The sequence below is a fragment of the Triturus cristatus genome, chromosome 12 (genome assembly GCF_964204655.1).
Source record: "Triturus cristatus chromosome 12, aTriCri1.1, whole genome shotgun sequence".
Taxonomy (NCBI): Eukaryota; Metazoa; Chordata; class Amphibia; order Caudata; family Salamandridae; genus Triturus; species Triturus cristatus.
In genome coordinates, this window is record NC_140595.1 from 746944003 (window position 1) to 747232360 (window position 288358).

Below are 288358 nucleotides of genomic sequence, written 5' to 3' on the forward strand. Positions count from 1 at the left end.
TTCATGACCGCGCCGTGCGTACGCTTTGTCATTGAATCCAATGATGTCCGACCCGGGTGACAATGCGTACGCATTGCACGGTTCATGACCGAGCCGTGCGTACGCTTTGTCATTGAATCCAATGAGGTCCGACACAGGTGACAATGCGTACGCATTGCACGGTTCATGACCGAGCCGTGCGTACGCTTTGTCATTGAATCCAATAAGGTCTGACGCGGCTGACTATCATGCATACGTGTCGGACAGGCATGGTCCGAGACAGGCGTATGCCTTTGGCCATTGAATCATATGGAGACTGGTGCATGTGTATATTCAAAATACGCGTTGTACAGTCAGTTCAACGAGCCGGGCGCACTCATTGGCTCAGGACTGTCATGGAGACGGATGCGGATTCAAAACTTGTACGAGTTGTGCACTGGAAATTCAGTTGGATGCTACAACAATGTTGCAATTTCAAGTGTTCCATGAAGATGAAGATTTGAATGATGCGGAAGGCGTGTACGAGTCGTACTTTTGAATGGATTGGCCAGATTCATAGAATGCAACCGTGTTGGACCTATCAATTGGGACACATGGCACAGATTCTGCCTCTGCAGCACAGATATAAGGCTGGCTGGCCCCCAGGGATCTCACTTGCCTGCACTACATGCTACTGGACCCCATCCCTGCTACCACTGCTGCTGTCTCTGCATCCTCTGGCTCCTGCAACGGCACGTACTCTGAAGAGGGCCCCAGCCTTCACTGAGTAGGAGGACCAGGCCCTGCTGGATGGGCTCCTTCCAGAGTACAGAAAGCTCTATGGGACACCAGGGGAGCAGGTGAGTGTGCTGTCCACTGCCTTCCTAATTATGCATGTTGTCTGACTAGCAGTACTAGCAGTGTGTCCACCAGTGGCAAGCATTCTCACTGACTACTTTCATCTACCAAAATGTGTAGGTACATGTAATGAATAGTTTTCCTGCTGCTAAAGTGCATTATTGCACGCTTAAACTAACCAGGCATTCTTAACATGTCAGACATGCATGTGAGTCTTCATTCCCCATGGTTGCACTACCTGTGTAATTTATTTCCCTTTGTGATGATGACATGTCTATCCTATTGTGTGCTGCACAAATCTGGGGCATGTGTGTTAATGTACTTTTCACTTTGTCATCCTCACAGGTTGATGCCCACCAGAAGCAGGAGATCTGGCTGACCATCGCCCCGGCTGTTCGTTCTGTGGGGTCTACAAGCGCTGCATCCGCAACTGCCAGAAGAGGTGGCAGGACCTTCGGGCTGGACCCGGAGGATAGCTAGAGTCCAGCTGAAGCTGTCACCTCCACGCAGGAGGGGCAGACACCGGACCCTGACTCCCCACATGATCCGGATCCTGGCGGTGGTCTTCCCGGACCTGGATAGGCAGCTGAAGGCCAGACAGCAGCAGGAAGGGGGTAAGTCCATGCCTGATCTGTGTACGATGTCTGACATGCAAATAACAGTCTTTTGTCCTGGTCACACTTCCACATTACGTAGGTCTTGTAGTCCCAAACTCAGGTCCCTCATTTGTGTGATGCACCCTCCTCATCTGTTCCACAGGTGTGGCCCCTACAGTCTGTTGCTTGTGTCACTATGGCACTGTGTTCCTGCAGTCAGCTATGCTTCAGGTACCAGGGATGAATGACATTACAACGCATACTTTTACAACGCATGCACTTACAACGCAATTTTTACATCGCAGCATCCACTACAACGCATTCCATTACATCGCATGACACTACAACGCATTTTAAAAAACTACCTTTACAACGCATTCCATTAAATCGCATACTACCTTTACAACGCATACCATTACAACGCATACTGTTACATTGCATTTAAGGTAAGTATTGGATAGTATAGGGGTAAACATTACTATTCTAACTCCAGGGGGTGCAACAGTAGGGTAAGTTTTGGATAGTGTAGGGGTTAAAATTACTATTCTAACTCCAATGGTATGCATTGTAATGGTATGCGTTGTAATGCCTGCGTTGTAGTGACATGCGATGTAGTGTCATGCGTTGTAATGGTATGTGTTGTAATGGTATGCGTTGTAGTGTCATGCGTTGTAATGGATGTTCCGTTGTAATGCCTGCGTTGTAAGTGTAGTGCGTTGTAATAGTTGCATTGTAAAGGTTGTTTCCCGGTACCAGTCAGCATCAGTTCCCGTGACTCTGTTGTGTGTTTCATGGGTGGGTCAATTGTTTACACGATGCCTGAGATCTGACATGTGAACTGTGTGTGCCCTTGAGATGTGTACCAATTGCTGGTCTGACTCGTAACATGTGTCTGGGGTATTCAAAACAAACCCATGCACCAGGGGACTCCAAATGTTGGGCATCAGGAGTATGTATATCAAGAATGTCACAATTGCTTTACCACCTGACTACTGTCCGGTGCAAAATACTGTTTCACGTAGACATGCCCAGTCATTCCCCCTCAAGGGCATTCAGACACACTCTGTAATCCCAATCCTGTGCATGAAATTGCAGGTTGTGCTTAGTGACATGTGCCCTCAGGTGTCTGCCTCTGTGTCATTAGGGTGTGGCTTGTTGCTACGTACAACTGGGGTGTCCATGATTCAGAGGATCAGCATGACATCTGCAATGTGACTGTGGGAGACAAGACCTGTGTGACATATAGGTGTGTGATCATCTGACAGCGCACAATGGTGTATGCAACTGTGTCATTCATGCAGCTGGGTTACATGCATAGCAGACTGTGATGTGTTAATATACAGGGAGTTGTGTTTGCTGAGACTCATATGAATGATTTGCATGATGTTGGGTCTTCTGGGTCCTGGATATGTTGTTTGAATGGGATGGACAAGTGCGCCGGTCATCTGCAGAGTCAGCTTTACCCCTGAGCTAGGATTGTGAGTCAGTGCATATTGTTGGTGTCTGGATGCCCTGCCCCTGTGACAGGAGACAGTGTTGACTGACTTTCAGGGCATCCCAGTGCCATGGCATTTAACTTGCTATGAGTGATCCTGCGTTGTGTTCAAGTGTGCACCATGCACCCCATTGTGGCCTTGCCCATCAGGACATGAGTACATCATAGTGTGTGTTGCTGGCATGCATCCCAAGCATGTGAAATGAGTCTCTCCCCTTCCCTTCATCCGGACACCTGTACTGAGTCAGTCGCAAGAGATGTGCTGTGTGTATAGTGACATACTCCTACATGTTCACTTGCATGTCCAACTAATGTGTGGATGGTGCATGTTGGCACATTGGTGTGTTAGCATCCAACATGCAATGGACATATGTGTGAAAGTCAAGGAGGGATATGTGTGCCATGGTTGATGTTGAGAATGACAATTGTCTCATCCTAAACAGTGTTGGCACTTTGAGCTGTGTCCAACTGATGGTGCCAGAGCTTGCCCTGTGATGTGATGTACTCACTGTGGTGTTTGCAGTCGGTGAAGGTGACTGATGTAGTTCTGTTACTTCCTATTCCTATCCAGATACATCCACGGCCACAGGAGGGGACAGCTCCATGGACCAGGAATAGCCACAGAGCCTTACAGGGACAGAAGGAGAGGAGTCAGGTGGACCCAGTGGCACGGAGGGCGAGTTGAGCCGCACAGAGGAGTCGTCAGCACCACCACCCCCCCAGCTGAGGGCCACAGCAGCTCTGAGGATGACTCCCTTGTGGAGGCGGGTGTCAGCAGCCACCAAACCCCAGCTAGTGAGGCTGTCCGCACCACCGCCACCACCCCCCTCCCATCGGCTCCCATCCCAGAGGTCCCTGTGGGCTCCCGTGTTTGTGAGCATGTCTCCTTTGTGCCAGGCACCGCACCCCCTGCCCCTGTGTCCACTGCTGCCCTAAGTGAGGAGTCTGTCGACTTACTTTGACAGATCCATGTAGGGCAGACATCGATGCTGAAGGTCCTCCATGCACACACAGGTCTGTTGACACAACTGGTGTCATTCATGGAGGGCATTTCCTCGGGCATGTCTGCCCTACAGAGGACCAGTCAGTCCGTGGCCTCCTCCCTGACGGCAGCAGTGTACCTCCTCCAACAGTCCCGCACACCTCCTACCCCTGCACCTAGCACTTTACCTGTCCCAAGCACAGAAACCCCCAAACCAAGGGCTAGACATGCACATAAGCAAGCACAGAGGACTAATTCCACACTCACAAGGGCTGGTTTGCTGACACACACACAGTCATCCACAACCACTCCACAGTCCTCTGAGACCTCTCCCTCCCAGACCCCTTCCCTTGCCTCACCTGCAACACCATCCCCCCAGAAGCTCTTCCTCTGTGTCTTTGGCCTCTTCCCCACCGACCATGCAGATCCTGATTACAAAGGGAAGAGGAAGTCCCCACACACAGAAGGGAGTGCCCCTCACACCCGGACACCCTCCCCCAGGCGCAGTCAGACCGAGACACCCACCCACAAGTCCCCCCGGTGCAAGAAGAGCAAGAGCCCCCCGCCACCACGCTGCTCCAAGGCAAAGTCTCCATCCTCCATCCCCCAGGCCACTACTACAGAGGTTCCCCCGCCACTCCCTGCCCCAGGTTCCCCCACACACAGATACACCATCCCCAAAATGCTAAGGCCATCCCCCCAGCACTTGCTCCTCCACACCTGGTCAAACAGTTGGTGCCACTGATGTGGGGACCGTGTCCCCCCCTGCCCTGCCGACCTCACCTGTCCCCCATTCCGCTCCCATGGATGTAGGCACTGCTTTGGAGTCCACGACCACCCCGTCTGACTTGGGCACTGCAGTGGGGACCCAATCCACTCCATCTGACCTATCCACTGGAGTTGTGCCGGCACCCACCCCATCTGACTTGTGCCCCACAGTTTTGACAGCACCCACCACTTCAGTCATCTCCAGTGCAGTTGCAAGTGTCTCGCCTGCATCCCCCACCTCTTCACTGCCTCCTTCTGCTGCGCCCTGATCCTGTCCCTGCTGTGCCTGGCCTACCCCCATGTATGCTCCTCCGAGGGGATGACCCCGGCCCTTAGCAGTGCAGGCAAGCAAGGTGTGACAGTTGTCACTCTAGTTCACTCCTTGCCATTTGGACATGGACTGGCCATTGGCCTTTTGGTTGCACAAACGTTTAGAATTAAATATACTGAATTTGTCACTCTAGTTCACTCCTTGCCATTTGGACATGGACTGGCCATTGGCCTTTTGTTGGAACAGATGTTTCACTTTTAATATACTGAATACAGCTTTTTTCTTTGTCCCTGTGAACTTGATTTAGCTGCACATCATGTTGATGTTGTTTTACATGCCCTTGCACCTGTGATGCTTGGTTTACAATGTTGCATACTGATGTGTTGATGTGAGGTACTCCCTGTGGTCCATGAGATATGTATCCTATTCTGGTGGGTATCCATGTCATCCTTTGCAGCTAACTGTGTGTATCAGGATCAACTATTTGTGTACATCTCTCTGTGAGCATTTCATTGGCATGGTCACATCTGTGGTTAGCACCCCTGCACATAGGGAAACATCGTTTACAACGCGGGGATTACATTGTGATGCCATTACATCGCGGTTTTGCGCTAGATGGCGCTCTAGGACAAGGAATAGTATAATTTACTATCCAACACCTTCCTTACTGAACGTAGACTGGAGTTGGAATAGTAAATTATACTACTCCTAAATCCTATTCCTTGTCCTAGAGCGCCATCTAGCGCAAGTCGTTGTAACGACTTGCGTTGTCAAAACCGTGATGTAGTGTACCGCGATGTAAATGTATGCATTGTAACGTCATACATCCCTGCACATATGATGTGCTTCCCATTGTCCAAATTGTCACTTCCACATACTTCGTGCTCATCAAGACTGGACCTACAGGTGTGGGCATCATTGTAATAGGAGCAACTGGGGCCTCTGTGCAACTTGCTAGACATATGTTTTGGGTATGTGCAGATGACTTAGGGGAGACTCACGTAGCCAGGCTGTTGTGACCAGAGCCTTCATTGTGTGGTAAGTGATGGCTGACTGACCAAGTGTTCTGCAGATATGAGTGGGACTTGCGGTGAATATGTGTGGCACAGCTGGGCTCCCACAGGAGTTGTGTCCCCTCAAGTTAGTGTGTTGTCCAGTGACATGGGCTGGGCCCATGGTGTGTGTTGTATGTGCATGTTTGTGTGTCCACATCCCTGTTCATACACAGACAGGGTTCCCTTGATATGTTCCTGTTGTTGATGTTTGCTGAGTGGTACTGGGTTCATCCCACTACTTTTCCAATGGGCTACCAGATGTGTAGGTGCATGACACACTAATGTTAATTGATGTATCATCATTGGGATTTGTCAGTTCTGAGTGGTGATGATGTTGTCAGACACAGATGGGACACAATCAGGGTTCCTCAAGGCACTTGTTTGTTCGCAATATCATGTAGTTGTCCCTAGGTGGTAGTTTTCAGTGATTGAGACATTTCTATGTGTGTGTGACTGCTCCCACTTGTCGGGTTCACGGCTGCGATGCTGGAAGGTGTCAGCATGTGTGCCTTGTGTTTCTCCTTGGCATCTGCATAGTCCTGGGACTGTGGCAGGGATTCTGAAGGTAACATGAGCTTTGAGGTCATGGCCATGTACCGCATACTGTGCAGTATGTCTGTCATTCCCCAGGGTTGTAAACAGTCCTTGTGTGATGTGTGTGTGCACCTTAGTTCCTGCCAACATTCCTGTGTTTGTCATGGGTGCATGTGCAATGTTACCTGTCCATGTGGACTTCACAGATACACATTGTTGCAGTTCAGGTGTGTGGTGTTGAGGGTGGACTGATGTGAATGTTTGCATGGATGGTCCCCTAGCTCACGTTTGTCCATGGATGAGGGGCCATGCTGAGTGATTTGTGTTTGTGTATGTGTGATGTATGTTTGTGGCACAGGACACATGTCTGGGTTTCCCAGTTTGTACGACATCTGCCTTTGTCATCACAGGGGAGGTTTCATGCATGCTTGTGTCCCCCCACTGTCTGGTCCCTGGGGGTAGTGGTGTTGTGTGTCAGTCTCTTGCTGTGTTAGTTGGTGTTCATTCCAGCTTGTGTCACATGTGTCTGTTGTGCTTCCTCTCATCTCCTAACACCTGATTGCCCACTGAGGGTGTCCCAATGATGGTTTACTTTTGTATGGCACTGTGTCCACATCTGTGTCACTGTGGTTCAGCCCCCCTCTTGTGTTGTGGAGTTGCCTGGGGATAGTGTGACACACACACACACAAGTTGTGTCTGATGTGCAGTGTGAGTTTGCCAGTTTGTGCATCTGCACCAGTTGATTGGTATTGCTGTTGTGGGCCTTTGTCTGGATGCTGTTTCTGTGATTTTGCCTGCTGTCCCTGTGAGTCATTTCACATCATTGTGCACATTCATCCTGGTTGTGTGGGTGCCATTGCTGGCATGGAATGTGAGTTTGTGAGCTGACACCTACAGTCTACACATGTTGTTTTGATTGGTGTGTCTATTTTTGAGATGTGTGCATGCTTGGTGATGGTCACTTCTGCTGTTGTGTCATTGTACGCTGTATGCATTGTCAGCCCCCATGTGTGGTGCATGTCTGCACATGGCCTAGAGTGTTATGTTTTCACCACACTGTTAGCCTCACCACATCTCTGTGTGTATGAGACACAACCACTAGTTTGCCCCAGAAGTGTTTGATGTGTTGGGAGCAGGGATAATACATGCTGTTTGTTATTTGCAGCTTTGACCATGATGGCACTTACTTTTTGGTCACTGTGATGAGGTGGGTTTGGTCTCCATCACCACAATGCTCCACATCTGCTGCATTTTGTGAGCCCCCACTTAACTTCTGCTCTACACAGTGAGGGGGTGTTCTTTTTACATTGCCACAGTGCTATGGTGATGCTTGCCTTGTGTATGTCACACTCATGTGTTGGTCACACATGTGCTGTTACTTACATTGTATGCTTGTAGCCATAATCAATGTTGTGGGCATTTGTCATTGACTACACACTGTTGTCATGATGCCATTGGGGATGTATTTTGCAGACATACCTGATGTTTGCGTATGCTGGATGTGTTGCGCATCACCCATCCTATGGCTAGGGTGGCAGGAGTGATGGGCAACATAAGCCCTATGGGTGGGTTTGGCAGGGGTGATGGGCAACAGGTCCCCTGTGAGTGGGGGTGGCAGGGGTGATGGGCAACAGGTCCCCTGTGAGTGTGGGTGGCAGGGGTGATGGGCAACAGGTCCCCTGTGAGTGGGGGTGGCAGGGGTGATGGGCAACATAAGCCCTATGGCTGGTGGTGGCAGGGGTGATGGGCAACATAACCCCTGTTAGTGGGGGTGGCAGGGGTGATGGGCAACAGGTCCCCTGTGAGTGGGGGAGGCAGGGGTGATGGGCAACATAAGCCCTGTGAGTGGGGGTGGCAGGGGTGATGGGCAACAGGTCCCCTGTGAGTGGGGGTGGCAACAGGTCCCCTGTGAGTGGGGGTGGCAGGGCTGATGGGCAACAGGTCCCCTGAGTGGGGGTGGCAGGGGTGATGGGCAACATAAGCCCTGTGAGTGGGGGTGGCAGGGGTGATGGGCAACAGGTCCCCTGTGAGTGGGTGTGGCAGGGGTGATGGGCAACAGGTCCCCTGTGAGTGGGGGTGGCAGGGGTGATGGGCAACATAAGCCCTAGGGGTGGAGGTGGTAGGGGTGATGGGCAACATAAGCCCTGTGAGTGGGGGTGGCAGGGGTGATGGGCAACAGGTCCCCTGTGAGTGGGGGTGTCAGGGGTGATGGGCAACAGGTCCCCTATGGGTGTGGGTTGCAGCAGTGATGGGCAACAGGCCCCCTATGGGTGGTGGTGTTAGTGGTGCTGGCCATGCAACCCCTATGGTGGGCTGTTGTTAGTGGCCAGGATGTGGATCCCCTGTGTGTGTGTGCCAGTTTGCGGGTACGTGTCGTTTGTTTGTGTTGTAGGTGTCTGACTTACCGCCGTCGGCGTCGGTCCCTGATCCGGTCATAGATGTAGAGTACTGGTATGACCTGCGCGATGGGATTCATGATGTGTTTGTGTTGTACACGCTGCTTGTTGCTCCGTCTCGTTACTCTCGTACCCGCTGCAAGCTGTTCCGTCTCGTAGCCGTGTATTGAGTTGTGGCGGGAATCGTAGCTGATATGCTTGTTTTCCAGATGATGTGACGTGCCGTATGTGGTGACCCGTTCGGCGCATAGGAAGTACGCATCGTACTTGTCATGCCGGAAACTGCTATGGATACTGCTTCCGGGAGACTCTGTTCCTCTTTAGGAGTTACAGCTCGGACGGAGAATGGGGCTTGATTCACAGCCTCCGTGTCGGTCGTGTTTTTGGCAGTTATGCACATCGTACTTCCTCTACAGGACGGACCGGCTCCGGGAACGTGTCGATCGCACGGTAAGGCTACGGACAGCTGTCCGACTGGCCATCAGAATCGGCCCCCTAGTAGTATAGAAGGTAACACCCAGCTGAGAAATATATCTATTTTCCACTGTCTGTTATCTAAAGCTTTCATATTCTTGTGAATGATAACACACATAATAGCAAGGTTAATTTACCTGACAGTAGCTTCAGAAAGATAACTTTTTCACCGAGACAGGGAACAAGAAATTCAGCACCCCCTGTAAGTCCTACAAAGCTGAGTATTTTGATATGGTTGAAGGTGGATTGTCTAAAAACGTTGCATGCTAAGACATTCTTTCCTACTGGTTTCCCATTTACTAGGATATGGCAAGCAGCAATGGATGATTATAAAGTTTAAACATTCTGTAAGCCTTCCCTGAGAGGAAAAGGAACACTAAAATGTTCCCACATCTACTGCATATGCAGTTATGGGATCAATTTCCTATTCCACAATCCAACTAACCCAGGTTTCCCAGTCGTATTTGCAACAAGATTAACTGTAAGGAGCCCAGAAATTGTGCATGCTGAATAACACTTCTTGAGAAAGTTCCAGGGCATGCCAAGCTGACCTTAAATGCTATACACCATGAGTCAAAGTTAGCCAAACAGAACCAGTTGTGAGGTCAACCGATAAAATCTTGTAGCAGAAGAAGAAAAAGTGGAAATATTCAGAGAAAATCTACAGACAGTTCTAGAAGTTGAGGGAACCACACTTGCCATGGATGAGATGATAAGAGACGTCAGCTTGCTCAGACTCTAGCAATCTCATCTCATTGGCAGTTGCCTGAGCATTTTACTGTGGCAGGCAGCTCATTGGTGGTTGCCCTAGCAGTCTGCTTTGGCTTCTCCTCTTTGTATTTCCTACAATTACAAGTGTGATTACTCATCGCTCATATTTGGGATTGCCATTCTTCCCTCTGTGCTCGCTGTATACCGCCGTGTATGGGCACCCATCCATAAAAGATTAGTCAGATAAGAAGAAATCACATTTAACACTGTAAATACTCATTTTGTTTCCCTTAAAAACACATTATTACACAGTCTAGGTCCCCAGATGTACTATCAACTCCTCCCCACTATTTAGCCCATTCGGGGTCTTAGTTTGCAGGTCAATTATATATCTCAACTCCAATCTCCTTAACTTTAACCCCTTTGGTGCTCATGACGAGCTGGACTCGTTATGGCACACAGTGGGCGTGTGCTCATGACGAGTCCAGCTCGTCATGGCGCCCACCCACGGGTGAAGCGCTGGCGCTCCCCCGTGGGACGCCGATCTGGGTATTTTTACCAGGGAATGCAGGAAAAGCCCTTCTCCTGCCTCCCCCTGCACACGTCATCAATGACGTCAGCGCGCAAGGTGCGCTGACGTCATAGGAGGTTTCCCTTTCTTCCCCGACGCGCTGGAAGCCATTTGCTTTCAGCGCATTGGGGAAGAAAGAGGTGAGTTTTGGCTCTGGGGAGGGGGGGATTCAAACAAAAGAGGCATCGGGGGAAAGGTAAGGGTTTTCCTTTCCCCAATGCCTCTTATGTGCATTCCTGCTGCACGATCGTGCGATCGTGCAGCAGGAATGCCCACTAGACCCAGGGATTTTTTTTTTTTTTTTTTAAAGGGCGAGTGAGTTTTGTTGTTTGGGGGAGCGGCCCCTTAGGCAAGGGACGCTCCCCTTATGGGGGTAATCATTTTGGCTTTGTCTGCCCTCCTGGGAGGGCAGATGTCGCAAAATAAAAAAAACAGCCCACTGGACCACCAGGGAGTATTTTGTGGAGAGTGGCCCCTTGGGCAAGGGTCACTCCCCTTTGGGGGCTATGATTTTGGCTGTCTGCCCCCATGGGGTACAGATTTCACCTTTTTTTAATCTGGGGCCCACTAGGCCACCAGGGATTTATTTGTGGAGAGTGACCCCTTGGGCAAGGGTCGCTCTCCTTTGGGGGCAATATTTGTGGCTGTGTCTACCCCAGGGGGCCAGATCCCCATGTTTTGTTTTAAAATTAGGCCCACTAGACCACCAGGGATTTGTTTGTGGGGAATGGCCCCTTGGGAAAAGGTCGCTCCCCTTTGGGGAGCATTAATTTGGCTGTTTCTGCCCCCCTGGGTGGGCAGATCGGCTGATTTTTTTTGTATGGCCACTAGGCCACCAGGGATTTATTTGTGGAGAGTGGCCCCTTGGACAAGGGTCGCTCCCCCTTGGGGCATTGTTTGTGGCTGTCTGCCCTCATGGGGGGACAGATTTTTCCATTTCTTTTATATTGGATTCCACTAGACCACCAGGGATTTATTTGTGGAGGGTGAACCCTTGGCCAAGGGTCGCTCTCCTTTGGGGGCAATGTTTGTGGCTGTGTCTGGTGGGCAGATCTCACCACGTTTTTTAAAAAATTGGGCCCACTAGACCACCAGGGCTTTGTTTGTGGGCAGTGGCCCCTTGGGCAAGTTTTGCTCCCCTTTGGGGAGCATTCATTTGGCCGTTTCTGCCACCCTGAGGGGCAGATCAGCTGATTTGTTTTTTTGTAGGGCCACTAGGCCACCAGGGTTTTTTTTTATGTTGGGGAGCGGCCCCTTGGACAAGGGTCGCTCCACTTTATGGGAGGATGATTGAGGCCATTTCTGCCCTCTTTGGGTGGCAGAATAGCAGTATGTTTTAAGGCCCATCTGCCCCCAAGGGGGGCAGAAGCCACTAGACATCAGTTTTTATTTTTATTTTTGTGTTCGGGAGTGGCCTCAAGGGCAAGGGTTGCTCCCCTTTTACGGGGTGAATATTTTATTTATACTCTTAGGCCCACCTACCCCTTAGCTTGGCTGGTGGATTGTGTGTGGACTGGTGCATTATTTGCATATGTGATTGTAATTTTTTTCTCCTTTTTATTCTAGTGTAAAGCTTTTGATTCCTGTTTGCGGTTTCAACAGTGGTTGTTCTGCAGTTTTGCTTAGTTGCATTTTTTTGGTAAGAATTTTTTTTTTGTTGTGTTTACTCCAAATGAGTATTATTGTCATGTATTAATTAATTTTTTTGTAAGTGGTGTCATAATGGCAGCATATTTAGTTAGTGTTTTGAGCATGAAATTCTTTGCGATGTGTTTTGCATCGTCTTATGTGTAATTTTCTTTTCTCTTTCTTTTTTTTAGTGGGATATTGTTGATCCATACTGTGTCTGTGCAGAGTAGGTGGTGGTGAGTTTAGCTGCTTCTGGAAAGTGAGTGGTATCGTTTTGGAGTATATAGGTATTTCTGATAAAGGTACATTTTGTTTATTACTTATTTTACAAAGCGTTTGTTGTTGTTGACTTGTTTGACAAGTTACCTTTATTAGTAAGCATTATGGCTAGCTGTAGAATGACTGCTCAGCAGGTGGTTGGTATGCTTCTTGAATCTTCCTCTGAGCAGGATTATGAGACTGACAGTGCATCTGAGGGAGAGGAGGGAGGGGAAGATTCAGGCAGTGAGTTATCTCTCCACATGGAATCATCGGATGATGAAGTTACTCTCAGTGAAGATGAATTGCCTGTTTTGGAGGAGGATACTGCTGTGCCGATGGTACAAGAGGCATCTGGATTGCAGCCTGAGGCTGCTAGGCTTCCTACTGGAAGTGCTGGACTCTGGATTGATCCCAACATGGTGCAGCCGGTGTTGCCTGCCTTCAGTGGTGATGCTAGGTGTAGAGTGGATTGTGAACATTTTTTGCCTATACAGTTTTTTCAGTTGGTTATGGATGATGTATTTTTGGGTGAGATTGTTGAGCAGACTAATTTGTATGCTGTACAGTTTCTGAGGGACTTCAGCGACAAACTTAGGCCCCACTGTAGAGCTACCCGGTAGACTCCTACAAATCTGGAAGAGATGAAGATGTTTTTGGGTTTGACTTTATAAATGGGTTTGATAAGGAAGCCGTCCATGGCTTCACATTGGTCTACCAGTCCCTTGATGGCAACGGCCATATTTCCTGCAGTTATGACTCGTGATTGGTATTTACTTTTGCTATGGATGCTGCATTTTGTTGATAATTCTTTGGCGTTGCCACAAGATCACCCTGACTGTGACTGTCTTTTTAAGATTCGACCTGTTCTTGATCACTTTGTAGAGCGATTTTCAGAGATCTATACTCCAGGGAAAGAAATATCTATTGATGAGTCTTTGGTCTTGTTCAAGGGCCGTTTGATTTTCAGGCAGAACATCCCTAGCAAGAGGGCACGCTATGGAATTAAGCTGTATATGTTGTCTGAGAGTAGGACAGGATATGTTTTTAATTCCCATGTGTACACTGGTAGGGATTCCACTATTAACCCCCTGGTTGTCTGTCCACTTTTGGAGTTTCAGAGAAAATTGTGTGGGATCTAGCTAGAGAACTGTTAAACAGAGGCCACCATTTGTACCTTGATAACTTCTACACTGCTGTGCAATTGTTTAAGGAATTCTGCAAAGTGGACACTTTTGCCTGTGGCACAATCCGCTCCAACCGTAAAGGTTATCCAAAAGAGCTTGTTTGCAAAAAACTTCAGAGGGGACAGTGCAGCTCTTTGCGTAATGATGAATTACTAGCTGTGAAATTTGTGGACAGGAGGGATGTGTACATGCTGACTACCATCCATAATGAGAGTACTTCACCAGTGGCTGTTTGGGGTCAGATTGCTGAAGTGTGCAAACCTGTGTGCATTTTAGACTGCAATAAGCACATGGGTGGTGTTGATAGAGTAGATCAGAGGTTGGAACCTTACACTGCTATTCGTAAGGCGAACGTTTGGTATAAGAAGTTGGCCATCCATCTCTTCAATTTAGCAACTTTCAATGCTTTTGTTGTGTTCAAGGAGTGTTCTCCTGCATCAAAGTTCACTTTTGTTCAGTTTCAGCAGTCTTTGATAGGCAGCCTTGTTGTCGTGGAACAGGCAAGTGTTCCTAGAGTTGGATTGGTGAAGGATGTGGCTCGATTGAAAGATCACCACTTTCCTGATTACATTCCTCCCACATCCTCAAAAGACTTTCCCACTAGGAGATGTAGAGTCTGTTGGCAAAGAGGTACACGGAAGGAGACTCGTATGTACTGCCCTGGGTGTCCTTCTAACCCTGGGCTGTGTGTGCCTGCTTGTTTTAGAGCGTACCACACGCAAACTAATTTTTGGGATCATCATAAGTGGTAAAGTAAACTGTCTGTTCTGTATTGTTTAAATTTTCTTATTCTGTTTCAAGGTTGGCATTAGTGAAATGTATTTAGTTTCAGATTTTGTGTTAGTAGATTTGTATCTATTTGCAATTTGTTTGTGATTTCTTTTTTGTATAAAAAAATCCTAAATTTGATGGCGGTGTGTGTAGGCTGGTGCTTGGCTGGTGGTGTGCGTGGACTGGTGCTTGGCTGGCAATGTGCGTGAACTGGCGCTTGGCTGGCGGTGTGCGTGGACCGGTTCTTGGCTGGCGTTGTGTGTGGATTGGCGCTTTGCAGGCGGTGTGTGTGGATTGGTGCTTGGCTGGCATTGTGCGTGGACTGGCGCTTGACTGGCGGTGTGCTTGGACTGGCGCTTGGCTGGTGGTGTGCGTGGACTGGTGCTTGGCTGGCGTTGTGTGTGGATTGGCGCTTTGCTGGCGGTGTGTGTGGATTGGTGCTTGGCTGGTGGTGTGCGTGAACTGGCGCTTGGCTGGTGGTGTGCGTGGACTGGTGCTTGGCTGGCGGTGTGCGTGGACTGGTGCTTGGCTGGGGTTGTGTGTGAATTGGTGCTTTGCTGGCAGTGTCTGTGGATTGGTGCTTGGCTGGCATTGTGGATGGACTGGCGCTTGACTGGCGGAGTGCGTGGCTGGCGCTTGGCTGGTGGTGTGCATGGACTGGCATTTGGCTGGCGTTGTGTGTGGATTGGCGCTTTGCTGACGGTGTGTGTGGATTGGTGCTTGGCTGGTGGTGTGCGTGGACTGGCGCTTGGCTGGCGGTGTGTGTAGGCTTGTGCGTGGACTGGCGCTTGGCTGGCGGTGTGCGTGGACTGGTGTTTGGCTGGTGTTGTGTGTGGATTGGCGCTTTGCTGGCGGTGTGCGTGGATTGGCGCTTGGCTGGCATTGTGCGTGTACTGGCGCTTGACTGGCGGTGTGCGTGGACTGGCGCTTGGCTGGCGGTGTGCGTGGACTGGCACTTGGCTGGCGGTGTGCGTGGACTGGCGCTTGGCTGGTGGTGTACGTGGACTGGCGCTTGGCTGGTGGTGTGTGTGGATTGGCATTTTGTTGGCGGTGTGCGTGGACTGGTGCTTGGCTGGCGGTGTGCGTTGACTGGCACTCAGCTGGTGGTGTCTGAATAGTGACTTGCTGCTGGTCACTACACACACTGCTAGCTGAGCACCACTCCACGCAATCCATCAGCTTGTGTGGTTGCTGTGTCAGGAATGTGGGCGTGTGAAAATGACGGACCCTTGAATGGCAATGTCTGCTGATGTGAGTGTTGTAATGTGATGGGCCCGCGGTTGGCGGTGTGAATGGTTTTGTATGTGTCACATGTATGAAAGGTGTATGAATGGCCTGTAAAGAGGTTGGTACCTTTTCTTGGCTTTACAGCTTACTAGCTGTGAGTCAATGGTTCGGTTTCTCGTCCTTTCAATTATTAACAGTGCATTTCATTTTGGTGATATCTCTTGTTAATAAAATTTTATATACTGAACCATCACTCACCCTTGTGCCAAATCCAACCAGTATGTGTGCATGTTTGAGGAATAGATGGCTGTGCAAGAATCTTTGTCTTTTTAGTCTCTCTGCCAAGGTGTACATTCCATCTAAGAATAACCTACCAACTGTATATATTGTCGTAAACCCATGGGAGTACATGGTGATGACTCTCTTGTGAATCCCAACAAGTTATTTTATCCACAATGTCCTGCAAATCTCAAAATGTCTGTCACCGTTTGCAATATCGTGCCAAAATGTTCACGCTGCAGAAATAAACAACGAATTATCTCAAAACAACCTGGTTTTGCAAGGGGGGTCACCTGGGTTTTTAGCCCCGTGCTCAGCGGCCATCTAGGGAAACCTACCAAACCTACACATTTCTGAAAACTAGACACCCGGGGGCTTCCAGAGAGGTATGGCTTGCATGGATCCCCAATGTTTCCATACCCAAAATCCCCTGCAAACCTCAATGTTAGCTGAAAAAAATCATTTTGGGGGATCCACTCAAGACATACCTCCCTGGAATCCCCCTGGTGTCTGGTTTTCAGAAATGTGTGTGTTTGGTAGGTTCCCCTAGGTGGCCCCCGAGCACCGGGCCAAAAATCCAGGGTACCCCCTTGCAGAACCAGGTCATTTTGAGATAGGCAATTTTGATGTCACCTCACTATGTTTTGGGCCCTTGCTTGTCGCGGGTACTTGGGCCTCCCGCACAGGTGAGGAACCATTTTTATTGGGAGACCTGGGGGAGCACTGGGTGGTAGTAAATTTGTGGCAGCCCGCTGATGTTACAACTTTCCCACACAAAAATGTGTGAAAAAAGTGATGTTTTGAGCTAATATTGAGGTTTACAGGGGATTTCAGGTAAGGAAACATTGGGGGATCTAATCAAGCCATACCTCCCTGGAATCCCCCAGGTGTCTAGTTTTCAGAAATGTGTAGTTTGGTATGTTTCCCTAGGTGGCCGCCGAGCACGGAGCCAAAAACCCAGGTGACCCCCCCTTGCAAAACCAAGTTTTTTTGTGATAGGCAATTTTGACATCGCCTTACTACGTTTTTTGCCCTTGCCTGTCACGGGTAGTTGGGCCTCCCACATGAGTGAGGTACAATTTTTATTGGGAGACCTGAGGGAAAAGCTGGGTGGTAGGAAATTTGTGTCAGCCCGGTGATGCCACAACTTTCCCACACACAAATGTGTGAAAAAAGTGAATTTTTCAGCTAAAATTGAGGCTTGCAGGGAATTCTGGGTAAGGAAACTTTGGGGGATCTACGCAAGCTATACCTCCCTGGAATCCCCTTGTTGCCTAGTTTTCAGAAATGTGTGGGTTTGGTAGGTTTCCCTAGGTACCGGCAGAGCTATGGTTAAAAAACTACAGCTAGGCACTATGCCAAAAAAGGGTCATTTTTCACTGCGAAATTGAGGTGTGTCCACGTTGCATTTTGCGCAGTTTCCTGTCGTGGGCACTAGGCCGACCCACAAGTGAGGTACCATTTTTCTCGGAAGACTTTGGGGAAGGCGGAATGGGTGGAAATTTGTGGATCCACGCAAATTCTAGAACTTTCCACCACAGAAATGTGGGAAAAATGTGGGGTTTTTTACAATTTTTTAGGTTTGCAAGGGATTCTGGATAAGAGAACCTGGTGGGAGGCAGTCAAGTCACTCCATCCTGGATTCCCCTGGGTGTCTATTTTTCAAAAATGGATAGGTTTGCAAGGTTTCCCTGGGTGCCGGCAGAGGTATGGTTAAAAAACTACATCTAGGCACTTTGCCAAAAAAGAGTCATTTTCCCTGCAAAATTGAGGTGTATCCACATTGCATTTTGCGCCGTTTCCTGTTGCGGGCGCTAGGCCAACACACTCAAGTGAGGTACTATTTTTCTTGGAAGACTTTGGGGAACGCGGGGTGGGTGGGAATTTGTGGATCCATGCAGATTCCAGAACTTTCCACCACTGAAATGTGGGGAAAATGTGTTTTTTTTTACAATTCTTTAGGTTTGCAAGGGATTCTGGGTAACAGAACCTGGTGGGAGGTAGTCAAGTCACCTCATCCTAGATTCCCCTGGGTGTCTAGTTTTCCAAAATGTATAGGTTTAGGGTTCAAAAACTACAGCTAGGCACTTTGCCAAAAAAGGGTAATTTTTCACTGCAAAATTGAGGTGTGACCACGTTGCGTTTTGCGCCGTTTCCTGTCATGGGCACTAGGCCAACCCACACAAGTGAGGTACCATTTTTCTCGGAAGACTCTGGGGGACGCGGGGTGGGTGGAAATTCGTGGATCCACGCAGATTCCAGAACTTTCCACCACAGAAATGTGGGAAAAAATGTGGGGTTTTTTTACAATTTATTAGGTTTGCAAGGGATTCTGGGTAACAGAACCTGGTGAGAAGCAGTCATGTCACCCCATCCTGGATTCCGCTGGGTGTCTAGTTTAAAAAAATGAATAGGTTTGCTAGGTTTCCCTAGGTGCCGGCAGAGCTAGGGTTCAAAAACTACAGTTAGGCACTTTGCAAAAAAAAGGGTAATTTTCATTGTGAAAATGTGGTGTGTTCACGTTGGGTTTTGAGCCATTTCCTGTCGTGGGCACTATGCCTACCCACACAAGTGAGGTACCATTTTTAAAGCAACTGTTATTACCTATTGACATTCGATGTATTTCTGCCTTCCAAATGAAAGACATTGTGTAAAAAAGAAGTCATTTTGAAAAATGACCGATAATTCTCATGCAAGTATGAGTATTCCCAATTTCGAAAATGTGCAAACATCTACTGATTCTAAACTCTATAATGTGTTCCCATTTCAGAAATACATAGGTGTCTTTCATACCGATTTTTCCATGTATACATTTTCCCTCAATAATTGCTATATACCCGTTACATAATAAAAAGCCATTGCAAATTGCTGCTCAGTTTTTGACTCTGGATTCGTCGGGTTCTTGGTGAACCTACAAGTCCTATATATCCCCACAACCAGAAAGGTCCAGCGGATGTAACGGTATATTGCTTTCAAAGAGCTGTCATAATTAGAAGAAGTTACAGGTGATAACGTTGACACAAAAAGCTGTTTTTTTCAACTAATTTTTGATTTTTTCTTAACTGTTAGTTTCTCTAAAGAAACCTTGAAAGAGCTACACAAATGACCCCTTGCTGAATTCAAAATTGTGTCTACTTTTCTATAATGTATAGCTTTCCAGGATCCATTATTGCTTTCATACCCAATAATCAATAAATGCTTTATTCGATTTTAAAAAATAATAAAATCATAAAAGCACAAAATACAATGAGAACAGATCATTTAAAAATGACATTAAAAATATCTTAATAAAATGCAGCTAGTCCAATTATACATAATTTTACAGCATAAGGGTTAACAGCTTCTTCTTTTCCTCATTATACTCTTCAAAAGCCCCGTCATAGCTCCAATACAGTACACATTATCCAATAATTTTAAAAAGAGAAATGCCGGGCGACATTGCTGCTTTAAAATAGGCTTAATCCATCTATCTCTTTCTTTAGCATAAAATTTACAAAATAGAACAACGTGCATTGTAGATTGTGAAGCAGTGTTGTCACAGGGACAAAGGCCAAGTTTCCTGGACCAGTCATTTACAATAGGAAAAGAAACCAGGCGGTGGAAACAGTCAAATCTGAGCCTTGTCAATATATATCTATCAAATTCCTGTAGACAGCATACTAAATAGAGCTGAATGGAATAACTAGACAGACTCAGTTGATGCTGGATCACAGAGTATTTACTTATCTCTACCGGTAATCTAAGGGACTCAAAATGATTTAAGCATAAGGATTTAAGCTCCTTTCTCGATAAAGTGCTCATAGTGTCTGGGTTAGAATAAAAATCAGGTCTACATAAGTCATGCGATAAATTACTTATATAGTTTAACCAAGGGATTTTTTTGGCCTGATCTAATTCCATGGAATCTTTTATGATCTCACGGTTCAGGCCTAAACTAGAAGAGGTCCAAATCCTGTGCCAAAGTAAAATTGGTTGAATTTTAATCAAATCAGAAATATGGGAGATTCCCAGTTCATTATGACAATTAAAACTGGAAGAACAAAACCTTGAGGGATATGTTATGCAGAAGCTATCTCCCACCGATGCCTAAGACGCCTTCCTGGTTACCACCTAAACCTAAAGGATTTTACAAATGTACACACTGTAACATGTGCCCCATGGCGATGAATGGTATAAAGAAATTTAGCTATAACACTTCCACCGTTCATACAATTAAAGATTTCATGAACTGTGACTCAAAATACATAGTCTACTGTATACAATGTACTTGCAAACAAATTCATATTGGTAGTACCATTCGTATGCTCAAAGAGAGAATTCAAGAACACATGAGGGCCATCCGGAAAAATGACCAGAGTTATCCTTTGGCAGTACATTTAATACTTTGCATCCGGATAGCTCACTTCTAAATGTTAGATTTCATGGGATCACTCAGGCATACAATCACCCCAGAGGGGGCGACCGGACACTTACCCTCAGGAAACTAGAGGCACAATGGATTATTCGCCTACGGGCCGTAGAACAGGGCATTCATTTTGATAGGGAGTTACAGGTTTTTCTCAAAGATTAGATGGTTTCACATAGAATGTAAATATACATGTATATGCTATGGCTTGTGAAAGGGAAACAGAAATGATACAGGATGTACTGTGTCTGTTAATCTTCAGAAGATTTTCCCTCTTCTATGTATATCAACCTCTATGGTACTTTACTTTTTCTATTGGCTCATTTTGTGTAACTCTTTCAGGTCTGGACTAAGGTTTCTCCCTAGGGTTGTAATTTCGCCTTTCTTGGTTTTGTTTACCACTATTTTCTCAATCCGATAGGGTGGCGGTAAAACAATGGCTTGTGAGACTTACCCACCTAAAAATGCATGAACAGATATGTAGGCGCCTATTATTTCACTACCGGCAACCACTTACACTATACGTTGTTCGTGAGTTGACAGATCATCCTACACTAGGCTGGCCCTTCAGGCGCCAGATATTCCACTCCAACATGGCGGATATGTTTGTATCTAACGGCTTTCTGATTTTACTATTTCGGATCAGGAAGCCCACCAGAGTTATGGAGTCCTTTTACTGTTTCGAATCACGTATACAAATAGAGGTGGGAGTACCGACAGAGACCTCCTTGACGGACGCCGCGAACATGACCCGCTAAACATTTGCAGTATACTTAATATAAGTGAATGCGAGACCGTTGGTATACTGTTGAGATAATGGGATTAGTATTTGAACGGATTTTGCGCTCTTTTCATAATATCGCCGCATTTGGTCTGACGCTGAATACTGTCTCTCTATACAGGCACCTACCACAGTGCTTTTCGGTAGAACATTCTACTACGTGGTCGAGTTAAGTATACCACACTAAGATTTTTTCGTCTTTGTTCACCATGAATCGTTTGGTTACTATTATTACTTAAATATGAATCAGTTGCCTTAATGTGTACGGTGGGGTATTGCACTTAATAATATAACCTGACATTTTTAAACCAGTGACTTTTGACTCGCGTTCTCTTTCTAGCACTCGGTGACTATGGGTTGTTTGTCTTTTTTGGTGTATTATTTACCTACAGGAGGAACAAAGTGCTTCTTTTCTTTTCCCAATTTCCGGCTATATCTTATATGAAGTATTGATTGAATAGCGCTGCTCTGAAGTTCTGACACCACCCTTACAACATTGGAACACAAATTCCATGCGGGTAGGACCGGATTTATAGATCAAATTCTCTCAATGTTACGTGTTCATTTACTATATCAAATTTAAACCACTTTGGCTTACCACTTAGGCTATACTAAACTTTGTAAATGGGGAAGTAACCAGGGGACAGGCTGGGTGCCCATTTAATGTTGGAAATTTCTTGGCCAGGTATTTACTGGTTTTTGTTGGCCTTCGTCTCCAGGACCCGCTTAGATACCTACGAGTGAACTATCGCAACGTATTCTATTGCTTGGGAGGGGTCCTGGAAGCGAGCTAACTTAAGTAAGTTATTAGAGCTTATTCTCTTTAGCACGTTGAGCCTAAGCTCTGCCCAACATATACGATTTAGCAACAGATATAGATCGCCTCCGTCCCTTTCTTTTACCCTCTTTTTCAGGTGTTCTTTTATGATGAGTGCTAACTCATGGAGACTATGACGCTCTTATATTTTACATTATCCTACAGATGTAATACCACCCCTGATGAAGGTCTTGGTCCCGAAATGCATTGGGAACATTTAAGGCAAATATCTGTGGATTGCGAATGGATTGTATTTATAGATTGAAGATGAAATGGGAATGTACTATTTCATACCTGCATTGATGATAAAGTCATGGGAGAAACCATTGTGATGGAACAAGGTTAAAAAAATTAAATTTGGAGAAAAATTCAAGTTATTGCTCATGATCTATTTGATTTACGAATGAATACATAACGGAGATTCATCCCAATGGAGCGCTACATGGGGAAACTGTTGCACCTCCAGCAGTGCTCTCTTATTTGTCTGAACCCCCTCCCATTGGTCAGAGGGAGATACCCACCAGCACCCAACACAACAAAAGTGATTTGTTGAATACTTTTTGAATAACTTTGGAGAACTCAGTGTGCCGCTCCTTCTCAATATTTCCTACTTCGTAGAGAGGTCATCATGGTCAGTACCTCACCAAACTCTGCTACTTAGAGCCTTTGCTCTGTACAGAGGTGTTTGCAGGCAGGTCCTTACCAATCCTGCTTATGCTCAGCCTTTGCCCTTTACAGAGATGTTTGTGAACAGGTCAGTCCCTCGCTAAAGCCTCCTATGCACAGTTTTTGTCCTGTACAGGTGTTCTTGTAGAAATGCTTGTTCCTAAGCAAACCCTACTATGCACTCACCATATGACTTGTTCAGAAGTTGTTATGCACAGTCCGCTCCTCCAGACATCCAATCCCTCTTAGGTGATGCAGTGTCTTCAAAGCATACTCTATGCTTTTTACAAAAGTCCTTATAGTGAGGCCCAATTAAAATTTACTTTTTCCCCCATTTGTATAATAGTAAGTTTCACCGCTTGATACTAGCAATGTGATCCCTCTAGACTCCTCAAGAGCACACAGGGTACAAGCTCATTGCCTTGGGACAAAATGAGTAAACCAAAATAAAAAGTGTAAAGTCTCCCTCCATAAGAAATAGGGGGGCATAAAGTGTTGTTTTATCTTTATATGTCTCATTTTTCAAAATATTTGTAGTTGCCTGAGGTATTGTTCTGTAGTATGGTATCCTCAGAAACAAGGTATTTCCTGTTCATTGAAAGCTGCAATGAGGTGCATTAAGTTCAACCGATGCTTGATGTTCAATCTATTTTTGGAAAAGCTTCAATCTGATTACGTAAAAGGGTTGAATGCTTAGGATACATATATATCTTGCATAACCTTTGATAGCTGAGTTCATCTCTGGTAGTGTACAGATGCAGGAGGTGAACACTATTTTTCTTCTGACACTGACATTCCTATTTTGACTCCGCCACAAAGTGACTCATTCAAATATTTTCAACATATAGCTTCTTTAACAGGTGACAGATTTATTTGAGTGACCAAATAATTATGAAGATATTTATTTTACATGATGGTATAAAATTGTGTATATATTAGGAATGTGTTTATTGTTGCTCATACTAAAAAGCAGTATGTTACTGACACTGTAATTAAGATTTTCTGTATTCATGCCAGTTTAAAAAATGTGCAGATTAATATACTGAAAAAAATGTGTACACTTTGTTTGATGATATATTTTAAAATAGAAATAAATATAAAAATGTTGTAGGAAATTGGGTTACCGGGGGAGAGGGGTGAAACTAGGGCTAGGCGATAAACTCAGCTCTGCCGGTGGAGTTCGCAGAGTTTTGCCACTGAGTTTGGCAAAAACGTTGTCAACTGCTGCATAGTGAAGCTTGTCAGCGCCCACCTATAATATTTCAAATTAACCCTGATCAAGTAGTGCCGGATCTTAATATGACCACAGCCTCGTTGGTTGACTTGCGCATATCAAGGTGAGGTGGGTGGTGCCAAATGTGTCCTATCTCAGTTTCTTCCCTGGGCTTGTTTCCGCTGCTGTTGGCGGGGAGGTAGCTTTGACGGAATTCATTGCTGTGCTCCACTCTCCCCAGGGCCTTTGCCCATCTGAGTTTGCCACATTGTTCATACGGTGTGTGATCAAACAACAAAGAAAGGAGACCCGAATGCCGTCATGAGCTTTCAGTTGGGAGTGCTGCACCTCTCACTATTGTTATATAAAAACACATACATAAATTGTGAAAGGACGAAACCCCCTCCTCATTTGAGTACATTTATTCCCTTCGCTCCCCTCCCTGCGAGTGCATGGTCACCTTCCCCAGTGCTAACTGTATTAGAACTTAAGCTCAATGTCTGAAGTTGAACCCCATGGTGTACCTTGTGTGGGCTCTATGACAAGTTATATGTGCTCTGAACGTAGTTCTGCCACTATGTGGGGATACCTGGCATCAGGAGGCAGGTCTAGTTTAAGAAGCCTCGGCAGATAAAGTGACATTTGTGTCATGGGATAAAAGCTTCTATTTGCCATTAACGTAGGCATCAATTTAAAGGCAGTCCCACAGACTTCACAGTGGTAAGGTCAGATGTTGACCACAGCCATAAAGTGTCACCTTGGCTCTCCTTGTTTCAGTACAAGAACGTGAAGTCGAGTCCCCTTATGCACCAGTGTTAAACGCTATTACTGCGACAGTTAGTGCCTTATTGTCACTCAGATGTGTCTCTTTGAGGAAGTGTGTTTTTTGGGGTACAAAGTATGTTATCTAAATGGAACTGGTTATTCCTCAATTTCCTACTGCAACCCTCTTCTTACCACAGCCCACTTTTCCCCTTCATGCCTACAGGAACTTTTGTGTAGAGTGATGTTACCCCTTCTTGTTAGGACAAGGCAGCATCCCAACATGTTGATCACCTATATACTGATGAGAGGTTGAACGTACAACTAATATGTAGTGTAGTACTAACTAGTCCCGATAACACATAGCAATGCCTGTTGGTGAAAGTGTGACCTGCCTCTCTACAGGAAATATAGCACCGATTGGACATGAACATTAAAGCACTGAGTTGATCTATCTCACTGTTCCCAAGAGGCACTGCCTCTGACGTCAACTAGTTTAGAGGGGACCTAGATATATACCATTTAAAATCAAAGGGAAATGTGTCAATGAAACCAAGATGTTTTGCCTAAAACTCTAACATGTAAGGTGCCACCAAATAACAAGCTACCTTGAACAAACCTTCCAAACTCCTAGAATGCACTGGTATCAATCGCATACTGATATTGGGAAGGGCCAGGTTGTGAAACTACGTAGGAGCACTTTTTGTGAAAAAATGTGTACGGCAGTGTTTCGGGAAGTGGTAATGGTGATGCTAAAAATACCTAGCTAGTGATTCATTTATTCCTGCTCCTAGTTGGTATGGATAAAAAGGGGTTGATAGTAGGGAGGAAGTGTAACTGTTATGTGTATACTATCCCTAGTATTTGGTCGACATGTTTCGAGGTGTCCCCTGATCCTCTTCTTCAGGACCACATGGGACCATCCCCATGCGTACCACTCTGTGAGAAAAACAATCCTATACTAAAGAAATATTATAATAAAGAACAGATGCACACCTAATGTGTGAGCACGAAAATTAAATACATACTGTTGAAATCAGACTCATATCTGTTCAAGGAGATAAAGTGACAAAGAGATTAGTACATATTGCCTGCCCACTTCTCACGTTGGCAGGTCCAAACCATATGCAGTGCTTAAATCAATGCATTCCTCTATAGGTTGTATCGGTGCCCTTAGACGCCACCGATGACATCAGAACCCTGCTGGACAATGGTGAGACCGCAGCACTCATCCTCCTAGACCTCTCAGCCACCTTCAACACCGTCTGCCACCGTACACTACGCTATGCGCACGCCTCCACGCCGCAGGGATCCGAGACAAGGCTCTGGAATGAACCACATCTTTCCTCTCAGGCAGAACCCAGAGCGTCCACCTCCCCCCATTCCGATCCGAAGCCTCCGAGATCATCTGCGGCGTACCCCAGGGATCCTCTCTCAGCCCGACACTGTTCAACATCTACATGACCCCGCTTGCACACGTCGCCCAACAGCACGACCTCAACATAATTTCCTACGCCGACGACAGTCAACTGATCCTCTCCCTCACCAAGGACCCCATCACCGCCAAAGCAAACCTCCACGAACGAATGAAGGTTGTCGCCGAATGGATGAAGATCAGCCGCCTGAAGCTGAACTCGGACAAGACGGAGGTCCTCATCCTCGGCTCCAACCCTTCAGCCTGGGACGACTCCTGGTGGCCGACGGTACTGGGGCAGCCCCGACACCCGCAGACCACGCACACAACCTGGGAATCATCCTCGACTCAACGCTCTCAATGACCAAGCAAGTCAACGCCGTCTCCTCCTCCTGCTTCAACATCCTCTGCATGCTCCGCAAGATCTTCAGATGGATCCCGACAGATACAAGAAAGACAGTCACCCAGGCCCTCGTCAGCAGCAGACTCAACCATGGAAACACCCTCTATGCGGGTGCCCCGACCAAGCTCATCAAAGGGCTACAACGCATCCAAAACGCCTCGGCACGACTGATCCTCGATGTACCACGCCACTGCCATATCATCCCCCACCTGAGAAACCTGCACTGGCTCCCCGTCAACAAGAGGATAACCTTCAAGCTTGTCATCCACGCACACAAGGCACTCCACAAGACCGGCCCTGCCTACCTCAACAGATGACTCTCCTTCTACATCCCCAACTACCAGCTACGCTCTGCCGATATCTCACTAGCCACCGTCCCGCACAACCCGGAGAACTAACACCGGCGGGAGATCCTTCTCCCACCTCACCGCCAAAACATGGAACACCCTCCCACTGAGCCTACGACAGACCCAAGACCTGCTGACCTTCAGGAGAACACTCAAGACCTGGCTGTTCGATCAGTAGCGGCCCCCTCCAGCGCCTTGAGACCCTCGCTGGTATGTAGTGCACTTTACAAATGACTGATTGATTGATTGATTGAGTAGTAAAAACTTTTAATTAGTGCTTGTATCCAATGTGACAACTTGGCACACATCGGACTACTCTATTGTGAGAAAGCATGGTTAATCATTAAAAACATTGGTAAAAAGAAAGAAGCACTCGTGAGTAAACATTACAAGACAAAACAAACATTTAAACATACTGTACACAATTTGTAAGAACATACTTCTGTTTTGGCAACGCTGTGCCTTATGGACTGCCAGGGTAGAGGGGCTTGTAGTAACCCTAGAAGAATGTATATAAAGTATTCCCAGTGCATTTCGGGCCTATTTGGCCCTTCTTCAGGGGATTAAATTCTGAAAACAAGACAAATAATATTCATATTAAATACAGCCTGCAGGGAAACAACTATTTTTCAAAAACCATAGCTGACATTATTCAAAAAACATTATTCAATGTCCACGGAAAAACACATGTACATCATTCATTATACATAATATGATAATTGCCTGTATGTCTTGTATAGTGCCCGAACTATACAGTAACTACATAAATAAATAATGAAGAAATAACAAGAAAACAAATGTATCTTTTCAGGTTCTATGCACACAAGGTTTAGAACCAGGTATGAGGTTTTGAGAGCTGGCGGTGACTGATCACTAATGTGGCTTTTCTTAAATCACGGGACGTAAAGGGCCAGTTATGGTGAACTTTGTTTCACACACAAATATAATGGGTGCACTACTTTTCTTTGGTTTCTTGTTATTTCTTCATTATTTATTTATGTAGTTTCTGTATAGTTCGGGGACTATACAAGACATACAGGCAATTATCATATTATGTACAATGAATGATGTACATGTGTTTTTCCGTGGACATTGAATAATGTTTTTTGATTAATGTTAGCTATGGCTTTTGAAAAATAGTTGTTTCCCTGCAGGCTGTATTTAATATGAATATTATTTGTATTGTTTTCAGAATTTAATCCCCTGAAGAAGGGCCAAATAGGCCCGAAATGCATTGGGCGGGCAGCATCAAAAAGGACAGTTTTATGGACTGCATTTGAATGAATTTGGATAAACAACTTATCTGTGATTTGCAACACAATAAATGTTTAATTCATCATGAAAATATGAGCCAATGTTTCTTGGCATTCCATTATGGAGTTTTTTGTAATTAATTGTATTGTTCAATGAAGAAATTGATTGAGTTAATTTTGTGAAAGAGCATTTTGCTAAAACGCAGAGGTTACGGTGCACAGAGGTCAAGTTTTCATTAACTTGAATTTTGGTGTAAGTGAAGGTGTGCCAATCATGGTACAGTTTTGAGGAAAGAGATCGGGCACTGGGAACCTGGTTAGCAGGGACCCAGTGCACTTACTGTTCAAAATTACATTAGGCATCATGCAAAAAGTAGGGGCTAACCATGCAAAAACAGACACTTTCTTAGACCCTGTGTATAGATCTTTGCATTGTGACCAGTCTCTCCAGAGAATTAAGCTACATTAGGCGGGAAATGTCTTTCTATGTGCAGCCTTAATTTGGTATTCAGCTCTACACAAAGAGGTCAGCCTTTCTAGACACACAAGCCCCATTCAATAGGTATGACACTGGTATACATGTGTTTGCCCTGTGTATAGATCTAATGGAGAGAACAACCCTGCCACACAAACAGGTCTTAATGCATAGAAAAGCATGTAATACGTTTGATCAGGTCCAAGTGTTCAGTGGGAGGCCTGTCCCTTCAGAGGCCCATTCAGTTGGCTGCCCCCACTACGGTGAGTGTTTACTCTCTGTGCATGAAGATGCCAGTGTCTATAGAGGTATATATTCCTTTAAAAACCCAAACCCCTTCAATGCAGAACTATTGCCTTGTGCACAGGTCTTCATTGAGAGACCAGTCCCTCAAGACAATGAAGACTCATTTGGTGGCCAAGTCCTTATGACACACAATCTTCTCCTTGTGTGCAAGTATTTAGGCCAGTCTCTTCAGACACCAAAGACTCGTTAGGTGGCCATGTTCCTTCACTGTTGAATGTTTGCCTTTTATAAAGCAATTCAGAGATACACCAGTCATTCTACATATTCAAACCCTATTAGATGGGCAAGCACCTACCATGTACAGTTTTTATTCTGTATTCAGCTCAAAAAGAGAAATCAGTCCCTCTAGACACTCAACCTCCATTAGATTGGCAAGCACCTACTACCGAATGTGTTTGTCCTGTGAATAGATATTCGCGGAGAAGCCAGTCCCTCTCGACAAATAAACGGTATTATATGGGAAAAGCTTCACTATGTGCAACCTTTATTCTGTGTTCAACTCTATACAGAGAGCCCATTCCCTTTATATGGTCAAGCCCCATTAAATAGGCAAGCCATTAATACACACAATGTTCACCCTATGTATAGATCTTGACAGAGGGGCCAGTCCCTCTACACAATTAGGCTATATTAGATAACTAAGCACTCACTATGAATTTGCCCTGTGGACATGTGTTCATGGGGAGGCTATTCTCTATAGACACCTGTTAGAAATTGGGTTGTTGGTTGACTGGTGTATGAGCCCTAGGCAAGCAGAAACCGCAGTCTTATTCATAGTAAGAGGAAGGAAAACCCAAAATTAATCTGTGCCCACCGTCTGGTAGTTTGGCACAGAGCAGTCAGATACAACTTTAGAGGCAATGTGTAATGTATTTGTGCAACACGTCAAACAGTAAAATAGTGAAAACACCACACAAAAAGATTCCACACTAGCTGAAAAAATAGAGATTCATTTAATAAATAAAACTAGACAAAACAACAAAAATCCACCAAGTAGAACTTGAGCTATGCTTTTTTAAATAAAGTGAAAATATTAACACTGAGTGCCAACAAGGGACATCTGGTTGCGCTGGACAGTGACAATGTCAAACGTTCAGGCCAACCACGATGGAGCACTGCCCAACTGCAGGGAGCAAAAGTACCTTAGTCGGGCTGTGTCAACGTCGAAGATCTTATCAATGGAGATGCTGCTGAGTGCAAAAGGGGCAATGCACCTATGTCGATCCAAGCGTCAGCAGTGATGCACTGGTCCTAGTTCTTCACCAGTGAAGATGTGCAGGCTTCGTTATGATGTGGAGTATCTGCTTTGACTCCGTTGCTGTCATTGAGGGACATGCAAGGGTTTTACTTGAACAGCATTGCCAAGTGGTGGTTCCGAAGGTGGAGCAGAAGCCCAGAGCCACACAAATGCAGCAATGTACCACTTCTGATCCATACAACAGGGTTCCAATCAGAGCAGTATCGAAGATACATCGGTGCTGACCACACAAATGCAGCAATGTATCAGGTCCCTCCCTGCATTGGTGAATTAGGTGTTGAGCAAACACCTTAGGCTCACTTCCAAGGGACTAGGACTGGGTTGGCACCACTTGGCAGGGTAAACTCACAGATGGCAGAGTTCAAGTTTAGAAACAGGACAGTTGGAAGTCTTTTATGTCCCTGAAACGTCAGATCATCAGGAGGCCAGCCAGCTAGGTCTTGGAGTCAGGGTTCAAGTGAAGCAGGTCCAATCCTTCTCACCCAGGCAAGTCCTTCTCACCCAGCGAGAGAAACATCAGGTAGCAGGGCAGTACAGCAAGGCAGGGGTCCAGCAAAGCACCAGTCCAGCAGAGTGGCAGTCCTTCAGCAGCACAGCTGCTCTTCTTCCTGACAGATTCTTCACAGATCCAGAGGCATACAGAAGTGAAGGTCAAGTTCTTATAACCAGTGGTGCCTTTGAAGTGGGGGAGATTTCAAAGAGGGGCCTTTGAAGTGAACAGAGGTCCTCTATTCCTGCCTTGGCTCCAGAAGTAGCTCCAAACTCACTATAGCCCTTAGTGTGGGGACAAGACACAGCCTATTCAGGTGTAAGTGTGAGGCTGTGCCCAGTTCCTCCCTCCCATTTTCCCAGGGTGGCTAGAAATTCATGAAAAAGGAAAGGAGGATGGCTAAATGTTTGGGGGTGACACTCCCGAAAGGGCCATTTCCAACAACATCCACATCCCATTAGGTGGTAATGTCCACAGTACATTAAGTATTTGCCCTGGAAAGCACTTTGGAGAAAGCCCAGTCTCTCCAGGCAACCAAGTCTTACTAGACAAGCAAGTTCCTACTATTTACAGCCTTTATTCTTTTATGAGCTCTGCATAGACACTCCAGCTACATTAGCTGATAAAGCCACTATTCTGCCCAGTGTTTGTCATGTGCATAGATCTAACAGAGAAGCCAATCTCTCCAAAAAACTAGCCCTATCACATAGCCAAACATCTACAATGCATCATTTGCCCTTTGCAAAGTTGTTCAAGGAGACACAGTCTCTCAGACACCCAATCCTCATTAAGTGGGAAAGCTCCTAGGAGGCTCACTGTTCTCTCCCTGTACAGGTCAGTCATGGAAAGGCCAGTATCCTTAGACACATATTCTCTATTAGAAGTCCAAGGAACTATAATTAATTTCTTATTTAAGCAAAGGTCTTCACAGAGAGGCCAGTCCCTCCAGAGAAAGATATCAATTTGGTGGCCAGGTTTCTGCTACACACACCCTTCTCCTTTCGTACTACTCTTTACAGGTAGGCCAGTCTCTCTAGACACCTAAGCCCCATTAGGTGACCATTTCCGTACTATGCAGAGTTTTCACTCCCTGCAACGCACTTCACAGAGAGGCCAGTCCCTCCAGGCACCCAAGACTTATGATGTATCTAGCTCCTAGTATGTACGGCCTTTAATATGTATGTTCAGCTGTTCACTGAAAGACTACTCCCTCTAAAAAATGAAGTCCCTTTAGGTGGGCAAACCCCTAATATGCTTGTGTATAGGATTTCATGGAGAAACCAGTCCCTTTCCACAACTAAATCCTATGTCCTCATATATTGTCAATCACCTAGTACATACACAGTTTACCCTGTGCGTAGTTCTTCATAGGGAGGTCAGTCTCTTCAGATATTCAAAACCAATTACTTGGTCAAACCCCTTGTAAATATAGAGCCCACACTCTCAGCAGCTCAATCATGAAGAGGCCAGCCCCTCTAGATGGTAAGCATCTTCAATGCACAACTTTCTCCCTATGTACATATCATCACGGATGGATCAGTCGCCCTAGATAATGAAGACCCATTATCTGACCAAGTCCCAACTACTCACAGCTGTCACTGTGTACAGATCTTCATGGGGAGGCCAGTCCCTCCATACAAATAAGCCTATTAAAAAGCCAAGCATTTGCTACAGACAGACTGCCCTGTGCATAGCTGTTTATGGAAAGGCCAGTCTCTTCAAACACAGTATGTACAGTGTTCTCCATCAGTACTGCTGAGCACAGAGAGGCTTCCCTCTCCAGAAAAACATGCCCTATTAACTAACCAAACTCCTTTAATGGACAGCTTTCTCCATGTGTACCTGCCTCAATGGAGAGGCCAGTCTCCCAAATAATAAATATTGATTAGGTGGCCTTGTCCCTACTATGCACAGCCTGTGTACTGTGTCCAACTGTATTTAGTAGAGAGGACAGTGTTTCCAGACAACCAAGCTTCATTAGGTGGTCACGTACCTACTACAAGAGTCTTTACCCTGTGCAATGCCGTTCATAGATGTAACAGAGTGTCTAGACATCCAACCCCTATTAGGTGAGCAGACCCCTTGTATGCACTGCCTTTACTTTGTGTACAGCTCTTCATGGAGAGTCTAGCCCCTCCTGATACTACAGCCCCATTAGGTGGACAAGCCCCTACTACACACAGTGTTTGCCGTGTGTATAGATCTTTGACGAAAGCCCAGTTCTTTCATAATTAAGCATCATTGCACAGCAAAGCTCTTACTATAAATAGATTGCACCCTCTGCACACATCTATTCATGGGAGGTCAGTACCTACAACCATCCAAGCCCCCATTAAATGGGTAAGCTTCTAGTATGTACGGTGATCTTCCTCTGCACTGCCATTAAGAGCCAATCCCTGTAAACACAGGTTGTTCAATGCACAGATTTCCTTCTTTGCACAGTTCTTTACAGAGAAGTAAGTCCATTGAGGCAATGAAGACCCATTAGATGGTATAGGACGTTCTACAAAGAGCTTTCACTCTGTGTACAACCATTTACGGAGAAGTCAATCTTTGCAGACCCACAAGCCTCATGAAGTGGCCATGTGTTTACTATATATAGTCTTTACACCCCGCAAAGCTCTTTAAAGAGAGGCCAGTGATTACTGTCACCCAAGCTGTTTCTTGATAAGCAAGGTGCTTCTACATATGTTATTTACCCGGTGCACAGTTCTTTTTGGATAGTGCACTTTCTTTAGTCATTCATGGCTCATTAGATGGAAAGCTTTTACTACACACAGTGTTTGCCATGAGTACAGATTTTCACAGAGAAAATTGTCCTGGCACAAAAGAAAGCCCCATTACATAGCCAAGTAGCTACTATGCTCAGACGTTGCCCTGTGCGTACTCTTTATGGAGAGGAAAGTTCTTTCAAACATCATAGATCTATTCTGTAGGTAAGCCTCTTCTATGTACTATTTGTAAGTAAGCCTTTAATTTAATAAATCCTCAAAACAAAACAATTTAATCTATATATTTTTGTAAAGATTGTTATTTGTGAAGATTGTAATGGTATATAGATTAAATAAAACTGTTTCTTTTTCTATTGTCTAATCATTATTCTGCTGGTCTTCAAATTCTCCAAAAATGCCAACAAGAGAACTGAAGAGAAAGAAACTTAAACATAGTTGCTATCAAGAAGCTAGGGAATGAGAACGTTGGGCAGCTTAGGGACTTGACTTAAGAAGATTTCCCACCAAGAGCAACATTTCAATATATAAAACTTTAGTGTCACTTTTGAGGAAGAATGATACATAGTTTCAGTATGAAAGCTTTCCTTTATGAGGAGAGCTATGTGGTGTTTGACACTAATGCATGTGCATACGAAATGAAACAATGTACACCAATTAAAATTGATAAGCTTGTTGCCAGAAGCACAGAGGGCCCGATTCCCAGCAGGCCACCATCCCTGTAGGGCCTGTCATTCCCAAGGGGCTCGCAAATTGCGAGAGGCTCATTAATATTAATGAGCCTTGCAATTTGCGACCCCATTGGGAATCGCAAACAGTGGTCAAAATGCTGTTGTACATGGAAAATAGCGCCTTGCAAATTGTGAGTCGCAAAAGACTCGCAATTTGCGAGGCGCTATTCTGCGCGTTATACATCTAGAAGCCACAAATAATGCTCTGTTACATGGCACTCACTCCAATGTGACAAGTATCACAGACGATATTCAAATGACATACTAGAGATACTGAAGAAAATTAAGTGGTCGAGGAGGTGAGCAGTGCAGGCATGGCTGGAAAGAAGTTAGATAGCTTCAGAAAAGAAATTGCTGAATTTACTGAAACATCAGTAGACATTCCTATGTATGTGTTTGTTTCAGTCATGTAAAGTACAAGTCACAAACAAAAAAGGTAGATATTTGTGAAAAAATTAAGATAGAGATCCAGTATAATGGTTTGCAGCTTTAAAACTCCTGGAGAATTATGTTCAATGGATCCAGCAAATGATTGTAGGGATTGTAAGCATATATTTCAACCCATACTTGGCTTCATCTGCAACAACACAATCCTCCTCTAGGTGAGATTATTTACCTATTTTGGAGGTAAGGCTACCAATCTAGAGATGCCCCAGACATGTTACTGTGGTTAAAATATGCACCAAAATGTAAAACGAAAACTGATAAGTCAGTATGTTCATTCATTGAGCAGTAAATTGCCCGTGATATTCCATATGAGTCTAAAGCAGAACTCTTAGGTAGCAAGTGTTGCAACTCCAGTCTCACAAATATGGAAAGTGCTGTTGTCACAGATACAGAGTCAAAGGGAAATACTGCACAAAGTGTCCCTTTGGATTTCCTAGGCCTGTTCTCTCAAAAGGGAGAGTAAAGAGTTGTATGTCTGCAGTCAGATATACTGTGACTGGCAAATCTCTTAGGATTACATACAATATTCAGAAAAGGGAGGTTTCCAAACTAACTAATGACTATAACCCTGTTAGTTTGTCATGGAGGAATGGAGATATTGACATTCAGTCTGCAGCAGCATTCATGTGAACAGGAGTAACAGGATTCAAACAATAGTTTGATTGGAATACACTCAGTGCCATATTTATCATGGTATTGCGTTGGTCTTGGGCCATGCAAGGGGCACAAGGGTGATGCCAAACCTAGAATGACATTTGCTAATCCATGCAAGGCCACATTGCTTGGCCCTGCATGATTTGGTAAATGTGGAGCGCAAGTTTCTGCCTTTCGTTACTCTACCCCAGGGAGGTGTTCCATGAGTGTAGCATGGGTGTTCCCAGACATCCATCCATGGATTTGGGGGAAATTTCCAGTTTTACCATTAGTGCTAGGCTTGGGAATGCATTAAAGTGCTTAGCCGGCCAAGGGGAGGTGCAACGAGAGAAATATATTTATATCTCATTGTTTTTCCTCTTTCTACATGTGCAGCGCACATAGAAAGATGAAAAAGTCTCAGAGGATTGTTTTTGTGCAAGAAGGTGTCCCTTCCTCCACTAAAATAATCATGCCGACAACATAGTCACCCTTGCACCATGGTGCAAGAGTGCCTACATTGATGTTAGGCAGCAGTTTGTGAGCCATTGCAGACAGAGAGCAGGAATGTGCTGTATAATGTTAAATATGGGGAATTTCTGCCCTCTCCCTTTCACACAGTGCCGCGCATGGCAGCAAGGTGGCTTGCTGCATTGCTATGCATGAATATTTGATAAATATGACCCTCAGTTTTTAGAATACTGAGCACTACCATAAGAAATTCCTGGGCATCTTCTTGGGAATTTAAAGTAAACTATGTCACACCAGTCCGGAGGTTGAAATGATCGCGTATACCTGTTGCTTGCTACAGCTTGAATGTTTTTCGGTGGTTGTGTATAAATCCAGATGAGGAGCGTACAGACCTTTCAAACAATTGTATTCTCTAACACAACAGCTGTCTGCAGTTACTTTTCTCTCATTATATTTTACAAGGTACAACCCTGAAAATAGCCTAACAAGTGACAAGGCAACATAAGACATAACCTTTTTGAAAACTTGGTGGCCGATATTTACCTTTGCTGCATCCAAGCTTAATCCTTGTGATTTGTGAATGGTAACAGGCCAAACAAAGTGGAAATTGTTCTTGGGGGAAGCAGAGATCTTTTGCGAACAGGAACTTACTCAACCTAGCACTGCACCTACATATTTGTTTTCACTCTTCTGCTAAGTGGTCAAATCTAATCAAAATTGTCTTTAAATAGGGGCACATTTACAAGGGGATTGCGCCACTGGAAAATCACTTTTTTAGGCTTTCCGGTGGCGCAATGCCCTGCACCATATTTACAAAGTGGAGTTAAGCCGCTTTGTAAGATGTTCCAGTGGTGCAACCTCCTGCACCATATTTACAAAGTGGCATTGAGACACTTTGTAAATATGGTACCCTTTCAGGAAGGTATGTGCATAAAAGAGACATGCAATGGGTGTTGCTGTGGGCATACCACCTCAACACCCATTTCTTTTTGTCACTGCCCCAGACACAATCTGCAAATCTGAGGCAGTGCCAAAAACTATCGCCATGCAAAAGCAGGAGTTAGAATGGCGCAGCAAGGAGAAATACTTTTATTTTGTCTCTTCCTGCACATAATCAATAAATAATGATGATTTGTTACTTCTATGTGTGCTGCAGAATGGACCACACATAAAAGTAATAAATCAACATTTTTGATTGTTTAAGTACAGAAAGGAACACCTTCCCTCACATAAACAATCATTCCCTGCAACACAGGCACCCTTGCACTATGATGCAAGGGTGTCTGTGTTGGTGCTAGGTAGCGCATCCCTGTGTTTTGGAAATGGCGGAGAGTGGCACTGTGAAATGTGCCGCAGCACTTCACCATTTCCTTGTAAATATGCCCCTTGGGTTTTTGGCATATGCTATGAGGTCTAGCACATTTCTGATAGCTCTATTAACTAAGCCCTCCAAGACATTCAATTTCCAATTCAAATTAATCCTGCAATTCCTATAGAGGCTTAGAGTATTAAAAATAATAGCTCTAAGTGAAACTGATTTTACCAGCCCTTTAACCTTTTTTACAATTTTTTAACATAGTGGTAAATTAAGTCTTGATACTCAGTATTATCTATGCAAGTAAGTTGAGTAATGTTCTGCTTCTCTCACTGAATTATTCCCATACTGAAATGTGTACACTCCTCCAAACTGGACATGCTGCACACAATCTGCTTGCAACTTTAGCAGAGGTCTTCCATTTAACTTGTAGCTTAGTTCTTGTGTGGGAAAATATATAAATTGTGACTAACAAAAGCCATTTAACTTTTTTCAATGACTACAACTATTCTGATGTCTTTCAATATGTTACTATACTAAACATCTGCTGCCTGTCTCATATTTGTTTTTAATTCTGCCTATTGGACATTTAAGTATATGCTATTATTTTCAATACTACCAAAAGATGTTTTGCTTCTTCGTGGAGCAGTATGTTAAATACTGGCTGACATTTTACAGTGGTCAGTTGAAGAAGATCACTAAAGACTACGACATTATTCGACCAAAAAGTATGACATAGTCTGTTCTGAGAGTGTCTGGCATTCTCAGATTAACAAAGGTTAGATTTGAGGCCATACTAACATCATCTATGATGAGAAACTTCAGCTTTTTCAGAATGGCATTCATCACCCGATATCTTTAGATACTCCAGTTTGTTCATGAGAAACATGAGAAGATGATGCAAAGTGATATATTTTATGTTGCGTGCAGCTTGTCCAGTGGGTGCTGTTACAATACAAGAAAGGTTACAATCTGTCTTTTTATGGACATATGCAGTTCACTTGTATGAGCGAATGTTTCCCAGTGCTTGCTTGACTACTGGCATGTAGAAGTGTAGGCTTGAATGTAGTAAATGAACATTCAGATTTTTCATGTCAAATTCCATTTTCAACTGATGTTTTCATTTACTGGTAAATCTGCAGCTGTTCCTTATGAATTTGAGGTACTAAAGCTTGTAAGTCAATATAGTCACACTTCACTTGATCCATAGCATTTTCCACATTATTAATAGCTATGCTTGCCTATTTTTCAATAATGGGCTGGCCAAGAGGATCTTGACTACCTTTGCCTGAACTCTAGCTTCCTTGAGACCTGTCTTTTGCAATCTTAGCTGCTATTATTTCCTGTTGTAGAACATTTTGAGATAGGCAGGAAACACTGGACATTCAGTTTGTTCTTAAGCTGCATTCAAAGCATCTTCATAGCAGTCATACTCACCTAACAGGTCTTCCTCAGTACTCCAATGTTTAAAAATCTGCAGAACAGCTAAATAGAACAATTCTTTTTTTATGCAGTCTGCCAACTGAGGTTGTGATGGTTGATGATCTCACTTTGCTGTGTCTTAATTAACAACTATTACAGCCGGAAACAGCAAACCTACCAGCTTCAATGTTTTGTTCAACATTATTTCTGTACATGTAGAAATTAACTACTTCATACTGACACAGGTTCTCTAAAGGAACACTACTGTTTAGGTAGTAGGTATCCATCATATTCGTTTTTACAATCACAGTGCTATCAGGATCAGAGTTAGCAAGGTAGCGAATCTCTGGAAATGTCTACAGCAGTTCTTTGTGTGTAGAAGCAGGGCCTAAGCTAATCCAAAGGATGGCTTTGCTCTTTCCATTTAAGCTAGAAGCGCTAACTCTATCACAGGCCTCGTAAGACCCAATCTCTCTGAGCAAGAGCAGCTTCAAACCTAAGCTATACTGCTTTTTAGTGAATAATATTCTCCATAGTTATTTCATTTTAGTCTTTTCAGATTTTCTTATGTATGAAATGACGTATCAGGCAACACCTATGGTTTTGCCTGCGGCAGACTGAATGCTTTTGCTTGGGCAAGACGGCCAGCCAAGTATTCATGCGCACTTTGAGAGTGTACACTCATCACTCCTCCCAGACTCGGACCCCAGCCCTGCTCCATCCTAACCAAGCCCTGTAGCAAAGAAAAATAAAATGAATACAACACTTAATATCACTCTTTTTTCATTTTTTTCTTCTCTCAGAACAGTGGGGCGACGCATCTCCGCCTTAGCGGAGGAGCTGCCCCTGGATGTATTATCAACATTAGTTGCTAGATAGAGCAGAAGTTCTGTTATTGTGATGCTACAACGATGTAAAACAGGTGGCATATTGACATTATCTACTACAAAGCTGATCAAATATCAATATCTGAAAAAATATACATTACTTTTGCTATAATTTTCCATCATGGAGACACTATTAGATCAGGTCACTACACAGTCTATTTGAAAAATAGATTTGGACAACTCAATTAATGACTTGTCTTACATTAAACCAGAGATTACCATGTAAAACTCATATCAGTTTTTTTGTGAACGAAAATTGTAGAATAGATATGGTCGTGTTCAATACATATTGGTTTACACTAACACATATCTTATGTTTTCAGGATGTATGCATTTATGTGGCCTAGCAAAGGTGCTAACCATTTTAGAAGTGGATTTGTTTTGAAGGAGCCCTTCAATTAGTACAAACTGTGGTTTAAGGCCAGTACACATTAAGGTGCCGATTCCGATCCTGGAAAAACCGGGTACGAACCGTCGGTCGGAGGGTTTTCTCCGTCCGACTCGTACCCGGTTGTAACACTTTACAAATATGCAAGTACGAATCGCACGGAAATACTATTTCCGTACGAATCATACAAAACACCGACCAACGAAAATAAACATACAAATGTGATCCGGGTAAGCGCCGACGTGACGTCGGGACGCATGCAGCCTGTGTTTCACGAACCGGGAAGTACGAATCATACCCACAGCAGTCCGGACGGCAATATTTTTATGGCACCCAAAAAGTGCCGGGAAAGCGAAGTATGCCGCGAAATGACCAGTTTAGGGGGCCCGGTATGCGCCGTACCCCCCCAGCCCCCGTAAGTACATGCCGAACCCCCCCGCCCCCGTAAGTACGCACCAAACCCCCCAGCCCCCGCAAGTATGCGCCAAACCCCCCCCAGCCCCCGCATGTACGCGCCGTACCCCCCAGCCCCCGCATGTACGTGCCGTACCCCCCCAGCCCCCGCATATACACGCCGAACCCCCCCAGCCCCCGTAAGTACGCACCGTACCCCCACCCGTGTATGTACACCAGTGTACGTACGCACCGTACCCCCACCCGTGTATGTACACAAGTGTACGTACGGACCGTACCCCCACCCGTGTATGTACACCAGTGTACGGACGCACCGTACCCCCACCCGTGTATGTACACCAGTGTACGTACACACCGTACCCCCACCCGTGTATGTACACCAGTGTACGTACGGACCGTACCCCCACCCGTGTATGCACACCAGTGTACGTTCGCACCGTACCCCCACCCGTGTATGTATGGCGCGAACCCCCAGCACTGGGGGTTCGTGCCGTACGTACACGGGTGGGGGTACGGTGCGTACGTACACTGGTGTACATACACGGGTGGGGGTTTGGCGCGTACATGCGGGGGCTGGGGGGGTTCGGCGCGTAGATGTGGGGGCTGGGGGGGGTACGGCGCATACATGCGGGGGCTGGGCAGGGTTCGGCGCGTACATGCGGGGGCTGGGGGGGTACAGCACGTACATGCGGGGGCTGGGGGGGTTCGGCGCGTACATGCGGGTGCTGGGGGGGTACGGCACGTACATGCGGGGGCTGGGGGGGGTTCGGTACGTATGCGGGCACATGTCTCCATGGTTGCTATGGGAGTTCGGTCCGTTCGGTACTTTTTCCATACGGTTTTAACATCGGACGCATGGGACGGATCGTACTTGCGCACTCGGACTTCACTTTTCACATTTGTACGTAAAATTGTCCGGGGATGTGTCGGACACTTTTTCCGACCCGAGGACGTGTGGGGAAATTTGCCCAATGCGATTTGTATGGACTTTTTCCCATACGAATCGTACTTGGCAGTTTGTACGCTACTTGTACGATTCGTACGGTAAAAAGACCGGATTCGAGTCGTACGGAGAAAATTTTTCCAGGATCCGAATTGGCACCATAGTTCTTTAACAAATGTTAATGTGGTGGATTTATGTGTCCATGTGACCTAGCAAGGTTGGCAACACTGTTAGGCCTTGAATTTCTTTTGAGCAATATCTGAATTGCACTTTTTTTTATTGAGTGGATTGCAGAAAAAGAAAAACAACTCAATTGCATAGTACAGCTTAGATCAATAAAACAATACATTCCTGCATGATTAAGTAGAAAAATTAGTGTGATGGCAGTAAAGTGGTAAAAGTGCATCAAGAGATATCATAATTATAATAATAAACTTCTAGTGCAATCAGACTAAGGTGCTATTCTTACCGGTTCGAAAAAACCATCAAAAAAGTGCTAATACCATATCAATACAGTGCTAAAATTGAAACACCCGAAATATCGCTGGCTTAAGAAGCATCACAACATATAATCGATAAAACCGTCTGTTCATAAATACATCAATGAAGTGCTAATGCACAGAAATAAAGTGCTAACAGTACAAAGTCAGACAGTATATTGGTAGCAGCACGTTAGTTATACTTTGATGTAAAGTGCAGATGATCAAATGCCACATAGTTAATAATCTACTTTCATGACACATTGAGGGTATAGATGACTATGAGCATGTTAAAATGTATTATTGAAAAATCCTGACCAGATTACTACAGATCTTCTAAGAGACCCTATCCGCTTAGCACATATGTGTCTTAACCATTTTTTCTTGCAATTTATGAATCAACAGGATCTTATTAGACTTCCAAATTTGTAATATTAAAGACCTGGTCACTGTGATAGCTATTGAACAGAAATATTGTTGGTATTTAGAAAAAATGTTGAACCTCTATTGAACACCCAAAAAGAGCTAATTTATTAGTAGGAGTAATGTGGACTGATAAAACTAGACATTGATTAATCCTCGAAAAAACATCAGACCAGAATTGATATAGATCAGGACAATAGAAAAACATATGGTTCCAGGACCCTATCTCAGGGTTACCACATCTAAAACAAAACGCCGACAAAGCCGGGAAAATTTTAATAAACCTTTTAGGTGTATAATAAGTTAACCATCTTGACAAGTAGGCCATTCTTTTATAGTTTGCAGCTCTAAGCCCTTTATGGCATACTTCACATAGACCCACAAAATAGGAGAGACGAGGGACAACAATGTCTCTGACTCCCTCAATCAGACTTAATCACACTCAACAGAGACAAAGGATAACAGAAAAAAGCAAATCTTGCAATCAAGGATGCAGAAAGTGGGAAAATCAATAGATTTTATAATACTGCCCTCACACACCCGAGAGTGTCATGCTTCATCATTGGGCCGCATCATACACCAAGGTGCAGACCAACACCTTTGGTGGAGCGCAATTTTTTTAGAGAGTGAATGATGAAAAAAGTGGTGGTGAGGGTAAAGTATAAAAGACAGAAAAGGTAGAATAAATATTGTAATGATTATAAGATCTGTACTGGCTGTGTTGAAGGAAATTTAGAAGATAATAAAATTTCAGTCTCTAAATACACTGTTATTTCACACAGGATGAGGACATGACAAGCTTAATGCTCACGAGTATGAATAAAATAAGAGCATATAAAAACCCTCCCCCGACATTCCTTTATAACCGAGAGATATACCTTGTTGGTTACCATTGTTGCTAACTAATTTGCAGTTGCAGTTGCAAACTACTTTGCGTGGTGAAATTTAAAGATGGCCGCCTTGAGAACAACCAGGCGAGAGAGTACACAGAAGGCCTCTTTCTATGTCAGGGAATACAGCGATGGGCTTGGCCAATGAGGAGAAGGGGCGTGATTAACAGCCGCCATACGGAAACAAGGCTCCACTGTGTTTAAATAGGACACGAGAGGAGCGTAATGTATCGGCAGAGGACTGACGGAGGGAAAAAGGATCGGGTGCCTCTTTGGAGTAGTAAGTGTTGATTGATTTTTTGAAGCGCGAGTATAAGTAACGGTCCATTCGAATTTAGTTAAGGGCTTTGAGCGCTCGAAAGGAGAGCCAGGGTGGGGTTGAAAAAACCGCAAACACTTTGATTACGGGCGAGTTGGTTTTACATGCCTTCGACCACCGCCCGGAACAAAGTAGGACATGGCAGGCACCTGAATTACGCAGTTGATCTCGTCTTTTTTAAAGAGGCGATTCCGAAATAAGAGTCTCTGTGGTGTATAAGTGTGTCTTTTGGTTGGAGACACTGACTAAGTCTGTTTTATGCAGAGTGTGACTACAAGAGTACCCGCCCCCGCAGCCCCGGGTTTAGAAAAATTTTCGTAAACCCTTGTGAGTATGTCTACGTTTTATGTAGAGATGGACACACAGAAGGGGTGAGAGAGATCGAACAATTGAGGGATCACACAGTTTGTAGTATTATACAAAGCATGGTTTTAGCAATATCGTTTGAGTGGGGTCCTGATCAAGAACAGGACACATAGACAAAAGAATGACTCGGTATACCCACCAAACAGTTGGGTGTGGGGGTGTCTGTGTGCAAGTGTTTTCCACATTGTATCACTGGGTGCGCTGGTTAATGGGCTGTAGTGTGATAACATGGTTCGCATATGATGGATGCGTGGGACATAGAATGATGTTTCATTTTTAATATGAAGTTTAGAGGGAATGACTATCCATTGTTTTCCTCTTCCTCCTAGATATGTTCCTCCTCTTGGAATTTCCTAAAAGAGCGAGATGGGCATATTGTCCTAAACACCCAAGGTAATAAGTACTTGACAAGGGGTACTACATAGGGACCAACACCCTGACGAATGCCAGAGTGACCCTTCTGGGCACACGAGTAGCTGGCAGAAACATGTTGGTTTTAGCAGGGGGATTATAGGGTCGTTACCTGCCCTAGAGACCCCATACGTTTCATTTTAACCCTGCCAGAGGTTGACACGAATAAAGTACCAAAGTCAACCCCTAGACAGTTTTAATTTCTTTCTGCTTTCCTTGGTCCCTTGATTTTGAGAGACTATCTGTTGTCTTTCTTTTTGAATAGCTCAAAATTGTGTTTATTCTACCTTTTCTGTCTTTTATACTTTACCCTCACCACCACTTTTTTCATCATTCACTCTCTAAAAAAATTGCGCTCCACCAAAGGTGTTGGTCTGCACCTTGGTGTATGATGCGGCCCAAAGATGAAGCATGACACTCTCGGGTGTGTGAGGGCAGTATTATAAAATCTATTGATTTTCCCACTTTCTGCATCCTTGATTGCAAGATTTGCTTTTTTCTGTTATCCTTTGTCTCTGTTAATACTTCACATAGAGACTGCCATTCCTTTTTGCTAACACTGCAGCCGGTTTCTTTCAATAATTTTGGCAAAAAGTTATCAAGCACTTTCTGCTGGCCCAGCTGTATTAGGCAAGAATTCCAGCTGCCCACTCCACATAGGCCCTGACCATAGAGTTGGTTTAAAATGTTTAAAGTTTCACTATCAGTCACAACATAATTTGCTTTTAAAAAGCTCGAAATTTGATCTCATTAAAACTTATCTTATCTTATCTTATACGGAATTTGTTAAGCGCACGGTCACCCAGAGGTTTCATGGCGCTGAGGAAACAGATAGTAGATGGTGAGTAAAAAGGCAGATGGAATAATGCTCTAACCATGCGCTTGTTTGAATAACCATGTCTTCAACGCTCTCCTGAACTCTGTCAGCTTGGTACAATTCCGGATAGACAAGGGCAGAGAGTTCCAAGTTTTTGGGGCAAGGTGTGCGAAGCAGGATCCACCAAGTCGTTTCTTTTTAAATGTCGGCACCGTGAGGAGGGACAGATGGGCAGAACTGAGGTCGCGGGTCGGTTCATGTTTGTTTATGAGTTGATTGATGAACCTAGGGCTTTTACCGTGGAGAGCCTTGAAAATTATGCAGCCTGTCTTGAAGGTGATCCGATGGGTTATGGGGAGCCAATGGAGGGAGGCCAACAAAGGTTTGGCTGACTTCCTGCGATTGCTCTTGAATATTAATCTGGCCGCTTGATTTTGAACAATCTGCAGGCGTTTAACGATGGTGAGGGGAAGGCCCAGGTAGATAGAGTTGGAGAAATCTAATCGCGAGAGAACCAGTGCGAGTACTACCTGGATGAGAGCAGAATGGGTCAGCAGATGGGCGATTTTTTTAATCTTTCTTAGCTGGAAGAAGCAGGAGGAGATCACTGTTCCGGCCTGAGTTTTCAGTGAGAGGTCGGCACTGAGAGTGACCCCAAGGCTTTTAGCTGACTGGGAGGGGGATGGGGGAGTGCCCATTGAGGATGGCCAGAAATGGGGGCCCCAGCTGAGTGTGCTATTGCTAGGGAGTACCAACTCAGTCTTTCCTGGGTTCAGCTTAAGATGGTTCCGATACATCCAGCTCTGAATGTGCAGCATGGTCTTTTGAAATTCCTCGACGGAATCTGGGGAGTTGAGGGGGAATACCAGCTGCAGATCGTCTGCGTAGTTGTAAATAATGACTTTTCTATTTTTCAGGGAGTGCAGAAGGGGTTTAAGATATAAATTAAAAAGGAGAGGAGATAGTGAGGAGCCCTGTGGGACACCGCAAGTGGTTGGGAGTGTGGGGGCTGTGAAGTTCTCCAGCTTTACAGCCTGGGATCTGTCCGTCAAAAAGGACTTAATCCAAGCGAGAGCCGCGCCACTGAGGCCGGCTTGTTCGACACGGTGTAATAGAATAGTATGGTCCACCGTGTCGAACGCGGCCGATAGATCGAGAAGTACGAGGGCTTGGTGAATTCCATTGTCGGCGTTGGTCCTTAGAGTGTTCTGCACGGCGAGGATCACCGCTTCGGTGGAGTGAGCCTGGCGGAATCCCGCTTGGTTGGATTCCAGGTAATCTGATGTTTCGATAAAATTGGATAAGCAGCTGGTTATATAGGCTTCCAACAGCTTTGCGCCGTAAGGGAGAAGGGAAATGGGGCGGTAGTTTGAGAGGTTAGAGGGATCGGCACCAGGTTTCTTGATTAGATGGACCAGGGTGGCATTTTTAAAAGAATCGGGTACTATTCCTTGTGATAGGGAGGTGTTCAAAATGGGGAGTATGCCCTGAGGGAGTGCGGCATAGACTTCTTTCAGTATATGCGGGGGACAGGGATCATTAGGTGAGCCCGATTTTACTCGGTTCATTAGTTCCAGTAATTTGGGTGGATCAATGGGGGGGATATCCTGAAGGGTATTAGGATTTCTACTGATGTCCGGGTAGTCTGCCACAGCATGGTTGGTTTGGATGCTGTTTTTTATGATGTCTATCTTCTCCTTGAAGAAATCGTTGAGTCGGTTGCACATCATTTGTGATGCAGGTTGAGAGGGAGAGGTTCTGGAGTCATTGCATAAATCGTTTACGACTCTGAAGGTTTCCCGTGATTTGTTTTTAGCGTTGGAGATTTTGTCTGAGAAAAAATTTGCTTTGGCAGATAGGATGGAGTCTTTATAATTTTTACGGGCTGTCTTGTATGATGCTCTGTCTATGGCGTGGTAGCCATGTCTCCACTTCCTCTCTAGTTGGCGGAGTTCTAGTTTCTGCTTTTTTAAGTCAGAGGAAAACCATCTATGGGCGTCCATACGACGGGTGCGAGAGAACATGGTAAGGGGAGCGTGTTCATTGCATGCAGAGCGGAGCCACTCGGTGTGTGCTTTGTCCATCAGATTGATGTCTGGTCCCTGGGTAGGGATGGAATTGGTCAGGGTGGAGAGGAAATCTTGGAGGTTTAGGGATCTCCATTTCCTGGCTGACCCCCCCAGGGGCGCTTGATTTTTTGGGTGACCCTGAGTGGTGATAGAGAATTGCAATAAGTAGTGGTCATACCATATGCATGGTAAGGCCGTGGGACAGGAGGTAGAGATGTTGTGAGACCAGATGTGGTCTAGGAGATGTCCCTTTTCATGGGTGGGGATCGAGACGTGTTGGAGAAAGTTTAAATTAGAAAGGAGCTCGAAAAGTTCTGTGGCGTGAGGTCCAGCTTCCGAGTTATTGTACCAATAATTGAAATCCCCTATGACCATGACCTTGTCATAGTCGACGACTAGACCTGCTATTTGCTCAGACAAGGAAGCTGGGAAGGAAGGCATAGATGTAGGTGGTCGGTAGATCAATGCTAGCGCCATGGTGCCTGTATCGGTGTCAGATTTAAAGACTAAGTTTTCCGTATCTGGTAAGTCTAGAGTTGGTTTAAAATGTTTAAAGTTTCACTATCAGTCACAACATAATTTGCTTTTAAAAAGCTCGAAATTTGATCTCATTAAAACTAAATGCCAAAGCTGGAAACCTAGGGCCCAGCTGCTGGGACATTATCTCACTGGTAAACAAATTAGATGTACTAAAAAAGTCACCCAAATATTCAAAACCCACCTCTCGCCATAAATGTAACGACCCCCAAGAAAGCTGCAAACCAAAGGGCTGGCACTGACTAATTTTTTAATACAGATGGTATCTTGGAATTTTATGTAGATTAAAAAATTGCGATTTTTTGAGGGAGTTTCGGAGAGTGTAGAAAAGCAGGTAATTGGATTGCACTCTCCTGCACCATACTATTTAATAACAAATTCTAAAATTTTGATGCTGCCAATGGAAGTTGAAACAATAAATTAAATAATGCAGCCTGATATTAAAGCTCAAGATTGCGGAGGGCAAGCCCCCCCTGAGACATATCTAGTTGTAAAATTGCTAAGGAGGTTCTAAGCTGTTTCTGTGGCTATATAAAATTCCGAATTAATGCATGTACTTCTGAGAAATATGTTTGGGAATTTTAATCGGAAGATGGATAAATAAAAATACAAATAATGGCAAAGATTGACATTTGACTAATGATACACAGTCAATTAAATTTAAAGGAACAAGAGACCATCGACCTAATAGCCTCTTAACTTTTTCCAAGGTGTTTTCATAATGTAGCCTAAAAAGATGATCATAGTGACAATTTACATATAACCCTAAATATTTATTAGGATGTTATGAATTCTGCTGAGGGAGAAAAGGCAGCGACACCGATGGGGCATTGAACCAAAGCACCTCCGTCTTTGCTTGATTTAGTCTATACCCACCTATTTGTGTAAACTCTTCTACTTCCTTAAATGCATTTAAGACGTTGGATGGTTCTGCTGATAAATTTAAAATAACATCATCTGCAAATAATTTAATTTTTGGCATAGCCACTATTGGAGGCATTATCTGAAGATTATTACAGATTTTAATTGCCAAGGCTTCTATAAAAAGTGCAAATAAAAGGGGAGACAGCGGGCATCTCTGTCTTGTCTCATGTCGAATCTTGACTATACGCGCTGATTTTCTTTTGATTAAGATTCTCGCTTATGAACCTGAGTACACATCTTTTCTCATTTTGACCAGATGTGCAGACAAGCCGAACTTATATAATATAAAAAACAAAGCCTGCCAGTCAACAAGGTCAAATGCTTTTTCTGCATGAAGCATTAAGATTGCTGCCTTAACCTTGTTGACTGACCGGTAATCAATGGCTTGTGTAAAAAAATATGTATTAGAGGCCATAGATCTATTCCAAATAAAACCGGACAGATCCATATGAACTACCTGTTGTGCAATCAGAGTCAACCTTACTACCCGGATTTTCAGAAAAATGCTATAGTCTATATTTAAAAGACTTATAGGCCTGTAAGAACCAGCAGCGGTGGGATCATTATCTTTCTTAAGAAAGCAGACCACAACCGCTTCCTTAAAACGTTTAGAAAATGGTTCACCATTCTTCATCAAATTGTATAATTTAGTAAGAAAAGGTAAAAGCAAAGGTTAAAAAATCTTAAAGACTTCAACAGGGATACTGTCATCACCTGGGGCTTTCGCATTGGCTATAGATTTCAATGCATTACTAACTTAATCTTGAAAAATAGATTCATCAAGAGAATCCTGTATGGTCTTAAAAATTGAGGACATTTCTAAGGATACAAAATAGTTTATAAGTGATGCTTGAGTAATTTCCCGTGTGTCTTCATATATCATTTTAAAATGCCGTAAAAAACCTGCAATCTCCTCTTTGGAATCTACAATTGTATCCAAGACCGGGTCTTTAATCCGAGTAATTCTATTTTGAATATTCTGATTTTTTGTTAACCAGGCCAGATTGCGTCCTATATGTTGACTCTTTTTGTAAAGTTTTTGTTTATTGGCCTTGCTTCCCTTGGTTACTTGAAGATAAAAGAATTGCCTGAGATTTTCATTAGCCTCTGCTAGCTCTTGAAAGAGACCCGTCTTTTGAGATTCAGACCTAGCTGTCTTTAAAATAGCTTTAACTTTTTTAGCCTCCTCCTGTAAAGAAAGCACTCCTGAGAGCGTTGTTTCCGCAGGCCCGATGTATATGCTATTACCTGCCCTCTAAAGGCTGCTTTACCCCTTGTATGCCCATGACGAGCTGGACTCGTCATGGAGCACAGTCGCGCTGTGCCCATGACGAGTCCAGCTCGTCATGAGGCATACCCTAGGGAATCCCTCTGGTGCGGGCACCAGAGGGATTCCCTTTCGTGCAAAATAGCCTCGGGAGCTGGGGAAGAGCTTCCCCAGCACCCGAGGCCCCCCCCCTTTCACTGCAATGACGATCAGCGCGCACGTCGCACCGACGTCATTACAGTGAAAGTGAAACTGAAATGAGCCAAGACGCTCATTTCAGGTTTCACTTTGTACGTGCTCAGGGGGCTATCTCAGCCCCCTGAGCACGTACAAACACGGGAGAGGTATCGTTGGAAAGGGGAGAATCTCCCCAGTGGATCCCTGATTGGGGATCACCACAGGAGGGTGATCCCCAAGCAGGGATCCACCCACTAGACACCAGGGAGGGGGGAGCGGCCCCTTGGGGAAGGGCCTTTGCTCCCCCCTGTATATTTTGGCCATTTTAGTCTTTTTGCCCCCCCTGGGGGGCAGATGGGGGCATTAGCCCCCAATCTGCCACCCCGGGGGGGGTAAAAAGCCCACTAGACACCAGGGAAGTTACATAAATAAATAAATAGGGGTGGGGGCTGCCCAAAACGGGCAGGCCCATGCCCCCACTACCCCCAATTACTACAGTCTTTCTGCCCCCCCGGGGGGCAGATGGGGCATTGGCCCCTAATCTGCCCCTCGGGGGGGGGCAGAAAGCCCACTAAGCACCAGGGATTAGTTTGTAGTTTTATTTTTAGGGTGGGGGCTGCCCGCAACGGGCAAGCCAATGCCCCCACCCACCACCATTACAGCCTTTCTGCCCCCCCTGGGGGGCAGATGGGGCATCGGCCCCCAATCTGCCCCCCGGGGGGGCAAAAAGCCCACTAGACACCAGGGAATTGTAAAAAGAAAAAATAGGGGTGGGGGCTGCCCAAAACGGGCAGGCCCATGCCCCCACCGCCCCCAATTCCTACAGTCTTTCTGCCCCCCTGGGGGGCAGATGGGGCATTGGCCCCTAATCTGCCCCTTCGGGGGGGGCAGAAAGCCCACTAAACACCAGGGATTCGTTTTTAGTTTTATTTTTAGGGTGGGGGCTGCCCGCAACGGGCACGCCAATGCCCCCACCCACCCGCCACCATTACAGCCTTTCTGCCCCCCCTGGGGGCAGATGGGGCATCGGCCCCCAATCTGCCCCCCCGGGGGGGGGCAAAAAGCCCACTAGACACCAGGGAATTGTTAAAAAAAAAAAATAGGGGTGGGGGCTGCCCAAAACAGGCAGGCCCATACCCCCACCCCACCCCACCCCCCAATTATTACAGTCTTTCTGCCCCCCCCCCCTTGGTGGCAGATGGGGCATTGGCCCCTAATCTGCCCCTTTGGGGGGGGCAGAAAGCCCACTAAACACCAGGGATTTTTTTGGCGCAATTGTTTTAAGGGTGTGGGCTGCCTGAAACGGGCACGCCAATGCCCCCACTCTCCCCCCCACAAAATGTCAGTCTTTCTGCCCCCCAGGAGGCAGATGGGAGCTGTAGCCCCAATCTGGCCCCCCCTGGGGGCGCAGAATGCCGACTAGAAACCATGGATTTTTTTGATTTATTAGTGTAGGGGTAGGGGCTCCCCAAAATGGGCATGACAATACCCCACCCCACCCCCAGAGAAATTCCAGTCTTTCTGCCCCCCGAGAGGGCAGATGGTGGCAGTGGCCCCTGATCTGCCCCCTGGGGGGGCAGAAAGCCCAGTAGGCGCCAGCGAGTATGCAGGCTTTTTTTATGCATGGGGTGGGGGCTACCCAAAATGGACATGCCAATGCCCCTACTCCCACAAAAAATAGCCACAGTCTTTCTGCCCCTTTAGGGGCATATCAAGATGAAACCCCCTTCCCCGATTCCCCCCAGGGCGGCAGAAAGCCCACTGGGCTCCGATTTTTTTTTTTAGCAATGTGCATACCTGTGGATTTTGGGCACTAGCGCAGTTGGCACGTAGGCAGACCTAGCAAAACTGTACATTCTTTAAAACTAGACTCCGAGGGGAATCCTGGATGGGGTGACTTCACTGGCTCTCACCAGGTTCTGTTACCCAGAATCCATTGCAAACCTAAAAATGTGTTCAAAATAACACTTTTTCCTCACATTTCTTTGTCGGAAAGTTCTGGAATCCGCGTGGGTCCACAAAATTCAACCCACCCTGCGTTCCCCAAAGTCTTCAGAGAACAAGCATTTACAATGCAATGGTCTCGGCATTGGTAAAGTTAGAGCTATTGGCATTGCTCATGACATTATTTTTGCACCACGCCAAAAACCCAGGTGACCCCCCTTGCAAAACCAGGTCATTTTGAGGTAGGCAATTTTCATGTCGCCTCAATACGTTTTGGGGCCTTGCCTGTCGCGGGTACTTGGTCCTCCCACACGAGTGAGGCACCGTTTTTATCGGGAGACCTGGGGGAATGCTGGGTGGTAGGAAATTTGTGTCAGCCCAGTGATGCCTCAACTTTCCCACACAAAAATGTGTGAAAAAGATGATGTTTTCAGCTAAATTTGAGGTTTGCAGGGCATTCTGGGTAAGGAAACGTTGGGGGATCCACGCAAGCCATACCTCCCTGGAATCCCCCGGGTGTCTAGTTTTCAGAAATGTGTGGGTTTTGTAGGTTCCCCTAGGTGGTCGCTGAGCACCGGGCCAAAAACCCAGGTGACCCCCCTTGCAAAACCAGGTCGTTTTGAGGTAGGCAATTTTCATGTCGCCTCAATACGTTTTGGGCCCTTGCCTGTCGCGGGTACTTGGGTCTCCCACACGAGTGAGTCACCGTTTTTATCAGGAGACCCGGGGGAACGCTGGGTGGTAGGAAATTTGTGTCAGCCCGGTGATGCCTCAACTTTCCCACACAAAAATGTGTGAAAAAGGTGATTTTTTCAGCTATATTTGAGGTTTGCAGGGCATTCTGAGTAAGGAAACGTTGGGGGATCCACGCAAGCCATACCTCCCTGGAATCCTCCGGGTGTCTAGTTTTCAGAAATGTGTGGGTTTGGTTGGTTCCCCTAGGTGGCCGCTGAGCACCGTGCCAAAAACCCAGGTGACCCCCCTCGCAAAACCAGGTAGTTTTGAGGTAGGCAATTTTTATGTCGCCTCAATAAGTTTTGGGGCCTTGCCTGTCGCGGGTACTTGGGCCTCCCACACGAGTGAGGCACTGTTTTTATCGGGAGACCCGGGGGAACGCTGGGTGGTAGGAAATTTGTGTCAGCCCGGTGATGCCTCAACTTTCCCACACAAAAATATGTGAAAAAGTGGATGTTTTCAGCTAAATTTGAGGTTTGCAGGGCATTCTGGGTAAGGAAACGTTGGGGGATCCACGCAAGTCATACCTCCCTGGAATCCCCCGGGTGTCTAGTTGTCAGAAATGTGTGGGTTTGGTAGGTTCCCCTAGGTGGCCGCTGAGCACCACGCCAAAAACCCAGGTGACCCCCCCTGCAAAACCAGGTCATTTTGAGGTAGGCAATTTTCATGTCGCCTCAATACGTTTTGGGGCCTTGCCTGTCGCGGGTACTTGGGCCTCCCACACGAGTTAGGCACCGTTTTTATCGGGAGACCTGGGGGAATGCTGGGTGGTAGGAAATTTGTGTCAGCCTGGTGATGCCTCAACTTTCCCACACAAAAATGTGTGAAAAAGATGATGTTTTCAGCTAAATTTGAGGTTTGCAGGGCATTCTGGGTAAGGAAACGTTGGGGGATCCACGCAAGCCATACCTCCCTGGAATCCCCCGGGTGTCTAGTTTTCAGAAATGTGTGGGTTTTGTAGGTTCCCCTAGGTGGCCGCTGAGCACCGGGCCAAAAACCCAGGTGACCCCCCTTGCAAAACCAGGTCGTTTTGAGGTAGGCAATTTTCATGTCGCCTCAATGCGTTTTGGGCCCTTGCCTGTCGCGGGTACTTGGGTCTCCCACACGAGTGAGGCACCGTTTTTATCAGGAGACCCGGGGGAACGCTGGGTGGTAGGAAATTTGTGTCAGCCCGGTGATGCCTCAACTTTCCCACACAAAAATGTGTGAAAAAGGTGATTTTTTCAGCTATATTTGAGGTTTGCAGGGCATTCTGGGTAAGGAAACGTAGGGGGATCCACGCAAGCCATACCTCCCTGGAATCCCCCGGGTGTCTAGTTTTCAGAAATGTGTGGGTTTGGTAGGTTCCCCTAGGTGGCCGCTGAGCACCGGGCCAAAAATCCAGGTGACCCCCCTCGCAAAACCAGGTAGTTTTGAGGTAGGCAATTTTTATGTCGCCTCAATAAGTTTTGGGGCCTTGCCTGTCGCGGGTAATTGGGCCTCCCACACGAGTGAGGCACTGTTTTTATCGGGAGACCCGGGGGAACGCTGGGTGGTAGGAAATTTGTGTCAGCCCGGTGATGCCTCAACTTTCCCACACAAAAATATGTGAAAAAGTGGATGTTTTCAGCTAAATTTGAGGTTTGCAGGGCATTCTGGGTAAGGAAACGTTGGGGGATCCACGCAAGCCATACCTCCCTAAAATCCCCTGGGTGTCTAGTTTTCAGAAATGTGTGGGTTTGGTAGGGTCCCCTAGGTGGCCGCTGAGCACCGGGCCAAAAACCCAGGTGACCCCCCTTGCAAAACCAGGTCGTTTTGAGGTAGGCAATTTTCATGTCGCCTCAATACGTTTTGGGCCCTTGCCTGTCACGGGTACTTGGGCCTCCCACACGAGTGAGGCACCGTTTTTATCGGGAGACCCGGGGTAACACTGGGTGGTAGGAAATTTGTGTCAGCCCGGTGATGCCTCAACTTTCCCACACAAAAATGTGTGAAAAAGGTGATTTTTTTCAGCTAAATTTGAGGTTTGTAGGAAATTCTGGGTAAGGAAACGTTAGGGGATCCACGCAAGCCATACCTCCCTGGAATCCCCTGGGTGGCTAGTTTTCAGAAATGTGTGGGTTTGGAAGGTTCCCCTAGGTGGCCGCTGAGCACCGGGCCAAAAACCCAGGTGACCCCCCTTGCAAAACCAGGTCGTTTTGAGGTAGGCAATTTTCATGTCGCCTCAATACGTTTTGGGGCCTTGCCTGTCACGGGTACTTGGGCCTCCCACACGAGTGAGGCACCGTTTTTATCGGGAGACCCGGGGGAATGCTGGGTGGTAGGAAATTTGTGTCAGCCCGGTGATGCCACAACTTTCCCACACAAAAATGTGTGAAAAAGGTGATTTTTTCAGCTAAATTTGAGGTTTGCAGGGCATTCTGGGTAAGGAAACGTTGGGGGATCCACGCAAACCATACCTCCCTGGAGTCCCCCGAATGTCTAGTTTTCAGAAATGTGTGGGTTTGGTAGGCTCCCCTAGGTGGCCGCTGAGCACCGGGCCAAAAACCCAGGTGACCCCCCTTGCAAAACCAGTTCGTTTTGAGGTATGCAATTTTCATGTCGCCTCAATACGTTGTGGGCCCTTGCCTGTCGCGGGTACTTGGGCCTCCCACACGAGTGAGGCACCGTTTTTATCGGGAGACTCGGGGGAACGCTGGGTGGTAGGAAATTTGTGTCAGCCCGGTGATGCCTCAACTTTCCCACACAAAAATGTGTGAAAAAGGTGATTTTTTTCAGCTAAATTTGAGGTTTGCAGGGCATTCTGGGTAAGGAAACTTTGGGGGATCCATGCAAGCCATACCTCCCTGGAATCCCCCGGGTGTCTAGTTTTCAAAAATGTATAGGTTTGCTAGGTTTCCCAAGGTGCCCGCAGAGCTAGGGTTCAAAAACTACATCTAGACATTTTGCCAAAAAGGGTCATTTTTCACTGCGAAATTGATGTGTGACCACGTTGCGTTTTGCGCCATTTCCTGTCGCGGGCACTAGGCCGACCCACACAAGGGAGGTACCGTTTTTCTCGTAAGACTTTGGGGAACGCGGGGTGGGTGGAAATTTGTGGATCCACACAGATTCCGGAACTTTCCACCACAGAAATGTGTGGAAAATGTGTTTTTTTTGTCAATTTTTTAGGTTTGCAAGGGATTCTGGGTAACAGACCCTGGTGGGAGGCAGTCAAGTCACCCCATCCTGGATTCCCCTGGGTGTCTAGCTTTAAAAAATGTATAGGTTTGCTAGGTTTCCCAAGGTGCCCGCAGAGCTAGGGTTCAAAAACTAGAGCTAGGCACTTTGCCAAAAAAGGGTAAATTTTCACTGCGATATTGAGTTGTGACCATGTTGCGTTTTGCGCCGTTTCCTGTCGCGGGAACTAGGCCGACCCACACAAGTGAGGTACCGTTTTTCTCGTAAGACTTTGGGGAACGCAAGGTGGGTGGAAATTTGTGGATCCATGCAGATTCCGAAACTTTCCACCACAGAAATGTGTGGAAAATGTGGTTTTTTGACAATTGTTTAGGTTTGCAAGGGATTCTGGGTAACAGACCCTGGTGGGAGGCAGTCAAGTCACCCCATCCTGGATTCCCCTGGTTGTCTAGTTTTCAAAAATGTATAGGTTTGCTAGGTTTCCCAAGGTGCCCGCAGACCTAGGGTTCAAAAACTAGAGCTAGGCACTTTGCCAAAAAAGGGTAAATTTTCACTGCGATATTGAGTTGTGACCACGTTGCGTTTTGCGCCGTTTCCTGTCGCGGGCACTATGCCTACCCACACAAGTGAGGTACCATTTTTATCGGGAGACTTAGGGTAATTCAGTTTTGTAAAGGAACTGTTATTATCTATTTACTTTCGATGCATTTCTGCCTTCCAAATGAAAGATATTGTGTAAAAAAGAAGTCATTCTAAAAAATGACTGATAATTCTCATGCTAGTGTGAGTATCCCCAATTTCAGAAATGTGCAAATATCTACTGTTTCTAAACTCTATATTTTGTTCCCATTTCAGAAATACATAGGTGTCTTTCATACCGATTTTTCCATGTACACATTTTTACAGAATAATTACTATATACCCGGTACATAATAAAAAACCATTGCAAGTTGCTGCTCAGTTTTTGGCTCTGGGTTCGTCGGGTTCTTGGTGAACCTACAAGTCCTATATATCCCCACAACCAGTATTGTCCAGAGGATGTAATGGTATATTGCTTTCAAAGAACTGTAATAATTAGAAGAAGTTAGAGGTGAAAACGTGGACACAAAAGGCTTTTTTTTTCAACTAATTTTTAATGTATCCGATATTTAACTGTTAGTTTCTATAAAAAAGCCTTGATGGATCTACACAAATGACCCCTTTCTGAATTCAGAATTTTGTCTTCTTCTCGGAAATGTATAGCTTTCCAGGATCCATTATTGCTTTTGTACCCATTTCTGCCATTAACTGGAAGGAGGTCAAAAGCACAAAAAGTAGCAAAATTAGGCTATGTCCCAGAAAAATGCCAAAACTGTGTAAAAAATGTTGGGTTTCTGATGAAAGTCTGGTATCCCCAAAAAGCTGGGAAAAAGTGTGATTCCAACCCCACAAACCCTTTTTTGATAACATTTGCAGGAAAAAACCCAGATGCTTTCATTCGCAGCCCGTTTTTCCAATTTTTCCGAAAAACCCCAAAATTTTGCTGTATTTTGGCTAATTTCTGTGACCCCTCTGGGAGAATCCACAAACCCCGAGTACCTTTAGAATCCCCATGATGTTTGAAGAAAAGGACGCAAATTTGGCGTGGATACCTTATGTGGTCAAAAAGTTACAGGGGTCTAAGCGCGCACTACCCCAAATAGCCAAAAAAGGGCGTGGCACAGGAGGGGAAAAGGCCTGGCAGCGAAGGGGTTAAAAGTTTCCCACACAGAAAAGATAGATGCCGGGTTCTCATTGATTTAAAAAAAAAAATGCTTAATAAAAGATTGCATTTCAGTAATCCAATCCATATCTTCCAGAAGAGATTTATCGAAGCACCAGCGCATATTATTCTGAAGCTGTGTTCCCTTTATATGGATTTTAATGGAAATGGCTGAATGATCAGAAAAGGCATTGGAGATAATCTCCGTCTCGTTTTTGAATATCAGATTATCAATACCAAAAAAATCAATTCGAGATGCGGTCTTCTATCTGAAAGAATAGCATGTATAATCTGAGTGCCCAGGATGACTTTGACGCCATGGATCCAGCAAAGCAAAATCCTTTTTCATCATATTAATCAACTTATTTTATTTAGGTTTTAGTTGTTTCTTAGTTGTATCAGAAGTATCTGCATTGCACTCCAGTATTATTTTTCAACAGTATGAATAGGTTTGATTATGAAACTATCAAATAGTCACATTTTTGGTAATTAGGCATTTATATACAATTTTTTCTGAAAATTGTGTCTGACAGATAGTGTAGTGCAGTATCGGCTGTTAGTCTGGAATGCACAGTTATATTTTTTTTTTCAAAATCCAAATTATTTTTTTCCCCATAGTTTAAGGATGAAAAATAGTGAAACATCATGGTCTGAGAACACGGAACAAGTTTCTAAGTATTTCTAATGTTAAAATACAATGATTGTTATAATTAAGTTGTATATACTATGTTGACACTTTCATTGTTTTCTTTATAAAATTGATCTTGAACTGTTGGCTTTACTGGGGTGATGATAATCACAACTACAGTCATTAATAAGGCAAACTAAGTTCCGATTAGGTACTGAAGACATATCTAAACACAGACAACACTTTCTATAAAGCTCTTTAATGACATGCTAATTCCTCACTACTGCCAAGTGTATTATATATGTAAGCCTTCACCATATGCAATGTTTACCATGCATACACCAGCCTTTCAGCATAGTGAACTTCCCTAATGTGTGTGAGTTCCTACTACACACAATGTTTGTGCTGTACAGAGTTATTTTGCAAACACTAGTTTCTCAATACACCCCATCACCGAACCCAAATTAAACTGTTTGAGCAACTTGTTACTATGCACATTGTTTGTCTTGCAGACACCTCTTCATGCATAGGTTTTTTCTTTGTCACAGCAAAAGCCCATTAAGTAGATAACTTCCTATTACACACATGCTGCACACTGTACAGGGTTGTTCATGGTGAACCAGTCGTTCACCACACCCAAGCCCCATTGCATTAGTAAGCCGATTCTATGTACACTGAAAGACCATTCAATTATCACATTCAGGCCCTATTAGTTGGTCATGGTCCTGCTATGGTGACATTTAACATTCTATAGATGTAAATATACAAGTAATATGGATAGGATACTGTATCACCATTGTTAAAGAATATTTTCTGAGCACGATCCTACTATGCACAGTCTTTGTTCTGTAGACAGCTCTTTTTACTGAGGCCAGTCTCTTACAACTGTGAAGTCCCTTTATGTAGGCAACAGATATTATGTACAGGTTTTGGTCTATACATAGCTTTTTTTTAGACATGTCAGTCTCTTGCAACACTTAAGTTCCATTATGTGAACAAGACCCTACAACATTGTGTTTCACTCTTTAAAAAGCTCTTTACACACACTAGTCACTGTGAAGCTAATAATATGTAGACTGAAAATTTTGCACAAGAATTTTCAATATGTCTTTATAACATTTGTATTTTCTATTTGTATTAGAGGGAAGAACTATAACTCATAACATCAAGTAGAAGAGATGGAATATGTGTTAAAAATTATATATTGAAATATTGATCATAATATAAGAGCTGAAAGTATTAAAATTCAGTTAAATATCTGTTTTTTACATTACTTAGGAACTGATAAGTGTACAGAAAGAGGTAGAACATCAACAGGAACATAATTGTTATCTAATGGTTCAATATTGTTGCTTTTGGTTTAGTGGTGAATAATATAAAATGTGTTACAGCTATTGAAAGCTTGATTATTATACAGTAATGCGCAATATCATCGCCCTGTACAGATGTATCTATGTACAAACAATCCCTCATCATACCCAAGCCCGACTGCAAATGAAAGTGTCTACTACACACAGACTTTACCCTGTGCAGAGGTCTTTACAGAGAAATCAGTCACTCATCACACATCTAAGACCCATTGCATGTTTAAGAAACTAATACAGACAGTGGTCACCCTGTACAGACATCTTACTACACCTTGTTGTGTGGTGTGACAGTAATGGACAAGCACACACAAGAAAAGTTGTGAAATGCTAAAACTCATGGAGATACAAAAAGTTGAAAACCTCCTATGTCTCCTAAGTGGCTTTGTTTTACCCTCAGAAAATTCTGCCTTCATGGAATGAAATGTTCGAATAGACACATAGCCCTCTAAAGAGGGTTATAGCAGCAATTAAAGGCTCAGGCTAATAACACTGCAGCACACATTTAATGGTTGAGGTATAGCCCGGTAGAGAAGGCTATAAGGCTGCAATATACATTTTCTTTTAGGCAGGCACTAAAAAAGTAATGCAAACCCAGTTGAACATGTTTAAAAATGTAGGACAAAACTATTGTTGCAAGTTATGAAATATATTTTCACCTTTTATTATTAAAAGTAGACTGCTTTAGTTTTTTACTATTTTTAAAACAATAAAGGCAGTTCTCAAAATAACCTTTTTTAATTACTTATAAACATTGTTGAACTATAAAAAAATTGTTTTTCTTTATCTATTTTGAACGATAACACATTTCCTTGCTACTGGAGTTTTACTCTAAAGAAGTTACATCATAATTAAGCCTCTGGTCTTGTAATACATTTCAGGCATGCCCACCAACAATTGTGCTTGCTATATTTCCAGGTAAATATTCCTTGCCAAATTCCAAGAGTTCATTAGTGGACTAAGCCAAATCCATACCTTCAATGTGCTGTCTATAATTCTGACTTATCCTAATGTTCAACCTCTGGAATTGGTGGTCAACATGCATTTCAATTCTGTAGTGTGCATCCTGCAATCACATTCCTCAATGTGCACTGATATATCCCAATTCCTAATGCCTAGATTTGACTCCTGATCTATGATAGCTAGCCTGTAAATGTAATGCATGATATCCATATAAATTCACTAATATACAATGCTACACCTATACCATTGATTATGTATACTCACACAATCTGGGTTCTGTTTCCAATTGTTTAAGAAACTTGAGGGTCCAGCACTGATCCACTATCGCTACATCTTCTGGAATCAAAATAAAAAATATCTTTGTTGATTATTTTAATTTGTTCAGCAGGATGTATCCATATAAATAACTGTTACAGCATGAACCAAGTTGCAAATATACAGCACATTTTATATAACTGAGATTTTGCAGTTGGTAGGGCCACAGAAAAATTAAGAAAAAGATGTAAAACGTAGGAGTGGGTCTCTTCGTGGTGGATCATTCTTTAAGACAAACATTCTTAGCTCCAAGAGAAAGCTGAGGCAGAATGGAAAACAGGGGAGTTGGCCTGTTTAAATTCTAAGGGCCTGATTACTAGTTTGGCTGTTCATTGGACTGACGAAACCGTGGACCCGGGCACCACAACACCAGTGGTCCGACCTCCATTTTACAAGTACAACTGTCAGACCGTTTTGGGACTACCACAACTGTCACCAGGGAACTGCGTTGCCTGACGGTGGCAAGTCAGTCTGGGGCAGCAATATGCCAAGCATATTATGAGATTCCCCACCCGCCAGCCTTTTCATTGAGGTGAGCCTGCTATGAAAACTAAATACACAACTGCAAGAAAATTTGCATTATGCCACCTTTTGCAATCCAAAAATTGATATATTAAAATATACTATAATGTAACCATGGTAGCAGTGCCAAACCTATGGGATTACAAAAGTGCACTTGAAAATGTAGTAATAGAGGTACTTGAGAGCCATACCAAATCGGAAACATGCATTAGGCCCCCAGTCCCTCAGTCCCCACTAAGAGTGAACTGTAGCTGTTGCAAGCCTTGTAGAAGTTGGTCTTGTGGTAGATGGCCTTACCTATATGATGAGCTGCCTGTGAGTGCTGGTGAGGGTCTTTGGGATAATTTGGCCTTCTTGAATCTGTATTCATGGCCAATTTGTATCCTGATGTCTAATGGCACATTTGTTGTCTACCAATGGTCTGTACGAAGGAATGGAGGGTTTTACCTTCATATATTGGATCCGGGGTGGGGCTGGACATCTGCTCTTATCTGGAGGTTATAGCAGAAGTTGTGAAATGGGTTAAACATAACTGCCAGGGATGGCAGAATGCTGTGGAGAGCAAAGGTTGGGAAGGGTTTAAAGAACCTGGCCATACTCTTTGTCAGGTTTATCTCACCACAATGGATAGGAGTTGTGTTTTACAGGTTGTCTGCCAGTTGCCAGCAGATTTGGTCTATTTGGATTAGAAAAGTGGCATGGGAGAGTCTAAAAGTAGTTGACAGTTGCATGCTTCTGAAATGTTGCTACTTTAGGCTTGATTTACCATGATTTTGAAGATATAGATGGTGGTTGATATGACCCAGGGGGCAAATTAACTAAGGGGTTACAGTGCCCTTGGATCACACAAGGCGACATAAGGCAATGCAAGCTCATAAGTACATTTGACTAAGCCAAGGCAAGCCAAAAATAAGGCATTCTATGGGTGGAGAATGGGCTTTACCATGCATCCACCCATAGATTTTAACGGAATCTCAGACCTACTGAGGTCACTAAACCTGGGATTGCATCGAATGGTACACCATGCCAAGAGAGGCATACTGAGGAGAAATATCTTTATTTCTCCTTGTTATTTCCTATTTGCATTCTGCAGTACACAGAGAAAGAGGAACATACCTCTAAGGTGCCCCTTTCTGTACAAAATATCCTGCCTTGGTGCTAGGCACCACACAGTGTACCAGCACAGGGAGAGAGCAGTAATGCGTCACATCTTAGTAGCTATGTCATCTTCATGCATGGTTGTAGAGTGTGGCATGAGCATTATTCAGCATGAAGTTCAAAATGTTCGGGGTGCTTTCAGTGTGAGGTGACAAGTGAGTTGGATGTGGGAAAGTGGTGTGCATTCTGGTGATGTTTGTGTGCATGAAATGGCAGAGATAAGGCGTGGAGAGGATGCACTTGGAGGTATTGATCAGAGTAGCTTTGGTGCTCTGTAGTGTGATGCAAGACACAGGGTATCATGCTGTTTGTCTCTCATATAGCCAACACTGGTCCAGATTGTTTGCATTCTTGTCTTCATCCATCCTTTGCTTCAGGTGCCTGGAAACGGACACCGTGGAAGATTATCGTTTTAGGTATCTGACCTGGGTACTAAAATGTTCTTTAGTTTTGGTTTACTTGAAGTTGAAAACAATTTCCCATGACCCACCTTGTCCGAAGCTGTGTTTTTTTTGGTAGTAACTAAAGAAATCATATTATACATAGGAGTCTGTAAAGTAGATACTATGCTGGTGAAGTGAGACAAAGCCAGAAACCTTGCCAGGGCTGGACTGGGATCGCTAACCAGCCCTTGCAATTACGTCCAACCGGCCCCGGGGTGGGGGGGAGCAGTCATACATAATTGCCAGGTCTGGAACACTGCTGTTGCGCTTTTGTTACAAGGGGCCAATTTTGCATCACTGTTGCAAAACCAGCCACCAGCAACAAAAATGACCCCCACTGGTACAAAACTGGCCCCCACCCTTCCAGCCCACCGGGGAAACAGACGGTGTCCGGTACAGCCAGTACGGCCCGGAACCTCACACTTGAAAAAGTTGAGCAAAGTTTTTCAGCATGTCAAAGTTTTCCCATGGCTAAGTTTCTGCCCTTGTCCCAACAGCAATGATGATTTCCTTCTACAAGGAAGAGAAACATATGAAAGAGCAAGGCAAGGTGTCTATCAGTCTGCACTTTGATTGGTGTCCCAGAGAATGACAGACAGTTATCAAGTACACCAGTCCACCAGTTGATATTCACAGATGTGGGAATAGTTTCCTGTTGTTGATAAGGACCAATAAAGTCAGATGTTTTTACCCTTCAAGACCTTAGAAAGTTTGACAAACTTTGCATAGTTGCTGGTGGGGATACAACAACTTTGCTCACCTCACTTCTACCCTCTTGTCAACACACTATAATAAAATAATGTGCAAGTATTATTACTCTTTGGTATACAGGGTGTGCAGAAAAAGCTGCAAATTTTATAATACCTGAATATCTCAATTATGGATGCAAGGTAAGTCCTGCTCCTATGTTTAAAATCAATCTTGAAATATCTGCTGGTTCATGAAAACTATACAAAGAAAGGTTACCAATTGAGATTTGAACTTTTATCTCCTTCTTTATCATTCCTCATCAGATTCTACATTATGACATACAGTTGGGTTCAAGCCATGGTCTTCACCATCATTGAAATCAACAAAAATTATGCTTTACTTCCAAACATCACATTGGGATTCCAGATATTTGATTCCTGCCTGTCTGTACAAAGAAGTTTGCAGGGAACTGCTTGGCTGTTAACAGGTAGAGGAAAGCCCATCCTGAACTACCGGTGTCAGAATGAGTCTGTGCTCACTGCAGTTATTGGGGAATCAATCTCTACCTCCTCACTTTCAATGGCCAGATTTCTGGGACTCTATAGGATGCCACAGGTAATGGGTGAGGTGAAATTACTTAGAGACAATGATGTGCAGTTCTTACTAGGATGTTCGTAAGGTTTCCCTGATCATTACTGTCTCAATTATTACTTGGCTGGGGATTCATTCCTTTCACTTCCCAAACCCAAAGTCTCTACTTCAATCCCATTCCTCTACAAATGATAAAATAATCATATATCACATTCTCATTGATAGAGTACTGACATCCATAAACAAGAGCGTTGTAATCAAGGGTAATAATAGTAGTTATATTTTGGTATCTGCTTGGGATGACGTGTGTACCACATATCGGACTTGAGTCATTAAGCCCATCAAAACCTCTTAAACTAACATGTCAATGTGATATTTTGTACGAAATGTGTTATGAATTTACATTCTTCCTGATCTGGATACTTTTGTTCTGGAATATTTTTTTGCCTAGTTGTATATTGGCTAAGCTCAATATCATAAATTCACCACATTCAATCCTCCATAAATTCCCAATGCAGATGACAAGTGGCTATGACAAAAGATTTTGCATCAGACAATGTGCTAGAAAAATACAACATTCAGTTGAGAGAAATATTAAAATAGCCTGTAAAAGTAGCTCTTTGTCTATGATGTCCAGTAAAGCCAAGTTTTCTTGAACATCTTGCTTTTGTTGCCTAAATCTGAGTTGGTTTATCTAATCTCACAGGTCAGTTACTTTGCATCAATTCCACTGCTAAGTGACAAAGCACAATTTCCATCTTTTTTACGGACATTCCCTAGTGACTTCTTTCAGTCATATGGACTTACGGAGCTGGTGGTGAGCTTTGGCTGGACCTGGGTGGGGCTTCTCTCTGGTGAGGATGACTACGGAACTCTGGGCTCGCAAGTGTTGAAAGCGAACCTTTTGGCATCTGGAATCTGCATAGCATTCCATGAGACTATCTCCATCAGCTCTTCTGCCAATAGGAACACTGTGATCCGTGATCTAGTCAAGAGATCGTCAGTCAATGTCATCCTGGCCTTTTGTAATCCTCTTTATCTGCTTCCAGTGCTCAAGTCGCTTGTCGGAGAGAACATCGCTGGGAAGTTGTGGATTGCTAGTGATGCATTGTTCACTACCACCATTACCTCCAGCACCGATCTTGGCAACATCATGAGTGGCTCACTTGGTTTGACTGCAAAGGAGGGAAAGGTGCCAGGGATGGAAGACTTCTTCCTCAAAGCTCATCCTTTCACATCACCCAGGGATGTATTTATTAAACTCTTCTGGGAGGAGGCCTTTGGATGCCAATGGGAAACCAGTAATCTGACTTCAAGAGATAGCGATAATACAAGTACAGGCTGGTGCACTGGAGAGGAAAAACTGGATCAAAGAAATTATGACTATGACCAAAGAATCACCTATAATATCTACAATGCTATCTATGCTGTGGCACATGCCTTACACAACATGCATTTCTGTGTGCCAAGACATGGGCCGTTCACCCATAATGAGTGTGCCAACCTTAGCAATTTCACACCATGGCAGGTATGTGAATAAGGATCCTTTAATCTGCCATTCCAAACTAAACTCGAATACTTTGTATGGTGCCTTGAGATTAGGCTTAAAGAGTTTTTGGTGGCAAATGAAATAGAAAGAATAGCGTCTGGATGCACTTTATGATTGTGACTGAGGAGAGTGAAGTTGGTTGGTGACCAATATGAACGTTGAAATATTTAACTTGGTAAGCCCTTTTCATAAATAGATTTTCACACTTATCTTAACCTTGGGATTGCAAGATACAATTGCTTGTAGTTCTTCATGCACAGAATCAGAATTAGCAGAGATGGACTTCAAATGTCACAGCTGAGTGCAACATTGTGGTAGGTTTTCCAAGGTCAAAACATTGGAATTAGTGGTGGGAAAGAGGCAGTGTTATGTTGTTTGGCATGCAAACTGCATAGAACACCAACAATGTAAGATTTGTATTGTTATTCAAATACATGTTACATGACCATCCACATGCCAGTATCAACGGGGTACCGCACCAACATCTATCAAAAAAAGGTTAAATTAATGGACTCAATCAGAGGAGTGCCCTAAATGACCATTCTTCAAAAATAGTAGATGTCCCTTACACCCGCCTCTATCTTTACAAGACCCATTTTTAAAATATGTTCAGGTGGAGTACCTGTTGGGGGATCTCCCATTGGCTTTGTTATCAGGAAACCTGAGTTTGAAAAAAATGGTATTGATTGGAGGCCAAATTTAGGCTGACAATTATAATGCCATTTTCATTGGCTTCACCTTCACGACAATGTAGCAAGTAAATGTTTGTGTTCCATCATGAAGCTGTGAAGATGTTACCTGATCTAGAGGGAGAGAAAATTCAGCTTGTTAGAAAAACTCTCAATACAGTTCTTTGGTTCCCAGGACCCAAATTCAGTCTACAACCACAAACAGTCAATCAGGGGAAGGTGAACAGATTCTTAGCTGCATAGTCAGAAGGGGCGGTGACACTGGATAGTTATACAAAGGGACAGGGAGAGTCAGAGGGCCAGATGTACAAAGTGATTTAGCATTTCATAATGGTCTGAATCTTTATTTTGGGCCTTTTGATATGTACAAATGCCAAATCGTGGTCACAATTTGCTATTTCTACAAGGCAAAAAAATTGACATTTGTGACCATGATTTAGGAAATCACAAAAATGGATTACCTATTTGCGATTCCTAAAGCACATGTGCAAGGCATTTCGCAAATGCAAATCGGGCAATTGAGAAATTCTATTACTATTGACTCAAAGCCAACAGTAACCATGTACAAAATAAAAGAATGCATTTGAAAATACATTTGTTAATATGATATGAAGTGCACATATGCCCCTAGGGCATTTGTACATTCAGATGTGCACTACGAATTTCAGGGTGCTTTCTTAATGCCAGAGGCAGGGGGAACAACCTTTACAATGCAACTTTTACAACGCACTACCATTACAACGAAACTGTTACAACGCGAGTGCATTGACAACGCAGGACATTACAACGCAAGTCTTTACATCGACTTGCACTAGATGGCGTGCTAACATTAAAAATAGTGTAGTTTACTGTCCCAACACCTTCCCTACTGTTACGTGGACTGGAGTTGGAATAGTAAATTACACTTTTTTAATGTTAGCACACCATCTAGTGCAAGTCGATGTAAAGACTTGCGTTGTAATGTTCTGCGTTGTCAATGCACTCGCGTTGTAAAACTTTCGTTGTAACAGCATGCGTTTTAACAGCATGCGTTGTAACGTCATACATCCCAGAGGCAGCCTTGGGTTTGTATTTTCTAAATTGTGATTTCTTATTTTGCCCATTGGTGGGAATGCAAGAGCATTTCCTATTTGTGATTTCCTAATATTGTTTCCAATGCTATAGGAATCACTACCAGTAAATCGCAAAGTTTGTACCTATCATTTTACATTTACAAAATAGCGATTTCTATGGAATCCCGACTTAGGTAATGCAAAATAAGAATTTTTTACATCTGCCCAATAACGTGAAGTCCCAGGGGTAGTACGTTAAAGAGGGAGCTTTGGAATGGAGTAAGTTGTGGTGAGCCAGGAGTCGCAGAATAAGCAGCTAACAACCACAAAAGCAAAATGTGACACCCCTTGAACTAGCAGTGTGCAAAGATATTAGTTATGCACATCCTGTGATGTAGCTGTTTAACTGCCATACTCTAAATAAGGCTCTACATTTGTCTTCATGCTGGAAGCAGTAAGGCAAAGCTCCAAAATTCATGGGGTGTAGGAGAGATGGTTTCTCAACAAACTAAAATACATCCCTGGTGGAAATAAGAACAGCTGTTATACACATATTTACTTATTATTCCTCTCCTGCCATTCCCACTTGCCAAATTACCTTTTTAGCCTACTTTAACCTTAAATTCCTTTTGCCAGAACATCACCTCTTTGTTATGCATTTATACTCTTCACTGATACATACCTATATGAAATCCTAAACCTTTCGCTTTCCAATAGAAAAACATTCCTGTATATTAGTATGTTGAATTATAGTCAATTAAACTGAATTTAATTGAATCAAGTAATGTACCCTTTACCAATGACTAGCATTAACTGCATGATTTCATGAATATGAACATTTTATATATATGAAATTCCTTGAAACTAGTGCATTAAATGTATTTAAATCATTTTTTCCAAATGTTAACTCTTATAATGCATATTTGTCATATTAAATAAACAATTTTGATGAAATTCAGCTAATTGAACAACTGCCATGCTAATATTAAATCTAACCCTAATCCCAACAGATGTTAAGTATTAAATTATTAAACTACATCCATTTCCATTGAAGAACTTTACCAACACAATGTGGTCTACCCAGACTAATTTTAACGTGAAACCTGATCCTATCTGCAACCACTGAGTACTCTCTCATTTAATTATTTGAATTCACCTTAATGTAATTTCATTTCCGGAGTGTGAGAGATTTGCATAAATTGCATTCCTGTAATTATTTAAAATTAAAAACAAATAAGCAACATTACCTATCTGGCACTTTGTGTTAAGAAAAGATACTAGAGATGCATTTCAAATAAAAATAATAGTAAGGAAATGCAAGACCCGTTATGCAAGCATGTAGTTATTTTGTTTACTCCAGCCTGCTCCTGCATAGCTAAAGATCACACTACCCTGTTCCCTAAGCTTAGCCACCTTCACCAAACCCATTCTTATCTACTTCTCCCCTTTTTGAACTTTATTTTCACTATTTATTCCAGTAGGCCTGCCCCATGCGCTAACATTTCATTTTTTTGTTCCGTGTGTCTATTTTTGCAATATCTTCCCTTTCCCTTTTGTAATCCCTATCAATGGACAAAGGCAGGCAGCACTGCGTACCCCCTTGGGCCACCTGTTGTCAACAGCGGTGCAAGGGGTTAACACACCACCATATGTTTAATGAGGTGGAGGGGACAGTGCTAATTTTTTTGGACAGCACCAACTCCTTCTCATGTAGCAGAAGGGAACAGGCCAGGAAAAGAGTACAGATTGATTGTGCACAATCAGCGGAAAAGGAAAGTGTGGCGCAGCATGTGCCACCACACCTTGGTTTTTACAGATTGAGGGGCAGTTGATACACTGCTGGCCAGACCCCAATTGAATTGGGGGAAGACCTGCTCAACCTGCTTGGTACTGAGATGGTGAGACTAGGTTGATGATGTTTAGAATTATTAAATTGTATATATATTAGTTTTTTCTGGAGGCATTATTTACATCACAGGTAAGTTTACATGGAAACTTTTGGAGTGATCCATCAAGTGGGGGGTTAAGCAAATGGAGGGGTCTCAAAATGTGTTTTTTCCATGAAATTTGGATAGGAAAACTGGGAATCAGTGATTCAGAAGGCACGGCTGACAGGAATTACCCCAAACTTGGCAGCAAGCTAGAATGAAGGGCGTGTCAGTGTTGTGGCGGAGTCAGCAATCTCCACAAAAATACTCAATCAATCCTCACTTCTCACCTCATTCACAAAGGATTGCCAACACTTCTGAGTTATTTTGCAGTTATTTTATTAAGAGGTACCATGGCACGTTTCGGCTGCCTGCAGTTAAATTTTGTAGGGTCCTGGTAAGTCTCCTGGGTCATTAAATCTGCCACCATAGGAGAACTTACCAATGTTTTTGAAATACTCTGAATTGTATCTCTATTTTTTTAGCTGCAGTGCAGCCTTCTAGTGGTTCTTTTTATGATTGTATATTGTGGGCTAAAAATGTTATAAGAAAGACTCAGAGACACGTTAAACATTAAAAAAATAAACATGTCTGAGATTTTTCAGCCCACCAAATGCAATCATACAAACAATGTTAAAAGAGTGACTCACAGGCATGTTGATTTCTTTTTTAATCAAAACTTTATTAAATATTTTTATACAAATATTTTTTCTTAAACAATGTATTGTGTGAATTATTGAAATAAAGATTAGATTCAAAATATAGGTTATTTTTGGAGAAAGATGATAGATTTGCTTTATATAATTTGATATGCTCTCTCCTTGATAAAGCAAATAGGCCCACTTTCTATGTTTTGGTGTTAAATGCCATGCACAGCATGGAATTGGCTGCCGCAGGCAAAGCCCACTGGGCAACTCAATGCAATGCGTGGCAGGAGGTTGACGTTAACGTAAGATAATAACATAATTTTATGCTAAAAAGCCCTAGAAATTCACAGAAAAAAACAAAGGAAAAAGTGACGTTATAGTTAGGTGTTAGTAATATATTTCTTTGCATTAAAAAACCTTTGAAATTTACTGAAAAAATCAAATGTTAAAGGGAATGTGTAGTTATGTGAAACATACCATTTTAAATGGAGAAAGGCACTGGCATTCACCAGTTATAGTTATCTCAAGTAACTATAACTCATGCCCTTGGATAATTTTAATCAGTGGTTTTTGTTTGTTTAAAACAGTATGCTTTAACTGACATTTTCAGATAAATATAATGTTTCAGAGAATGTATATATATGTATACATATGTGTATATATCGATATAGATATTCACTGAAAAAAACAGAGGTTACAGGGGCGCTATAGTTAAACTGACATTTGACTCATACACAACCAGACAAATTGAGCAGTTACAGTTAGCTGAGCTAACTATAACCTATGTCCTCGCAATGCATTGCTTATGGCCTCACATATTACATCACTCATGACTTGTCAGTGACATCACTCATGACATCACTGAGGACATCTCAAATGACATCACTGATGACATCACTAATTACATTGTTTGGATTTATATTTTAATTATGCGTGGGTGCCCACACGGCACCACTTGTACCCCGGGGACTGCTACCTTCCCGGGGCATACAATATTAAAATGATGTGGGGCCCTTGATGCTCCCCCACTGTCCTCAACACTACAAAGTGGGTGCCTTAAGTGGAACAAGGGCATCTACACTAGAGGCTGAGCCCCGGGGAATGGGGTCCTGGTTGAAGTTTTGACAGCAAGTCAGAACTCTGCAGATCACTGCACAAGCTTTTTATTATTTGCAAAGTTGTTGCGGCCACGGATATATAAATTTGGATTTCATTTAATTTCTCGACAACTACTGAATGGATGTATTCCAAAAGAAAGAAAGAGCAATCTGCATAACAAAGTCTACCTTTCTGCGAAATTTGTGTAAATCTGTCCAGCGGTTCAGGCTGTAGTCGTACTCAAAACTCCCACAGTAATTAACTTTGGAAACGCACTTGTTTTGACCCCCCTTTTTCTCAGACCCCGCTTGACGGATCACCACAAAACTTTCCATGCACAGCAAGAATCACCAGCACACTTTTTTGGGGAAAAGTTCATCAAATGGTGCAAAAGATATAGGAAAGTCAAAAAAACACTTTTCCTATGGAAACATGGTCCTAACCCTAACTATGTCACTATAAAATATAACTACATATTGGTGGTGTATATATATATATATATATAATTAGTTTTTTTCCAAAACGAATTTGTAAGTCATTTCAGCTGCTGTCTTGAAAGTGTTGAAGTGATCCATCAAGCGGGGGCCGACAAAAAGGGGGGGGGTCCCAAAATGTGATTTCACCCATTTTAATTTCCATAGGAAACATTAGACATGGATACAGCCTGAACTGCTGATCGAAATTACACCAAATTTGGCAGAAAGGTAGCTGTTCGGAAAGCAACCTTTTTGTTAAATGGTTTAAATCCATTCAGTAGTTGCAGAGAAATTTAAAGATTTTTTAAGATATACATCTGAGGCCGAGGTGGATCTGCGACCCCTCCAAATCTCGTGCCTGAGATCTGATTGGCTGCCAAAACTTCAAACCAAGAAGTGTTGGCATCCATCTTGTGACTTGGTGGAACCGAGTCAGAAGAAAAAACTTTAAAAAATGAAAAGCGGGCAGGGTAGAAACACCCTACCTCTTAGCCTCTTGAGGGGGCCAAATGGACTCCTCAGGCCAAAAAACATTTTTGGTAAAAATCCGAAAATATTAAAAAAACAAAGCTTTGACTCCTGCGCTTTGTTTAATCTAGGCCCCTGGGTGCGCCAGCTCCCAGGGGCAAGTTTCAATAATGCTGTGGGGGCCACCACCTTCCCGGGCTAGATTTAATATTAGAGTGGGGGGCTCCCACCAAGCCATAGTAAACACTACTCCACATCGTGGAAGCAAGAGCAAGTAAAATGCTTTTACTTGCACGAAGCCTAGCAGAATTGCTTTTTGCCAGAGAGAGCTGCATTTTAGCAGCTCCCTCTGTCCAAAAGCAATGCCGGGGAGTTGGCAGGATTCAGGGAGCTCGCAGGGATCTTGAGGGCCATCAGGTTCCCTCGAGGTCCCCAAAGAAAATAACTGGGTGGGAACAGGGCATCCAGTATTGTGGCCATGCCCCAGGAATGGGGTTCCCAGGGACAAAATCAGCCCAGCGAAGGGGGTCCACGCTGTCCCTTTTCCCAAAAAAATATATTTTTTCTCCACGTGTTCTGAGTCACAACTGCATCGCGATGTCCAATGTGGCCCCCCCTGTAACGTTGAGGTGCAGTCGCGAATATATCCAAAATAAATAATTAAAAGATATTCAAATCATTATTTACTCAATAATGTATTGACTCAAAGCAATTTGTATGTGTTTTTTGGGCGGAATTAGAACCACTACTGAAATGAGTAAATCCACGGTTCAAACTCACCATCTAACCTTATTGACTCCAACCATTCAGCCGTATATATCTTTAGTAAATAATGACTATGACCGTTTTCTGCTAGTATGTTTTAGAATGAACATTTTTTATAGGTCTCTAAGTTTCCCTGAAGTAAATGATTGGTCTAGAGTTCTGTGTAAATGCCCATGTGACGATTCTTCCACTCAATCAACCATCCATATTTTGTTTTTCTGTAAATTTTATGTTATACGAAGAAGGAGATGGATTATCCCTGTTTTAAAGGACCCTGGACTCAAACAGTGTCGACCTGCATTTATAGCTTTGCAATTTTTAGAAAATGAATTTGTTACTGCATCTGTTACTGCTTTTAAAAATAATGTTTTTAACTTTCGGAAATCGATTATTATGTGAACTGTAATTATATACTCATGTGGCACTGAAATTACTTTTTTTTATGAATTGTAATGTGCTTTTATGGTTATTTTTCTAAAGTAACCGAATAAAGATACTTGAATTGAATTGAATTGACTCATACACTCATACAAACAGTCACACATGTAGTTACAGACTAATTCATAGACTTATGTATCCACTCAGAGAGCCAATGAGACACTGATGCATTTACACATCTATTCAGACAGTGGTACACCCACTTACAGACACTGATGCACCCACGTATAGACCTACTCAGACACTGGCACGTCCACTCACTAACCCACTCAGACACTGAGGCACCCACTTACCAATCCACTTAGACAGTAAAACATGCGCTGACAATCCCACTCACACACTGATGTACCCATTCACAGATCCACACAGACCCGGACACATCCTTTCACAGACTCAGTGAGGGCCAATTACATCTGGCTTTCGTACACCTCACGGCTGCCTTTGATTGTGTCGTCCATGAGAAAGTATGGAATATACTAGACAGCATGGGGAGGAGGCAGCGCTAATCCAATTCCTGAGGCAGTTGTACAGCAATGCTTCCACTAGAGTCCGGTAAGGGTCCAATGGTGAGTGTACGGAGCCCTCCACCATGGAGAGGGGGGTCAGGCAAGGCTGCATTTTGGCCCCTTTTCTGTTTACACTACATACTAATGGATTAGAGCAGACAATGCTCGGGAAGTGTTGCGATCTACCACAGAAAGCCAGTTGCTCCCTGCCTGCCCTTCTCTATGCTGATGATGCTGTGATAATGGCCCGTACTCCATTGGCCCTACAACGGGCCCTTGACACTTACAACAGTTATATGATAAATCTGGGCCTGAGAGTGAACACATCCAAAACTTTTATTATGAGCTGTGGGAAAGGCAATGCAAAGTGTAGAGACATTTACATCGACAAAAAAAGGTAGCTAAGACCACAACATATCCCTATTTAGGAATTTTATTTGATTCCAACGGATCTTGGACCCAAGCCATTAAAACCAGGAACTTGCATTTTATGTGAGCAATGTCAGCTTTGATAAATTAATCCAAGAAGTTAGGGAAGAAACCTCCAGTGGAACAGCTTCACATTTATAGCGCAAAATGCATTAGCACGGCTATATATGGGGCTACTGCAACGTAAATTCTATTCAAAAGACTGAGAACACCTTTTTAAGGTTCCTGTTGGCAGTCTCACGCAGCACTTTGACCTATATTTGTCACTCAGAATTGGGAGTGCCATACATAACAGATATAATAATAGTACAACCGGTCCTCCTTTGGCATCGCATTTGATCCACATCTAATACAGAATTTAACAGTGAAATCCTAAGAGACAGCCTCAAACTGGATCATGCATTTGAAATATGCTGGTTAAAATATATTAAAGATTTTAGGAATTATATTGGGCATGCAGGCTGTTTTGATGACCCCCTGTCTATGGGTAACATTTCCAGAAAAGCCTCTAAAAAGTCTTGTATGGTTCATCTGGAGGCAATCAGATTTGCTGCAGAAGCCTCACGACCGATGGTACTTCAATACCAAATGCAGTTAAGTACCCACGGCATGCAGCCTTATTTAACCGATATGCCAAACGGGTATGATAGATTAGTTCTGACTCGTGTCAGACTTAACACCTTCCATCATTTGGTAAGCTTTCTTTCAACAAACGACTGGTCTAAAATTCTGTGCCCTTGACCGTGTGACAAGGTCTCCCAGCAAACCACTTTGCATGTAGTAATATTCTGTAAATTCTACACTACAAACAGAAGGAGATGGATCATTCCCATTTTAAAATTATGGGGTCTGAAGCAATGCTGCCCAGCCTTTATTGCACTACAGATTTTAGACATTGAGGTGCAGATTCCGATCCGTTAAAAAAAATTACCGTACGACTCGTATCCTTATTTTTTTACGTACGAGTCGTACAAGTACCTTACAAATGGCCAAGTACGATTCGTACGTGAAAAATATCTACGAATAGCATCGGGAAAAGACTACGAGAGTGCGTCGGAAAGTGTCTACGTCCGAATATCGCTGGGAAAAGTGTACGAGAGTGAGCCGGACATTTTCACATGCAAATCGCAAAACAACAGTCTGAACGCGCAAGTACGATCCCGACCGTCCGTCCGAATACACAAACGCACGGAGAATGACCCGTACGGAGCTAACGCAGTAGCACACCTGTACACGGGTAAACCCATGGCCGTATACGAGCCGTACAGCCCCCCCAACCCCAAATATGTCAGCACCGTACACCACCCTGTCCGCACTGTACCCCAGCCCCGCAACTGCACGCGCCGTCCCCCATGTACGTGCAGCACCCCCACATGTACGCGCCGTACCTCCGCAGGTACGCGCCGTTCCCCAGGGCCGCACGTGTATGCACCGTACCCCCACCGCATGTACGCACTGTACCCCCAGCCCCCCCACCGCATGTACGCACCGAACCCCCACCGCATGTACGCGCCGCACACCAACCCCGTACCCCAGCACCCTCACCCAGCATCACGTATGTACGGATCGTACCTATGCGAAAAAGACTCATACAGAACCAGGACACTGTAAAACAGCACAAGGAGGGTCAATTCGACACGTCTACATGACAAAATACATCTCAATGACTGACCTGCCACATCCAAACAGGCAAACAGAGGCCCCAATCACAACCACCACTTATAACACACCCACCAAAATTCAAACACAGCCACACCCAAAAATGGACCAATAAAAAGGGCCCACACACAACCTATGAGCCATTGCAACAGACCCGCTGCTGCCAGACCCCACTGACAAACAACTCCCCAGAGAAACTACTCCACATCACTCATACCTCCACTACACCTTCACTCACACACCTTCACACAACCTCCTCCACAAACATCCCCCTCTCCACATTGACACACACACTCACATTCACACTCACACACCCACAACCATCCACATCCACACCCACACCCCACACCATGCCCACAGACAAGAATCCAAAGTTCACTACGGCGGAGCTGGAGCTCCTTGTCAACGAAGTCATCAGAGTCGAGCCACAGCTGTTTGGAACATTGGTCAGATAGACCAGCATATCAGAAAAATCTGCCATGTGGCAGAGGATTGTCGACAAGGTGAATGCTGTTGCGCCCGTCCGAAGGACCAGGCATGAATGCCAAGCCAGGTGGTACGATCTGCGCTGGGCGGTCAAGAGGAAAATGAATGAAGAACATGCCCAGACCAACATCACTGGAGGTGGGCCGCCCCGCAGACCCGTACACTACCATCCCTGGGTGGAGAAGGTGATGGCCCTGCTACCGCCGGTGGGAGTACACGGAGTCGAAGGAGTCGCAGAGCCTGGTGAGTACACAAACAACTTACGTAACATGGGGGCAATGGGGCCACACCACATATACACCAAATGCACGCAACTTCCCCCAAGCACCCACCGCACACAACCGCACTCAAAAACCACGCTCATGCCACTAACGTCTCCATGCACCCTTCACAAATCAAGGCAAGGCCATGTCCAAGCCTACAACAACCACAAACACAAGACTGGATGTCCGGGAGGCTGGGCCCCACAGAACACGTTGTGGAAATGAGACGCAGACACAAATGCCCTCAGCCCATATGGCATGGGTACATACCCATGCACAATGCACAGGGACTGGCAAACTACTGATAAGGTAGCTGACACCGGGCCCTGCTGCATGCAGCACAAGGCCCTCCTGGGACCACTGTACACTCAAACACAAACTCCACAAGCACAGGTATCTAGCACAGGAACTCACACTCACTGTCATTCCAGCATGCACCATGAGGGGACAGACACATCACCTGGGAGACCCAATGACAACTCACACTACACACAACAGCACGCCCGATCATACCCCCCCCTAACACAAGCACACAGGCAACGGATGTACACACTCCCACAATGGACATGTGACACAACAAGACCAAACCAGAGCCAAATAAGCATCAGAGCCAACAATCTACAGGTCAAACACTCAGGAGAACATTTCAATCTGTCCCCCGCAACATACCCATCCCCAAGTGGACACTGAGAGGAATGCTAGGGACATCCAACTACCTGGAGGAACTGTGCCAACTTTAATATGTACGAAACATAGATGTGGCATTAAACACCATTAACATTGTCTCTCTCTCACACACAGGGCAACGTCGCCGATCTCCCCCCAACACTGGGGGGAAGACTCACAGACCCAGGCTACGCGTGAAGACGATCCTACCTGCAGTGACGACTCTCACCACTCCGTGGATGACCCCGACCAACCTGGCCCCTCTGGTGGACAAGCCCCTGCAGCACCTGCGTCAGGTACGTCTGTGCCAACCACCACCCCCATTCCTGCCACATCTCAGGACACAACCAGGAGCCCTGCTCACACTGAACAACAGAGCCAGTCTGACCAGGAGGGACAAGGTTCCACGGGCACCCAGGAGGAGGCAGGCAACCCTGCAAATGCCATCCCTCAGGGGTCCCGTAGACCCGATGTGCCCACAAGGGCAGGCCAGGCTCAAGTGAGCAGGGCTGGTGGGAGTGGAGGCAGGCGGAGGCGCGAACCTGACCAGCCAGATCAAGACACCGGTATGTCACACATACGCAACATCCTGGACTCCTACCGGCGTGACACCAGAGGCATCGACCAGGTCGTGTCCAGACTTTCTGGGATGCAGGGGACCTTCGATGACATTAAGAACCTGCAGGTCGAGCATCATGCCAGTCATCAACAACACCAAGGACGGATGGAGGCAAGACTGGCTGAGCTCCTGGCGGTGCACAGGGACGTGAGCCAATCACTCCGTCAGATCGCCCAAAGCCTGGCAAACCCTCCCTGTACCACCAGGCGTAGACCAGCACCAGACACTGGGAGGGAGGAGGAGGAGGAGGATTCATCTGACGGAGCGTCCCAAACATCGTCAAGGCCTGCATCTGAGGGTCCCCGGAGGAAGGTAGGTCGTTCACGGAAAAGACCGTGAGAGTCAGCGGACCATCCCCATCTCCCAGGTCACCTGGCCTGGCACCTGGCCCTCTGGCGCAACAGCACCACCTCACCCAATGATATTCTCTGCCACATGGACTTGCTGGTCACAGTCTGACCAATGATGACCAACACTGTGGTCTGGACTCTGATGACTCCAACTGACAAGGATGCCATCTCCCCCTGTGAACTTTGGATTCTATTCCCCCGGTAGAGCACCTTAGCACATCTACCAAAAGACCCACCCCACCAAAAATAAAATCTTATTTTTCTGTACAGGAGATGTTGCTGTCATTTGGCATTATTCAACGACATATGTGTGTGGAAATGTCTAACTATTCCTGAGTGTTGAACCTACTCCAGCCATCCATACCCTGGGATCAGAGTCTGGTACAGGAGATACATGGATAACAAGTTATCATTCAATGTAGGCATGGAGCACAACACTCACCTGTGATGGCCTGTGGCTGCTGAGGGGGGGCTTGCTAAACTGTGCAGAGAGACCTATTTGGGAGATAATCATCAAGGCGTAGAGGTCATGGCTCATGTGGAGGTACCCAGGGAGGGAGTCCCAGGTATGTGTGGCCAGGTGGTAGAACAATGTCCTGTATGCTGGAGTACGGTGGATGTGAAGAACGGTGGCCAGGGCAAGGTTGGATGCACAGAGATGGCCCAACGGGATCTAGGATGACAGACGTACAAGGTTGGTGTGAGGTCGGGTTTGTGGACTGCCTCCTGAGTGTGGGTGGGGAGTGTGGAGGTCATCCTGCAGCAGACCGTGATCCATTGCAGCTATCTATGCTGGACGGTGAGGTGGCTGGGGCACAGGGTGTTGAAGCTGAGGTGTGCAGATGCCCCCTGGAAATGGACCAGTTTCCTGGGAGTATGGATGTACTAGCTCCGTAGAGGGCAGGGCAGTATTTGACATGGATGTTGTCATGGACCTGGGGGATGTCTGTCTGTACTTGGAGTGGATCTATCTGTGGATCATGTGCATAATGCAGAGGGCATTGCAGCATGCGGTACAGATGCTGTGGACTAGCATGGCATATGTGAGCGAGCCAAACATGATACACACCATCTTGTGTGTCTGCCCACTGGGTGCTTGTGCAGGGCCCGCAGCAGCAGGCGCCATCTCCCTGCAAAATGCACCATTTTGCACACAAGGACTAGGATGTCAGAAGGACAACTGCAACAGGTGCATGTGTAAAGTAAGGAGTGTCCAGTGTCACATGGCACACCCAGAGACAATGCATGCACAATCACCAAAGTGCCAATACACCGGATCAGGAAACTGAAGGCCGACCTGCGCACAGGAGACACACCCTCAGCAGCTGTTGATGGCCCATTGTGTGGTCAAACTTGCTAAAAAACATACACGGCCATGTACTTCATGCCCAATAGGGAGCCTAATCCATGAGCAACTGCATGCATGTCGCTAAACTACACATGGACTCCTATGCATTATCTGCAACAAGTATGCCAGATATGCCGCAGTGGCAAGAGACATGCATTGACAGAGATGAGGCACCTTGGAGTGTGACCAACACCTTTATTACTCAGCCTCACACTAATGGAAATGCATCCATTGGAACAGACTCACTGGTCATTTGGCTGAACATGTATGTGTGACCTACACTGGACTTCAACACACAGATGTGGTAAATCCTACTCAGCTGGCACACAAGTGAAGGGGTTGAGCCTAACACCCCTTGCTGCATACGGAGAGGCTGCAATTCCCCATTGAGCCTGTCATGGGGATGTCCCACACCATGTCCACCATTAGCATCCCGTATGTTCCTGAGGGACGTTATACACACATCGATGCCTTCATCAGAATCCACAATCCATGACAGATGACTGTCAGGAAGGGTGACTATCAATTCATGGGAGCCATGCAACACGTCATGTGGCCCATGGTGAGTCGACATGTATGCATGGTAACACAACATGCACAGGAGCACTCCCCACATATCACAAACACGTACCACCCACAAAACGCCTTGCTGCACTCCTTACCCAAAATGACTTGTCACCATGTCTGTGCATGTAACTCTGATCCAGCACAGGTTGCAATACTCATGAGGAATAGCAGGAGGGCAATGATGACATGAGCAGACGACAGCCGCAGGAACCTGGGGAGGACAGACACACAACAAGTCAGCGAAGAGCTAGTAATCCGCAGACATGTACATGTACTCTACAGGAATGATGTTCTCACCATGCTATTAATGAATTTTGTGTTCCCGCAAACAATTTGTGGAATGACATCATCACTTGAATGACACATCAGAACACACCTCCAAGTCACTTAGCACACAGTCAGCTCGACACACACATTGCAACACATGCCGCACAAGGCACTAAGCGTGCACTCTCAGACACATGGACTCACCATCATGAGAAGAAGTTGCAGATAAGCTGACTCCGGATGTCCTCATCCTCCTCCTCATCCTCACTTGCCCCGTGCCCAAGCCCTTCATCCTCCACGGGTGGATGATCTTGCTCATCGGGATCCAGGATGAGTGGCACGGCCTTCTCCACTGCCATGTTGTGCAGTGAGGTTCCGTGTGGGACGGAACGACACTTTTGAGTGGTGACGAATATGGATGAGTTGGGTATCTACGAACCGCAAATGACGAGTATAGTGGGTGTACGCAGTTTCGCTACGCAACCACGTATGGTTCGTCTTATTTTCGGGTTTGTTCATCTGAACCCTCGGGTTCCATTTTAGATACGGCATCCATTTTGTTTCTTGCCCTCAAGTAGCCAGCGAACGGACTTTGTCCGCTTCGTGACCCTGGGACTCCCAAGCTTACACGAGGGACACGTGTTCCTTTGAGTATGACTTTTATGATGAGGGAAATGACACGACGAAGGCAGATGGCCCCGCTCAAGGCTCATCTTGCCGTGCCGGTCTATTGTTTCAGTCATGCATACATTAGACACGGTGTCTCTGATCTCGTCATCGAGTTTCCTTTATTACTCCTAACACTCTTCTCTAATCTGTTGTGCATCCTTGTCCTTTCTTTGCATCTGTTTTTGTTCCTTCTCCTAATGACATCACATGGTACGAAGATTCAGCATGGGCAGCTCGTGAATGACCTTTTGGATGCACTTACACTGCCTAAACAAGTGGCGATTGTTAAATGTAGTGCACATCGGAAAGTGACGGATGATGTCGGTCGTGGTAATGCGTTTGCGGATGAGATTGCTAAGGAAACGGCTAAGGATCTTGCGACCCGAATGTATGTCACGAGTTCAGTGAGGTGGCTGACGGAGACTGGTATGTGTGAAAATACTATTGAGAGTGTGAAAGCAATTCAGAACGAGGCTACTAAAGCTGAAAAGACTAAGTGGAAAGAAAGTACGGGAAAGTTGGACATGCATGGATGTTGGGTTGACCTGACGGAATGTCAGAGGTGGATGTTACCAGATGCGTATGTATTAGCTGTTGTGACGATGGCTCATGGGTTGTCACATATCAGTGCGAAAGGAATATGTAGGTTTTTGTCCCCTGTATGGAGAAATGAGGGTATTGCTAAATGTGCCGAGAGAGTGGTTAAGAATTGTATGGTGTGTTTGATGCACAATCCTGGCAAGGGCACCCCCACTCCACCTGGTCATTTTGCTCCTCCTGTTTGTCCCTTTGAGGTTATCCAGCTGGACTTTATCCATATGGAGAGATGCAATAACCTAAAGTATGTTTTGGTTGTGGTTTGTGCGTTCTCCAGATGGATTGAGGCCTATCCTCTTAAGGATAACACTGCCCTGTCCACAGCAAAAATCCTGCTGAAGGAATACTTTCCTCGGTACGGAATGCCACGGATTGTATGGTCGGATAATGGAAGTGAGTTTGTGGGAAGTGTAATGCAGAGTGTGTGTAAGGGCCTTGGAATTCGTCAAAAATTCCATAGTGCTAATCATCCTCAAGCAGCGGGTTTGGTTGAAGGGTACAATGGTACCCTAAAACTAAAACTCACCAAGATTCAAGCTACGACTGGCCTATCATGGCCTGATGCCTTGCCTCTGGCTCTCCTATCGACCAGAGCGACCGTACACTCTCGAGTAGGGCTTAGCCCATATGAGATTGTGTTCGGCCGCCCTGCAAATATTTGGGGGGTCCCGAGACCAAGGGCTTTTGATAGTCTTGAGTATCCAATGTTAATTGATTACCTGCATGATTTGACCACTAAACTACGGTTAATCCATCAACAGGTCTTTGAAGCTCTACCGGCGCAGACAGAGGGTCCTGGACACCAGCTCCGGCCAGAGGACTGGGTTGTTACCCGAAATTTTGGTCGGAAGCGTAACTTGGAGCCAAGATTTGTAGGACCCTTTCAAGTCTTATTGACAACGAGGACTGCGGTTCGACTGGAGGGCCGGAAGAATTGGGTACACGCCAGCCACACGAAAAAGGTACCGATCCCCTTACCAACGGATGGTTGGGTGAGGACTGGGATTTCGGCAACAGAAACTGAGACTCCTTTGCACTTTGTGCCGTTTAGCGACGCTCAACCTGTGGGGAATGATTTGTCACTGCCAAACCCACATGTGGAGTCATCGGTAGCATAGAGCCCAAGGTCTGACTCGTTGTCCACTTCATCGAATACTGTTGCGCCAGCTGAACAATTGTTTGTAGAGCAAACTCGACCTGGAAGAAGTCGATACTTTCTTCGTTCAAGGACTAATAAAAATTAGTTGTATATTTGTTTTTGGTGTTATGAACATTATGGACAATTATCCTTTCTTTTTGAGTTTTTATGTGTTGTCCCACGGCTAAGAGATTTGTAATCTGAACTTTTCGAGGAAACCTCTCCATCCGGGTCACCGTAGGGCCGTGCGGGTACTCCTTTCTGTTTAGCAGGTTTCTGACGCTAGGTCGGTTACCTTTGTCGATTCCTGGGAACTCCTGGGGATTGATAATCGCTACTCAGAACGAATTGCGTCAAGTACGTCACGGACGGTTTGTAGAGGATGGCATTCTCTAAGCTGTTGGAAGTAGAAAGGATGTCAGCACAGAGATCAGAATTAAGAAGAGTTGTATGTACAAAATGTTTTTTGTTTCAGGTGTTCCTACTGTTCCTGACCGTATCTATGTTATTGGTGGGTGGAGTGTATTTTGGAGTACAGTTGTTATTACCTTCTGTTTCACCTACCTTTTCTCCTAAACTAAGCTCCCTCACCACTGTTTCCCCACATTCTTTTCATCCTCTGCCTCAACATGAACAGGTTAGACGTGCGGAATTTATGAATAACTCCTTCGTTCAACTTCTACATCAGCATCAGTTGGTGATGAATACTACCAATTGTTGGGTGTGTGGGTTAATGCCACATACCATGGATAGGGGTATTCCATATTTGGTCCTTCCGTACAGCTCCCAGGGTTCAGCTCGAGCATTCCAAACTATGTTCCGTAGTGCACTAGATTCCTACCCCAGTCGAGAGCCACGTTCTGCCAATCTTGGTCCTGGGCCGTATCACAAACCCTTGGCGATAGCGATAGCGGATTTAGATAGAGATGTTTTTGATGCATCGCTTATCCCAAATGAAGAGGTACAGGCTTATAAGGATCTGAGCGAGGCTGAGTATAGTACGTCAGTGGGTGATAGACAGCTTAAGAGCTCGTCCCCAATATGGATTGTACCACACCTCGGTAATTTCTGCTTGAAAGGTTTGGGTCGAAATCCGAGAGCACAACTTGGGAACAGTGCTTGCACTGACACGTATGTTCTGCCGATGCTCTTTTCCCCTGTTTTTCTGACCGCTAAGGGCACTTATTTTGTATGTTATGAACGCGCATATACATGGTTACCCCGTGATTTCTCGGGTACCTGTTATATTGCGAACCTTTTGCCACCGACTTTCACTGTCGCCTCAGATTATCACAAAACTAGAGTTGTGAGAGGCGTTATTAGCAAAGAGGACACTGCCGGTCAAGAAGCAGGAGACTTCTTTAAGGGTTTCTTGCCGTTTTGGGGACCTATGGTTAATAGTAGGAACCTAAGACAACTGACACGTGTAGTTGAGTCGACTGCTAATATTACTGCAAGTGCCCTTGGTAATCTGACAGCTGAACTTCAGGCGGATAGACTCATGACGTTGCAGAACCGTATGGTTCTAGATGTTGTTCTCGCAGATAGAGGTGGTGTGTGTAAAGTTATCCATTCGAGTTGTTGCATTTTTATTCCTGACAATGCTCCAACTGTCTACCAAGCCATCTCGAAGTTGCACAAGATTTCCGAGTCCATACACGTGGACGAAGGTAATTGGACGCTTCTAGGATGGTTTTGGGGCCTGATGTCAACTTGGGGTTGGAAGATTCTGATGATCGTAGGGGTCGTTGTAACGTTTCTGTTCACGTGTTGTCTTTGTGTACAGTGTGGTCCTGCCTTATGTGGCCTATGTGCTACAACGTGTATAAGACGGCCATCTGTTACCAAGGAAACGTTGATGAATAGAATGATGTTCCAGCAGCAACTGAACGATCTGATGAATATTGAAATAGATTCCGATCTTGACTAGTGCTTGCCTACATGAGGGCAAAAGGAGCGTCTGAGGTTCCGTGTGGGACGGAACGACACTTTTGAGTGGTGACGAATATGGATGAGTTGGGTATCTACGAACCGCAAATGACGAGTATAGTGGGTGTACGCAGTTTCGCTACGCAACCACGTATGGTTCGTCTTATTTTCGGGTTTGTTCATCTGAACCCTCGGGTTCCATTTTAGATACGGCATCCATTTTGTTTCTTGCCCTCAAGTAGCCAGCGAACGGACTTTGTCCGCTTCGTGACCCTGGGACTCCCAAGCTTACACGAGGGACACGTGTTCCTTTGAGTATGACTTTTATGATGAGGGAAATGACACGACGAAGGCAGATGGCCCCGCTCAAGGCTCATCTTGCCGTGCCGGTCTATTGTTTCAGTCATGCATACATTAGACACGGTGTCTCTGATCTCGTCATCGAGTTTCCTTTATTACTCCTAACACTCTTCTCTAATCTGTTGTGCATCCTTGTCCTTTCTTTGCATCTGTTTTTGTTCCTTCTCCTAATGTGTTTATGGTCAGGATGGAATGTGTTTTATTGCAGAGAAGATATGTTTTTACAGTTGGGAACTGGCAATACTGTTGTAATTATGTTCTGGCCTCCTGAAACATGAACGCGACTCTTTTGAAGTTTATTGTGGGAACTGAGTTGTAATCTTTGTTCACCATACTGTTCTATGGGAAAAACGTGTATAAAAGGAGCGATCCACTTTTGCAAATTGAAGCAGTCTCCGAGAATCTACACGCTGTGTACTTCTTGTGACTTCTGTATCCCTGCAGTAAATAAACGCTGATCTCTGACGTCGCTGGAAGTGTCCCGTGTCTCTGTGTTTGGTACGCCAGAACAGGTAACCCACGAAGGTTTCAGGTGTTGTTCCCTGGCACCGCTGGGTCTTAGAATAACCCAGTCCTTCAGCAGCATGCAGCACACAAGGAAGATTTTGCAGACCTTCACCGGGGCATATGGGAGTGCGCCGCCGGTCTTGTGGAGGCACCGGAATCTGCTCTTCAGGAGTCCAAAACGTCCTCTCAATCACGCGCCTCGTCTGCCCATGGGTGTCGTTGTACCGGTGTTCTGCGGCTGTTCTAGGGGTTGCGGAGAGGCGTCATCAGCCATGGCATGTGGGATAGCCAGAGTCCCCTGCATGGAAACATCATGGACAGAAGTGGGTCAGGAGAAGCAGTAAGATATTAAGATACCGGAATAATACAGGACTAACAGAGTATACCCACCAACAAGACATGCACGTTCGTTGCGCAGCTGCAGCATCATTTCAGGCACCCTGCTACGCCTCATGACGTAGGCATCGTGTGCTGATCCTGGAAAACGGGCACAGACATGGGATATCAGCATGTTAGCAAGACATACCACAAGGGCATTGATGGAGTGGTAATGTTTGCGGTTACGAAAGGCTACCTCCTGTGCCTGTGGTGGTTCCAAAGCCACATGGGTCCCATCAATGGCCCCAATGACATGGGGCATCCCTCCCAGGGCATAGAACTCACCCTTGACACCTGTCAACTGCTCACAAGTTGGAAAATGTATAAATTCATCCAGGTGTACCAACATGGCCTCTAACACATCATGCAGGACACGGCTGAACATGATCTGGGACATTCCACCTACATCAGCTATGGTCAATTGAAACGTACCCGTGGCAAAGAAATGTAGGGCTGCCATCCCCTTCATCTTGGGTGTCAGTGCAGTAGGATACCTGTGTAGCGGTTGGAGGTGTGGTGCCAGCCTTTCGGTCAAGTTGTCAATCAACGGTTGGGAGAAGCGGTAGCGGCGTATACAGTCACGTTCCCTCATGGCAGCCAAGTCTGGAATTAGTCCGGGGAGAGGCGGTGCCCTGCAGAAATTTGGAAGGAATGACGAAGATTGAGTACATTACTACACCAATGTCAATGAACTGCGCACATGTTCAACTGCTAATACACATATGCGACATACAGAGTCTGTTCTGTGCAATGCATCCAGGACACGTATGCCAGCCAGGTGATACTCCTACCAAGAGTCAGCTACATACGTGGGTGCTCAAGGTCAACATGACATGCCATGAAATTAGCTGTGGGCCAGTGTAAGTGAACTGGCAGACGCATTACAGGAGTGACAGACATCCACATATGTGCAGAAGAAGGATGTATTATCATACAGACAGGTTGCGGAACACTAGAGGCACAGGTCACATGTCCTTGAAATAGGACAGTCCACACACCTTGCCATGAAGGGGTACATGTCAAGACTGATCACACATACATTGAGACTACGCAGATATGTCCTTGTCTCGCAAGTCCATGTGCGATGCATACATACACACGTTACGTCTGATTGCACATGTGGCCTGGTGTGCGTAATAGTGTGCCATGCCCATCAACATGCAGACACATGTTGGATGCAGCAACTGCATATGCATGTGACGGAACAACTACAGCAAGCTCATTGGAACACATGAGACACACATGCCATTGTCACATCGTGCAACGCCGGTAGTTACATGTCAGGTGTCATTATCCGTGTACCTGGCATCTGGGGACAGTTGCGGGTGTAGGTGACTGTGCCATGCCAGTGATGCAGTGCTCGACTGTCCCCAGAGACCAGCTCCTCTGTATAAGTTGACATCAAGTAATTAGCAGTTGTGCCATGTTCCCCATTGTTTCCCGGTGGCTTGGTGGGTCAGCCAACTGTGTGGTGCAGGGCCTACATATGTTTGTAGTATTGTAGATGTTACTCATGTTGCTGAAAGCAGCATCCCATCTCTCGCAGCACCCTCCATTCCCATCACCGCCCTCCCACCTGCTCGGGTCCCTTGTGTCGGTGCTAGGCGACAACAGGTGCGTGAGAGACGGCAAGGAGGTGTATTTAAAAGGTGAAGGGTGCACTTCCACTCCAGATCATTCTGTAGTGTGTAGGCACATTCAATTGCATGGTGCTTGTAACATACACGCTCATAATTTAGCTTGTGTTCTGAAAGGGATTTGTGTGCCAGTTATGACACTGTCTTGTACGCTGCTTGCTAACGGTAGTTATGTGCTATTCAATGAAGAAGCTTGCTGTGGGATGCTGGTGGGAATTCCTCACATCGTGACTGTATCACTACGAGTGGTTTTCTGTAATAACGTCCTTTTCCCACCCCCGCATGGCCGGCTCGATGTATCCATCTGGCCTTCCATTCCAACCTTGAAAGTAGAGTTCAACAAGATGAGCAGAATAAGGGCTCTATTGTTTCAATAACAAGTCGTGTTGACTTCATCCCGAGAAACATTTGTCCTTCACGTAGCTAACACGCGCACAGAGGTGCATGCGCTTTTGAACACTGATCTCCCACTACATTTTGGGACTCTGATTCAGACTATCTTTCATGCCTCGTCAACAAGTGGCCTGGCTGATTTTTTCTAAATTGTGGGCTCCGGCCTCGTGACCTCCTTCCAAACTATGTTTGGTGTGATCCCCGCATTTATTCAGTCGATTTTTTCAAGCGTCTTCGGAGGTCTCCCTTTGCTTCTCGCCCTCGTAGCTGGTGTGCTATTATTGATCTGCGTACTACGCTATGGCTGCACAACTTGCATTACAAGACAGCATGCCCTGGCTGCTCCATCTTCGGAAACAGATGCTTGAATTCTACGGCAGTCTGCCGCTGGCGACCTTAAGCATTGCCTATGGATTGTCCTTCCGGTTTCCCTTCTTTACCTGCGTGCAACCTGTCTTTCATTGCCTAGATTGTCCATTCGAATGGGTTCTGGATTTGTGCCTGTCTAACTCGGTGGCTCCTGCCCCGGATTATGATCGACTGATGAGCCCCTTAGTGGATCATGAGTTGGACTGTTCTGGCGTCAGGTTTATGGCCTGTGCTGCAGCACATGGAGTCCTAGGGAATTGGGACATCGGAACGGCTGCAACAGAATTCTTATCCAGAAGTTATCTTGATGTACCCACCTGTTGTCCACAAATGGTGCTGGATGCCCCGATTGTTGAGGAACACGTGTGTTCTTTCCCCCTGCTGAACTGGATGGCAGATACTTTTGCGGAACGTTCAAATGATTTCCTCTTGGAAGCTGTTGCAACTTATTGTGCTTATACCTTGATGGATTGACTTTTGCCCTGCTCGTTTCATGGTGCATCCATCGATGTTATTTTTGTTCCCTTTTTACATGGTTAATTTCCCAGCAACATCGTTTATAATTGAAATTTCTTTTCTGACTGTTTTCGCTTACCTTCTATGGACTTCCAGTTCATGCCCTTGGTTCCGTTCTATCAAACTTGAACTCTGCGTACTTGAATTAGCGCCCCTAGTGGTTAGTGGTACGTGCAAGGGGGGGTGTAGTGGGGATTACTATCTCCCTATGTACAATGCTAATTTTGCACCACCGCGTTAGTTGTTAGAAAGCCATCTTGCCAATTTTGCTGCTTTTGCACGCGACACTGGAGTTGCGAGTTCTTAATTGAAAAATGCCCAATCGAGTTTGCTTCACAAGAGAACTGTCTGTTGTTTGGCATCCTTCACAGTGAGCAGCGATCTTGTACTGTACATTGTGTACACAAACAGTCTGGGTCACTAGACGGTGCATGTTGTTGTGTGCAGGTTGATCGTCCCACTATTTAGCCATTACATGCACGCAGCTGCAGATACCTGATAGACGAGTGCTTTTCATATTGCATTGCAGCACGTTTTAGTTTCATTGTGATGGAGTACTTTCGCTGGAGTAGAGACTAGCTGATCCTGTGATGTGATTCCACTGAGCTGATCTGTACGGTGGGGGGTCACCCATTCAAGCCTAGAGACCTTCTATTAGTCTAATGATACTACTATTAGTTTACTGGCAACAGGAAGGTTGCTGTTTCCACTGTCATTTTCTTATGCTTGCTCCTTTCATTGGTTATGATATTGTAGCAATGCTGATGCTTCTGAACTTAACCATTTGTCTGCTTATGTTAGCCACAGTACTGCACCTTAGGACGCAAGGTTCATTGAATGAACTCTATCAACTTTACCGTGTCTTGGTGTATTCTGTTGTGGACTGATCTGAGAATAATGACAAACAGGTATTACAGATGCCCACCATTCCTGAGAATATTGTAAGTGGCTTGTCCTGGGTAGTCTATACATTGGGACCGCCGAGCTCAACCTCGGCTAACGAATGGGACACTAAACTAGTCAGATAAGGGGTTCTGGGTTCCGAGGGGAGTTTGTGGTACACCAAACATGTCTCCTTCGTGCCAGGCACCGCACCACTTGCCCCTGTCTCCCCTGCTGCCGTCAATGCCGAGTCTGTGGACATCCTGCGGCAGTTGCAGGTTGGTCAGACATCACTGCTTAATGTCCTCCATGGCCACACCAGACTGCTGACACAGATGGTGTCATACATGGAGGGCATGTCAGCAGCAATGTCTGACCAACGGATGTTGCTGAGGTCAATGGACTCGTCACTGACGGCAGCAGTGGGTCTCCGGCAGCGCTCTGTCCCCCCCTACCATGGCACCATCCGCACTTCCCACTCCCATGCCTGTCCCATACACACCCAGACATCCCCATGCACGCACCCCACCAGACACAGGCAGCCCAGCACCAGGGACGGGCAAGCGCACACCTCCTGTCACGCACACACAGGGGGGAGAAGGCACAGGCACTGGGTCGGGGGCAAACAGCAGCCACGCTGTCGCAGTAGGAGTCCGCAGTCCTCATGACCCACTACCTCGAACACCACTCCCCTTGGCTCTCCTGCCCAACAGTCGGACAAAGAGTCCTTCATGGCCAGTCTGTCCCTCAGCCCCAGTGAGACACCACCCCGCAAGCGTTTGAGGGATTACCCGGGCAGGGTAGTTGAGTCCCCCCCCTGTCCACACCCTCCCCCAGTTGCGCTGCAACCCATCCCTCTGACCCCCCCCTCCTTGGGGCCTGTAGTTCCTTTGGGTGCAGGGGAGACACTGGAAGAGCTTGCGGGCGTGTATAGGCCATACTGACCTCCTCCTTTGGCGCTGCCCCACCCCCTGTGGTGGATTCGTCCGTCCCTGCACCCACAACACTTACCCGTGCCCCTCCTGTCCCTGTGGTGCCTGGTTCTTCCCCCCCACATGATGCCCCCCTTCTGTGGATGATATGGAACAGTGAACTGTGCAGGCAAGCTAGGGGAGACGCGTCCCAACGTGTCCCCCCCAGGACTTTGCATCTGGCGTGGCCTATGGGCTTGGTGAATAGTGTACTGTAGCTAATTTTCTTTGGACTGCTGAATGTGGCTTTTTGTTTTTCGTTTGCACACTATTGCTTTTCTGGTATTGCTGTTGGTGCTGCTGCTCCCTGAGTTGGGGTGGTAATGATGTGTTGGGTGTCTGGGAAATGTTGTAGTGTGCTGCTCATGGGGTGCACCCTGGTATCTGCATGCCGTCACAAGGTGTCTGCATATATTTTTAGGTCATGTTAGCTCTTACTGCATGGTGACATTGTCCCAAGGTGTGTTCCTTCCTCTGTGGCACCTGACATCTTCCCTGCAGGGTGTTTCCAAATTGTTATGCTGAGCTGTGTCAACATTTCCTCGGTGTGTGACACATCCCTTCAACTTTGGCCATGCATGCTCTGCAATGTCTCCACCTGCATCGTTTGTGGCATCCTTGGTGGACACTGTACTTGTGTATGGAGTATATTGACATGACTACATGTGGACATTTTCACTTTTCCGCACTATGCATGTGTGTACTCCCTGCCTCACACACATGTGTTACGTGTTCTGAAGGGTCTTTGGGCACCTGCCTGACAATTGTGGGCATTGTATCTGTGTGTACTCCACCCTTTTCCTTCCATGGGAGGCAACAACTTGTTGGCTGCCCCGGCAGCTGTACATTCCTATCAGTCCTGGAATGTGGGTGACAGTGTGTGTTCCCTTGGGCTCTCTTAGTTTAGTGGTGTTTTACATGTGGATACAGTCTTGTTGCATGGTCTCAATGTGTGTATTGTGCTGCCACCGCCAGGGGTGGGTATGCATGTGTGATTGTTCCTCACACCCACATGTGGTGTGTCATGCAGTGGGGGACGGACATCCATCCTCATGGGTGTGGGACACTGCTGTCAGTGATGTCATGGCACTCTCAACATTGTCGCACATTGTGGATGCCTTCATGCACCCATGGAGTTTTGCTCATCGGAGGATGATGTACACACCCCCATGTCTCTGTCCACTGCTGGGAGTCCTCTGCACCCACCCCCATATGTCTGGGTACTGCTGGTCGTGATGGGCACCCACCCCTCATTTGTCTGGGCAGTGCTGGGAGTGATGGCCACCCACCCCTCATTTGTCTGGGCACTGCTGGGGGTGATAGGCACACACCTCTATGTGTCTGTCCAATGTCGTGGTACGAGCCGTACCCATGCGCTGATGGCCTGGGTACGGGCCTTACCCCTACAGCACCCCAACTTTGGGGCTGCGAGCCGTACCCATGCCTTTGGGACGTGGGTATGGGCCGTACCGCCATTGTTGGTGTGACGTAGGGGTAGGCGTGGTATGTGCCATACCCACGCTTTAAGCCTGGGTACGGTCCGTTCCCCTACGGCACCCCGACTTTGGGGGTGCGGGCCGTACCCATGCCTTTGCGACGTGGGTACAGGCCGTACCGCTATTGTTGGTGTGACGTAGGGGTAGGCGTGGTATGTGCCGTACCCACGCGCTGTGAGCCTGGGTACGGCCCGTTCCCCTACAGCACCCCGACTTTGGGGGTGCGGGCCGTACCCATGCCTTTGGGACGTGGGTACGGGCCGTACCGCCATTGTTGGTGTGACGTAGGGGTAGGCGTGGTACTGCCCGTACCCACGCTCTGAGGGGCGTGGGGACATCCCGTACCACCATTGTGGTGGGGACGGGTACGCGTCCACGTCCACTTCTGTTGTGGCGGGACGTGGGATTGGTGAACACGCCCCCCGAAGTGACCAGACCATGGAGGTGATTGTTGTGCAGGGTATATTTGTTTTATGTGGGGTGTGGGTTATGTTTCCTACCCCTTGAACCCCCCCCCCTTTGGCCCTGGGGGTTGTTCTGACCTTCTGCGGCATCTGCGTCGGTTTCGGAACACGAGGTCGTAGGCTATGAGGGCCGGGATGACGCGTAGGTTGGGATCCATGGCTGTCCGTCGCGTACCGGTGCTCCTTGTTCGCGTCGTCCTCAATTTCCCGGCAGTTTTTGGCTCCCGTAAAAAATGCTACGTGCGGAGTGACGTCGGCACGAATCGTACTTGCTGGTCCGTGAAACGCTGCCTGATTCCGTCCGGACGTCGCGTATGCGCCGTCCAGATTCAGATTTGTATGTATTTTTTTGCCGGTCGGTGTTTTTTACGAATCGTATGGTAATTGTGTTTTGGTACGAATCGTACTTGCGGGTTTGTAAGGTGGTTTTCCCGGGTACGAGTCGGACGGAGAAAACGCTCCATCCGACGGTTCGTACCCGGGTTATACCGGATCGGAATCGGCCCCTGAATGTTTTACAAGAGAAATAGTCTCATTTTTAAAAAGTATAATCAGGTGCAGGAAACAATTTTAATGTGTTAAATGACAGGCAATAGCACCATTTACTCTACAGTTTTTATGTAACCATGAATGTCTAATGATTTTTTTTAATACTGCGTCAAAATGTCAGATCTATTTTTGCAATATCATGTATGCTTTTATGATTTTTTGTATTACAAAAATCGAAAAAAACTTGATTTGATTTTGATTTGACTCAGTGAGTTACCGATGTAGCCAGTCTGAGACCCACTCAGATACTAATGCACCCACTCACACACCCGCTAAGACACTGACACACCCAGTTTGACTCTGACGCACCCACTTATAAACCCACTCAGATATTGATGCACCCACTGACAGATCCACTCTGACAGTGATGTATCCAGTCAAAGACCCAGACAGACACTGATGTACCCTATCACAGACCCACTCAGTTACAGATGAAGTTAGTGTGAGACCTACTCAGACACTAATGCACTCATTCACACACCCATTCATACACCCCCTAAGACACTTACATACACACTCAAACACTGATTTAACCATTGACAGACTCACTTAGAGATTCAGATACCCACTCAAAGACCTACTCAGATACTGACAGAGCCAATCCCAGATCTTCTCAGACACAGACACACCCATTCACAAGCTCAATGAGTGACTGTTCCACCCACTTATAGACCCACACAGAGACTGATGCATTCATTAAGAAACCCACTCAGATGTTGGTGCATCCACTCACCGGCCTATTCAGACAGTTAAATAACTACTCACAAAGTCAATCAGACAGTAACACACACCCTCACTGAGCCTCCTAGACACCAACATACCCAGTTACTGACCCACACAGACATCAACACATCCACTCGCAGACTCACTTACATTGTGACACACCCTGTCACAGTCCCATTCAGACACTGATGCAGCTACTCACAAACCCACTGAGACACTAACATACTCAGTCACTGATCCACTCAGACAATGATACACCCACTCACAGACCAAGTCAGACAGTGATGTCTCAACTCACAGATGACCTCTAACATTGATTTACTCACTAACGTACCAACTCAGACACTGAATCCATCACTCACTGATCTACACAGACAGTCAGGCACCCACTTAGAGATCTAGTCATAGAGTCACGCACCTAGTCACAAAGTCAGTGAGACACTGATTCACCCAGTGAGAAATCCATTTAGATAATAGTTTCCTCACTCACCGAGCTACTTGGACACTGATGCATCCACTCACATTCCCACTCAGACACTGTTGCACCCATTCACAGACCCATTTAATAACTGACATGGCTAGTCAGAGACTCAGTCAGACACGGATGCATCCATTCACAATTGTACTTACACACTAATACACCTAGTCACAGACTCACTGAGTCTGATAAATTTTTTCACAGACCCACTCCCACATTTCTAAAGCATATCATAGAGCTACTCAGAGTGAAGTGCATAATTACATTCACATTTATATAGTTAGAAAACTAGTTATAAAAACATTTTAATATGTATAGAGTTAAAGTGGTAGTTAAAAATCTAAAATGTGCTGTGAATTGATTTTGTTCTTTTGCTTTGTGGATCAGCGATGGGTACATGAATCAGGAAAATATTTTTCAGGAATGTAGTTTTAGAAAATATATATTTTTCACTGTTGTGTTATAGTGTGGCTCTGAAAAGTGCTTTTGTGTTCAATATGACTTTGTTACAGCTACATGTAAGTGTGGATGCACAGTTTTAAGTTGCTAAGAAACACTCTGTTCCTTTCATCTGTGAAGTGAACTCCATTACTTATATAGATTTCTTCCATGTCAACATACAGGTTGTTGTTGTAGATAAGAGCAAATGTTATGGTCTCTGTGCTAAGCAGAAACAGCTTTATTAACATGCTTCCTGGCTTTGTCAATCTATGGACACACTTGATTTGACCACTTCCATTTTTGTGTTTGGCATATCTTAGAGCACCCAAACACAGTGTGAGGGAAAAGCAACATCAGTTGTGCAGAGGCATCCTTAATTAGGATTTCTAGCCGTACCCCAGTCAGTGTGCCACCACACTGTACAATCATGAGGTTAAGGGGTTGAAAATTCAAAATGCTTTTAACCAAATTGGTGTCACTTTAATTCTCTCTGACCAAACCATTTAATATCCACATTATGCAAACCCAAGTCTTTGTCATACCACTGTCTCTAGCAAATGTTTTACCCCAGGAAACATAGCTGTGATCCACAATCCATACTGTAAGCATTTTGAAGGAAGGAACAGTAGGAATAAGAGGTCTAAAGCAGAATGTGCCAGTTGGTATAATGAAAGGCATCTAAAATGGAGAACAGAATCTGGTTTAAGAAAAAGAGATAAGTGATTGGGTGTTCATAGAAATTTGATACCTAGAAAATAGGTTGTTTTTTAGTTTGTAAAATAAGCGTTTTTCTGATTGGCTGTGGGAAAAACATTAAAAAGGTCCATACACTGGATAAGCTTACATTTCCAAATACTCAACCACACCTGCTACTGTTGAATTGGAAACTGGTGGGCTGCAGTTAAAAACATGTTAAACTTTTGACTTACTGGTACATTTGAATGTTTCATAAATTGTTGCTATGGAAACTGAATTGAAGCAGTGTGGCGAAGGGTTCCAAGTCCAGAGTGCTATTAAAATATAAAATGGAGTACTTAATATTTCTTATCCAATTGAAAAGTGAGTTTTTCCAATTCAGTGGTATATTTCAATGTGATATGTTGTTGAAAAATGATAGTAGTATTATTGGAAAAGGGTTTTTGAACTCCTGTGTGGATTGGCGACTCCAGCGCAACATTACACAGGGGGTCATGATCGGTGCCTTGGTGGGGTCGTGACTCCAGCAAGTTCCACAACCAGATTGGGCTTCTGTAGAACAAGGTAGCAGGGGTAATATAAGTATCCAATAGAAAGTCTTTTTAGATTTTTAAAAAATGTACTGAATATTTTGATTTGCAACTCACGTAATTTCTGTGGAAATTGAGAGGGAAAATGTGCCATTATTGGTTCTTCTTTGTTGAGAATGGTACATCATATTTGCTGCATGAAAACACAATTACCTAAGAATATCTGATAGATTTACAATCTACAGAGGACTTTCACAGGTAAGCTACAAGTATACAAGGAGTGTGGACTATTGTAGAAAAGCTTTTAAGCGACATTACTTTTTAGCCTTGATATAAGATGTTTATACAATTTGTGAACCATTTCACATTAACTGTGTCTCTGAGACACTCATTGATGTATGTGAAATCACAGTGACTGTAGCAAGGGTAACATGCTCAGAAGTTGCTATTGTATTTTGGATAAGGCCTGGCATTGGTACCTCTCTGTGTGTAATGAAACTGGTAGAGAAATCTGAGATTCAAAACATGTTCCTAAGTTTATTAACCAGTATGCTAGTACATGTAACTGTCCTAAAATGTACACTGCAAGTAGGCCATAAAAAGTAATGTATGTGTTTGAAAATTGAAAATGGATTTTGTTACGCTTTAATGTTTAACCTCAAACACTACTTCTACATCTAGTCTGACACCTGTGGTGCAGCTGATGAACCTAACTTTTAAACTCCATGATGTATAATACCCAGTGGCAAATATTTATTACGCTAGTTCATCATTCAGTCCCTGAAGTAAAAATCTGTTTTCTCAACCGAACTATAGAATTACTTGCATATACAGCTTCATGCTCTGATATTTTGTGTAATAATCAGAAACTGATCCATGCAGAGTCTTTTACATACATTTATAGAGCAGAGAGCATATAGTCTTGAACAGAGGTAATCTTATACCTATAGGGTATTTTACTTGTGTTATCTAAACTCTAAAAGGTACTGATACACTCGTTGAGGTCTCTGAAAACATGCTGACACTAATAAGACTGGTATTTTAGGAATCAAACTTTGATTTTGTATTAGGCCTGGCACTAAAACATGTGTGCTTCTGATGAAACAGGCAGAGAAATGTGAGGTTTAAATCATGTTCCCATGTGTATTAAGCAGTATTTTTGTATATATAACTCTCTTGAAGATTTCAGTGCAAGTAGGCTATAAATAATAATGTATGTACCTAAAACTGAAAATGTATTTTGTCAAGATTGGATGTGTGATCTCTGAAATATCTCACCCAGCTTCATAACCTGGTGCCCTGTATAAAAAGCAAATAATTATCTATGTATAAAATTAAAGGATACACCTACTTATACATCCTTTCTGACAGTGTCCCAAGTATGTACACCTTCTTTGACATATATATACACCGTTGTTGGTGGAGAATATACATTGGTGGTCAGGAAAAAATGTGGTTCTAACAAGAGGGATAACTATAGTTCCATTGGGTTTTTTCTATTCTCCGTCTTTCAGGACACAGAGGGGTGCTATTAAGGCGGCAGGGCAGGAAAGTATTTATAACCTTCCGGTTGAGAACAGGTTTGCCATGCTCTCTGGTCTGGATGAGACAGATTGACGGTCTCAGCTACAGGTAACCCAAATAAAGAACGTTGCAGTTTCTACCACAAAAGGAATACCGCTTATAGATTCTGTTCTGAAGCCCAAATTACACGATCCTCACCTAGAGAATTCTTATCAACCTGAACTCCAGACCAAGAGCATTGAAAATAATTTGGGCAGCGGTGGGCTTATAGCTGATTCTTCTCTAGCCTTAGAACAAAGAATGAGTATGACTGAGAGCCCAGCTACTACCCAATTTGGGTTTATTGGAAGTGACTCCAAACAGATCGCTACCATTGAAGAATCAATCTTGGAAATCCTATTTTGGAATATAGCTGGCTTAAGGTCGAAATTGACCAATCATATATGCATGACTTTGTGGGAAAATTTAACGTCCTCTGCTTCCAAGAGACATGGGCTACTATTGAAATTCACATTGAGGGGTACAAGACATACTACACTCTTGCTATCCCGTCCATTTTTGGGAGGGCAAAGGGAGGTCTTATCTTATATATTTCTAATTTGTTGAAGATAAGGGAAATAAACTTCGTAAAATCAGAGCCTAGTTTCCAAATAAAAACTAACTATAAACAAGCAAAATATGTATGTACTGGTCAATTTTTACAACAACACACAGAAGGGTCGTTTGGTGGACATTTTAAAACGGTTGAAAAATGTTTTGCTAGATATTGAAAATAACTGCACTGAAAATTTATTAATTGTGTGGGGGGAGATTTTAATTTATCTCCAAGTGGGAATAATGACACTCTAATATGTGGTTTAATCGATGAGAATAATAGTAATGTTCCCCATTTTCCCCATACGATTAACGGCGACTGTTTAAACGAGATGCTATTTGTACTAGAAATGGGATTTGCAAATGATTTGTCCTCTCCACCAATCCCATTTACCCAGACCTTTAATGGTAGTGGAGCAAGTACAATTATAGATTTTATTCTAATATCCAACAGGCATGCCTCTCGCTTACAGAATTTTCGCACACATAAGAACACTATTAGCGATCATTTTCCAATCAGTGTCTCATTACTCTGTCCGACTAAGACCAGTTGAAATAAGACCAAGAATATGTACGGGCTTGAACACTTGGAAATTGACAAAATAAATGGATATTCCTTAAAATGGAATAAAGTTGAACCACTGGAGTGTACTACCACAGTGGTTAAAAAATCCTTAACCTCAATTATGAAATATCTAGACCGTCTAACTAAGGGTGGGCGTAGTTCGCGAAGTAGCACTTCGCGAAGCTACGCAAAGTGAAGTTCGCACTACGCGAGCAACGCGTAGCACTTCGCGAACTGCGTAGTAACATGTTCGCACTGTGCAAGATGTTGTTTTCAATGATTGCACAGTGCGGACAAGCAACCGGCACTGTGCAATCATTGAAAATGGCATCTTGCACAGTGCAAGCTGTAGTTTCCTGCTGCTCGAGTAGATTTTTACTCGAGCTTCAGCTTTCTCAACGCGAACTGGTAGTTTCTCATCGCGAGCGGTCGCGAGCATACGCGACCACTCGCAATGAGAAACCTGACCTCCTCGCGTTGGGAATCTCGCAGGGAGGTTTATTTTCCATGCTCGCGATCGCCAACTTGCAGTTGCTGATCGCGAACAAGGAAAAAGTCTCGCCGGGATGTCATTTTGCTTGCTCGCGGTCGCCAACTTGACGTTGAGGACCGCGAGCAAGCAAAAAATGACCGCAGCACTACGCAACACTACGCTACGCGTGTTTGCACTGTTCTACGTGCAGTTCGCGTAGTGCGAAGTAGCGCGAACTTCGCAAACTACGCGAGCGTAGTGTAGTGCTTCGCCCAGGCCTACGTCTAACTCCACATCATGAAATTCTAAGAAGTTATGAGGAGATAACAAATGTAATTAGGGACACTTTGATAGTCCAACTAAAACATAAGAATGACAAGCGTAAGGGTTGGTTTAACACTAACTATACAAAAGCATATGCCGACTTAAAACTTGCACTGCATAAAAAGGACAGAGATAGACTGGAAATCAGACAGCTCAGAAAGGCATGTAACCAGGCTGTGAAGTTAAGAAAAAGTGAATTAAAAAAAGAAATCTGGGAGGAGTTACATAAAAGCTGCACTGACAAAGATAGTATCACATTCTGGCAGGTGATTAAATCACCATTCCTATCAACACCTGAACAAACGCCTTCAATAGAAATTGCGATAGACGAAACACAATGGGTGGGGCATTTTTTCGAGATCTTTGGCCGAGATTTAGAGGAGACTTAGTCCTACTGCGAATATGATAGACTCCCACATAGCCCTAGATATCACTTTAACAGAAGTGGGGCTTGCCCTTAATGCCAGCCAATGGGGAAAGGCACCGGGACCGGACGGGGTCCCAGTTGATCTATTTAAATTTAACTCAGCTCTATGGACCCCATTACTAACAAGGGTGTTGGAAGCTTCTTGCGCAGTTGCACTTATCAAATCGTGGTCTCAATCTATCTTGGTCCCGATATTCAAAAAGGGACACCGACAAAATCCGACCTGCTACCGTCCCATCTCATTGTTAGACTCTTTGGGAAATATGGCAGGCCGGATAGTCCTAAATTGCCTCCAACAGTGGGCAGAGGACAACAACGTATTATCGGATCTCCAGTTTGGATTTAGGGAAGGCCTGGGTACCATTGAACAAGGTCTCAATTTGATCCTCCTAATGGGTACATATGTAAATGCAAATGGGGGCAAATTATATATGGCCTTTGTTGACTTAACAGCAGCTTTTGACTGCGTAAGTCATACAAAACTATGGAGGACCTTGGGAGCAATGGGAGTGGAGACCTATATAATCAATTTCCTAAGAGAATTATATGGAAAAGCTACTGCCAGAGTACGGTTTGGTAAAGATGGGGAGTCATTTAAAGTGGAGAGGGGGGTTAGGCAGGGTTGCGTCCTGCCTCCCTTCCTCTTTACTCTTTATACAAATGGCCTGGAAGCAGCAGGGTGTCAGGATCTACCACTCATACAAAAACGTCCAATACCCGCCCTTTTGTATGCGGACGATGCCGTGATTATGGCAAGGACCCCGAGAGGGCTACAATGTGCATTGAACATATATCATAAATATATGGCGGATTTAGACCTGAAAATAAATATTAAGAAAACGTTCATAATGAGTTGTGGGCCAGGTAGTACCAAACAGAAGGATATTTTTATTGAAAATAAAACGGTGGAATTTACTAAAACCTATCCGTACTTAGAGATTTTAATTGAAAACAAAGGTTCATGGCGACAAGCCATTAAAAATAGGAAACTTTTATTTATGAGAACAGCATCAGCTCTGGTTAATTTTTCGCAACGGCTCGGTAAGAGACCACTGATGGAGATGCTTTAAATATACCAAGCCAAATGCGTCAGTACAGCGATATACGGGGCAAGAGTCTGGGGATACGGAGTAGTGGGCGAACTTCAGAAAGTTGAGAATGCTTATTTTAGGTATTTATTGGCAGTTCCACAGGGCACCTCCACGTTTCTGTGCCATATGGAACTGGGCGCACCTTATATTACAGATACCATAAAGGTTCAACCGGTTCTATTGTGGCATCGTATTTGGTGATGTCCTAAAACATCATTACATTGGGAGGTGCTGAAAGATCTTTTAGGCCTAGAGATTGTTCTTAAGATTGGGTGGCTCAGATATGTCAAAAACTTCCTGTTTGAGATGGGGCATTCAAATTACTACAACAATCCCATTACGCTAACTCAAATCTCCAGGAAAATGTTTAAAAAACAATGTATGAGCCACATGGAGGAACTCAGATTTGCGGTAGAGGCATCCAAGCGAACAGTTCAAAATAACTTAATGATGAGAACTAGCCTCAACATCCAACCCTATCTAGTTTTCACTTTAAGTGGGCACGATAGATTCGTGCTAACACGTTTTAGGCTAAATGTCTTTCATCGTTTGGTTAGCTTCCCAAAAATGAACGACTGGGTCAAAGATCTACCTAATTGCCCTTGTGACAAAATATCACCCCAAACGTCGATGCACGTGGTCCTGTTCTGTAAATATTATAAGAAATTAAGAGAAAAATGGATCAAACCTATTTTACTGATTTGGGGTTTGAGGCAATGTCACCCAGCCTACCTTGCATTGCAATGCCTAGATGCGGAATGTTTTGCAAGAAATATCGCATGCTTTTTGAAAACAAGCATTAGGCATAGAAAATACTTGTAAAAATGGAAGAAGAAACTAAACCATTGAAGCTGCTAATTGACTTGTATTTTTATTGTATAATGAGATTTGAAATAATTGTTTTTAATCATTCTTTTTATATTGTACTTTTATGGTGTTTACCTTTTATGAAAACCGAATAAAGATGATTGATGATGATGATGACATCTATATAGTCAGAAATCCTGCATGTCTACCAATAAACGATACATTGGAAGTCTAATTTAACAAACTGCTAATTGATTTTCATGAGTAATATTATTTGCGTAATTTATATAACATAAAACATTAAAATTATTCTTTATTTTCAGATCTAAAGTTTACTTGAAGCAAAAGACTTATAGATGACATAAAAGAAGAAATTGGAAGATGGACACAATATTATAGTGGGACAAAAAAGATCTAGTGGTAAGAGAACTAAGCAGTATCTTAGAACAATATTAAGAAAAATGAAAGCTGTGGAAAGTGTTGAAAAGACAAAGAAAACTTTAACACGTCAGAAAAGAAAAGGGATTACTCATGTTCAACAAATTATAAAAAAAGAACTCCTCTGACAAGAAGGCAGAAACAGTGTATAGGTAGAAGGTTGAAGTATGTTTAGAAGTAAAGTAATACAAAATTTACTAAAGAATTAAAAATAGTATAAGAGAAGATCGGCAGCTTGTAAGCAAAAGCATCTGATTGAAAGTGTAGTTAATAAAGCGTTTGAGTTGAAACAAAGAATATTAATTTTAATATTGAACAGATTGAGAACACTGGATGGAACAGTGGTGTTCATAAATGAAAAAAGTAAGAAAAATAACTAACTTTTGTAAAACTTTTACAGGGGAATGGAAACACAGTTCCACCACTGAAACTTTCTTTAATGAAGAAAGCTATTTTCAAGGGAACACATTAGTACATGCATTTGATACTAGAGGTCAATAGTATGAGGTGAAAGATGATTCTCCCATTCCAAAGGATTTTTTTTTCCTATGAATGTAGAAGAAGTAATAGCTGAAGAAGCTCAAGGAAGTCTTACACAACCTCCTGTACATAAGTGATATTGTAGTAGTATTTGCAGTATTCAACAGGAGTCTGTCAATATATTACAAAACATTTTATGCCAATATCCAAATAGAAGTGTTAAATGAAAGATTACTATATTGCAAGGACTAGATCCATGTAAAATAAAGAAAATATACCAGGTTACAGGGACATTCTCTGGCTTGTCTTTCAAGGGAAGTGTGCCAAAGTACTTTTTATCATTTATAAATGTTAGCTGTCCACCACTCTGTAATGCAGAAGTTTGTAAGGAGACTTTACTATGTAAAATCTCCTGCATTATGTTTAAGTGAAATTAATTCAGCTCTTTTGCATGGTACAGTAGCAGATGTACAGAAAGTTTGTGATGATGTATACTTTCGTTTTTGTAGTTCTGAAGATGAGTTTACACTAAATGAGGCCTTCTATCTGCAGCTGTTGTAGAAGAAAATAGAGAGGTTAGAGTTGATAATTTTGCAGAACAGATTTCAAAGTTTAACACTGTTTCCTCTGAAAAGCCAAACTATATTTGTTTTCAACACACTCATTACAAAAGTCAAACTAGGAATGTTAATTTATACTCAACATTGAATAAAGAAAACAATGATAAGTGGCAACAATTTGCTACTTATTAATTTGTAGAAGATTGTTATGACTTGTCTATTGATCAAGTTATATGCAAGTACTATTACAACAAATTAGAAGAAAACTAAATACCAGCTAGAGCAATACATAACAACTTACAGTTAGTACCCATTCCTAAAGAACTAGTAGATTTAAATGTTAATGAAACTATTCTAATTCAATCTGTACATTAATTCCAGACAATAGTTTATATGGAACCTAATACAGAAAAGCTGCCAACAACAGATTTATAAAAAGGATGTGTCCTTACTGTTAGATTTTAAGCAAAATAATAAAACTATTGGTGTCGACAGAGAGGAAAATGAGGCCCTAGTTCTTCTAGTAAATGGTGTACCAACAAAGAGTAAAAGAATCTGTCAAGAGTCAGTAGATATTAGAAAAGTATGAAATGCAAAATTAAACCTGGCACAATATTTATAATGAGAATTTTAATGCTGAGAAACAATGTACATTCATGATAAAACAGTAGTATCAACTGGCCAAATTGAAAAAGTAGATCAATCCAGAAGTGAAGAGATTTATGGCCACTATACCAAACATCCTGTCCATTCAAAAGAAATTATTAGTAACACTATTAAATTATTTCAAATGAAAGAAGCTCCCATCAGTATATGAGATTTTTTTTTAAGGTTGGTGTTTTCTACAGCTGTTCCCTACTGGAGATGGTGGACAATTTGATGATTGGCCTCTACGGAATCCAGCATCTGGATATCGATCATTAAGATTATACAGTGAAGATCTGAGATTCCCTTTCCATTTCATCTTCTCTTTGAGAGTGATTTGTCTGGACTTTCATATGCTGTGAAGTGAACCATATATTAAATACAGAATTCATGTACAAAATCTTTCTGCTAGACAATTGATGGAGGAAGTTGATTAAAGGGATGAAAACATGGAATGTCACTTAATGAATTTAATAGGGTACTAATTAATATAGGTATCGTCGTCATGGTGAACTAAAATGCATGTTGAGAAATCTAAGTACACCTACTTGCTTTCTTACACTTAGTTGGACTGAATATGATTGAAGTCATTTACCTGAATTCTTACGAGAAGCAAATTCAAATATAAAAAACATTGAAGTGAAGACAGCTGGATAACTCACGTCTTTGGATCCTGCAAATGTCTGCAGATATTTTAAGCATAGATTTCAGGCAATGATGTCATATATCTGAAAAAAAAAAAGCATTCCACCTCTTAGAGAGGTAACTGATTTCTTTTGGTGAAAACAGATAGTAATAACAGTATTTTGTCTTTCATCGAACAGTATGTTACATGTGCACTCCAAAGAGAAGAAGAGGATAAGAGCAAGTTTTACGGTTTCAAATTCTTAGATGTGGAAATTACTGAAGACGAAAATACAAATGCAAAGGAAAATGTTATACAAAATGTCGTTTTGGATGCCCTCATCTTAGAATTTCTAAAGGAAGAGTAAACAACTATTTGTCAGCGGTAATCTAAAATTACTATAATCCAGTCATTTTAAAAATGTGGCATGCAAATATGGATATTCGGTTTGTTGCGGACAACTCATTTGCTGTTGCTCGTTATGTCACATCATATATTACAAAATCTGAGAAGTCAGAGATGAAAGGCATGTGAGGATAAATATCTGCAGAAAAGAGTCCCAGGAAAACATTTAAAAGCTTTATCTTGAAGATGCTTTCCCATAGAGAGATAGGATTTAATGAGTGGTCGGATTGGTTGAGCTCAGATCTTCAAAAACAACCAGAGGTTGACGCAGTAGAAAAACTCATCAATGCCATGAAAGAACGCTTAAAAAAGTTCGAAGAAGACATCAAGGCACGTAAAGAAAGAAAACTGGACCGTGATTATGAGGACTATGAGAGTGGCAGAATTCTGACATTTAGTCGTAAATATGACCATCTGTATAACCGAAAGGAAACATCAGTGGCTATCCTTGAAGATAACGACGAGAACCAACAAGCCACTCTGTTGACAGCAAGCGAGACTGAATCGGACATCTCCACAGAAGGGGCAGCCATTGGGGAAAATACATCACGTCCAGTGAATAATTTAGAGGAATATCGTCATCTGCGCCGGAGCCGACGGACGATGAAAGAAACTGCGGCAACTTTGACACGGGGACAGAGAGGCCGAGGACGCGGCAGAGGACGGGGAAACGAAGAAATCGAAGAAAAAGATTACAACAGAGATGGCAGAAGAGGCAGAGCAAGGGGCGGTGTGGGAAACAGAAGGACGTAAATTGAAGTTAAAAAAGTGGCATAAACTTAAAAGGTTGGGGGACCCAAGAAAATCACATCACTCACATCTAATGATTTGGATAATATTATCATTGGGATGTAGACACAATCATTAATATGTTACAACTAGAACAGGCGGGTGCAGGTAATTCTGATACCATCGATAACTACCAGGCAGAACTAGAAGTGGGAGAAATTGGTTCTACCAACAGTACTCAGATGCTGCACAACGTAGATCTTGTTACTGACAGCAGTGCGGCCTCAGGTTTTAAACCAAAGTCTACTTTTCATCCCACACTCCCCCATGACTCTATTGACACATTTCATGACAGTGTCAGTAAAGATTTTGGTAAATATAGGCTTAAGAAGAAGAACTACAGGTCTACTGACAACAATCTCTCGTCCCTTCAGAGACAGGCACTTAAATCTCTGATGGAGGATAACAGCATTGTCATCCGTCCAGCGGACAAGGGTGGCAATGTTGTTGTCATGGATAGGAACAAATATGTTGCAGAAGCACAAAGGCAACTTAATGACCGGAAGTTCTATACGCCCATCACTACAGACACCTATAAAAACAGCATTACTGATATGTGGGAGAAATTAACCACATGGAAGGACATGGGGATTTTAGAGTGGGAGGAATTTAGGTACCTCAAAAATGACCGTCCTATCTTACCTGTCCTCTACCTGTTGCCCAAATTACATAAAGATCAGAACAATCCACCTGGACGGCCCATAGTGTCCTCTAGGGGTAGTGTGTCCAAACATGTCTCTATATATGTAGACCATTACCTCCGTGAATGGGTTAGTAGTTTGCCCAGTCATATTAAAGACACTAAGGATTTTCTTACCAAAATTCAGGAGGTACAATGGGATGAGGATTGTCTCCTCATTAAGGGTGGGCGTAGTTTGCGAAGTAGCACTTCGCGAAGCTACGCAAAGTGATGTTCGCACTACGCGAGCTACGCGTAGCACTTCTCGAACTGCGTAGTAACATGTTCGCACTGTGCAAGATGTTGTTTTCAATGATTGCACAGTGCGGACAAGCAACCGGCACTGTGCAATCATTGAAAATGGCATCTTGCACAGTGCGAGCTGTAGTTTTCTGCTGCTCGAGTAGATTTTTACTCGAGCGGCAGCTTTCTCAACGCGAACTGGTAGTTTCTCATCGCGAGCGGTCGCGAGCATACGCGACCCCTCGCAATGAGAAACCTGACCTCCTCGCGTTGGGAATCTCGCCGGGAGGTTTATTTTCCATGCTCGCGATCGCCAACTTGATGTTACTGATCGCGAACAAGGAAAAAGTCTCGCCGGGATGTCATTTTGCTTCCTCGCGGTCGCCAACTTGACGTTGAGGACCGCGAGCAAGCAAAAAATGACCGCAGAACTACGCAACACTACGCTACACGTGTTTGCACTGTGCTACGTGCAGTTCGCATAGTGCGAAGTAGCGCGAACTTCGCAAACTACGCGAGCGTAGCGTAGTGTTTCGCCCAGGCTTACTCCTCATAACACTGGATGTCCAGTCTTTATACACCATCATTGACCATCGTCAGGGCCTGGAAGCTTGTGATCATTTCCTTATATTTCGGCCCTTACATTTTAGGGAGCACAACAGGATGCTGTTGAGCATGATGGAATTCTGTCTTGCAAATAACATCTTTTTATTTGATGGTGTCCTGTATAGGCAGCTGGTTGGTACCGCGACGGGTTCGTGCTTTGCTCCCAGCTTTGCGAACCTCTTCTTGGGACGCTGGGAGCAAGAGATCTTTGCCAGCCCTGTCTATGCAGGGCATCTCACACATATCACTACATGGTGGCGTTACATTGATGATTTATTCGTCATCTGGAATGGAAGCGAATTGGAGGCGATTCAGTTCATTGCTGAACAGAATACTAACCAAAACAATATTGTGCTGACTAGCCATATTAGCAAGACCTTTGCTGAAGATGTCAGACTTGACATCAAGGATAATCAACTGCATACTATGCTTTTCAGAAAAAACACTGCAGGCAACAGCATCCTGCATTCCCTCAGCAGCCATCCAGATACCCTCAAATGGAGTTTTTTTCCGTATGGGGAACTGCTGAGGGCCAAAAGAAATTGCAATACAGAATCGGCATACCAGCAAGAATGTAAAGAAATGTTAGCACGATTTAAAATCAGGGGCTATCCGAATTGGGTGCTCCGTAAAGCCAAAGACAGAGCCGATGATGTCCCCAGATCTCTGACTTTGTCAGGTAAGCCCTCTGAAGCTGAAGATGATACTGATTGTAACACTCGCCTGATTATGACGTATAATGCAGAATCTAAAAACATCTTTAGGATATTATCCAAAAATTGGGACATCCTCAAGTGTGACAACATAATTGGGGAATGCATTTCGAACAGACCTAGCGTGACCTATCGGAAAAGCAGAAGTATCAGGGACATGCTGGTACAAAGTGATGTTACAATCTATCCGTCTGGTCACGAGCATGGCCTCAAAGGATTTTTTCCTTGTGGCCATTGCAAGGCATGCAACAACAGCACTTTTACCAATATGGTCAACTATAGTGGCAATAAGAAAGACATCAAACAATTCCCCACATGCAGCTCCACCTACGTGATTTATGTGACTGAATGCCCGTGCAAACTTTGGTACATAGGGAGCACCACCCTACTAGTCAAGAAACGTGTTATTGAGCATTGTCGAGCCATCACGCATAATGATGAAAAATACCCGGTGGCCCGACACTTCAGGGACAAACATTTCTCCAATACATCACTACTTAGATTTTTTATTTTAGAGCAAATCACCAGGAACCCCAGAGGGGGAAACAGGGTGTTAAAACTCAGGCAGAGAGAGTCTAAGTACATTGTTGATTTTAAGTCCAAAGACCCAGGGGGTCTTAATGAAGATGAGGAACTAGCAGTACATCTTAGGGAGTAATAGTGACATTATGCAATTTTTTAGTGGGTTTCCTTTGCTTAATACTAACGTGTTTTTATTGATCATGTCTGCTCCATATCTTCTTTTTTCTCTCCTTTCCCTTTGAGTTTAGAGCGCAAGAAGAAGTTTATTCTGTTGTATTGTTTTTAACTCCACAGCAACTGATGTTGTTTTATTATGTCTTTTCTAACAGGAGGAAAGGAAGGGGCCCAAACACAACACTCACTTTTCACGGGCAACCTACCCTTTTCACCATTCTATCAATGAGCACTTCTTCATTGATTGGCATCTCTGGCAAGTACTATTTGACGTCATCAACTCTCTACAAACATTCTATTATGTGATATGCCATTATCACTTTTACACCTATGCCCCACGAGTTTGGTCATGTACACAATAATTTAGCAGTTCATTCATATGTTGAGGACTTGGCCTTATTTGGCGGACAGATTGTGCATATTTTCTTATATATAAACAAATTTACATTATTTGTGTATAGAATAACAATAATTGCATAATAATTTTACTAGCCAATCTATGCAATTATTTCCAGTAATTCTGTTTAGTAATTCTTTACAGTAATCTTGTCTAGCATGGACTTGGTGAACTTTCGAACAATTATGGTTGATATCGATTAGTTCCATGTGATTGGCAATATATGCACTTGTACGTACTTTATGTAATAACTTGAACTCTTTATGTCCTTGTCCTCACAGTTTGTTCTTGGTTTGACATTATTCCAAGAGTATGCAATAATTTGATTATTAATATTATTGGTTTTTTGTACGTGCCAATTGACACGTGTATAGCCGCTGCCTATTTCGGCTGTAAGTCAATCCATTTTGGCATGGGAGGTTTGTGTGATGGGACATGAGTCATTATTTTGACATTTGGCACTATCACAGACGTCATGTTTTTATAAGAGCATATTTGTTTATTTTCATATTATTGTGTTGACACTATTTCCAATGAGGGAATATTACAGAATGAATTGAACTTATGATGTGAACATGACATCAGGTCTATTTTGGGATTCATTACTTAAAGTCTGCATGTATACATGAGCTATTTTGCGTTTACACGTTTATCGCACATTACAATATGTCTGTCATATATGTATGTATGAGCTATTTTGCTTTTATATGTTTATCGCACATTACAATATGCCTGCCACATAGTTTGATGTAAGGCACTCGACCTCAGTCCTTCGTCTATGTCTAGCATTTGCCTACAGTGTTGATTTTGTGTACAAGACATGCATAAACACAATGTCTTATTATGTTTCTTTGTGACATCAGTGTGGCAATCAATATGAGTTACATGCACATACGAACCATTTGCATTGTATATTGTGCATATATAACAATGTGTCTGTCATGCATTCTGATGAATAATGATTTCATGCTAGTCCCTTGTCTGTGTTTAGCATTTGCCTGATGCTTTATTAACTCTGTTCTCTAACGCATTCATTTACGTGAACAAGGCTTCCGTGCAAGCCGAAACATGTTGTAAGTGAATAAATACCCTTTGACTTTGCAAACCTGGTGGACTTTGTGTTGCTGAGAGCGCATGTTAATGGAAAACTTTGCTTAAGGATATATACATACGCGTCAAGACAAAATGCTGGAATAAACAATTGCACTGCTGTTGGTCTGCACTCGTTATTTCTGCGCGAAGCAGTGTGAGGTGTCACGAGTTCGAGGTGATATATATATATATATATATATATATGTAAAAACAGTAGAGTAATTTTACATCTTAATTTGAATGTAGAGGAAGGATTAGCAAAAGTCGTTGATTTTCAAAATAGAGATCAAATTGAATTTTTGATTGTAAAATTTGACAGATTAATTAAATGAAACACATTGGGCGTTGTTTTGTATGTTTTTTGCTAGCAAATGACTTATATGTTCGAAGACAGCAATTTCCTGTGTCTCTAGCATATGCAGTAACTATTCACAAATTTCAAGGTTTAAGCCTAGACAGAGCTTTTGTAAATATTGGAAGTATTGTGTTTAAAGAAGGAATTGCATACATTGCCTTCTCTTGAGTAAGAACATTGGGCCTGATACGCAGGCTGCAGGTGGTGGGTTCACCGCCACCGTAAGGCCTTTTACCGCCCGCCAGATCAGATGGCTGGTGGTGTGCACGGCGGATGGAAAGCCCGTCTGCCATGGGTCCGACAGAGGTAATTGTTACGATTGCCTGTCGGACCCGACAATATCCACAGAATGGTGGCGGTACCTAGCAGATTTGATGCTGGATCCCCGCCAGCCTTTCCATGGCGGTTCCCCCGCCATGGCAAAGGCCGGCAGGGATTGACCCCCCTGTGCAGGGGCACATTAGTTTCGCACTTTGGGGGCACCTATGGTGCCCAGCTACATTTTCCTGCACCATGTGCGGTGCCTGCCACGTAGTGCAGGGAAAAGCAAAACCTGCCTTTTTAGCATTGCGGTGGGTGCTGCATCCAGCAGCAACCGCCGCAATGTTAAAAATGTATTTTGCAGCCGCGGCGGGTGCATTGTAATGCGGTAGGTGGGTAGGCCACCTCGTAGGCGGCCAGTCCCACTACCGCAGCGATGGCGAATAGGACCTGTTACAACGCAAACTTTTACAACGAATGCCTTTACAACACAACATCCATTACAACGCATGCCAACACAATGCATTTTTAGAAACTACACTTACAACGCATTCCATTACAATGCATACCTCTACAACGCATAATATTTTTAGGGCAACAGTAGGGTAAGTGTTGGATAGTGTAGGGGTATAAATTACTCCAGTGAGTGCAACAGTAGGGTAAGTGTTGGATAGTGTAGGGGTAAAAATTACTATTTTCCATTACTTACCTCATAATGCGTTGTAAAGGCATGCGTTGTAGTGGCATGCATTGTAATGGCATGTGTTATAGTGAGATGCGTTGTAATGGCTGCATTGTAGTGGCATGCAAAGGATGTTGTGTTGTAATGACTGCGATGTAAAGGTAGTGCTTTGTAATGACTGCGTAGTGCGTTGTAGGATACCAATCAGAAAACAGTTTGGGTATCAACTGCTATGCTTCTGATGTAATCTTTCAATTACCACGTCTTCTTAATGAAACCATGAAAAAAGATTTTGTTCTGCACTACATTATTTATTCAGTTGCATACTGACAGAATTAAAATGCATACTGTTTATGGCATTCAGCATCATTTGGACATATGTAGTAAATCAGTGACATTTACTCTCAACAAGATGCACCAGAGTTTATCATGGTTATGCTTGGAGTAGTAGAAGGTTATTTGGACTAAGTTACAAATGGGAGCATAAGTGTGAGGATTGTTTATTTATCTCTACCACTAACATACCTACAGAATGATTCCTATAGTTCAAAATACCAGATTGCAAAAAAGTCTCTTTTAACAAATTGATTGAAACAGCAAATCAAAATATGACCTACTCAAATTGTAGATCAGACATGATGTCAACATTGTAGATACAAAGAATTGGAAAATATCTAATTGTAATGCTACAACATTGTAGAGCAAATGGAACAATATTAGAAACAGAAATTACAAACTTCAAACCAGGTCAAATATCTATTTCAGGGAGAACTTATACAACACTGCCTATTATTTTTCATGAAGGAGTTACCATAACATCTAGGCACTATACTGTGTTTTTAAAATGTAACAGTGGATGGACACTTTGTAATGATACCAACTTGAAATTCAAAGCTAAATTGCCTTCTCAACTAGCAAATTCGTATATATTAGTTCTGCAACCAAATTTCTAAGATCATTCGGCCTATTGGGGGTGATGTCATTAAAAAACAGAATGGATTGGATCCTATCTGTATTCATAATTAGGGTTTTGTTTGTTATTTTGCCTAATAGACATAACCTTTTTTTAAAATAAGTTTAGAAAGCAACTTGAATGTGTATTTCTTTTCAGTACTGTATAGTAATAGTAAATGTTTTTAAAACTATTTATGTTAAGTAGTAGAGTTAATAGAGATGAAACAAATGATTAAGAATTTGTAGTGAGTGTAAAGCATAGTTATACATATTTCTAATGATGTACTAGGCAACTTTGTTTTTTTATACAATCCACGCAATTGTTTTTTCCCCACTGTTCAATGATGATGCTACATTCTAACCACCATGTATGGTGAATTTATATGAAATCTGAGAATAGTAAAAAAAACGGAAACTGATACTGATTGTAATACTATGTTTTTTTTTAAATGTAGTGGTTTTCTTTAACATAACATGCTTATATATTTATTTTTTATTTTTCTTCTTAATAGCAGTTACACTTCAACATTGAAAACAACTTTAGTACTGTGTAGGACAATACTACTCCAAAAATACCTTTGCTAGATGATCTATATAAAATACTTGAAGGTAAGAATATAGGACCAAATGTTGGTGATTAACTCATTTACTGGGCAAACCTTCAATATGTACAGACATCTTATTGGTGTGAAACAGAGGTAGTCTAGTACGTATATGCTACTTTACATGTGTCATCTCAACCCTAAAAGGCACTGACACATTCATTGAGGTCTCTAGGAAGATGCGGACACTAATAAAAGTGGCATAAGAGGAACTTCTACACATAATCTAACATGTGTGGTCCAGCTACAACCTATGCACTCGGCCAAGCACTACTCACATATTCTTGAAATCACCCTGCCACCACTTGTGTATTCATTTGATGACCCTTATACTACTCATGCACTCATTCACTCACCAAATCACTACCAATGTACTCATACTAACTGTGCACTAGTGCAATCATCCAGACTCTATCCATGCACTCATATAACCAAACAGGCTCTACCCAAGCACTCTTACAATCACCCAGGAAGTACCTGTGTACTATTGCAATCACTCAACCACTACCCCAACACTTATGTAATCACCCACGTACCACATATTCACTGATCCAATCACCCAAACACTACCATTGTGGTCATACAATCAACCTGATACTACACATTCACTAATCCAATAAAGCAGACACTACCTATGGAACCATCCAACCACTCAGGCAGTACCCATGCATTCATCCAATCACTCAGGCACTACCCATACACTCAACCAATCACCCAGACACAACTTATACCTTAATCTAATCACTTAGACACTACTCTTGCACTCATTCAGCTACCCAGGCACTACTCTTGCACACATCCAATCATCCAGGCAGTACCCATACACATATCCAATTACCCAGGCACTGCTCATGCAGTCATTCAATCACCTAGACAGTGCTTACACACTCATCCATTTACCCAGGCACTACGGATGCACACATCCAATCTCTCAGACACTGTTTCTGCACTCTTACAAACATGCATGTACTAACCATGCGCTCATCCAATCACTCAGGCACTACTCATGCACTCATACAATCAACCAGAAAGTACCCATGCATTCATCCGATCACCCAGGCACACGATCAACCTCCCAGGCACTACTCATGCAGTATTACAATCACTCATGCATGACTCATGCACTCATCCAATCACTGAAGCACTACTCATACAGTAATAAATTACCCAAGCAGTACTCATGCATTCACCCAACCACCCAGGCACAACTTATGCACTCTTACAATCACTCACCACTACTTATACACTCGTCCAATCATACAGAGAATACTCATGCACTCATACAATCACTCAGGAACTTTTCATCCACTCAACCAATATCTCAGAAAGTAATCATGCACTCATCACATATACATACACTATTATACAAAATCACTCTTCCATACACACATTTATCGATCCAATCAGTTTCACAACATATAACTTTTTGATTTTTAGCCAGAAAAGGTGGTTCCGTAAGCTTTTCTTTAAAACAATTTTGAGTTTTTTTGTATGTTTTAACTATTTTTTATTTTTTGGGGTGATTTTTACATTTTTAGAAAAAAAGCATAAAGTTCAGTCTTTGAAATATGTGGCTTCCAAAAAACTATGAAACACAAGGCAGGAAAACCAACCAAAAATGTGCATTTGTGTCCGTTTAAAAGTGTAATAATAGCAGAGATTGATTGTTTGCCAACACATAAAATGGATTGGCACTTTCGACAGTGCACTCCAACATCTGACAACTCAGAAAAGATCTGGTGCTGTGAGTACATCTGGACGAGATATAGAAGGCTGATTTGATTCACCTCATGCAGCCTGGTCCCTTTTCTTTCTAGCAGTGAATTCCATTGCAAGGCGAGTTGGGTGCATCATCTCCAGGTGTTTCTCCATGGAAGATGTCCCACAGGAATATTTCTTGTCCGATCCTCTTGACAAGATCTTGCTGCAAAGGGAGCAGGTGACATTCCTCGCATTCACCTTTTTCTCACCTTCAGGAATTGTGGAAAAGGTACAAACAATACTTTATTTTGTTTTCTTCACAGGTTCTTCAACCTCTTCGACATCTTCCAGCTCTTCTTCTTCCTGCAAATGTGGTGATGCCATTTACTTTTTGTGAACCAATAGGTCAAAACACCAAAAAGATAAAAAATAGGTACACAATACAAATAGGTGTCAACAGATGCAGACACTCAAAAGAAGAAAGAAACAGGTGTTGGATCCTCCTAAAAGAATGAAAAGCTTTTTAACAATCATAAGCTTTCTTTCCATGTGATATGACGCTCTGACGGAGTCACGTCACCATCGCATCCATGTCGCACACCCGTAAAATGTGTTAAATTTCATTTAAAAGTATAATTTACTATTAGAAAAAACATTTTTTAAACATTTTAGTCAAAAGACTTTAACTAAACACATATTCTAATTATGAACAAGTATATTTAAACCTTTTACAAATCACGTCAAAGTTGCGACCCCTACGCAACCCTGGAAATACGTGCTGACAACGTGCGCGATAACGTTGCCATTATATAAATTACCTATATCATTTTTAAATTAACATTAATATATCTTCAATTTGATTTCACTACTCTAGTTGCAATTCTGATGATCTCAACAGATGACATATTCACCCTACGCGCCAGAGGAGAATAAGCCACCCTCATCCTCCTTGGCCGCTCCACAGCCTTCAACATTTTCCCCTACCACACTCTCATTGATCGCTTATGCTAGATTGTTATCACAGACGACACGATCAGATGCATGGATTTTTTTATCATGGGATACACCCAGAGGATCTGCCTCCCTCCCTTTGCATCACAAGCCAAGCGCACCATCTGTGGTGTTCCCCAAGGTTCATCTCTCAGCCCAACCCTCTACAATGTCTACATGACACCACTCACAGACATCGTCAGGTCACATGACATCAACATCATCTCCTATGCTGACGACATGCAACTCATCCTCTCACTGTCAGTGGACGCCAGCTCAACAAAGACCAACTTCTACAAATGCATGAAGATGGTCTCAGCCTGGATGAAGAAAAACTGCCTTAAGCACAACACGGACATAATTGAGATACTAATCTTCAGCAAACACACCGCCCTCTAGAATGACTCCTGATGGCTGTTGGAACTCAGACTGCCCCCCCACCACGTTGAAAGGCCAAGCCTGCAACCTTGGCATCATGCTCGACAATGAACGCTCCATGGAGCATCAGGTCAATGCCATCTCCTCAATTTGCTTCCACACGTTCTGCATGCTCCACAAAATATTCAAGTGGCTCTCCATCAGCACCAGGAAGATGATAACACAGGTCCTCACCACCATACGACTGGACTACAGCAACACACTCTACGTAGGCACCACTATCAAACTCATGCAAAGACTCCAGAAAATTCAGAGAGCAGTTGCCAGACTGGTCGTCAACCTGCCCAAAAGAACACATATCACCCAGCACCTGAAAAACCTCCACTGGCTCCCAGGTCAGAAGAGATGCCTTTTCAAGCTCCTGTCCATGCCTACATAGCCCCCTACAACCAAGGACTCAATTAATTGAATAACCCTTCACTTCCGCCAACCCACCAGGAACCTCCACTCCACACACCTTGCCCTTGCATAGATCCCTTGCATATGCCCCTGCCGCACTGGAGGACGCCTCTTCTCCCTCCTCACCTCCAAAGCCTGGAACACCCTCCCCCCACCACCGTATCGCACCTTGCTGACTGACTTCAGGAAAAGGAGCAAGACCTGGCTTTTCAACTGAGACCTGCAGCAAGCACCTGGATATCCTTACAGGTGACAAGAAGAAATGTTGTTGAATATATATATATGAACAAGACACCTTGAGTGTCAAAACGTGTCATGGCTGCTGAGGTCTTTGCAAGAGCGGAAAAAAACCTGAAACTGCAACAGCTGGGTCTTTGCTTCACTTTCTTGGTGAAATCAGCGAGGCATAGGTGGAGTGCGACGAATATATATATATATTCAGTGAAAAAACCATAGGTTTCACACACGTTATAGTTAGCTGGACATTTCACTCGTAAAAAAACAATGAAATTTCCCCGTTATAGTTAGTTAAGCTAACTATAACTCGCGCGCCCGCAATGCACTGCTGATGACGTCACATATTACATCACTCATGACATGGTCAGTGACATCACTCATGACATCACTGATGACATCTCAAATGACATCACTGATGACATCATCCAGTGAATGTGTGTTTTTCTGAAAATTAAATATGTTTAATATATGTATATCTCAAGGTCGATGGAAGAATAAATGAGTATATAAGTGTCTAAATGGATGATTTGTTTTTGAAAAATTGATTGTATTACTGACTGATTAAGTGTATCTTTTTGAATACATGGCTAAGTGAGTAATGTTTAAATGTGTAAATACCTGTATCAGTCTCTCACTTTGTGTGTAAGTGTCTGCATGGGTTGGTGAGTAGCTACATGGGTGTTTATATAGGTTATTATTTGGTTTTTTGAGTCTCAGTATGAGTGTCTGAGTGTCTGCATGGTTCGGTGGGGGGTATTACGTAGTGCATAGATGCATGAATGAGTGACTCACTGTTTGTATGTGTTGAAGACAGCATGTGTGCAGGACTGTATGGGTGGATGAGTGTGTGTATGGGTGTGTTAGTGAGTGAATGGCTGTCTCAATAGTGTCTTTATGAGTAACTACATATGTTTTAAACTAGTATATGTGACTATTGGTGTATATAAGTGAGTATATGTGAGAGTGAGAGATTGAAAGAGTTCCTGTATGAATAAGTATGTGTTTCTATAAGTGATTGTTTAAAAGACTAAGTATGTGTAAGTTTCTGTAGAAGTAAGTGTGGTGGTGTGTGTATAACTGTATATGCAAGTAAATGTATGTTTGATTCTTTATTAGCATGAGTGACTATGTGTGTGAGTAACTCTATGGATGAGTGGCATTGTGTTACAGGATGTATAGGTGTATGAGTACATATGATGTGTGAGTACACGTATGAGTGACTGTACAGGACTGTTGGTGAATGAGTGGATGTTTATGTGGATCTTAGAATTATTGAAGAGGTTGTTGTAATTGGTATTGGTATGTCCATTTTTTTGAAAATTTCAGTCTCTTTTTTGAATGTTTGTATCAAAGGTTATATTAGGGTGAGAGGAGGTCTACCACTCTGTCACAAGGATGATGTCATCAGTGATGTCATTTGAGATGTCATCAGTGATGTCATGAGTGATGTCACTGACCATGTCATGAGTGATGTAATATGTGACGTCATCAGCAGTGCATTGCGGGCGCGCGAGTTATAGTTAGCTTAACTAACTATAACGGGGAAATTTCATTGGTTTTTTACGAGTGAAATGTCCAGCTAACTATAACGTGTGTGAAACCTATGGTTTTTTCACTGAATTTGCAAGGTTTTTTAAATGCTAATTCCTAACCATAACGTGTGTGAAACCTATGTTTTTTTCAGTGAATTTGCAAGGTTTTTAAATGCTAATTCCTAACTATAATGTGTGTGAAACCTATGGTTTTTTCAGTGAATTTGCAAGGTTTTTTAAATGCTGATTTCTAACTATAACGTGTGTGAAACCCATGGTTTTTTCAGTGAATTTGTATGGTTATTTAAATGCTAATTCTTACCTATAACATATGTGATTCCCATAGTTTTCTTATTGATTTTGTATGATTTTTTTATTATAAATTTTTATATTAAATGTGTTTTTTTTTTTTAAAAAAAACAAGTTTTTTTTAAATCTTTTTATTCTCTTAAAATACTATGTTTTTTTTAAAAAAAATCTGCAATATATCAATTTTTCTCTTTTTTTTTTTTCCAAACAGGTAAGATATATTAGTATAACATAGAAAATATGTTTTTATTTTTTATTTTTTTTATTTTTTTAGTGCGCGTACGGTAAGCGTACGGTAAGCGTACGGTTTACGCAATGTTCGTAATTTATCTACTCTGTTTGCGTATAGTTACGCAATTTGCGTAGCCGTGCGTTCTGCGCGTGGGGCGCGTAGGCGTGTACGCTACATGCGCACGTTACGCGGAAGTGTTGTGGAGTGACTGTTTTGCGCATGCGCGCGAGCGCGTGTCTTTTTCACGCGCATGCGTACTTTTACCGTAAGCGCACCGTAAGCGCACCGTAAGCGTAACGTTTCCGCACGGTGGGTCATGTGATCATGAAACACAACTTTTGATTGGTTGAAACTACTTTCAGTTCTAGAACTCTCCTACACCACACCCATTCCCCTCATTTCTGCTTGTGATCCCTTAGGAGAAGGAGCTGACTTGTCTTTGTGATACGATGGCAGACCAGCACTCTTCTACTGCAGCTCAGCCGAGTTCTTCTTCGGAAACTCCGCAGAGCCCTTCATCTGTGGGGCAGATTCACCTTTTTCTGTTCCTCTGGAAACGAACCCTCGGTTTGGTAGGGTTACTATGTGGTGTTCATTTTGCCATGGTCTAATTGTTCATAGGGAGACCAGTCTTCCCCTCATTAACAACAAAATAGACCAGCACATATGTCCAACCAGCTAATGTTCCCATACTTTCTTTCCTCTGTCCCTGCATAACCACAACGGCTCTTTTAAGAGCCAACCTTACCTCTCAACTTTTTTTTTATTTTTTCATTAAAACTGTTTTTTTTTTTTTTACCGTACGCGTACGGTAAGCGTATTTTTTTTTTTTTTTTTTTTAAAAACACTCAAAATCAATTACCACATCTCAAGATCCTTGAGGAATTAATAACTAAATACTAAAAATCTTTTTGAGATAAACTGGAAGAAAGGGACCATCTAATTTCTCACTTACCTGACCCACCCAACAATTTAATTTTTAATTAAAATGTAATTGAAATTACTTGAAAAAATGGTTGGTTTTTTTTTTAAATTTTCTTTCACAATCTGAAAAAAAAGAAAAAAGTATTAATATTGAATAAATCAATATATAACACAGTACACGTATTTACATATTTTTCCCAAAAAATATTTTGCCTTTTTTTTGCTGTTTTCAGAATATATTGCATTTCACTATAAATTGTGAAAGCAATTGCATTCATCATTTAACAGCGGGCAAAAAAAAAATAACAATCTCAAAGATTGTTTTAAAAAAGCCCACAATCTCTTTTTACTTAAACATAACATTATAGAAATGCATAATATTTTAAAAAAATATCATCTAATATCAATAATTATTTCTTTAAAATACCGTCTGTCAATTTTGTTTCAGAAGTATAATCACAAAAATATTATATCTCAAATAACTCCACAATACATCTGGTTCCATTTCCTTTAGGCCAAAAAGTAATTTTAAAATTCTTTTTTGATTAAATTTCCAATGGTAATCCAATAAAATTCTAAAGTTTAAATTGTACAGATCTTACCGATTCTCTCTAACATTTTGGTTTCCGAAAGATTAATTAATAATTAAATAAGTCCACAATACAATTGTTTACCTTTCCTCATGGCCAAATAGTAATTTTAAAAATCTTTTTTGAATAAATGTCCAATGGCAATCCAATAACATTCCAAAATTTAAATTGTGCAGATGTTACCGATTTTGTCTAAATTTTTGGTTTTCGAAAGTTTCATTAAAAATTAAAAAAGTCCACATTACAATTGGTTACCTTTCCATTAGGCCAAATGATAATTTGAAAAATCATTTTTTTTGAAAATTCCAATGGTAATCCAACAAAATGGAAAAATTGTTTTGTACAGATCTTGCCAAGTTTCTCTAAAATTTTGGTTTCAGGAAGATTAGATAGGAATTTGCTAAATCAAAAGGCAAACGTTGCTTGAAAATCAATTGGGAATCATTACACAGTGTCCAGCTTTTTTCACATTTAAGATAAACTGTGTAATGTCCAGAAGTAACAGTAGGTCCTTCATGGAAAATTATTGCAACTGTTACAAAAGTTTTTCCTGAAATTGATAATTGCTGTCCTGTAAACTTCTTTATTAAAGTATCCAATTTTGAACCATCAGCTTTACATCGTTGCATCATTAAAATTACATACTGTCCGTATTCCTTTAAAATTAATGTTGAAAACATTTCAGATTTACACTCACCGCATTCCATGCTATGATTAGCATCTTTAAATAATTTAGCAAAAGTGACTGTTTTACTGTCTGGCAATGTTAAATAAATAAACCTTTCAGAATCAACATTAGAGCCACATGTATTGTAACAGTTTTCACAACTATGTTCCCATTTATAAGAGACACCAAACATATTTTCAATGGGAACCCCTTCTTCTTCCAGTACCTGAAGAAAATACAACAAGAATTCCTGTGCGTCTTGCTGTACATTTTGAGAAAACTGTGTACATCCTGAACATACATCTAAAAGTTTTCTAATTTCAGTAGCACTTTCTATTTGAGTTTTATCATTACTCAGCTTTTGAAAAAGGAGACTCAACTCAGAACAGAATCTTTTTCTCTGATTTACTATTATCTGCTCTTGCAAACTTTCCAGATAAAATGCAACATTCAGCACTACAGTAGCAGTTGACACCAGAGCTATTTTCAAAATGACATCCTACAACCTCTTCTTCATTTTCCTTTTTCTTTTTGCTTGCAATTACATCACTCCTCTTTTTTTTCCTCCTCTCTACATCCTCATTACAGATATTCTCATTTCTCCTTTTACGAGAAACTACACGTTTCTCTAACACAGGATACTGACCTAAATGAGGAGCATAGGTTCTTCTTAATCTATCTTAATCTATTGTACTCCTTTACACAATTTGCATCAGCACTAACTTTTGAATCATCAAAGTCTATCATGAATAAACCAGATAATGTTTTCACTCGTGACACTCGTGACAAAGCTACATAAGCCATACCTTCTTTGAACACAGTTGAACCAATGTTTACAAATGCACAATCTACAGTCAATCCTTGAGACTTGTGAATAGTTACAGCATATGCTAGAGAAAACGGAAACTGTTTCCTTTGTACATATAAGTCTTTCACAAGCATAAAACGAACTGTACAACGACAAATGTCTATAACTTCTTCTATCTGATCAAATTTTATTTTTAAACATTCAATTCCTTCTTTTTTCTGATAATTAATAAAACCCACAACTCTTCCCATAGCTCCATTAACTAAACCTTTTTCAACATCCAAATTTCTCCTTAAAAATACTCTACAGTTCATGCAAACATATAGATTTTTTTCTAATCCAGCAGTTTTGGAAATGTTCTTCTCTAGTGAATCCAATTTATTTTTCAGTGTGCCTGTTAATGTGATAGTAATTCTTCCATCTTGAATTTTGTCCACTGCTTCCAATTTCCTGATCTCTTCCTTTTCCAATTTCAAAAGCTCCTCATTGAATATTGAGCATTCACGTAGAGTTGGCATTAAGCAGATGACACTTTTCTTTTCTGCAATATTCTTGTATATCTTCTCTGCAACTATTTCTTCCTTTGGAAATAAATTATGTAGCAATCGACTCTGTAATGCTTTTGTGCCAGCTTCAGTCAGTAGTCCAATTCTGATATCTTTCAGAATACTTCCATATTCTTCATCGTTTGCTTGCCTCATATTAGTAGTAAGTTCCTTGTACTCAAAGAAGGACCAAATATTTGCATTACCGATGCTTCCCAATGACTTCTTTGTGTCTTCATGTGTCACAGTATTAAACACTGGTTGTCCTTTAACTGGAGTAAGTTGTAGAAGATCCCCAAAAACTATGACATGTTTTCCACCAAATAACACGTCATAGTCTGTCCTTAGAGTTTGCTGCATTCTTAAATGCACAAAGGCAAGCATTAAGTTTGATACCATGCTCACCTCATCAATAATGAGAACTTGCATCTTCTTCAATACTCTTGAAACTTCCAAGCATGCTTCTCCAGTTAGCTTGTGGTATTGTATTTTGTTCTCATGCTCCACTGGTAACATTAGCAAACGATGTAAGGTGATTCCTTTAATGTTATATGCTGCTAACCCAGTTGGAGCAGTAACCACACAAGACAAAGTAGAATCCGTTTTTTGCTGTAGGTAGCTTATGATGACTTTTATTAGGAAACTTTTTCCAGTTCCAGCTTGTCCACTTACAGACATCCTGATTGGATGAAATGATGTGCATGAGCACTCTTTTTTTTCATGTAGAAATCCGTGATCAATTTTGTTTCTGATCTCTTCATAAATTTGTTGCTGCTCTTCATTCAGTTGTCTTTCCAAATTTTGTAAGTCTATAAATTCTTCTTGAGCTTGATTCATAGCTGTTTCCACTTCATTCATGGCTATTGATGCTTCATTTTCAACGATTGGTTGTCCTAGGGGATCTTGACTGAGTGTTCCTGAACTTTGGCTGTCTTGAGAACTGTCTCTAGCTACTTCAGCTGCAATTGTAGTTTCCTGTTCAATTTCTTGATTTAACATTTGCACATAAGTTGAGAATGTACTGCATTGTATGCTGTCTTTGCAAGCATTAAAAGAATCTTCATAGCTTTGAAATTCTCCCAGTAGTTCATCCTCTGTACGCCATGGTTTAAACAGCTGTAAAAGAGCCAAGTAGTAAAATTCCTTTTTGTCAGTAGTGTCGCAACTCAGCTTCCTGTGATTTATCAAACTTCCTTTTGTTTGCTTCACCAAACATCCTTCCTCACCAATGACTTTATATTTTCCATTGTTGATGTCTTCTGCGGCTTTCCGTGAATAAATGTAGTTCTGCAGCACTTCATAGAGACACATGTTCTCCAGATGATGACTTCTCTTGGGATAATATGTGTCCAACATGTTTGATTTCAAAATATCTGTACTTTCTGGGTCATTCTCGGCCAAATATTCAATTTCTCCAACAGATTTCAGTACCCGATTTCTCATTGCTGCAAGGCCTAAACTTGCCCAAATTATTCTTCTTGATTTCGAGTAGAGACTTGCAGAAGATAACCTATCTGAACATTCGTAGGATCCAATTTCTCGATGCGATAACATCTTTAAACTGAAACTGTACAGCTTCTTACTGACAGTCTTCTCGTGAGAAATCTCTTCCCACATTTCTTTCAATTCAGTTTTTTCTGATTTAGTAATGTAAGACGTTACATATCGAGCAACAGCAATGGAATTGTCAGCTACATACTGTATATCCATGTTAGCATTCCACATGGATAAAATGACTGGGTTGTAGTCATTTATATTTTTTGATTCTTCTTTTCTTTTTAGGTTGTAGGTATTCTTAGGTGATTTTCTTGTGATAGTATGTCTCACAGATGACATAAAACTGTTTACTCTTCCATTTGAAAGAACAGGTCTAGGAAATCCAAATCGACATTTAGTGTAGTATTTATCTTTGCTCTTGTATTTCCGTCGACAGTATTTTCCACACCGATGACTTTGGAAACGTAAAACTTGCTCCTTTAACTTTTTCTCTTCTGTGCTTTTTGGTATAGCACATGTTGCATATTCTTCAATGTAAGATAACACTGCTTCATCAGCATCTGTTCCAAACTTTGGGGCATCCTTGATCCACAACAGCATATGAATATGAGGAGCACCTCTTGCCTGGTACTCTTTTCTCCAAAAGAAATCCACTACTTCTCCTAGAGGTGGATTTTTTTTATTGCAGATGAAGGACATCATAGCCTCAAATCTATGATTGAAATATCTGCAAACATTAACCGGATCCAATGAGCACAGTTCTCCTGCTGTCTTGTATTCGATGTTTTTAATGTTTGAATTTGCCTCTCGTAGAAAATCCAGTAAATCATCCCAAGCGTACTCAGCACAGCTTAGGGTAAGGAACCATGTTGGTGTTCCTAAATTCCGTAACATGCATTTTAATTCACCATGGCGTCGGTACCAATATTCATTTGTCCCACGCCGGCAAGCCATCAGATTGATCAGTTGTGTTTCCAAATGATCATCTCGGTGCTGCACTTTCTCCATAAAATCCTTAGCAGACACATTTTGTAAATGTACTCCACTTTTTAAAATGTGATTTACTGCATAAGACAGTGCAGACAAGTCGCTTTCAAATAAAAGATGGAACAAATAAGGAATACTTTGTCGAAATCTGGGATCTTCAGCATATAGTCTTGTAGTCCGATACTCAGAAGCTGGAATCTGTTCTGGACGTTCATCGTATCGTCCTCCTTTTCCTTTAGGAAACAGCTGGGGAAAACATCGAGCTTCCAAGCTCTCCTCCCATACACTCACGGGAGTTCCTTTTGCTTTCTTCATCTGAAACAGATCAATATTGTCTCCCATAACTTCTTTTGAATGAAGAGGATGTATGCTAAAATGTTCATAAATTTCTTCTTCCTTTGACTTGTCCACTTTTTCAATTTGTCCAGTTGGTGTTTCTGTGTCTTCTTGTAAATCTTCTTCTTCTTCTTCTTCTATATATATTGATTCATACCATTTGTTATTCCTTTTCAAATACAAATTTGCTCTTTGTACTTTCCGTACATCTACCAGCTCCTGCCAAATCTTCTTATTCTTTGTAGGTACACCATTAACCAGAATAATTAATGGTTCAGTTTCCAAAGTATCCGCATCAATAGTTACCATATTCTTTTTCAAATCCAAGGGCAAATACACCACTCTACCTTTTAAACCTCTCAGTAAATCTGAAGGAGGTAATTTACCAGTTTTGGGCTCCATACGTACTATGGTCTGGAACGGATGAACACATTGAATGAGTATAGACTCATATGTATTTAATTCAGAAAGTTCAGCAGGAATAGCATCCAATTCTAAATTATTATGTACAGCTCTGGTCGGCATTCTATTTTCCTCTAACTTGTTGTAACAGTATTTACAAATACGCTGATCTTCACCCAATTCAAAACAATTTTCAAGAAATATATATGTGGCAAAATCCTTCCACTTATAATTATCTTCATTTTCACTCTTTCTGTAGAGATCAACATTCCTAGTTTGTTTTCTATAATGAGTTCTGCGGCAACAAATACAAGTAATATTTGGTCTTTCATTAGAGATTATTGCAAATTTTGTTATGTGATCATTAAATGTCTTACTTACAGAGGGTTCTACATTCTCTTCCACTTCTTCCTCATTTACTGTGTCCTTTTCTGCACTGTTTTGTTCAGGACCAAAGTAACAAAACTGAATTTCATCAACAACCTTCTCTACATCTGATACCGATCCACGGAACAGAGCCCTATTCAATTCATCTAACTTTATTGCTGGACTTTTAGCAAAATACAACCGTCTCACAAACTTTCTCATTTCAGTATGATGAACAGCCAGCATCCTAAAATGATGGAAAACACTATTACACACTTTTCTAGATAGACAAGCCAGAGAATGACCCTGCAAACCAGTATTCTCTCTCACTCTGCATGGATCTAGACTTTGAAGCACCTTAATCTTCTGTTTTATACTTTTTTTACTATATTCTCTTAGAAACTCACAAAATGTATCAATAGATTCCTGACGCACAGTGCAAATACTACTACAATTCCAAGTGTACACTGGGGCTTTAGGACGTCTCCCCATAGCCTCATCCGCCATCACTTGTACCTCATCTCTTGGAACCATTATCTCCTTCTCCATTATGCAACCATTTTTCACTTCATAAGCACGACCTCTGGTGTCAACTGCATGCAGCAAACTATTACTTTGAAAATAGCTCTCTTCATTAAAAAAAGGTTCACTACTTGAACTATGCATCCATTTTCCTAAAAACACTTTACAAAAGTTTGTTCTGTTCACTACTCTTTTCCTTTGTGATTTCAGTACATTAACCATTTTATCTAATGTACGCATCCTATTCAAAATTAAAATGAATAGTTTCCTTTTTAATTCTAATGCCTTTGCTGCAATGGCTTCAATTTCTTTTTTTCTCTTGTAAAATTTTGCCTTTTGCTTATATTTCTTCACATCCTTTATCAAATTGGACATAACTCTTCTCTGAAACATTTTTCTACGTATCTCTTTAAACGCTGTTTTTCTGTTTAAGTTAATCTTTATAGTTGCAGAAGGTATATTTGCATTAACTAAATTCTCAATTTTTTCCTGTCCTTTTCTATTGAAAACATTCTTTCCAGTACAGACATTTTGTACATTTTTCCTTTTTTTGAATATGTTCTTTAAAAAATCTTTTGTCTGCTTACCAGAAGATTTTTTCTTTTTCCCAACATGAGCATCTCCAACTAACTTAGGTCCTCAAGTTGTCTTCAAATATAGGTTTTTTTGTGTGGTCTTTCTTTAGTCTGGATTTTGTAGGCATCTTAAATTTTGTTCACTGCTCTTCAGCAATACCTGAAAAAAACTAAAAAAAAATTCCTTTATTTTATTTAAATATATTACTACATTTTTTATGTTCTTTAGAAATCTTAAAATACTATAAATGAAAATCACAATAACACCTTCACAAATTAAATATCTAAAAATAATTCCTGTGTGCACACAAAGTCATGCTTTGAAATTAGGCAGAAAACGAAATTTCTTTGCCAATTGCAAAGCATACTTTCTACTACTTTTTAGGCAAGTGATAAGTACTTTTACAGACTGACACATTTTGAATCCACTTTTCAGATTCTTAAAAAAGCACATGTCCAAACTGCTTTTTCAGACCAGCACCATGTGTAACCTGGGTGACTGACTACACTCCAGCAAGGGCAACCAGCCTTAGTGATGCTGAATGTATTTGCATTACTGACTGAAACCTCAAACCCCACTCGGTTGTGAATACTGTGCATGATTCCACAGGATAAGCAGCTGGGTGTGTGCTAAGAGTCTGCTTCTGCACAAAAAAATGGTTCCCCCTTTCCATCTAATGCAACTGTGAAATCACCAGAGCAATACGCAATAAATCTATGCTTGTAATTCCTATTTACACACAGAGTCATGTTTTCACATTAGGCCCTTAAACGAAATTTCTTTGCCAATTTGAAAGCACACTTACTACTCTTTTTTTTGGCAACTGATAAACACTTTTACAGACTGACACATTTTGAATCAATTTTTCAGATTCTTAAAAAAGCACATGTCCAAACTGCTTTTTCAGACCAGCACCATGTGTAACCTGGGTGACTGACTACATTCCAGCAAGGGCAACCAGCCTTAGTGATGCTGAATCTATTTGCATTACTGACTGAAACCTCAAACCCCACTCGGTTGTGATTACTGTGCATGATTCCACAGGATAAGCAGCTGGGTGTGTGCTAAGAGTCTGCTTCTGCACAAAAAAAATGGCTCCCCCTTTCCATCTAATGCAAATGTGAAATCTCCAGAGCAATACGCAATAAATCTCTGCCTGTAATTCCTATTTGCACACAGAGTCATGTTTTCACATTAGTCACAAAACGAAATTTCTTTGCCAATTTGAAAGCATACTTACTTCTCTTTTTTTTGGCAAGTGAAAAGTACTTTTACAGTCTGACACATCTTGAATCCACTTTTCAGATTCTGAAAACAGCACATGTCCAAACTGCTTTTTCAGACCAGCACCATGTGTAACCTGGGTGACTGACTACACTCCAGCAAGGGCAACCAGCCTTAGTGATGCTGAATGTATTTGCATTACTGACTGAAACCTCAAACCCCACTCGGTTGTGAATACTGTGCATGATTCCACAGGATAAGCAGCTGGGTGTGTGCTAAGAGTCTGCTTCTGCACAAAAAAATGGTTCCCCCTTTCCATCTAATGCAAATGTGAAATCTCCAGAGCAATACGCAATAAATCTCTGCCTGTAATTCCTATTTGCACACAGAGTCATGTTTTCACATTAGTCACAAAACGAAATTTCTTTGCCAATTTGAAAGCACACTTACTTTTCTTTTTTTTGGCAAGTGATAAACACTTTTACAGACTGACACATTTTGAATCCACTTTTTAGATTCTTAAAAAAGCACATGTCTAAACTGCTTTTTCAGACCAGCACCATGTGTAACCTGGGTGACTGACTACACTCCAGCAAGGGCAACCAGCCTTAGTGATGCTGAATGTATTTGTATTACTGACTGAAACCTCAAACCCCACTCGGTTGTGAATACTGTGCATGATTCCACAGGATAAGCAGCTGGGTGTGTGCTAAGAGTCTGCTTCTGCACAAAAAAATGGCTCCCCCTTTCCATCTAATGCAAATGTGAAATCTCCAGAGCAATACGCAATAAATCTCTGCCTGTAATTCCTATTTGCACACAGAGTCATGTTTTCACATTAGTCACAAAACGAAATTTCTTTGCCAATTTGAAAGCACACTTACTACTCTTTTTTTTGGCAAGTGATAAACACTTTTACAGACTGACACATTTTGAATCCACTTTTCAGATTCTTAATAAAGCACATGTCCAAACTGCTTTTTCAGACCAGCACCATGTGTAACCTGGGTGACTGACTACACTCCAGCAAGGGCAACCAGCCTTAGTGATGCTGAATGTATTTGCATTACTGACTGAAACCTCAAACCCCACTCGGTTGTGAATACTGTGCATGATTCCACATGATAAACAGCTGGGTGTGTGCTAAGAGTCTGCTTCTGCACAAAAAAATGTCTCCCCCTTTCCATCTAATGCAACTGTGAAATCACCAGAGCAATACGCAATAAATCTCTGCCTGTAATTCCTCTTTGCACACAGAGTCATGTTTTCATATTAGTCACAAAACGAAATTTCTTTGCCAATTTGAAAGCACACTTACTACTCTTTTTTTTGGCAAGTGATAAACACTTTTACAGACTGACACATTTTGAATTCACTTTTCAGATTCTTAAAAAAGCACATGTCCAAACTGCTTTTTCAGACCAGCACCATGTGTAACCTGGGTGACTGACTACACTCCAGCAAGGGCAACCAGCCTTAGTGATGCTGAATGTATTTTGTAACCTGGGTGACTGACTACACTCCAGCAAGGGCAACCAGCCTTAGTGATGCTGAATGTATTTGCATTACTGACTGAAACCTCAAACCCCACTCGGTTGTGAATACTATGCATGATTCCAGAGGATAAGCAGCTGGGTGTGTGCTAAGAGTCTGCTTCTACACAAAAAAAATGGCTCCCCCTTTCCATCTAATGCAAATGTGAAATCTCCAGAGCAATACGCAATAAATCTCTGCCTGTAATTCCTATTTGCACACAGAGTCATATTTTCACATTAGTCACAAAACGAAATTTCTTTGCCAATTTGAAAGCACACTTACTTTTCTTTTTTTTGGCAAGTGATAAACACTTTTACAGACTGACACATCTTGAATCCACTTTTCAGATTCTGAAAACAGCACATGTCCAAACTGCTTTTTCAAACCAGCACCATTTGTAACCTGGGTGACTGCCTACACTCCAGCAAGGGCAACCAGCCTTACTGATGCTGTATGTATTTGCATTACTGAGTGCAACCTCAAACCCTTAAAGTATTCCTTATTTTTACCAGTACACCTTAATTTATCGTGAAAACATAGTCCATATTATTTTACATGTTCCTCACATTTAAATTTCTCCCATAACAGAAAATAATAAACACAACTTCAACAAAAGGAATTCCATTTCTATTATTCATTTCTTAATTTACCATATACATCCCCTCTCAAACTCTAAACTCACCTTTAAAATTAGTTAGTTGTGAAAGAAATGTGGCACTCAAACAGCAGATTATCAGAGCCAGGATCTCTGTTCTTTACACCTCTCTCCTCTCAGCAGAACCAGATAATGGCAAACTTTCCCTCTCTTTTTCCACACATATACATGTTAATTTCAAATCTCAGTGCTTCCCCCTTTTTTTCAAATGTAATCACACATTTCTATTGGTTGAAAACCAACCCTTTTCCAAAAGTACCCTTCCCCCAACTTGACTTCTGCCTAGTACCCTTCCCCCAACTTGACTTCTGCCTGCTACCATAGCAACAGCTCATGGAACACTGCTGTGTGGAGTTAGGTCAGAAGTTCACCAAACAATGTTTCAATTCCACAGAGCAAGAGTGCTTGACTTTTCAAACCTAACAGCAAATCCATAGTACTGTTCTTTGGTAACACATTTTTCTGTACCAATACAAAACATGCTTCTATTAATTTACACATACAGCCTAGTTTTTATTCTAGAATGGTATGAAACAGCCAATCAGTTCTTTTTTTTAATAAAAAAAATATGTATGCCTCCATTTCCAAACTGTCTTTCATTTCTTTTTACCATTCTACTGAATTACACCTCCTGAGTGCATCCAGTTCTCCTTTGAAGATGTTCACAGCGTGGATTGTAGGGCACAGCTATGTCTTCTGGAGTGAAAAGTATGCAGAGAAAACAGATATGGTGATAGACCTTGCTTTGCCAAATGTAGACATTAAATGGATTGGTCAGAGAGGGTTAAAGTGGCACCAATTGATGCCATTGGTGAAATCCTTCATGCAAATCCAACACCCTGACCTCATAATAGTGCACTGTGGTGGCAATGACCTAGGCACTTTGACTGGGGTAGGTCTGGAAATGCTTATGAAGGACACCTTTGCACAACTGTTTTCACTTTTCCCTTAAACTGCCTTTGTGTTTTTTAACATATGCCAAAGGCAAAAATGGAACTGGTCCAATCATTTCTGTCCGCAGATTGACAAAGCAAGAAAGCACGTCAACAAATCTGTTTCTGCTTTCCTCCGTGACTATGGTATGGGTTCCATTTACCACAACAACTTGCGTTACGACATGCAAGACATTTATAGAGGAGATGGTGTGCACTTCAATGATGAAGGGAACAGAGTCTTCCTCTTGAACCTTAGACTCTGCATCGGTACTTACTTGTAGGTACCACTAAAAAATCACTTCATAAACACAACGGCTCTTTTTAGAGCCCCCTAATATCTAAACTCTTAAATCTGCATTTCATTTCTTTTTTTTCTTTTTTTTCTACCGTACGCGTACGTTGAGCTTACCGTACGTGTACCCCGCGATTTTTTTTAAAATCAATAAATGTTTTCTTTGTACGTTTCTGTCCTTCTTTGACCCCCTTACAAATGTTAGGGGGTCTGTAACTCTCTCCCTTGCCCCCTTTTCAAGATATCACCCTTTATTTTCTGAGTGAAACACACGAAATGGCGGCCGCCGCTTCCTGGTTTCGACCGATTCCAATGTTTACTAAGATCTAAGAGCCAATCAGAATCGCGCTTGCGCACGCCACCGTACGCGTACGGTAAGCGCACCGTAAGCGCACGGTAAGCGCACGGTAAGCTGGTTCAGATATATATATTGATTTAAAGGCTATTTTCTCAGAATCTACTGAACAGATTTACACCAAACCTACAAAAGGCACTTCCTTGACCTGAGGACTACCTCTCTGCCAAATTTCAAGTAATTCTGTTCAGCCGTTCGGGCTGTAGCTGTGTCTAAAGGTCCTATGGAAAAATGCATGGGAAAAACGCGTTTTGGGACCCCCCTTTTATCTCAGCCCCCGCTTGACGAATCCCCCCGAGACTTTCAGGGTAGGAGCGGAGCGTAGCGCCCCACCTATTTTGAAAAATTTGCGAGGATTCGTCGACCGGCGCCAAAGTTATTCAAAATAGAATGTTGCGGATTTCCTATGGAAACGTGGTCCTAACTATAACTGCCTACTGGCGACCGCCAGTAGGTAATATATATATATATATATATATATATATATATATATATATATTCACTTAAAAAACCATAGGTTTCACACATGTTATAGTTAGGTGGATATTTCACTCGTAAAAAACCAATGAAATTCCCCCGTAATAGTTAGTTGAGATAACTATAACTCGTGCGCCCGCAATCCTCTGCTCATGACGTCACATATTACATCACTCATGACATGGTCAGTGGCATCACTCATGACATCACTGATGACATCATCCTTGTGATAGAGTGGCGGTCGCGCGAGTTATAGTTATCTCAACTAACTATAACGGGGGAATTTCATTGGTTTTTTACGAGTGAAATATCCACCTAACTATAACATGTGTGAAACCTATGGTTTTTTAAGTGAATTTGCAAGGTTTTTTAAATGCTAATTCCTAACTATAACGTGTGTGAAACCTATGGTTTTTTCAGTGAATTTGTACGTTTTTTTAAATGCTAAGTTATGTATGTATTATTTTTTTTTATATATTTATTTTACAACTAACTAAGCACCCCCGCGATTTAAAAAAAAATATATATTTTTTTAATTTTCTGCCTTCGGGGTCCTTCAGGGACCCCCTGACAAAGGCTAGGGGGTCAGGAACTCTCTACCCTGCCCCCTTTTCACGTTCGCCACCTTCCTTTTTTACTCTCGCACTGAAAACAAACAAAATGGCGGCCGACACTTCCTGATTTCGACCGATTCGAACGTTGACTAACATGTAACCACCAATCAGAATTACGCTCGTGCACGTTAGGGTGCTCGCACGGTGCTCGCACGGTGCGCGCACGGTGCGCGCATGGTGCAGCGGCTATAGATATGTATATGCTTTTAAATGCTATTTTCTCAGGAACTACTGAACAGATTGACACCAGACCTGCAAAAGGCACTTCCCTGACCTGAGGACTACTTCTCTGCCGAATTTCAAGTAATTCTGTTCAGCCGTTCGGGCTGTACCTTCGACTAAAGGTCCTATGGAAAAATGCATGGGGAAAACGTGTTTTGGGACCCCCCTTTTTTCTCGGCCCCCGCTTGACGAATCACCCCGAGACTTTCAGGGTAGTAGCTGAGCGGAGAGCCCCATTAGTTTTGCAAATTTCGCGAGGATTCGTCAACCGGCGCCAAAGTTATTCAAAATAGAATTTTGAGATTTCCTATGGAAACACGGTCCTAACTATAACTATCTACTGGCGACCGCCAGTAGATAATATATATATATATATTTATATATGGAATGGAATGCTAACAAAAAGAAATAAAAAGAAATATTAGACAACAATCCTTGGAGGCTGACTGTTCGTTGTGCTGCTGTGTGGGTGGTCCGTGGAATAGAACCGCATTTGAAGATATAATATTGAAACTAGGTATATTTTGCAGCTTGATTCTAAACACCCAGGGGGGTTGAATATTACAGAGGATCTTTATACCTGCCTACCTTAACGCCATCTAGATTTTGGTTGGTATCCATCTGTTTATCATAAGTTTTTATTCTAGTTGGTAGAACCTATGGGCGGCTCTTTACCTTTTAGATAATTATGTATTTATTATTTTAAGATTTCCAATCAACTACGGGAGTGAGAATGGCTCCTTTGAAAATATCTTTTTCTCCCCCTCTAAGCTACAATCACACACTTGGTGAGATTTAGATCTTCTGTTCCCTTGCTATAGTTGCATCACAATGCAACTGTAATCTATATAAGACCATTCTAACTTTAGGTAGAATTAAATGACATCACTACAAGTTATGATGAGGGCTCTCATCAAGTTTTATCCTACCTTTGGAACTGGGTCCCTCTGATTTCATTCATATTGGGTGCCACAGGGTACGATGTTATATTCGATATGTCCACAACTACATAGTGGATATTTGATGCCACGTCAATCAGTATTCCTTAGGTCGCTTTTAATTCAGCGTTACATCTACCTTTGGATATTTCAAACTGGGTTCAGTTTGTTTTAGGATTAGATTACTTTCCCCAATGTCTGATTATTTGAGATTTATTCAAATACTAACAACATCATAGTATACAATTTTTAAAGGTTTTTTATCTAATCACAGGGTGAGGTACATTTTATGTTATTTTACACTTTGCACATTTGCACAATCAAATCATGTGACTTGGATAATGATGTAATTATGGGTAGAGGTAGACTTGATAACAGCGTTATTTACAATAGGGGATTTATCCCGTAACTCGCTATGGTTATACTGAAAACAGCAGTGGTTGTGGAGTGTACATGTGTTTTCTCAATGAGAACGCAGACACTCAGATTACATATAAGATGGCAATATCATTCTATAAGCCATGTGCACATTAAGCATGATGTTTTGTTTGCATAATATCCACATATTCGATGGCTTGTGTATTGTCTATGCTCGTAGAGGTGTTTCATTTTTATCATTTAAACCTCATCATATAGCAGTCTCATTTTAAAGAGGTGTTTCTTTGCATATTGAATTTATTCATGTATGCTCATCGACTTTATAATGATGTGTTATATTCAGTGTCATACTTTACACATTAGCGATTTTTTGCACAAAATTTTATCGAACTCAGCTTTTATCTGCACATACATCAGTTTTAAGTAAACAATATTTATTTATATGATATGAACTATATTGCAGGTTTTTAAATTATTTACAATTCAATTACCTTTACTGATGTACTTTAACCACAATGTTTTGCACAGACCAACCGTCAAGTCTTTTATCCATTTCCTCTAAAGACAGTCACATGATTACTTGTTTGTATGCACAGTCACTTTAAAAGCCATGATATCATTGGGTCATGTTGTCATGTGATCAAGGCTCGGAGGAGCTGAAACGTTATGGCGGCAAAAAGGCACAGAATAAAATAATTCAGCACTTACTCATGGTCCGTGTCCGTATTTGCTGTGACGGTGTGGAGTTACAATTGCAGCTGTTCTACGGAATAACTCATATATATATATATATATATATATACATATATATATATATATTGTTTTCCAAATTGCCCCTGCTGCTTGAATAAGCACTCGACAGACAGGTAAGTGAAACCACTTTATTGCAGAAGCTGGAAATGTCTTTTCATCCGTTTATTTTCTTCCTTCAGCCTACGCATTTCGGAGCTGTACGCTCCTTCTTCCTGGGCTATTTGGTGAACGGCGGGTTTGGCAGTTTTCAAAAGGCTTCCCATAATTCATTGCACTCAGTAGTAGGCAAGTCCGTTTTAAGCTATAGTAGCTGCACAGTATACTGGGGCTTGTAGTTTGCCATCTGTCCTGATTTCCACCCCAAGTGGGTCCCGCAATTCATCAATACATTAAAAGGTTTCAGGGGTTCAGTACGGGTCCACTGAATTTTCAGGCACTCCAGTGCGCCCCGGATGAAAAGGCACATCCATTAGTGAAATGCATATATATATATATATGTGATGAAGGCTGCAGGTCTGCGGCCGAAATGTGTCATGTGGACCATGTAAACATCCGTAGTTAATCCTCATGGTACAAGGACATACTCAGACACTTTTTGATGCTATATCAAATTTATTGTAAAGCTCCCTCTACGCGTTTCGGCCATAGCCTTGATCACGGTAGAAAGTGACATTGCCATTTACATGCATTTTAATTCAAAATAGAAAACAAATATGTGCTAGTGAGAGATTCTCACATACTGAAAGAGAGTGCCCGCCGTCTTAAGACATGTAAAATCACTTGAAAGTATATAGCAAATATGAACAAAATAAATCACATAAGAGCACCCATCATATGTAACACAATTGTTGCAATTATGTACTGTAATTAAATATCAGTCAATGATTACAATTATGTGCTTGGTAGAAATAAAATCATGGCTGTCAATAGTATCTACATAATACCATGCCATAAGTACTCAAATAGTACTGGTCCAATGATACAAAGGCGTTAGTACAAATCGCAAACATTCCGGTACCTCGCATGGTGATTAATGCTTCCTATGTGTCAATTTGTGTTGTAATCGATCAAGCCTGGCATCAGCATGCGTGGTGCTGGAGTGACCAACTGTGTGCCAGTAGTATCACTGATGCACAAACTGGCATGCTGAATAATGCAGATGCCATGGTGTAAAGCTGTTTAAGAGCGTGCAAACATTCTAGTCCAAGTGAGTTGGGAAATATTAGGTGAGTGGCTGGTATAAGCCAGTTATGCACATTGGGCTAATAAAATTAAAAATCAAACTTATGACAGCCCTGCCCATGTGGGCTGTTGTGCCTTACAGTCATTCAAGAGGTAGTCACTGATAGTGTGTTGCTATATAAAGTGAAAAAAAGGTGATCAGCTGGCTACTCTCATTGCCCCTCCATTTGACTACTTGTGTGAGAAAGAAAAAAGAAAAATTGTGATTAAAAGATGTGATTCAAATCAGCTAAACTAAGAATTATACTCAAAAGGCCAGAAAGAAAGAAAATAATTGATCATGAACAAACTGTATTTTAATCCAAATGCACAGACATATTTCACTCGTGTTTTAACCCAGCGGTACTACTGTGTCGAAATCCACAATATATTTGGACTCAAGTTCAAGCAATCTGTGTTCCCTGCTGCCTCCCCTCAGGTCTCGTTCAATGGCCTTAATAACGAATAATCTGTGTAGTTTTTCATTTTGAAAGTGTGTCTCTCCTAAGTGTTGTGCTACCAGGACTGGTGGTCATTGTGTCGCATTCCCCGTAGGTGCTCTAATGTACGTTTCTTTGTTTGGACCATTGAAATCCCAATGTATAATTTTCCAGAAGGGCAAATGAGGCAGTGGACATAGTACTGAGTGTTACATGTCAAGATCTTCTTAATGATATGTTTCCTTGTAGTGGGGATTTTGATGCAGTTGCAACTGAAGCTACTACTGCAGGCCTTACACTTCATACAGTAGAAGAAGTCCCCTCCGCTATGTCTTAGACTACTGTCATTATGCTGTGTGACCCAGTTGTAACTGAGATTGTCCACAAAGGGCCTACACTTTCTGAAGGTGATTTGTGGAGTATCATATATGTATTTGGCTGGCGTTCCATCTGGTTTGAGTATGTGCAAGTTCCTGTAGGAAATCCTCCTAATGTTGAATGCCTGATTGGAGTAAGTGGTAATAAATCTCACACAATTAAGTTCCCCATCTTTGGGATTCCTACTCAGGTGTAGCAGTTGTGTTCTGGGGACCAAGTCAACCCTGGCATTGTCCTGAGCAAAATCTTTCTGGCTGTACCTCCTCTCCCTGAACCTCTGCCCCATGATAGTCCTCTCTATTTTCAAAGGATTCAGTGGTATTGCAATTGCACATAAGTTCCATGTAAGGGATGCTATAAATCAGACTAGATGGATGAGTACTGGAGACACTCAAAAGGCTGTTGCCAGCACTTTGCTTGTGAAAAAGCTTAGTGTTCAGTTTGCCATCCTAGATTGTAAGCTGAATGTCCAGGAATTACATTTTGGACCTAACGGTATGTCCGGTGAACTGCAGGCTGTACTCATTGTTGTTGAGATTGACAATAAATTCACAGTCACATTTCTCATCCCCTTTCCAGATGATAAATATGTAATCTCTAAGGGGTCCATTAGGATGGCGGGTGGATCGCCCCCGCCGGGCCGGCTGTAGCCACCGCCAGCCCGGTGGGGGCGATCCGCCCGCCATCCTCACTAGAATGACCCCCCGCCACATTAAGATGGCTGAGGGGTCCACGGCGGACGGGAAGACCGTCCACCGCTTTTCCGCTGGTCGACTCATCGACCGGCGGAAAATGTGCCTGCATATGGTGGCGGTGTCTGCGAGACACCGCCATCCTTATTAGGATGCTAGCGGTCAATGGCCTTTCCACAGTGGTGTTGCCACCATGGAAAGGCATACGGTCCTTGCATTGGGGCCTGTTGCCGGCCCCCAGAGTGAAGGGGGTAGGGGTGCACATGGGGGTACCTCTGGTACCCCCCCTCATTGCCATGCACTACGTGGCAGGCACCATGTGGTGCCTGCCATGTAGTGCATGGCAGTGCCGTGCACAGTCCTTTTCCATTGCGAGTGGGCCTGCAGCCAGCAGATCCACCTGCGATGGAAAAGGCACAGGATACGCCCACCAGTGTGGCGGGCGCATCATAATGTGCATGGCAGGACCGCCGCAGCATCGGAGGGCACTCCCGCGCTCCGTTACAATCTGCCTGACATCGTAATAGGCCCCTAAATCTGGTCCAGAGTACCACCTGTTCAACAAAATTCCCAGAGTCGCTGACCACCTGCTCCTCCCACTAGCCCATTAACAAGTTTGTGAAGCTGGGAGGGAAGCAGGTGCCCCCGGTTAACACTCATTAAGCATCTCCAGAAATTCCCTTATTTTACTATTGTTTTCTCTCCACAGGATTCGATCAGAGTTTCCATAGAAATAGTGAACTACAGAAAGAAAACCTGAACAGAATTGTACCAAATTTGTCAAAATGTTAGAACTTTACTCAGAAAAGCATAGTTTTTGTTATTTGGTGTACAACCCATTCAGCTGTTTCTTGGGTATTTGCATTTAAAGACGTCCTCAGAGTGGTCATGAGGGTTTAAAAAAAATAGGTACATCAGATGGTTGGTCCCGCGGGAGTCCCAAAGGAGCCCAGCAATATCAGAAATTCAAAAGACAGTGCGCTCTGATTGGCTGAGGGAGCTTTTCCACCTGTCGGTCTTTTCAGTACTGCCCCAAGCAATTGTGGGGGGACTCACAGTGACCCTTCAGGGGCTAAAAGTGAAAAACAATTGGACAGTTGGTACTGCTGTACTGAGTGCTGCACTCCTGTTCAGTATTGTGGCATTCCTGCAGGAGTCGCTGCTCAAAGTACACCCCAATGGTTTTACTGTACTGTGCTAGCTTCATCAGGTCAAGCTTGTATGTTGCCCCTGTACCATTGGGGTGAAAAGGAATAAAAAGAAAACTAACTACCTGTGGGGAGATGAGTTATGGTTGACTGCTGGGCCCTACAACTAGCCCTCTGATGTGCATGGCCTCTAGTTGTATGCAGTGGAAGTTAGCAACCGATGGAGGGTTGGAAATAGGCCTCTGTGCAGGGCCTTTGACAGTGCACAGCAGGTGGTTGCCAGCCCAGGGGTGGTAGATAGCAGGTACTGGTCTCTGGCAGGCTCTGTGGACAAGCCCCCGCTGCTCATGGCCACAAGCTGTGAGTAGCAAGGGGTGACCGCCGACACAGGCTTAAGTGCAGGGCCTGGTTAAGTACCAGGCCTGTGATCTGCTCCATGCTGTGCACAGCCAAATGCCATGCACAACAAAGGGTTGGCTCTCTGCGGGCTTTTGGACACAAGACCTGGCGTCCTCTTTCTCTCTTCTTCTAGGTTCACATAAAAGTGACCATTATGAAGTAACCCTCACTTTTTCCTAAAGTCACTCTACCTCATTCCATGGTACTGTGGCAAGATTTATTGTAAACTCATATTTCCCACCACTCCCAAGATCCATTGCACCAAGTCCCTGTCGGTATGAGTCCCTATAATTGACAGCAATTGAAATGAGTCAACATTTTACTTCAAGGAAAATGAACTGCAAAATGATTTAAATTAATTATGTGTGTGGCCCTTCAAACCATCTAAATTTATTGAGGCAGGGTATAAGAACTAATTTAATCCATACCTTTGAAATAAGGCATTCACAGTGAGATGTAGAGATCCAAACCCCCACTCGTGCCTTCCCAAAGGCTAAACTTGGGTTCCCAACAGTCTTTATAATTCATAATATGTTCCAGTGACAGATAATGATACGTGCATTTCACAAATGAACTTGAATACATATTTCATGAATATTCTCTGTCTATTTCTACACATTTTACAATCACTGGTGGAGGCTCTATACAGACTCTTTTCCCTTTATGATTTGGAGTATTGAAATATGCACTCTCTTTTAACCCTTCTCCCTAAGCTGAAGAAAAATAAATCAATGTATTTATACACTGAGATAAAAATTGGATTGTGATTTTTGCATGTGATGCAATATATTTGTGTGAGTTTTTCAATAAACAGTGATTCTGAAACACAGCAGAAAAGGACATTTTATATTTTTTATTGTTCTTGCAGGCAACCCTCTTTTTTGTTTAACAAGAACCCAACCCCACTGCTAACTTAACTACAGAAGCAGGTTTTTACTCATGAGGGTATTGGTTCAGGCTGCCTAACAGCATGAAATGGATCATTCAGTGCTCCTCAGATGCAAATTCCACAGGGAGCCACATCCTTTCTTTTCTCAGCACCTTCTTAAGTCATGTCGGAAAAAGATGCCTCATACTGCACAGAAGTCCATATTAGAAAACGTCTTGTAACTCTTTCTCCCTTTCTGTGCAAAACCTTCAGTCACATCTAGAACACAAAATGAGCGAGACAAACTACTGAGACTTAGAAAGAAACGTATGCACAGAACTTCATGCTAATATCCTCATTGAACAGATGGGCACTGTACCATTTGGTCAACAAGTTAAAAACATTCCAGTCATTTTCACCAAAGACCCTGTTTATAAATAAAAAATACTTTAATTGCATTGGCACCAAGTGCAGTAGAGACTGAATGATTCTCCACATAGAAACAGCCCAGCATAGTTGTAAGGTAGAACTTTTGGAAATTCAAAAACTCAAGGTGATAAAGAACAGTGAGTTTATAGCAGACAGTAAGGAACTTCCAGAAAAAAAATAGAAAACTACTTGAATAATTTGGAGAATTTACACTAGATACACAGCTTACCAATCTTGGGAAGGACAAGAAATACTTAAAATGGTTTATCCCCATTCACAAGACGATTTTTACTTAAGAAACATGGTCACTGACAGGTTTCAGATGTTGTTCGTGAAAGCAATTCATCACATTCTCGAAAACATCTTCATCAGATTCCACCAACTACCAAGACCCAGGAGAAGGATTATCAGGTAATGAACACAACAGATGTATTGTTCTCCAAATTTGGGAAATGAGAGCTTGGTGGTGGTTTCGCAAGGAACAGGACAGAGTCTGGTTCAGAATATATCAAATTTGGTCTCAACTGATGAATAATTAGCAATAGTACCCAAGAGCCTTTCCTTTGTCCCGCAAGGACCTACTGACATTGTACAACTGAAAATAAAAGCTATTACATTTTTCCGTTGAATTAGACTTCAACTTTATTTTCAGAAAAAGGAGCCCCACATGTAAGAAGAAGTAATTGACTTGCACAGGAGGTCTGCCTCTGTACCGCCCAAATTGGAAATACCAGAAGACATTATCATGTTTGTATGACAGTTTTATCAGCTAATAACTAAATGGGGACAAGATCAAAGTATTACAAACCAAAGCTCTCAGAACAACAAGCACAAGCCCTTTTGAAACCAAAAGACAACAAAGAGTTAACCACAAACCCTGCAGATAAAGAGGGAACCATAGGTATTCAGAATAAATACTAAGATATAGCTGAAGGATTACATGAGTTTTTGATCCAAATCACTACAGAAACGGAAGGACTAATGGTTGGATAGACAAAAAAGAATTTGAATTCTACCTTAACAAAACACCCAGAACTCCTGTCTTATATCTGCTTCTAGAAAGTATATAAAGATTCAAAAAATCATTGTCCAAATAGTTTGATCTCTTTGTTAAACCAGTCCCAAGAACTACTAAATCATACATTCAGGACACAACTAACTTCATAATTCATATTGACACATTCTGGTCATACTAGTTATATTTATTCCCCAGAAAGAAGCACTAGAGATTATTGAACATTACCTACACAAAAGGGAAAGACCCCATCACATACCCACATTATTTATGCTAAATTTGACAGAGTCTGAGGAACATTACATCTATCATAAAAACTCATTTGCAGAGATGATAAGCACGTATTATCTTTACATTAACACCATCTTCCGGTAATGTACTGGGAACTCCTACAAACTCACACAGTTGTTAAAAGATAAATCACCAGACATCAAATTCAACATAACCAATGAAAACAGAAAGATAGATTTTTGGGATGTTACTATAATAATAAGAGATGGACATCTAGAACATCACCACACACAAAGACAACTGACGAGAGCAGTCCTCTTCGATTTGACAGCTTCCTAGTACAAAGCTTGAGGTATAAGTTACTTTATAGACAGTCTCTACTGGAAAACAGCAAACCATGGAATATATCACAGCATTCAGTCCCTTAACAAATCAATTCAAGAAAATGATCAATCAGAATTGGCATAATCTATGAACTCTAAAAATTCTGATTACCAAACCCATCTTTGCCCTAAAAAAGAAGAAAATTATCCAAAATCATGTAGTGTAAACATACACCAAACCTAAATCATAGATTTAATGCTCTATTTGAGATATGTAAAACATGGAACTTTTTCAAGGACATCACAAAATAGGAGAATGCTCACTCTGTCTGCAGAGCACAGAAGTCACAATGTTTTCTCAAGAAGACCATTCACAAGGCATTTTAAATCTGCAAAACATAAAAGGTCCTATTAGGTTTTTAGTCCTCCCTTAGAACATAAATCCATTACTATCATGTATTGTTTCAGCAGCTTGAAGCTTTATCAATGAGTATAATCTATTTTCTGTTTGACTTGTCATCTTTTTGAATGAAACGCAATTGATCTCAGCTACAACACAGTGTGCAACCTGACATTGATGCCCATTCAGATTTGAATGACTCACACATCAGACTTCAAAACCCCTTTTGTATGGACTAGAACATAAATCATATTCCACTTAGGTCTCTCCAGCCAAGATGAATACAAATCTCTATTCATTAAATCTGAATCAGACCCCTTTATGCAAATAGTGCAACTTCAGTTTATGTTAATAATTGTGCTCAATTATACTTGAATGACTGATGCATCAGTTTGCAACCCCAGACAAATTCAGCACATAACATAGAGCAAATTCCACTTAGCAATTTTCACATTAGTTGAAAAAGTACAGTGTCCATCATTCTCTGAATTAGGATAACATATATTATGGCATCACTCAGCCCCCTCTCCACAAATAGCGTCTCTCCGAATCAAACCATGAGGCAGCGAGAGGCAGGAAAAAATAGAATACATTAATTAACTAAGAGCAAGTGTTCCTCAAGGGCCCATTTGACCCCTGCGGGAGGCAAAGGAAGGGAGCAAAAATAGAAAAAATAATTAAATAATAGCGGGTAAGACAGGGCTGGGAGGCAGACAAAAGTTGAATACATAATCACAGATGTCCCTTCAAGGCAAATAGCATCCCTGTGAAAGGCAGGCAAAATTGAATATATTAAGTAAATAGTAGCTGGTGTCCCTCAAGGGTAGGTGGCAATCCTATGGCAGGCAGGCAACAATCTAACAAATTAACTAATTAATACCTGGTGTTACTCCAGAGCATGTGCGCCCCCACAAGAGGCAGGCAAAAATCAAATTAATTAATTGAAGAACCGCTGTTGTCCCTCCAGGGCCCATGGGATCCCTAAGTAGGCCTGGGTGGAATTCGTGGAGTTTTACTCTGTGGAATTCTGCAGAGTTACAAAAATACTCTGCCACAATCCGTGGAGTTCCACAAATGGCCAGAAATAGGCATGCTGTTCTGCTTGTGCTGTGATTTATTTAATAACAGCTGTTGTCTCTCCAGTACCCATAGGAGTGCTAGGTAAGCCTGGAGTGGAGCTCGTGGAGAATTACTCCGTTAATTTCTGTGGAATAATAAAAAACCTTGCAAGATTCTGCATAATTCTGCAAACAGGCAAAAATAGGCATGTTGTGCTGCTTGTTCTGTGACTTTGCGTGAACAGCACCTAGCGGCGTGTCAGAAGGCATAGCTTCTCTAGATGTTTTTGCTGCCACTCAAATAGATTTTCTACTTGAGCAGACGTTTTCTGACCATGAACGTTCGCAACCTCCAGCGATTGCCCAAGTTGGGGAAATCTCAATGAGTGTGACCGAAAATCGTGCTACGGGACGCCAAATCTCATTCGCTCTCGGCAACTTACCGTAGGCGTGCCACGTATAAGAAAAAACTCTACTCCGGGGTGGTTGGCGGAATTTGGCCAGTACTCCTCATTACAAGGGTAACATAGAGTGGCCAAAAAGACAACGAAGCAGAATATATCGCCAACCCTCACTCCTAATGCAGACAGGCATAAATCAAATAAATTGAATAATAACTGGTGATCCACCAGGGTCAAAAGGACACCAGTGGGAGGCAGGTACAAATCAAATAAATTATTTAAATAATAGCTAGTGTCCATCCAAGGCTAATGGGACCTCTTGGGAGGCAGAAAAAAATCAAAATAATCAATTAAATAATAGCTGTTGTTTCTCTAGGACAAATTGCACCCCTGTGGGAGGCAGGGAGAGGCAGAACAAAAATAAATTACATTGAATATATTCATTAAATATTAGCTGGTGTCACTTAAGGGCCAAGGGGCCTGCTGTGGTAGGTAGGTAAGCAAATATCGAATAAATTAGGTACATTTATAGCTGTTGTCCTTTCATGGTTGACGTGGCCCCTCTGGAAGAAAGGTAAAAATCCCATACAGATTTAAAATTATTTATTTAGACAATCAGCTCCATTAAAGTTCCAGAACAAGTAAAAAGTAGAAACACAACATTGCATTACATAAATGTATCCATATTATGTTGAAAAGTGATCGGCAAAGAGCAGCATCTCAGTCATACAAATTCTATCAATTCATATAAAACAGGTGATCTTTTCTAAACGGTCAATGACGGCCCCTCTAAAGGTGAGCAGAACATGATAATCAATACAATTTCGTGGTGCATCCATATTATTTAGACTCATCATTAATAGCTGAGAGTAGAAATCTTTAGCAGACAGAACTTCTAAGAGGGCCAATTGTTTCTTTTGTCTCTACGTGGTTTATATTAAATGTACAGCAAGAGAGAACCTGTGATCTGAGTAAAGCAAGTGATCTACTACAAACTTCAAGACTACATCATTTGCAGCCATGTCTTTAAAAACTCACAGTCAGGTGCTGTGACATTTATAACAGCCGTTTTCTTCCTCAATAATGTATCTGCTATGTCCAGAAATGTTATACTCTGCGGCTGAACGTTGTTCAGGAGATACATACCAGCTGCTAGAAGTGTGTGTGTCCCTTCTGTAATCAACAGACACCGGAGAGGTCTTATGCGTTCTTCGAGGACAGTGGGGCAGATGCAGAGCAAGGGTGTTAAAGAATCCTGGAGTTAGCCAACTAAGCGGCATGTCTTGGTATGAGGGTGTTGGTATGAGGTTGACATGCCATGGGTGAAGCAGATGTAATGATGAAAAACAACTTATCCAAAGTTGGCAAAATTTCACTTTTTGATACGACCAAATTGTGTGATGTTTTTTTGAACCCCTCTTCTGACATAGCTGGTAAGAAGTAAGGCAGCAAGTCCTCTTTTGATAAAAGCCCTGTGCTCTGAAGCAAACTATTCCATTTTAACCTTTCTATTCAAACTGCTTTGATCTGTGGATGCGGTAGTTTTAAGTTCCAAAATTTGCAACCTGGCTTGGCAGTTCGGCCTGGACTGTTCCCATTGGGCGAGGGTCAAGACTGATTTGCATATGGCTGGGTCCAAACTGGAATGGCATGGTGAGCAAAAAAACGATGGATGTAGGCCCAGATCTCTGTACTGGGTGAATGTATGACATTGTTCTGCATTCGGTCCATCAACAGTTCTTTTTGCAAAACGTATTAGCTCCAGTGCGTCAGAAAGGGCATGGGTCCAAGTGTTTGATTGACACAGGCTGTTGGCAAGTGAATCTTCACACCAGGTGAGGTTTTCAGAGATCCTGATTCTGCTGCACGTGTAGAGTGCATTAACTTTAAGGTACAAGGCTTCTGGATGAGTAGTTGATCACACAATGCAAATTCCATCCTGATCTGAGCTGGAGAGGTATTATACTGCAGTTTAAACAATCATCTGATTACTGTGAAATGTTCAAGAAGGCTCCAAGTTTCCCTGGGAAAGCCTCAGTCCCATATGTCAGAGTTGGAATAAGTTTGATGGAAACTTTTTTCAGCAACGACTCCAAAGAGTACTGTTTGTTGTGCTTCTAAAGGTCGCTTGAAAGGCAGATTGTAATGAAGCCAATTTAATATTTGGTGAGTTTAGATGTAGGAGATGGCCTCCCTTGTCGTCCAGCCAGCACCCCAGATATTGCTTGAAATGACACGGAGGCCAACATTATGCAAATTCTCCTTTATTGCCACAGCTCAGCAGTAACAATGAAGAGAACATAGAACTTGTGAACATTCTGCAACAGGATAAAGACCGTGAGCACACAGCCATCATCCTTCTTTGTTGCTGCTGCTCACAGAGATAAGTATCTCATTTCATTCGCTCTTACTTCTATGAGTATTTATTTACTATTAGCGCTATGTTTATTTGTTTCTGACATTTCTTTGTACATGACTGGGTCCTATTGACCCTATCATGCCTTTCTTCTTACTCCTCTGAACCTCCATTATGGGCTCTTTTTCTCGATCTTTCTACCTTTGCCAATGTCGCTATTTCCTTATTGTTTTGGTGTAATTGTTATTTCCTTATTGTTATGGTGTAATTGTTATCATTATAACGCAGATTTTATGGCAATTTTTTACCCTTTTGCTATGTTTCTTCCTTCTACCGCTTCTACTCGCTTCCCCCTGCGAGTTTCAAATGTCAACCCGTGCGCGACCCGCTCCCTAGCAACGCCTTGACCGGAGCTTCCCCCCGCGTACTCCCTACCTCATAGCGCGATCCCTGCCATGTGAATCAAAGACCACTCCGGTCTCCCCTTCCCACTCCGGCACTTCTATTGCCTTCCCCGTCTTGACTAAAACGCCATTAGCGCACTCCTCTCTGTCTCGCCGGAATTGTTTTTTTTTCATACGGCAACGCGAGTACGATCATATTAGAGGAATGGGCCTTTGGATCGACCACGCACGTAAAAAAACGTGCGTGGTCGTCACGGTTACTTCTTCAACATTAGTCAGTTGCTCCCTCGCATCTCCTCGATAGAGTACAACTGCCAACTCGCTTTTTTTTTTTGCATATCCTCAGATCGCGTATATCATGAACTTTTAAACAAGAATTCTAAAGGCGGATCCTTTTAGCTTTTTACACGTGTCCTGCTCTCACAGTTTTAAAAAAAAAAAAAAAAAAAAAAAGGGGAAAAGAGGAGAACTACGGTAGGAAGTCTTGTCTAACTTTCTCCCAGCCCTAACTACAATGTCTTCTTCTGACGCATCGCTGGAAACAAAACTTGACCTAATGGTTTCTAAGGCCATGGATAGGGCCATGGACTCATTCAGCGAAAAAATAAATAAAAGATTTAACGAGACAATTAATACAAAATTTGATATTCTTACCAAAGGGTGGCCCTCCACTAGCGGGGCACATATCCTAAACCCGAAAGACGGGACAGAGAAGGTCCCAAAGAAACGATCCGGAATACAACAGTTAGACCCAAAATCAAAAAGAATTAAGGTCTCATTAAATACGGATCGATCTCGCTTACAAGGCGGAGACAAGAATGGTGCCCAGGGCATCCCAGAAGGGCAAGAAACAGGCCTGCAAACCCCTATCGATGTTGACAGCGACGATCAATACGAGGCGGAAATAGACCTCTCATGCTCCTCTTCCTTCGATTCGGACGTTGAGGTCCAAGAAAAAAGTTCTACGGTCAACACAGAAGAGGCAAACAAGGCCTCAGGGTCAAAAATGGGTATTACTGACCCGTTTGGAGAGTTCATGTTCGACCCCTTACTAATTAAACATCCCCTATCTCCCGAATGGTTACCCTCACAACACGTGTCGGACTACATTAGCTTCTGGCTAAGAAGAGAGATCCCGAAGGAAGTAAGGTCAAGATTAAGATCGGAATGTCCTCGACCATCTCTCCCAGAAAAAATCGCATTCACACCCGAACTCGACCCTAAAGTCGTCGCATTCATTGCTAAGGGCGCAAAAGACCCAAGGAAAGGCATAGATAAAAGCCTTAGATCATGCCAAGACCGCCTTCTGGACCTAGTTGGTCCCCTAACCAAGATCTTCGACATGGCGGAAAATGCATATGTTGGCGGCATCCCTGTTGACGCGAAGGAACTTCGCGAATGGGTTCAAAGATGCATCTGCCTTCTAGGCAATGCAAACACCGCCATATCTATAGAAAGAAGAAAGGGTATACTTCTCAAAATAGACCCCAAACTTATTGAGCTGGCCAACCAAGAGGCAGGACCAAGCTCCCAAGGCCTCCTCTTTGGAGAGGACTTTATTCGTGATATGGCCAAGTACGTGGGAGCTTTTAGCTCAATCCAGAAATCCCAACGAGAAATTAAAAAAGTTTTTCAGGATAAAATTTTTGGCCGGGCCGGGAGAATGCGGGGTCGATTCCCCGGCCGTGGACAATCCAGCTCAAGACCCTTTCAGGGACGAGGAAACAGGTTTCAGCAATCACATTTCTACGGAGGTCACTCCTTTTATCCTCAAAGACAACGTTTCAGAACAAGACCCTTTCGTGGCGAGAGGAGGAGCAGAGCCTTTTCAACAGGTAGGTCTTTTGATAGACCCTTCAGATACCCCTGTAAAGGTGGGAGGGAGACTAGCCCTTTTCTCTGGCAACTGGACACTAATAACACAAGACCCCTGGGTCCTTCAAACAGTTCAGGGCTACAAAATAGACTTTATAGACTTCCCCTTCCAAACGAAAATTCCTCATGAAATAACCTTTTCAGAAGACCAGAAAAAACTAGTGTCCCAAGAAGTCAAAGATCTTCTAAACAAAGGGGCTATAAGAGAGAGCCGAGAAATAGGCTTCATCAGCAATATCTTTCTGGTCGAAAAGAAAGACAAAACCCAGAGACCCGTAATAAATTTAAAAAATTTAAACAGCTGGGTTGCCTATCACCATTTCAAGATGGAGGGAATCCATCTTCTCAGAGATGTTTTGAGGAAAGGGGATTGGCTAACACGTCTAGATTTAAAGGACGCCTACCTCACAATTCCGATTTGGCCACCTCACATGAAGTTTCTCCAGTTCACCTGGGAGAAAAAGTTATGGGAATTCTCAAGTCTTCCTTTCGGCCTGTCATCAGCCCCTTGGTGCTTCACCAAGGTTTTACGTCCGGTTGTAGCTTGGCTAAGGGAAAGGGGAGTAAGACTGATAATTTACTTGGACGACATTCTTATTATGGCCCAGTCCAAGACTCTGGTCCATCAACACACCAACCTTACCATTCACCTTCTGGAGCATCTAGGCTTCATTATAAACACAAAAAAATCATGTACTACCCCCCTACAAGAAACCCAATTTTTGGGATTCATGGTAAACACAATTTCGGGGGAATTAAAGTTACCAAGGGAAAAATTAAAGAAACTCAAAAAGGAACTCAGATCGATCCTTGCCCTGGAACTCTTCCCCTTAAGACTTCTAGCGAGAATTCTGGGTCTCCTCTCCTCGACCATTCAGGCTATATTCCCGGGTCCTCTCCATTACAGAGCCCTACAGAGACTCAAGGCGAAAGCCTTGAAATCGAGTCTTTCCTACTCTCAGATGACTTACTTAGACGAAGAATCGAGGAAAGAACTTATTTGGTGGTTGAGGAATGCAGAAGCGTGGAATGGCAAAGCCATTTTCGGGGACATACCAGACCTGATTATAGAGTCGGATGCGAGTTTAGAGGGCTGGGGTGCAACTTGCGACAACCTTTCCACAGGGGGACGCTGGACTCTAGAGGAAAAGAAACTTCATATCAACTGCCTGGAACTTCTAGCCGGTTCCTTTGCGGTTCGGAGTTTGTCAAAAAATTCGATCAAGTGTTCCATAATGCTCCGAATGGACAATGTCTCTGCGGTAAGATATGTCAACAAGATGGGGGGACCTCGTTCGAAAGGTCTGAGCGAAATAGCGAAGGTTTTCTGGGACTTTTGTCTGGAAAAAGGTCTGTCAGTCACGGCAGAACACATCCCAGGCCTGAACAACCATGTAGCAGACTGGTTCTCGAGAAACTTCAGGGATCCGAGCAATTGGAAGTTGGACAGAAGGATTTTCCTTACCATCCAACAGCAATGGGGTCCCTTTCAAGTGGACCTATTCGCAGACAGACTGAATACTCAGATGACCAAGTTTTTCAGCTGGAAGCCGGACCCTCTAGCATCGGCAGTGGATGCCTTCCTCCAGAACTGGCAGGGCTTAAGACCATATGCCTTCCCGCCCTTTGTAATGCTCCCGCGCCTTCTCTCACATGCTCGCAGATATCTCCAGAGCATGGTAGTAATAACTCCCCTTTGGAGGTCGAAAGCATGGTTCCCGGTTATTCTGGAGATGGCCATAGACTTCCCAATCCTGATTCCGTCTTACAATCATCTCCTCCTAGGCCCACAGGGCGAGCTACATCCACTCCTAGAACAAGGAATCCTAGTCCTGACGGCATGGAAGATTTCAGGCGACAATGGGAAATCCCTGGCCTTTCGCTCAATGCTTTCAGACTCATATCTGAATCCTGGGCTCCTGGAACAAGGAAAGCATATCGATTGGCATGGAACAAATGGGTTCGCTGGTGTCTTCAACGACATTTCGATCCCGTTTCAGCTGATCTAGTTCACGTTCTTAATTTCCTTTCGGAAAGATTTGCCTCCGGTCTTAGTTATAGAACCATTAATGTTTATAGGTCAGCCATTGCGGCTGGCCACTCTTTAGTTGATGGTGTGTCTGTAGGACAATCTCTTTTGACTAAGAAGATTATGAGAAGTATGCGGGTTCTCAATCCCCCAACTCCAAAATACACAGCATTATGGGACGTGAGGATTATTTTACAGCTTATTTCCTCTTGGGGGGATAATTCCTCGCTTTCTCTCAAACTTATTTCCTTCAAACTTACTGTCCTACTTTGTTTGGTCTCCTTTAGAAGAACATCTGATGTTAAAGCATTAGACATCTCTTGCAGATCTTATCAACCCGAGGGAGTTTGCTTCTATCTTAAAAAGAGGACCAAAACTATGTCTTCGTCCATTTTCTATCCTTTCTTTCCTGAGAATGACTGTCTATGTGTTGTTAAATGTCTTAAAGAATATGAAAAAAGAACTTTTGCTATAAGAGGTACTGACACGCAACTTCTGATCTCCTATAGACTTCCTCATAAACCAGTTTCGTCTCCTACCCTTGCGAGATGGGTGAAAGAGGTGATGCGTGAGTGTGGTGTTGACACTTCTATTTTTGGCGCACATTCCCTTAGAGGGGCCTCTGCTTCCAAGGCATTTATGCTTGGTGGTGGATTACAAGATATCCTTAGAGCCGCTGACTGGTCGAATGAAAGTATGTTTAAGAAATGCTACTTTAGACCTATCAATAATGTGATTGACAATGTGCTCAATTCACTTTAAACTTGCATAATGTTGGCCTCCGTGTCATGCCATAAAATTTAGATTTTTCACAGCCTGGTGGGCAGAAAATCTGGATTTTATTAAGGACACGGAGGCTAATATTATCCCTCCACTATGTCTACCCTCCCTAAGGAGACTTGTTACTTTAATCTTTTCACCTCTCTCTTTCAGAATAGAATCCTCTTGTTTTGGATTATTGCTTTGACTCCTTCATCGATATTTAGAAGATTGGAATTCACTGTTCTTATTCCTGGATTCGCAGCTTCGAACAAAGAAGGATGATGGCTGTGTGCTCACGGTCTTTATGCTGTTGCAGAATGTTCACAAGTTCTATGTTCTCTTCATTGTTACTGCTGAGCTGTGGCAATAAAGGAGAATTTGCATAATATTAGCCTCCGTGTCCTTAATAAAATCCAGATTTTCTGCCCACCAGGCTGTGAAAAATCTAAATTATTAAGGTGGCAGGAGCCCTGTTTTGTCTTTTTCCTGCCAAAGACGATGTTGGTTTTTGATGGTTGATTATCATGCCGTTTGAGCTGCAATGATTGTGTAAGATGTCTGACAGGCTTTGAAGCCCAGTTGGAGTTTGGCTAAAAGTGCAACATCCTCGGCATAGAGGAGCGAGGTGATATGATGATTCGCTAATTTTGGTGCATGGCCGATGACTGAGGTTACTGCGGGTACCAGATCGCACATGAATAGATTGAATAAGGCTGGTGCGGATACGCACCATGTTCTATGCTTATTTTGTCAGAGACGGCTGTATGACATCTCAGTTTCACTTCGGCCCTTGTATTTGAATAGAGCAGCAAAATGTGTCAACAGTAGTGGTTCTGGGATTTGCCAGGCTATGAATTTAGACCCCAGTAGTAAAAATCCAATACATTAATTAAATAATACCTGCTGTACAAAAAAATGAACAAAAATTACATGGGTGATGAATAATCAGAAACACTAAGGGGCATATCAACAACAACCAGCGATAATTATCGCTAAGCGCACTTAGCGCTAGGATAATTATCGCCAGCTAGCGTTGATTTTTATCGCTGAGATAGCGTGCTATTAGCAACGCTTATCTCAATAGCGATAAAAATCCTCACGCTAAGTGGCTAACGTGAGATTATCGCTGGAAACCCAGCGATAATCTCACGTTAGCTTGTTGATAGGGACAGACAATCTTAGCCATGATATCCTCCTTCCATAGGATATCATGGGTAAGTCAGAAAAATACCAGACATAAAAAAGCAGCGTTAACCGTGGTTAGTGCTGCTTTTTTTGTCTCTAACAGAGTTAGCGATATTCTTGATAATAGGAGAAATGTCGCTTAGCGACATTTCTCCTATTATTTTACTCTGGAACGCCCCCTTTGCATCTCAGTAGAGATGCAAGGGGAAGCGTAGAGTAAAAGGGTGCTAACATGCAAATTTGCATGTTAGCACCCTGTTGTTGATAGGGTGCTAGTTTTATCTCTGCTTTTTTGGCTTTTAAAGCCAAAAAAGCAGAGATAAAGCCCTTGTTGATATGCCCCCTAATGAGTCAACAAAATGATGGACGCTCACCACACGGTATGGGCCCACAAGATATCAGGCATGGAGAACAAAGCTAAATTGGCCCCCTATGACCGACACACAGACATGCCCCTTGGGTCCACACAATATCACGTGGCCTATCCGTGGTCCTGGGACACCACTAGAAAATCACCAACAATAAACTCACCAGAACAGCAAAATGGAAACTATGAGAAAAGTTGAAAATATTCTTTAAACATTTCAAAAACACAGACCGTAGAAAGCAACAATAACCACTGCTAAATAATATTTAACTTTGAAGAAAAACAATTAACCATCTGTCTCACACCAGTGCACTCACAATTGTGGACAAGCACATGGACATGGAGAAGAACAAAGTAAAATGTCTGGAAACATAAGACTGGGCTCCTGGCGCCTCCCAAACCCTAGCCAACAGCAGGCACTTGCCGAGAAAATACCTACATTTGTCATGAATAAAAGGCAAACCAAAGGACCCTAAAATGCTTACAGCAAACTATGCCCCAAAAAGTAAAATGCACTGCAGTATAAAAAGGGGATAGAGAAAACGTATATCTAACCCCAAGTCTCCACCATCCCAAAAATGTATAAACATTATCCCTTAAAAAACTTTCACCTCTTAAGTATGGCTGTCAGCCAATGGGTGTACTACATTCCCAGTGCTCTGCCCTGAGCACTGATCCTCTTGGAAGAGGTATCGTTGGAAAGGGGAGAATATGCTCTTTCCAATCGTATCTCTGCCCAGAGGATTCCTTCTTGGAGATCACCACATGGCCATACCCTCTTCCCAAATAAATGCACAGACAGTCAATACCCCCCCCCCCCCAACACTGGACACCAGGGATTTTTTTTTTTTAAATATAGGGTGGCTGCCCATCATGGGGGTGGCCACGCCTCCCCCTCAAATAATGGGCTTATCAATCTTTATGTCTCCCCTGGGAGGCAGATGGGGGTGAATATACTGAATCTGCATCCCCCAGGGGGGAAGAAAGCCCACAAGTCACCAGAAAAAAAATAGAAAAACACAGGGTATGTGGGCTGCCAAACATCGACATGGCATTTCCCTACTCTAAATGGGCACAGACAGACGTTCTGCCCTGGGAATGGATGGGAATGATTATCCCCAATTTTCCCACGAAGGGGCAGAAAACCCACTCAACACCAGGGGGCTGCCCACCATGGGAATGGCTATGCTCCCACCCCAAAAGGGCACAGATAGTCTTTCTGTCCCTCCCAAGGTCAGGTGGGTGGTGATTACCCAAATAAAACCCAAGAAAGAAAAACAGGTCCCTAATCTAATATGTGGACCATGTGTTGCCTCGTAATCATGTATAATACTAAATGGAGTTAAAACATGTACAGTATTTAAACATAAACATAAACATTAATTACATGTGACTTATAAATACAGTGAAGACAATAATGCCAAAAACCAAAAAGATTTTTTCATAAAAAGAATACATCGATTTTTATTTATTATTACAATCAAAGATACACATCCATTTTAAAATGTTAAAAATATATTTAAAAAAATCAATTTTTACATGTTTATGTTGATCATCTGAACAAGAAAACTAAAAGATTACCCAAATATGCCTCCCCAGGGGAGGCAAACAGAAGGGGGAAGACGACTTTGGGGTGGGGTCCATGGGAGTAGCCATGCCTGTACCCCAAAAATGGCTTAATAATCTTTCTGACTCCCCAAATGGGGCAATTTCACCAATATGCCCCTCCCAGGGCATCATCAAGCCCACTAGACACCTGGGATTGCATTTATGAAGTATTTTATTTTGGAGGGGAGCAGCCCCCCTTGGGCAAATGCCTGTGCTCTCCCACCCTGGAGTTCAATAAACATTCTGCCCCCCAGGATGTGGGTAATGATATTAGCTCGTAATCTGACCCCCAAACACCAAGGAATTCAAAAGCATGCCAAAACAAACAAAAGGATGGGGTTGCCTACCATGGCATTGAAGCAAACCCCATCACAGAAAGGACAATAGTGTTTTTCTGCCCCCCTGGAGGCAGATAGGAAGTTTATCCCATGTGAGGAGGTTGCCCCAAATCTACTACCCGATGGGAAAGAAAGCCCACTAGGTACCAGGGAATTTGCATGTGCGGCAACAGAAAGAAGCGCAGGTGTGCTATCTGGCATTGGCCACCCCCACCCCCAAAAGGTACAACCCAGTCTTCCAGCTGTTCCCAGGGAAAGACAGGGGATTCCCCCCCCTATTTGCTCATGTACATGGCAGAAATCCCAATAGACCCCAGGAAATTCAAAATGGCCCCAAAAGAAACAAAAGTGGGAGATGCCATCAAGCCATACTCTTACCGCAGAAGGCGCAATAGCGTCTGTATTTCCCCTGCCGACAGATAGGACGTTTGTCCGAATTGGACAGGTTGACCCAAAGTTGCCCCCCCTGTGGGGTAGGTAGCCCATTAGACTCCAGAGACTTTGCATTTGGGGCAAAAGAAAGGTGCACAGGTGTTTCACTCTGGCATTAGCGACGCACCTACCATGGTGAATAGCTACACTTTTTTGTGCTTGGTATGCCACCAGCCGGAGAAAACTACCATGCCCAGACTTTCCAGGGTGGTATGCTTTGCGTGGATCTCATGATGGTTTTTTACCCACAATGCTCTGCTGTTCTCAAACTCTCTAAAATTATGCTTTTTCCTTGCATTTCTGTGATGTAAACTTCGGAATACACAAAATTCCTGCTGCCCAGCATTCCCCCACTTGTTCTAATAAAAACGCTACCTTTCTTGTATGGGTAGGCCTAGTGTCCACAACAGTAAAGGTCCCAAAACATATTGTGAAAAGATCAACATTTCCTGTCAGAAAACTACTTTGATTTGGCAATGGGGGTAGCTGCTTTAACTGGGCCCAGGATCATCCGCCACCTAGGGAAACCTACCTAACCCACACATTTCTAAAAACTAGACACCTGGAGGAATCTGCAACAGGAAAGTAGCAAACTAGGGTCAAAAGAAATTCCACAGTTGATTGCCCATTGACCTTGGTTTGATCCATTCCTGTCACGAGCACTAGTTACATAAGTGGGGCATTATTTTTATCGGGATAAGTGGGGAAATGCTGTGTTGTAGGAATTTTGTGGATTCCTTCTGATTCCAGATATTATTTGCCAAGTTTGAGGTTTGCAGTGCATTGTAGGTAAGAAAACCTTGTGGGATTCAATAAGGCAAACCACCGTGGAAACCCCTGGGTGCCTGGTTTTCATAAATGTCTGTGGTTGGTAGGTTTCCACGTGTGACGCCCCAGCACAACCCCAAATACCCCATCACTGATCTCCCCACTTAGCGCTTTATGGTCTTTTATGTGGTTGTCTTTTTGCCCACTCACATAAGTGGGTTACAGTTGATATTGGGATATGTGTGGGAACTCGCGGTGGTACAAAATGTGTGGATTCCCACACATTCTGGACCTTTTGTGCAAGGAAATATGAGCAAAATATGTGTTTTTAATCAAAATTTGAGGTTTGCAAAGGCTTCTGGGTAGGAAAACCAAAGGAAAGCCATGCAAGCCATCCCAACCTGGATACCGCTAGGTGTTTAGTTTTAAAACATTTACAGGTTTGCAAGGATTCCCTTGGTTTTGGTTGATCTAGGGACCAACATCCACTGTTAGAAGGGTCAGTTTTCAGCACAAAAATGGTGATGTGTCTTTGTTGCTTTTTGGGCCCTTTCCTGTCGGGGACTCTAGACCAACTCATATAAGTGTGGTACCATTTCTATCAAGAGAGTTGGAGGAATGCTGGGTGGTAAAAAATGTGTGGCTCCCAGCAGATTCTAGAAGTTTTCCTCACAGAAATGTGAGGAAAATGTGTTTTTTCAGTCAAAATATAAGGTTTGCAAGGGCGTCATGGTAAGAAACCTCTGGAGAGCCACACAAGTCAACCCCCCTGGATTTTCCTACCTGTCTAGATTCTGAAAATGTAAAGGTTTTCTACGTTTCCCTAGGTGCCTTATGAAGTGGACCCAAATCCACACCTGCCGCAAAAAAAAGGTTCAGGTTTCAGTGGAAATGTGTGATGTGCCCATGTTGCATTTTGGCTCGTTTCCTGTTGCAGGCACTAGGCATTTTGGCCTGTTTCTTGTTGCAGGCACTCCTAACAAGTGAGGTACCATTGTTATTCAGAGACTTGGGGGAATGCTGGGTGGAAGGAAATTTGTGGCTCCCTGTTGATTTCAGTAGTTTTCCTCGCAGGAAAATGTTTTTTTAAGTCAAAGTTTAAGGTTTGCAAGGGTGTCTGAGTAAGAAAACCTCTGGTGAACCACACAAGTCATCATACCCTGCATTCCTTAGCTGTCTAGATTCCAAAAACGTTTAGGTTTGCTAGGTTTCTTTAGGTGCCTGATGAAATGGGACCCACATTTCACAGTTAACGCAAAAAAGGTTCAGTTTTCATTGGAAAAGTGTGATGTGTCCATGTTGCGTTTTTGGCTAATTTCCTGTTACAGGCACTAGGCATGTTTCCTGTTTCTCGCTGCAGGCACCCTTGACAAGTGAGGTACCATTGTTATTGAGAGACTTGGGGGAAGCTGGGTAGCAGGACATTTGTGGCTCCCGGCAGATTCCAGACGTTTTCCTAAATTAGGGAAATGTGTTTTTTTTGTAAAAGTTTAAGGTTTGCAAGGGTGTCTGGGTAACAAGACCTCTGGCGAGCCACGCAAGTCACCCTCCCTAGATTCTACTTGGTGTCTAATTTCCACAACTGTACAGGTTTGCTAGGTGTCCCTTGGTGATGGCTGAAGTGGGACCCAAAATCCACAGTATCCACAAAAAAGGGTTTGTTCTCATTCAAAAAATGTGATGTGTCCATGTTGTGTTTTGGCTCCTTCTCCATTGCAGGCACTAGGCATTTTGGCCACGTGCCTGTTGCAGGAACTCATGACAAGTGAGGTACCATTGTTATTGGCAGACTTGGAAAAATGGTAGGTAGTAGGAAGTTTCTGAGTTCAAGCAGACTCCAGAACGTTCTATCACAGAAATGTGAGGAAAATGTGATTTATTTAGTCAAAGTTTGAGGTTTGCAAGAGATTATCGGTAAGGGCCCAAAATCCACAGCAGCCTAAACAGCAAAAATAGGGTCAATTTTCAGTAGAAAAAGGTGATGCATCCTTGTTGAATATTAGGCAGTTTCCTGTTGTGGCCACTAGGCATACCTACACAAGTGAGGTACTACTTTTTTCGGAAGACATGTTGAAACATCGATTGCTAGAATATTTGTTATTACCAATTGGATTTTGCTGCATTTGTTCATTCCAATTCTAAGCCAGTGTGCGAAAGAGAAACATTTTGAAAAATGCCCTCTGAATCTCATGCTAGCATGGATACCCTCAAATTCAGAGATGTAAAATTAACCACGCCCTTTAAAGTCCATATTTGGTGCCCATTACAGAAGCACATAAGTTTCCCATGTTTCGCTCTACACATTTCACCATATGAACTGGTCTATATGGTATATAACAGCTCAGTTGTTGACTCTGTGTACCTCTGGTTTCTGAGAAACCTACAAACCCTATATATGCCTTCAACCAGAAGGGTCTAGCAGATGTAATGGTATATTGTTTTTGTAAATTAGCCATCGTGACAAAAAGTTACAGAGGAAAATATTAGCATAAATAGACATTTTTTCCTACTCACTTTCAATATTTCTTCATTTCATCTGTAAGTTTATTCGAGAAAACCTGGAGGGATATAGACATATGGCTCCTTGCTGAATTCAGACTTTAATCTAATTTTCAGAAATATATAGCTTTCATGGATCACACATGGGTTTCACACTGGTTTCCACCACACACTGGAAGTAGGTTGAAAGCACAAAAAATAGTTAACATGGGCTACCACTTTGAACAATGACAAGAATGGTAATTTTATTAAGTTCTGAGTGTTGCTGGAATCTGGGAAGATGGTGACTTGAGCACAGCAAACCTTTGGTTCATTCCATTTTTAGAACAGCAGAGTCTTTTTTGTGGAATAGTTTTTTCCTATTTTTCCTAAAAGCCTCTGAATGTATTGATATTTTACTTATTTACTCGGCCCCCTCCAGGAGAAACCACAATCCCTGGGTACCTTTAGAATTCCCAGGATGTTGGAAAAATGCAAATGTAAAGTGGATACCATATGTGGAAAAAATTAATGGAGGCCTAAGCTCGAACTACTCAAAATAGCCAAAAAGGGCTCAGCACTGGGGAGAAGGGTGAAGCCTCAGCTGTTAAGGGGATAATCCCACATTGGCCCCTACTCCAAAACTCCTTGCCATCCAGCAAGAGATAAATATACAAAAGGAATAAAAATAGTGGTGCATACCATTACTCAAACAATATACTTTCTACAAATTACTTTAAAACTCCCAAGGGTGTAGCCACAGCAGAGATTTCAGACAAAAAGAGATTGATGCTTCCCCTCCAAAACCCAAATCCAAAATGATAAAGAACAAATTAAAACAGAGGTAGGGAGTCTATAAGACAGGAATATAAACTTGCTACTTTATGTACACAAGCCTCCTAGTTTCTATAGCACTTTCCTCCTATAATAAAAAAACATGAAAAATTGATCTGCCTGGGTAAACTCAAAATATATTTTTGTGGATCTTTACATGCCCACATTAAATAAACTGCTGCTTGCAGTTTTGCGCTAAAAAAATCTGCTGGTGTAAAAGAGCTGCTGCTCACACTCACAAAAGGCAGCCTACATTAGACCCAATCACATACTGTCCTTGCTTCTCATGTTAGGATTTTTTCCCATTGGACCTTGGGGACCACCACAGCAGAGACCAGAAGCAGAGTACAAGGCAGGTCTAGTTGGGAATGGTCCTCTGGGATATTGCAGGAAAGACCTCTTGTAGCTTGTTTTGTCTCTGTAGCTTGAACAGGAGGTCAGCCTTATGACCCTTGGAGTCAATTTATTTGTCCTGGGCCAATCTACTAGGCTCCTTTCAGGTCACAGGCAGCAAGTCCAGTCCTCTTCCACAGGTCCAGAAAGTGCTCTGAGGAGAGTACTGGGAATGCCACATTTATGCCTGGCAACAGTCTGTGCGTTGGTGAAACTCCTGTCTACATCCTAATCAATAGGTTAACATCCCCAGAGGTAACCCTACCCAGCAGGATTTCCTGTGTGCCCTACTGCAATGCCACAGTGCCCCTCATCACCTAAAACAAAGATGGCAGAACCTTTCTTCACCTGTGCGGAGCTCCTGCACCCACTCAGATATGTGACCATGGAAATGAGCAGTGCCTCCTCTGGGGGCATTCTAAACCATCCCTGTGGGCAGCTCCCCTCCATCTGGGATTGATGCATAACTAGCTGGGAGAGAATAGAAGGCAGGCTCAGGTGTTGTAAGCTAAAGCTGCCTGTAACAAGGTAGTCCTCTTTCAAGTTAATCAAGTTCTTGGGCACTGCTTACAGGTCATCCTGTTAAGGCAAAAACACACATCCCCACACCCAAAACCTTTGTTTTAGCTCTGGGAGCAAGCTCACATCTCATCAAGAGAGCTATGTTGCTCATGGGTGACAGTTAGGTTTATACAAATGACCATCCAGAGGCATTAGGCAGGTAAAGGGTAACTTTCTAAAAATACCCTTTGTATAATATTTATTACAAATTTGACTACATAAGTGATTTGCGCTTGTAATAACTATTTTAAAAAGTCAAAAAAATGAATGGATTGTTGTTTCCTTGCTGAAGATAAAATCATTACATTTAAGAATGTATCTCAATGCTTTCTTAGGGAAACAGCAAACCTCGCTTCAGTGAAAATATATTTTGGGGCCTTGTCACTGTATGGACATGTTTAAAATTAAATTTAGTCCTACTTTTTAATACCATGCACTTTGTAGTAAGGCCTATCAATGTTTGATTTATTGATATTTAAACTGAGGGTGTAGGCCTGTCAAAAGAGGTTATTTTGGCAAGTTGAATTTGCAGTTTGAAACTGCATTAACCAGGCTATAAATGGTAGGCGTGCATTCGCTGCAGTGAGGGGCACAATAGGTGCTGAGCCCACTAGCGACATTTAACTTAAAAGCCCTGTGTACACTTTGCAAATTATACTAGGGAAATTAAATATGCCAATTTAATCAATTTAAACTGTGGCACACACCACTTTACCACGGATTAGCAGGGGGAAGTGCAGATAGTTCTATACTCAGAAAAAATAGTTAAAGCAGAAATCTGGGGGTGCACTATGCAAAAGATGGTCATTTCCAACATAATGTTAATGGAAGGAACCCCCACAATCACAAGTAAAAAGTTTCAGAACCCATCATGCTAGAATGGACAATCAACTTAGCAGAAAGACGTACATAAATAAATAAGGGAGTTTTGAAATTAAGGGTCATAACAATCAGCTTTACATCTGGGTGGGTAAATTTAACATTCACAATAAATTTGTTTTTATCGTCTTCCAGCTCCTACATTACTTGAGGAATGTGCGCTTCAAAAACAGCCTTGGGGATGAGATGTACTTTGATGTAAATGGTGACCCACCGGCCTTGTATGATGTGATTAACTGGCAGCTTAAGCCAGATGGGACCATCTACTATGTGAAGGTGGGGAACTTTGATTCCGGGGCACCATCAGGGCAGAAGCTATTTGTCAATACAAGTGCCATCCAGTGGAACAAGAAGGGTACAGAGGTAATGCCAAAAAAAATACGTGGCTTCAAGTAGGTTTTCTCTTCAAATGATGGATCATTGTCTTTTTACCATTTGCTTTCAAGTGTCTTCCAGTGCTGCTGATCAAGGAAGTAAACTTTATAATGCTGGCTACCTGAAATTGACTGCGAATTCTCCTTGCTTTCTAAGGAAAGGGGGTTTGATACCTAGTACTATGGTTAGATGTGGTAAAGTAGCCTAAGCTGCCAACATTGGAAGAGAACAAGAGTGAGAACCAGAGTGAATCACCACATCCGCTCAACTTCATAAAATTCTGGCCAAATCACTTAATCTCCCGGTGCTAAAAATGTGTAATGTCTGGTTCTCTTGTAAAGTACTCCAATGCCCTGGGCCCCTTATACAAAACAAACTGCAAAACAAATAAATAAATGATAATGTCAACTATTTAGTAGATGCGAACTAACTAACACAAATCAAAAATATCCTTAAAGGTCTGATTTGTACAATGGAACTATGGGCCTGATTCTGATGGCGGTCAGAAGGGCCTCCGCTGTCCCACCGGAGTCAGAAAAGGCGGATGCGGTTGAGTCAGTCCTCCTGACAACCATATTACAATGGTCACAGATAGGGAGTTTTCCGACTGATGTGGTCCTTCTGACTCCAACAGGAAATTACAACTTAACTAGTGTCGGAAGGGGCCAATAAAGACAGACAGCTGGGCAGAAAGCCGTTCTGACTGCACATCCTATTACGATGCTCCTATCAGGCCATCCGACCAAGATGGTTAAGTAGGTTCATCAGACTTGGTGGAAACAGAGGGACAGATGGCACAAGCTCAACTCCACTCACCTCTACACAACCTGGGACGCCGTGGATCCTGCCTTATAAGTCCTGCCACTGCTCTAACTGCTGCATTACATTGCATTGTGGAGAAGTGTGGCTCAATGGTTAGAGCGGCAGACCCTGATGCAGAGTTCTGGCCCGGGACCAGAGTTCAATTCCCCGCCTTGGCGGGTCTTGGATTCAATTTCCTCGGACCTGATAATTCTCACCTCGGTGCCTATTCTAATCATGGGTCCCACGCTGCAACTCTGGGCAATAGCTTGCTTAATCTCCACAACGGCCCCAGCAGCGCTGGGATGCCTGGCTTCACCATGGAGGTGCCCAGGAGTGGACATTTCACAGGGAAAGGCCAGAAAGGGTTCCACAGCGGTATGAGTAAAAAGCGCCACGAGACCCCTGTTGGGGGTGGCAGTGCGCTATACAAGTACATACACATTTACATTTACATTACTATGAAATCTGACGCCATCGCGAACACCACCAATCCTGCTGTATATGAAATCACTGGCTTTCCGACCGCATCGGTAGGAGCTGAAAGCTTTACGACCACATCGGTTGGAATTGATATCTCTCCAACTGCCTCGGACAGAGTTTTTCAATGCATGTATAGTCCCCGGCGGTTGGATTTTCCCTGCTACCATGCTGGTCGGATGGCTTTTCCGATCGGCATCGTAATGAGCCCCTAAGTCTGTACTAAGGGCAAAGATGTAAGTGAAACAACAAAATAAAATAAATGTCTTCTGTCTGGTAGTTAGTCTCCAGCAATATCTAAAGATACCTTTGTACAAATGCCAACATGCACCGAAAGCAGGAACTACACATTTTGAATGTTGTATTAAATACCTTGCGAAAATTCAGCTCTGCTCCAAAGGATGTCTCTGTCCTCAGTGGCAGGGTCCACTCCTGGCAATGCACTATTGTTTCACTTTAGAACTTGTCAAGGCCACAGATAAATTCTTCCAATCTCAATACGCCATGCCATGCCAAGTCGTGTAGTGAAAAATAATTGGGACCTCTGCAGAAATGTGATGAGTGACCCCAAAGTCTTCCATATCTCACAAAAAAATGTATTACCCTTGAGCTAATTAGAAAACATTGAAGGTCTGCACCCCCCCCCTAAAGGTTAGATGCCTTCCTTGAAGGTTTGGCACTCTGGTGCCACAGGTGACCCCTGCACCGCAGGGGCCTGTGCTTCACCCCTAGCTGTGCCCCAACAAATGACTGTCTCAGTTAGCTCTGTTTCTAGAAGCACTTATTTATCCATACATGAGGCTAAATGCATAGTTGCATTGTAAAGCAATCAAACATAAAAATTTATTCTAGGTCTATGACCATGATTATAAATTCTAGTATACAATTACTGTAGTATACATTAGGAATACATATTTGTAATTTATATGAAAGTGCTGTGGTTAACGCATAATTGTTTTGAAATAACCTTTCACATTTCATTCCCTAGGCCCCACGCTCTGTGTGCAGTGAAAGCTGTGGTGTTGGCTATAGAAAAGCTCTTCAGAAAGGTCATCCTGTCTGCTGCTTTGACTGCATCCCGTGTGCTGCAGGGCACATATCTAACAAGACAGGTAGAGAGCATTAAACACATTCATGGAATGATGAAAACAATCAAAGATGGAAAATGGTTTGGGGAATTATATAGGTAAACTTAGGTTAGGCTGTTGCTAAAGACGCTTAAAGGTCCTTAAGCTATGCTCCTGCAGCATTTTTGACACAGATGCCACATGTGGTCAAACATAAGATTTCTTTAAAATATCTTAGACACAACCTTAGGTTGCAAACATCGTACTCAAAACGTACCCCGAGGAAGGTGTTGAAGAAGTATTGAAAGATGTCATCAACAATCAAAAATCAAATACAGTTAAAAAAATAAAAGCATGAGATGCATACTACATGCCTACATCAATGGCTTATAACAGCACTTGCTTCTTCAGTATCTGGTGGGTTTGGACACTCAGGTTACATGTTCTCTGTCACTTACCCTTATACTGATGTATCTATTTATCATCCAACTACTCATTTGTACATTTAACCACCCACAATAAAGCACATACAAAGACTCAGCACCTGTATGCAACATAAAGTAAAAAGAAAATAGTAGAAAGAATATGCTGCAATTTAAATGTAGTGGGCATATGGTTGCAAACAAGATAAAACTGGACATGTCCATCTTGAAATTATATTGTGCATGGTTTATTGTTATTTTAAAGTTTTAACATTACCACCACCTTCAGAAGCAACATTTTGGCCATCTGGATGATGTAAAACTGTGACACACTCTGCACTATACAATTCTAAGATGGCTATAAAAACTGGTGCATCAATGGCCTTTTGCCTTTTTGAGAAGCGGACTGCCCTGGAAGCATGTACATTTGATGAATAGTCCAAAAAAAAACAAGCTCAAACAAGGAGTGCATTCATGAAACTTATTATTTTGTTCGATATATAAAAACTGGGTGGCTATTTTGAAATGCTGCTATGCATAATGTATTCTTGAAATAACAATCGAAAATGGCAGACAATCTTTCTAAATATGGGGGCCATTTTGGAATAAAAAACACTGATATATTTCTATGTGCAAACCATTTGAATTTGGCAGCCCTGTTTAGAAGCAATGGTCACACAGGATACAGTGCACTTCAGATGAAAAAAATTGCAAGCAAGCGGTATAGTAGCACTGCCTTGGGAGCTGCAGGATGCTCTAGGAAAACATATTAAAAAAAAAAGATGAAGCAAAGAATTGAAAGACGTCATTTAAATTGAGAAATTACAAAAGTAAAAAAACTGTCCTGTTTGAATTGGCCTTCTCTGCAGGGTAACCCCCAAACTTTTTTACTTTCCCCTCTACTTTTTCAGACTTCATTTTTGCTGGCCATAGAACTCCGAGCACATTACCAATACTAAAGTGCATGTGTTCTCTTCTTTACACATGGTAACATTGTCTCATCGCCGTTTGGCATATTAAATGTACCTATTAGTCCCTGCTAGCTAAGGTGCACTACACATGCCCAGGGCCTGTAATTTAAATGCTACTAGTGGACCTGCAAGACCAACCGCAACCCACTTATGTAGCCATCTAACCATGACTAAGGCCGGCCATTGAAGAGCCTGACTGTGCAGTTCATTCTGCCATTTCAACCTGTACAGATAAACCTCTTGCCAGGCCTAACTTTCCCTTTTTATGCATATACATCACACCTAACGTAGTCCCTGGGTAACCCAGAGGGCAGGGTATAATGTATTTAAAATGCAGGACACGTACCTTTAGGTTTTACTTGCCCTGTTAGTGAAAACACCTCACATTTGTTTTTCACTGCTGCAAAGCCTATCTCTCCCTTAGGATAACATTGGGATTACCTTAATATATCTTTTAAGTGTAACTCCCACTTGTGCAGAGATACACTGTTCAAGTTTGGTGTCTGTAGACTCACAATGTAAAATACAAATTTAAAATGACGTTGTATTTTAAGTTGCAAGTCTGAAATGGCACTTTTAGAAAACTGGCATTTTCTTACTTTAGCCATTCTGTGCCTGCTCCTCCTCCTCACCTCAGCCCTAGGGACCGCCACCTACCTGGTATTGAAATAAATTAATGTAGGGGTGACATAAGATCTCCTATGGCCCTAGTAAGAAGTGGTGCTGCCATAAGTTTCATACTGCTGGCTCTGTCATCAACGTTACATTACTGAACTCATGGTGATTTTGAAAAATCCAAGCATCACAAAAGAACTAGTGTCACAAATGAGCCATGACCATTAAGCAGGACAGGGGTAAAGGTGTAGTATGTAGCTGGTGTTGCATTTAGGAGTACACTGTCACAAATATAATACTAAAGCATGGAATGGTAGCCACTGCCATTTACAAAAAACATATTTACCTTTGAAATGACCACTAACTTTGTACAGATGTAGTTTTACTGATAAAACTACATAGTACACAAATTATGATTTGTGCAAATTGGGTTTCAGAGAATATTTCTCATTGGCCAACACCAAGAAAAGTATCTTGATTTGTTTTGATCCAATTAAAATCTTTGTTCCCATCTCACTTCAGAATTTAAAAAAGTTTTTATTTGTGCTTTCCTGTTTATTTAATTTGAAATATTTGGATAGTTCATTTTTAGATATTTAGATTTTGTTGTCTGTTAAATGAAAATGACATCCAAAAGCCTCTCCTTTTTCACCATCAAACGTTTCACACAGTTGACTTTACAAAATCCTTATGCTTAAGTGAACATCAGTCTCTAGGTTAAAAGAATAAGAAGCAATTTGCAGGAAAGGTTAGTTTGACATTTGGGCCTGATTCCGCAAGTTAAACCTCACTTTTGTGTAAGTTTAAGTTTGCTTTGGGATTCACAAACTCCGATTTAATAGTAAATTTGAAACTGCTGAGGCTCCTCAGTTGGGACAGAGAACTCCACACATAAAAAGATAGCCATGCCATATCTTTTTATGTGTGGAGTTCTCTGCCCAACTCCACAGTCTCCACAGTCATAAACTTCCTATTAAATTGAAGTTTGTGAATTCTAAAACAAACATAAACTTATATAAACGTATAAGTTTACCTTTGTGATTCAGGCCCCACATTTAAAGTCATATTTAATGCTTCTTCACCTTCAGAACTTCAGCATGGTTATTTAGGTGCCCTCTCATGGCTCAAAGGGCTATAGCTGTTGTAGTTGAGCCCCCCTCCACCTGTGCGCATGGGTGCACTTTACAGGCTGCACCACTGGTGGATACGCACCTGTTTCCCGATGTGTATCTTCAATAAAAGTGGTGATCAAGTGCACACCAGAAGACCACATTTTTATCAGCAATGTGATTTATATAGGTAAAAGATTCTCTCTATTTAAGATGCAAAATATATAGATCCTTTCATTCTCAGCAAAATGTCAGACACATAAACAGCGGGAGGTGGGATTATCTATGAAAAAAGAAGACTTCATCCTAACAGACAAAATATAATGGAACTATGAAGAAGAAGACCAAGGGCCAAACAAACTATTCTGGTCTTAAGAAGAAGTGTTGGAAAGTGGTTTATTAGTAGTGATATGTAGTGACTTACCATTAGTAATAAGGCCACGATAAAAGGTTCAGTTAGGGTCTTAATAAATTATTTGATTGCTCAACCCTTGGTGGCAGGCTGTGAGCAGGTAGGTGTAACTTAGGAAACAGGTGTGTAATGCATTTAAAAACACAAATACATTAAATAAGTAAGACACAAGATGCAATAAAAATACAAATTAAATTCATACAATAGATTATATTTTCACAAACCAATGGATAACAAAACAACAAAATTCAAAGTAAGCAATCAGAGATATGAATTTGTAAAGATTAAATGTAACTCAAAGGTTAGAAAACCTTATTTTGGACTAGGACAAAGTCAAGAGTTGTTTACACTTACTTCTAAAAGTATTTCTTGATGCAGGAAAGTGGTCCACGGCACCAGCCAAAGGTTCAGATGCTCTGGTTTGCCTCCTGGGTCTGGGACTATAACTCCCAAAATGCATCTCGTAAGCTGATGGAACATTTTACAAAATTTGCTCCAAACTTTTCTGAGCATTTTGGTACTTCTTCCAGAAGGTCTCCTTAAGGGTTCGAAGTGTCCACAACACCAATCCAGGGTTCTAGAATCACTGAAATGGTCCTCGGTATGTTCGGACTACAATTCCAGTAGTGCACCTGGCCAAGCCCATAAAAGTCTACTGAATGCACTGCAGGATGGAGACTTCTTGGTGGAGATAATGCAAGTGGTGTTTGTTAACCTGTAGCTTGCAGTTAGTCCACTCCTTAATCCTTCTTGAAGCAAGGCAATGTCATTAGGCCTGTAGTCCCACAATGTGCAGCAAGTGCATGCCTTCAGAGTGCAGACCTTTGGGTTGCAGATCAGGTTTCCAGTAGGGCAGTCCTTTTTCTCTTTGTAGTACCAGGAACCAGATCTGAGGAACTATGCAGCTCTCCCATATTTGTTCACAGTCTCTGGGGGTCAAGCAAGGGGTACCCCAACCACCCAGATCTATGACCACTTCCTCCAAACCGTGGCATATTCTTGTGACAGAAAGCACCATTCTCTCAAAACCGAACATGGAGAAAGTCTCTCCTTTGGGGTTTGACCCGGCTAAGCCAACCTACTGGTGTGGCTAAGTTTCACTAACAAATCTCTTGCAACCCCCTGACTAATCCATTGTGACTGGGGGTGCAAAATGTGGGGGTCAGCCTGTGCTGCTCCCGAACTGTAATTTTACCTTTGAAGACCAGTTTGGCTTCCCCACCTTCTTCCTGCCTTTTGGCTCCTGCAGCTAAAGTACTCCACCCACAGGAAATCCATTGTCAACTCTGACAGAACACTTCACACCTCATCAAGCAGCTCTGGCACAGTCTCTGAAAGGCTGGCCAATCAGGAGAGGGCAGCTGGAATGCAGGAATTAGGATCACAGAAACGAAAGTTTAGTAACTTTTTATCTGTAATAGTTATTACAACTCTAACAGTGGCAAGTTGTTGGATTTCTCTTAACTATTAATTAGATACCTTAAAGTATATTTTCAGGTGGCTCGTGTCAATATTTCTACTTAAATAAAAATCTCAATGTTATCCTAAGGAGCCATTCACTTAAATGGGGAAAAATGGAATTGGCAGTTTTTCCCTCACCAGGGCTTATTAAACATCTTTTATAATGTTCCTAATTATAGTTACAAGGAATCCTACACCTGGGTCACCCAGAGGAGAGCTTAAGGGTAACTTATACGTAAAACTAATGTTGTTTGAGACTTTGGAATTACCTGAAATTCCAAAGTCAAATTTGTATGTAATTTCAATTTGAAAACAGCCTGCAAGGCAGGGTTGGCTTTTAAAATGACAGCAGGCAATTCAGAAATGCACACTTTTGTGCAGGAAATCTAATGGGTCTCTAAACCTCCCTGCCTTATTACATACTAAGGATTTATAGATTGTTTGAATACCCCTTGCCTTATTATATTCTAGGGACTTACAGGGGTCTGCCATTGCTAATAACAATTATATCTAATTATGTACTTTTAATCAGAGAACAGGCCCTGGATCTGGTTAGCAGAGTCCAGAAAACAATCAGAGTTGGAAAACCAGCACCTAGTAGTCAAAATGCAACAAAAAATGGGGGACATGGCAAACAGGTCCTGATTTCTCACAACCAGTTACGAAATGTGCACCATCTCTTTGCAACAAGTGTTGTTTTACTGACCTATGTATTAGTAATTCTGGTCTGACACTAAGGAATGGAAGGGGGTTGCAGTGTGACCTGCCTAAGTGGTATTAAGATTCTGCAATTTGCAACAGCAAAATCTCTTAGTATATCTAGCCCTTAATATGCTAACCGCCATTACAATATCACATCCCAAGACCAGAATCACGCATTGACTATTGCAGGAGGCACATCACATCTATGGTTCCCTAGACCTTTGCAGCAAGCATTTTCTTAAAGGCAGAATGCACAATGTTAGACATGTGTGGTTTGTGTTGCAGTAGTGTTAAAATAATAAGCAGTACATTTCTCCCCAAGATTCTAGTAATTGCTGGAGTTGTCCAGAGGACCAGTGGCCAAATGAGATGAGAACTGACTGTTTCATGAAGAAAATTGAATTCCTTTCTTATGAGGAGCCTCTTGGATTGGCTCTGACTGCTTCTGGGATGTTATGTGCCACTGTTACAATTATTGTGTACCACATTTTTATCAAATATAAAGAAACCCCAATTGTGAAAGCAAACAATCGAAAGGTGACCTATCTTCTCCTTGGTAGCCTGACTCTCAGTTTCCTTTGTTCTCTGCTCTTCATTGGAGAGCCACAGGTAATCACATGCTTACTGCAGCAAACTGCTTTTGGGATTATATTTGTTCTCTGTGTATCCTGTGTTTTAGCTAAAACAATCATGGTGGTCATTGCCTTTAATGCTACGAAGCCCAGCAGTAACATGAGGAGGTGGCTGGGCCCCCGGGTTCCTGTGGTTATTGTCTCTGTTTGCACATCTGTCCAAGTCCTCGTCTGTGCTACCTGGCTGCTACTCTGCCCTCCTTTCCCAGAGATGAATATGACATTGAAGACTGAGACAATCATCTTCCAGTGCAATGAGTGTTCAGATACTGCTCTTTGGTGCATGCTAGGATATATGGGTCTTTTGGCTTGTGTTAGCTTCTTGATGGCATTCTTGGCACGGAATTTGCCTGGCAGCTTCAATGAGGCAAAGTGGATCACGTTCAGCATGCTAGTGTTCCTCAGTGTGTGGATGTCCTTAATTCCAGGCTATCTGAGCACTCAAGGGAAATACATGGTTGCCGTGGAAGTCTTTGGAATCATCTCATCCACCGCTGGGCTATTCATGTGCATATTTCTTCCAAAATGCTATATCATTTTGCTGCGACCTACTCTGAACACAAGGAACCAACTAATAGGAAAAAGACAATAACAAAAAATCAGAACTTGTGTAATGTTGTAAGCACTGTGGACAATGTAAAGAAAAATATTCACCTTCTAACTGTTTTCTATTTATGTGATACAGTACTCAAATTTTAGCTGGTGTAATTCTATAATGTGAGACAAAAACTTCTTTGACTTGTTAACTTAGATAGATCCCTATGTGGAGTATGTTTAAAAAATTATGTTATGCAGGTCTGGCTATTGTGATAGTGGGGCACTGTGCAGCAATCTTTGCTGGGCTCCCCAAAGACCTCTTGTTCCACGGATAATCTTACTACCATCCTCCAAGGGTGCCTCTCATCTTTCCATAGCCCCTCTGTCACATGTATTTAATTTAGTTTACAGTAATACTCAGACCAGCATAGGGTGTCAGAGCATTGTACATAACACACACATTATACAGAGACAATGAATCATTCAAGCGTCAATATCAATGTGTAAGAAATGTTCATAGGACAAATGAAGACTACAGGGGGTAAGACGTCACATGACATCCATAATGGTAGACAATATATTTTAAGAGGGCTTGGTCTGTGGAAGCACCACATCAGGATTTAAAACCTAAAATAGTGGATGGGGCTGGCTTTACTAATAAGAATTTAATTCTACTCAAACAAACTGAGATGAAGGGAAGTAAAACGCTCCGGTCAGGAATGAAGTGCAAAAACTGGGGGTGAGATTTACTAAAATGTCAAGCAAAGCAACACAGCAAGAAAACGTGCTGTGCTGCGTTTTGTGACAGGGAGAGGACAGGAATGTGCTATATCTACTAAGATATGGAGCATCTATGCTCTCTCCTTGCTCTGGTGCAGCCTAGCGCCAACACAAGCACCCTTGGGCCATGTTGAAAGGGTTTCTGTGGTATATGCACAATTGTAACCCCTCCCAGATGTGCAAGTGACCCCCTTCCACCTAAAGCCTTGCCCAGGCACCAACCTACCCCCCTTTGGGTAATCAAAGTCAAATCCTTAGCCGGTGCATAAGGGCCGCAGTTTATTTTGAAACATGAAACATAAACACACGCATTTCTTTTCATCCATATGCTCCATGATTTCACACAATATCATATCTATAAAATATCACATTCTGATTCATTGGTTTCTAGCTAGCTTCTTCCAACACTTCCAACACAGCACACCCTCTTGCTAGACAGTCCCCCTTTTTGTTGTCTCGCGCTTGCGGCCTCCAGGCTTCCCGTGTTACCGATATCTGAGTGGGTGGCCATCAGGCCTGACCCGGGCTGCAAGTGCCGTGACCATCTGCAGCAGACCCCAAGCTTGCCATTCGCCTGCTCCCCCAGTGCCCCTGCCGAAAGGCATCCCAAGGACACTGTTTGCACGGCTCATAATCCTAAACTAGAGTGCTTTTTAGACTGTCCACATAGTGCTGTTTCCACATGCCTCCTTGCCCTCTCCCAACTTGTGACTGTAATGCCCACTCTTTGGTGTCGGTGGGTGGACCAATGACGAGAGGTCAAGGGATTGGCTTCCTACCCCATGCTAACATTCTTATCCTGACTTCCCACCAGGTGCTTCTCTCCCATGGGGGGGGGGTTCAGACCTGGCTACCAATCACCTGCCCACTTTTTTCCGAGGCTCCAGGCTCACTTTTCACAGACTTCGCCTCTGTGCTCTGGCAGGCCATTCCCTCTGGAGGCGTCCTTTGTGGGCCTTCCATAGTCAGGCGCTGCCTTCCCGGCCCACACCATTTTCTTGCAGGAAGGGGCACCTTCATGCATAAAACAATCCTTAGAGGCGTCTTCCTCTTACTAAGTGTACTGCAGAATGCAGCACATTTGGAAAGAGGGCCAGATGAAGAGAAATGAAAATATTTCTTCTATTTGTGCCTCGCTTGGGAAGGCGATGCATTTTGGAACATTCCTAAGTTTACTAGTGTTAGTAAATCTGAGAATGTGCCAAAATACATGGGTGGCTGCGTGCGAACCTACACCCTCCACTCACATAAGACCTTCCTGGTCCACAATAATGCAACAAAGTGGCTTGAGCTGTGTTGCTTCACTCCTGATTTGCTATGTCACACAGAGTCACACAAGGTGGCTTTGAGTGGCTTGGTAAATCTGACTTACGGATTAAGGTGCCCTTGAATCACGCAAGGTGACGCAAGGGCAACGCAATCCTTAGATAAATCTGGACATGGGTATGGGAGCTAGGGAAGTGTCTAGAAAATTGTTGTAATAATATTGTCCTTGACAAATATCATGTCCTATTTATTGATTACAAGAATATTACCTCACCTGAGTTATTTATCGAAAATTTACATACAATGAAACTATATTTTTGTGAATGATATTTAGGGCAGAATATTAATGTCACTTTTTCAGTAAACAATATTGTGACATAGAAGCCTCTCAAAAGTCAGTCTGAAAATCTCTGATAATTTTCACATCACCTCTGGGGGAATAGAACTTCTGCTTCTTCTTTCATTCAGGAAAACTGAATTTGTGATGCGCTTATGACTGCTTCTCCTACTACCTCGGGGGTGCTTCCATTGTCTAAAGCTGTCTCCTTAATTCAGTGAAACTTTCTCCCAGCTCTCTGACACATATCAGTGGAGAGATATCTCCCATAGTGTGTTTTTCTCAGCATTTATGTCTGAAAGCTCAGCATGACGCTGCAGACGGAGAAATATAAACAAGTATAGCAATGGCTAGGAATGCACTAGCAACTTGGATGTTGTTGTTATTTTTTAACACTTTTAATACCATATTTTATTGGAGTCTCACGCCTTACGTCTTATCAGAATACAGTAATACTATATCCAGTAGTGTTAGATATAACTCCTCGAATAATAACAAAGAATGTATTCTCAATGAGAAACATACCCATGCTATATATTTAGGGAAAAAATGAATATGTTGCCAATAAAAATTGTGCAACCTTACCAAGGTGCAACTTCTCAATAGAAAAATACTCTCCTTACAGTCATGAATACACTGTTAATCTTTAAGAGGAGTTCTCCTGCCTATCTATGACTTAGTCAAATACAAAAAGGGGGGAAGTGGGTGAATAACAAAGGAAGGAGGTTGTATCAATGGAGTTAATCTCCATGGGGTGTTAAGCAGTGAGTGGGTCTCAGGAGACAAACATTCCCCCGATTCCTTTGAATTGTGTAGGCATGTCATTGAGACTACAGATCAGTCTTTCAAAAGAGGTCATTTCATGCATGTCTTCAAAGCAGCTCTAAAAACGGGGAGCCGTGTTAGATTTCCAGAGGTGTAAAATAAACATCTGAGCCACATCCATTGCTGTAGAGAACCACCTCCTCATGGCTTTTGAAAGAACTGGGAGGGGCATAGTGTCATGTAGGTTTGCAATTTTGGCTCTCAGGATTGTATATATTGGGAGATCTAGTTTCATATAATCCAATATTTGATGCCAGTAGACATGTGTGTTTGGTAATTCCCCAAAAATGTGGACTATGTCCTTGCTTTGTTCTTCACACCTCCAACACAGAGTTAGAGCTAGGCTTCACCTGCAGAAGTGTTGCTGGCTACTGTTTGAAAGTGGATTATTAGTAGTGATTTACCACTAGTAATAAGGCCACAAACACAATAAAAGGTTCAGTTAGGGTCTCAATAAAATTATTCCCTTGCTCAACCATTGGTCGCTGACAACGAGCATGCGGGCCTAACTTAGAAGACAGGCATTTAAAGAATTTAAAAACACCAATACATTAAATCAGTAAGACAGAACACACAATAAAAATCTATCTCCAGTTTGTAATGATAGTTTATATTTTTAGGAACAAATAGACACCAAAATTTATTATTTATTTCTAATTTATTTCTAAATTTCTAAAGCGCGAACAAATACCATAAATGGTGTCTCGGCACTGGGCAGACAAGGAGGCACGTCCTGTGCATTATTGAGTGAATAGCCATGTCTTCACTTGCCTTCTGAAGAGCAATAGTGAGGGGCTGGTTTTTATGTGATGGGGCAAGGAGTTCCAGAGCCTCGAGGCGGCCACCATGAAGCATCTGTCTCCCCAGGTGACTGTTCTCACTCGTTGAATGCATAGTGAAGCGGATGAGGCTGATCTTAGCGCTCTTTTGGGAACGTACAGCTGCAGTGATTCCCTAAAGAAGTCGGGTCCTTGGCTGTTCAGTGCTCTGTATATAATGCACAGAGCCTTGAATTTAGTTCTCTTTTTTATAGGGAGCCAGTGAAGTTGGTAAATGACTGATGAAATCGGTGCAAACTTGGGTGTTCTGGTCAGGATTCGCGCCGCGGCGTTCTGCACCATTTGTAGCTTTTTGAGGACCTGCTCCTGGGCGTTCAGCAGAAGCCCGTTGCAGTAGTCCACCTTGGATAACACCAAGGAGGACATCAGGGTTTTCCCAGCAGACAGTGGTAGGTAGGGTAGTAGCTTTTTCACCTTCCGTAGCGTGAAGAGGGAAGAGGAGACCACTGCGTTGGCGTGGTTGGTGAAACTTAGTTTGTTGTCGAACAACACTCCTAGGTTTCTGACCTTAGAAACTGGGATAGGTGGATTGCCCATTTCCGATGGCCACCAGATCGGAGACCAAGATGGTTTTAGGTCTCCAAACACCATTACCTCGGTCTTATCGGTGTTTAGTTTTAGACAATTATTGTCCATCCAGTGACTAATGGCTCTCATACCGGTCTGAAAGTTGGCTGCTACTTCAATCCCGTTCTTATGTACTGCCAACACCAACTGGGTATCGTCGGCGTACGAAGTCACTCCCATTCCATGGGTTTTAATGATCCTCGCCAGGTCCGACACATAGATGTTGAAAAGTGTCGGACTCAGCGATGATCCCTGGGGGACTCCGCATGGCAGCACGAACGTTGGTGAATAGAAGTTCCCCATCTTCACTGACTGTTCTCTATTGGCTAGGAAAGAGGTCAGAAGTTCCACAGCCCTGCCCTTTATGCCCATAGCTTTGACACGGTCGATCAGGATGTTATGATCGACCGTGTCAAAGGCCGCTGATAGATCTAGCAGGATCAGAACAGCCGAACCGCCCTGGTCCATGATCTGTCTGATCTCTTCAGAGGCCTTGATGAGCGCTGTCTCCGTTCCATGTCCTCTTCTGAACCCGAACTGGGTGTTATCCAACAGGTTATTTTGATCAATGTAGTTGGCCAGCTGTTTGTTTATGGCTTTTTCAAGAATTTTTGATGGGTAAGGGAGAGCTGCTATAGGGCGGTAATTTTTTAATTCCAAGGTGTTAAGAGTTGGTTTCTTTAATAGAGGCTTTATTATTGCAGTTTTCCAATTTTGGGGATATGTTCCTGTCTCACAAATGGTGCTGCAGATGTTCTCCAGGATTGGTGCTACTACATCAGATGTTAGTTTGATAATGGTTGGTGGGCATGGATCAAGAGGGGATCCTGACATGGTGGTTTTAATGAGGTCTTTTATTTCTGTTAGTGATGACAATGACAAGAATTTTTAAAGAATAGATACTTTCTCGTGTTTGAAACCCTATGTAACCACTTTGGGACATCTGGTCGCACTTGACCGAGACAAAGTCAAAGTTTGAGGCCAACCAACTTGGAGCACTGGTCGAGTACACTAAGCAGGATGCCCCAGCCAATATTTTACCTTCGGACTTAGAAACGTTTCTTGAGGATTTTTCTCTCGAAGTCGAGTGGTCACTACAGCAGACTGATTTCAATGGGACATTGTCGTATTGCTTCTCCTCAAGGTCTCAGTCACATCCTGGCAGTCTGGAGCTCCAGAGCTTTCAGCAGGATGAACCTGAAATACAGGCTGGGTCGCGGTTGAAGGTAGCTGGCTTGACTCTCAACGTCAAGCGGGTCACATTATGGAGTTTTTCCCAAAGATTGCTCCAAACGTCTGGAACTTCTTCCTGGAGTTCCTCTTGAGGGTTCAAAGTGTCCAAAACACAAATCTAACGGTCTGAAATCTCGTAGATGGTCCTTGGTGTGTCTGGACTGCAATTCCCACAATGCACCTAACCAAACCCTTAAACGTCCACTCAACACAATTCAGGATGGGAACTCTATTAACCTGTAGCTTGCAGAGAGTCCACTCCTTAATCCTTCTTGAAGCAAAGCGAAGTCCTTAGGGCTGTAGTACCAGTTTGTGCAGCAGGTGCAGTTCTTCAGAGTACAGTCCTTTAGGTGCAGATCCAGATTCCAGCATGGCAGTCTTTCTTCTCCTTGTATTTTCAGGCAGCAGATCTGAGGAGCTAACCAGCTCTTCCATATGTACCCTGTGTTCCTGGGCTTCAAGCAGTGGGGCACCCCTGACCAATGGGATGCTGTGTGCCACCCAGGTGTATGACCACTTACCCCAAAGTGTAGCATATTCTTGTCCCAGAAAGCACTATTCTCTCAAAATCCGAAATGGAAAAAGTCTCTCAAGAGGAATTGGATCAGGCTAACCGAACCTACTTGTGTAGCTAATTTGCCTAAATACTTCCAATCCACTCCCTAATCTAATTACAGGGGCTCCTGTGTGGCTGGGGTGACAGGATGTGGGGGTCATCCTGTGCTGTCCTAGAGTGCTATTCACCCTTTGAAGACCAGTTTGGCTACCCCTCACATCCTTCCTGCCCTATGCTCTGCAGTTTATACTTCTCCGCCCACAGGAAACCCATTCTCTCTCTAGCAGAGCTTTTCACACCTCATTAGAACAGCCCAGCCAGCCTGGGCAGAGGCTGGCAAAATCTGGAGCGAGGAGCCGAAAGGCTGGATTTTGTCTCACAGAAAAAATGTTTAATAACTTCTTATCTGTAATAGTTATTATAAATCTAACAGTGGCAAGTTGTTGGATTTATCTTAACTATTAATTAGATACTTGAAGTATTTTGTAGATGGCTCCTGTCAATGTGTATACTTAAATAAAGTATCTCATTGTTAGCCTATGGAGCCATTCAGCACAATGGGTACAAATGGAATTGGCAGTTTTACCCTCACCAGCACACATTTTTTTTTTAAACAAAATTTTTAATTTTATTGTTATTGTCTCAGATCTATACATTTCTTACAGTGGTACGATATTACAGGATCACTCTTATATATAACTTTCAATGTGAAATAGCATCTTGGCCGCTTCCCACAGTTGTTCCCGTCTCCCACAATTGCATGCCATGATGCTTGATTCATTGAATAATATATATCTCCAAAACAACAACAAGAACATTCCCTCCCCCCTCCCCTTTCTCCTTGGGTCCTTGCATATCTCCCATTTTCATGTTTGGCCTGCGTCCAATTGCTAAACACATCATCCACATTGCACATTTCGTACTGCTTTGTGCTAGTCTAACTGTGTCTCGGGCTCATCCACTACCCTGTGTGTTGTCATTAGTGGTAGGACAGTCTACATCTAAGGCTCGCCCCGTTTCCAGCATAATATCCCAATCCATCGCAATAGGCATCTTCCTTAGCCCTCTCGCTTCCTCCCGTCTCAGTGCTGCGCTCTCTGCACTACCCCATCTCACCATCTCAGTATGCCATGCATAGATTGTAGGCGGCATTTTAGATTTCCACCTTTTGGTGATTGCTCGCACTGCCAATAAAAGTGCTAGGTTCACAAACCTGTTCTGTACTTTATATTTTGAAGTCCCCGCCCTTAATCCTAAAATACAGCTCTCAATTGTGGCCGGTACTTCCCTATGTGTAATCTCCGCCATATGGCGCCTAATCGAGTCCCAGTACCCTCCAAGTCTGTGGCAGGACCATATCATATGTATAAGGTCCGCTCCCTCTAGTCGACATCTAGGGCAATGATGTTCTGTAGCTGGGTACATCTTATCTAGTCTATGCAGTGTCAGATATGCCCTATGTAAGATCATGGTCTGGATGTACTTAAACCTTGCATTCCTTGATACCTTCTTCGGGTGTTCCACCACTCTCTTCCATTCCCTGTCCTCTAAGGCTCTGCCTATGTCACCTTCCCATGCTGTGTGCAGCGGTAGCAGATCTATTTGTGTATGGGAACGCAGTCCCACATACAGCCATTTAATAAGGTGTCGGCCCCTCCCCATATAGTATAGCATTTTAACCAGATCATTCGTGGCTGGCTCCTGTCTTTGCGGGGCCCAGTGTGTTCTGACATATTGTAATAGTGCTGCGTGCAAGAGATATAGATGGTCCGGAGCTCCGGTTTCTCGTACAAAATTGTCGTGGTCCATTAACATCCCGTCTCTAAAAAGATCCGCCACCGTGCTGACCGCCTCATCCAACCAAGGCGTCAGCCTGCGTGTCGTCAAGCAGCCATCTTGCAACGGTATCCCGAACAGGGGTATGTTCCCCGCATATGCAGGGATTGTTCCCGTGTACTGCAGGGCTGCCCTCCAACATCGCACCGCCGTGTGTAAAAGGAGGGGGAGATCCCTCGGGACCCTGCTGTGCGGCAACAAAAGGGTATGCAGAGCCCCTCTCTCAATATCCTTCTCGGTCATCCCTATTTCCTGTAGGTTGCGCCCCGTTGTCCAGTAGGTCAGCCACTGCAATTGACAGGCATAAAAATAAGCTCTGAGATCGGGTACTCCCAAGCCTCCCCCCGAGGTGCTGCGTTGTAGCTTCTTAAGGCTAATTCTCCGCCTGCCTGTCCCCCATATAAGATCTATTAATAGTGTATTCATCAATTTGAAAGTGGTGCCCGATAGCATAATCGGTATATTTGTAAAATAGTAGAGCAGCCTCGGGAGGACCACCATTTTTGCTATTGCTGCCCGGCCTGCTACCGACAATGGCAGAGCAGTCCAAAAGGCAATGCTAGATCGCAAAGCCCTAAGCGCTCTATTCAGGTTGCCCTCACCATGTCTGCCTGAGACCGGTAAACATGTATGCCTAGATACTTGAACGTTTGAGGTGCCACTTTAAACTGTAGTGTACCAAACCGGAAGTCCCGTTCCGGCATCTGCTCCTTGAAATAAAATACTGTCGACTTCATTGGATTGATAGCTAGCCCCGACAGCTGCTCAAAGCGTAGAAACATCGCTGCCATAGTGTCCACCGGGGTACGGAGGTCGCGTAAGTATAATACAATGTCATCTGCATACGCCGATATCAAATGCGTGGTACATCCCACTCTGATCCCCGTATCCCCTAGTTCAGCCCTAATTTTTAATGCCATGGGCTCTAGCGCCAGTATAAAAAGGAGCTGCGACAGCGGGCACCCCTGCCTCGTTCCCCTATGTATCTTGTATTCTGCCGAGATATGCCCTCCCATCCGCACTCTAGCCATAGGGGCGCTGTAAAGGAGGCGAACCCACCGGATATACTCTTCTGGCAGTTTGAATCGTCCCAGGGCCTTGAACATGTAGTCCCACTTAACAGAATCGAACGCTTGCCGCATGTGAAGTGAGATACAGCCCGCATATTCATAATGCTTCGGGGCTTCCGCAATCAGATGGTGCATTCTCCTCGTATTCAATGATGTGCTTCGCGCTGGCAAGAAACCAGTCTGATCCATATGGATCAGTTTATGCAAATTCGGCAGAAGTCTATTAGCCAGCACTTTACTGAGAATTTTATACTCCGTCGTTAACAATGATAGTGGGCGGTAACTAGCCATGTCAGTGGGGTCTCTGCCTGGTTTCGGGATTGACACCACTAACGCCTGCACCGTAGTAAGGGGCAACCTTCCCTTTTCCCATGCTTCTTTGTATAAAATTTCCAATTGGGGTACAAGTATTTCCGCATAGGTATCATAAAATTTAGCTGGCAGACCGTCCATCCCCAGGGTTTTATTTCTGGGGAGGCCCTTAATGGCGGCTTTGATCTCTGATTTCATGATGGGACCTATCAACTCCTTCTGCGCCTCCTTTGAGAGTCTGGGGCAAGGTGTCGCGCTCAAAAACTCTTCTACGTCTCCTTCCATTGTTTCCTCGACTCGCCGTAGAGTCTCTCGTAATATTGCCTGATTGCCTCATTTATCTCCCCTTGAGTGGACACCACCTCCCCTGAGACGTCTGTGACCGCACTGATAACCACACTAGGAGGGACGTCCCTTAGCAATTTTGCCAACAGTGTCCCTGCCTTGTCCGCCTCTGTATGACACAGTTGCGTGTACTTTCGATAGTCTATAACCCGGAGGGATTCCAGGAGTTCAGCCTGTCTAATTCTAGCCTCCTGCAGAGCAGCCCGCTTATCAGCGCTTTGCACAGCTTCCTGCTCTAACTGATTGAGTCTTTCTTCCACCTCTGTAAGGGATTTATTAACCTCTTGCCGCGCATTCACCGTCACCCCTATTTCCTTTCCGCGAATCACCATTTTAAAAGCATCCCACTCAATTAATCTATTAGACGCTGTGTTCCTATTTTCAGTAAAATAATGTTGAATGGTGTCTAATATAGCGTCACGAAATACTGAGTCTTCCAGCATTTGGGGCCACATCCGCCACGTTGGCACTGAGGCGGGAATCGTCCCCCATTCAATCACCACTTCCAGCGGATTATGATCCGAAAATGATTTCGCCAAATAAGTAGTATCCGTCACCTGCATCGCTATGTTACTTGAGCAGTGCAGCCTATCAATTCTTGTGTGCAGCATGTGTACTGGTGAGTAAAAAGAGTATTCCCTATGAGTTGGGTGTCTCATTCTCCAAACATCACACAACCTCCATCCCTCCACCCAACCACACAATGCACTCGCCTGTTTACAGACCCCTGTCCCATTCAGTGGGGGATGCGACCTATCCAGTGCAACATCCATCACAGCGTTGCAGTCGCCGCCTATTATACACGGGTGGCTTTCCCACCCATCCGATGCCAGCGATAGCGCCCCTAGGAACCGCTCCTGTTCTGAGTTCAGTGCATAGATAGAGCCCAGTACCACTGGTCTGCCATCCAGGGTACCCCGCACCAGAATGTACCTCCCCTGCTGATCCACTCTTTGCTCCACCGGTGTAAAGGGCACACCATGTCTGACCCATATTGTGGCTCCTCGCGCATACCCCGAGCATGTGGTTTCCCCACCTCTATCACTACCAAATGAGACTCCTGCAGGTAGACTATCTGCGCCTTGCGTCTTAGCAGCTGTGCATGTATTCTATGGTGTTTCTGAACTGAGCCCAGTCCCCGGACATTCCATGTTATTATGGTGTATTTATCCTGCATGTGTATCGCTTATCCCCATCTAGCCACCGCATGGTAGCTCCAACTTGTATACTGCCGCACCATCTTAGGAGATCGCACATCCCAGGACCCACTTCCCCCCCCATAACACCCAATACTCGGTCCGATTTTAAAACTAATCCGAACCACCCAACCAAACCAAAAACATAAAAATCAACATAGCATTCACACAAGGCTTTCGCATGTAGGGGTACGCGGCCAAGCCTACCCATCCAACTGTTACGCCCCCCTGGGTTGTCACCGTAATCCCGCATCCCCCGGGCCACATATTCCACACATATACTGCCATTGTAGCTATTCTATGAATAAGGATCTATCAGCCATATACGTTACTGTTCTGTTTGAGTCCAGGGTTCCTGCACAGCTCCATCCTCTAAGGGATCAGTCCGTCCGCCGTCTGCGGAGTCACCGAAGGAAACAGAGCCACACTCCCATCCGAGTCCAATCTCTGGGTGTCCACCTCCGAGGTAGTCAGATCACCGATCCCTGCCATGTCTCGGAGGGAGGAGACAGCAAGAATCGCATTCTCCTTGCCCTTCTGCATCTGTTGGGCCGTTGGGCGAAACTGCCCATCCCGCCTGCGCATTCTGTGCGAGTTACGCTGTCCCGTCGACCGACCATCTCGTGCTGTGGTATGCGAGGTCTGTGAGGCTGTCCTCGATCTCCTTTCCAGCTCCGTCACCTCCAGCCACTCCTCCGCATCGCCTGGGCTCTCAAAAAAATAAGTATTCCGCTCATAAATGATCCGGAGTCGCGCCGGGAAGAGAAGAGCATACTGTACATTCAATTCTCGCAGTTTCCTCTTAACTGCTTGGAAGGAGGAACGCTGCTTCTGTACTATCTTTGTATAGTCTCGGTACAATGAAACCATAGTGTTCTCAAATCTAATCTGGGGCACGTCTCTCGATTTCTGCAACAGCACATCTCGGTCTCTGTAGTTGAGCAATTTAAGTATTAAGGGTCTTGGCGGAGGCCCCGGTTTCGGACGGCCCGCAGGAATCCTGTGTGCTCTCTCAATACAGAAATGGGCAGAGAGTCCTTCCGCGGTGACGTGTTCCTTCAGCCATGCCTCCATGTATCGGGCCGCATCGGTCCCCTCACTTCTCTCCGGCATACCAATAACGCGGATATTATTCCTTCGCGCCCACCCTTCCGTATCCTCCACGCGCTCCATCAAGGTAGCGACCTGGGTCTGCAGCTGCTTGATATTGGCGGTGTTGTGGGTCTGCTGAGGACAGGGGCCACCCAGCTCGTCAGTATGATTTTTCACTTTATCGGCCAGCTTAGTGTGATCTGCTTGGAGTAACGATAGGCCAGTCGTGAGGGCGCCAATTTGCGTTTCTACAGCTTTCGTCGAGTCTCTCACTTCCTGCAAAATTAAATCCAGTTTGTCCACCGTGCCCTCCATGTTGGTAGGTGGTATGCAGCTGTCCTGTGAGGAAGCTTCCATGGATGCTGCTGTGCCTGGGACACGACTAGTGCCCGCCTCGCTTTCCTGTAGTCTGCCCTTCACTCGCCCCATCACGAAGTTGCCAGGGGCCGTGTCCCGCGTCGCCTCGGGGAGTCCGCACCCACTGGTGCCGTTGGGCTATTCTCACGTGCTTCCCGCCGTGTCAGTCAGATCCCCCACTTTGTTGCTGCCCCCAGCCGACACCACCATTGGTCTCCAGAATAATTCGTAGCCCCAGCTCTATCCTCCTGACCCATGGCCCTTACTTCGGCGCTCTGTTCCGGGCACCCCTGCGTCCTCCACACGTCTCAGGGTAGTTGCGCAGATTCCATGCCTTTCCAGAGAGGATGGGGGTCGCAGTCCTCCAGACTTTCTATGCGGCCTCTTCTCTATAGTCTCACACAGAAGTCAATGTTCCCCACAACTCTGTAGCTCCGTGTTCATTCAGTCCACTCGCTTTGCTCAATTCTTCGCCTACTCCTGGCGTCAGTACTGCCCCACTCGGTCACTATCTGGCAGTACCCATCCTCCTGGCTTCGCTGTCTCCGAGGTTCATCCACACAGCTCGGCGGGGTCTCCTCACCTACCGACCCGAGCCAGTGTCCCTCCGCCGCTGTCCGCCGTCGCGCACCTGGCTCTTCTCTCCTCCTGGCTGCGTCGATTACCACAGGCCCGTGTAGGCCGCGCCCCATCCCCAGCGCTCGCATTGCCAAGTTCCCGCCGCGCACTTCTCTAGGCCTCCGGCGCTCCCCCTCTATGACGCGCTACCTCACTCAGTTCTTCCGGCGTCCAGCACTCGATCCCAGCGGGGTCCCAATGGTCCTCTCCGGGCTCACCCCTCGTCCGCTGCTCTCGGGGCCGCCTGCGCCGTATCACAGCTCCGCTATCTTCCTAGCTCGGCCCGCCTTCCTTCTCCTCCGTTCCGCGGCCCTTCCAACAGTCGATTGCGCCACTCCACTTCAGGGGCCCCACGAGAGCCCCCCGACGGCTCCGATGTTCGACACTGGTGTTACGCCGCGGCGCCCGGTCGCCAGGAGCACCGCAGGGACCGGCAGATTTCAGGATAATTATTGCCCGGTTCCGGAGCTTCCCTAAGAGGCGACCGCCATGCTCGGCAGTTGGCCACGCCCCCCCTCACCAGCACACATAAATCATCATTTAACTAGCCCCTGCCTAAAGTTACAAGGCACCCTACCCCAGGGGCATCTAGGGGAGACCATGTGGTGACTTATATGTAAAAACAAGGTAGTTTGACACTTTGGAAGTACCTTTAAATCCAAAGTCGAATTTTCATATACATTTAAGGTAAGGGCAGCCTGAAAGGCAGTTCTGCCTTTAAAATGACAGCAGGCACCACTGTAGTTCACATATAAGTGCATTAAGTCTACTGGGCTGCTAAACCTACATTCCCTATCATATAATAGGAATTTACATTCATGCTGTAAGTACTAATAATCATATCCTTATATAAGCATATCCTTATAATCATAGCACTGACCATGGGACTTTTCAAGCAGAGCCCATGGCGCAGTAAGAGTCAGTTACCACTAGTACCAAGCAAAAATGGTGGTGATCGGGGCCAAAAGGATGACTTTATGACAGTGACCAATTCCATCGGTAGAAGCTCTTATAGTAAATATAATTCATGTGAGATTCCTTAAGTTTTGGCCTCAATTGTAAGCCTCCAATAAGTGATCACAGTCTTTCTCCTGAAATTTAATCTGTAATTTGCCATTCAAGTACATAATAAGATATACAAAGTGCACAAAAAAGCGTCCCTGAATCTGGGTAGTGTAGAGGTCAGATATGGTGCCCCTAAAATTCTTTCATGAATATAGATAGTGTACTATGGGGGATATTTATCATTTAAATTGTGTATTCAATTACTCCCGTTTAAATTAATAACTTTAGATAGACATTCATGCTTAATGTGTGTTTGAGTGCAATACTGTGTTGGGTTCACACATGTGAAACACCTCCTAGATTACAACTATTTCACTTAGCTACCCCTGTGAAAGTCAAGAAAAATTAGGTTGCATATAAGGGACTACTAGCATCCAGTGAGATGACTAGGTTGCCAGTCATCTTGGTTATAGTAAATGCTTCTAGTGACCCTACTTGCGTATCTTGCTCTGATCAGCCTGACATCCCTACACAATATACCCTTTATTGATGCCTGGTCTTTTGAGTTCCAATCTTTTGGTCATGTTGGTTCCATATCAAAGAGAAAAATTCCATATCTGTTACACTCTTCTGTGGTATGTTTATGGTACTGATACCCTCCCTGGAAACTCCTAAGCCATGAGGCATGACTCAATTGATGGAGATCGTCAGGCTGAGCACCAGATAAGAGTGGCTGAAAGCAAAGAGAGATTTCTTTACACATGGAAAAAAGATGGGATGGGTAGAGGATATGAGGACATATGTGTGCCCACATTTTACCAGCTCAAAAAGGTTTCAATTCACGACATGTAGGGGATTCTGGGTAGGCAAATGCTGAGAGGGTCCACACAAGCCATACATCCCTGGACTCCCCAAGTGTCTAGTTCTCAGAAATGTGTGTGTTTGGGAGGTTTCCCTAGATGGAAGCCGAGCCCGGGACCAAAAACACATGTTCCCCCCTTGCAAAACCAGGTCATTTTGTAATTGTTAATTTTTATGTCTCTACAATACATTTTAGGCCCTTTCCTGTTGCCGGTACTTGGCCCGCCCACACAAGTGAGGTGCCATTTTTATCGATGGAACGCTGGGTGGTAGAAAATGTGTGGCGTCCCGGTGATGCCACAACTTTCTGACACAGAAACGTGAGAAAAAGTGTGATTATTTTTTCTGCTAAATTTAAGGTTTGCAAGGGATTCTGGGTAGGAAAGTGTTGGGGGATTTAAACAAGCCATACCTCACTGAATTCCCCCGGGTGTCTATCTTTCAGAAATGTGTGAGGTTGGTAGGTTTCCCTAGATGGCCGCCCAGCTTGAGGCCTAAAACCTAGGTGACCCTCTTTGGAAAACCAGATTGTTTTGTGATAGGTAATTTGGATGTCTCCACAATAAGTTTTGGGCCCTTCCCTGTTGCGGGTACTTGGCACACCCATACAAGTGAGGTACAATTTGTATCGGAAGACCTAGAGGAATGCTGGGTGGTAGAAAATGTGTTGCAGCCTAGAGATCCCACAACTTTCCCATGCATGGGATTCTGGGTAGAAAATGTTGGGAGATCCATGCAAGCCACATCCCCCTAGACTCCCCTGGATGTCTTGTTTTCAGAAATGTCTGGGTTTGGTAGGTTTCCCTAGATAGCCGCTGAGCCCGGGACAAAAAATGCAGGTGACCTCCTTGAAAAAACAGGTAATTTTGTGATAGATAGGTGGGCGCCTGTGTTTTTGATCACGGGCTTGCAGATATCTAGTGAAACCTAAACAACACACACATTTCTGAAAACTAGACATTCGCTGGAGTCCAGGGAGGTGAGGCTTGCATTGATCCCCCAGCATTTTCCTTCCCAGAATCCGCTGCAAATCTCAAAGTTAGCTGAAAAGTCAAATTTTCCTATAATATCTGTGTGGAAAACTTGTGGGATCACCGCACGGCACAAATTTCCTACCACTCAGCATTCCCTTCAGTCTCCCGATAAAAATTGCACCTTAAAGTCCATGTGCCTAGTGGGAGCAGAAAGACTGTGTTACATTTTTTTGGGGGTGGGGCCATTGGCATGCCCATTTAGGGCAGCCCTTACCCCTATGTATACAAAAAACAATCTCTGGTGCCTAGTGTGCTTTCTGCAGGGGGGAGTGAGGGGCTATTGCCCCATCTGCCTTCTGGGGGGAAGACTGTGAATGTTTTGGGGGGTATTGGCAGGGCCATTTTGGCCAGCCCCGAACCCTATATGCTTAAAAAAAAATCCCTTGTTTCTAGTGTGCTTTCTGCCAACCCCAGGGAACAGATCAGGAGCAATTGCCTCCATCTGCTTGCCAGGGGTGGCAGAAATACTTGAGCACTTTTTTGGGGGTGGGGGCATTGGCATGATCATTTTGGGCAGCCCCCACATATAAAAAATAAATCCCTGGTGCCTAGTGGGCTTTTTGCACCACGTATGGCAGATCGGGGGGCTATTGCCCCCATCTGCCTCCCGGGGGGAGGAAGACTGTGGAATTTAGTGCAGGGGGTATTGGCATGCCTATCTCAGACAGCCCCACCCCTAAATATGCCCTAAAAATAAAGCCCTGGTGCCTAGTGCTTTTTGCCCCCCGGTGTGGCGAATTGGGGTCTATTGCCCCTATCTGCCCCCCAGGGGGGGCAGAAAGATTGAATATGCCACACAAAAGAATGGGGGGAGCAAAGGCCCTTCCCCAAGTGGCCACTCCCACTCACTGGTGTCCAGTCGGTGGATCCCTACTTAGGGATTGCCCTCCAGAGGCGATCCCCAATCAGGGATCCACTAGGGAGGGGTAACATTGGAAAGGTCGCACAGGAGCCATCCGAAGCACATGAGCACTTTTGCATTGGACAGCTCCAGCACATACTACGCATGTGAAGGGTTAAGCATTTATAAAATTGTATATGAAAATAGCACTGAGATGCACAAAGCTCTAATGGTAGTCAGTGGTCATGGTAAACTGGGACCTAGTCACAATTTGAGGCAGAACGTGAAGTAGCCCAGGTCAGATACAGCAAGTAATTTGGTCCCAGTGAAAATCTGGAAGTCAAGAAGTTTGAAAAAGTTTCAAAGTTCTAATCCAAATGAAGAAAAACGGGTGTCCTTGTGGGGAAAATTTGAAATTTTAGCCTTTGTTGAGGAACTGCAGGTCAGATACCTGTTGCACATTGGGCCCGCTTAGGCTCTGAAGCTTTTATGTTTTTTGCTTTAAAATGTTTATAAGTCCTAAAACAGAAAGGGACTGTGTTGGTATTTCGAAGGTACGGAAGATTTTCAGAGGGACAAATCAGAAATTCAATCCAATGCAGTGGAACTCTCAGCTGGGTGCTTTTCCTTGTATGTGCCCTAGGCTCTAGAGCAAAATATTTCAAAAGTTCTCTAACCTTTTCCTGGTGCTGAAACAACTACTTCTATGCCCCCAAGATCTTAGGAGGACACCTAGAGACTCTTAGGGTCCCAGACAGGGGCTACCAGCAAAATCCAAATTAAGTTGCATTTGCCACTTGTCAGCTGGGAACTGACTCTTGCAACTTTTTGTTTTCCTGTAACCTCACAAGAAACCAGCCAGCAGACCATTGGAGACCCCTTCTTTCGCCTGGTCACAAGGGGAAACAGGTCCAGTCATTCAGAGTTCCTCATGGTTCATTGACAGCAGGCAAAGTCCTATTCTGTTTTTCTGCTGGAGAGAAAAGTGTTCTGAGGATTGCTGGGTAAGGGTCCAGCTTTTGAGTGTTCACCAGCCTGTCTATCAGGGGCACCCTAACACACCCATATTCCCTCTCTGACCAATGGAGTAAATTTACTGAGGCCTCGTCCTAACTATTTTTCAGTGGTTCCTGTTTGCTTTACAGCAAAATGCATTAGGGAAAATCCAAGATGGTGAAGGTCTTCGGCCACACTAAACTTAAGCTCTGAGACTGGATGAGTGAGGAGTGAACTATATTAATCCTATTTTCCTCCCACATCTAACACTAAAATCCAGTTTGAAACAGGCACTTCACCTTGAATAGACTAGGAGACAGATTTCTGGTTGGATAAAGGCAAAGTCCTACAGCACCCTTTAGGCGATATGCTACAATTGTCCTGGCATCCTGTTCTCTCCCTTTCAAGTTCACTAAAGTGTGAAATGTGGCTTAACCAGACCTGTCAGTCAGGATTTTACTCTGTGGTATCAAAGGGATGCCCACAGCCCCCCATTTTTCAGATTCTACTGAGCTCAGTGGAGTCATCTATGTCAATTCATGTTGATCTACTATAAAAATAATTCTCAAAATAGAATCTGTAGCTGATTCAGGTCAAACATTATATATTAAAATGTATAATCTATACTTTGATTTTTCCTTTCTGCCAGAGACAGCCTAGCCAGTGACAATTTCATTTCGGGCCTAGGTACCAGGGAGACATGCCATTTCTAATGTCACACATTCTCAATTCCTAAAAATTATGTGCCCTACCTTGGGAGTGACTAATTTAATATTTAAAATCAGGTTTTCCCACCTGTCAAAGGGCAGCTCTGTGAAGCAGTTGTCAGGCTACATAGGTTAGGCCTGGAGCTATGTTTTCACTACCACTGTAGTGGATGGCACAATAGATTCTGCAGTCCACATGTGACATTTAGCTTTCCATTGCATGCGTGTACATCCACATCATATGCAATTGCCTTTTAAGGAAAGTTACATTTGTCAATCAGGTTTTGAGCAATTTCAACTTGTTTTAGGGGTCAGAGCACATACACTGGGCACTTGATGACAATGTCACATTGTTACAAATTGAAAATTGAAATTGGGATGGTCACCACAAAACGTGTCCTTTACTTTTTTCAATGTTTGCCTCCTTTATACTGTCTTTCCATTGATTTCAACCATAAAAACTCCACGCTTAACCTAAATCTCCCCGTACCTCACCTAAACGTATAGTGCTTTCCCTCGATTTTGCTATATTCTCACTTTCTCCTACCTTTACATATGTCTTATGGACAATGCCTCCCTTACTAATCTTTTCCAACTCTATTGTCATATTGACTTCCCATGACCCCTTCTCAATCTCTCTATCGAATTGTTTCTTTGCCTCTACTAGGATGGATCACCTGATTCTAACTGCTGTGGTGCTGACAACTTCTCTCCAGGATTTTATCTTCTTTATATGATTAGGAATTCTAAGGAATTACCCATCTGGTTTCTATCCTATTTTTCAATTCTCCATGTGCAGATGCCTCCCCTGCTTGTTCATTACCCTCGCCCCTTTACTAAAAAAAAGGAATAGCAGCTAAAGACTTTTCATTTAGTTCCTATTTGTCAAGCACAAAGACATTGTATGCTTTTCAGTTTGGAATTTTTGTATTGCTTTGTGGACCATGTAGCTAAGGTATTACGAATGTTTCTATGTGTGCATTTGTGGATAATTGAACGAGGTTAGTGGAAATAGTTTATGTAGTGGTGAGGAGCTAGTTTAGTAAATTCAGGCTATGGCAAATGACATCATGGGGTTCCCTATGAAAACATGGACTGAAAAATATCTGCAAAACCACCATCTCCACAATAATATAGCCAGTGAAAAATAGGTAACCATGGGGCATATTATCAAGAAACGGCGTTAAAATTATCGCCGCTTTAGAGGCAGAAAGCTGCCGCTAAAGCGGCGATAATGAGCTTGATAATATGCCGCAGAGAATTCCCATAGAAGCCCGTGTTCTGGTGTCAGCATGGGCTTCTATTGGAATTCTCTGCGGCATATTATCAAGTCCATTATCGCCGCTTTAGCAGCAGTTTTCTGCTGCTAAAGCGGCGATAATTTTAATGCCGTGCTTGATAATATACCCTGTGTCCCTACAGAAATCTCAAGCTGTTTTTAATGCCTAAAACCAGCATAACACAAATACCCATTTAATAAAAGTGAGTTTATTTCCTATTCTAACTCTAGCTCTCGAATATTTTGGAGCAAGTAATTGATAGTGGGATTTAGCAACAAGTAGAAATGTTGTTAGGGAACAAATCATGTCAGATCGATTTCTACTAGACCGTTTCTATATTTCTGCAAATTCTCATTTTCCCAATCTGTATTTTCTCATGGAACTGCTGCTGCATTTACTGGGCTGCAATTAGTTACATACTTTTACAACCAAAGGATGATCAGTAACACTTAATAATTTCCACTCTCTTGGTCCTCCGATGGACCTTGCTGTGTTCTGAGAGGGAATGGCTATTAAGGGTTCCAACAGTCATCCAAAGAGGACCAGGAATTGGGCAACTGAACTACAAATTTGAAATAAAACTCATTTAGATAGCTCTTAACACAATGCTATAAAGAGAAAGGATTAATACTGCTGGCCCAGATCTCCTGAAGAAATGTAGGCAAGCCAAAATCATACACACTAAGGGGCAGATATATGATGACTGGCGCATCCCTGCATATCAGCAGGGATGCGCAAGTTATTGTGCGCCACAGCTCCTCCACCATGGATGCGCCGCATTTACAATGCGGCGCACCATGGGGCAAAAGTGGCGCATTGCTGGAGTTGCGTCGCAAGCGCGACGCAGCTCCAGCAATGCTCTGGGGGGCCCTATGGTTACAATGCTGCGTCAATCCTTACGCCTGCTTCAAGCAGGCGCAGGGTTTTGACGCAGCATGGGCTCAAAAGTGACTGAGTGAAATCTTGTAGATTTCACTCAGCCACTTTTAGGAGGCGTTCCTGCGCCGGAACGCCCCCCCCCTGTGCAGATACGCCCACATGTGGCGCAAGCTTTACAACGTGACGCATCTCCCTAGATGCGTCACGTTGTAAATGGGGCGCAACATGGCGCAGGGTTTACGCCGCCGCTGCGTCACAAAAGTGACGCAACGGCGGCGTAAAAGTGGCGCAAGTCCGATATAAATCTGCCCCTAAGAGTTCAGATAAAGCTATACAAAATAGCAGCATTAGTATTTGATGTCCTGTAACTTCTTTAATCCGATCAAATTTATTTAGTAACATTTCATTTGAAAATGCCCATTCACCTTGAGTGTAAAAATCATGATAACTGAGTCAATATAGTTAATATATTTAGTTTATCAAAACTTTTAAGGAAATTAGTGCATCATCAGAAATAAGACATTCAACAAAGATTGAATCAGAAGCCAAAGCTCAGCAGTTCAGGAAAGGATGCAAACTTGCCAGTTCTAGTTGTCACAGAAGGAAGAGCCACAAAACGCAAATTAGTAAAGGAAGCCAGGGGAGTCTGCATCAAAGTTCTGCAAATCTCTGCTATCGGTTTGCAATTGGCCTGCATGCAGAACTGCAGCTGTCTGTCACCACCATCAGCTGTATAAGCGTATGAGAGTCCCTATCCATGAATGTGCAAAAGCAACAAATGGACTCTCCAAATCTTTCTCATCAGTCAATATTGTATTCTTCGCATTTCCGGGGATGACACCTCCTGGTGTCACCTCATTTGATCAGACTATTCAGTTCATTGGTCAGTTCATGTTCGAATTTGGATCAGGCGACATAAAGAAGACAAAAAATGCAGAGGAAATAGGTGGAACAAGGACGCAGTCCTTAATTTATTCTGCAAGTGAAACGTTAAACAATGCCCCTCTAACTAGAGCATGCAGAAGAGTTCACACATCTCATCATTTACTCTTCTATTTTATATGAAATATAAAATGATTAAAAGTGAATTCAATAATGTGATAACTTCAACATGTCCACGTTTTCTAACACACATTAATAAAATAAGATTATTTTTCTTTAGTAAATCGCAACCTATGTTTATTATACGAATAATATCATCTAAACTACTCCTTTTCTGCATGCTTTTATGCTGTAGTAACTAAAATTATTTTTCTATAACGTGTATTTGACACACATTTATTTATTTTCTCTCACAAAGCAGCATGTCCAGTTTTTGCTCGCCTTTCAGATGTACTTCAAATCTCCGCTCTATCACAGCTATTGCTTCCAATTATTATGTCAAGCTTAGAAGCTGGCTGCTGACCCTGGACTTCTTAGGCAGTAAGATTTCAAATTTTCCAGAACAAGATAGATTAAGTTGGCAGTGATGAGTTTACCATCACAGTGACCCCCACTACCAATAGGGAGACCTGAGGGGACTTGAAAACAAAAGAGAGGATTGTAGAGGGACTAAAAAAGATAGGCTGTGTTTGCGTTTAACCTGTCAGCTGTCATGATGTGTGATTTGAAGAACTCACCAAATAGTTTGAGCAGCTTTGAATCGATGAACATTTGCTGGTACTTTGATGCCAAGAAACAAGAGTTACGTTTTCCAAAAGAGGGTATTGGTTTTGTTTGTTGGTGGTGGAGAGGCAGCGATTAGAGGTATCAGTAAAGAATTGCTAGAGTAGCTTTGGTCATCTATGATGTACAATAGTGGGTGGAGATACTTCTTGAATCCCACAAGCGAAAACATACATCTGCCTCAGTCCTCATCCTTACCTGCCACAGATACACTATTCACTAAAACATTTGTCTGGGCCTATTGCTACTCATATAGCTGTCATACTATTACTGTCACCTCCATAACTATTAGTCTAATCTCATATGCTAGTCCCCAGCTGTCTTGGACCTTGAGTGTCACTTCCCACAGGTGGTGAAGGAATTGTTTACAAATCTCACCTGTGCTTAAATATGCCGTTGAATATATATTGTACATTGATAGTTGTCAGGTGGCCCTAAGCCATAAATAGCAGTTTCAGGGACTTTTTAGTTTTGTGTTTTGTATGGTACGTTTTCAGTGCCAGACCTGACTGGGAGGGTCCACAAGGATGACATGGGTTACTGGGACCCAACCGTGGCAGTTGAGGTCATGTCCCTGGGGCAGCCTTCACTCATCCATTCCTAATGTGCCTCTTCAAACTGGACCATTTACAGCCCTTTCTGCACTTGACACTCAGGGCAGTGATGGCAAGCAGTACCAGGCTTCTCAGGGAGGTAAAGTGGAGGACAAGATTCAGAACTCAAAAAGCCAGAAAAGAGACCATAACTTTGAAGTCTGGCCCAGTGCTTGCCATTTTGAACACAAAAGTACTTTTAGTCACAAAAAAGAACTAAATTCTCTGTAGTAGGCTAATTGCAAATCTTGGCTAATAACTCTGCTTATGGCCCACCCACTCTCCATGTGCTTTTCCGCTTCCTTGCTGTTATAGTTCCCCAGCAGTCTCTGGCAAAAGCATGAATTAGGCTATGGTGCACATTATATTGAAACAGGTTCAAATGCACAATCAGTTCACATCGTTGTTACCCCATGAGCGTTACAACGTCCCTGATCTTACCGCAGATGTGGGAGCAGACACTCAAGTGTTACTCCAGTTATCATTGCAGGAGAAGGTGGGTGCACTCCATGTCTTTGGCAAGTGTGGCTTCTCTGGAACAGACAAGTGCAGTTTGATGGGCCTTGGTGCAGCAAACAGGCATCTTCAGCAGTTGTGGGCCATTTCTGGAACTGTGCAGGTGAATCCTACAGCAAGTCAGTTGTACCTTACCGCCAGAGCAATGCCGACCGTCTCACAGCAAGGTAGTTATATTCCACATCTGTGCAGCTGGGTTCCTGGCAGTTGCAGCCTTTCTACATTGATAAGGTCTCCATCCCAGTCACACAGATAAAAAGGTCTGATCACAACATAAATCATAAAACACGGTATGCTGCCAGCACCTCCATATGTTATAAATTTAGGACAAGAACAGAAGTTCACTGTCTGTATGAGGCTTTTTTTGTTGTGCCCTCCCTTGTCAAAGGACAGGTCTTGGACCTCTTGTTGTCTAACACGCCTAGATCTCTGCTCACAAGCTATGGTAACTCGATGCAAGATCCAAAGAGTCAGAACTAATGTGCAAGCAGTTGGCCACTCATCCAATGGTAGCACACCTGTATGCAATGAAAGGGCATTTCTGTCCCAACAGTACATGTATAGGCTTCAAAATGCAAGAGTGCAAAAGACAGTTTGTGAAATACTGATGTTATCATAAATGGCATTGGGGCATTTAGCAACAATGTACACACAGGGCTGGTGCCACGGTAAGACCAAAGAGTGCAGTTCCCTTATGACGCCACCTCAAATGTGCTGAAGAGGGCGACAGATTGCAACAAATAATCATAGGATTGTTTTTTATATCAGAGAAAAAGTTTGCTGAACTAAAGAATATATATATTTACGCTTGGAACTCCGCAAATCTTTGACTGAGTACATTCGAAGTGAGTATGCTATCAAGAGAAGGTGTGACTGAGCTTCCACTTCAGTCACACGACTGTGCTGCCTGAGAAGTAAGAAGCTAGTCAGTGTGCATATAATTCACATTGTGAAACCAAAAGAGTAATACAATGTTACCAGTACTCATCGGAGGCTCATTGGAGATCACTTGAGTAATTGGCCTGTGATTAGCATGTTTCCGGCAGCCTTCCCTCCAGGGGGAGGGTGGGATAATGAAACATGACGTGGAAACAGCATACATAAACCGCCTGGTGCTGAGGTCTGGGTTTGAGCTCAGTCTAGGGAGGTCACTGCATGCAGAGGCCGATTGTCCCACCGTCAGTGGTAAGGTCACCTCCTCTGCAGAGAATTATACAAACCATTTGTCTTGTTTTAGGACTGTGAAAAGAGACGTGATGGAGTTTGCATAACAAAACCTTGCCTCCTTCCATCTTTAGAATGAGCATTCTGAATTTGCTTTACTGAAAATACAGGAAGAGGTGAGACTTCTTGTTATGCTCACCGTGAAACTTAGAACTGTTTGCTGCCCTATTTTCAGCTTTTCCTGGCCCTGACATGGAATAGTAACATTAGTCGATCCTTTTAAGTGGAAGTTTTTGTTTTCGATATTTTGTTACAGTAATATTAGGCTTATGTTGGTGCTTCAACTTAACCGTGACTAATACGTCTATGAAAATCACAGATTAATATTTGCATCATAATTAGATATCTCTTCCTAAGCAGAGAAAAAGCTTGCCCATAGGTAAACCGGTAGACCGTAACGTGTCCTAATGTCCTATGGCCAGGCTGATTTTATTTGCAAGTGTGAGCATTATTTAATTCTACATTTGAAAATGACATGGGTTAGACCAAAGAAAAAGCTCTGTGGTGCAATGAGATGCTATGTTCCTATCCTACCATGGTCACACGTGTGTCTGTGCCTGATGGAGGTGTAGCAGGGGCCTTTGACTATCCGTCTGTAATTTTACCTTCAGTTCACAGAACCAGAAGTTCCTTTGAAAATAATTCAGGAGACATGAAAAATGATCCTTTTATTTAGTCATTTAGTTACAATGTCCACCTGGATTAAGTAATTCATTTTTGGGCATCACATTGTCATCCATGAGAACAGAGGGGTTATTCAAAACAATAAGGGCCTCATGTAGGGCCTCATGTAGGTAGCCCAATACCGGTCGGTAACGGCCGATTTTCGGTAATTATACCGTTACCGACCGGTATTTAGGCTGTTGACATGTAGGGGGCTCATTTCTGTATTCGGTAATTTACCGAATCGGTAAAATTACCGATTCGGTAATTTTACCGATTCGGTAAATACCGAATACAGTAATGAGATGTAGGGGGACTGTGTGGTGGGTGTGGGGATTCGTTATTTACCACCAACTAATAGTTGGTGGTAAATGACGAATAGGTGTGAAAATGCATTTTTGTGCACTGTGAAGTGTGCAATGTGGCAGACATACATGCCCCTAGGGCATGTATGTGCGCCACATGTGCACACATGGAAGAATCAGGGGTGCAACAGGGTGTCAATGTGACACCCTGCCACCCTTGAATGTGCTCCCCCCATTACCGAATCGGTATTTACCGATTCGGTAATGAGGCATACCTTCCCATTGATTCAATCAATGAGAAGGTATGCCTCATTACCGAATCGGTAAATAACGATTCGGTAATTACCGACTTACTCCGATTCGGTAACATTTACCGAATTTTTACCTACATACACTTTACCGATTCTTAAATACCGAATCAGTAAGATTCGGTATTTAAGAATCGGTAAAGTGTATGCCACCTACATATGGCCCGTAGGTAGCTAAATACCGGTCGGTAACGGCCGAAATTCGGTAAATATCCCGTTACCGACCGGTATTTAGCTATTTCAGATGTAGGAGGCATATTTCAGTATTCGGTAAATTACCAAATCGGTAAAATTCCGAATCGGTAAATACCGAATCCTGAAATCATATGTAGGGAGCACTCTAAAGAGTGAACATTAGTTTTAAGAATTCGTTATTTACCACCAAATACAGGTTGGTGATAAGTAACGAATACCTTGCAAAACGTAATATTTTGCAGATCTAAGAGTGCCATGTGGCAGACATACATGCCCTTAGGGCATGTATGTGCGCCACATGTGCACACATGCAAGATTCAGGGGTGCAACAGGGTGTCAATGTGACACCCTGCCACCCTTGAATATGCTCCCCCATTACCGAATCGGTATTTACCGAATCGGTAATGGTGAATGGCTTCCAATTGATTCCTATGGGCCTCCAGGCCCATTGGAATCAATGGGAAGGTATGCCTCATTACCCAATCGGTAAATACCGACTCATAATTACCGAATTTTTCCGATTCTGTAAAATTTACCGAATTATTACCTACATCACATTTACCGATTCATAAATACCGAATCGGTAAAATTCGGTATTTATGAGTCGGTAAATGTGATGCTACCTACATATGGCCCAAGGTCTTTAAAACTTATTGTTTCTGGTTATACTCATGGTTTTACCCAGAAGCACTTCGAAACTTCCAACTCTAATGCCTGTAGTCTACGCTGAGCCTCTGACAGAATTCCCTGCTGTATAAACACTGCAATAAAATAAGCATTTTAGAGATCCTCGGTCATTGCTGCGAGATTTCACACATGTGCAGAAAATTGAAACGTATTCAATCATGGTTCAAGAAACCCTCTGGTGGCTTCACAGGATTAGTGCGGCTTGGCGTGCTTCAGAACAATTATCCAGCAGTCATCCCTTGGTGGTTTGCAAATAATATATGCAAGTTACTGAAGGCGCCAGAACTTGTATAAAGGCACCCCCAAGTTATCCTGGAGAACCAGCGTCCCCCCCTTCTGCAGAGACCCCCAGAGCACGTGCAGCAGAGCCCTGGACCACACTGTAGATTGAGAGTAATGCACCAACCAGCGCAGGTGGCTGTGGACCCCTCTGTGTGCTCTTATGTGTTTCCATGCATTAAACCCGGCTTCAGTGCTTTGGGGTGGCCAGCTCTTTGTGCGGGTAGTGTGCAGAACCCTTGCTCTGGACGTGGGTGAAGTTTGCAAGGTAAGATATTGACACACACAATGGAAGATTAATGCAAACGTTTCTCCTGATTAGACTTTGATGTAATGATTATCAAAAAAATAGTCGAAAACTTAAAAATGTGAATTTTCACTCAGTTCGCAAAGTGTCCACAGAAGTTCGCAAAAGTTGTGAGTAAACAAACTTTGCCCACACAAACACTAGCACGAGAGTGTCGGCCGATAGTGACAGCTTGTTGAAGTTGTGTATTTCCACTGACTGTATATGGACAGGTAATTCCAGTCTCGTATTATTTAAAAACACAACGAAGACAGTGGTTCTGTGCTCTGTTGCAAAGTAGCGTACCACTTTATATGAGCGGGAGGCAATGCTAGTGATAAACTAGCCACTAGTTAGTTTATTTGACATTCAATCTTCAGGAAGAACAGTGTCTTGTAGTCCGCCTATTGCACTAACCAGATGCTGTATGTTCTACACACAATTGATGGAAGACATTCAGTGAATTTGGACCTCTTAGCAGCTCTTTGGTTGATATACAGTAGGTTATGGCTTGACATGTCGAAATGGACCCAGGGATCTTTGTTTTTGCCGAGTTCTTCTAACTGGACAAGTGTTCTGAACTAGCTGGAATGGAGAATTGTAGGTCTCCATGGGTTGCTGAGCTTTTTCTAAGTGGTCGATCTTGGCCAAATTGCTTTTCAATCAATGTGTTTGTTTACATGCACCAGTACACAAACTACAGTACTTCCAAGTGTCCATCACTGAAGAACTTGGCAAGCTGAAAGTATGCCTTCTGAATAGATGGATGGACGGACAGACAGACAGATAGATAGATAGATAGATAGATAGATAGATAGATAGATAGATAGATAGATAGATAGATAGATAGATAGATAGATAGATATTGATGTTCTATGAATTAAAATCATTACGTTACACCTTCCCGTTGTCTTTTAGAGATCCAGCGGCACTTGGCTTACAGTTCATTAAATGTAATAATTCCAAGGATCTTTTCAAGTCCCTATCTAATCATTACTCCAATGTGTTAGTCCATTCTTAAAAGATTGGATTGACCCAATTTAAGAATTTGGGTTATTGGGTGAGGGGAGTGTTAACCCTTCTCAAGCAAGAACCAGAATACTTGCCAGCGTGAACCACAAAAGTCACAAAATTAACTTATGCCTAACCCTGTGGCAACTTGGCATAAAAGCAGTCAGGCTAAATTTAAAGGCATTGCATTAAGTATTATGGAGCACTCAAACAGTAATAAAGTGAAAACAACTCTAGAAAAATCCCACCCCAATTTAGAAAAATGGAGCGAAAATTATTCAATAAAAGGATACTAAAAATGAATTAAATCTAATTAGAAGAAATGGAGTTATGAATTTGTAAACGTTTTTATTGAAAAACGCCACCTAAAATATCAAAGTACCAACCACAGGCATATAGCCACCTGAGATCAGGGAAAAGTTGAAAGTTATGGATGACTGCAATGGTTTGGATATAAGAATTGGATTGGGCCTGATCTCAGCTTACCTTCGAACTTGAAGAAATGTAAAGAGAAAAGACTCAGAAAAGGTAAAGCTCAGTGAGGCAAGGCAGCTTGCGGTATCTGAGGAGGAGGTGTCACCGTCGGGGAGCCGCTAGACAAAGATGCAAAGAAGATTTTTATGTTTGGTCTTTCTCACTTTTTAGGAAGTTGCAAATTTCTGGCCTCATGTAGCCAACAAGGGCTCCATGAGGCCAGATACCCTTACAGAGAGTTGCCACTGAACAGGATATGCAGCTGTGTAGAAGAATGCAGTCAGAGCTACCTCAAAGTCAGGTCGACAGGAAAAGTATCTCCTGAGAATCAGCGTGCAGGTAGGTCCCTCTCTCCGGTCAGTTGTCATCCACTTTATAGTGTAAAGTTTTCTAGGTCTCAAGTTTCAGATTGTGTCCGTCAGGTCTCATTTACCACCACTTCCAATGGTCCAGAACTGGTTGGGCACCACTTGAAGGGCAAGACATACATACCATACGTATACAAAACGGAGAGATTAGAATAACCATAATAGGACTACATGTTTAAAAACCAGATAGCAGCATAATGTCATAAAAAACATTAATAATGTAAAAAGGGAATGAATGTTGTGGCTAAAAACTACAGATAAGACACTGAATTGCAGAGAGACACAAGAGATAAGAACAGTTCAGTAAAGCAGCTGTCAGTTGTCGATAGTCAGTATTGAGTCGTCGGGATCACATTCCATAGAATTGCAGGGGTAGAGGACACAGGTTGTACTGAAATAGAGCTTCATAGGTTTACCGTTGTTTAGTCGCCTGTGCATTTCCTCAAGATTGTTGCCGGGCCTGCAGTTTGCTGGTTGAGTTTGTGTAATGCACGGTGAATAAAGATTGTAAAGCTTATGTTTACAGCTGTGTTCTCTGGGTTCAATGCCGAGATAATTGCCTGACTGCAGGACCGGACTCCCAATCTGTTCCACTCTGGCCTCAGTTTTAGTCTGCGCTGGGTCAGCAATACAGGGCAGAGGCATAGAACATGCTTCAGGGACTCCACCAAGTCCCCGCTGCCCCTGCACTGTAGCTCATCTGATGTGCGACACCAAAGAGGTAAATGCTTCAGAAAGTGCCATTCCCCCAATCTAAGTGCCATAAACCACAATTTTAAGTACAGGAGATATGTGCAGGGCAGGTATGATGGAAGAGAAGCCAGTTGGAAAGAATAGATTACAGCCCATGCATGCTTGCGTTTGGCGAAAAGGGCTTTGTTGGTATTATGAGACCCCATACGGATGCGCTTCTTGATGCTTGTTTTGAAGACTATGTTACTAGGGTTAAGATTCCAGAAATCGCTTGCTGATAGCTGGTGTACGAATTCATGGACGAACTGACTATAGGACCCACCTGGGTTATTAAGACTAATATCTGCTGACAACAACAGTGACTCAAGGGACCCAGCTCCGACCTGCCTTAACTTATGGCACTGATTTAAGTAAGCACCTGTGCTTGAGATTTCGTAGTTTAAAAGGCCCAAATATAATCGCATCTGTGCAGTTGAAGCGGATTTTGGCATATGAAAGACTCTTTTATAGATCTCGGTCACATGTTGATTTAATGTTGCACTCAGTTTGCCCCGAGAGATTTCAATGCCATATGACAACGTGGGTCGAATTTTGGCTTTCATGACTTCCAACAGAGGAGTTAAGCTCGGGCCCGTCAATTTTTTGGAAAGTATTGAAAAATTCACTTGGAGAGCCATAGCTTTCATTGAGATGTTGCTGCGATGTTTGGCAAGGGTGCCCTTGGAGTCAAAGTTAACCCCCAGGTATTTGTAGGATTTTCCTACTACAAGTCCAGAGTTGTTACACATCCAGTCACCACCTCCGTAGTGTTTTCTGCCAACTATGACTACTTGGGTTTTCTTTAAGTTAACCTCTAGGTTGTTCGTAACGGTGTAACTATGTAGATTATTTAATAGTCGTTGCAGACCTACTCGAGTTTGGCTGAACAGGACAAGGTCATCGGCGTATAGAAGGTTACTTAACTGGGCACCACCAATCTTAGTGGGATGGCTGTTTATCGCATCTAGTTCCGCTGAAAGGTCTGCGATGAACAAGTTAAAAAGCAATGGGGCTAGCACACATACCTGTTTGACTCCTCTTGTTGTCGTGATTTTTCAAGACAGATGTGAGCCGGTACCAAGCTTAACTTGTATCCAGGTATTAGTATGTAGTTGGACAATGGCCTCCAAGAGTTTGACCCGGATTCCCCATTTCATTAGCTTCGCCCAGACCTAGGGACCCAGTCAAAAGCAGCTTTAAAATCAACAAACCAACAAAAAACCACCTTGGATGAGATAAGTGCTTTGTCGATAAGTATTGACAATGCCATTAAGTTAGACATGGTGCCCGAGTTTGCGGTGAAGCCAGTTTGATTTTTTTGAATCAGGCCTTTCTGATCAGCCCAGGAGCTCAGTTCTTCAAGTAAAATACTTGCAAAATACTTTTCCTCATTGCACAGTAAGGCTATCAACCTGTAGTTATTTGGGGATGATTGGGAGCTAAACTTATAAATTGAGTGGATTATTGCACCTCGCCAGGAATCAGGTCCAGGAGTGAACTGAAGAGTTGGTCTCAGGGTCCAAAATGGTACCAATCTTTGAAGTGGGAAAAACCTCTAGGCTTCCCCACACCTGGTTCTGAACATTTCTGTCCTTCTCCTACCCAGGCTCCAAGGTGGCTATGGTGACAAAAGCATAGTATTAAGCTCCTTTGTGAGTGTGCTGGAGGCAGCCCTTTGAAATGTAAGTGGGGAAAAGAACAGCTCCTGCCAACACCTAGTCCCCATTGTTTCACTGTCTGGGTGGAATACACACAGGCCAACTCAAATCAAATCAAATCAAACCACATCAAATAAATCTATATTCAGAGAGAGTATCCATAAAAGAATTGCACAGATAAAAATTTACAAAAGATCTTCATAAAAATTCTATATAAAATCCATAAAAATGACCTCATAACCTGGACAGTTAGATGTACAGGTGCAGGACACCAAATACCAGGCAAGGCACCAACTCAATGGTCATCAAGTTAAAAGGCATTATTGGGAACCTCAGATGAGGGATAATTAATGGATTATTCAATTTCTCACATCTTAAAATGTCCAGGTAAAGCAGCTGTTTCCCTCTTTCAATGGCATAAGAAACGTGGAGAGAAACTCAATAGCACAGATTCAGTGTATTTAGATTTCAAATAAACTTAAAGGCATCTGTATAATATTTTTTGTTTTCTTTTAAGAACAATGGCTCAGTATTTGTTTTCTCAGATCCCTATAAAAGTTACCAAAAAGTAAAACATGCAATGTAGTCTGGTTTGATTTACCATCACATGAGTATTTGGGTAACTTTTGAGAACAAAAGCCCATCTCGGGAAAAGCAACCAAAAATTGCAATGTGCCTAGTCAAAGTCTTGTTAGATAAAATCTGTGCTGAATATTTGGTACTAAGGTCTGGGCATTTGATTGCATGGAGCCTGAGAGGAACATTGACATCCTTTTCCCAATCTGAACAGATTTTAAATCTTTCATACTAGATTGTAGTCCTCCCTCCGTCTCTTCAATGCTCGATTTTTCATCCACCTTCTTTAGCAAACTGTTTACATAAGCCAGCCAAGGTATTCTGTTATTATCTCTTTGGTGAATTTAGTGCCATCTTTACTCCAAATGTTATATCAGAGTGTGATGGGGCTTGTCTTCAAGCCATCCTATAAAGAAGGGACTCCTAATTCCTTATGAAAAATGCATTGTACTTGTAATCCCAGCCAAACAATTGTACGGTTGTTTAGTGTTTTTATCCGGCAAGAAATTTTAGGCCAAGACATTTTAAATGTGATTGATGTTTATAAGGATAATTTGCGATTTTTGCACATTTCGGTGATATGTGGCTAGCCAATGTACTTGATGTTGATTTTAATGTTGTTTCTTTTATGGCTTTGATTGCCGCCGAATAAAAATTATTATTATTATGATCAATATAAGATGAGGTTGAATAGGGCACTGCTAATAGCTTGAATAGGAAAATATTTTCCTGCTCTGCAAAAATTAGCAATTTGTCAGTCCCCACAATGGGGCTCCATAAATGACACTAGGAATACATTTACTTCTATATATAGTCAACAGCTCTTTAATGGGCTTATTACCCATTTTTGATGCAAACCTAAAAAGGGCTTCTGGAGATCTAAGTTCTGCTGCTTCTATTTAAGTCCCCCATTGACCATTACTAGAGAAATTCACACCTAGATATGTAAAACTTTCTGTTGCAGCAAGTTCTACTTCCTTGATATGATGGGTTTTCTTCTCGGTTCTCTCTTTCCCACACCTCATTGTAAAGGTTATGTTTAGATTAATTTTCATATCCTTGTCCTCCATGTACTTGGTACCGGTGTTAGACGTTGACCAACTTTTGGAGCATCTGTATTTATCTTTAGCAAAAACTCATCCATTCCATTAATATATAACGATAATAACGGGGGGCAAGGAGGCAGCCTTGCCAAATTACTCGGGTTATTTTAAACCGTAATGTGACTTCTACCCTTGTCCCCTAACGTACACCCTGGATGTCAACTGAGCATATAGCTGCAACAAAAAATTCAAAGTCTCAGTAGGTGCCCCATCTTAACCAGTGACTGCCACAGTTTGGAGTGATTAACCAAGTCAAATGCTGTGCTCAAATCAGCAAAATATAGGTGGATGTCACCCTTTTTTGCCAGGGTATATTTGCTGATGAGCAGATAAAGGTTAATGAATAGTTCCATGGTGCCCACATCCCTTCCAAAACCATATTGTGTGCCTGTTAGGATCTGATTATCTGTCACCCAGGATTCCAACCTTTCTATTAAGTCTCTGCCCATTAGTTACGCTAAGGAATCAAGGAGGGATATTTGGCGATAACAACTTCAGGAAAAATCAGGACAATAATACCTTGTATCCAAGATACCTGCAATATTCCAAGTTCTAATTTCTACTTTGGTGCCCACACTATGTGGGCATGGGGACCCCGCCCATCCACATTGGTTGGCTCCACCAGAATCCCACCAATTGTTGCCAGACCCTCTGTATTCTGGTTATTAAAATTAGACTGCTCCTCAGCTAGATCAAAACAGGTCATCTGTCCTATCATGTGTATAGGTTCTTTCCGAATGGATTCGGGGGGCTAGGACTGTGCTTTTAGGCCCATCTCATCCCTTACCCTTTTCAATTCCAAATCAGTGTGATGTTCCAGTCAGTCACAGTCATCAAGAAAAGTCATTGGGACATACCTACTAAAGAGGTCCAAGTCCCTCGGACCTAGTTGTAAACCACTTCTGGCTGGGGCTGGGCATCTAGGTAACTGCCACTGACTTAGTTGAAGTGTCTGAACCATAAATGGGGTTCTATAAAAGAAACCATGCAGTAAAGCTCAAATGGGTTTGGAAGATTGATCTACACCCGGATATCTAAGTGAGGCAAGGATTTTCTCTGCCATTGATGGCCTTTTAAAGGCCAACTAATGACATTCAAGTGACCCATGACACAGGCTGCAGGCACCAAATAGTTAGTACAAGAAAATGCTAAGTTTCTAAAAGTGACAATTTCAGAATTGTGAATTCAAATTTGACTTTACAATTAGAGAGTATTTTAAATTACAATTCTTTTGAGACCAAACATGATATTTCTACATATTTCCTATCAAAAGTTGGCAATTGGATTTGGGAGTTTATCACTACCTGGACACATAAATATGAAAAGATATGTCCAAGCTTTCATATACACTTCACCCTTCCCCTATGGGATGTGTAGGGCTTAACTTAGGGGTAACTTATATGTATAAAAAGGGGAGGTTCAGGGTTGACAAAAGGTTTATTTTGCCAAGTCAAATTGGACGTTTTAAACTGCACACAGGCCTGAGGCATGTTTTAAAGGGCTACTTAAGTGGACGGCACAATATGTGCTGTAGGCTTACTATTTGTGGCCCTGAGTACATGCAGTACAACTTTACTAGGGTCTTACAGGGTTATTAAATGTGTCAATCAGGTGTAGGCCCATTCTACCATGTTTTAAGTATCGAGTAGGTCAAAGAGGAGGTGGAATTGTGATGATCTATAAATCCTCAATGAAGTGCAGCATAAAGGAAGCAAATATAGAGAAATGCAAGGCTCTCCTTTTCACACTTTCTGCAGCGGAAGATAAAACCATAGCAGGCTTTCTAATTTACCACCCACCAGGCCCAGCAGCTCAATTTGCGGAGAGCCTGGAGGAGAAAGTGGTCCAACTGTTGTGTTTTGATTTAGATGTCCGTACATAGGTTTTCCTAAATCATGTCCTTATATAAGAACAATTCGCATTGCCCTTATTTAGGCATAGAATCCAAGTCCTTATTTAGGCATTAGTCATGCTATCCAAATACAGGCATGGTCACCTACATCCGTCCATCCCAATGTCACAACGAGTTCTTAGAAACCAGACCCTTAAGCCATTGGGACTTTCCATAGCTAGGATTATTGATTTTTCCAAGAACTCATCTATTATGCATGAACTACTATTCCTTCGGGGTTCATTCATGACGTCTTCCTCTCCCCGACTTTACGTCAATGCTAACATTCCTAAGCACCTTCCAGGTATAAATATACCTTCCCTTACCATGGCAAACCACGGCTCGGCTGCACAGCTCGATACGACTCACCACTGCAAGTTCAGAAGAATTCGGGTCCCCGACTGACTCACTGACCAGACGCTGTCATCCCTGCTCGCAGAGAATCCAGCTTCCAGTGTTCTGACTCCCTTCGCGGGGTGTTAGAGTTTGAGACCCGGAAAGATATTCCCACCTCTCTCATTCTAAGGTATGGAGCTGACTAGAACCTAGAGGGACTCTTGGCATACAAACTTGGCATATGCAAAACTATAGCATTCCATACTATAAAACACAGCACCTACTTCTTACCTTGTACTACACTTAGGTTAGGTACACTGGGGTAGAACGATTTAGAAGTATCAAACGAGTATCCACTTTTTAGCCTATGTTATTTATGTTATTTATGTATGTGTATATGAATATATATCATAGCTAGAAGACAATGCTGTTGCAGTATTATCTCTTCTTACTGCTTACGCTGTACGTATTATATCTCGCATACTGTCTTGTGATTGTAACAGCTCATATCTCTTACATGAGAAACAAGACTGTTCAATAAAACCTTTTATTGAAACACCCGTCTATCTATATCTGTGTAACTCTGAAGAAACTAAGCATGCACAATTGACTGAGTGGAGCTGTTATCTGTTGTTTCCCTGATTATGAGACATGTTCCGATTCTAAGGGAAACAAAGCTGTCATGTTTATGCAGTTATCAGAAACGACTTCCTTCTTGTTTATTCAAGGAGTTTCTAGTGGCCTCTGAGTTAGATGGCACACAAAGTAATTAAGTTTAATGTACTCGATAGAGGCATTCTGACCTCAGTCCTATGCCACAACTATAGGGAAATTGGAACTACACTACACAACCAGCTCTACGCTATAACAATTTCCTCACCCTAGGTGATCTTAACATGCATTTTGATAATATGGAGAACCTTGAAGTACAATTTGTATGTAAGGGCCTTATGACAATTAACCTTGTGCAAAAAGCGAATATACCAACTCATCAAGTGGGGCATTTTCCAGATCCAATATTTATCGACTCAATTGAGATCGAGGTTGGGACACCATGGCCAGTTCCTTGGTCAGACCACCACTTAGTCCCTTTTACAATACCCTCTCATAGACCCACGGCTAAGAGGCCTGCACAGAAAACCATACGCAGGAAATGGACCAGATTAAACCCGAGCTCATTCGCACCAGCATTGCTGAAAAATAATCGTAAACTGGAGAAGGATATAAACATAGCTAATAGGCAACTCGAGACATGGATAACTGACGCACTGGATGAGATAGCGACCTGGAGCACTATGAGCTCCAGGAGATCTAAAGCATCAGCGCCATGGTTTAATGAAGCACCAATAAGAGACAAAAAAGAGTGTAAACAGCTTGAGTGCAGGGGGCGGAAGGACTATTGTATCAAGTTAAAAGAGAAATATAAAATAGAACAAAAAAAATACCATGCCCTTACTAAGAAAGACTGAAAGGGCCAGCAACTCCTCCAAAGAAATGTTCTCTATAATGAAATCCCTCAAATCACGCGACAATTTAAATAACTCAGCAACCTTCTCAATGGAGAATTGCAATAAAGTGGGTGATTACTTGACAGAAAAAGTGGCGAAAATATATGACACTTTTCCAGCAGAAGCATGTCAGGGCAAGAACCCAGATTGTAGACCGGATACAACATTCGAACAAGAATGATTTACTGCACCCCTCACAATCGGGTTTTAGAGTTGCACAATCCACTGAGTCGGCACTGCTCTTGGCCACTGAAACAATGAGACAATATGCAGATGAAAGGCAGACCACCGCACTGATCCTGCTAAATCTCAGTGCAGCCTTCGACACCGTCTCCGATGGCCTTCTCCTACAAAGATTAGAGACTTGCGGCGTTAGGGGTGCTGCACTGCGCTGGATGACATCTTTTCTCTCCTCTCGGAGTTTTCATATCACACAACAGACACACACATCTAAGAGTTTTCACTTGTCTCAGGGAGTCCCACAGGGATACATTCTGAGCCCCACACCATTTAACTTATACGTGGGACCACATGCAGAGCTAGTGGAAGACCATAACGTGACCATCGTCTCATATGCTGACAATACTCAGCTGATTGTGATGCTGTCTCAAAACCTCGAATAGACAGCACGCCAATTCTTCAGGTGCCTGGAGGATGTAGCAGCATGGATGTCCATCCATTGCTTGAAGCTCAATGGAAACAAAACAGAGGTGCTGATCGTGGGTTAGGCCCCAACCATCCGGTCATCTGCTTGGTGGCCTGACACGTTAGGCCAACTACCAACCCCGAAAGTGGAAGTAAAACACCTCAGAGTGTGGTTTGACTCCAAACTGACATTTCACAGCCAAATCCGGAACGTGGCGGGGAAAAGTCCTGAGAAAACTCCTTGACCTATTACCGTCTAGTGCAAAGAAAACAATAGTACATGCCTTGGTTACCTCCCAAATGGACTAGGGCAATATTCTATATCTGGGTGCGTCTAAAAAAGGGCTGACAAAACTTTAGTCGGTACAAAACGTGGCAGCTCGCCTAGTATTAAACCACCCAAATAGAACATATATCTTGCAGCCAAGACGTGGAACACACTGCCTGTATACATAAGAGCAGAATCTTGGGAAACCTCCTTTCACAAAGTCTAAAGACATGGCTGTTCCCAACAGCCAACCAGATTAGACCTACTAGAACCACTGTCAAAGACCACTGGCTGTTCTCTGAAAGTTTCTGTGCTGCCTCACTGAGAGTCTATTTCGAGCGTGAGTGCACACCGGTGGTGAAACCAGGCACTTTAGAAATGGATACATAAATGAAAAAATAAATTACAAAAACACTTTAGTACTGGTCAGCAGTGTTAAGTGCATAGAGTTCGAAAGCCAACAAAAACGAATTTATGCAAAGAGGAAGGAAGAAGGCAAAAGGTTTGGGGGAAGACCACACCAAAGGCTGTCAGGTCTAACACCAAACATTGTGGCTTTTGGCTTGAACCAGTCGTTCAATACATGCGGTGATTTAATACAGATAGGAATTCTGAAAGCAAGAGATAGCCCAGTAATAGTAACAAAGTAATACTTTAGAAAGAAATTGTAATTCAACAGGTTGTGTGCCAGAGCAAAAGTGATAATAGCAGAGTCATAGTTGTTCAGAAACTATAGGCTGGGTATAGGGATGAAGTGCCTTTCTATGGCCTACTCCCTCCACTCACATTGTGGAAGTAAATAACATATGATGTTCTATGCTTACCTTGGTTAAAAGAGAAGAATTCCTGCAGACTTGATTTGTTCATAAAGTCATTTGATTATGAAAAATGTGGCCCAATCCGCAAAGGTCTTTGATAGGTCAAAATAGTATTGCTTTGCGTACCTATGTTTGTGAACTCCATCGATTATCATCTTTTTGCAATTCCAAAACAATAGTAATGCCCTTAGAGTTCCATGCATAATCCAGTTCCTCAATGAGTAGTACAATGAATTGCTTGCCATGTGTAGAATCTTTTTCAGTATGAGTTGAACATGTAAATGTGTGTAGCTTTTTGATCTTTTAGCCATCCACAAGGAAAATTCAATTGACATAAATCCCAGTGAAGTGCGGTGGAGCATTTTTAGTTTGAGCTGTCTGGTTGTGAAAGATGTGGGCTTACCAAGAACATTTAGGGTTTGAAGCCCATCCAATGCTTACAATTGATTGGCGTTATTATATCACTTATTTGATCGTTTCCTATTGAATGTCTTTCCTTGCCTCAGCCTGTCCTTCTTGTGTTGTCCCTCCCACAGTGAATAGCCTCTTTACTACCTGCTTCATTGGCTAGCTTCTATACTTCCGCTGCTCCTTTTTAAGGAACAACATTTTTAGGTCTCGCCTGACCCAGCGCATGCGCTGGTCTAGCGAGACTTATTGAGAGGGCTCCAAAAAGTGCTACCAGGCCAGCCTAAAGCTACAGTGCAAGTGCGCGGGCGCGCGCGCCGCGCTTCACCGCAATTACTTTCACTTTCGTGGCCGCACGGCCGCTTTGATGTTTGATCGCGATCAATGCTTGTTTACTCTCTACTTCACATTACTTTTCACTGCCTTGCCCCTCCTCCCGCTCTCTGATTCACACCCTTCTCTCTCCACCCTACCCTTTTCTTTCGCTTCCTCAACTGTTTCACACTCCACCTGGGTCAGTTTCACGCTCCGATTGAACGCGCACCCCACCATTGCCCCGGGGCACAAGCAGGGACTTCCTTGCTGGCTCCCATGTTCCTTGTGCTCTCCCCATGGCTCCCGGGGCCAAAGCAGGCAGTCACATCCATGTGCCTTTGTGGTGTGGAGGAATTCCTTGAGACCGGCGTACATGTCTACTTGTACATATTCATTTGCGGTGCTTAAAAGTGCAGCGTTCTTTAACCCCTTCGCTGCTGCGGACATTCCGCTGCAGCGCTGGGGGGGGCAGGGGGGCAGCGCGGCGGGCCTGTGCTCATGACGGAGCCGCTCCGTCATGAGCCACGGTTAACCTGTGCTCATGACGGAACGGTTCCGTCATGACTCCGCCCATTTGCGTTGTCCCCCCGCACAGGCGGGGAAACAGCGCCGCGTAGGCGGAGCGGCGCCAACGGGCGTGTCATGACGGAACCGTTCCGTCATGAGCACACGGCAACCGTGGCTCATGACGGAACAGTTCCGTCATGAGCGGGGAAGGGGTTAATGGTGCAGAGGAGCTTGTTTTTATGTTTTTTCCTGCTCGTGTTCAGCTTTGGCTCCGTATTTCGTTGCATCTTCCCACCCGCCGCCTCCTGCTTTTCCTTACAGCAGCTGAGCAACTCTGCAGCTTCTTCTAAGGACGGTCAGGGAATATAATTTGAGAGTTTCCCTTAAAAGGTGCCATTTTAACTTAATTACTCTGCAGCATGTGGTGCATGAACAAGCTGGACTGCCTTCTATAATCATTGTGTTTACTCTGGCAGCTTCGCATTGCAGGTTGGGCCTGTGAAGTGCTTCTTTCGGCAGGCGGTGGGTCTAGCTGTCCAACAGGGCCTGGCTCCTCCCGGGTGGCACCGTGCTTCCCATCATATCCCTTGTGCTGCTGCTGCAGTGATTCTGGGAGACCATGCTGCTGGATTTCGCCCTGCATTCCAGGACGGAAAAACAATAACAGGTGAATTTAGCATTGGCCAGGCATGTGTGATGGGAAGTTTGGAGGAAGTTTTGGGTCCCATAATGTTGTGCGTGGACGGACCACCGAAAGGAGAATGCGGCCATTAGGATTTGGGATTGAGTACTAGCAGTGCTTTAAAAGGGCCGGTACTGTCGTGTACGGCGTACCGGCACTTTTTATTTTGTGCGGGAGAGTACCGGCACTTCTCAAGAGAAAGGCTATACTTTTAATTGGAGAGTACCGGCACTTTTCAGAAACAAGCAGGTACTCTGGTACAGAGTACCTTCACTTCTATTTTTCCATTTCAAGCACTGAGTACTAGGATCCCCCACAGCAGGCCCTGCAGCTGGTGTTATTTAACTAACATCACTCGGGTCACAGGGCGTTTTATGGGCTGAACCAAGAAGTCCCCTGCTTCTAGACATCTCTTTGTACTAAATAATAGCCCTTCACACAGTCTAGTTAAAAGAGTTGGTAAAACTTTATATAAACAAATCTAAGAATCAGCGATGTATGGTCTGCAAAGCTCATGTGATCTGCCCTCAAATTAAATGCATCATGCATTGCAACAAAATAATCATGTAAAGCCCTCAACCATGTAGTCTGCGTTCTTTTTTTGGTCTAGCATTTGAGACCTTTTGTATATACTTTAGTTTATACTTATATGTGTATGTACTTTGTGGGCTCGGGAGATCAGCCCTATGACTTGTCTGCCTCCGCTTAGGCACTTTCCTTTCTGTTCAACTGCCTCTATCTAACTGTCTTGATAGAAAACGACCAGTAGAGGTCAGTACAATACCAGAATCGCTTTCTGCTGAGGGACTTTCTCTTTTTTTTTTTTTTGGCAACTGCCTCTATTTAACTTTCTTGATAGAAAACGACCAGCTGAGGTGAGTAAAATACCAGAATCACTTTAGCATTCTCTAGATTCCAATCAATGGAAATTGTCTTCCACGAGCACCCATAGACAATAATATTTTTTTCAAATCTTGTATTTTCAGAGTTATGACCACTGAAGGCCCTGATTTTATTTTAAAAACAGAACTTTGGACCATACCATTTCCTGCTGAAAGGCTATATTTCTCTCCATGTGTTCCCATACCTGGCGTGTCACGCAGTTTGGTGCGTACTTTCCCTCCATGTTAAAGAACAGTAGATGTTTCCGAACCCAGGCTAATGTGCTGCATAGCTAAATATCTATAAGGTCCCAAAGGCGAGACCGATTGCATTGCAAATGCTTGTGTTAGGTCTCGCCTGACCCAGCGCATGCGCTGGTCTGGCGAGACATTTTGTGAGGGCTCCAAAAAGTGCTACCAGGCCAGCCTAGAGCTACAGTGCATGTGCGCGGGCGCGCGCGGTGCACTTTACCGCGATTACTTTCACTTTCGCGGCTGCGTGGCCGCTTTGAAGTTTGATCTGATCACTTTCGTGGCATCACCACCACTTCGATGTTCTCCGTGAGGCTTCAATAGATTGCAACAGTTAAAACAAGCATTGGCATAGCCAATAGGTCTCGCTTTTGGGACCTGATAAGTGTTTAGTTATGCAACTGTTGCATGGCTAAACACTTATAAGGTCCCAAAGGCGAGACCTATTGGCTATGCCAATGCTTGTTTCCTTTGACATGTGTTTTCCAGCTCTCTTCCCCAAGTGCTTCAATGCTGTACAGCATGGTTACAAAACATAAGCAAAGCCAATTGGTCTCATAGATAAGACCTATCAGCAGGGGCGTAACACAGGCCCCGCATCCCCCACGTTGCAGGGGGGGCCCGAGCTGCAGGGGGCCCCCTCAGCAGAGTACTCAGGCTTGAGCGCACCGGATTATATCCGGAGCGGGCCGGTCCCCAGGCTCCAGAAAGATAATAACTCCTGTGCTTGCCAGGAGCATATCTCTAACTGTTTCTAAGGTGGGAATGGATCAGGAAGGAGCCTGTGAATACCCCAATTTGTGGGTGTTCACAAACATCGTCGGCGTTTCTGATTTAGAATTCCCATGTCCTTCCTTCAAGAGGACATTTATGCGACCGGACCAGGCCACTGAAGTCTCCTGTCGCAGCCGTGGGTCTCAGCCACTCTCAGCCTTAGGTCTGCAGACTCGTACAGGCCACTGTCTGAAGTTAGTTTGTGTATAAATAAAGAGTGATGTGATTAACATTAGTAATTTATTTTTCCATCCGGCGACCAAAATGTGCTCGGGCTCAGCAGTCTGGTTTAGGTAACTTTGGGCATTATTCTGAATGCTTCCGGAGCTGGAGGAGAATGAGAAGTTGCTCATGCCGAACCTATACATTCTGTTTTGGACACTCCGGTGTGTGTGTGTGTGCACTGTGAGCTACTTTCACTTTAGCTGATCTGGGGACATGACCTGTGGCTTGCTGCAAATCAGATGTAGTTAAATCCATGCTCGTGTTTATAATCAGCAGATGCCCGCTCAGTGAGGGCTTCTGCTGTTCTTGGCTTCCCGTTCCACTGGTGGAAGTGTCCGTTCAGGATACAGGACACCCTCTGCTCTCTCATTGTGCTTCAGTGCACAGGCCAGATCATGAGGGTGCCTTCATTTTTATTGTCCCACAGGCAAACTTCTGATTGCATGCACTGCAGCCCTTTGGAATCACTTCACGTCAAGCTTCTGAAATAGACGTGTTCACCATCTCCTCTTTTGCTAACTCAAGTTTTCATGTTTTAAAAGGCAACATTCTGTTCATGCTCTAATTAACGTTTCTGAATTCATTCAGTGCTCAATGAAACCAAGAGGAATGTCTGATTTTGATCCAAATAATCTATGTATGGAATTTTAAGTGACATGATTTTGTTATGGAGAAAAACGTGACCTTTAATTGCAGGTCCCTATTATAAAAGCTATAGTTAAAAGGCCACACCAATTACATTCTTCTATTTCTTTGAGACCACCTTTATTGCAAAAGCCGATCTCTAGAGGCAATATGAGTGTACTATGGTACTGTGATAGATTCTGAGTAACAAAATACCTCTCTGCGGGGTTTATTGCAGTGAAATAGAAATGTTACATTAGTTCCAGGGCCACTGGAATTATGCGATTGTGCAGTTGCAGCGATTTTAGCCTAATTATTGATTTGCCACATTTGCCACATAATCTATCATCAGCCCACATAATCTGCCGATTTTAACAAAAACATTTTTTATTTCTAGCTGAAACGGGTAAAAAAGTGCTAAAATGCAGTGTCATGCGTTGCTGCGCAGTGGAAGGCCCTTTGCAAAACTGAACTGATCACTTTTCTGCTGCTTATTGCTATATTTGTGTGTTAAACTGGTACTAATGAGATGCAATCAAGGACCATACAGTGTTACCAAGTTTAAAAATGATGAAATAATGAAGTGATACTATTACAAAATGTGCCACATTATGCCACATAATTTGCCTTTTCTTCCTGAATAATGTACTCAGCTGTGCCACATAATTTGTCCTTCTCCTGTCGCATAATTCCAGTGGCCCTGATATCCCTAGTCAATTTTTCATAGCTTCTCATAATAAACGGTTTAGACCTATTGCTTACAGTAAAACTGATTTTAATTATTTTAGAGGGCTAACAGGTGCGCTAATTTCTTTTGAAAAAATTACAGCCTATGTGCCACAGCCTCTCACTTTCCTGAGGCTTGCCTGGTGCTGCGGCGGGCTGGACAGCACTCAGAGTCCGCGAGTCAACTGACTGTAGTGACAGAGTAATTATGGTAATTTATTATCAGACAACTGAGATCATCAGCGCTGGGGCCTCTCACATCCTGTTTGGTACAGTCGGGTCCCACAGTGTCCTTCTATTTGTGGTGCTTTGCAGCAGTTTTAAGATCCTCTTAGAGTTTCTTGTTGCTCAAATGGGTGTTATTTCTGATATTTGTTTCCAAGTCTTCATTGCTTGATTTTTCTCGCGAGAAAGTGTCACTCATAGCCGTTGAATGTCACTCATAATTACACTGATAGTATGAAAATGCCACACATAAGCAATCTGAAACCTTGGCAGCTATGCATTTACACTCAAGGAAACTGTGAATGAGTCCCTTTATGAGTGCAAAAATGACTTGAATAGGAAACATATTTTTACACTTGTAAAAAAGCTAGTTTATTAAATGTATGCAAAAAGGGTTGGGGAATCAAACCCTGTATCGGTGTACAGAGCATTTTTCCACATATTGCTTCTCTGTCACATTGTAGAGATATCCCTCTGTGTTGGACTGCTAACTTGATGTTTTGTCATATGTTGTAGTAGAATTTATTTTTACCTTTTTGGACATTTTTTGAAATGGGGATGCAAGTATAGGCTCTTCTGAATCTTGATAACATGTTTTTTATTTGATTCATCTTTAAGTCAGAGGACCTTCATAAGAACTGGAGTGGTATGAGCAAATTTAGAGCTCCTAGTGGTATTCGGAATGATTTGGATACATTTTTTTTGGCAAGCCATATAAAGAATGTGTTCACGATTTATCATCTGCCAAATGATTACCCACACAAGTTTGGCTTCCGCTATCTTTATTATAAAGCTTGCAGTTGCCAGTGGAGATGGTTTGTGGTTGTGTTGGGTACACTGCTGTATTATGCATACTCTTGTTTGGCTTGTTTTTAGTAAGTACTTTGAGAGTTCCCATGGCGTTATCAGGACCACAATTGGTGCTGCTGTGTAATGTTATGTGGGACTGCACTTTTGTGAGTTTTGTAAGGGGGGTCTGCTAACAATATTAGTCACCACTGAGGCTATACCAATCGGCACCCATTAAATGTTTGGGGATCAAAAGATCACAATTAAGAGTGTCTGAGTCTTTTGTTGGGCCTCTTACAATTTAGAGAGCGAGCTGTGCATTGTCAGTACATGTGTGGAAGCCAATATTTTGATTTAAAAGTAGATTCAATTGAGGCTCTAAGTATATTTTAAATTATATTTTTGGGGGTGCTGATCCCTTGGGTGGTTTAGGTTGTTATTGTCTTGGTTGTGCTGAACTGACTAATGAACATCTATTTATTTCAGACATCCAGTGAAGGGGAGGACTAAAGGAAAACGTACATATTTTGCCGACAGGCACAAACCAAACTTCTCTTATTCTGACAAAGGTCAAGCCAGACACATTTAGGCAACCTGTTGATTCCGATAAATGGAGTAACCTATTTCCAGGCATTTGTACTTGACACAAATAGATTGGCCAGGCGGAAAGGGAACACTATCTAAGATGTAAGCACTAACATGACGTATTGCTGGTCAGATTCACAATATCCAGTGCTCCAAGTCCTCACAAAGCTTATTTTTTGTCACATAAATTAAGTGTGCATTAGCAAATCTTGGCACAGCCCGAGTCTTTGAGTCAGGATCTCGAAATACACACCTTTCTGATGACTTGTGTGAGCACATAAAAAGTATGTGAATTAATCCCAAGCAACTGATTCCATTTATAATGTCTATCCCGCAATATAACAACCAACATCTTTTCTACCTATTTAGCTCTTCCACCATGGTCAACCACATGAAACTCCGAAAATCACTGCCTGGAACCTTTTAAAATTCCATCATTACAAAACATCTAAGAAAAGACATATTCAAATGTTTTGTTAGGGTGCCATATAAAGGGCACAAAGAAAGACCGTGCATTGCAGGCTCCAGTTGCTGGATCTCACAGGCAAAGCAGGAACCTGGGTCTAGATTTTCAAAGATAGTGCTCTGGGTTTGTGTCACTTTTTTCATGCAGGCCCAACACAAAATCCTTTGTTTAAAAAAGCAATGTAAATTGTTATTTGCATTACTTTGCTTCAAGGAGGCGGTCCATGGGTGATGCACGGGTGTTCCCATACATTGATCCATGAATTTTCACACAAACCCATAGTTACAAAGACTTGTTCACATAGGATTGAGCCAAAATGGTGCACCGGTCTGAGGCTTGTGTAATGAGGAGAAGTCTCTTTATTTGTCCTCGTTATTCCTAATTGGATGTGTGCTACACTCTGCAGCACACATACAAAAAGGGAATAGCCCCAAAAAATCGTTTTTGGGCAAGAAGGCAACCCTTGCTGCAGAAAAACTATCCTAACCTTAACGCAGGCACCCTTGCACTAAGCAGTAATGATGGCTCCATTGGCACTACAGAGCCTCAAGTGCACCGGCAGATGAAGAGAGCAGAACTGCAGCTTTTCTTTGATGATATGGTGCAGTTCTGCTCTCTCCCTTCTAGCAGCACATCATCCTCAACTGCTGTGCTGTATGAACTCTTTTGCCCAGATGTTTTCCACTTTCTTTAGTTAAATTTGACATCCAAGATCTGTCAATGGATTTCAAGTGTAGTTCATGGCATCTGAATTTTCGAACTGCAGGTATATGGATACTGATGAAGAGGAGTGAAGCTGACTTTGATTACCAAAGTCTTCAACTAGAAATGTTAAACTCTCCACATCATTCAGCTCCATAGGAGAGTTGTGGTGCACAATTCCGACGCTTGTTGTTGCAGCAAAAAGGCCCAGGTCTGAGTTCCCGCCATTTTAGAACAATTAATTTTGAACCTCACTACCCTCACCATACCAAGCATATATAAAGGTGTTAAACCTATGCACTACTTTTTAATATATTTCATGGGCGACAGATTATGCAAAAACTATTTAGAAACCACATTAAGATTCTCTATAAAATGATGAGATATTATCAAATAAAACCAATCAATCATTACACAAATACCTTTGATGTTGCTACTTGTAGGTTTGCTACATTGATGCGTGTATTGCATGCTGCCCACGACCTAGAAAATGTCATTGAAGCTCTACAGTTAGAATAGGGGTATATTGAGAAACTGGTGACTGACAAGGAGTGAGCACAAATTAGTGCATATTGTGTTACAAAAAACTGCCTGGGCTCATATTTTTAAGAACCTGTCTTGATTTCAACTCATGCTTCTTTATCACCAAACTACACTTCCTGTCTCTTTATCCCACTCTTACATAAACGCATCCCTCCTCACTCCCTTTGTCACTGTTTTCCTACCCCTCTCTTCCTTTTTATTTCTCCCTTTCTTTCTTTTTCAGTCGTGATCTGATGATAAACAAAACTAAGTTGCAGTCTCCAAAAATGACTTCCGCTGTTTACAGCCTTCAGTTATGGGTAAACATTAAGCTTTGATGTAAATCATACAGTTGTAGTATTTGTAAGTCACAATTAGAGTAGACATTACATCTGTAGAAAGAGCTTATCTCTGGGCTGCATAGGAAGACAATTCTCCAAGTGCAATGAGAGGAGACTCAAGATCCTATTAAAGACAAGGAGGCTAACATTATGCAGAAACTCCTTCATTGGTCACTCTGGCAGCAGTTCAAAGAACTTAAAACCCTACTTAAACAATCACAGAGCAGGAATATCCCTGCTCCTGTATAAAGACACTGCACACCAATACACTTCCTCTTTTGAATGGTGCAAATCCTTTACTCTTCTCCCTGCATGCTTCTTTCCTTCTCCGTGTACATTCTTCACCTATCCTTCCATGCTTAATCCTTGGTTACTGTGTATCTGAAAGACACAAAGTACAGTGTTCAAGCAATTTCTCTTTGCAACATCCTCCAACATATATAAATCACTAAAATTGTTACACTCCTACAGCAGTATTTCTATGTCTCCCTTTTTTCAGTCTCATCTACCATGCATCTCAAGCTCTCTGGTTGCGAAAAACCTATTGTGAACTTAGATTGGCCTTGCAACCTCCCATTAATTGGCATTGTTTTGCTTTAATAGTTTATTGTGCTTGCTTCTTCTTTAATGTCTTTTCTTCCTCTTTGTGTGTTTGTCCCTCTGCTGGAACATACATTCTTTACAATTCATTTGATTGGCTGACATGCATCCTTCCACTGCTCTCATTCAGGGAACTTTATTTTCATTCAGCATTCCACAAGAATGCTTCATGTGCTGGTCGCTCCCACATTAAATATATGCCCTTGCACTCTATTGCTACCCACCTCTCCCAGCTTGTTTGTAAAAACCCCACAACAGGGATGTTTTTTGCTGAACCCTATATTTTTCCTGGCTTTAGAATTCTGTGAGCTTTACTCATTCTAACCAGTAGTAAACTGCCTGTGCTCCCCCTTTTCTCATGGTCTAATTGGCACACTCCTAACTGGTATATTTAACTTGAGTATAAGTCTCTAGTGTACGGTACAGAATTTACCCAGGGCCTGGGCGTTATAGTCCACTGGTGATCTGCTGCACCTATCGTGCCATCCACTGCAGAGGCAGAGCAAACATGACTTCAGGTCTACCATTGTAGTCTGTGCAAAATATGCATTTTGACCCATCAAATAAACCTCCTTTTGCAGGTAGAACATTAATTCTGCAGGCTTTGTAGACCATAAGGCAGAGTGATGGTATTTAAATGTAGGATATGTAGAAATTTAAGGTTTGCATGACATTACAATGACTAGCCTCCCTAAACCTAATTTCACTATAGGCTGGCCCATACACAAACCCTGGAAAGCGATATTAAAAACTAATACTGTATCTTGAGAAATGGATCAGCTAAAAAAAAAAGTTAAACCACTACTTGTAATAGTTATTGAAAATCAAATTCAGCAAAGAAGTAGGATTTGTATTAAATATTAAGGAAAATTAACTTTTAGAAAGTTACCAAGTACTTGCTTGAACTATTTGAAGGCTAATTAGCATAATTCTTTCCCCCATTCTCATCCATGTGTAGGTGTGAAAAAAGGTGTAAAATGCCTCCCAGGAGTAAGCCACAGGCTGACCTGAATGAGCAGAGATGACATATCTAAACATCACAGAATATGCCTGGTGGTGTCTGTAGGCCTCCTTTTGATGGCACTGTGTCAAATCCTGCATGACAGGTATGTTGAGCCACATGTAGCACTTAGGTCACACTTGATAGTGATCAAACGGGATGCCCAGACAATTCCACTGTCTGGTTGCTTGAGGACCCTGCTTTTGTCCTTCCAGACTTCTGCTTCTGAGTTTGTTGTGGGTACAGTGTCTACCACAAATTGGATTTTAGTTTTAGGTGTGGGTGGACACTAGGGCTACCAAAGGACACTGCCCACACACACTCCCAGCCCTCAGATCCCAAAAATGCCATCTTGTGTGCCATTTGGGCCTATTTCCTTTCAGGCAACCAGGACCTACTGAAAAAGTGGGTATGAGTGGTCCCAATGAACATTTATCTCATTGCTTAGGGCGTGCACTGGAGTTATACCCAAACCCTAGCTGGTTCTAGATGTAAATGTGGAACCTTTAGGCACTCACCTCAGAACACTTTCTGTACCTGCACAATATTAGAAGAGGACTAGACTTGCTGAGAGAAGCCCTTACAAATTGGACCTGCACCCTCTTGTACCCAGGGCAACGAAGTCGATTCCAACGGTCAGTTGGCTGTCCTTTTGTGTGACTACAGGGAGACTAAAAGTAGCAAGAGGCCTTTCCGGATATACCTAGCTCCCTAGTGGCAATTGATAATTGGGCTTGACCCTACTGTTGGCCTCTGCTTGGGAACTTGTGAGTCTCTAAGTGCCTCACCCGAGGTCCTGGGGCTTTAGAAGGGTACTCCTGTGGTGGATTGGAGATTAAAAGACAAAGTCAGAAGACAAAATGTTTAAGCAGGTTGAACCTAGTTGGTATATCCAACATGCACTCCATCGCGGTCAGCATGACATTACCCCAAGGTCTACCTTAGTCATGGACTATCATTGCAGACTGATGTTTTTTGTGGTATTTCAACTTAAAACTTTAAAAACACACATCTCTGTGTTTTTTGGTGTTATTTTGTTTAATAGGTGTTATTCAATTTCTCTAACTAACTTTAAGAGTGTTATTGTTTTAATTTGACTTTCTTGCTATTTTGTTACTGCATATATACTTTACAGTGTCCTAGCTTAAGCCTGTCTGCCAAGTTTCATCGCTACAAGGGGGTTGAGCTCAGGTTATTTTAGTGACTTTGAGGGTCATTCCTTAAGGTGGGTAGCCACCCATCCCAAACAATAATCGAATTTCTTACACACACAAAACTAGAGTTCAGCCAATCCACAGCTGTAAGAATATCTTCCATACTCCCTTCAGAAGTGAACAATTTAATTGCTGTTCCTACTCCATTGAATGTGCTCTAAATCCTTCATATCCATGCAGGCTTCTTACATTACAGCTTTCACCCAACTCACAGCAGTAGCAGCCGCATTATCAAAATAGAGACGGCTTAAAAAGATTGTGTTGGTGCGCAGGATATTTAAACAGGAGCAAATACATTGTAGTTCTGTGATAGTTTGGATAGAGTTTTAAGGCCACTATGCACCAAATTCCCAATTTGCGATTCCCAAGTTGCGAACCCATAGAAATGGCTATTTGGGCATTGCAAAAGGGGAATGTATGCAACCTACGATTACCTAATAACGATTTATAAGGATTTGCATTCGCTATTAGGAAATTGCAAATACAGGCCTGCCGGGAACTCTCCATTGTGATTTAATACACATTAAATAGTATCCAAATGATTATCTGAAGAAGTATGCAAGCTTGGCATTGTGCCCGCTGAATATTTGGCTGACCCTGGCAAAGACCTGTTGAGGTGCTTTCCAATTATAGTGGTTAAAGTTTATTTCGGAAGATCAATTTCATAAAACTTCCATCCAATAAAAACAGTCCATTATGCACAGTTCATTATACACAAGTTTCACTTTTTAAATTACAGGTATAATTTCTATGTGTAGATTCCATTTTTAAAATAGTCATAAGATCACTGCAAAAGATTAAAAACAAACGCACTTGCAAATTAGCAGACTGTTAACGACCCCACCTCTAGTTACCCCATCTCACAAAGAGCACTTTATATAAACAAAGTACTAAAGCTAGTACAGGCAGTGCAAATACAAATAATCAATGTTTCCCCATGTTCATTAAAAAAGTGCCAAGACATTCAAAATGATTTCATTTTGGGCTACTTTCAGCACTGCACCAACTAAGCAAGGATCGTTACTAATATCAACTATTGGGCTTGCTAGTCTCTAAAATGGCTGTAAAAAATATAAAATTTGACACATTTAAAAGAAAGTTAAAAGTATAAAATGTTCCATGAAGGTTAGCTTGAATATACTCCCAGTAGCGTGATTTTAACTGTAGCTTGGAAGTAGCCACCAGCGACACGAGATCTATCCAGAAAGGTCAAAGACCAAGGGACATATCAGCAACAACCGGCGATAATTATCGCTCAGCGCTCTTAGCGTGAGGATAATTATTGTCGGGTAATGTGGATTTTTATCGCTGAGATAGCGTGCTATTAGCAACGCTTATCTCCTCAGCGATAAAAATCCTCGCGCTAACTGCCTAATGTGAGATTATCGCTGGAAACCCAGCGATAATCTCACGTAGTGTGGCGTTAGCTTGCTGATAGGAACTCACAAACTTAGCCATGATATCCACCTTTCATAGGATATCATGGCTAAGTCAGTCCTGAAGCAGGCGTAAGGAAAGTAGCGATAACAGGGGTTATCGCTACTTTTCCTGACGCTATGCTTTATAGCATGGGGCTTGATGATAGGAGAAATGTCGCTTAGCGACATTTCTCCTGTCATGTCAGGTCAGGAACACCCACTTTGCCATCTCATTAGAGATGCAAAGCTGGGCGTTAGGAATCCCGACGTTAAAGCAAGGTTTCACGCGTTAGCGTGGCTTTGCTAATTAGGTGATAAAATTATCACCGCTTTTCATCCGAAAACGGCCGCAAAAGCGGCGATAAATTTTTATCGCCAGCTTGTAAATATGCCCCCAAGTCTTTGAAACCATAGTCGGACATGTTTAAACCCTGGGAAGGAGAGGTCTCTATCGATGGCTAGCATTTCCTTTGTTGCCCTCTGGTATGACATAAGCTCCTCCTTTGTCCAAACCTTCACTCAATAAAAAAGAGGCCTTAATCTATCAAGCTCCCACACTCTATTTAAAACAACATCAAGAAACATCATCATCGGTATCAATGCGGCGTAAGAAATGCAAAATCCTTTTGTATATATAGGCCTGAACTCTTTGAAGTATTGAAGTAGTGGCAAACAAAGTTGTTTATGCATAATGCCAGCTTCCTGACTTGCCACAAAATCCTAACTCCAGAGTCAAGTACATTGTGCCCACAAATCAGTGGTTCCATGTACAGCTACTACAGTGCCCAGAATTTGCGGCTTACAACAGAGAATACAACAATAACCCGTCCCCAATATTGCACTAGTGAATACACTAATAAACAATGGGTTTTAAATAGCAAACCCACAAAAGCTAAAGTCTGAAATCTATCTCCAATATGGGGTATTACCTCTGTCACAAGTGCAATAGTTAAATTGATCAATTAATGCTTTCTGCTGGGAAAAGACTAGCTGGCCCTCAAAAGGTGCTACCGGTGTGGACTTTGCTACCCAAAACTGGAAACAAAAGGTGTCCTTAAAAGTCCTTCTGCTAGGGAAGCAAAACTATTTCTTGCAATGCTTGTAAAGAATATAACCTGACTGATCTGCTCAGTAGGAGCTGCTAGTCTAGTTCTTGGGATAACTCAGTTGCTGCTATAAGCCATGTGCCTTACGGTGTCAGCGATGTTGTTAACTGCAGTTGCCATTCAATTCAGGCCAAGGCTACTGCAGCTTACTCTGCCTATGATAACCTGCTCATCTTCTTTGGAGAGGAGCCATTTGGAGTTGAAAGATATAAGAAGGTTCACCTATCCAACGTAAAAGATATGTAAAATGCTGGCAGAGTCGTGGATGGAGAAGTGGCCAGAGCCCCCCTTGAAGTAGATGCAAGAGATCTGGATATCTTGTCAGACACTTAAAGCCCTAAATGTTTAGGTGACTCGTGAACCCCAGCTCTTTCATCCATAGTTCCAGAATAGAAGTCAAGCTTCCACATATTCAGGAATATTAGAAAAGAAAGTAAGCTCTGGGTTTGAGGGCTTAGGGCACAGTGAACATTAGGGGGAGTGCTGACATAATATATTCATGATTTACAGACTAACCTAAATTTTTTAGTTCATTATTATTTCAGATCTTGAAGGAACCCATTCTATGTCAGAGACAAGATGAAATGCGGAGCAAATTGGCACAGAGCTCAGTGGCCAAAATACAACTGGGACAAGAGAAGCAAATAACACAGTGAACATGAATTACCCAACACTGGCTGGGTCACTAAGCAAAAAGGAACTAAATAAATGCTGTATTGCAAACTGCCACCACTAAATGAAATTACTGTAAGGGAAGAACCACTCAGCACAATGTGGATGCCATAGTTTTAGTCAGTTCTAGACCAAAGAGTTCATCATCCTCGGTTAAGAAATCATGTCTCAACAAGGTCAAAAATAGAGGAAAGACTTACAAAGGTCTGGACAATCTTGGAAGCTCATTATCATCTTACATGGTAGTAGGGTGAAACATGTATTGAGTAAGTCAAGCACAGCACTGAAACCATGTATGGTCTGATCAACACAGGGAGCAGGGAATTATCACAAGAAACAAAGCAGGGAATTATCATGTGAAACAAAGCAGGGAATTATCACAAGAAACGGCCCTCATTCCCCTTCCCTGAAAATGAAACCCAGATTTTGAGATCCTTCACAAAATCACCTCCATAGCAAAAGAGGGTCATCTCTAGATAATTGATCTTTAATTGTCATGTTTGCTATTTTATACTTTCAAGGTTTCCAATCAGTTCTAAAAGTATTTTTTTTCTCACAGAATTGAAGACTGCCAGATTTCAGGCATATTTGTGGGCAGCTGCAGTCAGCCATGATGCTACTCATCCCAGTTTTCCTCCTGCTGCCGGTCCTATGCCCTTCTAATTCGGAGAGTATTTCACTCTACAGCCAGAGGGATGCGGGGTATCAGCAAGAGGGAGACATCCTGATTGGAGGGTTGCTGCCTGTGACTTTTATTATGCCAAGAGAGAAATATGAATTCACAGAGTTTCGGCTTCCTGACCCTTGCAAGAAGTAAGTAACTCTCTTCCTTTGCACCACATGGCACTGATGGGAAATGTCGTCTGTATGTCCTGCTGATCACACAGTAGGGTCATGATACCTACACGGACTGCCACATGTGCTACGCGATCTTTCTTATTCTCCTGACCTGTAGGTTTCCAGGTCTGGTGGAGGATCCAGAAATGTTCTTCGTATTTTCTAGTTTTTTTTACAATACATAGTAATATTCTTTGTAACTATAATGTTTAATACTTGTTGAAATTCATTTAAAGTATATATTATGATATCTTTGTAAACTATATATATTGTTTATAAGTATTTTTTCAAATATATTGTAATTTGTAAAGTTAATATATGTTTTAAAGGTAATGTAGTGTATATTATTTGAAGTTCAATATACTTGCCCAATTTTTGTCAATATTGTAGTCTTCAATAATTTTGATTTTACATACAACAGGGCATATTTATAAGACTTGTTATGCAGTGCATTGCCACAAGTCACCTTGCTGCGCTGCATTGCATGATGGGGAAAGGGCAGAAATGCACCCTATTTAAAGGTACATGGTGCTTTGCTGCCTTTTCTCCTGCGCTTGTGTCATTTTGACTGCCTAGCACCAATGCAGGCACCCTGGTGCAAGGGTGCCTTTGTTGCATGCCAGATTGTTTTTGTGAGGAAGGGGCACCTTCTTGCACAAAAACAATCCTGAGAGGCCTATTAATTCATCTGTCTGTTGCTCCTCGTTACGCTTCTCCTGGGTAAGCATATTTTTTTGGCACATTAACAGGTTTACCAGTTCTGGGAAATCTGGGAATACATCAAAAACCATGGGAGTTTGCATGGGAACACCCATGCAACATCATTGGAATGCCTCCCTTGCTAGGAGTAAGGTAATGCAGCGATTTGTGCGGCATTGCTTTACTCGAGATTCATGAAGTCACTCGGGGCCACACAAAGTGGCCTTGCGTGGCTTCATAAATCTAATTTTTCATTTGTGTGGCACATGTACCACGTTGCATCTGAGGTCATAAATATGGCCCAAAGTATATAAAGTCGATATTTGTGTCCACCAATTTTTTTTGAGTAAGTGCTCGCCCATTTGCCAGCATATGAATTGATGTCAATTGAGGCCACACTAGTGTTGTAGCCGCCTTCACTTCCGGTCTCAGATTGGCGTCAGTCACTCTCAACTTCCCCCATACTTATACCGGCAACCATCAACCTTTCATCCTCCGGCGAACAAGCGGCTGAGGGCAGGTATGAATGCGGTTTAACAGGAGGCCAATCTGAGTACTAACTATCCTTCTGGCATTTCCCTGATATTTAGGAATGAGATCCTTACGCTCCGGCCACCTAAGAAATGTAGGCTAATTACCTTCCTGAATTCCCCTTGTTACTCCCGTTCTCTTTTCTTGCACAAGTTAACCTTCTGAGACGCTTGTTCCTGCCATAGAGACATCCCCCGACAATGTTTGGGGTAAGGTCTGGTCTCATTCTCATGAGTGCTGTGCATGCTTTTGGGCACATCGAGTTTCTAAAGGATGACAATACTGCTACATTGTTGCACCATTATAATACATTATTGCTAGAATACAACACACTTTTTCTTCTATAATAATGTAGGAAATTTCCACTCAGTTGAGACATGTATTGCTAACCTGAGATACAATTTGTCTTTGGATTGCTATCAGCACGCTCTCATTAAGTCTTCTCTTCATATTTATCTTTCTACTTTTCTTTAGGTTGGATCTATACGTAGGAGTGGGCGATAACGTTTGGGTTCAGATATACCTCAATCACTTACCTGATTCAGGTCAGAATAACAGGGTGTATGGTGTGTTTCTTGCAAACCCCTGTTCTATGTTGTTCTATGCACTTTAATCTCTCCCGGTCCTGATGAAACACTATAGGATCCACAAGGGAACGGCAAGGCATGAAACATGTCGACCTGATTATTAATCTACACCAACACTCACCTTATTCAGAAAATGAACAAACCATTCTTACTAGCGAAAGGGTTCTTGAGTTCCGTTTGTCCTGTTTTTAACTATACCAAACGGCCCCCAGAATAAACTCTACCTAGGGTACCGTTACGTCATTTTTAATTCACTTACACTCTCCCTACATACTCACACTCACCACTGCAGCGTTGCTCTAAAAATATCTCTGCCAAAGAGCCCTCTTGCGGGACCCATGGGCGACTGCAATACAACACCTCCAGGACCATAACGTCCAATGATGAAGCATGACACCTTAACGGGTGTGTGAGGGTAATTCTTCAAATCTGAGGATTTCCCCTGCATCCAACCTTCATTCATAGATTAAGATAGGATTATTCCTACCACTCTCGCTCTTTACCTACACTTTATGCTGGCAAATGGGTGAGCACTTGCTCATAGTAACAGTTACCCTCTAGCGATTTATACGTACTATCTTTGGAGCATAGGTACTGGACCTCTTTTTCTGAGCTCCCCTTCCTTCTCTTTGTGTATTGAACACAAAATTTGTTTGCAATATTTCTTTCACTGATGTTTCTGGAGGTACTATTTCGTCAGCCAACCATCCCCAAATGCATCCAGACCCATGGCTCACCAATCAAAAAGAGGATGGTCCATTTTGGAGCTCTTACTTCATATTTAGGTGTCCAAGATCCCTTCCATGAAAGCTAATGTGAACCAAACCAAACCATCATCATAATAACTAAAGACCCTATGCTTTTTAGTTTCTGTGTCTTACACAGAAGGCAAGGAAAGGGGCTGTCACACCATTATTTTATGACTATTAGGGCATGTGGATAATAGCAGAAGGATAATTGAAGATAATATAGCATGCAGGACAAGATTGCAGCTAGTATCAAATGCCCTTAAGCAACTTATCACCTAGCCAATGACTTGGAGATGTATACATCCATGAAAGTGCAACCATCTATTGAAGAAGATAATGGCGTCTCCTAAGGGTCCCCTCTTGTTAATCAGTGCATAAAGGAGAATACAACTTAAAAAGGGTAAATAAACTCTGGCAAAAGCATACAGTCAAAAGGCATCCTATTAAAGTCTTAGAGAAAGCAAATCGTGCTTCTAAGGGAGAAACTGCCCAGAAAATCCAGTCTGTCATGCTTCTCCATTAAGAAAACACACAAGCTTCATCAGCAACCCCCTCCTGAGCAATTGTTCCATGCAAAAGTCACTGAATGCATTGATATGGTCAAAGTGCCTACAACATTAATGTGCCCTAACATGTCAGTGTCATTGGCGGTGGGAAGGCAACCGGATGCACAGGGTTACAGGCAGCTATCTTCACGTTGTGGCAATGAGAGATGCAGAATTGTATGGCCCCAAAACACAGTGATATATGAGGTGGAAGCTACAATGCATAATGCCAAGTAAGACTGATAAAAAAAATACTAATAACCTATGAGGTGAAGAACCCAAAAATAAAGACCATGGGGCATATTCTCAAGAACGTGTGATAACCATTGCAAAATTATCTTAACGCAACTCTTCACATCGCAGTGTATAGCGACAAAATAACACCGTGTTAACATTGTATTCCCAACCCGGCGGCACCATGCGATAGTAGCAGGATAACGCACCAAATGACTGCCTAAAAATTAACGCGACGCCGAAAAAATGTGAAACACGAACACGGAAAAAGTTGCGATGCCCCAAATCGCGATACAAAAATCAGTGACAACCAGCGACAGGCTTGCAATTCCCACGCGTCATGTGGAAAAATGCACTATAAAAGCAACAATAAAACCCACACCAAAACCAAAGAAAACCGGGTAGCACCATGGATGCACCCGGACCGAGTGCAGAGGACAACCCGAACCCCACAAGCCCTGCGGACGACCAGACAGGAACCCCGTGTTCAGGGAAGGGCAAGGAGAAGAGGAAGAGGAAGGCGAGGTTCAGTCAGCAGGCAGACCGGATCATGGTATTGGAGGTGATAGAACACTACCAACAACTGTTCGGCACCTCCACTGCATCATTGGCAACACAAACGGAAATATGGCAGTCCATCGTCAACAACGTGAATGCAGTTGGAGTGTCAAGGAGGTCAATGGAGGTCAAGAGGCGCCGGCATAATGTGCAAAGCCATACAAAACCAAAACTCGCTGCCAACAGGAAGGCAGCAAAGGCGACTGGAGGTGGGGGTCCTGCGCCACAGGAGGAGCTGGATGAGCTGGAGGAAATGGTGGCCACAGTCATCAGTGTGGAGACGGTGGCAGGAGTTGGGGGTCTGGACACAGCTCGATATGACCTGACCCAACAGCAACAGGGTGAGTAAAGACCAGGGACTGGGGGGACGGAGGAAGATGGGCACAATGGCACACATGCACAATCATGTGTAGCACACTGCACATGCACAATGATTGTGGAACATGTCCCTGATACCCTTGGCACACTGCAGCACACATAGAAACACCAAGTAGGCCCCGTCATACCCTTGGCACACTGTAGCACACATAGAAACACTAAGTAGGCCCCCGTCCACAATGTGCACAAATGGGGCCCCCTCCATATCACCAATGCCACAACCTATCCATGCATATGTACTGAATCCAGAAAAGCAGCGGCTCTGTGAGCAACACTGACAATGCAAGTGACACTGCATGACCGATAGCGTGGCTGCAGTCAAAATACATGACATGGTGCATGAGATGACATTGAGGTGGCTGAGTGTGGACCACATCCGTAAAGGAGCAGGTCTCACTCTGACACATCCACATGCACCTACAACCCATGACTTCCAAGACACATCTGCAGAAAAACAATGCACAAGAGTACAAAATCTGTCCAAGAGCACAAATGACCCAAGTCGCAAACATCCCAGCACCCCAAAAGAAAACAAGTCAATGGCACACCGCCTCAAAGGGATAAGGGGCTGCTAAATCAGAGCTGCAGGGGCGACTCTCCCACACATAGCAATCACAGCACATCAACATTGACGACAATGTGGTACAAAGTGCAACACTTTCACTACAGAACAGAGGACACAACTGGTGCCACCAATGTGTAGAAACTGGCCAATCACATCTAGCATTGCACGACACTGTGAGATAATAATGTACGAGTACAACCACACATCCGTCATGTAGTCGAAATGGCCACTGTCCCCCATCAAATAGCCAGCTTCACCAAAACATTCACAATGTACAGTGTCATGCAGTCTGTATGTAAACATCTGCAATGCATCAACATACATGGGACAAACTGTTAACCTGCATCTCCCCTTTACATTGCAGAGGGACAATCAACACCTCCTGTAGAGCAGACCACACATCTCTTCAGTGATGATGAAGAGGACACCCTGCACATTTGCTCAGACATCCTCCAACGGCTAATAGACAGCCTTCGCACCCCACCCCCAGGAGCAGGGCAGCCCAGCTGCATCGAGGTGACCCTCACCCCTTGCACAGACCACACAGCAAGAAGCACACACCACCACGGCTGCCTCCGGGGACACCCACGACCAACACATGGAATTCCAACGCTGTGTGTTAGGGTGCCAGGAGGAGATGGCTGATTAGCTGCGGGTGGGGTTCGATGCCATACGTGGGTGTCTGAGTCCCATCAGGGACCACTTACAGTCCCTAACGGACACCCACTGTCCTCAATATGCTCTTCAACAATCCTTGGTTGACATCGCTGAAACCATTACTCGGATACAAGAACTGTCTAATCAGACAGGCTCCGGCGATGACAGCACAGAGTTGGCACAGATGCAGAGGACAATGGAGACCATGGAGCCGATGCAGGATGGAAGTATGGCTGTCATGGCTGAACACCAGCGAGATGTAGCTGGGATCTTCAATGCCTTGCAGTTCCTCATCTTGCCATTGTTGCCACTGAGCCTGTCCCAGATAACTGCTGGAGGAACTTCAACACACACATCTCCGCCCCCTGATGTGTCAGTGGCACACAATGATGCAGCCCTATCACCTTTGCACCCTGATGTGTTAGTGGCACACAGTGATGCAGCCATACCACCACCACACACACCTGACATACCGGACACAGAGGACATATCAGAGGAAATATCAGAGGAGTAAGATGTGGAGGGTAATGACTGTGTGAGGAAGGAGGTAGTAACATCCATCCCCGCCATATGGCCTGTACCTGCCTGGTTCAGCCCTATGCATGATGCCCTGGAACAACACCTCCCACTGTCCCCTGAAACACTCTGCGACATTCACCTAGACCCCGACATGGACTGCCATAGCTGCTCTGGTTAACAATGACACAGGAATCTGGCTGCGGACTGAACTCTTCCTCTTCAGATTAACTTTTCATTCCCCCAAGGACTCTGGTTGGCCCACCACTGGGCAACTATGTAATGTGGGCTTGACATGGCCATGTACTGCTCCGACATCCCCCAGAATGTGAATAAAACATTCCAAATCACACAGATGTGTCATGTCTATGTTCACTCAAGTATAAAAGTATGGATGAATGTAGGGACATTGATTGCACTAAAAGGTCCACCCTGGTAAATGACATCAATGCACATGTTTGACCCTGATCCACATGGCCAATTAGATGACTGTGAAGGTGTGAACTAGCTGTGGCCTCATTGCACATGAACAACAATCTTGCAACCCCCCAACGTAGGCCCACGTCCATGTATTAAATAGGGCTTTGTGTAGAAATGTCAAAATCGGTAGAAGGCCTGAAGTGGTGTCCCCATCACATGTGACAACAGAACGTCTCTTTGCAAACCTACTCACACACATCTGTGTGGACACAGTCTGTTTTGATGGATAACATTGATCTACATGGCAAGTATTTGGACACCATACTCACATTGCTGAAGACACGTAAGTGCATAGGTCTGCCAGCAACTATCCCAACCACAATGTCTGGCTCACAGAGGTAGAGCTGTCAATAGAGACCCACCCCCATTGTACTGGTGTCAGTCAGTCAGTCCCTCCCTGTGTATGGACAATGCTCATTGAGGCACATGATTTGTCATCCTAATCCACACTCATCACAGTTGAACACTAGTGAAGTTGCGTCAACTTTATTAGCATGTGCCTGTCAGTACGGACAAGGCAAGGGGCACAACATGCAGACCAATGCTTCAGACACTAACAGGCAGCATAGGAATATGTCGAGGTGTAAGAAATGGGGGAGAAAAAATGAACATAAATCATTACGGATGGCAACACACTCAGCCCACCTTGCCTTGCTCGACGAGTCATGTGATGTTTGGCGTCTGCTCATTGCCCCGTGTCAGGGGACACGAATCACAGCCCATGGGATCTGCGTAGTGCTGTACCAACGGACTGCGCCGACTGTTTGCACTGCTGACAGTGAGCAGGTGAAAGGGTCCTACAAGGTCACATGTCGTACTACATTGCCATGTGTATACTCTCCCCCAAGCAGTATGTCCGAATTGGGAACGTTGCCAAATGATGCTGTGCAGCTTCGCCCATGGGACTGAATCACCTTGCACAGGTGTGTGTCAACACGCGTAGGTCCAGGCACATGTATTCTGAGTCCAGGCAAAGGCAGACATGTCCACTGTTGTGGTGGGATATGTGACCATTCCTCCAAGATGCAACAAGGTGTGGGGACCTGTGCTGTGGGTGACAATTGATTGTGGCTGCAGGAACGTAGTTACTCGTACATGAATGCGAGCACAGATTCATGGGCAATCTGTTCCAAGAGTATGTCGTTGTCGAGTTCAACGAACACAAGGGAGAGCCAATCCATTAACTAGCCTGGGCAGCTGTGCTCCGTTCACGCTGTTTCAACAATCCACAACACAGCCCAATAGGGGAGCGCCGCGATGTGGTCACTGCACACGAGGAGTTGTGCAATCTCCCATGCCCAACTGCCAGCACATACGCCAAAGATCAAGGCATCCCATGCATGGGTATCTCTGTTACACTCCTGTTCGTGGGCCAACAGGGGACGCACACACTATTCATAATCCAGTTCAGCTACCTTTGTGTTTGATAGGCAAACCTCCATGGGCCACTTGAATGTGCATGATCGACAGTAAAACCAGGCCTGAACGCAGGTGACGTATGCAAGACGGAAACTCAGACGGTAACTGATGCGCAACACTGCCAGTGATCCTAACAGATGCAGCATTCGTGCACGGTTCAGTTCCACGTGACAGGGGTTGTGCATGTGCCCGGGATTGCCTACCATTGCGTTTGTTGGTCTCGTAGCACCGGCACCCATCTGACCGGTGGCAGTTAGCACTGAGCAATGAGTCGTATTAGTGTGCAACGTTTGGACATGTGTTTTTTTTACTTATGAGTCAAGGTCATCCCATGCAGGTGTACCTCAAGCAGGGACAAGTGTCTGTGTGGTGTGGACAAGTTGGTCTTTAATTAGCGCAGTTCATGGTGTGGTAGTCGTCAAGATCTGGTATGGCATCTCTCGCAGGGGGTGCCAGCTGCATTCAAAACCAAGGTCGGAGGTTCTGATGTCCTTCCGCCTTGTGTATTGAGACAAAGGAGCTTTCATACCTAATATTAGTCTGACTACTGCTTGCATTTTTTAAATGTGATGTGGCCTTTGCGTTGCAATTGATTCCAGGCCTTTGACTTAGGGTGCACCAATAGCAATACACATGTAACAGTTGGCCTGTATGAGCCAAGAGCCAGATTGGCCTTGCGCTCCATGTATAATCTCTCTCTTTATCTGTATTTCTCTCTCTTTCTCTCTCTCCCTCTCTCTCTCTCTTTCTCTCTATCTCTGTCTCTCTGACACACCTTCTCATGCAGGATTTTGTCTTGCAGGCTGTGACTTACAGATAGTCATAAGAAGACCCGCCATGACTCTTCAGAATAGTTGTTTTGTGTTTATTCCGAATGAAACAAATTATTTGGAAATTCTGAGATGAATGTATGATTCTCCTTTTTCTGACCACACATGTATGTTAGGTGTTGTAATTGTGCGACATCAGGCTATTTGTTTTGTTCATGATTTGGTAACGTTGATGTAACATATCTTTGTCTGGGAAGAGGGTGCCCAGAGTAGGGCCCGGGGGGGGGGGGGGATTGGGTCCTGGGGGTGGTGGCAGTGAGTGTTGTTGCCCTCCTGGGGCTCCGGGATGCATGGTCAGTGTCTCCATGGCATCTGTTGTTCTTCAGGTGTGGCAGTGAGCTGCGCTCCCTTTTCTGGTGCAGGTTGTCGTCCGACACCAGGTCAGAGCAGGTGTTAATGTCCTGCTGCTAACATGCCTTATCGCCTGGTTTGATATTTTATCGCCGATATGGCTGGTCGTTGGGAATGTTGTGGAGTGGTGTTGTTGCGGCTTTTTGCACGGGAACGCCTACTCTGCATCTCATTAGCAATAGGTGATGGGATCCTCTTTGGCGATGTTTTTTGAGGCTGCTATCACAGGTAAACTGGTGATATGGACTGTTAGCATCAGCTTGTGAATGGGGCGATACATTTATCGTGACTTTGGGTGCGATAAAGTGTCAATAACTTGGCTATAGATCCTGAGAATATGCCCCCCAGTGAGGCCATCCCCAATAAAATGTAATCATAATTAAGCTATATGTTGGGTCACGTGTTTGCGCCTTTCAGGAGCAGAAACAACTGAAGGCACTCTCCATCCAGGACATGTCTGATATTGCAAAGATACTGATCGAAGATGCTTATTGTAGATTAGATGCTCACTCCAAACTTCATCACCTTCAGCTCTCCTGGGTATGAGGCCATCCACTGAGACAAAAATGGAAAAAATAAACAATATATCTTATTTATTTTCTAAGTGCCATTTTTTATGGTACAATAAAAGCCCTGCAATTCATGAGATCACATGGCTTGCAATCGCAAAGGGACTTTCCTAATGGACAAAAGTCCTTTTACAAGCCACAACATTCTTTCTGATGTGTCCTATCAGATTTGCAGGTAAGACGTGGCGTCAAAGGGTCCTACCCCTCCTAAATCTGAATCGGAGAGGAATATATCAATGGTTTGTGACTGATGTCGCAGTCACAAACAACTGATGTGCTATCGACCCCCCAGTTGGTAGTAACTGATTCGCAAAGAGGAAGGGGTGCCCTTGGCCCTCTTGCCCATTGTGAATCATTTTGGCAACCTTGGGTAATATGTAGTATTGATTGCTCCACTCCCCCTGATGTTTTCTCAAAAGAAAACTTTATTTAAAACAGCACTGGTTCCTTTAAGGAACATGTGCTGATTCAAAAAAATGTGGGGAATACAAACATAGAGACGGTGGTAGTATGTCTTTTCTTTGCAGGCCACCACCATTTCTGTGTTTGTAATCACTCATATTGTTCGCATATAGCCATCTGCTACATTAATATTGATTAAGTAGGTCATTATTCCACTTGCTGCCTTTGGAGATTTTGCAATGAGACTTGTAGGCTGCACCCCAAAATTAATGTTGTTGTGCTTTTTATGATTATTTTTTGTAATTAGGTCTTTGTAACATCTGGCCCTTAGGGCTACATGTATGTAACTATTTTGCATTCACAAACAGGCCGGTTCACAGAATCGGGCCATTTGCAAATGCAAAAAAGGCTTTTCCCATGTATCAAACCCTATTTTGCGATTCGGTAACCGGTGACCGATTCGCAAAATGGGCTTGCAATTCGGTTTTTGGAAGGGGCGTGCTTGAGTGTCTCTTCCAAATATCGAATTGCAGCAGTATGTATGAATGTTTTGTAACCGTGAATGTGTCGCAAACTATTTGCATTTTACCACCAACTTCAAAAACGTTTTTAAGTGCAGGCAGTGGTTCCATGGACCACTGCCTGCTTTTAAAAATTGAAAAGAAAACTTTTTTTTTAAATGCAAGCCTTTAAAAAAAAATTATTGCTTTATTGAAAAGCAATCACGGACATGGTGGTCTGTAGACCCTAGCAGGCCACCATCCCTGTGATTTTAGTGATTACTAAGGGGTCGCAAATTACGGTCTACCTCACAAATATTAATGAGGTAGGTCAATTTGCGACCCCCTAGGAATCGCTAAATAAAACTCAATGGAGGAAAAGCCGACCAACACTGTGGTGGAAACGGGACCGACAAACTTCCGGTTGGCGGTCCAGACCACCTAATTACGATGCGACTGCACATGGTGCTGTTACATTCCCACATTTCTCTATGGGAGCTTGTGCTTCAGCCATAAACTAGCTGTAACACAAGCTCCCATAGAGAAAAGGGAGATTGTGCTAATCCCTGCACCCCGTGGCAGGCACCTCAAGTTGCCTGCCACAAGGCGCAGGGATAAACAAGGGGGCGCCTGTGCCACAGGTGCCCCCTTTGCCCACAACCGGAGGCTAAAAACAGAAGGAGGCACTGCTAGGGCCCCCTAAACATGCTTTCGGCCAGGCTTTCTATGTCAGAAAGCCCAGCATTGAAAGCCTGCCGGAAACCTTGCATCGTAATCTGAACGACATGAAACGCCGTCCATGTGGATTACGGGCCGGTTCCGACTGGCCGACAGGCTCCTTGAGCCCGTCAGAAGCCAGCCAGAATGACCGGTCGGTTTCAATTCCAACCGGCTGTATTGTAATCAGCCGTTTGAAATTGAAACCGACGATCTAGGTCAGAAAGCCTCCGACCTAATGTCGGAGGCTTTCCGAGCAAGATCGTAATAGGGCCATATGAGTTTTATACATTTGTGATAGCAATTTCCTAATTGCGATTCACAGAAAATTGCAATTAGGTAATCGCTATTACAAATGTGGCCAATTGTCTCTTGGCAGTGTCTTCTGCATGCCCGGTCTCCCACCAAATTCCCTATCCCTTTTGTAATACTCCATCAGTTGACTGATTTTGATTTCCGAATTTGCTTATAAGTTCATCAATGTGTATCCTAGAGACATCCTTTGTATAAATGTCCTAATCCATGTTTTACTATTTTTTCTTTGTTTATTTTACTTGTTACACAAAATGCAGTGACTGCTGAAGTGTATTGAAATAAGAATGACCTGCTACTTTTTCTACAGTTTCAGTGTTTCAAGCTATGCTTCTGTTCAGGCCATGGTGTTTGCTGTCAATGAAATCAACCAGGATCCGAACATCCTTCCAAACACCACCCTGGGTCTCCATGTCTATGATACTTGTTTGATAACTAGGATTGCCATTGAGGCATGTCTTCAGATGCTGACTGGACAAGAGAGAGCCATCTTGAACTACCAGTGTAATCGGCGGTCACCAATCACCGCGATCATCGGAGAGCTGAGTTCTACTGTTTCCATGTCCATTGCCACACTTCTGGGGCTTTATAGATATCCCCAGGTGAGAAAGTCATTGACAACTCATCATCTGCTCCTTGAATGAACACAGACACGTTATATTAACATTAATAATGCCCTCAAGGGTTGAAAATGTAGGCAAATAATTTGGAAAGCTTTTTTTACACTTTAAAAAATGATGTAACTTTTCTATCAAAGAGGTAACTGTATTAGTATGTTATGTTATGGTACGTTACGTTATGGCAATATATGTGTATATAATGCACATTTACCAAATTGCATCCTTTCGCTCCCTTTAACCCCTTGTGTGCCACGCCCTTTCCCCGCCCTGTGCCGGGCGTTGCATTAGCGGGCGGGGTTCATGACGAGCTGGACTCGTCATGGGCACAGCGCAACCGCGGCCCATGACGAGTCCAGCTCGTCATGGGCACAGAAGGGGTTAAGTGATGATGCTGCTGAATTGAACGCATTCGTATCAGGTCACCATCACCTGACAGCTCAATGAAGAACATGTGTTCCTCAGTCAATGCAACTTAAAGCATGTGTCAAACCCATAAACCTTAACATCAATTCACATTCATGTGCAAACCAATGAAGAGGTAACAAATCTAGTGACATATGGTGAAGCTCTTCGAGTTTGGGATGAATATGGCTACTACAATCTTCCCTAAAGATAGCTTTATATCTATCTATCTAGCTTAGAGAGTTCAAAGAAAATCTGTAAGCTTAATCTGGCACCTAGGATGCAAAACCATTTGCAACTTATGTAGAAAGAATGAGTTTCCCCAGGTCTTTAAATTGATAAGGGAACCTTTTTGTCACTGCTTTTATTTGAGGTCTTTATGATAAAACTGTCAACTAGGACCCCATGTTTACCTAACTGTATCACCGGTGTTGATGTGGCCCCATGGGAGAAAACACTATGGCCAGAATTTGAAGAGCAAGAATTACCCCTCTGATTGATCAGAAAAATCTCCACCTTGTAAGGTAATTCTTAAATATATGTTGATTTCGAATAAGGGGAATTTAGGCTTTTTCAAGCATTTAGTGGGAAAATAATAATTCCAACATGGCAACATTTGGCGGCTAATTATTTCCATCTTGTTGAAAATGTTAAATAAAATGCATTTATGATTTTGCCAGCGTGCTTCTTTTGATACACTTGTGTGCACATTTTTCTAGATGGAAGTTGAATGACTAAAGTCTAGAGATGCTTGTTTTGGACTATAGCTAGCTGTAGAATTTGGGTTGTCGTGGGCCACATGTACAACCGTCAGGTTTTGTGACTCGCAAAATATGATTATTAGTGACTTGCAATTTGCAAGTCGCAAAACCTGATGTACAACTGTGTCTCAGACACTGTTTGCGAATCCCAAATGGGTCACAAGGGTCCTGCCTCATTAATATTCATGAGGCAGGTTGCAATTCGTGACCCACTGGGAATGGCAGGCACTCGCAGGGATGGTGGCCTGCTGGGGTCTGCAGTCCACTATGTCTGTGACTGCTTTTAAAAACAGCAGCTTTTGTGGTGGAAATGCATCCCGTTTTCCTTAAAAGGATGCATTTCACAAACAAGAATGAAAGATTTCTTTTCATTAGGTCGAGCCTAGACAGCTCTTGCGCTGTAATTTATCTACTTGTTGCATATGGTTTGTGGAGTTAAACTCCGCCCATTGTTTGCTATTGTTTTTTATTTGTTTTTGCCAGTGTCCTTTACAAATCTTTTCTTGCTACTGGGCAACCCTTCTGCTTTTCCCTCCTTTGTGTTTCTGTACTGTCTCCTTACACTTTCGGTGTTTATGTGTTCCTCTAGAGACTACTTTGTTTTTTCTTGCCTGCTCCTGTTGTGCGCCATCTTAAAGAGTGAGTGGAACCACGTAAACCCACAGCTTAGACAGTTTCACTTATCGTCCACAAACACACTCAAGGGTTTGCACGTGTATTGCTTGTTTTGCATTGACACCAAGCACTTCTAGTGCCATGCCTTTCTTTTGCTCTGCAAGGTGCGGCTCGCCCTCCTCTACTTTTTCTATTTAAGGGCTGACGAGTAGGCACATGCAATTGGCCTGCACAGACCCCTTTGAGTTCCAGATCAATCCCTAAAGAGCAGATAAGGAGTTCTGCCTCAGAGAGGTGAAATCTTTGCTTTCTCTTTGGGCTGGCTGTGGGATTGTGTCATGGATGAACATCTTTGAGCTCTACGGTGGGCCGTGATTGTGGAAGTGATGTGGGAGTCATCATAGATCTCCATTAAACCTTCTGATTAGGTCACTGTGCTACGCGTCCCTTGCCTCCTAATGTCTCTTTGCGCTGCTCCGCTGGGGACCGAAGGAGACTTATTCTATATAGCCGGTCACTTGCGTAAATGCATAAAGCACACATTGGCTTCTAATTGGCTCAGCGCGGCCAGCCAGGTGGCCAACCATAAGTTGGGTGGACCAAGATCACTGATGCCCAGAACCTGCTTGCTTTCTCCCATCCCCAGATTCGGACCCCAACTCTGACCCCATGATCCTAGAGAAATACGCGGTGGTCTCCAACTATGCAGGTACTCCTGTTTTATTTTTTTACTTTTCAGCGTGACCCCCAGCCCCCTTCTCTTCATATTTTGAAAACCTACCAGCTATGTTAATGTGGCCTCGTCCATTACAAAGTCAACAAAAACACTAAAGCTGCTTACTGAAATAATAGCCCAGTGCCAGTTTTGCTTCCAAATGAGGAGAGATTATGCCAGCCGATATAACGAGCATATTAATTTAGTTTCATCTTTTTTGATAATTCCACACTAAACTGCTTTGGCAGTACCATGCCAAGATGGCCGCAGCGTCAGAGCACATCACAAGCAGTAATGAGTAATTTCCTAGTATCACATCTCTTAGTCCCCACTCTGCCTCCGCGCACAAAGAATCCCCTTTACATACATCTCTCCTGCATTACATTAATTTCTAGTTACCAAAAGACAGTGCTCTGAGTGACTGGTGTCTGGGGACTCAACTCTCATTGTTCATGAATTGTCACAGTGTTAGCTACAGATTGGAGTTGCTCAGGCTCTCTATAGATGCGTTGTTCTCCTGACCACTGAAAGAAAACAATAGCGGAGTCCATAATAGTCACACTGCAAACGTTATATATCAGCGTGGAAACCGGTTGCATGACTAGTAGTTGTAGATTATTCTTTCTCCATACTTCTCCCAATTTCGCTGATACACTAAGTGGGGAAGCAGAAAGAAAAGCTCACCAGGCCCCTTGAGATCGCTATTTTTCATTCTCAATGTGACATCCCCATTTGATTAAGAACACAAAAACAGATAGGTCAAGAAACCACACCACTAGACAGTTAATAATTCCTGTCTCTGAGTTTGCAGCATTCCTGTCCTCATGTGTATCTGCTCATGCTGCCAGGCTATCTTTGTTCTCTACCACTGGGGTCCTCCTGGAGATGGGACAGGTCAAACTTGGTGTCACAATCCACACCATGCCACGTTATTCTAATTAGCATCATTTCACTCATTGCCACATACTTCCATGCCACACAGCTCAACTCCACACATTTCCATTCCATACCACAATATTTGACAACAAACCACATATTTCAACTCAACAATTACACAAAACACCACATACATCCAATCCACCACAGAATTCCACATTGCCACAAAATTCTACAACACACCACATAATTAAACTCCACAATATATCACTCCACAACACAAAATGCCATTCCATATAATTACACTCAATGGCACACAATCCACCGCCACATAATTCCAGTGCACTCATTACTAGGGGTGGGCGGAATTTGCGAAATCCATTTTCGCGAATTATCGCGAAAATTTTTAAAATTATCGCAAACAAGCAGAAATATCGCGAAGATGCGGAAGTTTTTTTCCCGCATGTTCGCGAGATTTTCTGCATGGTTGCGGGTCGCCAACTTACCCATCTGGTTGCTCGCGGGCGCGGCCATCTTGTTTTGAGTTGTCTCGCGGTGCATGATCGCAAGAAGAAAGACGTGATCGCGAGACGCATGACGTCACTGCGGACGCGAACTGTCGCGAGACAGCGCAAATGGCTAAAAACAATACAACAGCTCATGGAGAACGCGACCGGATCAAGAAAACTTGTCAGCGAACGTAGGGATTCAGGTAAGGCGATCGCGCGCACGCGAGAATGTATTATTTTACAGCGCGGGCAAGAAACATATTATCGCCAAGCTGCGGAAGGCGGAAATTTTGACATTTTCGCGCTCTCCACGGAACGCGAAAATGTCAAATTATCGCAATTTCCGTGAACGGAATGAAATTTTAGCCCAGGCCTACTCATTACTACATACTTACTATCCACATATTTCCACTGCACACCATGCCACATAATTCCACTATAGAAATCCACTCCACACCACACAATTCCATGCCACACAATTCCACAACTAACAATTCCAAGCCAAATCACATAATTCCACTACACACCACATACATACACTCCATAACACATGGGTAAAAGATATTGTCATTTACAATGCCAATAGCTCTAACTCAGCCAAATATGAGACCTGATGCATTTCCAGTGCTTTTTCTTTAAGAGTGGGCAGTGGTCTGTTCGGCCACTGCCTGATCTGACAAAATGTTGGCTCCCCATTAACAAAGGCAAAGGGTTCCCTTGTGAATGGCTTACATCCAATTTGAAATTATGGCAATTTGTGAATGTTTTTCAACTGCATTCCCGGTTGCAAAACATTCATGCATAACAGTGCGACTCACTACTAGGAAGGAACGTCCTTTACATGCCACTTCGTAATTGCAACTCACAAACACTATTAATATTATTATTATTATTATTTTATTATTATTAACTTGGCCATCTTGGCGTTAACTTATTATAATCTTATCATATAAGATATCACTCTTTTTTGCCCCACCACAATACATCAAGCTTTTAAACACTAGTTCTGTTAATCTCTTCCACCAAGTGATGTGAAATGACAGAATATTTGCTGATGCATAACTTACCAGTGAATCCTAAGACACCCCTTTAAAGATATCATAATGTAGTAACAATCTAATAACCATCTACCTCGCCCGCCCATTGTTATTTGATTGCATGTCTAACTTTATCCCCTTTTGGATTGATTCATGCTACACAAATACCACACATACAACATAAAGGGTTGTAACCTCTGTTGACATGGAGAAAAGAACATTTGCGACAAAAACAGCAATATTTAACAAAGTGTATGTGATCAAATATATTAATTTATGTCAAACAAATTATGAAATTTACATTCTAGAATGAGCATGTCCACTTAGGTACCACAGTGGCAGAAGGAGGCCAAATGAAGCGCGCATTGACACAAGCAATAGATTTGACAATGCATGATCCTCTCTCCAAAACCAATGCTTTTTCAGGGTTGGTCAATGTGAGACCTGGCACCATTGGCTTAGGTCTCCCTTCCATTTTTTGCTGTTGCCTCCTGTGATTTTGCTATATTTTTGCTGGTCTAGATGCTTTGGGCACTTTGCCACTGCTATTCAGTGCCAAAGTTCAAGTGCGCCCTATTGTAAATTGTTGTAATGGATTACTAACTCTATGATTGGATTATTTGATTTACTTGTCAGACCCTAGTACAGTGCACCATGTGTACCCAGGGTCTGTAAATCAAATGCTGCTGGTGAGCTTGCAGCACTGGTGCCACCCACAGACGCAGCTTGTAAAATGTGGCTCAGGCCTGCCATTGCAGAGCCTGTATGCAGCCTGGGACTGCCATGTCGATTTGGCAAGTGCACCCACTTGCCAGTTCCTAAACCTTCACTTTTCTACATGTTAGTCACTCCTAAGGTAGTCCCAAGGTACAGCTGTGGGCAGGGTGCATTGAATGTGAAAGGTAGGACATGCCCAGATGTGTGTGGCATGTCCTGATAGTGAATAATAGCCAATTTTGTTTTTCACTATTGCAAGGCTATCTGTTCCCATATGCCAGAATGGGCAGTTTGATTATGACATCTTATAAACATAACTGACCCAGGGAAAGCTGATGGGAAAATAAAGTTTAGTATGCCTGAACTCAGAAATTTAAAATACATCTGTTAGTGTGGGTGATTTTTACCTTCTGTGTTTGAAAATAGCACTGTTAGAAAGTAGGTTTTTTCTTGCCTAACCAGCCAGTATGCCTCTGCTAGGTTTGTGTATTGCATGTCTGGTTTCTGAGTGACAGTGGACTGGAGAGGGCTGTGGCTCCAGCAGTCTTATGGGTCAAGGCTGATCTGAATAGACCTGCGTCAAATAGAAAGTAGGGGGAGGAGATTTCCTTTCACTTGCCTGAGCCTATGTTGAATAGAGAGTAGGGTAAGGAGATTTCCTTTCAGATACCTAGGCCAGGTCTGCTTTCAACAATGATGTCTTCACCTCCTGCCAGGAAGCTGCACCAGGGAGGGCAGAACTGGTTTTGACTAGGTACAGATACTCTCTGTCTTCAGAGAACAAAGGATTTAGTAGTATAAATATTGGAGCCCAGAACCCAGAACTTTAGATCACTTCTGGGAATCAAGACAAACCTTTGCCAAGGAGAGAAACCAAGAAAGCTGAAGGAGGAGACTGCCTCTGTGCTGTTTGCTGTTTGGGGTTGGCCTGCAGTGGTTACTTATTACCAAGGGAAGGAGAAAAGAAACTTTGTGTGTACTTTATCATCTTGAGGAAGATCTCCAAGGGCTTGAAGCTGAGCTCCTGTTCTGAAGTCTCAGGGACACAAAGTCTTCACCACCAGCTCCCCTGAATTTCCTTGCTGGGAATTCTACCTGCAGAGAGGTGCTTATTTAGGACTTCTAGAGACTGCGTGTCGCAACGAGGAAGAAGCGTGTGGCTGCCGCAGCTGTTGCCATCGCATCGCCGAAGAAGCGTGCCACCGCTGCAGCTGTTTGCCGATGCATCGCCGGAGAAACGTGTTACATCGCTGGAGAAGCGTGTCGCCACCACAGAGGTTGCTGTTGCACGCATCGTATCCAAGTTGTCTCATCGCATTAAAGGCGCCATCTTGTCGCATCGCATCGTACCAGATCGTCGCATCGCATCGAGGTGCCATCTTGTCACATCGTAACTGGAAAGCAGTGAAACCAGGCGTCAACTCCCCATGCAGTAAGGAAGCGACACATCCACTCCCCTGAGCTGAGTGTAAGGAACGGCGCATCACCTTCCCTATGACCCTTTTTGTTTGTTTTGCGTAACACATCTAAGGAACTTTGAGAGTAAAGTGTTGCATTTACCATCTACATTGAACTAAGCTATTTCTACCATTTAGTCATATTCTTGATATTTTATTGTGGATTTATTGTTGGTTGGTCTTGTGTTAAGTATAGATAACGATTACTTATTTATCTAAACTAGTGTGGTGTCCATTTGTAGTGTTTTCACTGTGTTACTGTATGTGTTCACAAATGTTTTACACACTGGCTCTGAGATAAGCCTGTCTGCTCGTGCCAAGCTACCAAGGGGTGAGCAGGGGTTATTTCTGGAGTGCATCTCCCTTTCCCTGACTAGAAGCAAGGGTACATATTTGGACAAAGGTGCAAACCATTGCTAACTGGAGACCCCAATTTCTAACAGTCAAGCATGTTAAGTCTAGATAACGATTACTTATTTTTCTAAACTAGTGTGGTGTCCATTTGTAGTGTTTTCACTGTGTTACTGTATGTGTTCACAAATGTTTTACACACTGGCTCTGAGATAAGCCTGTCTGCTCGTGCCAAGCTACCAAGGGGTGAGCAGGGGTTATTTCTGGAGTGCATCTCCCTTTCCCTGACTAGAAGCAAGGGTACATATTTGGACAAAGGTGCAAACCATTGCTAACTGGAGCCCCAATTTCTAACAGTCAAGCATGTACATTGGCATTCCCATTTTACCTATGTTCACTTACACATGTGTCTGTCTCCTCCAAGTCTATGAGGCTTCCTCTCAAAATAAATCGAAGGGAAGGAAGCTGATGAACAGACAGTGTGTGTCCTTAAACCCAGAATATAATAAGCATTAATCTTCACATATAGCATTATTCCAGTGCCCTCTGATAAGAAAATGCAGCAATGGTCTGGGCAATAAAAGGTATCAATTGCCCCAGACAGAGTATGTATCAGTTATCTTATGCCAATGTTTATGAATATAGATTACCAAGGGCTCGATCCAAAACACGTTCCAGCATAACCTGTGGCTCTGGAAATTAGTTCCATTGACATTTATTATTTGCGAATCATTAGTGGATATTCTGAAAATCAGGCATTGGGTCTTGCATTTTTGGCCAGATGTTGGTCGACCCGGCCCTAGAGAGTATAGGCATCAATTCCCTCAGGTATTATGTAGCTCAGTGGTCCCAGACAGTATATTCATCAACACCCATGGCAGGAAATGTGCATTGACAGCTACTGCTAGTAATGTACATGAATGGCCCGAATAAGTTTTTTTTAATGGACCCACTCAGTAACGTGCATTGTAAAGAGCTAAAGAGCATTAACAACTCCAGTCATTAACATGAATTGGATTTTGAAGCCAAAAAAGCCCTTGTTGATATGCCCCTTAGACTCTAACTTAATAAAACACATTACGATTTAAGACCAATAATTGTACATGCTCTTAAATCTTAATTGTTTAATTTAATTTTTTCAAAGCTCTGCTTAAAAAACAGCAATTTGCAGGGAGCATTGTAGCAGCATAGACCATAAATTTAACAAATGTAGTATTTAATTGGGGTGCAGTGCATGTAGAATCATGTGCCAGCTAGTAACATACATGCTCCGTCTTTCCAATGTTTGTTTTAAAAGGCCAAATTCTAGCTGAATGTGTGCTGGAGAAACGTATCTCGGCAGATTAAAGATTGCCCATTATGAATTGGCTATCACAATATACAATATTCCAGCATCCTTACCTTGAACGGGTTCACTCCCGTATGTAAGAGTCGGCTGTAGTTTTGCTCGCAGAACCTGGAGCAAGGGGTTAAGTGTTAAGGCGGGAAGTTTAACCTTTAAAGATTTTATCGCCAGACAAGTCATGGTTCCCTTCCCTCGCAGGGACTTTAGTTGGGGTTTGAAAAAGTTCTTGTGGTCTAAGATTACTCCCAAGTATTTGTAGGTAGTTTCCAAATCCAGCCCTTTTCCATTAGATGTCAATTGATTTTCCTCTTTTTCTGGTAATTCACTGCCATGACTTTGGATTTGGCAAAGTTTATTTCCAAGCAGTTCCTTTCCGAAAAGGTGTGAGTTGCATTCAAAAGGTGTTGGAGGCCGATCGGAGTCCGACTTATTAGAACCAGGTCGTCATCATACAGCAGATTGGACAGCGGAGTTTACCCCAGTTTTGGTGCATGGCAGGGACAGTTGTCGAGTTCTCCTGGCAGGTCTGCAAGAAAAAGGTTAAATAAAAATGGAGCTAGAACGCAGCCCTGTTTTAACCCTTTTGTTGTTGGAATGGGTTTGGAGAGGTGTGTTCCTGCTCCTAATTTAACCTTGATCCAGGTGTTTGTGTGCAGTAATATCAATTGATCTAAAATTAGTTTAGGTATTCCCCAGTTTTCCAGTTTCTGCCAGAGTTGGTTTCGGTCGACATGATCATAGGGGAGTTTTGGTCTCTTTTGCAGCATCCATCAGCAGGGTCAATGCCATGATGTCTGTTGTGGTCCCTTGACCCCGGCAAAAGTCTGTTTGATTAATTGGGATGATGGAATTTTCGGATGCCCATGATGGTAACTCCTCCAGTATGGTTCCTGCAAAATACTTGGCCTCCACGTCTATGAGGGCAATGAGCCGGTAATGATTTGGGAGTTTCCTGTTGCCCTGTTTAAAGACTGGGCTTATGACTGATCCAAACCAGGACTCCGTTAGAATCGAGGTGTCTTTTATGTTTTTGAAAACCGGTGTTAGTGCTACACTCCAAAATTCAGCGTCGGATTTATATAGCATTGGTGGAGAGCCATTTGGACCGGGGGCACAAGTTGGTCTACCCCTAGCTATGTGCCTCATAATATCCACTGGTGAGGAGGTGGAATATTCAATCTCAGCAGAGGGAGAAGATCTTAAGTCTGGCTTTAATTTACCCGCACGCGGGGATGACATGGTGCCTCTTGGATGTGATTCTTGAATAGTTGCCATTGTACGGCTGTTGCTTGTTTTTTCCCTGCAGATTTCTTTACTGGGTCCTTCTTCAAGGCGCTCCCATTGTCAGGGAATGTGCTGTTAAAATGCTTGAAGACGTATTTTATCCATGCTTCCTCCATTATATTAGAATTTAGGCCAAGGTGGTCTCGATTTTTTATTCTTTGATCATTTGCCAAAACCTTGAGCTGTTTTTTTGTTTAACTTCATGGAGGAACTTGGCCCATAATGCATAATTTTTTTGTTTCTTGTTTTCCCATTTCTTCTTTTTTAGCAGTTGTTTTGCTTCCCGTAGAACATTTTGTAGGTCATAATTTAATGGATCTTTCTGCATCTGTCTCAATGTTCAGTTTATGATCTGCTTTTGCATTTTCATTTCTGGGGTGAATTGTAATTTGTTTGATGCTCCCTCTTGAAGGTTTGCTCTATTTGATGATCCTTTCAATAGTTTCTCGGCAACAGCTAGGATGAAGCTTTGCCATGCTTCTACCGGTTTTGTCATGAGACTTTCCGCTTCAGCGTAAAGAGTTTTTGCTTTAAGACATATGGTGCTGATGTTGCTGGGATTGCATCGAAGCCACTTAAGATTTGTGGCCACTTCGATGTTGATGCCTATGAATTGTTCGATCTTGAGAAGTGAGTTAACTTTTATTGTTACTTCTTGAGGCAAGTGGTCGCTATGTTCGCTACTGTACCAAGCATATTTAAGGATGTGAATGTATAATCCAAATGGGAAGATTGCTGTTTTGAATGAAACGTTGTGATTAGTGGGTCGTCCTCCAGAAAAACACCCATATAAGGCTCTTAGGTTAAGATGTTCTAGCTGCCGTAATAGATGAATTGAGCAATTTGTGGGTTTCTTACTGTTTGGGGAGGTCTGTCTTGGCACTTCCTATGAGTTCTTGGTCAAGGGCATCACCTGCCCCAGAGCTAATAAGATACATGTTGAAGTCGTCTGCCAGGATTATATAGTTGGAATCCTCTTCATTCATTATCTTTTTCGTGGCTTCGATCAAATCCTTGGCAGCTTTCCGTTTAGGTTGGATGTAAGCGTTGATTACTGTACCTTCTTGACGTAAGCTGTTTAGCCAGAATGCAATCTTTACCACCTGCATGGCGCTTGGGGATGTTATTTGAGATTCTATTATTGTGATCTCTCCTATTGTTACTATGGAGGTCATAATCATTAGGCCCCCCGATCGGTGACCAAAATCTGAATTTTTTTTTGCTGGGATACAACAAGTTGCGTATCCTTGGAGTCCAAAGGCCTTTTCCTCCCAGGTCTCTTACAGCGGTAGCAAATCAAATGATTTTAAATATTGCAAAAACTCCGGATCCTCGCTTTTACTAGCTAAACCGTTGATGTTCCAGATACATATGTTAATTTGTCTGGACTTGTCCAAGGCATGATCAAGGTTACTCTTCCTTTGTCAATTTGTGTGGTCTGTTGTATTGATGGTGTGCTGAATTTGCCTCCAGTTTTGTGTGGTGACCGGCAAAAGGTGACATGGATCCCTTAGATCTTGTGCTGAGAGAAAGGTCTTTGTATCTTGGGAGTACGCTCTTGGGGAAGTACTCATTGCTCCCTTTAATACTGAGTTGGTGTTTTTCCACGAGGGTGTCCGGGCGGAGGGTAAGAAGGGTGTCGGATAGGGAGGTTGCTTTTCAATTTCAAGTTTTATCCATTGCTTAAACGTAGTTACTTCTTCCATGATTTGTTTGGCTATCTCTGTGGAGTTCCAGGTTGCTTTGGTTGTTTCCGAACACTGTAACTGTTGTTTGGCTGAAATCTCTATTCGGAGAAGATCAGAGGAGCCAATATTTTCTAGACTTGTGATTGAATACAAAAGCCGCAATATATTTCCACTGTTCAATATGTCGTCTCTGCCTCGAGACATTTATTCTGGAGTAAAAAGAATAGTGGTCGTGCTATCCCCATGTTGTGCTGCAGTTTGCTTTTTTCGGGATCCTTCGCTTCCGGATTGACCGGACTGGGTAGAGCGGCTTGGGCTGCCACTTGTGGGGCATGTTTGTTGCGTACTTCACTGCCTTTCTCTCCGTAGGTCCCTTGTGGTGTTTGTTGCCCCCCCTGTTGACTTCTGTGATAACTCCGCATTGCTGATCTGGGTGTTGTCGTGGATTTCTGTAATTGAGTTTGTTCGGTTTTGATGGTCCTTGTTAAATCAAAGCTATGTGCAGTTTGAGTTGTTTTTGTTTGAAGGAGTCCCCGCTTGCTGTCGGTAAGTGGAAGTTTCTGAGATATGTCTCTGGATGGTGTGGTCAGAGCCACTGGCAACCTGGCAATGGATGTCGGGAGGAGATACTCAAAATCTTCGAGCAGAAGCGAGAGCGTAAGTTGATTTACGTGTGCGACTTTTGGACCGTGGGCGGTTGCTGTTGGGAACAAATGTGATGGTAGTTCTTTACAGGATCTTCTGTTGATTAAAGCCTGTTTCTTTCCCTTCCTTTTCTTCTTCCTCCGAGTTTTACAAGAGCGCTGGGCATTGGTTGATACACAACCAACTGTAGTTGCACAGGCTGCTGGTAAGTAATCCGTGGATTCAGCTTCTGTGTTCTCTGAAGATGGTAGTAGGGCATCCCTACCTGCCAGGAGCAAATTGCTGTTTACTGTCCATTCTGCTTTTGGTTGGTCCAAAGGGCTTATTAGTGGTCCAGGCAGTTCAGTGTTCTTTGCAGGGATCTGTAAAACAGTTGTTTTTAGATCTGCTATTAGGTCTCCTATCATGGATGGTAAGGTGAGTAGCTTATCTACGATCGGTTCACAGGAGCATGATAATGGTGTTGCTTGGACCACGTAAGCCGCTTCCTGTCCTCTCTTTATGAAGCCATTAAGTTCCGATATTTTCCAGTCAATTCCTGAGATGGAATCAGCCATTGTCTGTAGAACAGTAAGCTGCAAGTCCATTTTGTGAGATTGGAATTGTAATGCTGCAGCTGAGTTTTGCAAGGTATTTAGAATTGTTATCCATATTGATTCCGGGATTGGCATTCCAGTATTGTTACTTTTCTCCAGTTTTGGGAGGTTATTTGCTTCTATTGGTGAGTGTGAGGAAGCTGGTTTCAGGTTGTAGGAGGCAACTAGTTCTTCCCATTCCTGCGTTGCTATAAAAGTCATGTAATTATTCGTTGAGTGTGAGTCGTTGTAAGGTAACAGAGTGTAGACGCTCAGGGGGCATATTGGCTATTCGGCTGTTATGTGTTGCTAATTGCTCCCAGGTATCTGCTTGGATTGTGTCAAATAGTTTTATTTGAATAGGATAACTATTGTTTAATTGAGGGAATAAATCTTGTGGTTTTCCATCCTGGGTGTCCTGTACCTTAATTGCGACTGATCAGTCTACTTGGGTTGTTTGAATTGCCTTCATTTGGATAGAACAGCTGTTGTTTAATTGAGAAAATGGATCTTGTGTTTTTCCGTCATGGTTGTCCTGAACCTTCATTTTAACTCGTGGATTTGAGCTTTCTATGTGAGGCGTACTGGTTTGACTTGAATTTGTCTCGACTCCACTGGCTGAGTGGAAGTGTTTCACCAGCTCAGAGGATTTATCCATCTTCGGCGAGCTCAAAAAGCTCAACAAGCAATTTTTTGCAGTGTTTTTTCCAGCACAGGGCGACCCCAGTTCGACCCCGCTTTGACTATTTGCTCCTCTGGTTGCCAAATTGATAGAATCACCCACTCCTCTGTTTCCGGTTGACGTTGTCATTGCGGTTGTTTCCCCAAGATGAAGTTGACAATTCGTCCCTATGAATAGTGAAGTCTCAACTGGATTAGTATAGAGAGGACTGCAGTCAGTTTTAATTGGAGTGGTGTTTGCAGACCTTTTATATTCACAGTCTTGTAGTAAATAGCTGTCCCAGGGTCCTGTATTTTGTATATATCTTTGGCTGGTGGGTGCATATTTTTTACCTCACAGACATTCCTTCAATGGTTATAAGGTAGTTTAAGTCCTTTTAAGTTGTGAAAGACGATAGTAGCTGTGGCGATAACTGCAGTGTCTGCGGTGCCAGTGGCAACTGAAGGGGCAGTTGAGAGGGCAGTGACTGTGTGCTGTTGCCAAGGCCAACTGGAATCAGAGTGTCAGTAGCCACCTGGCCATGAGTTTTACACTCCTCAGATGGATTTAAGGGAGTGCTCCGCCTCTGTCCAGGCGGCGTGAGAACGTTTGTCATTGATTTTACAGTTATATTTTCACTTGTGGTTGGAGTTGCAGTTGTGCTTGTGATGGGCTTATTATGTTCTTCTTTGTAGGCATTGTGGGTATTAAGGTTTTTATCTTGGGATTTAGTTGATTGCGGCGTCATTACAGGTTCAAGTTTCCTTTTTTTTTACTTTAACTTACTTTTTGGTTCAAGTAAAAGTTGTCTGACTTTGCCGGATCTCATTCCTCCTATCTTGTTTGGTGCTTTTATTTGTGTTTTATTTGGTGATTTGCGTTTTGATACTTTAATACTTTGATGTATGAAATGATATTCAAATGACTCCTCACTGCAGACCCCCCTGACAGCCAATCACAATCAATCGATGGGTTGTTCGCTTTACCCCCAGTTGGTCCAGTTGGTCCAGTCCAGTCCTTGACTTTGAGTCTGATTCTGGCTGTCTGGTTGTCTCCTAGGTGGACCCTGAGTGGTAGGGATAGACTATCAATACTGTTGTTTATACCGCTGTGTGGTCCTAGCTGCAGTGGTTGAGGCGTTGGGGCAATTGTACTGGCGGTGTTAGAGCCTCTGCATTCTTCTTGAGTTCTTGTACCCTTCCACCTTGGGAATGGGGTACAGAGGGGTACAGAGAGCACAGAGGCTACAGAGGCTGCAGAGGCTGCGAGGTTACAGAGGCTTCAGAGGCTGTGACCAACTGTGCCCTTATTTGGTATCCAGCTAAGTGCTGCGTGAAAAACCACAGAGGGCACAGAGGGCACAGGAGGCACAGAAGGCACAGAAGAAGGAAGTGGGGAAGAAGCGAGGCAAGTTCAGCAAGGCAAGCAGTGAGGCAAGCAGTGAGGCAGTGATGCAATGCAGTGATGCAGGGTAGAATGGGAGAGTAGGGCACACTGGGTGCTGCAGGCTGCTCCCAACCTAGTTGGGCCGCCACGCAGTGCACCTGGGCACAGTACTTCAGGATGACTCTATCGGCAACCACGCTCTCCCACTTTTTACCTCTGCCTTCGATGCAATGCGGCTGCCTCTTCACTGCCCCACTGTCTCGGCCGTTTCTGAACGACGCGGTCCGCGACCAAACCCATTCAGCGGGCTCCCCAACTCCTTGGCTCCTCGGCTCTCGACTCTCAGCTCTGAAGGCTGATTGCTCACGGGGCTCATCAACCACCGCTCGCACAGCACAAAACACGGGGCTCCGCCTCACAGAGGCGTAGCTAGAGCTTGTGGCACCCGGGGCTATCCCTCAGATTTCCGCCCGGGGGGGGGGGGGGTTGCTGGGAAAAGATGACGGCAAGCACTTGAAAGAGGACTGAGAGACACGTAGTATCGCCGCTAATAGTTACCTCGATCATGCAAGTTACATGCACATACATGACACGGTGCAAGGCTACACAGTTCAATACACCGGTGACTGGCAGTGACTGGCAGTAGAAAAGAGAACACACAGACTGCATGATCTATCTGGGGACTCAGGAAAACCGCATGTGACATCCATCAGAGAGCGGCGTGAACAATTACCTGGTAATCCCCTCAGCACAATGCAAACATGCACATACATGACACTGTTCAGGGATCCATTATCTACAGCTGACATTAAATGACCATTCATCATGGTCCCCCCATTAAAGCAGTGCAATTTGTGATCTGCATGGTACATGTTCTTTGCAGCAGGCACATTAACCCTCTGTGCTACCTTTCCAGGAGTCAACCCTTCCACTAGACAAAACTCGGATCTCTCTCTAGGAAGAACAATAATCACCGAAGTTATCATGACATTTTTATTGTTTCTGAAAAGTGCTGGAAGCCAGGAAGGAGGCAGCAAGTTTTTTTTAAACCATAATATACTTGCAAACACTACGCACCCACCCGAAATAGGTACCCAGTGCGGTCACACCGTTCGCACCACCCGAACCTGCTCAAGGTTCATGTGACCTCAGTGACCGAGTCACAGTGACTGGATCACTGTTGCTCTAGGGTGTGCTGTTTCGTAGGCCTGCCCGCAAGACTGGAAATAAACTTCAGTATGGATTGTGGTGGACAGGCCTTCAAGGTTAACTCACAAATAGGGTACACCTGCTTGTGCTATGACATCAAGCCTTCTAAGGTCTAGTGGGGCCTTGTAAGGTCTAACATGGGAAAATGCTCCCTCAGTAGAGTGGTCTGGTGGACTGCTCATGAAGGCTGAACCCAGTTCCAAATTCGACAGCTCTGGCCATAGTGCCACATCCTCTCCCCCACTGAACACCATACTGCCCCACTGAGAGAAACTCTCACTGCCTTCAGCTACAACCTATTTGTGCCCGCTATAAACACTTGGATGTGGCTCAATTCAAATTATGCACTTGATAAGAGTAATATGCTGCCTAAAAAAAAAAAGTGAAAGCAAACACTCATAGGGAATGCAAGATTAAGTAAAGCACGTGAAATGTAAGTAGAAACAACATGGTTACCTTAACGATCTCTCACTCACTATTCAGAAATCAGCGAGTGGTTTTACCTGAAAAGTTAAGGACATGACTACAGGGCCCTGAAGGGAACCGTTTCAATGTCCATTGCTTATATCCTTAATAAACGTAAGCAGTATGGAGGGGCGTGGCTTGCGCGCCGCTACGAGATGGCGGGTTGCGCTTGAGCTCCGTGCCGAGCGAGGGCCGTCGGAGGCTTATTTATTACCTCACATTGCCCCATACATGCTGAAAGGTGGCCTTTTATCCCTGGTGTTGCCGTGTGTTGCCTGAGCGGGATTTTCGATCTCTGGAGCTGCCATAACTGTTTTTCTGCCGTTTTGTGGTGGTGCTCGGTGCTTTTACGAGCGGCCGCCATTTTGTTTTTTCTTATCTGACGGAGATGCTTTTTCTCCACAACACGGTGGCGCTTTTTCTCCGAACTTGCCAGGAATGATGGAAAGCAGGTGCTGGTGATTATCTTTATAGTTCTGGAGGTTTATATTGGACTTCGTTCATTACCCACGCTGCATTACTACCTGTGGTGAGAATATTTGGACTTTCTTTAACTATACTTCTCCTCAGAGTGCCTCAGATGCCTTTATTTGGTGTTTTTCTGCTCTATGACACCCTGCTTCTTGGTCTTTTTGTGTTCGGAAGGCGTTTCTTTTGATACCTGGAGAACATTATATTTTTGTCATGAGACTCCTCTCATTTGCCATGTAAGCCCGCCATTAGTTCTTTCCTGTGTTGGCTGCTGAAAGTGCGCTTTCCACTTTTTGCTCATTTCTTTTTTATATATTATATACTAGTATCCTTTGGCTTTTTCCTTCCCTTCATTTCTCTGAGGTGCTGTATTTTGCGCCTACGGTGGCTGTGTGCTCTATGGCTGCAAATATGGGCTTGTCACCAACTGCTAAAGACGCAAAGGACTCTAAAGCTTCTCTTAAGAGGTCCAAGCAAATATCTCCTACTCCGGACAATCCTCACAAAGACACCACTTCCACGCTTGAGACTATTCTGACGCGCCTTAATGAGGTTCACGACATTGCGCAGTCTACCAAGACTAACACAGATTTGCTGCAAGTGGAGGTGGCAGCCATTAGGAATGATTTCAAGGCTCTCTCCCTTCGTGTATCAGCCACAGAATCTCGCATTAGTGGTGCAGAGGATACTATGCAGAAGCAATCTAGGACTCTTTGCCAGTTAGAACGCTCAATGGCGGCATTGCGGAGAGATCTCACTGAACAAGAAGATCGTAACCGCAGATCCAATCTGCGCATTTTTGGTCTTCCGGAGGGTGTTGAGAAGGATGCCCCTGCTATGATTGAGTTCTTATGTCAGTGGCTTCCTTCTACGCTACAAATTTCTTTTCAAAAAGACTTTGAGCTGGAACGGGCACACCGTGTTCCCACCTTTCGCTCTAAATCTGCCACGCAACCAAGAGCGATAATTTTTAAGCCCCTGCGCCATCAACATACGGAACAAATTCTGGCTCATATGCGGAAGGTTAAAACTGTCTCATGGAATGGCCATCGCATTTCAATTTCTCAGGACTTCGCTAGGGACACAGTAATAAGGAGGAAGGGCTTTCTTAATCTCCGGAAACGTCTCTCTGAGATGAATATTCCCTTTTCTTTTTCTGGCCCTTCAAAATTCCGCATTACCTTCAAAGGTCGTTCCAGAATTTTTGATGAACCTGCTGATTTAGCCTCATTTTTGGATAATCAGATGGAGCTGCAGATGGAACTTCAAGTGGAGGCCTCGCGGGACCCTGGTTCCTCTGGCACCTGACGTGGTTACATATAACTGCAATGAGTTTTCTCTTATCCAGATCTATTAAGTTTGTCTTTTTTAGATCTGCATGGTGGTCTTATAGTCCGCTGTTGTTGGTGTGCTGTGGCTGTTCTTCTCGTGCGTGACGGTGTAAGCTCAGTGTGGCCTGTGTTTTTTCGCCGTTTCTTTGTCAGGTCTACCTCATATCTTTATGGTGAAATGGACCGATATCTTCGATATTTCTTCTTTATGTACTTTCTATTGTTTCGTGATATTGTTTCTTGATAGGTTGGTCTCACTCCTGTTCGCTTTTTTCGTGCATACTATTCTTTTTCCTTTTTGCTTGTTTTTTTATATGGGTCAGGTTCCGGTTCATTCTTGTTCTTCCTTTCTTCCTGGTTTCAATTTCTGACTCTTGCGGTGTTGTATTTTTTCTTTTGTTTTGGTGTTTTCGTCTCTATGGAGTACGTTATTGATTATTATCTGTATTGTTTTATGGTTTAGCTGCATAAATTGCTTCGTAGACACTTATTAATTGCTATATATAGAGATAACTTTATTGTCTGTATAGTTAGTTTTTCTATTTTATTCCACTGCTATTTTACTTATATAGTTATATATTTAAGATACTCTTGCCTCTTTAAATTAAGTATAACAAGTGTTTATGTATTTGCGGATAGTTTACTAGATAACTTTTTTTTAGATGTTACATTTTTTACTATGTACTTGCTTTCTTATTTATCTTTCATAGAGCTTTATTGACTGTTATATTGGTCAGTTATTTCATCCTTTACTTTCTTATGCTTCATCTTCTCTCTTCATACTACACCTTATAATCTTCTGTGGAAATCGTTTCTTTTTCTTTATTCTTTCCTGCTCTTCATAAGTTATGTATCGGTTTTGATGCTTTCTCATATTTGAGATGGTTATTAGCTTGTTTTTCACCATTTCCTCATTTGTAACATTGGACATTTTTCCCTCTTCTGCTTTCTCCATTCTTTTATGTTACAATGTATTGGTTACATATTTATTAATTTGGTATATACATGTTCCGATCTAGACTTACATGATGAATAGTTTTTAGAATTCTCTAATGAATTCTAGTTCTAGTTCATGTATCAGATATTTTTCCTTCTAAGTTAAGTATAATCAGTTATGTACTATTTTGGGGCTGGTTATGCTGATTGTTTTATCCTTCGCGATGGTCCCCTTGCTCATCTTCCCATGTCCCCCCTGGTATGAATTTGGTCTTTTTCAGACCTTCCTTGTTGATTCTTCTCTTTCTTCTTCTGCCTACTTTCCTGCTTTCTCTTTCCTCTTTTTTCCTCTTCTCTCTTCGGATTTCCTCCTTGGATTCTTCCTGTTTTGTGTTGGTGGCTAGTGTTTGGTTTCAAGTTTTTTTGGTTGTTGTACATCCTCTATCAAATATAGAATATCATTTTTCCCTATTATTGGTTTTATGTCTGGATTGAATATACTGTCTCTTAATGTGAAAGGTTTAAATCATCCAGTAAAAAGGTCAAAGATATTAGATTACTGCAAATCTCTTTCTTCGGATCTAGTCCTTTTTCAAGAGACAAAGGTCTCTGCTAGGGAGGCGTCATTTTTGAAGAAAGAATGGGTTTCTGATGTTGCTTGTTCAGATGCTTGGGGCAAAAGAAATGGGGTAATTACTTTAGTTTCTAAACATTCTGGTTTGTCTATTGTTTCCTCTGAACAGGATACAGAGGGACGTTGGTTATTATCTAAGTTGTCTGATGGTAATGCTGATCTCTTTGTCATGAACATTTATGCCCCTAACAAGGATGATCCCTCTTTTTGGAAAGTAATCACCAAAAAGCTAAATGACACACCTCATTCTGGTAATCTTATTGTAGGTGGTGACTTTAATTTACCAATGGATCCTATCCTAGATAGGAATTCTGCATTTAATTTTCGTCCCCCTAAATCACATAAACAAATGCTCAATATGTGCTCTCTTATCCATCTTCAGGATGTCTGGCGTCTTCATAATCCCACTGGCAGTGATTTCTCCTTTTTTTCGCCTCCTCATTCGTCCTTTTCACGTATTGACTTACTTTTGGTTCACTCCTCTCTTGTTCAATCTTCCTCATCTCCGCTTATTCACCCTATCTTGGTTTCGGACCATGCCGCGGTGACGTTCACACTTTTGTCCTTCACCCCTAGGGCGAGTCCTCGATCTTGGAGACTAAACACAGAAATATTACATGATGTTTCCGAGGTTCGAGAGTTTTCCCATGCTATTGAGTTGTTTTTCCGTGAGAATGTGGGTTCAGTTGATTCCCCTGTTGTGCTTTGGGACTCTTTTAAATGCACTTTCCGTGGTCAGGTCATTAAATGTATGTCAAAGAGGAACGCTGCCATCAGAAAGGAACTTACGGACTTAGCAGCGGAAATTAAAACTCAGGAATCTCTTTTTCGGCAATCTAAAGATAAATCTTGCCTTCAATCTATTAAGAATTTAAAATATACATATAATACTATAGTCACTAAGAGAGCTCATGTAGGTCTTCAGGCTCAGAAATCTAAGAAGTTGCTGCTAAAAAACCGGGCTGGCAAGATGCTTGCGGCTACATTAAAGTTCCAAGACTCTTCTTATAAATCTTCACAAATCTCTGCTATTAATGATCATCTTGGTAAGAAAAAGTTTCAGACTACTGAAATTCTTGAGGTCTTTCGAGATTTTTATAATAAATTATATACCCCTTCTACTCAATCTTCTTTTGAACAATGCCAAGAGTTTTTAAAGACAGTTCCGGTGAAAACTATATCGGAGGCAGATAATATCTCTTTAAATGGCCCGATTACCTCTGACGAAATTATTTCTGCAATTAAAGCAACTCGCTCTGGTAAAGCTCCTGGTCCTGATGGATATCCTATTTTGTTTTATAAAACCTTTATACCTGAGATTGTGCCGCAGCTTCAATCCGTCTTTGATGCTTTTATTAAAGATGGCTCTGTGTCTGGCTCTGCTGCTGATGCTACTATTGTAGTAATCCCCAAAGAAGGAAAAGATCATTCGGATCCCAAAAATTTTCGTCCTATTTCTCTTCTTAACATGGAAGCTAAGATTTTTGCTAAAATATTAGCTAAACGTCTAGAATCCTTTATTCCTCTATTGGTTCATCCTTCCCAAACAGGTTTTGTGAAGGGTCGTCTTGCACGTGACAATATCCGCACTTTTTGTCACATTCTCGGTTCTGCCAAGCGCTCCAAGCTTCCGGCAGCGGCCTTGGCCCTTGATGCGGAAAAGGCCTTTGATAAGGTCTCTTGGCCTTTTCTACGAGCTGTTCTATGTGCGCACAATCTTGGTGACTCCTTTATCCGTATGGTTATGTCTCTTTACTCCCAACCTAGAGCGAACATAAGAGTGAATGGAGCTACGTCGTCCTTTTTTAACCTTCGCCAAGGTACTAGGCAGGGATGTCCCTTGTCTCCTCTTTTATTTTTGTTATCTATTGATCCTCTTCTTAGAATGATTGACTCACATCCAGGTATTAAGGGGTTCTCTTTTGGGTCTCATCAGATTAAAACAGCTGCGTATGCAGATGATGTTCTCATTTTTTCTGATGATATTGCACTGGCCATCCCTGCTATTTCGGACACGATTTCTCTTTTTTCAAAAGTTTCAGGATACACTCTGAACAAAGATAAGACAGAGATGTTCCCCTTAAATGCTTACTGTTTCTCTTCTCATATGGGTTCGGCGGGATTTAAGTGGCAATCTAAACAGCTAAAATACCTGGGTATCTATTTTTGTTCCACTCTATATGCTACGGCTACTTATAATGAATCCCAAACTATTCTTAAGGTGAGACGTCTTTTAGAAACTTGGTCTCCGAAGCATATTTCTTGGTGGGGCCGACTGCAGACTCTTAAAATGATGATCACACCTATTATTAATTTTGTTTCCTCTATGCTTCCAGTAAGGCTTTCTGATTCCTTCTTTCATGAACTTGACTTACTTACCTCCAAATTTCTATGGAATGACAGAAGGGCTAGGATTGCTTATAAATTTTTACGGAAATCTTATGATATGGGAGGCTGTAATTTTCCTGATTGGGGGAAATATCAAACTGCTTTTCTGGCGTCCCAGGGTGCCCTTTGGTTTTCTTCTCCATCTCTTCATGTTCCAGCATGGTTGACAATAGAACAGGAACTGGCATCCCCACTGCCGACTGCCTCTTTTTTAACCACGAATACCGTTTTTATTCCATTCTCTCGTTCTATTATTTTAGACACTATTGCTGCGGTTCGCAAGGTTGATAAAAGAGTAGCAATTCCACTGCATAAAACTAGATGGTCGTCTATTTGGCGGAATTCTAAAATTAAAATTAATATTGATCCAGAGTTGATGTCTTACTGGGCTGGGAAAGGTGTCTCACTTGTTAAACATCTCTATGATTCCAACAATGACCCTTCCCCTTTCTCATCCCTAGCTCAACAATTCTCTTTATCTAATTTAGACTTTTATACCTTTCTTAAGATAAAGGTAGCACTTGCTAAAAAGCACCTTCATCCTTCTTCCCCTATGATTACGCTTTTTCAGTTATGGATCAGGACTGGTCATGTTGCGTCTCGGATTTACAAATTCTTATCGTCCTCTTCACTTCCTTCTCAAACTGTCGCACAGCAAAAATGGCTACATCATTTTGATCATAGAGTTACCGATCATATCTCTTCTGATACCTGGCAAGATATTGGTAAATTTTCTCTTCGTAACAAAATCGCCCCCTCTTTAATGCAGTCTAAGTTTTTCTCTATTAATCTTCTTCACTGGACTCCCATTCGTTTGTATTCGCTAAATCTCAAAGAAGACAATCTGTGCTGGAGTTGTGGGCTTTTACCAGGCGATTTTCAACATATGTTCCTTGATTGCTCCCTTCTCCAACCCTTTTGGGATTTAATTCACAAACACCTCATGCTCATCTTTAATATTAAATTCCAACTTTCTTTTCCATTAATCCTTTTAGGTCCGTTGGCGGCCCCAGTCCCTCTGCCTTTAGATCCCATGGAGTTACAGTTGCTGGATCTCTTATTGACTATTGCAGTCAAAGTAATTCTCATGGAGTGGAAATCCTTTTCATCCGTCTCTTACCATACTTGGTGGGCTTGGGTTTCCTTTCTACGAAGTGCTCATACGTCAGTTGACCATGCTCATCTCTCTCCTTCTATATCTACTGGTGTTTGGAAAGCCTTAGATTCGTACATGGTGTTGGCCTCCGAGGGGTTGGTGGAGCAATATCCCTTTGATTTGTCTCTTTAGTGTTGTCTTGTGTGTCGGGTGAATCCTTTGGAAATCCTCTCCTCTTCCTTTTTTCCTCCCTGTCTCTCTTTTTCTTTCTTCGTCTCTTTCCTACCTTTTCCGTCTTTTCTTTCTTCCTCTCTTTTCTTTCTTCTTATCCCTATTTTGCTATCTGATGGTGATACTTTTGATAATTATCTTTGCCGGATATCAATTTGTTTCGTCTCTCCTTAATTAATTTATTTATCTGATATCTGCGGATTAATGAATGACAATGATTTGATTTCCTATTATTTAATTTTATTCTAACATATTTATTGCCTTTGTCTGATATCAATTGTATCACTTTTGCTTGTATCTCATGTCCGTATTTGCTTCTTTAAAATAATAAAATAGTTTTGAAATAAAAAAAAAAAAAAATAAAAAAAAAAAAAAATAAAATAAACGTAAGCAGTATGGTTTAAAAAGACCACATCCATAAACAGAGCCATGGTACGCATTTTCTTTTCCAATCCACCCATCAACCAGGTATTGCAGTACCTCCAGGAATGGTGCACTTCCCCACCTGGGGACAACAATGCTGTTCAAAGGAAGACGAGAAAACAAAAGTAGCGCTTCACTGCAAAGTCTGTAAAGTGAGGCTTATGTGTTTGGATGTGAATAAAACCAATCTGGCCACTTTGCAACCACTCTGTCTTGCTTTATTTAGTTATGTATTTATTTTTCATATTTAAAACCTTCTATTTCTCTCCATCCCGCTGCACTTTGGAATAGAAAAATGTCAGAAAAAGGGCATTACCCGCAAGAGTGTTTTTCTTTTTTGGATCCATTTCACAGGGAAGCAACTAAATGAAAGAAGGAAAGAGGTTGTGAACCGTTTCTTCAAGTTATGGTTTTCAGTAAGTGAGGAGCAAGACAGAAAGAGAGGGAATAATAGGAGTAGAGGGGGGGACAGCTGCCAGCACAAAAAAGAAGAGGACATTGCCCGAGTCCTATTCCTTCTCTGCCCGTCCCCGAACGTCCACGAAAGCATGCCGAGCCTTATCTGAATGCCTTTGTCTGCCCCCAAAATAGTGCTGCCTTCAGTGGACCGCCCCCACCGCACCCCCTTAGCTACGCCACTGCCGCCTCACCTCCAGCAACAGTTAGCGCATGCGTGAAAGTTCCCCTACCATTCAGTCCTGTGGGCAATTGGTGTTACGGTTGTCACCGCAATGGGTGTTACGGTTGTCACCGCAACAGCCATTGATTTTGACGCTGTCACATAGTTACAAGGGCACCATAAATATGGGTCAGCGCCGAAATTAAGACCAGGGAAACCTTGTCTTAAACAGGCATACAGAGGAGAAATGTTTAATTTCGCCTCGTTTTTGCTGTTTCCATGTGTGCTGCATTGTTCAGCACACATAGAAACAGCAAAAGGCCTTTGATTGCTTATGTGCAGGAAGGTGTCCCTTCTGCACATAAACGACTTTAAAAAAATGACATTTTCAACTTCTATGTGTGATGCGTTAGGCAGCATGGATAGAAGTTTCAAAATGCCATTTAAAGCCTGTTTATGTGCAGGAAGGGAGACCTTCCTGCACATAAACAATCTTCCCCTTAATGCAGACACCATTGGGTGTCTGCGTTGGCACTAGGCTGCAAAATTTTGCACCAGCACAGGGGTAAATGCAGGGCTCCACCATATTGTTGTAAGCATGGTGCAACCCTGCATTTCAGAATTAGCGGAGCATGGCGTTAATCCAAGGAGACTAACGCCATGCTCCTCCACTTCTCTAGTAAATATGCCCCCGAATCTGAAGCAAATCTGTACTTGTTTAGTATGTATGTATTTGTGGTCTTTCTATGGCACTAGCTTAGTCAAAATGCAGAAGCGTGTTCTACAGGGTAAAAGACAAGCATAAAGTCGAGTGATAGAAGTGGTACTTGGGATATGGAAAGTGAATTCATTGTGATGTAGTGTTCTTTAAGAGGTGAGCCTTACCCTCTTTCCTAAACAAGAGCAGTTTTGTGGTGTTCCTGATGGATAGGGGAATGTTGTTCAAGATGCTGGGTGCATAGTTGGAAAAAGCCTGAAGACTAATTGTGTTGCGTCTATAGTGTGTCAAGAACCATAAGGGATGATGAAAATATATTTCCACTTTATTTGTTTTGATAGAGCTTGAGAGGGAGGTAAACAGCCTCACTGATTTTTACGTATACCCACCTCTTTGTGTGTCCCTCTCTGTTCTTAACTCTCAATGGTCACTCCTTCTATCTCTCACAGGGGCATATTATCAAGCACGACGTTAAAATTATCGCCGCTTTAGCGGCAGAAAACTGCCGCTAAAGCGCCGATAATGGGCTTGATAATGTGCCGCAGAGAATTCCCATAGAAGCCCATGTTCACACCAGAACATGGGCTTCTATGGGAATTCGCAAGGTTCATATTATCAAGCCCATTATCGCCGCTTTAGCAGCAGTTTTCTGCCGCTAAAGCGGCGATAATTTTAACGCCGTTTCTTGATAATATGCCCCACAGTTGTTTCATTTTTTTCTCTGTTTCTGTAAAATGGGCCTTTTTTCACTAGTCTGTCTCTTTATCATCTCTCTACCCTTCGGTCTCTAACAGCTATCTTGTGTTTTTTCTAGTTTGTTCACACTATTTCTCTCTTACTCTCATCTACCTTGTTCCCACCTCTCTCACCCATGCCTCATAAGGATTTCATTTATGGGTTGTCAGGGGTCTCAGCTGTGACCCCTGTCTTGCCCTTTGCGTCTCGTGGTACTGGCTTTGAGACCCCTAACCTCAGAGGTGTAAACATCAACTCCAAGAAGACAAAGGCTATGAACCTCCTTGTTTTCTGACCAGTTTGTATTATGATAACACTTAAAAAAATGGAGCATCAGGAGCTGGAAATAAAAATGTTGTGGCATCTTATGTAAGTAATAACAATGCTTTTAAATGTTTGCTGTGAACATGCTTGTGAGTGAGTGGGTGTGTGTCTGGGGGAAAGACCATGTGTTTGTGAGAATGTGTGTATACGTTGGTATGTGTTTGTGAGGAAAGTGAGTGAGAGTCAGTGACAAGTAGTACGTGAGGTGGGGAGAGTGATTGTCACTGAGTCTAAGTGAGACAAAGTGAGTAAGAATGAGTGAGCAGACGGGTGATTGCTAGTGAGAGAGTGGGTGTCTGAGAATAAATAAGAATGAGTGTGAGGTGTGCTAGTGAGTGTATCTGTGAGTGAGAATGAGTGAGTGAGAGTGAATATGAGTAAATGCAAAAGAGTGTGAATGAGAAAGTCTAATGAGTGAGAGGTGAAGTGAATGCAGCTGAAAGGGAGTGTAAAAAAATTAGTGAAAATTGGAAGTCAGAGTGAGTGAAAATGAGGGATTGAGAATATGAGTGATTGCATGTAAGTGTGGGTGAGTAAGTTTGAGTGAGTCAAAGTACAAGGAGTGAGAGTGAGTGAGTACAATTGAGAGAGAATTAGTAAAAGTAACTGGAAATGAAAATGGATGCGTGTGAGTCAGTGGGAATGAGCTTGAGTTAGTGAGCGTAAATGAGTCTGAGTGAGTATGTGGTGATATGCTTGTGAGTCTGCCATTGACACCTGTTATGCTGAATGTGAGAACGTGCCTTTTTTGCATGGCTAGCCCCCACTTTTTGTCTGGTTTTGATGTGGTTTCAATTGTAGTACACAGTGTCCCTGCCAACCAGGTCCCCTGTGCCTCTGCTTCTTCCCCAAAACATGTCCATGGTACTTCTGCCTCCTGTAAACCCCTAGTAATTGATACCCTGTGTATCTAGGGCCCGGGAGCTGAAGCAGGTCCCCTGGGACCCCTCTCAATGGGCCCATACCACTGCCCTTGCAGCTTTCATACCCCTCTGAGGGTAAAGATTACAAAGTTGACATTGCATCCTGCCTGGGTGCCATTCCTGCGAGCACTGCCTGAAGGTATATTTAAGTCACCCCTCTAACAGGCCTCACAGCCCTAAGGCACGGTGCACTATACCACAGTGGAGGGCATATCTGCATGAGCAGATATGTCCCTACAATATTAGGGTCCATTCCTTATTATTGTACGTGCCAGTGAAGCCAAAGAGAGTACATGGGCTGGAAACTCGACAACTTGAGTTCCCCAGCACCATGATGGCTTCACTGAACACTGGAAAGTGTGTTAACAAACTGCTTCTCTCAATAAATCCCCACTGATGCCAGTGTGATTTATTGTACCATGTACTCAGAGGGTATCTCAGAGGTGCCCCTGAAAACCTACCAACCCTGGTGTGGTCCTTGATCAGCTGTAGGCAGGCGGCCACAACAAGATATAGTTCTGGGCCCCTGGGTAGAGAGCCTCTGCTCTCTGGGACCAGAGACAATGCACATCCTGGGCAGATGTGTCAGATCTCCTCCCCTAGGATGGGCCAGTGCTCGAAGGGGGAAACGTCGAAGGCTGACCGCCTTTGTAATGTGACCCAGTCACTGCTGTTGGCAGCAGATTGCAGCCCCCGGTTTATAGGCCCACTTTGGGGAGGAAAAACTTAGGAAAATAGGAGGTGTGCCCACCTCTGCCAACTCCACCTCTAAGGTGGGGGAGGCGAGATGAAGCACGTCTTTCAGCCCCCACCATCTTGAAAATAAGGAGACTCCCTCCAATCAGGGCTAGGTTTATGCCTCCCCCCACAGGAAGGTGGTATAATAGAGGGTGTAATCACCCCAGGTAAGGTGTCCACTAACCATACCTGACACTCCTCTAAAACTCCCTTAGATTTAGTATTTAGGTGGCTCCCCCAGACATAGAAACTAGGTCTGCAATGACCTAAGAAGATTGAAGACATCCCTGCACCTGCAGAGAAGACTGAAGATGACTGCCTTGGCCCCAGCCCTACCGGCCTGTCTCCAGCTTCTGCAAACTAGCGACCTGGCTTGCAGCCAGCGACCTCTGAAAACTCTTGGAGGACTGCTGCATTTGAAAAATACTCCGAAGTCCCATTGACAGTAGACCTGTCAAGAAGAAACTTGCTCCAGAGACCCCAGATCTAGGCAGATCCACGTCTCCTGCCCACTCTTCATCCGATGCCCACAGCTCTAGCCTGAGTGGGTTACCTGTGCAGTAAAGTCTCCCCAGTGATCCTGGTCTCGAGGCCAGCGTTGACTGACCTCTTATGATCTGAACAGATGCGCCTGCAGTGTGAATCCAGAGGATCCCCCTGGCAGCAACCGGCTCTGGTGAGAAGACTTCAATGTCAAAAGGCACCCCTGCACCCGAAGCCCCTGGGCCTTGGTGAGCTAGTTACATCTGCTGTTGTTGGTCTCCCTCCTGCAACCTCCAGTGTAATGCCTGCAGCCTGTTTGCCAAAAGAAGAATCTCCATTGAAAAGCATTGGGCACCCTACGGTGAAATTGCACCCTGCACCTGCCCGCCGATGTGCCACTGGTGGTGTATGTCTGGTGATGCTTTGTGGCCCCCCTATGCTGGTGCTAACCACCAAAGCTTGTCCGATGCAACTGATCCACTTACCTGCAAGCAGTGTGGCTCCAAGCAGACCCTGTCTCCATTGAAAAGCATTGGGTCAAATTCCTACATTGAACTCTGCCCCCAGCAGCACCTGTGTCCCTGGTGGTACAGTTTTGGTACTCACCTGACCCATGTTCCTTGCCGACCTTTGGCCACGGAGACTGCATTTGTAAGTGCAATACTTACCTGTTTACCCGCAATATTGTTTTTCCCATATGATAACATTGAACCGTTCTGAAAAGTTTCTGTGTCGATTTTTCAAAATGAATAGTATTTTTATTTTAAAACGTACTTACCTTATTGCGACAATCTTGGCCTTAAAATAAAATACAAACCCAGTACATTTTTCTAAAATTGGTGGGGGTTTCCTTTTAGAGTCATGTGTCCATTATTGGTCAATGTCGTACAATAAATGTCTTGCACTCCTTTGTGTTAGGCCTGAAGCTGCTTGCCCACACTGTCCCTAGTAGAGCACTTTGGGTTTTACATTGAGACCTGTACACCTTTGGGGATTTTCTAGACTATGTGCAGGGGTTAACCACCTAGTGATATACAAAATACAGAGCCAGCTTCCTACACTGAAGATAAGTCTTGGTTTATAGAGGCACACATGGCAAAATCCTAGTACTGGCATACTGAAGGCAAGTGTTAGCATGACAGGCATCTGTGACAACAATATTGGCACATTGATAGTGGCGGTAATTCTCTGCATATTGGGCACCCATAATAAATTATTGGCACCTGCATACTAGATGTAATTCATGGCATATGGGACACCCTTGGAAAATGATGGAGGTAGGATAGTTGAGGAAAATCTTTGATGTGGACACTCATGGCAAAAATGCTGGTGCTCACACATTGCAGGTAATGTTTGGCATGAGGAAGGACAATCATGGCAGATGGGGGGAAAACATGACAGCATGCTGGTTTAGACATACTAAAGGTAATTTTTGACAGATGGGTCAACCAATGATATATGGATGGCATTACTGGGTAAATTCTATCCCTGGCATATTGTGTGTATTTTATTGCATGGGGGCACCCATGACAAAATACTCACCCTGCCACAATTAAGGTAATTTTTGACACGTGGGGAGCCCACTGCACATTTTGAAAAAGAATAGGTCCACACCTGGGGAGCATTAGGTTTCACTGACATGGCACACCATAAAAGGACTTGAATATTTACTGTGTTTCCCTTCATGACCTATTGTGTTTTCAGCCACACTAAATGGTAATTTTTCTTTAAAAAGCCCTATTTTACTTAGTTTCTTTCAAAATATTTACAAAAGAGACCCCACATAAGCCCTTTAAAACAAAGTTTGGATTGCTTGCTTCACTCACTCGCTCACTATTGTTCAAGACAATTATTAGGCCCACCACTTTGAAAGATCATGTCAGCATTTCAATGTTGGTGGTATCTAAAGCAGGCATTTGTCTGTGTTTTGTGTTGTTTTGTTGTGATATGACAACCACCATCTCCATCAAAGTACTAACCTTTGAACAGACTGTGTTCAACAAGATTGAAACACTACAGGAGCAAGATTGGAATGTCTACCACAACATAACTAGAGCATAATCTATGCACTAAAAGAGCTAAGAGAAAAAGAAAGCATAATCATAAAAACAGCAAATGGGGGTGTGTGGGTTGTCATACCAGGCAATCAAGCCTATGCGACTAAGTGCCTCTGCCTCTTAGATGACAAAAAGAACTGCCAAGCCCGCTTCAAAGACCTTACACAACAACAAAAGATGGAGATCAGGAATCTGGTGTAGACTGCAGAAACTAACAAATTCATTTCCACAAAGGAGGCAGAATTCCTGTTCACCAGCAATCCAAAAACAGCGTATTTTTATACACTACCCAAGATTGATATAAACAGGTCACCTCCTCGTGAATGCCTGATAGTGTCAGGGATAGGCTCCCTTCTGGAACCACTGTTTTGCTTAGTTGATTTGTATCTAAACCTTTGGTAAAGGGTAAATCTACATACCTTAAGGATACTAAAGATATGTTAAACCTGATGAAAGATATTGAATATGACCCTGAGAAGAACACTCTATTAAGCCATGCTGTAGAGAGCTTATATACAAGCGTCTCTCAGGAGGACACCCTGACAGTGATGCAAGAAGTCTTAGATCAAGGACAGTAGGAGTAGAAATAGAAGACACTGTATTGCATGATTTGTTAAAACCCTTGCAAACACTAAAAATAAAAATGTAACAATATGTAAAATTGATAATAAATCCCAGGTTCCTGTAGATAAAAGCACCCGACATCCAAACATATAAAACTCTATTGTAAGTGCACTATCCATAACTCCTATAGTGGTGTTCCCATAAGGAGACGGCAGTCCTAGTTTAAAATAGCATTTGAGACCCGGATCAGCTAACCTGTGGGCTACTCCCCTTCTGATGACAATTTTATGTTATTTTTTGTCCAAAGACTGTCCGTGTGCCTGTCCGCTCTGCAAAAGGAGTTAGTTCAGCAACTGATACAGGTAAGCAAGGTGTCTAGGTCTCAGGCCGAGGAAGCGTTGAGCATCTCACTTCCACTAGTTTTTTTGCAAAGCAAACCATAAACCTAACCAAGGTGCAATTTGAGATGATGTTCCGGGGAAGAAAGCAGCCAACACTGCACCTCTACATGATCTGACCTCCTTGTCGATCCAACCCCTTCGCAGTAGAGCCCTTCTTTCCTTTAAGAGGTTAGGACACAAACACAGTATATGCAATAGATCTTCCCTGTGTTGGCCGCAAAGCCGGCATGTTTCCAGGGCACAGTCTCTTTTCCATTTGGGAAGATGGCAAATCATTGGAATCACCCCCATTCTCAGTTTTAAGAAGCGGAGCTTGGTACGTGCACTGAAGGTGAAAGTTAGATAACTCTGAGGTTTCAACTGTGCGTAAGTGCTGAGAGTCATCCAACTGTGACTTTTAGCAGAGAGGCTAGCCCTGTCTTCTGCTGAGGAAAGTCTTTTCTCGCTGAGTTTTGCTAGCCTCTTGAATTCATTTTGGCTTGCATGTAAGTCCCAGAGCTCACTCAGGCCGAGGATGCTAAGCCCACAGGACAAGTAGTATGCCCCGCTGGCTATCGTCTTGTGTTCAGCTGGGCCCATAAGTGGTGACCCAGACTACCCTCCTTTGACGCCCTCAGTTTGTGGCAGCTCATTAGAAAAGTCGCCATTCGACCCATTGACTGTCCGCAGATGCCGAATTCCAGCCTGATTTGTGCCGTAGATGTATGGGAAGGTATCAGGAAGGTCGTTATACATTTTTTTGCATCTAATTTGTCTAGTTAGCCACTGTCTAGCCCTTTTAGCACATCAATTCTGTAGGTTAGAGTTGGAATAACCTTTGCCTGGGCCGCCTGAAGGGTGGGAGCGAAATTTGGGCCAAATAATTTCTTGTGAATGGAGCTAAGTGCAAATGCTAACGCAGTTCCTTTCTTTTTTTTCACCCAATTGGCTCTTGTATCTGCCATTGTTATTAAAGAAGACTCCTAAATACTTGTGGCAGCTGGTTTCTTCTATTCTTTCAAAGTTTAAGACCCATGCCAGCTTCTTGGGCCTTCCTGAGCGAACCGCCAGGATTTTAGTTTTCTTGTTATTAATCTGAAGCCCATTCCTGATGGAATATACAGCGGTTGCATCCAGGAGCCGTTGTAGTCCTATCTTTGTGTGGCTTAAAAGAACCACGTCATCGGGATACTATAGGTTTGACAGGTGGAGACTACCTATTTTGGGTGGGTGCGAATTAGCTAGATTCAGGGCTTCCTGGAGATCAGATAAAAATACATTGAACAGTGTGGGGGCCAGAACGCATTCTTGCTTGGGGCCTTGCATTGTCGAAATTGGTCGTGACAGTATTGAGCTGTCTCCAATCTTGATCCTGACCCACGTGTCCAGAGGGAAAAGCTGCACAGCTCTCAATAAGCTGTTTGGAATATTCAATAAGGAAAGCTACCGCCACAGCTTTGACCTTTTGACCTTGTCAAAAGCCGATTTATAGTCAATAAACCCCATATAAATGGGGCTAGTAATGATCTCTGCGTGGTCGATTAAAAGGGAAAGTGCCATAAGATTGACCGTACTGCCAGTATTGCTTGTAAATCCAGTTTAGTTTGGTGGAATTATTGAGCATGCTTCGGCCCATGCCCAAAGGGAGTTTAGCAGTATCCCCGCAAAGTACTTTGTTTCGTTATCAATTAAGGCAACCAACCGATAGTTGCCTAGGGATTTTTTTATCTCCTCCTTTAAAGATTGGGACGAGGATCGATCCTTGCCATGAGGACGGAATGATGTTCTTTTCTAGGATGGTAGTATAGAGCAGAGCTAGCTGAGAAGCCCAGAAAGCAGAGTCCTCCTTAAACTGGGCTGAAGGAATGCCTCCTGGCCCTGTGGCCCCATCTTTTCATCCTTTATCAATCTGCTTTTGGATTATTGGCGCTGTATGGAAGTGCTCAAGAGGTAAATTGCCCTCAATCCAAGGTTGAACCTCTGGAGCTTTGCTGCCCTCTGTACCAGTAACCTGATTGTAGTTGTGTTTTTGTAGGTCATTGAAATTACTATGCAGGAAGAGGTACCACTCAGATTCCAATATGTTAGATGAGGCAACTTTGGGGACTATGCCCCCTAAACTATTTTTAGTGTGCCAAAACATCACAGAGTTGTTTGACTTTATGTCGTGGTATAGTCTGGCCCAGAAGGAAATCCAGTAAACCCTTCGTTGTTCCCATTTGGCAGCCTTCAAATAGCTTTGGCCTCTCTTAATTTGGTTATTGTTAGTGGATCCACTGGCTTCCTTTTAAGTTCCCGCCATAGCCGATTCATGCTACGTTTGGCTTACCGTATTTTGGGACCCAGTCACTTGTGTGTACTTTATCTGTTTTGCGTGCCAGGCTATCAAGTTTTCTGGATCATAAAGGAAGGTTCTGATCCCACCGCTGCCACCAATGTAGAAATGGGGGTTTCTAGTTGGCAATGGCTGGCGCCAATGTCCAAATAGGGACCCTTCTTCCTAAGTCAGGGCAAGTGGGCTACCCCCTTTGATAACCCCTGCTCAACCCTGTGGTAACGTAGCACAAGCAGTTAGGCCTATCTCAGAGGCAGTGTGTGAAGCATTTATGGCCACGAACAATAAAGCAGTAACAACACCACAAAAGGACACAACTCAGGTAGATATAGAAAAATAATATCTTTATCCAACAGTTTAACTCAAACACTCTCAAAGCGTTTCAACAACTACAATTCACGTCAGCCCGTAGGGATAAAAAGAGACAACAACGTATTCACCCAAATCGGACACGGCTGAGTTCAGGGCTGGGGCGTACGCGACCCGTTGCGCACCAGGTACCTGTTGTTGAAAGGGACTACAGCACGTAGCAGACCCAAAACTCACCAGCTGCAAAATACCTGGAAAAAAGCATAGTGAACACCGGGCTGGCGGAGCTCTGGGCGTCCCACGCAGATCATAAAACACTCAACAAATTGGTGAAAAAATCGATCAAGCTACAGTCATGGGTTCAGGATAAAGCCATCCTATCAAAAAGATCTCATGCTTGGATGGTATTAAATACATACCTGACAGAAGCCTCCCAGCCTTATCTTGCCCTAGGTTACACAAAAAAAATCAAACTGTGCTTTTTAAGATATAGATTGGGCCTGCTACCATGCATCCTACATCTTCCTCACTGGCTGAGATTGAAAGCAGGAACATTATGCAGGTTATGCGGCATTGGGGCAGAAGATATGTTGCACCTGCTATGCTCATGTGAGGAACTGAAAGAAGAAAGGAAGCTCCTGCTGAAACGCCATTTCATTCTACAGGGGGTACGCACACAAAGGAATGCAGTGTTAACCTGCTTCTCAGCACAGGACCCTCAATTGAGCTGCAGATTTGTGAAATTGACCCATGATTAATTTAGCAAACAGGACATATGATTTAACTTACATAGATGAACTATCTATGCTGCAGTTTTTAATGAACTTTATTATGTGTTATTGTATCGCATTGGTTTTAATTAACTGTGCAATAAATTATTACTTACTTACTTACAGCACGTAGCTTCTGGAAGAAGCGGAGACGGTGACAGGCGGACTCCGAGCGACCACAGGTCTTGGAGGCTGAGGTCCGCAGCATGCACCCACAGTGGTTCCGGCACTCAGGGACAGGTGGGCGCTCAGTGGCAGCAGCGCGCGGCTGCGGTGGCCCAGGCTGGTGGTGGCGATGACTCTCATCATGCAGCTCCATAGTGGGCTCACAGCGGCAGCAGCTCTCTTTTAGCTGCGGCGGCCCACAGAACAAATCCCAAGGATGCAAAGTTGTCAATGATGCGGGCGCTCAGCAGCCACAGCTCTCTCTTAGCTGCGGCAGCCCACAGAACAAATCCCAAGGATGCAAAGTTGTCAGTGGTGCGGGTGCTCAGCGGCCACATCTCTCTCTTAGCTGCGGCGGCCCGCCGGGCAAATTACGAGGATGAAAAATAGCACCAGGGGTGGGCACTCAGCAGCTACAGCTCTCTCTTGGCTGCTGCTGCCCACTGGACAAATCACGATGATGCACAGTAGCAAAAAGGTGCGGGCACTCAGCGGCAGCAGCTCTCTCTTGGCTGCAGCGGCCCAAGGGATGAATCACGATGGTGCACAGTAGCAAAGGGTGCAGGCACTTAGCGGCAGCAGCTGTCTCTTGGCTGCTGCGGCCCACGGGACAAATCACAATGGTGCACAGTACAAAAGGGTGCGGGCACTCAGCAGCAGCAGCTCTCTTTTGGCTGCGGCGGCCCATGGGACGAATTATGATGATGTACAGTAGCAAAGGGTGCGGGCCCTCAGCGGCAGCAGCTCTCTCATTGCTGCAGCGGCCCACGGGACAGATCACGATGGTGCACCGTAGCAAAGGGTGTGGGTACTCAGCGGCAGCAGCTCTCTCTTAGCTGCGGCAGCCTACGGGACAATTTAGGGTCTCGACCAGGCGGGTACCACGGTGGACGCCCAGCGGCCACAGCACTCTCTCAACTGCAGCGGTCCACGCAGATTCAGCGGACAGCCCGAAGGTGCCGATTCAGGTGAGCTCTCAGCAGCGGCAGCTCTCTCTTAGCTGCAGCGGCCCACACGGATCCAGCAAAAGGTTTGAAGATACAGATTTAGGTGGGCTCTCAGCGGCGGCGGCTCTCTCTTAGCTGCAGCGGCCCACACAGGTTTAGCAAGAAAGTTCAAAGGTTCAGAGTCAGGCGGGCACTCAGCGGCGGCAGCTCTCCCTTAGCTGCAGTGGCCCGCACAGGTTCAGCGAAAGTTTAGAAAGTCTCAATTCTGATTCAAGCGGGCTCTCAGCGGTGGCAGCTCTCTCTTAGCTGCAGCGGCAGCCACAGGTTTAGCAAAAGTTCAGAAGCGCCCAGTCCGCGGTCCTCACAGTAGAACTAGAGGCTCCGGATTACTCGACGAAGGCCTCACCTGCAAGCAGAACTCCTCGCACAGGAATTCCGACGGCAGACGAGGTTAAGTCTAATGTCCCTGAGACTTCTGCAGGAGGCGCTCTCGATTTAGGCCCTCGGGTAGTATCTTCAGCAAGCTTGATGAAAGTTGCAAAGTCCTTTCCTTTGTTCACGCGGACAGAGTTTCGTCTTGACATCCAGAAGGAACACTCTTGGCCAAAGTTCCAGTGCAGCATTTTATACCTAAAAGTCTTTGTTCTCTAAGGTTGAAAATCACTGACTCCGGTCAGAACCAGTTCGCTGGGGTCGGGGAGCACTTGGTTTACGAGGTGAAATCCTGCCCTTTCAGAATGAGGGGGTCTCCTATCAGACACCAGTGGGAGATGGAGCCATCATTCACCTTGCCAGGCACAGCCCTGCTCGGATCAAAGAGTCACCCCTCTCCATGCTCTGAATACCGATCTCTCTCTCCAGCCAGGTCTGACCCAGCTGGCCCTGCTGCTCCAAAACCAGATGGCCAATACACATACACATACGCGCAACAGCCTTCAGTAAAGCTTAGGGAAGAAAGTACCACGTTTTCAGAAAAGGTATTTCAACACATGCAATATATAAACGGTCCTTACTAAAAGGTGCCCCTCAATGTCCTGAGCATATACGTATCAAACTTGAGCGTCCTATCAGGTTCCTAGGGCCCGATAGGATGATAGAAAGCAATCTTTAACCGGCACATCCTGGCCTATGAGAATGGATTGTTTCGCAGTAACGACAGTGAAATGGAAGGTAACTCACTATTGAAACAGGCTACAGCGATGTAGGTATTATAGTTAACCTTATTCATACAGTCATTTATATATAGGGAGCATTTGCGTAGCAGTGGCACGGTGCCCAGAACATCTAAATCCAGCCAATATAAAAGATAGGGAGAGTAGAGAGGAAGGGAGACCCACGCCAATGATGCCAGGTCATACACCGATTGTATGCTTTGCTTCTGTCGCTAGGAGCTGTAGATTATTGACTGAACACTTGATGCGTTTTCAGTTGATAGTGGAGCTTTCGAAGGCTTGGGCCGCTGCCTGATCATGTTGCATCAGCCTAAGTCTGAGGGATATTCCTTGAGGGTTGTGATCTCTGTCCAATCTATTGCCAAACCCAAAACCAGAGACATAATTCAAGAGGAAAACGCTGACAAAAGAGTAATTGACCAGAGACGCACCGGTTTTAAATAGAAATGAGAGACTAGGTGGTTGTGAGGAAGAAAACGCCTGTTAAGGGCTCTAAGGCCAAGATGTTCCAAATTACCCTGGAGGGCTCAGCCCTTTGGGTCCTCCTTGCTCAATCCTGGGCGATCCTGCGGTGGTATGACCCAGTTGCCTTCCTGCAGATATCAGCCACATGTTGAAATCTCCAGAGAGTACGCTGTCTACATTCGGGAACCCAGATCTCATATTTATTGCTGTTGCGGTCACCTCGTCAGATAGAGATAACCTAGACGCTGAGTTAGGACCGATATACACGTTAAATAAAATTACGGTCCTAATCTGACCTTTGAAATTTCTAAGTCAATCAATCAATCAATCAATCAATCATTTATAAAGCACACTACATACCCGCCAGGGTCTCAAGGCGCTGGGGGGGGGTGGTGGTGGCGCTACTGATCGAACAGCCAGGTCTTGAGTGTTCTCCTGAAGGTCAGCAGGTCTTGGGTCTGTCGTAGGCTTAGTGGGAGGGTGTTCCATGTTTTGGCGGCGAGGTGGGAGAAGGATCTCCCGCCGGTGGTAGTTCTTCGGATGCTAGTGAGAGGTCAATGGAGCGTAGCTGGCGGTTGGGGATGTAGAAGGAGAGACATCTGTGGATGGTAGGCAGGACCGGTCTTGTGGAGTGCCTTGTGTGCGTGAATGAGGAGCTTGAAGGGGAGCCAGTGCAGGTTTCTCAGGTGGGGGGTGATGTGGCTGTGGCGTGGTACATCGAGGATCAGTCGCGCCGAGGCGTTTTGGATGCGTTGTAGTTGTTTGATGAGCTTGGTCGGCGCTCCCGCGTAGAGGGTGTTTCCGTAGTCGAGTCTGCTGCTGACGAGGACCTGGGTGACTGTCTTTCTTGTATCTGTTGGGATCTATTTGTAGATCTTGCGGAGCATGCAGAGATTGTTGAAGCAGGAGGAGGAGACAGCGTTGACTTGCTAGGTCATTGAGAGTGTTGAGTCTAGGATGATTCCCAGGTTGCGTGCGTGATCTGTTGGTGTCGGGGCTGTCCACAGTGGCGTCGGCCACCAGGAGTCGTCCCAGGCTGAAGGGTTGGAGCCGAGGTTGAGGACCTCTGTCTTGTCCGAGTTCAGCTTCAGGCGGCTGATCTTCATCCAGTTGGCAATGGCCTTTATTCCTTCGTGGAGGTTGGCTTTGGCGGTGATGGGGTCCTTGGTGAGGGAGAGGATCAGTTGAGTGTCGTTGGCATAGGAGATTATGTTGAGGTCATGCTGTCGGGCGACGTGTGCAAGCGGGGTCATGTAGACGTTGAACAGTGTCGGGCTGAGGGAAGAACCCTGGGGTATGCCGCAGATGATCTCGGAGGCTTCGGATCGGAATGGGGGGAGGCAGACACTCCGGGTTCTGCCTGAGAGGAAGGATGTGGTCCATTCCAGAGCCTTGTCTCGGATCCCTGTGGCGTGGGGGCGTGTGCGTAGTGTGTGGTGGCAGACGGTGTCAAAGGCGGCAGAGGGGTCTAGGAGGATGAGTGCTGCAGTCTCACCGTTGTCCAGCAGGGTCCTGATGTTGTCGGTGGCGGCAATGAGGGCGGTCTCGGTGCTGTGGTTGCTGCGGAACCCTGACTGGGAAGTGTCCAGGATTCTGTTTTCTTCGAGGTATCGGGTTAGCTGTCTGTTGACGATCTTCTCGATGACCTTGGCCGGGAACGGGAGCAGAGAGATGGGCCGGAAGTTCTTGAGGTCTCTTGGGTCTGCCTTGGGATTTTTGAGTAGAGCGTTGATCTCAGCGTGTTCCCAGCTCTCTGGGAAGGTCGCGGTCTCGAGGGAGAGGTTGATGACGATGCGCAGGTGGGGTGCGATGGAGCTGCTTGCTTTGTTGAAGACGTGGTGCGGGAATGGGTCTGGCGGAGAGCCGGAGTGGATTGTGCTCATGGTCTTGATGGTGTCATCGATGCTCACACTGGCCCAGGCTAGCAGTGGGTCGTAGTCGATGATGTGAGGAGAGTCTGTTGTGCTGCTGTCTGTTGGGGCTGTCTGGGTGTTGAAGCTGTCATGGATGTCAGCTATCTTGCGGTGGAAGAAAGTGGCGAGGGAGTCGTCCAGGGTTTGCGACGGCGGGATGTCGTTGGTGTTGGAGCTGGGGCAGGAGAGCTCCTTCACGATGTTGAAGAGCTCCGTACTGTCGTGTGTGTTGTTGTCGAGGCGGTCTTTGAAGGAGGTCCTCTTGGCAGCCTTGATGAGGTGGTGGTGGTTCCGGATGGCGTCCTTGTGTGCTGCGAGGCTGTCCGGGGTCTGTTCACTGTGCCGCTTCTTCTCTAGCTTCCGGCAAGCTTGCTTGGAGGCTAGGAGTTCTGGGGTGAACCAGCTGGCCCTCTTGCTGGTGTCTCTGTAGGGGGGTTTCTTCAGCAGGGTAAGGGTGTTTGTGCAGTCCTCGATCCAGCGTCTGAGGCTGTGAGCAGCGTTGTTGGTGTTGGAAGGTACGGTGGGTGGGCTGAGAGCAAGGTTAGCATGAAGTTGATCTTCGGTGATTTTGCTCCAGCAGCGGCGGGGTATCTGTTGGGTGTGGTGGTGTGTGGTGGGTTTCTGGAAGGTGAAGTGGATATCCTGACTCAGGATTTCTGTACTAAATTCTAAATATGTGTGACACATGGCAAAAATCACATGATGCATGATTAGCGGACATTATGCTGCCATCACAATCACATATAGGCATGACCCAAAGTCGCTATACTAAATTGCAAATATAAGTGGCACAAGCCACAAGTCCGACATCGAGCTGCCACCACTATCACCAATAGGCACTGCCTGTCAAATTCCCACGGCATGATCCTGAATGACTCAAATTATGCATGTGTTCTATTGATATGTCCCAGATTCTCCCAGTAAAATGCTTATCCATGCTATTTTAATTTAAGACTTAATACATTGGTTATATTTTACTTTTAAAGTCCTTCCCACCTCCTCTGAGACCTAGTTGAATTAACTTATCAACAGAGAACATAGACCACATTTTTAGGAAACTCTGATAGGGAGAATTGAAGGGAGTATTATTGCAAGGTTACTTGACTTATCGAGTTGAGACATATTTTTCAAATGGAAACTCATTTTTATGTTAGAAGGGTTGTAGAGAACTGAGGAGCTAATGTTTATTTGATAACTAAAGTGATCTCTCTCATTTTAGGTAAGCCACTACTCTACAAGTCCTCTTCTCAACAATAAAGCTGAGTTCCCATCCTTCTTCAGAACCATACCAAGTGATGACAGCCAGGCCCAGGGACTGGTCCAAATTGTGGTGCACTTTGGGTGGACCTGGATAGGGATACTTGCCAATGATGATGACTATGGTAGGTTAGGCTCCCAGCGTTTAAAGGAAGAGCTTTTGAAATTTGGAGTATGCATTGCCTTCCTTGAAACTTTATCCACTGAGCCTTCAATCATGAAAATCAAAATCGTTACAGACATAATTGCACAGTCTTCTGTCAATGTCATTATTGCCTTTTGTTCTAGCCCTAATCTGCTTCCACTTATGAGAGCATTGTCTGACCAAAACATTAGCAACAAAGTATGGATTGCAAGTGAAGGGTGGTCAACATCCTCAAATTTTCCAAACAATGAATTTGGCAATGTAATGAGTGTCACTATTGGCTTGACTGTTCATGAGGGCACAATCCCAGGGTTCAAAGAATTCCTGTTGAATGTCCACCCATCTAATCGCCCCAAGGACAGATTTGTGAAATTGTTTTGGGAGCAAGCAATGGGTTGTCATTGGCCCAGCCAAGGATCCAACTTGACCCTGGCAAAAGGGAATTTGTATGAAAATACTGTCATGTGCACAGGTGAAGAGAAACTGCAAATATTCAAAACCAAATTTCAGAATGAACCTGACTCAAGAATTTTTTATATCATTTACAACGCAGTATATGCAGTGGCTCATGGCCTAAATAACATGCTCTCTTGTGTGCCAGAAAATGGTTCTTTCTTGTTTGAAACATGTGGCAACCTGGAGGACTTTAAGGTGTGGCAGGTATGTTTACCATGATCAGGTGTGTAAAGACAGGCATTACACCATTTATGTTCTATGCAATATTTGAAAAGTTTTGTATATGTTTAATTTTCCTTATGTTATCCTAATACATTTGGTCATAGCTATCTACCTCCAAGTTTCTAATATTCTGCACTGTCCAGTTAACTTTGATTACAGCCTTTGACCCTCTAACTAATAAAATTAATGTCTATAACAAGTTTTACAACCTGTTTAAAGGTTTCATTCCGCACATGAATGATTGACAATGTGAATGTTTCCCAGAAAATTGAAATATATTCATCTGATTTAGAGATTGGTGGATGGGTTACTCCTTTACAAATGTCAAAGACATCCTGTCAACCATATTACTGCGCATTATATCCTATGTAATATGGTGGCTGGAATACCTGTCACATTTTTGATGGGGTAACCTGTTCGCCAACTATAAATCAGACCCTATATTTTTAACATTGAGTAATGAAGACGCTATATGGGCAGCTCGTAAGTCGAGGTAAAAGTGCATGTTTTTAATTGTTTAATCGTTTGAGCCGCATTTGACTTGGTAAACCTTTCCACTTTTCTTAGCTACCTCCCAGAAATGGGTAGAAAGGAGAAAAATGTTTCTAGGAACTCTCAAGGCCTTATTTATGAGGCCTTGCGACAATTTTGCGCTGCCGTTGCGTCACTTTTTGTGACTCATCGGCAGCGTAAAACATGCCCCCTGTTGCGCCCTATTTACAAAGTGAAGCATCTAAGCAGATGGGTCACTTTGTAAACCCCTACGCTACATTATACCTGCGTCAGGTATAATGTATGCAGGGGTGGCATTCCCACGCAAGTAAGCCTCGTAGAAGTGACGCAGTGAAATCTATAAGATGCGTCAAACCTTATGCCTGCCCCATGGCAGGCGTAAGGGTGATGCAGTGTATATCCAAAGCCTTCCCCTGCATTGCTGGAGCTGCGACACGCTTCTGACACAACTCCACAAATGCGTCACATTTGCACCAACAGATACATTAGTAAAACTGACATATCTGTCATTCCTTGCAACATGATGCCTCATACAGTAAATATAGTAAATATGACATATCCATCATGTCGCAAGGAAGGCGCAATGAAAACTGTTGCATCGCTATTTTCATGCAGTGATGCGCCACTTTTCATAAATGAGGCCCTCAGATGGCAGTCTCGTTTTTATGAGAGCAGGTCAAATTAAAACTTTGCCTACCTTCTCCTTCTTCCCTTTTCCTTCTATTTCCAATCTTCTGGGGGATTCATCTTGTTCCAATCCAAGGCTTTGGCTTTCAATTTTGTAGCAATCCAGTTGACACTAGGATTTTCCTCAACTTGAACAATATGGTGGCCAATGTCCACTAACACTTGCACCATGCTGTCATTCACTTAATAACTTGATGGGTCAGGACTTCTTACAAGTAAATGCCGGAAATCCTAATCTCACTGATAGATTGATAGATAGATAGATAGATAGATAGATAGATAGATAGATAGATAGATAGATAGATAGATAGATAGATAGATAGATAGATAGATAGACAGACAGACAGACAGACAGACAGACAGACAGACAGACAGACAGACAGACAGACAGACAGACAGACAGACAGACAGATAGACAGATAGATAGACAAATTCTGAGGTTCTGTGCAAAGCTGCTGCAAATTTAATTATAAATTATTTTATCTCAGTGCATTTTTATGCATTTCAAGTACACATGTAACCACTCGTAAGAGGTATCAAATATGTTACGTCTTACGAGAGAAATCAGTTTATGAAATCTTAAGAACATTGCTGATCCGCTGCTAATGGATTGTTATAGTTTATTCCTGTGTGATTTCTGGTTGTTCAGTCTGACAATTGCTAAGACCTTTCACTGTGTCTATAGTTTTTAGTCTTTGCTCAACTATATTCAGGAATTTTACCATGCAGCAGCCCAGTTGTACATCCTCGTCAGAGAAGCTTGCACTTACCAGGTGCCTATGTGTCTGTGTTTATTTGAGGTTAAAAAGAGGCCTCAGCAATGCTTTCTGTTCGTGCAGAAGTTCCATACATATGCATAGCAGGTGGTCAAAACCCTCACTCTCTTCTCCGCACAACCTGCAGCCAAATGATGAAGAAGGGTGCTTCCATGGTGGGAGATAGAAAACAGAAGGTAGTAAACCTAGGCAATATTGTAAGTATTTCTCCTTGACGAATTTGGAGAAACCTGTGCCTAAGTATGGTTGAGGAATAGCCCTTGTGTAGCTTTGCAGTGTGAACCATCCATGGGCCCTCGCTGATAGGGCTGATTTGTCCTCCAGCAAGAAGGATCTTTTGACCATTTTGTTCACAAGTTTTTTAAAGCTTTCATGGGTTTCTGAGGTCTCCCGGAGGCCTTGCAATCCAAGCTGTTCTAGAGAGTCTTCCAGGTAGAGTCTTGCGGCACTCTTCTACTTGAGAGAAAATTCTTGCCATGGGGTCATTCAATATCCTCTGTTCTCCTCTTTTAATTTTATGACAAAATGAGTGTTTTTAAGTTTCAAAACCATTATTTATCCTAAGATTAGAATCTTGTAAATATTTGTATTCGGATTGGTAGGTTTAAAGAAATATAAAAAAAAATGTGGTTAGAAGTCAGCATTAGAAAAAAGAAATACACTGTGTTCCATAAAGAAACCCTGTGATTTCATTAGAGGACCTATTATAAATTGAACCCATGAAGAGTTCCTATGGAGAAGAGTGAATAAGAAATTAACTTCCCATAAAGAGTAGGTCTGGAAGCTCAGCCAAGCTCCCTACTGCTGTAGTAACAACTGTAATTTAAGAGTGTGTTCCTTGCAGTAGCATTGATCACTAAAATCCTAAAGTTGTCACCTCAGGGGAATAGCTAAAGAAATCACTCGCCGTAATGAAAAGCCTCAGGACAAGGAGAAGTCCATCGCAGAACCACTGGAATAGAATAATAGGTAAGGGTAATTCTCAGAGAATGAGGTAAAAGAAGTGGTGCTTACTACCTAGGAGCACTTATTAACATAGATTTCTACTTTCTTAACAATTCAGTACGTGTCCTCCGACGATGTCCAATAAGAATAGTTCACAAGGTGGTGTCGTCGGTCATACAATGCTTCTTCTGATTCCCACAGCCTGTACCCTCATTGTCATTTGTTGATACAATTGATTCAATATTTGTTGCATGAGGGAAGGTTCTCATGAGAATCTCTAGCCTAAGCTAAAGGATGCTCTATGAGCTTGAAGCATGAACAATAGCTAGTCAGTAATATGAAAGCATCTATCAATGTGATTCGGAAACATCCTTCATAAAGTTTCTAAATCATCATTTAGCATTATCAGTTTTTATAACCTCTTTGTATTCTAGCACATGATCTAACATGGGGTGAGGAGAAGGACAAACATGATGTTATGGTCAGCACATTTCTAAAAGATGTCGCTAATGCTAAGCAGTTTTGCTGACTATCTCATTCTTGTAACTGTAAGTAAGAATCAAGTAAAAGACCTTTTGGGCCTTGTTAATATACAGGCTAAGAAACCGTTGCCTAGTGCAAAAAATATAATTTGGAAGCATGCATTAATTTACATGTGTTTAGCCGTTGTATTTTCACATGTTTTTTTTACTAGGGTTCTAAACATTATGCGTTTACTCTTTTTCCTACAAGTCATTTCCCAACATAGATGTTTTTACAACATTTAAAGCATGTTAAGTGCAATTCTAAAAAGGTGAGTATGTTTTTTTCTAAATTCATGCTCTTTTCATCCACATACAATTAATGTGAAATGCATTGTGCTAACAGAAATCCACCACTCCACCCCCTCCACCACCCTACACACCAACTTAAGGTGTGAGGAGGGTGGAGGGAGGCAAAGAAACAGCTCCCTCCAGCACCATGCATTTGATACTAGGAAGCATAACAGCAGAGTGGTGACAGACAGAGCGCAGCCCAAAAATTGGAATCTGTACTCTCTCTGCCACCCAGCTCTGGAACACTGTGCAGTGCCGGGTCCACACTTCTGCCAGGCTCCGCGGCTACGACCTGCCTCCTGCAATGGCTGCGTCCAACAGTTCTCACTGCAGCTCCCGATGGCCCCCTTCGGTACTTGATCACCGCCGGTAGCTGGGTCAGAGAGTCCTGGTCTGCGGCTTTCCAGTATACTCAGCAGGGATCCGTAGGCCGATTAGAGCAGGTTCAACGTCCGGGCCTGTGTCTGGGATGGGTAGATAGGAAAAAGACCTCTTACAAGACTTAAGTTCCTTTGCGAGGTAGACCTTGCCTCTGTATGCCAAATTCAAGTCTTAGTTGGTCTGAAGATGTGTATTTAGGCAGATTTAAAATCATTTGGAGTGCTATGGTTATGGTACTGTCTAATGTGGTCACATCTCTCCCTCTCATGGCCTCACTCCTGTAAGTGATTGTCAGTATGAGGTTTGTATGCATCACTTGAATCAGCGGGGAGAGGCTTGTGCCAAAAATCTTGTTTTTTACATTTTTCAATGCCACAGCAACTGCTAAGCCCTTCATTTGTATAGCCTCCTTTTGTGCAGCAAAGGTTCCTTTGCTGTCTATGGGGGATTCCCGGATATTTCGATTCTTGGACAACTCCCAGCTGTTGCTTTGCTAAGTGCCAATGATAAGCCTCCTTAATTCCCTGTTGATTAAGGCTTATGATTTTAGATTTGTTGAGGCTTATGCTCAGACTGTTCTCCTCTGAGGAACTTTGTGTTACTTCTACTAGGGTTTGGAGGCCAACTGGGGTGCCGCTAAAAAGTATTTGATCATCCGCTTGCAACAGGTTCGAGAGCACATGTCCCCCCATCTTTGGGGAATAAGAGTTATACTTGTCTAATCCTGGTGACAGATCAGCCATGAAGAGGTTGTACAGCGTTAGTGCTAATACACAGCCCTGTTTCAGCCCCATTGTGGTTGGGATCTTCCTTGTCAAGTGATTTCCGGCCCCCATTTTTATTACTTGTATCCACGTGTCTAAGTGCAGGAGGATTAGTTGTCTCAAAAAAGGAGGTGGAATATTCCATTTTGTAAGTTTGTTCCATAGAATGTTCCGGTCAGTTCGATCAAATGCCGAGCTGTAGTCAGGATGTTAGTAGTGGTCCCCATATGTTTGCAAAAGCCTGTTTGGTTCCATGGGAAAATTGCATTTTCAGTTGCCCAGTTTGTCTGTTCATATCTATCAGGACTACCAGTCTGTAATTTTTGGCCATGTTCCCTTTTTTTACATTGGAAAGATTATTGCCCCCCTCCATGAAGCTAGTATTGTCTCTGTTTGGAGGATTCATTCAAACACTGGTTTCAGTGTATCTGCCCAATAGTCCCAATCTGACTTAAACAAAGATTGGGGAAATCCCGTTGGGCCCCAGAGCACCCTCTCTTCTGCACTTGGTTATTCTCTCAGAGATTTCTTTAGTGGAGATTATAAGGGATATCTGATTGGTGTGTGTTTCATGCATTCTCACAGGATCTTGATGATCGTTTCGATGCTCAGGTGATGTTGTTTCTTATCTAGGAAAGGTATCCAGTTCTTGCCTGTCAAGTGTGAGTTGATCCCCAGCGTTGTTGGGTTTAGTAGCGTGTTAATCATGTGACAGATTTGTGCACTGTTGTTACTCTTGCCATCAAATAATAGTTTAGCTCACAAGCTCTCTTCTGATTCTTTCTTGAGTCGCCAAATCAGTTTTGGACTGTTGCTTTTAGTTACCTGAGATCCCTTTGGATTTCATAGTTTGGGCCCCCTCTTTGGAGTCTCTACACTATTTGGTTGATTGCTGTCTTGAGCCGCTTAGCAGACTGATTATTTAAGACGGAGGGGTTCCATTGATGAGGACCTTCCCATGGTGGCTCTTTTTTTGTGTGTGAGTTTCGCCTAGTGCCCTTGTCAAAAGGAAAACTTTCCCAGCTAGTAAGTGCAGCGGATTCATCCGCTTGTTTTTCCTGCAGGAGATTCTTCGCTGAAACTAGTAACTTTTCAGGGTCCCGGGTTTTGCATTTCAGCCTTTTGTTGTTGATTATGTAGGCAGGGCTTGACACATTTACTGGCTGTGTTCTGGGAATGATTTGCACGCACAATTTGAATTCCTGTAGAAGGCAGTCACTGTAATCTGTTACTCCTATATGATAGTCTGCCACATTGTAAAACAATGGGAGGGAGAGAAAGGTGTAATCAATTTTTGTGCTTGTTATGAAATGTCGCTGCTGGGGTATGATTCCCTAAGAATCGGCCATTTAGTGCACGGAAGCAGAGATGTTCTAAAATTGCAAGGAGTTTCTTTGTGAGCTTGGTTTGTCTTCCCCAGTTATTACCAGCCTGTGGGGGGATGTGCTATGCCAAAGCATATTATTCCTGTGCGTCATCGACTATAGTTGTTCCCAGCATATGCAAGTTGAAGTCTCCAGTTACCATAAAATTGGAGATTCACTCTTTCGTTAGGATTCAGGTTAGATCCCCTCCAGTTTAGATAATTGCCCTGACCTTGTCTTGTGGATGTAGGTATATATTTATTACGAACAGTTGGAGGGGTTCGGATGGGGCCTTGTATTGTTAGTCTCAGAGACTGCATTGTGTTAGACTGCACTAGTTTAGTTGTTAGCTCTTTGGTTGCACATATGCTCCTGATAGAGGTGTAAATTGCTACTCCTCCCTTGAAATGATGGTATTTGGCACTTTTGACAGGTGGTAAATGATGTAGCTTATATCCTTGTAGGGGAAATGTCTGGTCAAGCCACGTTTCTTGTAAAATAATGAGATCAAATCTGCAAATATATTGTAGTAACTTGTCATCTGTTGTCTTACCCCCACACTCTTTATGTCCCAGGACCAGAGATGCAGGTTTTTTTTCCATAGGTGGAGAGTTCTTAGTTTGTCATGGGTTAAAACTTTTAATGTTTATTGTCCTGGCCAGCCAGGACCGATCTGGCACTGCTGTGATGGAGGCTGCACTTGTTCTTGGATCAGTTGGAGCGGAATCCTCTATGCAGCTTTGGGATGTGCTTCATGCTCTACTTAACACAGAGTATGAGCACGGCTTAAAGGGGTCTTGGTGGAACTCAGAGTGATCCTTGTGCCTAGACATTAGGGTTTCTGGATACCTTGGTTTGTAGTACGGTGTTAATTTAATTCCCCAGGCACTTAGCTGTACTTGTTCATTCTGAATCCTTTTGGCTATCCCAGTCGATGCCCAGACCACTTTGGCTGCCTAATTTCCCAAATAGTTATTTGGCTCAATAAATTCAATTGATTCCAAGTCACAAGACCTTTGATCCTTCAGTAGTCTGATTGTCATTATAAGCCGTAGGATGTTCCCCCTGTTTAGGATGTCTGCTCTTCCTTTGGACTTATATTCTGGGAAAAACAGGTTTGAGTGTCTATCGAGTTGTGTTGATGTTCCTCTGGAGGTTGATCCTTGTTCTGCTCTTTCTCTGAGATCTTGAGGATTCTCTAAGCTGGTTGGACTGAGTCTGGGTCATTATACAGAGTTCTTTATGGTTCTTGCTGGGAGATTAGTTCATCCCCATAGGTTTTGCATTTGTGCTTGTTGCTTCTTGTAAGGGTTTACCCCCCCTATTCAGGTCTCTCCTCTGGGAATATATGTATAGGTCCCTTCTGTGTTGCTTCAGTGATTGAGCTATCCCTTAATGCCCCTGGCAGTCAATAAGATGAGGTTCGGTTTGTCAAGCCACTTTTACCGCTATATCAATCTTCTTTTTCTGTCCCTTCCTTCTCTTCTTTCTTCATTGCTTCGAGTCTGGCGGGTCAACTCCCGGGCGTTTTCCTGTTTTACCTGTATTGGTATACTTATTATTGGAGGCCCTCCAGTCCGGATGGTCAATTGCTCTTGATCTTATTGACATTCATGGTGAGCTAAGTCACTGGTTTCTTCTCCCATTGGAAGGATCTTGTCCTGGCCTGCTCCTGATTGTGAGCTGGTTCCGCCCTCATTGTTGTTCCAGTTCTCCTGATCAGGGGTCTTGCTAGCCTTTTGATGAGACTCAGTCAGACTTCCAGCGGGCAATGTTTTGGTAGCTTCCCTGGAAACCCCGAAACCGGATCTAGGATGCTTGTTTCCAGTCCAGGGAGGACCTGGCTTGGCATTTCAGGCTGGACTGTTCCCATGAGGCGCAGGGTCAAGACTGATTTGTATATGGCTGGGTTCAAAGTGGAACGGCATAGTGAGCAAAAAAA

The 288358-nt window shown here is 43.4% G+C and overlaps 2 protein-coding genes across 2 annotated transcripts in view; both read left to right on the top strand.

Moving 5' to 3' along the window:
* Positions 1-63521: 63521 nt before the first annotated feature.
* On the top strand, positions 63522-171290 carry LOC146782670 (extracellular calcium-sensing receptor-like). Its single transcript, XM_085637170.1, has 6 exons — positions 63522-63532; positions 63656-63947; positions 64630-65451; positions 161787-162014; positions 164296-164419; positions 170389-171290. The coding sequence occupies exons 1-6, from the start codon at positions 63522-63524 to the stop codon at positions 171288-171290; spliced, it is 2379 nt and encodes a 792-aa protein (XP_085493296.1).
* Positions 171291-194677: 23387 nt separating this feature from the next.
* LOC146782671 (extracellular calcium-sensing receptor-like) overlaps positions 194678-288358 on the top strand; it is a 110288-nt gene continuing 16607 nt past the window's right edge. Inside the window, exons 1-4 of the mRNA XM_085637171.1 lie at positions 194678-194944; positions 235564-235686; positions 237988-238248; positions 279311-280153. Of these exons, the coding sequence (XP_085493297.1) occupies positions 194678-194944; positions 235564-235686; positions 237988-238248; positions 279311-280153 (1494 nt within the window). The remainder of the gene's footprint in view (positions 194945-235563; positions 235687-237987; positions 238249-279310; positions 280154-288358) is intronic.

What these genes read in the sequence shown, in the direction of transcription:
- LOC146782670 (XM_085637170.1), top strand. An exon ending in GACTCTATAGGATGCCACAG is followed by an intron (nt 63,948 to 64,629) that starts GTAATGGGTGAG and finishes CTAATCTCACAG; the next exon opens with GTCAGTTACTTTGCATCAAT. An exon ending in GGAACAAGAAGGGTACAGAG is followed by an intron (nt 162,015 to 164,295) that starts GTAATGCCAAAA and finishes TTCATTCCCTAG; the next exon opens with GCCCCACGCTCTGTGTGCAG.